This window comes from Rattus norvegicus, chromosome 6 (genome assembly GCF_036323735.1).
Source record: "Rattus norvegicus strain BN/NHsdMcwi chromosome 6, GRCr8, whole genome shotgun sequence".
NCBI classification, from domain to species: domain Eukaryota; kingdom Metazoa; phylum Chordata; class Mammalia; order Rodentia; family Muridae; genus Rattus; species Rattus norvegicus.
In genome coordinates, this window is record NC_086024.1 from 20960557 (window position 1) to 21248914 (window position 288358).

Here is a 288358-nt window from a genome sequence, read left to right on the forward strand (position 1 = left end):
TCAGAACATCTTGGCACCTTCTCCAAAACTGACCAAATAATCAGACACAAAACAAGCCTCAATAGATACAAGAAGATTGAATTAATTCTATGCATTCTATCAGATCACCATGGACTAAGGCTGGTCTTCAGTAACAACAAAAACAACACAGAGTCCACATACATGTGGAAGATGAACAACTCTTTACTCGATGATACCTTGGTCAGGGAAGACATACAGAAAGAACTTAACGACTTTCTATAATTTAATGGAAACTTGTGGGACACAATGAAAGCAGTGCTAAGAGGAGATCCCATAGCTCTGAGTGCCTTCATAAAGAAATTGGAGAGAGCACAGACCTGGTGAGATGGAGCACGCTCAAACCCTGGAAATCTCAAACTCGGGACCGGAAGGAGTGGGTTAACTCCCTCCTTGTTTCTATGCCTGCCTTGGAGCATGTACTCCAGAGACCCTCAACCAGGTTGCACAGGTCCAGTACCCAGTACCTGGAATGCCTCTCCATGCTAATGAGGCATCTTCGTGCCTTAGCCTTCAGCCAATGACCTTTCCTTCCCTGGATATTCTCATGCTCTCACCCCCAAAGCCATTTAACCCTTGGTTCACCCCAATAAAGGGTATGCATTCAAACTCATCCCCAATAAAGAAATACAAAACAGCTAAGATCTTCTCAGAGAACTGCTTCATTGGAGAAGGCCTTCACTTAAAGGAGCCATAATACTAAAATTCTCAGAGGAGGTTCCCCTCCCCACCTTCCGTCCCCCACCCTATCCTCCCACACCTAACCCCAACCCCACACTCACACTCCCAGGGCCCCCACCCCCACTCCATTCCCAACTGGCCTGGGATCCCTCTTGTCCCAGACCTCTCTCCCTCCCGGTCTGGTAGACAGTGGTGTCCGATGCTTGGAGGGGAGAGGCAGACTGCGGACCCCACCTGTTCCGGATTTCTCCCTGTCTTCTACAAGCCGGTGTACCAGGTACCTGCCCACCGTGAGAGGAGAGGCAGAACCTGGCACCATAGTTGGGAACCAATGTTTGGCCCAACAGCTGACGCATACCACAGTTGGTGCCCACAGGATCCAACAGGACCTCCAGTTTGAACACGTTCCACCTCACCAGTTCTAGGCCAGTTCCCCTAGTGGCACGGCCCCTGTGCCCCACATTAGCTCATTCTCACGGTGACGGGGAAAGACTGAGAGTGAAAGAGCATTGACCATTGACCATTGGAATCAGATGCTTGGGAAACCTCAGGTTCAGGCAGGACATGGCCAAATGAGATGAAACTGTGATGTCGCCAGAGACTAGCATCACACCAAGAGCCACACGAGCCTATTGTGCAGATGCAATGGAAGAGAAACGGCATCCTCTGCTCTTTCCGCAGCTGAACCACAGATTCTGAGCTCTCCTCTGCTGGGAGGGAACAAAGACACCTTCACAGGCCTCAGGCTCCCTTCTTGGCATCTGCACCATTAGCTAAGGAAGCCATCACACCAGGCTGGCCTGCTGGGACCGGCTGTCAAGTGTAGCCCAGTGCTCGGGTTTCTCCACTCTTTCTTCTCACAGATCTCTCCTCTGGGATGCCCACACATGCGACTTCTGGCAGGGTTCACTAATGACACCGCTGCTTGTGGTTTCTGCTTGGCCTCCGGGAAGCTTTGTTTCGTTTGAGGACACTGAGCCAGGAAACAGAAATACTGGTTCTTTTTTTTTGTTTTGTTTTTTTGTTTTTGTTTTGTTTTGTTTTTTTGTTTTGTTTTGTTTTTTTTTGTTTTTTTTTTTTGTTTTTTTTTTTTGTAAGCCAGAAGAGATCTTGTGATCAAGCCAGCAGGAATGCCATAAAATTCAGTGGGGGGAGGGGAGGAGTAATCTGTTAGGTGCCATGCCAGGTCTTGGAGACACGAAGATGAGAAAGAATGGAAACTTCTCTTTGTTATGTATTCAGGCAAAGGGCACAGCCTGGAGTTTTGGTATCAGGAAACAATGTTGGGAAATCTGGGTTTGGCATCTGGCTCTGCGAGGAAATTACAGGAGAATTATATCTCAGTCTGAATTTCCTTAGCTGCTTAATTAGCGAAGAGTACGTACGGATGAGTAACTGGAATATTTCTGTGTTCTCAGAGGACACCTGGTTTCCTGTTTTATTTAAATTATCATGTCATATTTGATACGTGCAAAAATGGGAGTCACACAGTTGAGCTACAGAGTTCAGGAGCAACCATAGCCCTTGTGAGCCCTGCCCCCACAGCATCTCACCAACCCTATCACTTCAGCTGCTGGCTCTCCTCAGTCTGCCTCCCTAGTCATCTCCCAGCCGGCAGCCTTCTAAGCTTTACTTCTTGGGAGTCCATGGTATTAAAATAATTTGGCATGAGCTTCTCCTAGCAAGATAGACTTAGATAAATCTCATGCACATACAAAAGAGTGTCTCCAGGCTAGGATTGTCAGGCAACAAACATATGAATATTCAACTCACTTCCAGCTGTATCCATTTAAACTCCTACTAACAGTGTCTGAAAATTCCAGTTGACTCACAAACATGCCAAACCCTTGATGATGTCATACTTTTTGATTTCTGCCAACCCAGTGAGTGAAAATGGCGTTCGTTGGTGTCTTAATTAGTATCTGATTGCTGAGGACCCTGTATTATTTGTGTATACACAACAATTCATGGTTCCTGCTCTGTGAACCCTTTGTGATTTTTTTCCCCCTCCATATTTCTCTTTTGGATAGTTTGTTAACTTACTAACTACTTTGTTGGACTTAGAAGAGATGTTTCGAGATGTAACCTTCAGTAGACAGGTTATAGGTTTTATATGTAGTATAAATAGCTTCTCCTGGCTAGTGTTTTTCCTGATCACTTCCCCCCATGGAGTCTACTGTTAAATGAAATTCTCAGGGGTTGAGAGATATCTCAGTTGTTAAACTACTTGCTACTCTCACCCAGCACCCATATGACTACTCATGATCAACTGTAACCCCATTTCAGGAGCTCAGCTAGCTGCCCTCTTCTGGCCACCGCATTCACGAGCCATGCAAATGATGCATGTTCATATATGCAGGCAAACACATACACATGAAGTAAAAATAAATAAACCCTTAAAAACAAACAAGATTCTTGATTTGTGCATAGCCTCCCTCCCCAGTGGTTAGCATTTGTGGCTCTTTAAGAACCTTTTACCGTCCTGAGGTTCTTCCAGATAATCTTAAGTAGTGTTACCATTTTGCCTCATGCCTAAGTGTTAAGGGGAAAGGATTTGAATTTCCTGGGCGGTGTGAAGCAGGACTTAGTTTTGTCACAGATTTTGTCCATGTGGTGACTGACAGCCCGGCAGCATTTTTTGGGGGGGGGGGTTCTTGCTTTGGAACTCACTGCAGTGGTTCTCTGCTATCTGTAGCTTTATTGTGGTCCCTTGTCTGCTCTGCCACAGGGATCCGGCTGCTTAGGGAGGTAGAATGTGAGAAGTTGACCCCACGCTGCTGCCGGGTGGGTGTCAGACTGTGGAGCAGCCACGGGACACCGCTCCGGGGTGAGGAAGGGCAGTCTAAGCGTAGGACACAGCCGGAGCTGGCTCAGGGATCCCCAGGCCGGCAGGGAAGCCAGGCCTTTGGGTTCTCAGGCTCTTGGCCATCCAGGCCCTGGTGGGATGCTGCGGAAGAGTTGAGAACAGAGTGGGAGCCTGTGTGCTGGATCTAGCCCATTGCTGAGGGGAAAGACAGGGGTGCTCTGGCTGGTCCTGTCGGGAGAGTCCTGCCGGCTGCAGGCTTGGTGGTGGCTGTGGCCGGGAGCTCAGGGAGGTTTTCTTTCAGAAGGAAGAGTAGGTGGAGACTGTGTGGGGGAAGGCCTTCTCTGTGGCTCCGCATGGTGGATCCTGATGAAATCAGACAGTGCTTTTAAGGCGTTTATTGTCACGGAGGAAAATGGATGAGTAAAACCACACCCCACTTGTCAGGGTGAGCCTGAGATTAAATAACCTTTGCAGGGAGGAGTGTCTGGAAAGAAAAATTAATTGGCTAAGCCTCCAGGCCTTTAGGTACCTCATTATAATAAAGATCTGTCTTGAGCAAATGTGACCTGTGGAGGGGCTTAGAGCGTTACATGACTGATGGCCACAGATCTATGGAGGGCTGCGTGGGCTAGCGACTGGCCTGGTTTCCTGGGAATCAGGTGAAGCTCCTACCGTCCCTTCAGGATCACCATCTTGAAACTCCTCAACTGGGAAGCAGGGTCCTTTCACTGGCCCACAGCTATCCTCACATGACCCCGTCCCTCTAGTTCTTCAGTTTATCTATGTCTCTGCCCATACAACTGTCACTTCCACTATGTCAACTTTATGTGTGCCCTGATCGTTTTTCTTTCTACGAATACCTTATTTTGAAGTCTTCGCTCGCTGTGTAAAATTGGGAATCATTGGCCAAGCTCCTCAGTTATTCTGGTTGGCTTTACGTTGGAATTGAGTACACATTTGTGGTGAGAGAAGGGGCACTCATGAACTTTTTCTGAACTATTCATTTGTTGCAGGAGTGGTCTCGGGGCAGACATAGGCGGTTACACTGCTACTCGAATGATGGATGCTTTTCTGCACTAAACCCTTGGTAGAGGTGCTAGATGGAGAGAGCATGTGCGGAGGGTCTCAGTGAACTCAGATTATGATGCTGACTTCAGAAGTCCCAACCTGTCTATCCCATTTTTTTTCCCCCAGAACGCTTGGGGTTGGAGATAATCACAGGACTCTCTTTGTTGACACCTAAGGGGTTGGGCCAGAATGATGAGGCTCTTCTGCTGCCATATCAGCCTGCCTTACCTGTACAACCAAACTGTGTGCCCACCCATTCTTTCCCATGTAACCAACCTTGTATATAAACACATGGAAACTCTTCTACAGATATGCTTACCCAAGACTCTGAGCGTTTTCATTACTTAAAACGTCTATCCGGTCTTTCTCCATAGGCCCACTTAGAATCTCTCCAGGATCTTGTGAAAACCATTTGTGACCGTGTTTCAAGCTCAGTTTTTAATGGCTTTGCCTCTGGAATTTTATTCAGTCCTGGACCACTCTCTTCTGGCCGTACTTTAACACCCAACTGTAGCACAGCAGTGGTGTTCTACACTATACATTCTATATTCTTTTTTTTTTTTTTTTGGTTCTTTTTTTCGGAGCTGGGGACCGAACCCCGGGCCTTGCGCTTCCTAGGTAAGCGCTCTACCACTGAGCTAAATCCCCAGCCCCTCTATATTCTAAGCAGTCTCAGGGTTTGCTCTGAATCCAAGGCTTGACTCTGCCTTAGTGTACAGGTGGCCTTACAGCATCCATTTAATCTTTCTAGCTATATGGTTCTTCATGTGTCACCCAGAGCGATGATTTTGAATTGCACACATTGCAGAGGAAGGGTCTTCTATGTTTGCATCTGATATAAGGTAAGAGATAAGAAGTGCTAATTTCAGAATCTAGCATGGAGTAACACACCTTGCTTCGGAGATCTTTTTATCCCATGTGAGGAGCACGTTAAAGTAGAGAAAGTTTAGATATTTATGAAGGACAGGTGCTAGGAGACAAACATGATAGAAAACCTAGAAACTTACATAGAAAAAATTTATTGACACTCTGGCCCCAAAGGGACCCAAGGTCTGATGTAAAACTAGGTCAGTTAAAGCAAATGTGGATGGACAAAGCAAAGCAGGATGAAGAGAAGGACAGCTAGGATGGGAGGGAGGAAGAGCAGCTCTCGCCATGCATTTGCTTCCTGGGGTGTAGGGAGCTGCGAGGTCCCCGGGAAGGCGCCGGTTTCTGCCTTCCGCTCATTAAGAAAAACAAGTCCTTGAGAAAAACAAGTCCTTATTTGGCTGTTCCCGCTGGTCACTTCCACATAGTACAACCTATCCGCTGTCCCCACGTGGCTTGCTAGGATTGGCTAGTGCTAGCTATTTAAGTGTGGTGCAGGGATTTCCTGGGGTCAGAGGATTGTATCAAGGTTCCTGAGTAAAACTGCTTGAAGAAGATCTTCGCTGGTCGTGATGTTTGTAACATTCCAGTTACAGGGGAAAGAGTAATGCAAAGGTGAGTAACTGCAAAGAGACCCAACTGCACGGTCAATGAATGAGGCGAGAGGGCAGCAGGTGGAATGGGTCAGTGCTTTAAAAATGGGGGCTCTGAATGAAGTTTTGAAAGGCATAAGACTAACCTTTGCCTCCCCAAACAAAATAGGAAAGCAAAGGGACAAGAGAGAGCCCTGCTGTCCAAGGATGCTTTGGGGGAGGTTTGGGGTCCTTATGGGTGGGTTTCCTAAAGAAGGGACGGATGCCCTGTGTGGGGAGAGCATGGGCAAGATTAACATCTGGAGAGGTTGCTCTGGCCTACACAGCTGCATTTTCTCCCCCACATATTAGAATTTAGGCTTGGAAAAAGCTCTACTGCACATTCTCCTGATGTGGTCCACATCAGGACCTCTGTGCCCTCGGCAAAGGCAGAATAGTTAGAGAACCAACATAGCACGAGTGTCTACTGACCTCGGCTTTAAACATAACAACGCAAAAACACAAACCTAGAATGGCCCAGATCCCTCTGGAGTTACAGAATCCATATTCCCCATGTGTCCCAAGAAAGCTCTTAGAACTGTGTCTGGCTATTTGCACAATGGCATGAATGTTGATAGCTGGGGTGGAGGTAGAAACGAATCTGAGAAATAGGATAAACTCAGAAATGTTTACTTTCAATTTCCTTGCATTGGGAGAATGAAGCTTTGAGGATTTCAAACAGCCCCAGATTTAAATAGATTCTTTGAGGAAATACAGCACACCCAGCAAGGATTTCTGTCTGAAAGAAAGTTAGATTTCTGTAGCATGTGACTATCATGATCGATCTGAGTATTTCTATTTCAAATATAGACTCATGTTTCCCGTCTGCTGTGTTTTGAGGGTCTGTGTAGCATTGTTGTTCCTTAACAGTGGCTCTCGACCTTTGAGGTCACATACCAGGTATCTTACACATCAGATATTTATTTACCTTATGACTCATAGCGGTTACAAAGTGCAGCAAAATAATTTTATAGTTGGGGTCCCTATAGCATGGGGACCTGTATTAAAGAGTCACAACATTAGGAAGGTTAAGAACCACAGCAATAGAAGAAATGATAGTTCCTTAGTAGCAGGAACAGAAGCCAGCAGGTTTTAACCCGTACCCAGAATATTACAGGAAAATATCTGAAAAAAAAAAAGGACTTTCTCAGTCCATTAAGAAACCCTCAAACTTTGTATATGAATACTTATTGCAGCATCATAACTCCAGGACAGAAACAGCTCGAATCCCCACTAACTGATAAATGGCTACAAAATATAGTAGAGGTGTAGTTGTTAGACAGGTTGTTAAGCTGCAACAAGAAGAAATGGAAATAGGAATGAGCCTTTAAAATGCTACACTTATGAAAAGACGGGAGCCAGGGAGACCCATGTACTATGTGTTTCTGTTAGTTTAAGTTGCGTAGGATATGCAGGAGGTTCTGATTGTAAGGTCCTGTTCCCCAGTTGATTCTTGATCTGTCAGTCAAGAAAGTCATGGAACAATTGTTGGGTAAAAGGTACAGGAGGGACTTCTGGGTCCCCGGAGGAAAAGGAAAGTCCTTGGAAGATGCAAGGAAGGAGAGGAGGGAGTTTGCTATGCTTTGGAGAGAGCAGGCAACCATGTGAGGTCTCTGGAGGGCCGGCAGGCTGTAGCTGTCCCTGCAGGCAGGTGGTCAGAGATGTTCGGCGGGGACTAGATTTAACTGACCGACTAAGGTTAGGGCAGGAGGAAGGAGTGAAACTAAGAGTAATGGTAAGGGCACATTTCTAGGCGGGAGATCGTATCGCCCAGCAATTGTGCCAAGAAGGCAAGCTGAAAAATGACCTACTGTGTATGTGTCTTTTATCCATGGATTCAAGGGAAGCTGGGAGGGGGCTGGTAGAGCAGCCACTTCCCAGAGCTAAAGTGGGGTGGAGCAAAACTGCATATAACATGCAAATCTGTGCAATGATAAAGTGAGCATCTGGGTGTGATGTGGGGAGGAATGGCGACTGCTAAGGAGTGTGGCCTGTGCTTTAACGGCAGGGCACTTTACTCATCATCCTGACAGTGGTTGTACAGTTGTGTGAAAATTCTCACACATTGGGTGTGAGCCCCGAAGAGTGAATTGCATAGTGTGCGATTTGGATTAATGAAGTTAGTTTGTAAAAGACAACCGTTTCGACCAGCAGCCCCCACACAGCGGTGGTGGGTTCTAATGCACTCTCAGCACGTTTCCGCTCTGTTACAGTCTCACTGCAGCTTCTGTGGTAGGTAGAGTAAGGGAGTCATATTGGCTAGATGGTGAGGCCAATGTAGGTTTTCTGCAGTGGTCCATTGGACACCCTGGTCTTTGGGCAACCAATTGTGGACACACCCGATAGGTCTGTGGTCCCTGCACTGTGCTGGACAGAGCCCCTCCAGGGTGTACCCTGGGTGGAGGCAGCAACACTGGCATGGATATGGGCAAGTGGAGTTTCTGATCGAGCCAAGTTCTGACTTCCTGTTTGGTTGAAGTCAAAGGGCTTCAAGGTTTAAATCAACACTGTGAGTCAGGCATGCATTTTGTTTGAAAGGAGGGGTCCCCTGCCCCAATTCACTATCTGCAGACACACGATTTCCTGGTTGTAAGGGCAGCACCATGACATTTTGCCTGACCTAACTGAAAAAAAATTTTTTTTTAAAGTGCACATCTCAAACAAAAAAAGGTGCTAACTTGGTCTTGCTGCTTTGGCATTGATATTTAGCTATGGGCTGCATCTGTACATATCTGTTTACAGCAGTAACGGCCAAGCTGAAGTGAGAAATATTGCTGCCTGTCCAAATAGATCCTGTTGCCAGAAAGCAACACAGATGTATTTATGAAAAGATCAAGGACCAATGCCACTCAAAGTAGGTATTATAAAAGACGCTTTGGTCTGGAGTTGGAGAGATGGCTCAGCGGTTAAGAGCACTGGCTGCTTTTCCAGAGGTCCTGAGTTCAATTCCCAGCAACAACATGGTGGCTCACAACCATCTGTAATGGGATCCGATGCTCTCTTCTGGTGTGTCTGAAGATGGCTATGGTGTACTCATACACATAAAATAAATGAATGAATCTTTAAAAAGAAAACAGATGCTCTGGTCCTCAGAAATGCCCCTTCCGCACATCCAAACCTGTCTGGGGATGGAAAGCCGTTTCTCAATGAAACCTATCTTTGTTTGCATGCTGTCTCAGCAAAGACCGTAGCCTGTGCCATGCAGGAAGTTAAAAAGACTCTCTTTCTCACTTTCTCACTCTCCGTGTTTGTCTGGTTGGACACAAAAAGCTGGGAATGTCTCCCAGTGGTCGTAGCTGACTGCTCTTAGAGGGGCTGTTTGTTAAATGCCAGGCTTTGCTGGTTTTGTCTGTGTTTTCCGAGGGCCAGGAAGCTGTTTGTTCATCCTCACTATGAGGCCCAGAGAACAAAAGCCTGAGCCCTGAGGGCCCGCATTGAAGGCTGACACGACCTTTGATCCCCATTAGTGAGGCTGGGAGGAAATGAAGTGGGGTCTAACTCCAGTCACGTTTAATGACAGATCTTGTTAGGGTTAGAAAAACAGCTTTGGATTCATCTGCGGGGGGTCTTCAGTGACGACCATCCAGGCTCCATGCACAGCTCCACGCTCGCACGGCTTTACTTGGTGATGGCTAACCAATCGTCCTGAGCCTGCTGGGGATTGAGGACCCCTCTGTACATCAGCCCAAGTCTACAAGCAGTGTTTTCTGTCTGGTCGCCAGTATGACTCCCTCCTCCTGATGCTCCAACGAAGTTCTGACAGAGGAGAGGCACTGAAATGTTTCTTTCACAAAATAGAATCACTGCAAAGTGATACAGGAGGGTCATGGAGTTGGCCCTTGCGGTAATATGCTGGCTCTTCAAGTGGCTCTGCTAGAGGTCTATCCCTAGAACTCACCTAAAAAGTCACGAATGGTAGCTGAGAAATCCAGGGGTTGCGGAGGTAGACAGGTGGATTCCTAGGGCTTGTGTGCTCTATTCTAGGTGTGGCCTCATTCGCCAAGGAGTCTTTGACCCAGGCTTGGCAAAGTTGCGAGTTTAGGTTTTACTTAGCTCTTGCCTGTGTGTACGAGAGCGGCTCATGCTTTTTCTGGGCCGTTGGCTGGAATTAAGGGCCGTTGTCTAAGTCTGAAGCTCTCAACCTTCTTAATGCTGCGATTCTTCAATATAGTTTCTCTCGTGGTGATGACTCCCACTATAAAATTATTTTCATTGCTATTTCATAAGTGTTTTTGCTACGGTTATGAATCGTAATGTAAAAATCTGATATGCAGTGTATCTGGAATTTGATTCTTATGAATAGGTTGTTAAACCTCCAAAGGGATCGCGTCCCACAGGTTGAGAACCATTGTTCTAAGTGGTGCCAAAGATTTTTATGTTCCTAGTGTTTCCTTTCCCCGATGCTTATGCCTGAAAGGAGAATTTTTTTGTTTTTGGTGTCTTAAAAACATTTTTGTTTTGGAAACACGGTCACACTATATAGCTATGGGTAGCCTGGAGTGCATGAGGACTTGCCTGACTCTGCTTCCCAAGAACTGAGAGTAAAGGCATAAACCGCCATGACTTTTTCTAGTTTATTTTTTGCCTGTACCTGTTGGCATTTCAGGGGGTGGGGGGGACGTTGGTTTCTTCAGTTCCATGCCTGCAATATATAAGCCAAAAAGGAAACTTCTTAGAGCTTCCCACAAAAGCATCCCATGGCTCTCCACATGCCTGGCTCTGCCTTTCTTTCTTTCCTCTTTCTTATGTTTTCTTGTATAAAATGTCTATGGGTTTTACTTCTCCTGAGCAGGAGAGATGGCAAAGCAAACATCTTCTGTCTGTCCAGAAGCCTTCTTGGAACACTTTTGAGAAAAGGAAAATGTATCCACTTGTAATCTTACTCCAACACAACCTTTGTTTTTGCATGTTCATTTTGATTTCTTGTCTATGTACATGTAATATTTTACAGGGCAGTCATTAATGCGTAAAACATTTAATATTCTATTTATACCACTTATTATATTTTAAAATATAAAACATTCCTCGTATATATAGATTTCAGAATTACCACTAATATAGCCACTTTTACTTAATGCTATTAACATCTCTACTTAAAGTATTTTCCTTAGGTTACAATTTCTATGTGTCCTTTGCTTTTAGAAATAGTACTGAAAACATTGGGTTTCTGAATACCTACTAGGAGTGAATTTCTAAGACTGATTTTTTTTTGACAAATGAATTTTTTAAAAATGAATTTTGTGATATCTTGCTCTGATATTCATAACAAGAAATTTAGAATTTTTGCAGTGTTCAGTATAGCAATTTATTCACAATTTTACCTTTTTAGGTTCTACATTTCTTCTCTGTGATTGAGTCACAATTTCAATTAAAATCATAAAGCCCTGTTGCCCACAAACTGCCTGGGCTTATCGGTCCACACTGGAGTGTCCATTCCCGTGCCCAGCACGGCAAGATTTAGATGATTTGTTGCAGGGTCTCACACAGCTCAGTCAGGCTGAGAACTCTGTGCTGCCGAGGATGACCTTGCATTCCTGATCCTCCTGAGAGCTGGAAGTCGAGGTTCTTGCCATCATGTCTGGCTTATGCAGTGGTGGGGGTCTAACCCAGAGCTTTATGCACTCCGGGCAAGCATTCTGCGAAGCCACATGCCCATCCCATAGCAAGATTTCTGAAGGTATGAGAGTTGCCCGGGTTTGCGGGGTCTCTTTGGAACCCAAAGGATAAGAGTGCTCAGTTCATTTTTCACACCCTTCCTTTCCTTTTCTCAAAACTAAACAAATGCTTCCTGAGATGTAAGAGTACCAACTAGTCTAATATGGTTTAACAACATATATTCATGCTGGAAAAAAGACACAGGGGAGGTAGAGGCATCAAACTTTCAAGGAATTAGTTCAGAAGATGCATCTTCAAAGGACGTGACGTAAATGGCCGAAGTACCCCTGGGACCTAGTAGGAAGATTAGGCAAGAGTGGTGGATTAGAGTTCTCAGAGAGAGGCCACACCTGTTAAAGACTCTGCAAGGGGAGGGCGACATGGTCACTGGGCAAAGGTGCTTGCTACCAAGCCTGAAGACCTGAGTTCAATCCCCAGGACCCCCAGTGTTAAAGGCGATGATGGACCCTTCAGGGTGTAGCTTGGCTTCCACATACCGCTGTGACACATACATGCCCACCAATGAATCATTTTTTAAAACATGTACTAAAAATTTTACACAAGACTCTGCAAGGCTTATTAACTGATTAGAGCTTCAAGATTGTAATGTTTTAAATCTGGAGTCAACGTTCTCTTGGCTTTCTGGAGTCCTCTTAACAGTCACTCATTGTTCACCGACAGCCTCTTGGTAAAGCCCTTTTGAATACACTAACCTAGAAGACTGTGACATTCCACAAGTTCCAAAGTTATGGATGTCCAGAGACAGCCTAGGGGCTCCACAGCAGGTTTCCCCACTTGCTGGAACTGCCTACCTGGTGTTCCCACCACTCTCTTGATCTGCAAATTCTTTCTGTTTGTAACTATAGAGTCTTTGCAAAACTGTTTCTATACTGGAACATGTTCTTTGGGACAACTGAATCAATGCTCCCAAGCTGACATAATTTCTATTTGGCATAAGCTGTGTTTTGTGTGGACTGGCAGACTTAGTTGCAACACAGTGTTTAACCTAATGACATCACTGTCAGAACCAGTGACATCATCGACAGAGCCAATGACATCACTGACAGAGAAGCATTAGGCACAGCTGTTGAGTTCCTTCTCCCTTACCCCCTTGTCTATATTTTATTAGAGAAATGATTTGACTTGAGAAGTGCAGTCTGCCTCCAGATTCTTAATATACATGCGAATGATGCTGTTATTTGTAGATGGATCGTCTAGACCCTTGCCTCACGAATCCCAGTCAACACATAGCTTCCGCTAGTCTGTATTTGGACACCAAAGCTGACCACACTCTGGGTTTAATATGAGCATCCCCCTTATGAGCGCCCTGGGTATGCTTTCATGGCCCTTTGGACACTGGCTGCCCATCACCAACATGCTGCTTCTGCCTCTACTTCTTACCTCACTGGATCCTGTCTCTTAGCCACAGAAGCCGGCAGCCATTCCTCACACTTCTCTTAGTTCCGGAGCTCTCTGCCATGTGCTAGTTATCGGCCAAGTGAACTAATGTCATGAGGTAGGTCCATTAGTAACCTCATTTTGCAGAGAAGAAGACAGAGGATTTGAACCTAGAACCTCTCTGTCCCCTACCCCCATTAATGATCATCTGGTTGTTCTTTGCTCTCCGCTTCCCAGTGTTCTAGCTTTTGTGTGTTCACGTCTTAGTCCTTTTCTACCTCTTTATTTTCTTGTCCAAAACTCACAAGTGACTTTCCTTGAAATTCCTTAGCTCTCCTTTTACTGTTACAGCCCATGGCAGTTGCAATGATCAACACACATACATTTATCTAGGAACCTCCCGATGTAGACTATTCCCATGTCTCTTCCTCAGCATCCTGCATTCCCACAAAATCGTTGTTTTCAGTTTTAATAGAAGTATTTCTTCTAATCCTAAGATTCGCTTTTATGGGGGTATACTGTTAAAGTGATCGTGTAACAGAAATGGGGTCATTGTATCAAAGGCACAACTCTATCTCCAAATTTATTGCTGTAATATTCACAACAGCTATGCACAGCCAACCAAGGTGTCCCTTCACAGATGGACACCAAGTGCACATGCGTACGATGGGACGTTACTCAGACACCACAGAACAAAATGCCTGTTATCTGTAGGATAACAGAGGGAAGTGGGGCATCACTTGAAGAGAAATAAGCCAGTCACTGAAGACGAATGCCTCACGTTCTCGTTCACTTGTAGAAACTGGAAAAGTGGATGTGGCAGAGGAAGAGAGAATGGTGGTTGCTGGAAACTAGGAAAGGAGACCGAGGAGAGGACACGGAGAGAGCTAAGGTAAATACTGTTATGAAGGAAGAATTGGCATTAGTGTTTTATAGCACAGCAGAGCAACCAAGTCTGTGACACTTTACCCAGTGGGGCAGAACAGCTAGAAATCTGAATTAACACATGCGAATGATAAATGTCTGAGCAGATGAGATTTGATCTCCAATTTTAATTCTATATGATAGTTTTTCCTGTTTTGAACGTTATGAAAATGGAATCACACGTATGTGCCTTTTGACTGTCTTTTCATCCAACACATTTTTATAATATTACAGTGCATTGCAGTGTTCATGGCTGATTTGTTCTTTTTACTCTATACTGTTCCATTGGGGAATATCCCACAACTTGTAAAATCCTTCAATGTCGACTGGTGATTTTTAGTTTGGGGCTGTGATGTGCAGCTCTACTTTGAATATTTTTGTGAATTTTCTGGAGGATCTAACCATTTATTTTAGCTTTGTGCTTGGGGATGGAACTGCTGACTCCGTATTGTTCATTTTTGTCTGTAACTCAGCACAATGATGTTAAGACTGAGACGTGCGTTCATCGTTACACCCTTTCTACCTCTTTCTTTTCTTGTACCAACACTCATAGGTGTGTCTGTGTGAATAGCATATGTAGTTTATCAGTATTCTATTATCATGATATATTAAATTATTCATCCATCCATCCATTGATAGACATTGGATTGTTTCCAAATTTGGGGGTTTACAAGTAAAATTGCTAATAGCATTCATTAAAATCATGTAAATTTTTTAGTTACTGGAGAGTGAAATGCCTGGGTTGCACAGTGGAGATGCGTCCTTTAAAGAAATTTCCCAGGTGCTTGGATGGTGGCTTTACTATTTTATATTCTCCTTCTCGGTTTATAAGACTTCTAGGTCCTCTTCAGGCAGGCAAACGCCTGGTACCGTCAGTCTTTCCAACCATAGCTGATTTAACAAGTTTAGTGACTCTCACTGTGGCTATCTTGTATAGAGACACGATAACAGAAGATAGGGAACATTCCTCATGTGGTTCGTGACCATATGTATCTCTTATTCAGGGAAGTCCACATCACACTGAATTTTAGGGCTTCTCTCATGCAAGTAAACTTTTTACCTCTGTTTTTCTTTGGTGAATGGTGGGTGGATGTGCGGATGTACACCTGACTGTGCAGGCACTGGTGGAGACCAGGGATCAATGGGAGAGTTTTTATCCCTTTCTGCCTTATTTCTTTTGAGACAGGCTCTCCTCTTGAGTCTGGAACTGTTTAGGTTAGACTGGCTGACGGGTAGCCCCTGCACACCCCCAGCCCCAGGCATGGGGTACAGACAAGCATGATCCAGGCATGGGGTACACACAAGCATGATCCAGGCATGGGGTACACACAAGCATGATCCAGGCATGGGGTATAGACAAGCACGATCAGATCTTTAGTTGAACAGTTTGCACGAGTGCTCAGGACCTGGTCTCAGATCTTCACGTGCAGCAAAGCATTTTCCAGCCCCGAATTTTTGCTTTGTTGTTGGTATCCCTTAAAAAGCAAAAGTTTGGGTTTGTTTGCCTGATTAATAAAGATATACAGAGTAAACTCTAACAGCCTAAACTAAGGAAATGACCTAACCCAGTGCCCACATAAATTTTGTTGGAGTTTGTTCCAAAGAATATATGTTTTGGTATATAGTAGATTTGGGTTAGAATTCTGACTCCTAAAAACTCTTGTTGGGCCCTGATCAATTTGTGGGTTTAATCTGTAATTTTTGTTCTGGTCTTTCTCTTGCATCCCTTATTTATACAATGATGCCCAACCTTAGCCCATCGTTGCAGCTAGTTCCGGGTTTGTGCTCACAGCTGCTTACTAGCCGTCTTCACTCACCTCCACAGAAGTGTTTACAACCTGGATGACGAACAATACACTCACACGAACCACTTTGCCTTACACAGTGTGCCCTTTTCTTAGCCTTTGTGCTACTGTTGTTCTTGCCCTGGCAAAAGGAAGCTCAAGAAGGGAGGGATTATTCTGGATCACAGTTTGAGGTGACACAGTCTGTCACTGTAGTGAAGGCACAATGGCAGGTGTCTCCATGGTTGTGGGTGCCTGAGGCAGCTTGCTCATATCCTGGTAGGTCAGGAAGCACAGGTTTAGATTAGACTTGAGTTCAGAAGTTCAACAGGCCATAACCCTCCATACCTACGCCCTCAGTGGCCTGCCTCTTCCTGCTAGGTTCTAAAGACTCTATAATCTCCTAAACTAGTAGCCCAAACTAGGGACCAGGTATTTGACCCCATGATTATGCTAGGGACAGCTCACCTGTGAATCATAGCAGACCTAGCTGTGTGAGAGAACCTTGTCATTCTAAGTGAGGTGACAAGTGGGTAGGCATTACTCTGGTTTTTACTAGAGAAGGGATTAAGATAACAGAATGAAATGCCCTTGCATGCTCATCATGTCTCCTATGAGCTCTGGTGGGCCAGCTATGACAATGATTTCTTTGCAGAGTCAAAGGTGCTAAGTGGTGGTTAAAAGAGCAGTCCATTTTCCTCGGTGAAAGTCTCCTCATAAAACTTGTGACATTACTCCATTGCTTATAGATGTATTTTGATGTGGTGGGAATCCTTCCTCTATGCCACACATATCTGCATTGCGTGATTGAGGTATAGACGCTTGCTTGGGAAACTTTACTTAATTACACATGAACTTCTATAGAATTTCCCCCACATAACAGTAAGTTTGCCCTGTCAAGTGTTCAAGACCTCAATTTGCTCTTGGCTCGCCCCCAGCGCAGTCATGCGATCAGTCACACAAATTCTCACAAACACCCTCGGCAACAGGGGAAGGGTAGCTGACGTCTCCCTCCCACCCTCTTTCCTCCAAGTGTGTCTGCAAACAAAATTCCAACCTATCCGTGGAGTGGAACTTAACTTTTATGTTTGTTTTGCCCAAGGCACGGACCCTGTCAGGGAAGATGGAGACACCTTCACGGCCTGTTAGTTATGTCTGGGCAAAGCTTCTCAATGGGCTGTCAGACAAGAAAAGAGCTTCCTGCAGCCATCGCAATCAGCATCGCCATCTGTGAGGTCATCGGGATATTTCAAACGATTTTCAGCTCTCATTAGTTGAGGAATTTCTGCAGGCCTGTCCTTATCTTTTGTAACTTTTGCTGTCACATCCCGAGTAAGCCTCTTCGGGGAGTGACATGTTCCCGGTGGGTTAGCCCGTCGTAATGAGCCACCAGTTGATGTGCCCTTTGCTCTTGCTAGCAGTATATGTTGATATTAACCTTTCATGTTGCAAGATGTCGCTTTTACCCTTGGCTTCCGCCATGTTAGTCTCATTATTTCTAATAGGCTGCGGCAATTAGAGTCTTGGAGCTGTTGGTTGCAGACATTTGGAGCGAGGAAGGGCCAGTCAGGGGGAATGGCCGCTTTTTCTTTATATGAACAATGTGGTGCAGAGCGCAGCCCAAATCCGCAGACAGCGAGGCACAGTGGACCTCCGGCGAGGATGGGAAAGCCCACACCCGGGTCTTTCACATGTCCTGGTCTCACACTCGCTGCTGTTTGCGTCCAGGCCCCTTTGTGAAAAATGCCATGTTTGGCAGATATTTTAGGACATGGATTTGGACTAAGGATGATTCATTGAACAGAATCGGGAAATAGATGGGAATTCTCAAATACACAACCCCACCTCCACCCTGGTTGGCTGGAAAGAGAAAAGTCTGACACGGGCAGCCATCTGGAGGAGGTCCTGGGTCCTTTAAGGGTGATGGTCTGGAAGGGCCCGAGATCGGTGACTACGGTCTCTTGACTTTCGGTAGAACTCCACAGTTGTTGAAACCTAGTAGAGCGAATGCAAAAGGCTGTTACTTCAAGGTCAGAGCAACTGGTGAAATTCTGAGAGCTTAGTGGGAAAAGGGAAAAATTCGCGCCAGGTTAGTGTGTAAGGAAACCCCAAATAACTGAATGCACAGCGTGGAGTCAGCAAACACTTGCTTTAACTGACCCCATGCGCTTCCCATTGGGGCACAACAACACAGAATTACCTTTCTTTTTGCTTCATACCAAATGTAACTAAAACCCGAGGGAGGGAAAGCAGCTGGAAGGAACGGCTTGGGTGTGTCTCTAGATACCACGACTAGAATGTGTGACACGGAGCAGGAGCAAGATTTCCCCCAAATAAATACAAGAAAAAGCCCCTATATTAATCTGACCATTTATGAAACTTGGAAAAGCCCTGGCAGCGAGTCTTTCAGCCATTTACCGATGTGCAGCGTCGCAGACCCTCTTACGCTACCGCTACCGGAAAGCAGCCCTCCTGGCCGTGTGGCTGTGCGGATGTCTCTGAGAGCTCTTCCCCTTTGAAACTCACTTAAAATGCATGTTGGTTTCTATAGGGTTGATCACACAGATCTGTGGTGGCTCTAACGTAGAGAGTCCAAGCTATGCAATCATCAACCTTTGGAACTTCCGGGTGAGTAGATAAGAAATCTCCAGTGGAAACACTGGATGTGCACCTCCCTTTCTCCCTCCCTCGTTTCAAACATTTAATCAGCTTGTGTTATAAGCAGGCACTGGGCTGGGAGCTAATGATGAGACACAGTTAATAATGAAACCCAAATCTAACTTGTTTCATTTATATTTGCAAACAAGGGGCCAGGCTACTCCCTTGTGCCCCTCCCCTCTTTCCATTGTTCTATGGCTGGGAAAATAGAGCGTGGCTCACAGCTGCGGTGGGGGAAGGGGGGGGGGCTCTTGAGAAAAACAGGAGGCTTTGAGTAAACTGATGGTACTGCATTTGATTTTTCCTTAATGGATCCTTCTTTTCTTGTTTGGAATACGCCCGGGCCTCGGAAGTGTACTAGTGGGCTTGGGGCTGGCTCCTTCATGAGAAGGTCCTGTTCTGGGACATCACAGCAGGAACAGGTTCAGACTCCAGAAGGAGGGCTCAGGCCAGCAGGCCCTACTGGGGAAAGAGCTTGGGTTCACCCTGTTTTCTCTGAGGGTCTCATTTCCTTTTACATTTGAGTTGCTAAGGTGTTAGGTCCCAGGGTGAGTGGGTCTCCTTAGAAGAGAGAAAGGTGGCTACCCTGCTGCTTTGAGCTTGAGAGGCACAGGTTTCCGATCACTGGACATTTTGTCTGTTTACACATGCATCAGATCACTGGGGCTAGAGCTAAGGTCCAAGGCTCAGCTGGCAGTGAGTTTATATAACTCTTGAATTTCTTCATAATTTTCTTAAGAGCACTTCAAGATGCTATGTGGCTGAGAGAGCAGGTAGCTTGAGAAAGTAAGGACTGGGATTTTCAAACAATGCATTACACAAGCTAAATCATGGCAATGTGCATGAATAATCTGCAAAGGAATTATTTTTTTCTCCATCTTTATTAAATTTGGTATTTCTTATTTACATTTCAATTGTTACTACCTTTCCCAGTTTCCAGGCAAACATCCCCCTAACCCCTCCCCTTCTTTATGGATGTTCCCCTCCCCATCCTCCCCCTATTCCTGCCCTCCCCTCAACAATCACCTTCACTGGGAGCTCAGTCTTGGCAGGACCAAGGGCTTCCCCTTCCACTGGTGCTCTTACTAGGCTATTCATTGCTACCTATGAGGTTGGAGCCCAGGGTCAGTCCATGTATAGTCTTTGGGTAGTGGCTTAGTCCCTGGAAGCTCTGGTTGCTTGGCATTGTTGTTCACATGGGGTCTCAAGCCCCTTCAAGCTCTTTCAGTCCTTTCTCTGATTCCTTCAACAGGGGTCCCGTTCTCAGTTCAGTGGTTTGCTGCTGGCATTCGCCTATGTATTTGCCATATTCTGGCTGTGTCTCCCAGGAGAGATCTACATCTGGTTCCTGTCAGCCTGAACTTCTTTGCTTCATCCATCTTATCTAGTTTGGTGACTGTATATGTATGGGCCACATGTGGGGCAGGCTCTGAATGGGTGTTCCTCCTGCCTCTGTTCTAAACTTTGCCTCATTATCCCCTCCCAAGGGTATTCTTGTTCCCCTTTTAAAGAAGGAGTGAAGCATTCACATTTTGATCATCCATCTTGAGTTTCATGTGTTATGTACATTTAAGGTAATTCGAGCATTTGAGCTAATATCCACTTATCAATAAGTGCATACCATGTGTATTTTTCTGTGATCGAGTTACCTCACTCAGGATGATATTTTCCAGTTCCATCCATTTGCCTATGAATTTCATAAAGTCATTGTTTTTGATAGCTGAATAATATTCCATTGTGTAGATGTACCATGTTTTCTGTATCGATTCCTCTGTTGAAGGGCACCTGGGTTCTTTCCAGCTTCTGGCTATTATAAATAAGCCTGCTATGAACATAGTGGAACATGTGTCTTTATTATATGTTGGGGCATCTTTTGGGTATATGCCCAAGAGAGGTATAGCTGGGTCCTCAGGTAGTTCAATGTTTAACTTTCTGAGGAGCCTCCAGACTGATTTCCAGAATGGTTGTACCAGTCTGCAATCCCACCAACAATGGAGGAGTATTCCTCTTTCTCCACATCCTCACCAGCATCTGCTGTCGCTGGAGTTTTTTGATCTTAGCCATTCTGACTGATGTGAGGTGGAATCTCAGGGTTGTTTTGATTTGCATTTCCCTTATGACTAAAGATGTTGAACATTTCTTTAGGTGCTTCTCAGCCATTCGGCATTCCTCAGCTGTGAATTCTTTGTGTAGATCTGAACCCCATTTTTAATAGGGTTATTTGTCTCCCTGCGGTCTAACTTCTTGAGTTCTTTGTATATTTTGGATCAGCTGTAGGATTGGTAAAGATCTTTTCCCAATCAGTTGGTTGTTGTTTTGTCCTAACAACAGTGTCCTTTGCCTTACAGAAGCTTTGTAGTTTTATGAGATCCCATTTGTCAATTCTAGATCTTAGAGCATAAGCCATTGGTGTTTTGTCCAGGAAATTTTCTCCAGTGTACATGTGTTCCAGGCTCTTGCCCACTTTCTCTTCTATTAGTTTGAGTGTATCTGGTTTGATGTGTAGGTCCTTGATCCACTTGGACTTAAGTTTTGTACAGGGTGATAAAAATGGATCGATCTGCATTCTTCTACATGCTGACCTCCAGTTGAACCAGCACCATTTGTTGAAAATGCTATTTTTTTTCCATTTGATGGTTTTGGCTCCTTTGTCAAAAATCAAGTGACCATAGGTGTGTGGGTTCATTTCTGGGTCTTCAATTCTATTCCACTGGTCGGTCTATCTGCCTGTCTCTGTACCAATACCATACAGTTTTTATCACTATTGCTCTGTAATACTGCTTGAGTTCAGGGATAGTGATTGCCCCGGAAGTCCTTTTATTGTTGAGGATAGTTTTAGCTATCCTGGGTTTTTTGTTATTCCAGATGAATTTGCAAATTGTTCTGTCTAACTCTATGAAGAATTGGATTGGTAGTTTGATGGAGATTGCATTGAATCTGTAGATTGCTTTTGGTAAAATGGCCATTTTTACTATATAAATCCTGCCAATCCATGAGCTTGGGAGATCTTTCCATCTTCTGAGATCTTCTTCAATTTCTTTCTTCAGAGGCTTGAAGTTCTTATCATACAGATCTTTCACTTGCTTGGTTAAAGTCATACCGATGTATTTTATATTATTTGGGACTATTATGAAGGGTGTCATTTCCCTAATTTCTTTCTCATCTTGTTTCTCTTTTGTGTAGAGGAAGGCTACTGATTATTTGAGTTAATTTTATACCCAGACACTTTGCTGAGGGTGTTTATCAGGTTTAGTAGTTCTCTGGTGGAATTTTGGGATCACTTAAATACACTATCATATCATCTGCAAATAGTGATATTTTGACTTCTTCTTTTCCGATCTGTATCCCCTTGATCTCCTTTTGTTGTCTGATTGCTCTGGCTAGGACTTTGAGAACTATATTGAATAAGTAGGGAGAGAGTGGGCAGCCTTGTCTAGTCCCTGATTTTAGTGGGATTGCTTCAAGTTTCTCTCCATTTAGTTTAATATTAGCTACTGGTTTGCTGTATATGGCTTTTACTATGTTTAGGTATGGGCCTTGAATTCCTATTCTTTCCAAGACTTTTATCATGAAGGGGTGTTGAATTTTGTCAAATGCTTTCTCAGCATCTAATGAAATGATCATGTGGTTTGTTCTTTCAGTTTGTTTATATAGTGGATTACGTTGATGGTTTTCTGTATATTAAACCATCCCTGCATGCCTGGGATGAAGCCTACTTGATCATGGTGGATGATTGTTTTGATGTGCACTTGGATTCGGTTTGCCAGAATTTTATTGAATATTTTTGCATCGATATTCATAAGGGAAATTGGTCTGAAGTTCTCTTTGTTGGGTCTTTCTGTGGTTTAGGTATAAGAATAATTGTGGCTTCATAGAAGGAATTCGGTAGCGCTCCGTCTGTTTTAATTTTGTGGAATAGTTTGGACAATATTGGTATGAGGTCTTCTATGAAGGTCTGATAGAATTCTCCAGTGAATCCATCTGGACCTGGGCTCTTTTTGGTTGGGAGAATTTTAATGACTGCTTCTATTTCTTTAGGAGTTATGGGGTTGTGTAAATGGTTTATATGTTTCTGATTTAACTTCGGTACCTGGTATCTGTCTAGGAAATTGTCCATTTCCTCCAGATTTTCAAGTTTTGTTGAATATAGTTGTAGTAGGATCTGATGGTATTTTGAATCTCCCCTGATTCTGTTGTTATGTCTTCCTTTTCATTTCTGATTTTGTTAATTTGGATACACTCTCTGTCTCCTCTCGTTAGTCTGGCTAAGGGTTTATCTATCTTGTTGATTTTCTCAAAGAACCAGCTTTTGGTTCTGTTGATTCTTTGTAGAGTCCTTTTTGTTTCTATTTGGTTGATTTCGGCTCTGAGTTTGATTATTTTCTGCCTTCTACTCCTCCTGGGTGTATTTACTTCTTTTTGTTCTAGAGCTTTTAGGTGTGCTGTCAAGCTGCTGATATGTGCTCTTTCCTATTTCTTTCTGCAGGCACTCAGAGCTATAAGTTTTCCTCTTAGCACAGCTTTCATTGTGTCCCATAAGTTTGGGTATGCTGTACCTTAATTTTCATTAAATTCTAAGAAATCTTTAATTCCTATCTTTATTTCTTCATTGACCAGGTTATCATTGAATAGAGCATTGTTCAACTTCCATGTATATGTGGGCATTCTTTCCTTATTGTTGTTGAAGACCAGCTTTATCCCCTGGTGGTCTGATAGGACACATGGGATTATTTCTATCTTTCTGTATCTATTGAGGCCTGTTTTATACTGATTATATGGTCAATTTTGGAGAAAGTACCATGAGGTGATGAGAAGAAGGTATATCCTTTTGTTTTAGGATAGAATGTTCTATAAATATCTGTTAAGTCCATTTGGTTCATAACTTCTGTTAGTCTGTCTATGTCTCTGTTTAATTTGTTTCCATGATCTGTCCTTTGATGAGAGTGGGGTGTTGAAATCTCCTACTATTATTGTGTGAGGTACAATGTGTGCTTTGAGCTTTAGTAAGGTTTCTTTTTTTTTTAAAGATTTATTTATTTTATATATACAAGTACACTGTAGCTGTCTTAAGACCAGAAGAGGGCATCGGATCCCTTTACAGATGGTTGTGAGCCACCATGTGGTTTCTGGGAATCGAACTCAGGACCTCTGGAAGAGCAGTCAGTGCTCTTAACCGCTGAGCCATCTCTCCAGCCCAGGTTTCTTTTATATATGTAAGTGCCCTTGTATTTGGAGCATAAATATTTAGGATTGAGAGTTCATCTTGGTGAATTTTTCCTTTGACGAATATGAAGTGTCCTTCCGTATCTTTTTTGATGACTTTTGGTTGAAAATCAATTTTATTCGATATTCGAATGGCTACTCCAGCTTGCTTCTTCAGACCATTTATTTGGAAAGTTGTTTTCCAGTCTTTTACTCTGAGGTCTGTCTTTGTCTCTGAGGTGTGTTTCCTGTAGGCAGCAAAATGTTGGGTCCTCATTGCCTATCCAGTTTGTTAATCTGTGTCTTTTTATTGGGGAGTTGAGCCCATTGATGTCGAGAGATATTAAGGAATAGTGATTGTTGCTCCCTGTTATATTCATATTAGGAGGTGAGATTATGTTTGTGTGCTTGTCTTCTCTTTGTTTTGTTGCAAAAGAATTAGTTTCTTGCTTTTTCTAGGGTGTAGCTTGCCTCCTTGTGTTGGGCTTTACCATTTATTATCCTTTGTAGGCCTGGATTTGTAGAAAGATAATGTGTAAATTTGTTTTTGTCATGGGATCTCTTGGTTTCTCCATCTATGTTAATTGAGAGTTTTGCTGGATACAGTAACTGGGGCTGACATTTGTGCTCTCTTAGGGTCTGTATGACATCTGTCCAGGATCTTCTGGCTTTCATAGTCTCTGTTAAGAAGTCTGGTGTAATTCTGATAGGTCTGCCTTTATATGTTACTTGACCTTTTTCCCTTATTGCTTTTAATATTCTTTCTTTGTTTTGTGCATTTGGTGTTTTGACTATTATGTAATGGGAAGAGTTTCTTTTCTGGTTCAATATATTTGGAGTTCTGTAGGCTTCTTGTATGCTTATGGGTATCTCTTTCTTTAGGGTAGGGAAGTTTTCTTCTATGATTTTGTTGAAGATATTTACTGGTCCTTTGAGCTGGGAGTCTTCACTTTCTTCTATACCTATAATCCTTAGGTTTGAGCTTCTCATTGAGTCCTGGATTTCCTGTATGTTTTGGGCCAGTAGCTTTTTCCGTCTCACATTATCTTTGACAGTTGAGTCAATGATTTCTATGGAATCTTCTGCTCCTGAGATTCTCTCTTCTATCTCTTGTATTCTGTTGGTGATGCTTGTATCTAAGGCTCCTTGTGTCTTCCTTTGGTTTTCTATATCCAGGGTTGTCTTCCTTTGTTCTTTCTTTATTGCTATTTCCATTTTTAATTCCTTAACCTGTTTGATTGTGTTTTCCTGTAATTTTTTGAGGAATTTTTTGTTTCTCAGAATAGGCTTCTGCTTTTTTATTTGTTTTCCTGCATTTCTCTAAGGGATTTCTTCATGTCTTTCTTGAAGTCCTCCATCATCATGATCAATTGTCATTTTAAATGGTGTGTTTGGATATTCAGTATTTGCTTTGGTGGGAGACTTGGGCTCCGATGATGCCATGCAGGTTGGTTTCTGTTGCTTGGGTTCTTGCGGTTGCCTCTCGCCATCAGATTGTCTCTGGTGTTACCTTGTTCTGCTATTTCTGACAGTGGCTAGACTGTCCTATAAGCCTGTGTGTCAGGAGTGCTGTAGACCTGTTTTCCTGTTTTCTTTCAGCCAGTTATGGGGACAGAGTGTTCTGCTTTCAGGCGTGTAGCCTTTCCTGTCTACTGGTCTTCAGCTGTTCCTGTAGGTGTGTGTCCTGAGTCCAACAGGCAGGTCACTTGGAGCAGAAAAGTTGGTCTTACCTCTGGTCTCGGGCCTGAAGTCGCTCCTGGTGTGGGGGCTGTGTTTCAGCTCTCCGTGAGGGCAGCAACCAGAAGGGCCTGCGCTGCCTTTTCCGGGATCCCTGTGCACAGGGGACCCAGATGGCACTAGGTGTTTTTCTCTAGAGTCAGAAATGTGGGCAGAGAGTTGTCTCCTCTGACTTCCCAGGTGTTTCGGCCCCTCTGAAGGTCTAGCTCTCCCTTCCACAGGATTTGGGTGCAGGGAGCTGTTTGACCGTGTCCCTTCAGATCTGGGCGAGGTCTGGACCGCAGCACTCCTGCAGCTTGAGTGCCCCTATCTCCATGTTCCCAGAAGCCCTATACAGTTTCCTCTTGGGTCAGGGATGTGGGCAAGAGTGGGCAGAAGTGGCGGTCTCCCCTGCCCTGCACTCTCAGGAGTCCACAAAGGAACTATTAATTGTTAGACCAGCACTACAAAAAGAAGTGCTCTTTAGATCACTGCCCTCTGAACCAGCGTCTTTGGTGTGGGAGATAATACCCAAGGTCTCATGTACCTCAGCAATTAATTTATCACTGAACTCTCTTCCCAGCCCCTGGAAAGTATTTAAAAATGTATATATGCATGTGTAGGGTGTGTGTGTGTGTGTGTGTGTGTGTGTGTGTGTGTGTGTATCTGTGCATGCCTGTGTGCAACTGTCAGAAGGCAACCTGAACTCATGTCATCCTCTGGGATGCTGACTACTTCCTTTGAGACAGGGTTTCTCATGGGCCTGGAGCTCACTAATTATGCTAGACTAATTCCAGGGAGCCCCAAAGATGTTGTCTTTGCCTTCCCGGTACTCTACTCACTATGCCTGTCTTTACGTGGATGCTGCAGATTAAATGCAAATCCTCATATCTATGAAGCAAGCACTTTTCCAATCAAGCCAACCTCTCAAGCCTGACCATAATTTTTTTTTTAATTAACTTGAGTATTTCTTATATACATTTCGAGTGTTATTCCCTTTCCCGGTTTCCGGGCAAACATCCCCCTCTCCCCTCTCCTTTTTTATGGGTGTTCCCCTCCCAACCCTCCCCCCATTGCCGCCCTCCCCCCATAGTCTAGTTCACTGGGGGTTCAGTCTTAGCAGGACCCAGGGCTTCCCCTTCCACTGGTGCTCTTACTAGGATATTCATTGCTACTTATGAGGTCAGAGTCCAGGGTCAGTCCATGTATAGTCTTTAGGTAGTGGCTTAGTCCCTGGAAGCTCTGGTTGCTTGACGTTGTTGTACATATGGGGTCTCGAGCCCCTTCAAGCTCTTCCAGTTCTTTCTCTGATTCCTTCAACAGGGGACCTATTCTCAATTCAGTGGTTTGCTGTTGGCATTCGCCTCTGTGTTTGCTGTATTCTGGCTGTGTCTCTCGGGAGAGATCTACATCCGGCTCCTGTCGGCCTGCACTTCTTTGCTTCATCCATCTTGTCTAATTGGATGGCTGTATATGCATGGGCCACATGTGGGGCAGGCTCTGAATGGGTGTTCCTTCTGCCTCTGTTTTAATCTTTGCTTCTCTATTCCCTGCCATGGGTATTCTTGTTCCCCTTTTAAAGAAGGAGTGAAGCATTCACATTTTGATCATCCTTCTTGAGTTTCATTTGTTCTAGGCATCTAGGGTAATTCAAGCATTTGGGCTAATAGCCACTTATCAATGAGTGCATACCATGTGTGTTTTTCTGTGAGTGGGTTAGCTCACTCAGGATGATATTTTCCAGTTCCAACCGTTTGCCTATGAATTTCATAAAGTCATTGTTTTTGATAGCTGAGTAATATTCCATTGTGTAGATGTACCACATTTTCTGTATCCATTCCTCTGTTGAAGGGCATCTGGGTTCTTTCCAGCTTCTGGCTATTATAAATAAGGCTGCGATGAACATAGTGGAGCATGTGTCTTTTTTATATGTTGGGGCATCTTTTGGGTATATGCCCAAGAGAGGTATGGCTGGATCCTCAGGCAGTTCAATGTCCAATTTTTTGAGGAACCTCCAGACTGATTTGCAGAATGGTTGTACCAGTCTGCAATCCCACCAACAATGGAGGAGTGTTCCTCTTTCGCCGCATCCTCGCCAGCATCTGCTGTCACCTGAGTTTTTGATCTTAGCCATTCTCACTGGTGTGAGGTGAAATCTCAGGGTTGTTTTGATTTGCATTTCCCTTATGTCTAAAGATGTTGAACATTTCTTTAGGTGTTTCTCAGCCATTTGGCATTCCTCAGCTGTGAATTCTTTGTTTAACTTTGAACCCCATTTTTTAATAGGGTTATTTGTCTCCCTGTGGTCTAACTTCTTGAGTTCTTTGTATATTTTGGATATAAGGCCTCTATCTGTTGTAGGATTGGTAAAGATCTTTTCCCAATCTGTTGTTGCCGTTTTGTCCTAACCATAGTGTCCTTTGCCTTACAGAAGCTTTGCAGTTTTATGAGATCCCATTTGTCGATTCTTGATCTTAGAGCATAAGCCATTGGTGTTTTGTTCAGGAAATTTTTTCCAGTGCCCATGTGTTCCAGATGCTTCCCTAGTTTTTGTTCTATTGCTTTGAGTGTATCTGGTTTGATGTGGAGGTCCTTGATCCACTTGGACTTAAGTTTTGTACAGGGTGATAAGCATGGATCGATCTGCATTCTTCTACATGTTGACCTCCAGTTGAACCAGCACCATTTGCTGAAAATGCTATTTTTTTCCATTGGATGGTTTTGGCTCCTTTGTCAAAAATCAAGTGACCATAGGTATGTGGGTTCATTTCTGGGTCTTCAATTCTATTCCACTGGTCGGTCTATCTGCCTGTCTCTGTACCAATACCATACAGTTTTTATCACTATTGCTCTGTAATACTGCTTGAGTTCAGGGATAGTGATTCCCCCAGAAGTCCTTTTATTGTTGAGGATAGTTTTAGCTATCCTGGGTTTTTTGTTATTCCAGATGAATTTGCAAATTGTTCTGTCTAACTCTATGAAGAATTGGATTGGTATTTTGATGGGGATTGCATTGAATCTGTAGATCGCTTTTGGTAAAATGGCCATTTTTACTATATTAATCCTGCCAATCCATGAGCATGGGAGATCTTTCCATCTTCTGAGGACTTCTTCAATTTCTTTCTTCAGAGTCTTGAAGTTCTTATTGTACAAATCTTTTACTTGCTTGGTTAAAGTCACACCGAGGTACTTTATATTATTTGGGTCTATTATGAAGGGTGTCGTTTCCCTAATTTCTTTCTCGGCTTGTTTCTCTTTTGTGTAGAGGAAGGCTACTGATTTATTTGAGTTAATTTTATAGCCAGCCACTTTGCTGAAGTTGTTCATCAGCTTTAGTAGTTCTCTGGTGGAACTTTTGGGATCACTTAAATATACTATCATATCATCTGCAAATAGTGATATTTTGACTTCTTCTTTTCCGATCTGTATCCCATTGACCTCCTTTTGTTGTCTGATTGCTCTGGCTAGAACTTCAAGAACTATATTGAATAAGTAGGGAGAGAGTGGGCAGTCTTGTCTAGTCCCTGATTTTAGTGGGATTGCTTCAGGTTTCTCTCCATTCAGTTTAATATTAGCTACTGGTTTGCTGTATATGGCTTTTACTATGTTTAGGTATGGGCCTTGAATTCCTATTCTTTCCAAGACTTTTATCATGAAGGGGTGTTGAATTTTGTCAAATGCTTTCTCAGCATCTAATGAAATGATCATGTGGTTTGTTCTTTCAGTTTGTTTATATAATGGATCACGTTGATGGTTTTCCGTATATTAAACCAGCCCTGCATGCCTGGGATGAAGCCTACTTGATCATGGTGGATGATTGTTTTGATGTGCTCTTGGATTCGGTTTGCCAGAATTTTATTGAGTATTTTTGCGTCGATATTCATAAGGGAAATTGGTCTGAAGTTCTCTTTCTTTGTTGGGTCTTTGTGTGGTTTAGTTATAAGAGTAATTGTGGCTTCATAGAAGGAATTCGGTAGGGCTCCATCTGTTTCAATTTTGTGGAATAGTTTGGATAATATTGGTATGAGGTCTTCTATGAAGGTTTGATAGAATTCTGCACTAAACCCGTCTGGACCTGGGCTCTTTTTGGTTGGGAGACCTTTAATGACTGCTTCTATTTCCTTAGGAGTTATGGGGTTGTTTAACTGGTTTATCTGTTCCTGATTTAACTTCGGTACCTGGTATCTGTCTAGGAAATTGTCTATTTCCTCCAGATTTTCAAGTTTTGTTGAATATAGGCTTTTATAGTAAGATCTGATGATTTTTTGAATTTCCTCTGAATCTGTAGTTATGTCTCCCTTTTAATTTCTGATTTTGTTAATTTGGATACACTCTCTGTCTCCTCTCGTTAGTCTGGCTAAGGGTTTATCTATCTTGTTGATTTTCTCAAAGAACCAACTTTTGGTTCTGTTGATTCTTTCTATGGTCCTTTTTGTTTCTACTTGGTTGGTTTCAGCTCTGAGTTTGATTATTTCCTGCCTTCTACTCCTCCTGGGTGTATTTGCTTCTTTTTGTTCTAGAGCTTTTAGGTGTGCTGTCAAGCTGCTGACATATGCTCTTTCCTGTTTTTTTCTGCAGGCACTCAGAGCTATGAGTTTTCCTCTTAGTACAGCTTTCATTGTGTCCCATAAGTTTGGGTATGTTGTACCTTCATTTTCATTAAATTCTAAAAAGTCTTTAATTTCTTTATTTCTCCCTTGACCAGGTTATCATTGAGTAGAGCATTGTTCAATTTCCACGTATATGTGGGCATTCTTCCCTTATTGTTATTGAAGACCAGTTTTAGGCCGTGGTGGTCCGGTAGCATGCATGGGATTATTTCTATCTTTCTGTACCTGTTGAGGCTGTTTTTTGACCAATTATATGGTCAATTCTGGAGAAAGTACCATGAGGAGCTGAGAAGAAGGTATATCCTTTTGCTTTAGGATAGAATGTTCCATAAATATCTGTTACGTCCATTTGGCTCATGACTTCTCTTAGTCTGTCTACGTCTCTGTTTAATTTCTGTTTCCATGATCTGTCCATTGATGAGAGTGGGGTGTTGAAGTCTCCTACTATTATTGTGTGAGGTGCAATGTGTGCTTTGAGCTTTAGTAAGGTTTCTTTTACGTATGTAGGTGCCCTTGTATTTGGGGCATAGTTATTTAGGATTGAGAGTTCATCTTGGTGGATTTTTCCTTTGATGAATATGAAGTGTCTTTCCTTATCTTTTTTGATGAATTTTAGTTGAAAATTGATTTTAATTGATATTAGAATGGCTACTCCAGCTTGCTTCTTCTGACCATTTGCTTGGAAAGTTGTTTTCCAGCCTTTCACTCTGAGGTAGTTTCCGTCTTTGTCTCTGAGGTGTGTTTCCTGTAGGCAGCAGAATGCAGGGTCCTCGTTGCGTATCCAGTTTGTTAATCTATGTCTTTTTATTGGGGAGTTGAGGCATTGATGTTGAGAGATATTAAGGAATAGTGATTATTGCTTCCTGTTATATTCATATTTGGATGTGAGGTTATGTTTGTGTGCTTTTCTTCTCTTTGTTTTGTTGCCAAGATGATTAGTTTCTTGCTTCTTCTAGGGTATAGCTTGCCTCCTTATGTTGGGCTTTACCATTTATTATCCTTTGTAGTGCTGGATTTGTAGAAAGATATTGTGTAAATTTGGTTTTGTCATGGAATATCTTGGTTTCTCCATCTATGTTAATTGAGAGTTTTGCAGGATACAGTATCCTGGGCTGGCATTTGTGTTCTCTTAGGGTCTGTATGACATCTGTCCAGGATCTTCTGGCCTTCATAGTTTCTGGCGAAAAGTCTGGTGTGATTCTGATAGGTCTGCCTTTACATGTTACTTGACCTTTTTCCCTTACTGCTTTTAATATTCTTTCTTTATTTTGTGCGCTTGGTGTTTTGACTAATATGTGACAGGAGGTGTTTCCTTTCTGGTCCAATCTATTTGGAGTTCTGTAGGCTTCTTGTATGCCTATGGGTATCTCTTTTTTTAGGTTAGGGAAGTTTTCTACTATGATTTTGTTGAAGATATTTACTGGTCCTTTGAGCTGGGAGTCTTCACTCTCTTCTATACCTATTATCCTTAGGTTTGATCTTCTCATTGAGTCCTGGATTTCCTGTATGTTTTGGACCAGTAGCTTTTTCTGCTTTACATTATCTTTGACAGTTGTGTCAATGATTTCTATGGAATCTTCTGCTCCTGAGATTCTCTCTTCTATCTCTTTTATTCTGTTGGTGAAGCTCGTATCTACAGCTTCTTTTGGTTTTCTATATCCAGGGTTGTTTCCATGTGTTCTTTTTTGATTGCTTCTATTTCCATTTTTAATTCCTTCAACTGTTTGATTGTGTTTTCCTGGAATTCTTTCAGGGATTTTTGTGACTCCTCTCTATGGGCTTCTACTTGTTTATTTATGATTTCCTGGAATTCTTTCAGGGATTTTTGTGACTCCTCTCTATGGGCTTCTACTTGTTTATTTATGATTTCCTGGAATTCTTTCAGGGATTTTTGTGACTCCTCTCTATGGGCTTCTACTTGTTTATTTATAATTTCCTGGAATTCTTTCAGGGAGTTTTGTGATTCCTCTCTGTAGGCTTCTACTTGTTCTCTAAGGGAGTTCTTCACGTCTTTCTTGAAGTCCTCCAGCATCATGATCAAATATGATTTTGAAACTAGATCTTGCTTTTCTCGTGTGTTTGGATATTCCGTGTTTGCTTTGGTGGGAGAATTGGGCTTCGATGATGCCATGTAGTCTTGGTTTCTGTTGCTTGGGTTCCTGCGCTTGCCTCTCGCCATCAGATTATCTCTAGTGTTACTTTGTTCTGCTATTTCTGACAGTGGCTAGACTGTCCTATAAGCCTGTGTGTCAGGAGTGCTGTAGACCTGTTTTCCTGTTTTCTTTCAGCCAGTTATGGGGACAGAGTGTTCTGCTTTCGGGCGTGTAGTTTTTCCTATCTACAGGTCTTCAGCTGTTCCTGTGGGCCTGTGTCTTGAGTTCACCTGGGAGGTCTCTTGCAGTAGAAAAGTTGGTCTTACGTGTGGTCCCGAGGCTCAAGTTTGCTCATGGGGTGCTGTCTACAAGCTCTCTGCGGCGGCAGCAACCAGGAAGATCTGCGCCGCCCTTTCCAGGAGCCTCTGTGCACCAGGGTTCCAGATGGCATTTGGTGTTTTCCTCTGGCATCAGAGATGTGTGCAGAGTGCATTCTCTTCTGTTTTCCCAGTCATGTCTGCCTCTCTGTAGGTTTAGCTCTCCCTCCCACGGGTTTTGGGTGCAGAGAAGTGTTTATCCCGTCTGTCCCTTCAGGTTCTGGCGGTGTCTCAGGCGCAGGGGTCCTGCCGCTTGTGGGCCCTTCCCCACGGGAACCCAGAGGCCGTATACAGTTTCCTCTTGGGCCAGGGATGTGGGCAGGGTTTGGCAGTGTTGGTGGACTCTTCCGCTCAGCAGCCTCAGGAGTGCCCACCTGACCAGGCGGTGAGGTCTCTCTCCCATGGGGTTTGGGAGCAGAGAGCTGCTGCGGGCCGGGATCCGCTGACCATAATTTTTATACAACAGGTATATTAAGTCCAGATTTTAGCTACCATCTAGTATGTATGTATGTATGTATTATGTATTATGTATATGTATCTATTTATCTATCATCTATCTTTGTATCAATGTGTGTATGTATCCATATATGTATTCATCCGTCTATCATCTATCTATCTATCTATCTATCTATCTATCTATCTATCTATCTGTCTATCTATAATTTTAGTTTGCTGAGTGTCTATAATACCATATCACACCCTGGGTGGCCTAAACAACAGAAATCTATTGTCTTCTAGTTTTGGAAATTAGAAGTCCAAGATAAAGTGTGGAAAGCCGTAATAGCTTCTGCTGTTACAAGATGGTGCTGGCTTCCGTTGCGGCAGCCCGGCTCCTCCCTGTAAACAAACTGTGTGCGCATGTGCAAGGGTGTGTTTGCGCCAAGTCTTTGCCCACCCCGGGGCATGCCAATGAGATCACGGCTATGCGGCCAATCAGGAAGGAACACGTTGCTTTGGGGGATATAAAGCTAACGCTCTCTGGGGCCGCGGCGTCTCTCTTCTTCAAGATGCAATAAACGGTTTGCTGCAGAAGGATCCTGGTGTCTGCGTGCGTTCTTGCTTGCGAGATGATAGCGCAGGACATTTGGTGCCGAAACCCGGGACAAATACCTCACCATCGCTGGCGCCGAGGAGACCCTCCGCTCACAGAGAGGATTCAGAACTGCAGGACGAAGGTAGGCTCTGAGAGGCATGTTTGGTCTCGATCTCTCTCATCTCTCTCCCCCATTAGAAGATGCGGTGGAAGCTTTTGTTATTGTTTTAACAGCGTTCATTCTTTTTCTTTTGGTTTCATTTTGTTTCCATCGGTGGTTGTGTTAGTTGATTTTGCGGCTGCCGCTAGGCACAGTCAGACGGACGTAGATAAGCTGCGGTGCCTCTCCTATATCTACGCTTCTCCTGTAGATAAGGGAGCAGTATGGGAGCTTCACATTCAGTGATCACAGCGCTGCAGTCTGTCTTAAAGCAGCGCGAGCTAGAAGTCTGTACAAAAACCTTGGAATGTTTTGTTAAAGAGGTCGATCGCGTAGCACCTTGGTACGCGTGTTCAGGGTCGTTGACCCTCGCCTCCTGGGAGAAATTAAGGGGAGACTTAGTTAGGGAACAACAGAATGGGAAATTGAAAGTGGGGACCATGGCATTATGGAAACTGGTGAAATCGTGCCTAGAAGATGAGAAATGACGCCCAACAGTAATAGCAGGACAGGGGGCATTAGAGGAGTTACAGGACAGCATGTCAGAAACAGAGTGAGGTGAAAGATTAGAAATTTTAAGAAGGAAAGGTGCACCTAAGAAAAGAGGCCCTTCCAAGGACCTTGGATCCAAGGAAGCAAGAGATAGGGGAAAGGATGCCCGGGGAGAGAAACAGGGAAAGGAGGAGAAAACCCCGAAAAAGAAAAGCCTTTATCCGGTAAAGGAGTTAGAGGCTTTGGGGCTTGATAGTTCAGAAACTTAGCCACTCCGAGGAAGAGGATTTAGAAGATGAGGCAGCTCGCTATGAAGAAAAAAGATACCACCCAGATGAACGAGGAGCTAACAGCTTGGGTAAAAAACAGAAGAAAGTGGGAGGTGGAAACCATGCGGTTTCCCGGCCTATAAGCCCCAGCGCCCCTCCACCTTTTATGGAAAGATTTCACTCAGATTCCTTCCTCACTAAAGATGAACAAAAAAGATATGGCAGGTATTTCTGGTGTTTGAGGTTGCCGATGGAGGCCATGTTCACGCACCAGTAGAATATATTCAAATTAAGGAACTTGCCGAGTCGGTCCGTAACTACAGAGTTAGTGCCAATTTCACTATTTCTCAAGTCGAGAGGCTTGCCACTCTGGCCATGACTCCAGGAAACTGGCAGACAACAGTGAAGGCTGCGCTCCCTAATATGGGGCAATATATGGAATGGAAGGCCTTGTGGTATGACGCCTCTCAAGCACAGGCCAAAGTCAATGCCACCACTGAAGGTGATCAAAGAAATTGGACACTCAATCTGCTAACAGGACAAGGGCAGTATGCCAATAATCAAACAAATTATAATTGGGGAGCATACGCTCAAATCTCCGCTGCTGCCATTAAGGCGTGGAAGGCACTTTCCAGGAAGGGAGAGTCTGGGGGACACCTAACAAAAATTATACAAGGCTCCCAGGAGCCATTCTCAGACTTCGTGGCTAGGATGACAGAGGCAGCAGGCAGGATCTTTGGAGACCCTGAACAAGCAATGCCTTTAATGGAACAGTTGGTCTATGAGCAAGCCACACAGGAATGCAGAGCAGCTATTACACCTAGAAAGAGCAAAGGGTTACAGGACTGGCTGAGAGTTTGCCGGGAACTTGGAGGCCCGCTTACTAATGCCGGCCTCGTGGCTGCTATCCTACAGGGCCAAAAGCGCTCAGGTACAGGTGATCACAAGGTCTGCTATAACTGGCAAACCAGGACATTTAAAAAGGGAGTGCCACGCCCTCACAAAGAGGAGAGCACCAGGACTGTGTTCTAAGTGTGGGAAAGGCTATCATTGGGCCAGTGAGTGTCACTCAGTTAGAGATATCAGAGGCAGGCTTATTCAGCCTGGACCTCCCCAGGCAGAAGGAGGTGAAAATACTCCAAAAAACGGGTATCCAGGCCCCAAGTCTCAGGGCCCCCAAACATATGGGACCCCAGCTCACAACAAGCGGACACCACGGTCCACAGAACTACAGAAGGCTCAGCAGGAGTGGACCTCCGTTCCACCACCCAATTCATGCTAATGCCACAGATGGGTGTGCAACCTGTCCCCACCGACTACAAAGGCCCCCTACCTGTGGGAAGTGTCGGCCTTATTTTGGGTCGATCCTCCTTAACCTTAAAGGGACTTATTGTTCACCCTGGAATAATAGATCAAGATTACTCGGGAGAACTTCAAGTTCTCTGCTCTTGCCCTCAAGGCATTTTTCCATCTTTTCAGGTGACAGGATTGCTCAGTTGATTATCCTTCCAAGTTTACATGATCATTTTCTTTCTTCCAGGGTCCCTAGAGACACTGCGAAGCTTGGCTCTTCCGGGACTGATTCTGCCTATTTAATAATGGACCTTAATTCCAGACCCTCCTTAGAGTTGAATATAGAAGGGAAAACTTTTACAGGAATTTTAGATACAGGGGCTGATAAGAGTATTATCTCCTCCAGCTGGTGGCCTAAGGCATGGCCTGTCATTCAATCATCCCATTCCTTACAAGGACTAGGGTATGAGGCCAGACCCACTATCAGCTCATGCTCCTTGATCTGGCATGCTCCAGAAGGCCAATCAGGAAGGTTCATTCCTTATGTCCTCCCTCTTCCTGTTAACCTTTGGGGGAGGGATATCTTACAGGGTCTAGGACTAACATTGACCAATGAGTATTCTCAACGAGCTGTTGGGATTATGAAGAGAATGGGTTACAAGGAAGGGAAGGGATTAGGGAAAAAAGAACAAGGAAGATTAGAACCGGTCCCAAAGAAGGTAATGTAGGAAGACAGGGTCTGGGTTTTTTCTAGGGGCCATTGAGGGTTCTATGCCTATACCCTGGCTCACGGAAGAAGCCATATGGGTTCCTCAATGGCCTCTATCCTCTGAAAAATTATAAGCTGCCACTAAGTTGGTTAATGAACAATTACAGCTTGGACATTTAGAACCCTCTATTTCACCATGGAATACTCCTATTTTTGTGATAAAGAAAAAATCAGGAAAGTGGAGACTTCTCCATGATTTAAGAGCCATTAATGCACAGATGCGTTTATTTGGCTCGATCCAACGAGGCCTACCCTTGCTCTCCGCCTTACCTAAACAATGGAAGATAATAATTATAGATATTAAGGATTGTTTCTTTTCCATCCCCTTGTGCCCACAAGACAGAGGTTTGCATTTACTATACCAGCTATTAATCATCTTGAACCTGATAAAAGATTTCAGTGGAAGGTTCTGCCTCAAGGCACGGCCAATAGCCCCACTATGTGCCAACTATATGTGCAACTAGCCCTTGAACCTATAAGGAAGAAATTTCCATCTTTGCTTTTGATCCATTATATGGATGACATTCTCATGTGCCATAGAGATTTAACAACCTTACAGACCTCATATCTAATCTTAATCAAAACATTGGGGCAATGGGGATTACAAGTCACTACAGAAAAGGTTCAAATTGCAGAAATTGGCTTATTTCTGGGATCGGTCATTTATCCTGAAAAAATAGTTCCTCAGAAATTAGAGATTCGTAGAGATCATTTACATACCTTAAATGATTTCCAAAAATTATTGGGAGATATAAATTGGCTGAGACCATTCTTAAAGATTCCCTCTGCTGAGTTGAAACCTTTATTTGATATTTTGGAAGGGGACTCTCATATCTCCTCTCTGAGAGCATTGACGCCAGCCGCAAACCAGCCTTACAAGTTGTAGAAAGTGCCTTACAGGATGCTCAATTACAGCGCATTGATGAAACCAAGCCCTTTGATTTATGTGTTTTCAAAACTATACAATTACCAACAGCTGTCTTGTGGCAAAATGGGCCTTTATTGTGGATCCATCCCAATGCATCTCCTGCTAAGATTATTGACTGGTATCCCGATGCAGTTGCTCAGCTTGCACTCCGCGGGTTAAAGGCAGCTATTACTCATTTTGGAAAAGAACCCAAAATTCTGGTAGTACCATACACAGCCATTCAGGTACAAACATTAGCTGCTACCTCAAATGCTTGGGCAGTGTTAGTTACTTCCTTTGCTGGACAGATTGATAATCATTATCCAAAACACCTGATCCTGCAATTTGCCTTAAGCCAAGCCGTTGTGTTCCCACACATAATGTCTCAGGAACCACTTGTTGATGGGGCTGTAGTGTATACAGACAGGTCAAAAACTGGTGTAGGTGCTTATGTGGTCAATAATAAGGTAGTATCTAAGCAATATAATGAAACCTCACTCCAAGTTTTAGAATGTTTAGTGGTGCTAGAGGTCCTTGAGGCCTTCCCGGGCCCGCTTAACATTGTATCAGATTCCTCCTATGTGGTTAATGCGGTTAAGGTTCTTGAGGTGGCTGGAGTAATTAGGCCTTCCAGCAAACTTGCTCAAATTTTTCAACAAATTCAATCTACCGTTCTTGACAGGAGATCCCCTGTATTTATAACACATATTAGAGCTCACTCGGGCCTTCCTGGTCCAATGTCCTGCAGAAATGACCTAGCAGACCAAGCTACAAGAGTGATTGCAGTCGCCTTGTCCCCCCGATTAGAGGTAGCAAGAGAATTTCACAGACAATTTCATGTGACAGCTGAAACTTTACGCCGCCGAAGTGCTTTGACTAGAAAAGAAGCTAGGGAGATAGTTACCCAATGTCAAAATTGTTGTCAATTCCTGCCTGTACCCCATGTGGGAGTTAATTCACGAGGAATCCGACCACTACAGGTCTGGCAAATGGATGTTACTCATATCCCTTCTTTTGGAAGACTTCAGTATCTGCATGTTTCTATTGATACATGCTCTGGCATCATGTTTGCTACACCTCTAACAGGGGAAAAGGCCTCGCATGTAATTCAACATTGCCTCGAGGCGTGGAGCTTGGGGTAAACCCAAACTCCTTAAGACAGACAATGGACCAGCCTATACTTCTCAAAAATTTCAACAATTCTGACACCAGATGGATGTGACTCATCTGACTGGTCTCCCGTATAATCCTTAGGGACAGGGCATTGTAGAACATGCCCATCGCACTCTCAAATCCTATTTAATTAAACAAAAAGGGGGAGTCGAGGAGGCTCTACCCTCAGTACCAAGAGTAGCTGTTTCCATGGCACTCTTCACCCTTAATTTTTTAAATCTTGATGCCCAAGGCCATACTGCGGCCGAACGTCACTGTTCAGAGCCTGATAGACCAAAAGAGATGGTAAAATGGAAAGATGTTTTGACTGGTCTATGGAAAGGCCCGGATCCTATATTAATAAGATCCAGGGGAGCTCTTTGTGTTTTCCCGCAGGAAGAAGACAATCCGTTCTGGCTACTGGAATGACTGACATGAAGAATTCTGACACCTGGAGATGACTCCCGGATGGACCCCTTGGAAACTACCCCTAGCCCTCGCAATGCCTCTTTGGATTTGGGTTCCTAGTATATTGGGAGAATACAGATGGGCAATTTTGTCTGCCTTTTTGAAGCCCATACCTGCCCGTCATGATGCAGTTGTTTTCCCTAAGTTTTTCATGACCAACAAAACCTTAGAACTGCCGTATTTACCATATGATCCTACCTGGGCTCCTCTGGGGGAAAATCGTTCCTTATCAGAACAGGGCTCTCTCTGTTTTCAGCTTGGTGAAACAGGGGGATGCATCACACTTACAGGTCAGGCCTTGGGTATGTTTGATGTTCACAATGCGGGCAGGGTGAGTTTATCCCAGGATACCAGTAAGTCAGAGGTAACAATCACAAGACAGACCTACTGGCAGGAGGCAGTATGGATTAATGGTACATTTCCATCACCTAACCTCACAGAAGGAGAACGCCCCCATCAACCCAGAATAGCCCCCTATTGTAGCCCGGGGAATGAGGGGCTGATGCCTCCCTGGACTGATTGTCAATCATCCTTTACTCGTTGGGCAAATTGGGATAGAACTTTTTCCCTCTCCCCCGGTATGGGAGGCGGCTCAGGAGAGGAGTCCGCTATACAAGGACTCTTTAAACAGAACTTCAAACGGAACCCTTTCGATAAGTGGGTGCTTCGTGGGGTCAATGGTAGTTGCACAGATCTTAATCCCTTCGTCCAGGGAGGAGCCGTTGGAAAGGCCTCCTTTACTGGTGTTAAGAATACTTCCCAGTATATGAACATCAAAATCCAAGCGCCTGATGGGACTACGACTGTCCACACCAATGCTACTATGGAAATCACTAGATTCAATAAAACTTTGGTGAACCAGACTAATTATCCACCTACCCCAGTCTGTGTTTACCCCCCTTTCTTGTTTATCCTTTCAAATGTTTCATTTGAAGCTTGTTCCAATGATTCTTGCTGGATGTCACAATGCTGGAATGCTAAGTGGGCTAATTGTGCCATGGTTGCTAGGGTCCCGCGGTGGGTTCCAATCCCCATGGAAACCCCTTCTACCTTGTCCTTGTTCGGGCAGAAGAGAGACTTCGGTATAACTGCAGCCATTGTGGTGGCGATCTCCATTAGTGCAGTTGCTGCAACTGCCGCTGGCACAGCCCTGAATCAATTGTCAGCCACAGTGGCGGATGCTGTTGATCTTCATACCTCCACTAGTGCCCAGTTGAAGGGCGGATTAATGGTTGTTAACCAACACCTCGACCTGGTAGAGGAAAGATTGGATATTCTCTTTCAATTGGCCCAATTGGGATGTGAGAGAAAATTGGGGTCGCTTTGCATTACCAGTGTACAATATGAAAATTTTACCCGAGCAGCTAATCTGTCTAGACGATTGTCATTGTACCTTGCAGGAAATTGGTCAACAGGATTTGACAAGACTCTCGAGTCTTTGAGGGCAGCAGTGTTGGCTATTAACTCAACTCGAGTGGACCTGTCGCTGATGGAGGGACTCTCTTCCTGGATTTCTTCAGCCTTTTCTTACTTCAAAGAATGGGTGGGAGTGGCTCTGTTTGGTGCAGCCCTATGCTGTGGATTAGTGTTCATGCTATGTTTGGTCTGCAAACTCAGATCTCAACAGAAACGTGACAAGGTCGTTATCACTCAAGCACTTGTGGCCATTGAACAAGGGGCCTCCCCTGAAATTTGGTTATCTATCCTCAAAAATTAGTTGACATCTGAGTTCTCTGCTCTTGCACCCCATGGATTTGTGGATCCATTGCACTGGGATGAGAAAGACTCAGTGATTCTTTGATCAGCCCTTGCACATCGCTGAGGTCTCCTCATTGCACGCGATAGGGTGATCATCACTTCCCCACTAATTCATTTTTGGCTGGCCTCTTTTGTGGAGTTCACCCTAGGCCATTTAACAGTTATTGTCACATGGTACTGCGGTATCCAGAGACGGGCAACTTTCCTCATGCACAGTCCAATCTAAGACACGGGGCCCGGTGGCGATAGGGTTACCCTATGACGGATAAGGCTGTGACATTAGAGGAATGACCTAAGACAGGAGCCGCAGCAGATGGACATAACTGCAGAAGCCTAGACCAGCCTCGTTCTAGTAAAACAGAAAGGGGGAGATGTGGAAAGCCGTAATAGCTTCCGCCGTTACAAGATGGTGCTGGCTTCCATTGCGGCAGCTTCCTCCCTGTAAACAAACTGTGTGCGCATGCGCAAGGGTGTGTTCGTGCCAAGTCTTTGCCCACCCCGGGGCATGCCAATGAGATCACGGCTATGCGGCCAATCAGGAAGGAACACGTTGCTTTGGGGGATATAAAGCTAACGCTCTCTGGGGCCGTGGCGTCTCTCCTCTTCAAGATGCAATAAACACTTTGCTGCAGAAGTATCCTGGTGTCCGTGTGCGTTCTTGCTGGCGAGACGATCGCGCAGGACAATAAAGGTGTTGTCAGGACTGATGGCTCTTAAGAACTATCTTTTTCATTTATTACTGGTTGTCTTCTCCCTCTGTATGTCTATAGTCTTAATTCTTCTTCAATAGGGTGCCAGTTCTATTGAATTAAAAGTCTCTATTTTCTCTCATTTGACCTTAGTAGCCTCTTTAAAGACACTATTCCCAAACACAGTTCCTGAGGTCTAAGAGTCTAGGGTCAGTATGTATAAATATTTGGGGGGAACAAGTTATCTCATGGTATTATATACCTGTATACTCAAAACCTGTCTGTCTTAGGTAGAGTTTCTATTGCTGTGAAGAGACATCATGACCATGACAATTCTTACAAAGGAAAACAGTTAACTGGGGCTGCCTTATAGTTCAGAGGTTTTGTTGATTATCATTGTAGTGGGAAGCATGGCAGCACGCAGGCAGACATGGTGCTAGAGAGGTAGCTGAGAGTTTTACATCTACATCTACAGGCAACAGGAAGATAGCCAACAGGCCTGGCTTGAGCATCTGAAACCTCAAAGCCCACCCCTTAATGACACGCTTCTTCCAACAACACCTCCTAATAGTGCCACTCTCTCTAAGCCTAATGGGGTCACTTTTATTCTATCTATCTATCTATCTATCTATCTATCTATCTATCTATCTATCTATGTATCTATCTATGTATCTATCTATCTATCTATCCTCTATCTGTCATCTTTCTATCATTTATCTATATTATCTGTCTGCCTATCTAGCCAGCGAGTCATTTGTCTGTTATTGAGGTACCTAAAAGGGACCTTAGAAGAAACTAAAAATGATTGCAACTTTTGACCCCACTGAATAAGTGACAAATAAGGAAACTAAAAGCCCTGAGACTTTAGCTGGGCACACAACATTTTTGATGCTGCCATTGATGCTAACTTTGTAGTCTTTAGATCCAACAGTTGCTCCTCACAGTGCTGTATGCCTAAAAGTAGTGAACAACTTGGGCATATATATATATATATATATATATATATATATATATATGTATATATATACACACATATATATGTATATATATACACACATATATATGTATATATATACACACATATATATATATGTATATATATACACACATATATATATGTATATATATACATATATATATAGTCAGAATTCCATAGTAGGAAAAGTCAAGACCAAGAATCAGGGACTATGTGACAAAGAGTGAATTATGTAGCTAGATCTGGAAGGAATTCAGTCATGTGACTGTACTGTGCACATGGTGTCGGTGATAATTCAACAAGAGCCCACACAGAGAATTCACTTAACTTACAAGACAGAACTTGAAAATTTTCTCTCCCAACTATCATGTCCATAAATGGCTAGATTGTGAGAGACTTTTCTCTTGGCATGCTAACAGTTAGCTTGTGCCAATATACAAGGTTGAAGGAGTGCTTCAGAAAAAAAATTAAGTATGTTATCATGAGCTACTGTTTAGAAGTAAATTTGGTGGGGACGGAGCTGGCTAGGAGGTGTTTGGCATTCTGCCCTAGAAGGAAGAACTCCAGAGAACTGTATACGTAACTAGTGCAGGTCACAGTTTTTTCCATAGCTGGTTCCTAAGAGACTGAAGACATTTCTCAGTTTAATTCCAAGCACTTTCTGATGAATGGAGACAATGTCCTGGTTTTAAAATCCCTTCAGAGGTTTGAGCATTGGGTTATTTGATACGAGGGGAATTTCACTGGGAGAAGTTGCAGAAAAGAAGTCCATCTTCCTGTTCCTTCCTGTTACATGCAATGTGCCTGTTACCACACAATGGTGGGATGGGTATGGGGGTGAAGTGAGAGGTGAGAGTGGGTGGGGAGAGGTTAAGGAGGGAGGGAGAGAGAAAATGAGAGAGAGAGAGAGAGAAAGGGCAGAGAGAAGAATGGGAGACACTGAGGTAGGGCTGGGTACATTTCTTCCTGAAGTCAACACTAAATGGCTCACTTCGCCTGTGTCCCCAGGTCAGTCAGTCATGTTTCTGAAGCAAAACCCGTAAGCCTTACGCTTCTGGGAATGGTTCCTCACCAGTGATCCAGGGCTGTGCATGGCTGTGTGCATGCACACAGTGGATGCATTCAGTGCTGTATGGTTCGGGCTCATTGTGACTCCAGGCAATCTACCGGAAAGAAATTCTTGAGGTGACAAGGGCAGCAGCGAAAGTGACCTCCCAAGTTAGGGTTTTCCTCACTTCTCACCTCTAAATGTGGGATCTTCGAATGCCCCCGTTTATATCTGACAATCTCATAGGCATCTCCTAAATCTTTGCAAACAAAGGAAGTCCACAGCCTCAGAAAATGTACCTGCTTTCCCTCTTCCCTGCCTAGAAGCCCATTTGGATCTGTTAGGCAGGAGGTCACACAGGGCTTGGGTAGCACTAGTTGTGGATAGGGGGTGGGGGACTGTCCTCAAGATAGAAGAAGCATGCTGTTCATCTCTTTATGCCACACAGACTATTTACTGCCCATGCTAGTATCATTTACTTCATGTGTTACTCATGGCCCTGAAAGAATAAGCTAGGAAACAAAACAAAAACCAAACAGATTTCACACATAAGAATGATCTACAAATCTGGCTTCCAGGTTCTAGTCTCCAAGCACACACAATCCAGTGGGGGACATCCCCTGCCACCAGCTCACAAGACACATCAGGACAACAGGAGGCTGTGTTCGCCTGGGGCTGAAGTCTCTCTGAAGTTGTACCCTGTAGGGCTGCATCAGGAAAACTTCTGAAATTCAGAGAGTACTTAGAAGCATCAGCAACATTTGGGCAGACTTAGTGGATAGAGGCTGAGCATCCTACGTTCCCAAGGAGAGAAATAGCACATGGCAGGGATGCACAGGGACTGATGGAATCCAAAAGCTTGGATGGTAAAAGATCTGTTTGCCAGGAGTGGATAGTGGGTACAGGCAACCCATGGGGCTAAGACTGGACAAGTGGTTATATTAGGGACATTTTTAAGGACACTCTTATTTATTTGGTTTCCTCCAACATAAGGTGATTTCATTTTTCATCCTTAATTATATTTGTAAAGACATTTCTAAAGGAGTTCACCTTTGGAGGCTCAAGCAGACATCAAGTTGAAGGGTGGAGAACACTGCTCAACTCACACGGATGAGTGGAACCTAGGGCTGAACATGAGCCACTTTGGTTAAGGCAACAAGGAAAGGCCTTGGAAGGGCATCATAGTGGAGTGGCGAGCCGGTGGAGGGCAGGGAGGAAGCTGGTTGAAGTTGCGAAGCCATCAGGTGGAAAGAGCAAGTCAAGACCTTCGGGTTTGCTTAGAAAGGGTGACAGCTTGCTTAACATCTTCGAGGTGGATTTTCTCATCAGGAGTGTGATATAAAGCCTGGGGAGATAAATTGGGGGAGAGCTGTGCAGCTGCACCCACCCAGTTGAGGCCAAGGTGGCTGCTTTTGCCAAGGTGGAGGCTGGTAAATGGATAAATCAGCTGAGAGTGTGGATGTTATTGATGGCCCATGAGATGGATGGACCGAGTCTGTCTTTGTCTTCCTCTGGTAAAAAATCACTCTGGGAGACTAGATACTCAGTGAAGTCAGTCACACTCAATATTCAGACTCTGAATGATTTCCTTGGAATCCTGGGAAGGGTGGGCGATACATTTGAAGCCGTACAATAGGAAAACAGAGGGATTTCTTCATTGGAAACTCTCAGGAACTCTGTGTTCTTAATCCCAACTGTGACAGTAGTCAGGCTCTAAGCACAGGATCGCTGCAAAACTAGTATTGACGTTAGTAGCCGTGAACGCACCTTCACTTGAATATCCATGAGTGGAGTTGTGAGAAGGCCTTTGCTTGAACTGTGGTGCTGATGCAAGGCTTTGTGTGGTTCTTGGTACTCCTGAAGAATAGGCTGGAGGAGTCCACACCAACTTCTCTATGGCCCTCTGAGATATGCAAGGAGAGCCAGAGTTTTCCGCCTGGAGACCAGGGCTCTTTTGAACGAGCAAATGGTTCCCAGCTGTGTATTTTTTGTGTCCGCTCCGCCTCTCCAGCTTCGCATGTAATTACCTTGGCTGTATGTGCCGGACAGTTATTCAGCAAGACTCTTAAATCCACATTAATCACCGCCTGACACGTCAGTCCCAAACTCATTCTGTCTTCTGGTCTTCTGCTGAGAAGGGATGGGCTGTCTCTTTCCTTCTAGGGTGGTGGCAAGGAGCCGCCCCAACTGTCTCGCTAGTCCCTTGTGAATGATGGGTTGACCGTCACATCCCAGTTGGCGCCTAAACTGTCTGGATTTGAAATTTAGAAAGAGTTGGAAAATCTCTTAGTGTGGAGCAAGCAGAAGGGGTTGGCACTCTGCAGAGGTGCATTGTGGCTGCTTAGAGGCGGAGAATAAACTCGGAGGGGTGAGGTAAATTGGTAAATGCATGATCTCCGAGAGAACCAAGTGCTGACTGCAGTTACCCAGTACTCCCTGTGTGGTGTATGCTAGCAGCCTTGGGACTTTCTGGGGATACTCACTCTACCTTCTGCAGGAGACGCTAGCTGGCTAAGATGAGACACAGCCACATAATGCCTCCCACAAGGGAAACCAGGAAACTACCCTCAGCACTCTCTCCCAAACTAAGCCCTCAGCCATGGAGCTTGCGTTCTATTTCTTGCCACTATCCTTTTCTAAAGCACTGGGGCTCTATGTCCAATGCTCAGCCTAGGGTATCCTCTACCTGTCCCAATCCCAAACAACACTACTCTGTGCCTACCACATGCCGTTTACCTTCCTGACAAACCTAGGACTTCAATAGAGGGGATCCCATGCCATGAGGTCAAGGAACATCAGAGCTCCATCTTTCCTGCTCCCTTAGCACACAGGTTTAAATCTTCCAAACCAACTCTTTTATAATATCTCTGTTTTCTCTCTAATAACTATCATTCTGGTTTCATTGGAAGTTAGTTGATTATGGTATTGGGTTAGGAATAAAATCTGGAGTGCTTTAATAATATCGCTTGGACTTATTGCTATGCACTGCACTCAAAGTGTTTTGAGTCTATCAGAGCAGCGATCTTGTCTTGTTCTAACACCAGAGTGAACAGATGTGCATTGAATAAACAAAACAGTAATGGCTAACTAGCATGCACAGTTGGCTTTGCTTGTCATTATACTCCTGAGCTAAGTGTATGAAAGTGTAGTTATAAAGCAAAAGAAAGGTGGCTATCACAAAATGTTTACCTGTGTGTATAGCTATTCACTTTCTTTCTTTTCTTTTTTCCTTTTTTGGGACATGGTCTTTACCCATTACCTCCCAAGTTCTGGGAGTATATTCAGTTTTTAGGTTATGTTTTAAAGTGTTCAATGGCATCTGCTTCTACACAATCAGGAAGGAACAAACAGAAGGACCCATGAGTCAGTCAGGTTATCCCTTTAAAGGCAGGCTTTACTCTTAAAGATCAATGATCTGTCAGCACCTGGTAATGTTCAATACTTGGGTGGGAAGGCCACAGTAGTGAGTGGAAGAAGAGACCTACTGTGTGCTCCCATCTGCTGAATTGTCCAGCATCCTGAGGTTGGAGACTGCTTTCTAAGAGATGAAAACTCTCAGTTCTATTGAGATTTAGCCACTGTTAGGAAGGCCTTCTTGTTTTAGCAAAACTAAAGCACATAGCTGCCAAGCAGTCACACCGTTAAGTGCACACATTTAAGACTACTTATCTCTGGACAGAAAAGCTATGTAAAATGACAGTGTATATAAAGGTCAGGGACAGAAGGCCACACTTTGAGAAGATGGATACAGTTGTCTACTTCTGGGTAATAAATGTTGTTGTAAAAATATAAGATGAGTATTGTTGTCTTTTACCTGCTAGGTCCGCACCGCGGTGCCCCAAGATATCTGCTAGATATCTTGGCGGAAACACATCCCAGCCGCACTTTCCTACACTCAAACCCTCACATAAAAGAACACACAACACACTAATCTTAGATCTAACTGATAGGATATAATTGCCCACTTAAACATACAAAGCCCGGTACCATCCATCCCTTAGGAACATTAATAACAACCTGTAAATACACAGAGCGGAATCTTAACGTCACCTGCCATGGCTTCTCACCCTCTCCGTCTCTCCCTCCTGTCTCCTCCTTTCTGTTCCAGTCTCCTCTTCCTTCAAACTTCTCTCCTGCCCATCCTTCCTTCTCCTCCAATGACAGGCCTCCTTCTATCCTGTACCTGCCCCTCACCTGTACTATACAAATTCAATGGGGAGAATGTTCTGGTGAAGTCACCTGAGTTCTGAGTAGTGACTAGGCAGCTGTCCTTGGGGCAGTGGAATTAGCATCAAAATACAGATAACTCCAGGGCAATCCACAACAAATAAATGACTCTAAAAATTCATGGAAAGGGGAGACAGAGAAGGAAAGGAGGAAGAAAATCAAATGTGCTGTTATGAAACAGTAACAAGTGGAGGGAGGCCTGGTCTCCACAGCTAAGGTGGGTGAGCTCCTGCTTCCCAGTTACAAGTGCTTAGCAAGCATCCCCAGGTGGCGGTGCTGTGCACCCAGGATTGGAAAGCATTCTTTTCTGCATTGGTGAGCCCAAGTGTAGAGCTGCTAACACACACTGAACTCCAATAATGGGTATTGCTTGTGTTAAGAATTTGACTTGTACTTCAGTCCTTCCACTTCCGTGAGACAGTGTGCTGGTTTGTTCTGTGCCAACTTGACAGAAACTAGAGTCATCAGAGAGGAAGGAGCCTCAGTTGAGGAAACGCCTCCCGGAGATCTATCTGTAAGGCATTTTTTTTCAATTAGTGATCAATGAGGGAGGGTCCAGCCCACTGTGAGATGGTGTTCCTGGGGTTTATAATAAAGCAAGCTGAAAAAGCCATAATAAACAAGCCAGTGAGAAGCATCTTCCCTGGCCTCTGCATCAGCTCCTGTCTCCAGGTTCGAGCCCTGCTTGAGCTCCTGTCCTGACTTTCAATGGTGAATTATGATCTGGAAGTGTAAGTCAAATAAACCCTTTCCTCCCTAACTTGATGTCTGGTCATGGTGTTTCATTGCAACAACAGAAACCCTAACTACGAGCGATGGTTTCACTGCTTCTTACCCAGTTAAAGATGAGGCTGGCTAGACCAAGTAAATTCAGACAACCTTAAGGGAAGTCTGATTCTTCATTCCATATAAACCAAGAAATCAGAGAGATGTCTCAGTATTAAAGAGAAAGCTGAGGAATTATAAGAGAGCTGTGTGCTAAGCAGACAGGAAAGATTGAACATTCTGATGTCCCTTGACCGCAGACAGACTATGGTGTGGAGTCGCCTCTACCCAACTTCTAAATTTGGTCAAGAAGATAAATGGTATGTGATGGGCACAGAGCGGTGTTGGATGGGGTTGGGGCAGAAGCTACCTTAGGCTGGGCACTGATTCTTGGAGCTTCAGTCCTTCTTTGTCCCATGGCTGCAGTACAGAGCCAGACCTTGGAGCACTCTGTTGCTGCTCCGGTGATGAGCTCACTCTGGGTGTTGAGTGACTTTGCTTGACAGGAGGAGAGAGGGTGGGTAGGAGAGGATGGGGAGGGAAGAGTCACTAAATGTAGGTTTCAGACCACTGAGCCAGGGAGGACAGAGATAATTCTGTGAGATACATCAGGTGCTCCTCTGAGGAGCCAAAAGGCCATTTTGAGATGGGGGAGAAACCGGATGTCAGGTGTTTGGGTTGCTGTTGACAGCTGGCACTGGAGAAGGTTAAAGTGAGTGTGTGAGTGTGCACAGGCTCACACATCCATGCACACACAGTTAACAGCATCCTCCCCGAGAGGGGAAGGATCCCCAAAGAGAGGTTTTTAGTGCTTCATGAATTTGAGTCGCCACACAGAGGATTCCTTCTTCCAGGGCTGGGTGTCCATCTTGGGATGTGAAGCTGTTGGCTGTGCTGGATCAGTTTAGCTTTTCCTTCCGTGAATGTGTGGCAGCACCCAGAATGCCTCACAGCAAATCGGGTGGCTGCATCACTCCTCTTGTAGCCTTATGTCCCCTGGGGCCATTTCTTCACACTGATGGTGACAACACAGCTCGTGCTACTCTGGTGACTGACTTGAGAAAGACTTCATAGTCTACTTATGCCCCCCAGAACAGTTGAAGTCATGGGACACAACTACGTGGGAATCAAGACCACCCTGGGAAGATGACCATGGTGAGAGTGAACCAGCCACACGGTCCGCTTCAAGTGTCCTGCCCTGAGTCTCAGAGGCCACGGGAGAATTCCCCTAACAAGGACTTCCTAGACCAGGATGAATATTCCAAAGATTGCTACCAGCTACAGGCCAAGTGAGCAAATGTGTGTGCTTATGGGGAACAGTTCACATTCAGATGATCTTACCATCGGTCACTGAAGCTACTCTTGCATAGGTCCCCTTTGGGAAACTGTTGGTAGGTGTCATGTTACTACTACAAAAGACCTGAAATAATCACCATGTTAAAAAAAACACAAGTTCATAGGTCACAGTTTTGGAATTTCAGCCCATGTTCAGTTGGCCTAGCTCTTGTCATGAGGCCAGATCATGTGGCTGGGCGTTTGTGGCATGGGACCCGGTTACAGCATAAACCAGGGAGCAAAAGAGAAAAAAGAAGGTCTCTAGGTACCAGTCTTCTTTAATGGCACACCCTCAATGGACCTTCTTGCTTCTCAGGGGCCTCACCAACCCCAGTAGTACCCATTGACAACCACGTCATTAACACACAGGATTGGAGGAGGGCATACAACATGCAAACTCTAGCAGCAATGAATGGTGGCTGGAAAGGACAGCTCTGTAGTCAAGCTTGCTGCTCCTAAGAGTGAGGAGGGGTGGATCGGATTACAAAGATAGGAAATGGTATTGGGTTCTGGCTGCTGGGGTGGTTCTTGGTCCCATATCTGCTGTGGGCACATATCCCTGCAATGGATGAGAAATCCATGCTGGTTGGCAAGCTTTATCACTATCGTGGAAAGCTCTGACTGGGCCGTCTGGAGAATCTCTCCCATGTGCGGTTACAGTATCCAACGGGCAGAGCATGCCATACAGCTTGTCTCTTCCTTTCCAGAAACAAACGGAAAACCAAACCAAACCAAAACAACCCCCACTCCCAAAATCAGACTAATAATATCTTAGCTTACGATGATGAACCTGACTGAAAAGTCTTTTCTAAATGCCATGAACTAAATTATTTCTGTACCTTCTATATTCATAGGCCTGGTGTGGGGGTGTTCAGGGATGGAGCCTTTGAGAAGTGGCACGCAGGATAAGGGCTTTATCATAGGGTTAGTGTCCTTTGAAGAAGGGAAGAAAAGGTCATGCGTGTGAAGCCTGTGAGAAGGAAGTGTGGTAAGGCAGCAGGAAGGCCTGCGCTGACACCAGATCTTGGAGCATTCCTCCCTCCCTCTCCCCCACCCCACCTCCGGCTAGATTCTGAGTTTTATAGCAAACCTTATTGTACAGACTTGTGGGGTTAGAGGTCCAGTCCGCCTGGGTTCCCCATTTGCCCCTTGCCGGGGTGCCTCCTCTCAACCCGCAAGCGGGGCTCCATAGTCAAGCCTTTCTCCAACCCCAGGCCCCCCAACCCCCTCCTGCCTTTGGTTCGCCCAGTCCCCACCCCCAACCCGCACACCTTCCTGTTACCTGAGGTATGTGGATAGATTCTCCTCCCCCCCAACCCCGTGTGGTACAATCCAGTGACTTCTTCCTCAGGCTCTAGAGAGCTCACCCCTACACTGGAAGAAGGAAAGGGGTGGGGAGAGGGGAAGTACTAAGAGTCTGTTACTAAGTTGCCACCGCAATTAAGAGGGACCGTTTCCAATCTTAGCACTGATTTCCGGAAGTGTCGTTGGCGGCTATTTCCATGGCAACCAGGAGCGGCAGTTCCCTGGGCAGGAGCACTCCTTTCCAGATCTGTTTCATTCCCTCAGGAATGCACACATCGAAAGCTAATCACCAAGGCGTTATTACCAAAAAGCTGAGCCTTTAGGAGATGGTCCGCCCAGGCGGGAGTGTGTGGTGAAGGTTGTTTGCACCGTCGTGGATCAGGAAGCGCCGACTATGGTGGAAACTTCAGCGAGGGCTATAACCTCCAAAGGCCTAAACTCCTAGTGGCCCATTTTCTCTAGGTGGCATCTCTCAAGGCTTTTCCACCCCCCAAATTCACACCACAAGCTGGGGACCAAGTATTCAAATCATGACTTGTGTTCGGGATGGTTCAGATTCGAACCACAAAGACAGTCTAATCCTTATGCATGGAATTTGCATCCTTGTTGGAATTTGAAGGGAGGCGGTTCGACCTCTCACTGTAGGCCCCTAGGGCCACCTTCCCAGATTCTCACAGGCCGGTAGGTCTTTATGTTTTCTCTTATTGCTTCCCTTATGCCTCGGTCCCTTGCCTGCGCAATCTAAAAGTCCCGCCCCATCTCCCTGCCCAGCGGTTGGCAATTCTTAATTATCAATCAAAACCAGCTAGGTGAGGGACCCTCAGGTCTGGAAGCCGAATTAAAACAAAGCATCGGAACCAATTCCCAATGAAAGAGCGTACCCCAAAACGGGGAGCCGCGTCTCTTGCTCCGATCGTGGGGTGGGGTGCCCCCAGGAATCACGAGTAGCTGTCTTGATGTAACAGCAGGAGGTAGCTTTATTAACGAGATCCCTATTAGCGGGATCCCGGGTCGATATGTATCCCACACAGGAGACAGAGGAATCGACCCTGAGCTTCCAAACTCGGGGGTTTATATAGGGGCATTCGCGCGGTTACACATGATTGGTCAATTCAAATGGTGCACAGTTACTTTGGGCGCGAAATTACATCAGCAAGGTGTACGTGCTCTCTAGCAGCTCGGCAGGCAGGTAGGGTGGCTCATCTCACTCAGGGGGGTGAAGGAAAGGGAGGGGGTGGCTACAGATGGTCAATGTCCTTGGGGCTGATAGCTGGTTTGGCAAGTCCTATCTCTGGCTCTCCCTCAGGCACGTCCGGCCCTGCACATCCGGACTCTGACAATGAGTAACCTTTTTAAAACTCTAGTTCTACACCAACACCATCTGAACACTTCTTTGCCTATAAAATATTTTTCCGTGTGATCCTCACTTTCTTGGTATTGTGACTATGTCTTATATTCTGGGAGTGCCCGAAATAAAAGAAACACCCTGTCTACAGGGCTTCCATTATTAGCAAACTCCAAACCACAGGTCCGTCTTCTGTTTTGTAGTTTTACCGGGACTCACTCACTTGATGACATTGTCTGTGGTTTTTTTTTTTTTCCTCCCATGTACAGTAGTAGATTTGAGTAATTGAGAGAGGTACAGAGACAGCACCGTTTACAAAATTTAAAATAATGTTTGGCACTTTACAGAAAACGTTTGCCAAGCCCTGAATCGTGCAGTGGCAGGCGACAATGGTAATTCACAAGTGCCACCGTTTTTCTTACTGCACACATCACTTCCCTTATGTCTTTGCTTTGTCTTCCTTATTTTCTTAGCTCTTATTTTACCCTCTACCTGTTTGACCATTCTGAGTCTTGGCTTCCGTTCCTCTTCTGGCTTGCCCTGGTCTTTCATCCAGACCCACATTCTTTGTGCCTCTTCTCCTAGTTTCCCTTCCTGATTCTGCTCCGGCAGCCTTGTTGGTCTTCTCCTGATTCCTGCTTCAACTTCTCTACTACCCCCTTCCTTTCTCTTTCTGCTTGGCCTAGGGATGGGTTGACCTCTTTGATGGGGGAGGGGCAGGCTGATGCCTCTCTTCACCATTCATGGTCTGCTTTTCCTAACCTTTCTCAGAATTTCACACTTCCTTCCATTCTTGGGTTTTCTTGTCCAGTCAACAGAGCAGGGATGATATTTACCTGGTAAGAAAAGGTAACCTCTAGGATCAGTGACCATTTGGCTTGTCTGTCTGGTCTGATTGGTGAGTGTGAATGTTTTGAAGGTTATGTTGTCTGTTTGCATTAGACACGTTGCCCTGACATCTTTGTCAGAGGGGCTCCATGAGGCCCTGCTGTGGTCCCAGCTTCTGGGTTTTAATTAGATTTTTCATGTTCTGACAGCATTGTGAGGCAGTGTCTAGAGTCAAAATTTAAGTTTGCTCAATATTAGGATGGGTGTGTCTGTACTGTGGTGCCTTTCTTCCCACAAGTAATGTGTTTTGAATTGAAGATGCTCTGTGGTCAAACGGCCCTTGGAAGCCTGCACTACTGGTTACTGAGGACCTCCTTATGTAATAGTGCTGAGGAAAAATTACCATGCTTGCAGTAATCTTTAAGTAGTTTTAGAAAATCTCCCAAACTCTCCACACCAGCCAGAGTCTGACCAAACTAGAATGACAAGAAACCTCATACTGCAGGGGCATGGCTACTACCCCAGCCCAGGCTGGAGCCTCAGCACAGAGCAGCCCCAGACTTTACCTAACTTTAAACAACTTAGCCTAGCGTGTCTCCAGAGCAGAGACTCCATTGTACTGACCTAAACATGAGCCTATTCACTCTTGTTTTGCTTCCCTTTTGAATATTGCTTCCTTTTCTCAAGGCAACAGGGCCAAGGCACTTCTAATTTCTGTGTTTGAAATGCTTTTACATACCATTTAATCATCGTATTTGACATAAGAATTGTACATTTGGTAGGAAAAGGAGAACAGCATGCAGCCAAATGATGTCTGTCGGGCACTTGCTGACTGACTCTAGCTCTGCTCTTTTCTTCACATAGGTCTTTCATGGCCAACCTCAAACTCAAAGTCTTTCTATCCCAGCCTCCCAAATTCTGGGATAATAGGTAAACTTCCATGTCTGGCTCGTAATAATTCTCACCAATTGCTATTTACAAAGCACAAGCCAGGACCCAGCTCTGCCAGTCTGAGATGTGGCTCTCTGCTTCCACATATGCTCCTACTGGGATGTGATGTCATACACTGCCTTCCCAAAGGCCAAAACAACGGAGCGACCTCATCTTGAATGCTGAGTGTCTTAAACTGAGATAAACAGTCTTTCTTTAGAACTAAACTACCCTGAGTATTTTGTTACAGCCACACAAAGCTAATTCACAAATAATGTCTCAGTTCTTCCTAAAAAATCTTTTTATTTTCCATTCTTTTCCATACATACTTATGCCCTTACTCATGCCCGGGGTCTGTATGCTCCCTGCATCCCTTAGACTGCTAACTCCTTCAAAGCTAAATGTCCTTATAGGCTGTGAAAACCCTACTAAGTCCTCTACTAATACTGAAGTAAACCTCCACCACTCACCAAGGCAGTCTCGAGCTTAATTACTTGCAGCCATTGCTGCTATCTAACTAGAAAGACCCAAGAGTTCAACTGAAACATTGGCTAGGGCACCACCTTTGCAAGGATGAGAACTTCTGCCCAACCCTTTTAACAACCTTTGAAAGAGCTGCCAATGGCTGAGAGTAAATGGCGAGACCTGCGTTTCAAGGGAATATTATTTTGGCAAATATCAAAGCCTTAAAGCTAACATCCTGGGCCTCAGAAACACCGCGTCATAGAAAAATATGCAACACTTTCAGATGTTATTAAAACAAAAATACATATTTCATGTGTTCAACTTGGAAACAGTCAATATTTTAAACATTTGTGACCTTGACATAGTAGCAACAATGAAACAGATCCTGGTTGATACTCAATTACTTTATTTTTTAAAATACATGAAGGTGTTCACTATGTTTTATCGAGACACTCTGTAGCAGAAGGCCAAGGAGGAAACATTATTCTCTATTTTCTTTTTAAACACCAGAAATAAAATAATTGTGTGTGTGTGTGTGTGTGTGTGTGTGTGTGTGTGTGCGCGCGTGTGTGCATGTGCGTGTGAATAGGCTGAGATAATGTGTAAGCCAGCCTTGTTTTTCTTCTGTTTCCCTTGACAAGGAACTCCTCCTATACAGGCTTCTGCCAAGTCCTGGTGCATGTTGAGTCCAAACATTGTGGCTATGAGTTCATGACATGTGTGAGGGGTTTTAAACAACAGCTTCTCGTGCAGACGTAGCACAGTCTCCTTCCAGTCAAGGTTTCAGCTGAAATTTCCTGAGGCTTGGGAGCTCGCTTGCTGTTTGTACGATATCTCAGCGTCCTCACTCTAGACGGAAGTGAAGCAGTTGGATCCCAGCAGTAGACTAAACAAATGAATGGAGCTGTGTGCAGGGCAGATAGTAGATCTGCCGCTACAGGCACCGTGTGTTTATCAGCCTGATTTACGGGTGCACTTCTATGTACCATGGCCCACTGTGCTGATTCTGTGGTCAAAAAAAAAAAAAAAAAAAAGAGCATTCATTGAAAGCACCACAAATGGCCAATGTTGATTTCACCTAGAAATTAAGTCATTTTGAATCTGAAAGAGGAGAATTAGACACAATTACGGTCTTTTATGTTCACGGAGGAAGGAGGAGATCAAACAGTGGATTGAATTTGTGTTGGGGCCAGGAAAGTCTACGTGAGGATGTGTCAGACAAGAATGGTGGGGGAAAAGAGAGGGGAATGAGTGGTGAATCGAGAAGTTGAGTTGACGGCTTAGCTTTGTCCTCAGTTTGCCTTTCTAGATGTTTAGCCCAGATCTTTAACATGTGTAGATGTGGGCTGAGAGGGTCACAGTTGGAGCTCTGAGGTTCTTGTTTCTTGTGCCTCTTTACTACAAATTGTGCCATGACACATGGGCAGTTACAGGGAAGAGGACAGTTTATTAAGGGACAGATGGAGGTGTGCCACCTTTCATCTGTGTCCTGGTTCCAAGAAGACAAGGAAGGGACAAAGCCTGGTCCACAATGACCTTTCATGGGTCTTTAACATAGCCACCAATATGTCTAGATCTTATAATACTGGGTTTCTTGAGCATGGTCCTTTGGTTGAATGAAGCCCACGTAGATTGAAGGATCCAAGTCTTTCAGTTGTTGCCACATTTTCTGTTAATTTCTGGGGTTTTCTCCACAACAGTTTTTGATTCTTCTGCCTCAGAACCTAACTGACTCTAGTCAGGAAGAAGGTCACTCTGAGGGTTTTGGTGCTTCAATAACTAAATTTGATTTTTTTTTTGTCATACCCTAACCTGAATCCCTCAGACACTGACAATAGGATTATGACATAATTATTTCAAGAAAAATGAAAGGATAAAGAACAGAGGAAGCGATTCAACAAGCAAAGAGTGTAACCTGTGGCGAGTTCCGTAGTAGACAGTGCGTCGGGGAAATGCTCAGGGTCAGGTAACTTTCAGCTTCATAGACAGCTTGTCCTCACTGTGTCTGAAATATCACTCTCTTATGTGGACTTTTCTCAGAAGACTGGCCTTGGTGAAACTCAAACAAGTTCTTGAGTTCAATTTGAGTTAAATGGCCCACCTTTCAGAGTCAGGCGGGAGCTCAGTGGAATGCAGATTTTCAGGTGAAAGCCTGTGACAACATAGAGCTGAACCACAGAACTTCTTTGTTCTCTCTGCACCTTCTTGGCTCTTCTAGTTTTCAAAGGGCAAAGGAAGAAACTTTATCTCTTGTTGACAACTCTTAAAAAATGCTCATCACGAAGGTAGAGACAAGGCATATCTCTTCTAGATAGCGTGGGACAGTCCCATAAACGTCTTGAGTACCACAGGAAGCTGCTGCCTTTCCAGATGGGTTTTTCCCAAGCTTGTGGCTCATGGTGATATGGAAGGAACTTTGGACTGTGATGGCAGGGGTTGTAATAGAGGAAACTCTGACACTAAGCTGAGCTTAACGAGAGCTCTTCTTCCAAAGCACATCTGTAATCTTTACTGCCCTCAGAGATCTTTTAAATCATCCCTAATTCATCACACTGATCAAAAACTTGCTTCTATTCTCTCTCTCCTACATATTCACATGAATAATGATATATGGGCATATATAACTATGTGCAACACATATACATATAATATGCAACATTAGACGCACATGTCCTTTTCTGCCTTTCTATAGTTTTATAAGTCATAATAAAACCTGACATTTTTGGCCTGGAAAAGCAGAGCAGTTTAGGGAATGACTTGAAATATTAAAATAATACAAAGAGTTATTGTTAGAGCTAACTTGTATGTAACTAATAGCTGGGAAGATATTTATAAAGATCTCACACTGAACTTCTTTCAATGAATGGAGAAACACCACTTATCTTGGTGGTTTTATATTGTGTTTTTTTTCTAAATGTGGATATTTACTTCTAAATGCTTGAAAACAATTTATCTTTCTGAGCAGTTTAGAATTCCTTTTATTTACTGTGACTGGACAAATGGCTCAGCAATTAAAAGCACTTAACACTCTTGTAACATCTGTATCCACATGACCACAAGTGCCTGTGACAGTAGCTTCAGAGGATCCAGTGCCCTTTCTGGTCTCCTTAGACACCTGCACTTATATGCACACATCTTCACACATACATACACACGTACATATAGTAAGATAAATCTTTATAAACAAGAACTCTTATTTACGTTATTGTTGGCACTATATAATACAAATGCCTCATAAATTCTTTGCTGATACAAGCTTAAAATCCAGTTGGATTCGGTTCCCAATGGACACACACCAAGGGCTAGATCCTCCAGACTGCAGTATACATTTGTACCGGGAAGTTGCTAGGATTCTGCTGATGACTGACTGTTTAGAAGGAACAGAGCAGAGTCAATGTATTCCAATGTTTGTTGAGTCTCTCTCTTTTGTACCTAAACAAGACTTGATGTGGTAAGCTGGGGCAGCAGCTCAAAGGAGGATCAACCAAACAAAAAGCCCACGTCTTACAAACCACACTTCAGCCACATCTTCTAGCTCAGAACCCTTAGCAAAAAGGCCAACGGTCAGGAAAATAAGGAGATTTAAATTTCACTTCCTCTTCCTTAGACTCTTCAAACACAGGCAATTGGTGGTTAGACAGCAGGGAGCAGAAAGAAGAGAAATCTAAACAGGCAGACCACCAGCTGGCTTCGGGTGAATTCTGAAGTAGACCACGGAAAGGGAAACTGTTAAAATATTATTTTTATCTATGTGCTTTGATCTTTCCTTGAATATTGCTTTCTTTTAGCATCTCATCTAGTCTCTCTTTGCATGCATTTCCTTTCCTATAACCCCACTCCTCTCTTCCTGTCTCTTTTTCTCTAGGGGGAGTCCCCTGACCACTGGGGTGTGCTTGCCACCACAGCATGACCCCCCCCACATCTCCTTGAACATTATTTTCATTTGAAGTTCAATGCTTTTCTTTCAACTCAACCAAGATTGTTACCACACAGGAAATTCTTTATGTCCTCTCCCAGAGCTCCAATGGTTTTTTAGTTTGTTTGTTCTTACCAGCTTAGAGGAGTTATTGTTTACAAGTTTTAAACTTTGCTCTTTCCTAACTCTTCAATTTCTTTTTTTTTCCATTTTTTTCTTTATTAACTTGAGCATTTCTTATTTATATTTCGAATGTTATTCCCTTTCCCGGTTTCCGGGCCAATATCCCCCCTCTCCCTCCCCCTCCCCTTCTAAGTGGGTGTTCCCCTCCCCATCCTCCCCCAATTACCACCCTCCCCACAAAAATCATGTTCACTGGGGGTTCAGTCTTGGCAGGACCAAGGGCTTCCCCTTCCACTGGTGCTCTTACTAGGCTATTCATTGCTACCTAAGAGGTTGGAGCCCAGGGTCAGTCCATGTATAGTCTTTGGGTAGTGGCTTAGTCCCTGGAAGCTCTGGTTGCTTAGCCATGTTGTTCATATGGGGTCTCGAGCCCTTTCAAGCTCTTCCAGTCCTTTCTCTGATTCCTTCAACGGGGGTCCCATTCTCAGTTCAGTGGTTTGCTGCTGGCATTCGCCTATGTATTTGCTGTATTCTGGCTGTGTCTCTCAGGAGAGATCTACATCCGGTTCCTATCGGCCTGCACTTCTTTGCTTCATCCATCTTGTCTAATTGGGTGGCTGCATATGTATGGGCCACATGTGGGGCAGGCTCTGAATGGGTGTTCCTTCTGCCTCTGTTTTAATCTTTGCCTCCCTATTCCCTGCCAAGGGTATTCTTGTTCTCCTTTTAAAGAAGGAGTGAAGCATTCGCATTTTGATCATCCTTCTTGAGTTTCATTTGTTCTAGGCATCTAGGGTAATTCAAGCATTTGGGCTAATAGCCATTTATCAATGAGTGCATACCATGTGTGTTTTTCTGTGATTGGGTTATCTTACTCAGGATGATATTTTCCAGTTCCATCCATTTGCCTATGAATTTCATAAAGTCATTGTTTTTGATAGCTGAGTAATATTCCATTGTGTAGATGTACCACATTTTCTGTATCTTCAATTTCTTTTTCACAACTCAATTTTAGTGTCTTACCCTTGATCTCATCCTTCCCTATTCTCTCCCAGTGTAGAGTTCTTTCTTATTTTATTACTTAATGAGCTTTTTTCCAACCTTGGGGATGAATAATTGATATTGAAAGTAGTCTATTGAAGCTGGAGTAGGGGTAGTTCAATGATAGAGCATTTGCTTACCACACACTGGGTTGGATCTCACCACTAGAATAAAAGGCATGTACTTTAGATATATACGGGTTAGAGGCTTCATATGCATACACAATTTCAAATATTTTCCCCAAGCTAATTAAGCATCCATCACCTAACATGCTCAACATTTCCTTATACACACAGAAAACACTTAAGTGTTACGGTCTTGGCGAGGTTTAATGGCTTATTAATGGCAGCCCCATTGTTGAACATAGGTTTCCAGAACTCACTGACTTTGCCCAGCTTAAACTTCTTACCCCAGCGTATCCCACCCCCACTTCCCCACTTCCTGGTTTCAGTGAAAATGTATTATTGACATGGGCATAGACATGTCAAGAACCCCAGTGACTCAGGTCACCGGTGTGGCAAAGCCTCCCTCAGGCAGGCTCAGAGGGATGGAAAACCTTTCTCCAGGCTGACAGTGTGTGAACGACCTATCAGTGTGAGCAAAGACTAGCAATGCAGCTTTCTCCTTCCGGATGACTGCAACCGGAGACTGCTTCCCTACACTGACTAGCTGACTCCCCCACATGTGCTGTGCACAATAAAACACACTGAGTTTCCTGGCAGCTGCATAGCAGTCATTGTCCATCGCAGTGAGCGCAGTCCACCCAATGCCAGCTTTTCTGTTCATGTGTCTGCGTGTCTGTCCTTTCTTCATTTCTCAGTTACCCCGTTAGGCTTCCAGGACAAGATGGCTAGTGCAATCATTCTGCTCCGTTTCTGTGAGTGTGGCATTTTAAGATTCTCTGTAGAAGTAAGAACATGAAGCATTCATCTTCTTCATCTGGCTTAGTTCACCTAGCATCATGTCTACAGTGCTCATCCAGGTCGTTACAAATTGCAAGGTTTACCAAGGTGTCAAGGCTGATCACCACTGCTCTGTGCACACACATGCATTCTGTTCTTTTATTCATGCACCCACCGAGAGACATGGAGGCTGTTTCTACATCTCAGCTATTACAAATAAATCAGAAATGAACATGAGAAGTCAGACACGCCCTTGAGATCTTGATTTCGAATTCCTTGGAACTGCACAAGGAAGTGAGATTGTTTGATATAAGATCATTTTTCACTCTTGAGAAGTTTTAACGTTACTGTCCTGGAATATACAGTAGAGAAATAATAAGTCTCTTCAACAAATAGTCTTGGGAAAATTGGTCATCCATGTGCAGAATAAAGCCGAACTTCTCTCATAGCAAAGTCACCCAAAAGGGGACCAAATACTTTAATGTAGAACCCAAGGGTCTCAAACTTCTAGAATAAACAGCGAGGAATCTTCTGGATGTTGAGCTGAGCACTGATTCTTTGAGTATTATATCAAAAACACGGGCAACAGAGGCACTGCATTTTCCTGTCTCTGGAAATATTCTGCCCAGAGGAGGTGCAAAGTTCAACCGAAAGTGAGAGGGAGGAAGGCAAGTCACAATCACCACAGCAATGTTTTAGTGGAAAGAAGGGGGTCCTGATTCATCCACATCAACATTACAATGAGCGTGACCTTACAGCGAACATTACATTACATGAACATTACATTACAAACTTAACATCACAGTGAACCCTAATTTGGAGATTTGGACAAAGGACTCATGAATGAGAAAGACCATGGAGGTAAAACCCCCATCACCACCCAGGCCTCCCACACAGATAGTTTTGTACCCCCAAAACCGAACCCTCATTGGGATCTCTGAGGGTTACAAGTGTCATTTCCTTTACAGAGAATTCAATACTTGGTTTTAAAACCAAAGCCACTTTCCCAGTGGGTTTCTGTTTTGCAAACATGTACGTAAAACGATCATGTAAAGCTTCATTTAACACGGAGTTGACCGAACATGTTTAATCACACCGTGAAGCACAGAAAGGAAGTAGTGAGAATTTTTCACTCTGCCACTGGACAATGGACTGCTTAAAGATGAAATGTTCTTCAGGAAGCCCTCACCATGGAGGAGTTGCACTTGGCGGTGCCTGAGTGCACTAGCATGCGGGCCATTTCCAGCGCGCAGACTGATGGCATTTACTCACTATTTCTCTTGTGTCTACAGTTTCGTGTTCTCGGTCGTTCTTTCAATAATTTTGAAACAAGAGATTTTTCTATCTGTCGAGCTAATCCTGAAAGTCAGACATGTTAAGATGCAATTGATACCACAGAGTTTACAAAGATCTTACCCATGTCTGACCTGACTTTCTTGAGGGATGTTCAGATGATAGTAAGCGCACAGAAGACCCTGAAATCATGGGACGACTGATGGCAGATGATCCTAGAGACCCTTAATGATGGGAGGAATGTCTTGAAGAGATGAACAGAGGAATGATTTCCATCTTCTTGATGATCCTTATCTGTGGCTTATTTTATGCACAATTCCATCTGTCGTCATCTTCCTCTCCTCCCCCTCCTCCTCTTCCTCCTCCTCCTGTCCCTCCTTCTCTTCCTACTCCTCCTCTTCTTCCTCTCTTCTTCAGGGATAAACTCCCATTTCCCTTTATAGACACACAAGGCCATCACTGTAGTCCAAAACAACACTGCAAGCTCCTACCCAGTTTCCTGGCCTTGTATTTTTAGAGTAATTACAGCTCATCTCTCACTTCTCCTGTCACGACGTACCCTTTGTTGATGTTCTTCAGATGCATTGGAGTGGAGACACATGCCCAAATTAAATACCGTTTTATCATTCCCCGCCTCTTATTCCAAGATCTCTTTGTTCTTTACTCTCCACAGATCTCAGAGCTCAAAATGTATTCCCATTAATATCCCACAAATCTTGGCTGCCAGTTGTTAACCGCATGTTCACTTCACTGGACGATAAGCACAAGACTCCCAATTCTATTTGCTGTTTAATATTAACATAGATTAGACCCTGGCCACAGGTGATGCCCGGAACTGACCGATAAGGGCCACGTCTGACCTTCAACTTACACACTTAATCTACCAGCCAAAACAGCTCCTCAGTCCGGTAGGCAGGACATAGTTCTCCACACCTCAGAAATAAGATAATGAAGGCCAACAAAGCTGGGAGACTTGCCCAGGCACACTCAGTAGTCTAACCATGAGCAGTGCTAAAAGCTTTCGTTTTATGCCCATGAAAGAGCAAAACTGTTCATGTTTCAAATGTATATTACATAAAAGTGGTTGACACTTTTCTGTTGTTAAACTAAACTTTGTTGGCATAAAAACAGCTCTCAGGCTCTGTTTTAAGTGAGTTATGTTCACTTTGGAGTGGCTCTGGGTCAAATGGTGACATTGATGAACTGTGTTTTCAATGTCTGTTTTAGTTTCTACTTTCATTCTTATCTGACTGTAAGACCAAGACCCTCCGTCAGTTCGATCGCTTGGATTAAGTGTGTAAGTTGAAGGTCAGATGTGGTCCTTAGTGGTCAGTAGTACTAGCTTCAAGATGTCCCCGAGTGAGACACCAAGACACAGGTTGATGCAAAAGCAAGAGGGTCAACCTTCAATTAGTCCCTTAAGGTGAGAGACTAGAAGGCTACCCTGAATGGCTATTACAAGCAGTTTTTATTCTTTTCAGGGACACAGATTACCTCAGCAAGGTTACAGTTCAAACTTATTGGCTAAGCATATTGACCTTTAAATCTATTGGCTAGCAAGCATCAATCAGTACATTCTGAAAATTTTCTACTCAAGGATGTTCCTGTGGGTGGAGAATAGAACCTGGCCTAGCCTTGACCTGAGGTGGGTGGGTGTACGGCTGTCAAAAGCCCCTAGGGTCCTTCATGACTTCCTCTGGAAGTTTTAGAGCAGCGGCTCTCAACCTTCCTAATGTGGTGACCCTTTAATACAGTCCCTCATGAAGTGGTGAGCTCCAGCCACAAAATTATTTTCGTTGTTACTTTACAACTGTATTTTTGCTACTGTCATGAACTGTAATTTAAATATCTGACTTGAAGGAAATCTGGTGTTTGACTCCTGTGAAAGGGTCATTTAACCTCCAAAGGGGTCATGACCCACAAGTTGAGAACTGCTCATTTAGAATCTTCTGCCACTGTAGCCTTCCCTACTTGTTAACCCTACCTCCTAGTTTCTGACTGAAATTCTAACCTCCTGATTCTCCTGTTTGTCATTTGACTGCAAGTGTCTTTTGTCTCTCAAGTGGAAGGTCCAGCTTTTGGTAACTTCTGTGTGGGAGTATCTGTGCATAAAGTTCCTATAGCAGAGAACAAAGCTTTCATTTCTCAATCAGATTTGAAAGTTCTAGAGAGAGGAGACACATGGATGTAACTGATAGCTGTTCTTAGGCTGTGTTTTAATGAGCACGAAGAAGGGTATCTGAGAGGGCTGGCATAGAAAGATGAGGTACAGATAGGGACCAGAGAAAGATCTGGCACACTGCCCACAGTTGTTCCAGTGCTTAGAGTCTAAACACATCATGGAGTCTGAGGCTCTGCGGGTAGCTAGTTATGCAGAAGAAGGAGGTGGCAGTGCCATCTCTATGAGGGACAGGGGTTTAAGAAGAAGAGTGGTCAACATGGGCAAATGCTTTTGAAAAGTTGTGTAAAATAGTGACACAGAAGTGGCCTTTGGATTGGGCAAAGCAGACTGTTCACAACCTTGGAGAAGCAAGCAGATAAAGAAGGTTGGTGGAGTAGTTCGGGGAAAGGGCATGTGGCAAGAAACACAGCAGTGACTGGACAGTTCTTTTGGGAAGACAGTGCATTGCAAAAGAGTTGAGGAAGGAGTCTGGAGGGAACACAGTGTCAAAGGACTCTGCTTCTTTGTTTTAAAGAAGGCATTAGGATGTGTCTGTCAGGTCACAGAAATGATCCAAGAAAGGAAAAATTTCACTGGAAGGGCCAATCACTGGAAGAAAGTTCATGGGACGAATGGGATGGTGGTGTTCAGGACACCACGAGGAGGAGACTGACCTCTAGTGAAGTAAGAATGTGCCATATGGTTACACGTAAAGTGGTTCCCAGAGGTGCGTGTCTGAACACTTGGTCTCCAGATGGTGGTACTCTTTTGGAAGGTAGTAGAACGTTTGGGAAGTGGGGTCTAGCTGGAGAAACGACTTTCCTTAGAGTTGGGGCCTTGAGGTGTTAGTCTGGCCCCTGTTTCCTGCCCTTTTCTGTTTCTTGGGTCACTTAGATGTGAGCAAGAAACTTCAATGTCTCCGTTGCCATGGCCGAGAGAAGCCTGCACTCCAAGCATGACTGTGCTCTCAAACCATGAACTAAAAGAAACCATTTTTCTCTTGAGCTAATCCTTAGTGGTTATACAAATAGAGAAGTAACCAATCCATCTCTCCTTTGTGGCTCTTTGCTGTGCATAATGAGACCCAACTTGCACATTCGTGTTCAGTAAGTACTGGGCATTATCATCATGTAGCTCTTTTGATAATGAAGAAAACAGTTGCTGGATGGTCCAAGTCATTGCTCAAAACTTGACTGACTGCACTGGCAGTGAATGTAGCTTGACCAGAGATGGAAAAATGGTCTAATGACAGTTGTCCTTGTCCCCAAAGCCACACACATGTGCCATTTGCTCCTGTGGATGCTGGTATGTCATCCTATGAATATCATATGATTGGAACATAGAGGGACCCCGGTGATGAGCGACTGTTGACATACCTGTCCCTTTGTCAGTCCCCTTCTCACTTGCTTGTTACTGATAATGTTCTTCAGAGCTCAGGAGAATGGCAGCCGGGAGGATGGCCAACATGGAAAAGACTGCAACCCCAAAACTCCATTATTGTGCAATCAAGATGAAAGTCATTCTCTTTGCTGACAAGGCTCTCCAGAGATGTTATTTCCCTGACCCCTGTGGAGAAGACTTCCTAACCAACTTGGGTGGCAGCCCAGGGAAACCCAGGGAGAACTTTTGTTCCTTAACATATTTAGTCTAGGAACTCAGAGTTCTGTCTACATGGAGTGCTGCTTTAGATCTTCGGACCTCATGGTGGACAAAGACTCAGTTCACGTGACTTGCTGAAGAGCCAATGAAGAAAAAAATTGGTATCCTTAAGAGCATTATTTAAAAAGAGATGTTTTTGTTTAGAAAAACACAAATCCACCCCCCCCATGTTTTAATCAACAAAGAGCTAAACGGCCTAATAAAATTTCAGAATCAAAACAAAAGAATGCCAGACAAGATTCTTACTTCTAAACCAGTAACAAATCAGCTCTAACATATTTGTGCAGAAAAACGATTTGTCAAAGTAATAGAAAATATGACCCCAGTGTCCATTTAAAAACAACTTGTGAATGTACTGGGCCATAGTCACAAGAACCATCCAATAATGTAACAAAATCCACCCACAGATAAAACCTTATGGTTGTACCTCACAAAGGTAAAGTCGATCGACAGAAGCCAGGCAGTGAGAACCGAGCCCTGGTACATATATAAAGCTTGGAAACAGATTAAAATCGGTGCAGCTCATGACAGGAGAGTGATAGTAGAAAGGCCAAAAGCGATGTGTGGAGGGACGCAGGGCATTGAGGGATGCAGGGCACTGAGGGCTGCAGGGCACTGAGGGCTGCAGGGCACTGAGGGCTGCAGGGCACTGAGGGCTGCAGGGCACTGAGGGCTGCAGGGCACTGAGGGATGCAGGGCACTGAGGGCTGCAGGGCACTGAGGGCTGCAGGGCACTGAGGGATGCAGGGCACTGAGGGCTGCAGGGCACTGAGGGATGCAGGGCACTGAGGGCTGCAGGGCACTGGTTACACTGACCTCACTGGGGAAAAGTTATTGAGCTGTACATTTTTTTTTAAATCGCACTGGGCATTACACTCGGGACCTTGAGCATGTCAGGCAAGTGTTCTACTATTGGTCCATATCCCTAGCTAACTGGAAAGCTTAGTTCCTCACATTTGAGCATCCCACACAATGTATTTTGATCATATTCATGGCTCACTGCTCCCGATTACTCCTCCCAGATTCAGCTTCCTCACTTCTCATTCCTCCCAACTTGATGCCCTTTTTATTTCCCTAATAATATGTTGAGTCCAGTTTATGTCCAGATACCACAGCTGTGGGGTCATCCACTAGGGTGTGGTTGACTTACCAGGGGCCACAGCCTTAAGGGAAAATGTTTCTTCCACACCCAGAACACATCATCCACCAATAACTCCTCCGTTAGGAACGGGTGGGGGATCCTGAGCCTCTCCCCACTTCGTGCTCAGCTCACCTTCTGCCATTTAAACTGTGAAACAGAGTCTCACTGAGTTCTTCAGGTTAGCCTTGGCCTCCCTCCGGTGTTCAGGTAGAACTGGAATTCATAATCCTCTTGCCTTTCAGCCTTCTAAGTAGCTGGGGTTACAAGCATGAGATGCTCGGACATGTTCTTTTCTCTGCGTGCAGGTCACAGCAGGACTCGGGATGCGGGTCTGCGGGTCCATGTACACACATCCCTGCTGCTGGGATGGAGCAAACCCCTTGATTCAGCTCATCTCTCTGGCTGCCTTGGGTGCTGTCTTTGGCTCCGTAGATCTTCCGTGGAACACGTGCACATGAGTGCACACCCAACCATGTGCACTGCTTCTCCTACCTCCGCAGATGGCTTGTGAGCAGACTGTTGGTACACAGTAGGCACTCACAAGTAGTCACTGAGAAAGTTATCTTGTTCCCAACCTAGAAGCTCTCCTTTTGTCATGCAGGGGACTAGTCTCAGAGGCTTTAAAGGATCCCTTGTACTTTTTGCATTGACTGTAAAGCTTGGTTCTTAGAAATCAATTGTACTTCCTGTAGTTCCACCCATCCATCCACCCACCCATCCATCCATCCATCCATCCATCCATCCATCTACCCATCCGCCCATCCATCCATCCATCCATCCATCCATCCATCCACCCATCCATCCATCCATCCATCCATCCATCCATCCATCCATCCATCCATCCATCCATTGTAACCCTGGGGTACACACAGTACATGCAATCTGACAGGAAACATGCCCAAGAGGAATGAACAGCTCGTTGCAGTGACAGGAAACTGTCTATCAGAGGAGAGGGATGAGGTGGCAAGCTCTAAGACATTGCGTAGACTGCCAGCCTCTGTTTCAGTTCCGCTCCTGTTGACACTATCATTTATTTGCCGTCTGCAGGGTTTTCCAGTGGAATTTTGCCCTCTCTCTGCCCTTTCCGACATTCAGGCGGGTTTAGGAAAGAACCAGCCGACTTCTCCCTGCAGGGCTGCAGAGCATGTGGCTCTGAGCCTCACCCTCAGGTTCCTTAGCCATGGTGATTTTCCAAGCAGAACTGCTTTGGTCGCGTAGCTCTTAGGGACACAGACCAAGTCTTCATTCACACTGTTTTCTGTGGGAACCACAAAGCAAAGACAGAGCAGCTCACCTCTTGCAAGTTCATTTAGAATCCCGAGTTTACAAAAGCTGCCTTTTTCCCCATCCCAGGAATAGGAGGTTAAAGAATTATTTGACCTGGCTTTTATTGAACCTTGTCTTGTGTTCGTTTCATTTCTGGCCAGGAGAGATAATTTGGAATGTCACGGCTGAAGAAGAAGTTTATCTATTCCTAACGGAGAGAATGGGAGACCTGGGTTGGTTTTCTTCTGTTTCTCCATCTTTGCCCGTTTACCCCTTTATAGCATGTACGTTACATTACGATTTCTTTTTCTAGAACCAATTGAATGAAGATGTCTTTCCAAAACTTATCAGTGCCATTTAGAGTTCAATGCAGCCAGAGGCAAATTAGTGATCTTTTCTACCACACTCTGTCTTCCTCTGATTTTTTAATATAGATTAATGACAAGATCCTTCTTTCGTTCACTAACACTCTGGATCAAGTACTGCTATGGGCAACTGTTTACTAAGTCTCGTCAGTCCTACGTCTGAAGAGTGGATTCCTTTCACCGTAGACATTACCACCTAATAAGAAGTCCACTGCCACCGCTCACCCCAGCTTCATGAAGAAGCAACTGAGTAGGGACAAATACGTAGATGAAAATACTGACTCTGCTTTCCTAGCTACACACTCAGTCTCTAGAGTGGAAGAGTAATATCTCTTGCTATGAGAATTCAGAGAAATCATGGATATATAGAGAGAGGTACTGTGGTGGTTTGAAAGAAACACAGGTTCATAGGGAGTGGGCGTGGCCTTGTTGGAGTGGGAGTGGCCTTGTGGGAGGAAATGTGCCACACTGGGGCGGGGGCTGGGGGGTGGTTTGAGGTCTCAGATGCTGAGGCCAGACCCAGTGTAGCATTGTCTTCCTGCTGTCTGTCGATCTAGAACTCTCGGCTCCTTCTCCAGCATCATCTGTCTGCATGATGCCATGCTTCCTGCCAGGGTGGCAATGGACTAAAGCTCAGAACCTGTAAGCCAGCCCCAGTCAAATGTTTTCCTTTATAAGAGTTGCTACGGTCATGGTGTCTCTTCACAGCAATGAAACCCTAAGACATGCGCACCTTCAAACACACAGTGATGTTCCTGCCTGTCCACTCATGACCCCGGCTCATTTTACTCGCTGCTGTTGGATCCACTTTCACTAGGCTGTCCTGGACTCCTTTTTTAACATCCTCAAACCTGGGATCTATATTAGGCCCTCCTTACCTCATCCCTAAACAGACAACTTAAAGGAAGAAAACATCTGTGGTGGCTCACAGTTTTGGAGGGGCCATTTATCTGACTCCATCCACTTTGAACATGGTGTTGGAGGTTATGGCTGGAGGAGCTCCTTCACTTCACCGTACACTGGAAGGAAATGCTGGGGCCAATATACTCCTTAAGTCATGTCCCTCAATGGCCTACTTTCTCCAACTAGGTCCCAGTTCCCAAAATTTCTACAGCTTCTCTAAACCATGCCATCAGCTGAGGACCTTTTACCCCATGTGTAGGGCAGGGACACACGTTTCATATTTAAACCTTTAAACCATAATACTATGCAACACACAGCACTTCGGTTTTGGTATTTCAGGGTTTCCACTGGTCTCCTGACATTACCCTCCTTTGTCTTTATTCAGCTGGGTCTCCTCCCTTCCCCCATACACTGTCTATGTGACAGTCTTGATGCACTTACGTATGTTACAGTTTAGTTCTGATTCCTTCCTCCTGTCCTTGAATATCTAACTAAATAGCTTCTCCTGGAGGCCTGATGACCTTCCCCTCCCATAATCTCTCCACATAACTGCGGTTGACGTCCTGACATGCTCTCTTCTGCTCCTCTATGTTCACCTCACCTCTGCAGTCTGGAAGCCTCCATTCCTGCTTTCCATTCTCCAGTGTAAAAGCTGAAATGTCCAAAGGGCTACCTGCCCCTACCCCTGCCCCGAACCCCAAACCTAACTGACCACTTTGTGTAAATTCTCCATGAGATCAGTTGAAGCAGTTGAAGAGATCAATGTTTGAGCACAGGGAGTGCTAAAATGAGAGCTGAAGTGGGAAAGATACTTGAGACTGTAAGGCAGGCAAAATAGCTGATTGTTTTTCCTGCAATGTTCCATCCAGTTCAGCCTTCTGCTTCTGAGCTCTCTGCCTCAGGGATTAGTAACATAGGACTGCAGATCCCACAGAGGATGGGGTTAGTGTTAGTGTTAGTGTTAGGGTTAGGGTTAGGGGTTAGGGTTAGGGTTGGGGTTGGGGTTGGGGTTGGGGTTAGGGTTAGAAGGTTAGGGTTAAGGTTAGGATTAGGGTTAGAGGGTAAGGGTTAGGGGTTAGGGGTTAGGGTTAGGTTAAGGTTAGGGTTAGGGTTAACAGTTAGGTGAAAACATCCCTTCCACTGTTTTTTATTTTTCTGCCATGTTAAAGTCTAGTCAAGTAAATAGAAATTGAATATAGTTAAAACACAGAGCTTGATATTTTGATCTATGCACAACACGTAAGTTAATTCCCTAGCATCTCACACAGTCACCGTCAGTGGGTCTGAAAGCTACGGACACTCCAGGTCTCCCCTCTTAGCAAGTAGCAAATTCACACTGCTGTGTTGGTCCCGACAATCGTCTGCACTACCTGAGATGCTCCAAGTCTTCTCAGCTGGTAGAAATGAAAACTTCTACCCCTGTTAACCCCTCCTTTCCTCCATCCCGCCTGCTTCTGTGAGTTTTGTTATTTTGCGCTCTGTATCCAAGAGGGATTTTATGGATTTGATTTCTGCTCGAAGTTTCTTGCATTTAACCTAATGCCCTCTGTGCTCATCCATACTGTTACACGTGGATTTTCTTCAGACCCCAATGCTTTCAGAGAGGTGGGGAGACCAAGAAAGTCCCCACACCAGTGGCTGCTCTTTCAGAATCCATATTAATTTTGAAAAACTTGTTTAGAGTAGCAATACCTTCCTCCAGATGCTGGCCTCACACCAGAGTGTGGGAGGAAAGCCATGAATCTTGCCAGAAAACAAAGCTTTCAAAATACGAGGTTCGTTCCATTTTGAAATTTACCCAATTTCTTTTTGCCTTAGTCCCACCTCACCTCATGTTATCATCATCATCACCATCACCACCACCATCATCCAATTCAGGGATGTGTATTGCTTTATTTTTACAGACAATTTTTTAAGATTATAAATATGACAACTTATATTTGTAGCCCTTAGAGTTTCACATTTCCCCCTTTTATTGAAAAAATATATAATATATATTATATATTACATCACATAATATATCCTGATTAAGGCTTCCAACCCTCGAATAGGAAGCCTTCCATTTTCTCCCCCCTCTCCTCCTACCTGGGTCTACTTTCTTTCTCTCATTAGAAAGCAGGTAGGCTTCTAAGGGGTAATAATAAAATGAAATATAGTAAAGCAAAAACGAACCCCTCGAAATTGGACAAAACAAACAAAGAGAAGGAAGAGAGCCCAGGAGAAGGCACAAGAACCAGAGACTCAGGTGTTTACACTCTCAGGAAACCCATAAACACCCTGACCTGGAAGCCACAATGTGTATGCAAAGGGTGTGGTCCGACCTGCTCAGGCCTGGAGCTTGCTGCCTCAGTCTCTGGAACATCCATGTTGACAGGCGTTCTCTTGGCGTCCTCCATCCCCTCTGGTCCTTACAGTCTTTCTGCTTCCTCTTCTGCAGGGTTCCCTGAACCCCAAGGGGAGGGACTTATTTTTAAGAGCAATATCAATTTACGAAATATTTTATGAATGATAGGCTACTTTTAGGCTTTAGAAAACAATAAAAACTTGAAATGTCATATGTATATTTTTTGTATTTCAATATTTTACACTGAAAAATGTTTGACTGCTCTATTTGACACATGCCTCACAGCTCTATGAAGGGTACTCAGATGTATCAGAATTTTAATGCTCTTGTTTGTCAACAATGTTTTTTTGCTTTATCATTTTTATTTTGTTGTTTATTATTATTATTATTATTATTATTATTATTATTATTATTGCTTTAATTATATTTCTCAGGTTATTTTCTGTCTTTAAAATGATGCCTCGATATTTGTATTTGTTTCTTTCTTTCTGTCAGTCTTGCTTTTGATTTTTTTTTTTTTTTTTTTTTGGGCAGGATCTATGTAGCCCACACTGTTTCTCAAGCTGTTTCAACATTCTCCTGCCTCAGTCTTCTGAGTATTGAGACCACAGGCATGCGTGCCTTAGCTTCTTTTTGTCCTTTAACACACAATTTTTCTCTGGCCTTTCCTTCTTTCTTAATTTCTTTTGGCTAAAATATATTAGAGCAAATCACAAGACCATGTCATTTTACCATGTGCGTCTAAAAATATGGGTGTTTTCCTACATAACCACGACGCCATTACCACACAGGTCGGTACAAATCATAAGTCATTTGTAACATCAAATACATAACCGCATCCAAATGTCTCCTCTCATCTGCAGAATGTTACCATGCAGTTGCTTTGCTTAAATAACAGTTGAAATAAAGTCATACACTTACTGAATTGCTCCGGGTTGCAGCAGACCAGACAACCCCAACCTCTGAAGCCGGTAAGAGAACACTGTGAGGGCATCGGCCTCCAGGAGATATCTGGGATGGTTTTAGCTCTTCTTGGCTACTACACACTAGTGCCTTTTTAAACACAACCCCACGTACAGACTCAAAGTTAAGGGACCCTAGGACTTACTACATTTATGGATGTCCCTTTGTGAAGAGCAATGCTGTGTCCTCTACTCCTTCCTGGTCCAGTAAATGTCCGAGGATATCCCCGTCTAAGTGAAGTTTAGATACACCTAGGCCCTGTTAAGGCCGTGGCTGGAAAGCCGTTAGAAGTAACCTTTTCCTCATTTTCACAGGTGAATTATCTGTTTATATCAAACCTTCTGCCCACCTCTCTGTTCTCAGCGACGTAGACCAGGAGCTTATTCTGTGTTGATTTTTGACAACCGCGCTATAGTAAATGCCGGCATCTCCGGCGTTAAGAATTTAGCCTATAAAATCACTTCTAATGCAATCTTGAAAATTGCACAACCCTACCTGTACAGAAAGATTTCACCATCTGGGATCTCGGTGAAAGATGGGCCTAATCCAAAAGGCTCACCTCAATTATATTTTCTTTGGCCTTGGAAGAAAAAGTAATTGGCAATAAAGAAAAATGGAAGGGGCCTTTTCTGTAGATATATAGTGGGCGAGCTCAACTCCCCTGACTCTCCCAGCTGACTTCAAAAACTTTTATTTTTTAACCTACCAGTGAGCGAGGTTCTCCCGGCTTTGAATCACAAGCCAGGGAGGTTCACAATTGCTGGGAATTTCATAAAACAAAATTCCCCAGGGAATTTCAACAGAGGTGCTCAGGAAGCCAAAACCCCCTCAGCTCTTTGGCCCAACTAAAAAGCCCAGCTCAGACGCGCCTACGCGCTGCGCACCTCACCTCAGCTGCAGCAGCAGCGTTCTAGGGGCAGCTGCGCTCTGCCGCTAGGAACCATGGGGAGTGTGTGGGGGTCTCCACCACATGCTGACTTCATAAACATGCTCTTCCTCAAGCTTCTATGTATTCAAGAAACGTTCACATGACCTTAGTATCTATAAAATAGATATACAAAGAAACATTTGCTGGTAAAGCATTAATTTATTATAAGTCAATTATACATACACATATATATTAATTAAAGGGATTACTTGATACAAATGAGATACTTGTTTATTTTTACATAAAGTGACATCTTGGATGGATATTTGATCCTACAGGGTACAGAGTATCTCTAAATTTTTTCAGAGTTGAGCAAGATTCTGATTTTATAAATAGATATCAATGCTGAGAATACCACTTCAAATTTCTCTCCTTACAGGACAAATGGCAGAAACATGTTTAGAGCTACTGCAGAAATTGTTAGAAATTCCGTTTAATTGAAAGTCCAAGTCCACTTAATGACTTCTTAAATGAAATTCAAGCCAACTATCCGAAAGACAATTTTGAAAATCAAGTAATCCACATAAAAACAAATCAAGGATATACTGATTTGATATTTACAAGCTCAGAAGCCACTGCAGGAAAACATTTGTTTTCTATAATTAAGCCATTATGTTTCTGTAAGAGCAGAAAACTGTGTATGCTCCAGCATTACAATTTGTCAGTGAGTCTGAGCTAAGATATCCTCACTGGTTTGTGCTGTGGGACAGCATGCCCAGTGAACTTACCGTGTGCACACAGAGATAAAGCCGCACATAAGTCACACAACTGAACACGACTGGGCACTCCACAAACAGCTTGGGTCTACTATGTGATAGATTTTTGTTTTGTAACCCCCACCTTCAGTTATGTGACCGAATATGGAGTTGCAACCTGCAGTTTAAGAGGTTGAGATCAAGACGGGAGCTCAGGGTTCATTTTTATTCTGCAGCCACACATTCCTATAGCACTCTCTGCTTGCAAAATCCACTAGGGAGCATGGTAGCCCTGCTTCTCACAGCAGTCCTGTGAGGTAGGGGACACAGCCTATGTCACCATTTTATGCACAAGCAGACCAGTGTTCTCCAAGATGGAGGTTTGTCCAGTGTCTTCCAGGAAGCAGGCCTAACGCCAAAGCACCGGTCTCTTCTAGTTTAGGACTTTTTCCTCTTTCCCAGAAGGCTTCAGTACAAACTTGATCTTATAGACAGTCCGGGTTTCCCAGCTCACTTCTGGCCAAAAGAGGTATTTCTCGATTGGGGAACTCTGTGTCTGTCTGAGGCAGCAATCTCTGCCCCAAATGGTCTGTTTCTTCCACCTCTACAAAGTTGTCATTTTCTGTGTATACAATGGCAGGGAAAAAAATGACGGGCAGAACTCTTTTAAAGGAAACTTTAAAAAACAAATTCTCTGTTTTCACAGAACTTGATATCTGAAAGCCAATGAATATGTCTGGCCTTGGGGAAGCCAAGATCATCAATTGCAAATAGAAAATAAAGTATTATTTGTTCTTCTTCCATGGTTTTAATAAATTGCATCTCCACAATGAGTTTCTTGTGGTTTGTATGTGTTGGGGTGCTGTTAGGATACAGATTTTTTTTATTCTTTTTTTCTGAGCTGGGGACCGAACCCAGGGCCTTGCGCTTGCTAGGCAAGTGCTCTACCACTGAGCTAAATCCCCACACCCTAGGATACAGATTTTAAAGGGTCCCTAGGGTCAGTAGCTGTTGATGAATCATGCTTTCCCGTAGAACAGTTAGTCTCTGCCGTCCTTACCCTAGTCCTCCTTAAGCCAGATTCTCTATCTACCCTCTATTTCATAGCATTTATCTGTGAAATAAAATGACTCAGTCCCGTTGCGTGGAGTTCCTAATTTGTTTATCCTTCAAATTGGATGAGCTCACATCATTACTCTCACTTGGGTTGTTATGAGAAAGTTTGCTTCACTCCGTGGGTTCTATTTTTACAAGGGTTTCCATCCTGCTATTCTTAACTCAAGTCCAAAAGTCAATTAATGAAAACATGACCTCAGGCAAGATTCAGCTTGTTTTCAAAACTTATCAATTGCTTTCCTTAGCCTCGCCCCTTCTCTTAGCCTCAATTCCAGCACACCTCAGGGAAATACAAGAAGCCCATATATTCTGTCTTCGCTCAGTTCTGACAGGAAGTGAAGTCACACCAATGTGTCTGGACATCACTTCACACTGGCTCTCAGTTTACTATCGCAAGCCTTTGGTCATGTGCAGACCACTGTGCCTCATAGAGAACAGTTTTACACCATTCTGTCCTAACAATATGTCCCCTTTCATGAGCAGCCTTAAATCAATCATCATCAAAAGAGGATGGTAATAGTTAGGAACTTTTCCGTTCAACCGATGGAAAACCAACTCGATTGGTTTAAACAAAAGGATGATGTGTTTTCTTATGTGGCTGCTTGACTCATTGCTGGGGCCCTAGTTTTGAATTATGTCAGAAGCACCTCATTCTCCTCAACTCTTGGCTTACTTTTCTTCCCAGCGGGCTCTCCTTTAACATAAACTTCCTGTGACCAAGTGGCTGCCAGCAGCTCAGTCTTATCCTTGTCGCTCTAAGTCCCGGAGTAAAGAGTCTTACTCAAAGTCAAGTCTAGAATGAATTCTTGTTGGTTTCACTTGGTTCTGATGTACATTTCTGAGCCAATTTCTTGGTTGTATTCTGAGTAACAGACACATGCCACATCTTATGAAGTGCAGATTTACTGCCTGTGGCTAAAAGGAAAGTAAAAATTACTGCTTAAAGAACAACCAGAAGCAGGAAATTCACAGCCAGACAATGCCATAATTGGGATCTCTTCCTTCTTCTGTGTTTGTTATTTGAGATAAACATCTCACTCCATAGCCCTGGCTGGCCTCAGTCCCATGAGGATCCTCTTGCTTCAGCCTCGCCGGTGCTAGGTTCACAGGTGTGAGGCGTCAGGTCCAGCTCATAGTTGGGTTTTAAGTGTCCCCCAGATGCCTGTGTTTTGGAGGCTTGGTCTCTGGGAAGATGTGCTTTGTAAGTTCTAAGAAGCTCTTTGAGATGGGAATGGTCTGAAATTCTGGGAAGAACTGCTTAATTGGCTTGTGGAGTTTGCAGGTGAGTATCTATTGAGAGAAGTTTTTATTTAGGGCATAGATACCTTCGATGCCGTCACCTGCAGGTACTGTTACTGGATGTCATCACCTGCAGATACTGTTGCTAGATTCCATCACCTTCTTTCCTCTCCACCTTTGTATCTGTTTGCTGACATAAACTTTCATAAAGAGAAGAGATGTTCTTGGAGGGAAAAGCATTTGCAGTTCAGATTTCGTAAACTATCTCATAATCCGAGCTGGCCTTAACTGAGGACATGGGGCAGGGAGGGTTTGTAGGGAAAGACAAAAATGGTGACTCCCTGTTTGATGTCACGGTCCACCAGCTCAGTGCAAAGGGCATCTTCTACAGAGATGTACACGTGTGTTCTGAAAGAGCCTGAGACTAGAAGGCATGACCTTCCCCACTCATCATCAACACTGGGACCTGCCTAGCACAGGAGGAAGAATGGGCTTAATTTCAAGGCAACAGTAGCAAGTTTGGGATGGGATGGAGTGGGCTGGGGTGAGGGACAGAGGGAGGACCTATTTTGATATTAGTAAAATATGACTAGAACACTCAAAGAGAAATCAGTTTTGTCTCAAAGCTTTTAGATTTTTCTTCCTTTAGAAACTGAGGCCAGGCTTAACATTTATATGTGGGCATACATTTTTCTTATAGCTATGGGGTCTAGGAAATCTAATGCCAAGGGGACTGGTGTTTGAGGTGTTATCCGTATGGCATGAGGCAGAACAAGAGCCTGAGCTTGGCTTTTTCTAACAAACCCATTTCTCATAGCAGCCTTAATCCTTCCATATGGTGGTCTAATTACCTCTTAAACATCAGGAGGGAGCACACTTGACTTTGTAGTCTACCCAAAAGCAAATTTGGAAGTTATTGCCAAATGACATTTAATAGGCACAGGACAAAAGTCTTTTATGAGCTCTTTACTATGGTGGTGACATCTTCCCAGTCCTTATCAGTTCTGCAAACAAACTCTGGGCCTGTTGACAGTGACTAACATTCCCAGTATTGTTCTGGCCCAGTTCCTGGCTCATAATTTTGGTCAGTGAGGCATCTGCTAATTAGAAGAGAGCGGTTCCCAGCTTTCCATGGCTGCTGTGACCCATGGATGCCACATACATGAGAAGTTGGAGAACAAAAGCTGGCATTGTACTGAAATGGTATTCAGACATCCCAGGAAAGAAGCGAGATAAAGCTTTGACACTATTCCAAGAATCCTCATCTTGGCGATATCTAGATCTCTAGAATTTTCTCCATTGCTATTTTACTTTCACAGTATGGAGTGATGAGTGCAAATCAGGGGAGAGAACGAGGTTGAGTCTTGCCCCAGTCTCACTCCAGCTTCCATTCTGTAAGTTCAAACCCAAACAAGGTGATTGAATGAAAGATAGGGAGCCTTAATCCTTAGGACTTAGGAGAATGTTCTGAACCTAAGTTCTGAACTTTGTTTCCATTTGCATAAGCCAGACACCTTGAGAAATGTTGATGCTTGACCTAACTTCAAACGGTTCTGATTTCAATGATATGAGCAGCAAGCATGTTCTTTTTTTAAAAAATAAATATTTTATTTTTAATTATGTATATACGTGTTTCTATGTGTGACCATGTACACATGAATGCGGTACCTAAGGAAGCCAGAGAGGTAGTTAGATTCCCCTGGAGCTGGACTTACAGGTAGTTAAACCTCCCAACATGGGTGCTGGAAACTAAACTCAAGTCCTGTAAAATAGTAGTCTGAGCTCTTAACCACTGAGCTGTCTCTTCAGTCTCGGGCATCGAATCTTAACAAGTTCACTGGAGGGACGTCTTCTGATCATTGACCCTGGAGACATAGTGGATATCATGTTATACATTAGGAGAGTTATGTGCAACTCACAGCTCCGAAGAAAGAACTGTATTGTGCTAACCATTAATCATGTATCTAGGAGAGACATTGGTTATGGGCGATCTGAGTATTAAGGCATAGGATTTAATGCTGGGTAGCCACCAAAACCAATAACCACTAAGATGTGAGGAAAAGCTCAGAGTTTAGGAAAATAAAACACATACTAAAATCATTTTCCAGTTATCTTTATTTCCTTTGTTGTCTTATCTCTCAAAGGGGGTATTTGTAACCACATCACCTAACCCCTAGTCCTGAATCAGTCTCTTTTTGGGGTCTCAGGGATGAGCCTGGCAATGCTACATATATTTTTGTGGTGTTTTGCTACGATTAACCGTCCTCTGTGAGGAAGCATACCTTTGAATTTCTACCTGATCCTCATAGGTCTGAACTGTACTGGGCCACCCAGGGAAAGCTTTGGAATGAAGTCATCACCAACTGTCACCGGCTACCACAACTACAAGCAAGGGGAAGTGAAGAGACTAATAAACGACGCTTAACGAGAACCGCAGAAGGAGAGCCCATGAATGGCAGATTGTGTGCTGGTGTGAGAGTAAGGAGGGAGGACAGCATCTACTCAGAGACTTTGAAACCAGCCCATGTTGAACATAAGCAATGGAACGGGTTCCTTTCAAGTCGCTTAAGTCAAGATCAAGTATCATATCCCACACCGGCCCTTGCACAAGGCTAGGCAACCAGTAGATACTTAAGTCTAAATAGGTGTAACCTGAAGCCAGTACGATGGCAGCCTAAAGTCTTCCTTAGCCTGCAATCGTTCACCAGATGGAAGGGAGGCTAATAACTGAAAACTGTGGGAGGTCAAGTAAAGTCAGTCAAGCTTAGTGTATGGTGGATATGTGTATGCATCAAGGCACAGAGCTGAGGCAAGTCCAAGAACCAGACATATTGCATCTTTCTACTTTTGTTCTCAACATCCTCTGAATTTTTAGGGCTTGCCATCCAGGCTAATGGAGTAAATAAACAGTGTCAGGTTGGACCACTGCAGTCTTTGATTCCCTCCAGCTGCAAACCTCCCAAGGTAGCATGCCACCTTAGAGCAAGTAAAAAGATATTTCTCTCCTCTGGAGATACTCTAAACGCGGATGCTCTAGAAATAAATTGGATGTAGTTTCAATCACACCATGCTGCTAATTGTCATGGTTATTATAAACTGATATAGGGGTCCTCAGCCTACTGTGGGCGGCGCCATCCCCTGATCAGCTGTTCCTAAGATAGCTGAAAGGGAGCCTGTGAACGAGCCATCAAGCCGCATGACTTCATGGTTTCAGCTGTAATTCTTTGGCTGTGAGTTGAGTTCTGTGATTAGAAGTAAGGTCCCCCGCCTTGACTTTCCACAACGATGGCCTGGGATATGTAAGAGAAAATAACCCTTTCCTTTTCTAAGTAGCTCTTGGTCAGTGTTTTATCACAGCGACAGAGAGGACACCAAGGCAGCTGTCCTTGTTGGCTGCTTCTAAAACAATACCCACTGCTGAGGCTGTAGCTTGCTCAGCTGCAGATTAAATTCCGGCAAAAGAAGTCGGTTGCCACAGCCCCAAGAGGCCATCCCAGATTGTTTCCAGAAAGCCACAGTCCAAAAGGCAGTGCCTCTTCCAAAATCTCAGAAGGGTCGAAAACTCCAGTCAGGAAGCACCTGCTTTATAGGTTCTTGACAAGGAAGCATGAGAAGGAGGCTGTTATAGAAGTTATAAGGTGGCATCCTGGGGGTGGGGGTGGGGATGGGGATTCTGTCTAAAAATAAGGCCTAGTTGTCATAGAGAGCACCTCATATACTTCATTAACAATAAAATAGGGCTGTATTGAAAGAAGCATGTAGCCTCCTTTGCTCCCTGTAGCTTTATTTACAAAGGTCCTTGCTTCTTTTCAGCCTTCCTGAAATCTCAATTCTTTGGAGTGAATGCAATTAGACTCCTAACCCTGATTTACTGCTTGCATTTGGCCTGACAGGCGGAGTCGTGAGCTGCCAAGGACTCGACTGCTGTCGAGCTGCAGGGAGGGAAGAGAGGGTGGCAAGAGAAGCAACCGAACCCAGACTCGCTCCTTAACTAACCCGGAAAGCAGAGATGCCACCCGTGTCTGCAAATTCCTTTCCAGGATGCGCAGACGTAAGCTATTCTGACTTTGTGCTGACTCCGTCTGCTTGGCAGAAACTCCAATGGCTTCCTTTTTAAGGACCTCTCAGAGGCCTTGCAGAATTAGAATAACCTAAGCACAGTCACTAGTTCTTGTGCTTGTAGAGGAATTCACAGTAATTAGTTCCTCATTGTCCCACTTTCCTCCTGCTATGGCTGAGCTTGGCTCCGCTGGCCAGCGTCCAGTGTCTCACCACCCGCCCCTTCCTTTCCTCCTCTCTCCATCTCTGCAGCCAGCTACTATTGCTGAATCTTTTATGGTGGAATTTTTCTCCCCACTCCTGAACTCTGCCTCCCTTGCCTTCATTTTCTTAACACATTTTTCTTCCCTTTCTTATTATTTTTTTAAAAATCTGAGATGGAGTGAGAGAGTTAAAAGGGCGAAAACTGCTCTCCCAAAGTTACGTCCATTGCGGAAAATATGAACTGGAAAATTGAGCAGCTAGCTTGGGTTTGCTTAGGTCTAAGAACAATATTTATCCTTAAATCTTGAAAAATGGGCAAGGCAAAATGTAGAACTCTATGGGGATGGAATAAGCAAGCCGTACTCTCCTGCCTGGAGCAATGACGAGCTCCTCTGGAGGTTTTTCCATCCGCACTCCTTCATGCTGACCATCTACGCTCCATGAGGGAAGCTGGGGTGGGTGGAGATCAGAAGCTGTCTCATGGAAAAACTGGTTTATACAGAAGCAAAAACAACATCATCAACAACAACAAAAACAAATTTTAGAATTGTCCTTAATTCCCTTTCATTTAGCTCTCTGCCATATCTCTGGGTTTCACTATCTTCAGTGGTCTCTGCTCCCCAAACCCAAAGAGATTTCATGAAGAAGGTGCAGGGTGTTTTCTTGGCACACAAACCAAACATTTTGCCAATCACCTGCTCAGACTCCTGCTGTTTTTCTCCAAACCAGAGGCATTCTTCCCCAGGAAAGGTCGAGGTCTGTGTGGCTGAGCCCTGTTCTCTACAAAGTGGGAGCCTTCCCTTCTTTCTTAAGTACCTGATCAGTGCATGGATCTCTGGGCACTCAGGTTTCTGGGGAACTCTGTGTCTGCTCTTGGTGGCCATGGCTTCCATACAGTGATATTTCCTGGAATGCTCAGCACGAATGTTTCTGCTGCCCTCTTGGTGACATCACCAGCAGGTGAAGAATATGGAGTGTTGCCTTCCCTTTATTCCCATTCAAACACCATGCAGACCCTGACTCCCCCAGTTTGCCTTCTTCTGTTGTGAGTGATAGAACTCTTCATTCTGCATCATTGGCATTTGCATGTTGTCCTTACTAAGTTCTAAATGGGACTCAATAAGTAACCACATTGGAGCATGGAAAAGCATCACAAAGAGATTAGATATAACCATGGGCTTTTCTTACTCTTCATTAGCTTCGCTTTAGTTCATTCTTCAAGTTCTTGCTGTTGTGAGCACCCAAGACTCTCAGTTATCTCTCCTTCCATTGTGAAATTGTCTTAGTTAGGGTTTTACTGCTGTGCACAGACACCATGACAAAGACAACTCTTATAAGGACAACAATTAACTGGGGCTGGCTTACAGGTTCAGAGGTTCAGTCCACTATCATCAAAGTGGGAACATGGCAGCATCCAGGCAGGAATGGCTCTGGAGAAGGAGCTGAGAGCTCAATATCTTGTTCCAAAGGCAAACAGGAGAAGACTGGCTCTCATGTGACTAGGAGGAGGGTCTCATTGCCCATTCCCACAGTGACACACTTCCTCCAACAAGGCCACACCTCCAAATAGTGCCACTCCCAGGACCAAGCATATTCAAACCATCACAGAAATTTTCTTCCTTTCTCTCATTTCTCAATACTCACCAGGGAACTGTCCCTAAGGAGTGATATGATCATGGTTGATGATAGAAAAGTTGGGGCTCCACCAAGAGCCACCAGGAAGTTACTATTGAACAATGGTAATCATCACCAGTGATGGTGACAGCATTTGTGGGACCTTATATCCTCACTGTGTTCACAGAGGTATAACTACAATTCAGTGTTCTCATCTATTAGGAAATGAGAGTCCTAGAAGCAGGGTCCACAGAGATCATACTTGCCCAGAGAGTGGTTCCCACCAGTGTCAATCAATAGGCATTACGTGGAGGAAACTAAAGAGATATTAGTAGCTCTGAGGCAAACCATGTGGTTGGAGAAATCAGGGGTTCAAAGCACATACCTAAACATAATGAAAGCCATCTACAGTGAGCCAATAGCCAGCACCAGATTAAACAAAGAGAAACTTGAAGCAATCCCACTGAAAACAAGGACAAAACAAGGCTGCCCGTGTTCTTCCTATCTACTCAATTTAGTACTTCAAGTTCTAGCCAGAGCAATGAGACAACAAAAGATCAAGGGGATACAAAATGGAAAGGAAGAAGTCAAGGGGTATCATTATTTACAAATGAGACTGAGCCACCAAAAAAAAAAAAAAAAAAAAAAAAAAGAAAGAAAGAAAGAACATACAAGGTTGGAAGATAGTTCCTGGTGCATATATAGCAGACATGTGGCTCCATCTCCATGGCTGCCTTGTCTGGCCTCAGTGAGAGAGGTTACACCTAATCCTGCAGATATTTGATGCACCAGAGTGGGAGTATATGAGGGGGCTACCCTCTCAGAGGTGAAGGGGGGGTATAGAGGAGGGACTCTATGGGGGGACCTGGAGGGGGCAGTGTTTGGGATGTAAATAAATGAATGAATTAATTAAAATATATAATAAGATTTAGGAAGAAAAAGATTTAGGGCAAGGACATATGGTGGGAGAACTTCATGATTCACCCTACCCCTCAATCTAAGAGAAGCAGTATACATGGGCATGGGAGAAGCACATGACTTTGACGGTAGTTATTTCTGTCTTGGGGCCTTACTTTTTGTTAGTGATTGCCTCATGAATTTGGTTAAACGCCTTACCACTCTGTGCCTCATCTAGTTAAAAAGGAAACAAAACCCAACTTCCATAGAAATATAGACGTCTTCATAGTAATAAGGAGTATTAAGATGTAATCAGAGAGTTGTAGTGTTCAAGACAGTCCTATCACAGGGGAATGTCAGCAAATAAAATATTACTTTCATTGTTTGCTTGCTTGATCTATCCATTAGCAGAGAGGAGAGAGAGAGAGAGAGAGAGAGAGAGAGAGAGACAGACAGACAGACAGACAGAGAGAGACAGAGAGACAGAGAGAGAGACAGAGAGAGAGAGAGAGACAGACAGACAGAGAGAGACAGAGAGAGACAGAGAGAGACAGAGAGAGAGACAGAGAGAGAGACAGAGAGAGACAGAGAGAGACAGAGAGAGAGAGGAGAGAGAGAGACAGAGAGAGAGAAGAGAGAGAGACAGAGAGAGACAGAGAGAGAGACAGAGAGAGAGACAGAGAGAGAGACAGAGAGAGAGACAGAGAGAGAGGAGAGAGAGAGAGACAGAGAGAGAGACAGAGAGAGAGGAGAGAGAGAGACAGAGAGAGACAGAGAGAGAGACAGAGAGAGAGACAGAGAGAGACAGAGAGAGACAGAGAGAGAGAGGAGAGAGAGAGACAGAGAGAGAGAAGAGAGAGAGACAGAGAGAGACAGAGAGAGAGACAGAGAGAGAGACAGAGAGAGACAGAGAGAGAGACAGAGAGAGAGGAGAGAGAGAGAGACAGAGAGAGAGAGACAGAGAGAGAGGAGAGAGAGAGACAGAGAGAGACAGAGAGAGACAGAGAGAGAGAGAGACAGACAGAGACAGACAGAGACAGACAGAGAGAGAGAGGAGAGAGAGAGACAGAGAGAGAGAGGAGAGAGAGAGAGAGAGAGAGAGAGAGAGAGAGAGAGAGAGAGATTAGATTTCTTGGGATGCATTAGAATGGAAATGGAAATTAGGGCTACCAGAAGCTTGGAGATGTTTCCCTAAGTTTGTCATCTCATTTTACTTCAGCAATTTTTTGGAGGGGATGCTAAGCTTTGTACTTGTTAAGATGTCCACATCACTCCTGTGTGCTTCTCCGGTAGTTCCAAAAGTGGTTTCTACGCTTTTGGAAATCTCTTATGTAGGTTACTACATGTTGATGGAATAAAAACAGATTTTTAAATTTGTCCTCTGTTACATTAAAAATTATGGCCAAATATATTCCACGTGAAGTTATGGGAAACCTGAGCAATATCATCATTGTTTCTCTGTAAGTGACCATAACATGGTTGTAAAACCCATTGGCATTGCCAAACTGGATCTTGATAGGACAGGACATGTGTATTCTACTAGAGGGACACTTGACATACTTCCTTCTTCCAAAACAAGCCATCAGCTACAACTGTTAAGGTCTCTGCATCCAGGTGTATGTGATGCCTAGAGACCAAACTGTGAAGAGAGATCCTTCCTAACAGGTCTCGTTTATACCCCCAGAGTAGCTGCTGTTAACCATACCTTCTTCTACCTGACTTTTGGCACTCATAGACATTCTTTCTATAAAAATGTCATGAACATACACAGCAGAATCATTTGAAGAACGGAATTGAATTTACAGTGACTAGGAAAGGTGGTCAGCTAGCAAAGACAAAGGTGAGATCCCCGAGGTCAAACCATGCAAACTTGCTTTATGTATGGTTGATTGTTCCCTAAAGGTTCATGCGTAGGAGGCTTAGTCCTCAGTGTGGTTGTGCTAAGGTGGCAGGATGTTTAAGAGGCAAAAATCTGTGTGAAGTCACTGAAAACCTTGACCAAGATCATTGTTTGCTGTTGTCATGAAATATGACTGACTGCTCCTTGCCGCTGTCTTCTAAATTTCAATCCAAATGGTTGTAACACTGTGACTAACCTTTAGGAAAAACAGCCTGACTATAGCATTGTGATATTACCCTTCATCCATCAACTTAAAACAAAACAAAACAAAACGAAAACAGATTTATTGTACTGGAAGACATCTGTGGAAGGGCACAATTTCTCAGGAAAATGTTTTCTGGGAAATTCCCAATGCAGCTCAATTGAGTAAAACTCCATATCAAAGCCACCTGGCATTGGTTCGAGGTCATTGTTGGGATTTTTTTTTTTTTTTGGGTCTGGGACACAGATTAAGGGAGGTGGTTTTGGTCATGCAGAAAGCTATTACAATTTGTATCTGAAATGCCCCCCCTCCCCAATCTCATGTTTTGAATGAGATAGCTGGTTAAAGTGTTTTAGACGATTCTGGAAACTTTGGGTAGTGGGGCTTAGTTGGCAGAAATCGGTCACTGGTGATAACTCTTTAAAGGTTATACCGAGTCCCTGGGTCCTGACTCATGTTTTACTTACTGGTCTGCTGTGACATGAAATGTCTTCTAAATTTTTCTTCTACTATGAGCTGAGTGGCACAGCCATGTCCTCCCTATAAGAATGCACTAGTCTTTCTGAGACCCTGAGCACAAATAAATTTTTCCTCTCTTTTAAGCAGCCCCTGCCATATATTCTATCACAGCCATGCAAAAGTAACTAATACACAAAACTGGTACCAGGGAAGTGGGGTTCCTGCTATGACTAAACCTGATTATGTGGTCCTTAGGCCTTTGGAATTGGCTTGCATGAGAAACTCGGAGATATTTGATAATACAAGCTAGAAAAGTTCTGTAAGCAGAACTTAGCAGGTGACTTTTGAGCTTCAAAAGACCAGAATGCTTAGACAGTGAAGGACAGAGTCATCAGGTTTCAGATGGGTACAGGAACTCTATTGAGAATTAGACAGAATATAGATATTATATTCTGTAAATAATTTGGCTAGGTTCCAGTCTATATTATGAGAATTTGAGTAAAGCTCGCTTTAAAAGTAATGAACTAGTGAATTTGGAGGAGGAAATTTAAGAGAGCACAGCATTCAGGTCATGACATGGTTACTACTGAGTGCTTTTTGCCAGGTTTATAATGAGAAGTAGGATCAGAAAAGCAAACCAGAAAGATGGAATGATAGCAAAAACCATATTGTTTGTCAGAAAGAAAATTTGTTTGAAGTTGATGACAAAAAGGCCTTAACTGTAAAGAGATTTGTGCCAAGTATTCGCAATGGGAAAATTGAAAAGGTGACTGTGGGAATCGGCAAGATTCCATCGTCTGCAGGCTCTGTGAGGCAAAGCTGAATGTTTGTCTATAAGACTTTCCTTTGGAAAGGGAGATCTTCCAACATCTTCCTCGACATCTCCTCAAACTGTGAGTCAAAGCAAAACGTCTTCTCCCCTAAATTGCTTCAAGCTAGAAACTGGTAACAACAACAACAACAACAACAACAACAACAACAGCAAAGAAGTAACAAATGAAGAAAATTGATCCTGAAAATGTTGTTGTTGCTTCTGTAAACATGACTGTAGTTCATAGTACTTTGAAACTTGTTTATTAGCAGGACTTAGAAGACTTTTAAGTTGCAGACTTGGGAAACCCTAGACTGATGTAAACAGAACTCAGCTGGTCGTTCTGGTGGGCATTTGGAAGACCTGAATGTTGAAAGCTGTGAAGGGCAGACTCCTGAGCTTCCAAGAGGGGAACAAGAATTCTTAGGAACTAGACTAGAGGCCCCTCCCATCAGACATGCGGCTGATTTCTGCATGAATGCTTACAATGTGCTGGATCCACTAGAAACAGACCCATTTATTTGGCAGAAGGGAATTCAAGATATCAAAATAATGATGGAATAGGGTTAGCATTTGTAAGAACAGGATCTGATTATGGATTACATGGGAGATACTGGGTCTGAGAAGAAGGTGAAACTGACACTAAGACCAAATCCCAAATGATGTCCAGTGGCCAGAGCTGAATTAATATTCAGTGGTTCTCAACCTTCCCAATGCTGTGACCCTTTAAAACAATTCCTCGTGTTGTGGTGACCCCCCCAACCATTAAAATATTTCCATTGTTACTTCATAACTGTAATTTTGCTAGTGTCGTGAATTATAATGTAAACATCTGATATGCAACCCCCGTGAAAGGGTCATGTGACCTCCAAAAGGGTTGTGACCCACAGGTTGAGAAACCACTGCTACTGGGGCAGTGACAGCTTTGAAAAGTAGGAATCCAGTAAGTAGGCTGGGGTTAAAAAGAGAGTTATAGGGGCTGGGGATTTAGCTCAGTGGTAGGGCGCTTGCCTAGCAAGCACAAGGCCCTGGGTTCGGTCCCCAGCTCCGAAAAAAAAGAAAAGAAAAAAAAAAAGAGAGAGTAATAGAAGGTACAGGACTATCTGTAAATTAGGTGCAGCAAACAAGGCAGATACCCAGGAGGTAGATATCCAGGGCAAAAAGATGTGGGGTAAGGCCACAGATGTGCTGGTTGGCAGCACAGGGCATGTATATATATATATATATATATATATATATATATATATATATATATGTATGTATGTATGTATGTATGTATATGATGTATATGTATATGTATATATGTATATGATGTATATGTATATGTATATATATGTGTATATAATGTATATGTATATGTATATATAATTAAACTGGCTTATTGATGGTGAAACTGGACAGATTAGACGGATTCATGACATTTTAATGAACATCTTCCTCTTGGGTGATATTTCCACGCTCCTCAGGTGAGTTTGGAAGTTCATACACTTTTTTTTTTCTTTTTTTCGGAGCTGGGGACCGAACCCAGGGCCTTGCGCTTGCTAGGCAAGCGCTCTACCACTGAGCTAAATCCCCAACCGGAAGTTCATACACTTTTAAGTGGAAAGACAGTAGTGATTCTTAGCTTGCCAATTAGCAAGGGGCAGAGCACTGGAAGATACCAGTCCTTTCACGGTGGCCTTTGCTTCTCAACTTAGGGCCAAATATTTGCTCCTTTAAGAAAGAAAAAAAAAAAAAAAAAAGAAAGCATGGACAGGACCTCTCTTTTGCCAACTGACGTGTCTGTCTGGAACATTCATCCCACACACAAAATCCACATATTTAAGGATGTCCCTTTGTCCTCCAGCTCTTCATTTCTCAGGGGAAAAACGTTGATAATTCATTTCAGCATTTGAGTTAGGCTGAAAAGATTTTGTGTGTGTGTGTGTGTGTGTGTGATTCAGCCCACAGATTGGAGGTGAAAGAATTCCAAAAGAGCAAGCAAGAGCTGCAAATTCTCTTCAGCCTGGAGAGCACATTCTTTTCAAGGGTCACAGAATCCCAAGGTTGCCCTAGCTTTGGGGGGGAGGGGATAACTCGGAGACACCTGGGCGGTTTGGAAGCGCTCAGCAGAGTCCCGGGTTAAGGGTGGCAGCAGCTGGGAGAAACCGCATAGGACTCTCCATTGACCTCCAGCCGGTTAGCTCCTCTCCCTGGAGACCTCTTCTGGGTGGGAAGGAAGGCCCACTGCCAGAGGTCAGGCTGTGCTTTTTTTGATTCTGCTGCAGAAACCTCCCTTTCCACCCCCGCACCCTCAGTCTGGGAACAACATTTAGAGAGGAGACCTGAAGCTGTGAGAGTCCATGGCAGCCTTGGGAAGAACAAAGAAAGGGTCCTTTGTTCAAACATTTCTCCCGCAGACCCAAGAGGACAATTCTAGTTTTGATGCTTTTCTAGTTACTGGGTAGTTGCTGACAGATATACTCACAGAGCACACCATTCACTTTCCATGGTGGGAGCTAAGGTCGAATGACCCCTGGGAGTGTACTCAGGGATGTGTGGAACATCCAGGGACACTGCCCTTCTCCTTGCTGAAGGCATCTTGATGGGCTTCCTGGGAAGGCCTGTTTTTCCACCAACCTTCAAAATCCAACATGCAAGCAAGACCGTTGAAGACAGCGTTATGGTTTGGACGTAGACTGTCTTCCTAGGAAAGAACTTGTGTGTTGGCATTTTGTCACTAGATGGTGTTCTATTTTGGAAAGTTCTAGAAACTTTAGAAACAGTCTGAGGGAAATAGATAAATGGGGGGAAATCTGAGAAAGAGGGGGGTTGAGGGAAGAGAGAAAGAGAGATCTTGCCCCTGCTCTACTCCTTACTCTCTCTCTGCTTCTCATCTTCAGCCTCTGCCACCCGCCCTACCCCAGCCGTTCTCCTGCCACATGCTCCTGTCAACACACTTCCTTACCCCCCAGGCCCAGAAACAACCAAGCTGACTGTGATGGACTGAACTCAGCAAAACAGATACTCAAATAAACTTTCCCGTCCTTTGTTGCTTCTCCCTATAAGGTCAGAGTTAAACAAAGGTTTACTGAAGTTAAACTAACAGGGCAGGAAGGCAGTTATAGACAACAGGTGTCTGGCTGTCAGGAGGGGATCCTGAGGACATTCATACATATACATACACATACACATACACATACACATACGCATATGCATACACATACATATACGCATACGCATACCCATACGTGTGTGTATGTGTGTGTGTGTGTCTGTGTGTGTAAGAATAGCACAGGTAAGTGCCATCATGGCCACAATTTTGTTTTAAAAAGTCCAGAGACTTCCTAAACAATCAGTGAGTTCTCGAACTCTGCCTGTGACTTCTGGGAGGTGAGAAAAAAACACTGCCTCCAATGAGGAGTGAGGCTTATCTTCCCAGGAACCGCCATGTGCAAAACAGAATGCAATGGTATCCCTCCTTTGTCTTCTAGCCTCCTCTGAATCCAAATGTCTGGACCTCCAAATATCAATGTTAGTTGTTCTTAAACCAAAAAGAAAGAATGCTTTCTTTCACTAAAAACAGCCAATCAATCAATCAATCAATCAAACAAACAAACAAAACAAAAAATTATATACTTTGCCACATGTTCACAGAGAACATTTTAGTGAAGTTTGAAGATGAAATTCCACCCCCCCACACACAAATGAGTTTTTGTTTGTTTGTTTGTTTGTTTTATAAAACAAGACACTTGAATGCAAGTTTTAGAGTCCCACACAGCCTGACTTGGTTAGGAAATTAAAGCGCTCTTGGGAAGCCACTGCAGGTGGCAGCTCGGTTTTCCATGAGAATCTGAACACTTGGGATGAAATCTAAGAAGTCTGACCGCAGCTACTTTGTACCCTCGCAGCTGCATCCGACTGCTTGACAGTTGCTTTCCAGTGAGAATCAATCGTGCAACTCTGCGGAGCAGGCCGTTTTTGTGTGTGGGCAAACTGAGATTCATTGACGCTAACAATGAACAGCCGGTTCCTTGAAAATGGCGGAACCAAGCTGGAGGTAGTGTGCTTGATCTCGAGGCTGGGCGTCTTTGCTCACACTTTTGAAAGCAGCACCCTTTGCTCACACTTTTGAAAGCAGCACCCTGTCTTCCCTTATCTCTTTCCCCCACAGGGTGGCGGCCATCTTGGGATTTGCATTTCAGCTACGGCATTCATGAGCATGGAATGAACTGGTGAATTTGCCTGTTCCTAACCCACAGAAGAGATTAATCAGCTCTGAAAAATAAAGATCCTGGAAGAAATAAAGCTCCTTAGTGCCTGTCAAACGAGGGCCCACTTAGGGAACCAGAAAGGAGAGCGGCTGAGCCAAGTTCTCCCCAGGGTAACTACAGGCTTCAACAGTTGGAACGCATCAAGAGTTCTCCTGGACCCTGGCAACCTCCTGACATAGGACACACTGGAGTGAACCAGATCTGGGGCAATCTGGCAGGGACTTTTTGTGACATCCAAGCTCCAATACCAGGAAGAGAGGAGGACTACATAAAGCCAGGAAGTCGCAGAGATTTGAGGAGTCACACGTAGATAAGACATATTTCATCTTCTGACACACAGGCTGCTGGGAGGGTAGACGCTAGCGGGCACCCAGGCACATGTTGGTACAACGCAGGCTACACACAGGCTACACACAGGCACACATACAGACCAACAGGGACCACAGGCAGGAAGCATACACAGGCACACGTAGGCTGGCTGGCAAACTTAAAAAGTGAAGACAGAGCCCCTGTTCCCCGCCTCAAGGTTATTATTTGCAAAGGACTTTTAAAAGTGACGTTATACAAGGAATAGTTATATGACAGATTATATCAGTGTTTACTTTGGGGCTCACCAGAAATCTGGTGACAGCCATCATGAGCTGACTCATGGTCCCCTGCAAGTTCTGCGTCAACTAAGATTTATGTGACACATACCGGGCATTCATATCAGTGCCACGTTATCTAAACCCAAGCTGACCCTTACGATCCTTTAGACCTCTGGCTGAAAGACCACCATACAATCTATGTTATATAATCCAGTCCCATTCTGTCTTCATATTTCTGGGCTATCAGATCTATAGTAGCCTTTAGGGAATATTCTAAATCCATTTCCCTCTCAGGAGTTTCTGATTTCCTTTAGTCCCTCACATTATTATGCAAAGAAAACATCACTGTTCTCTTACAGTCAATACTGTACTAAATAGGTTAGCCCAGAAACCCACCTTTGCTTGTAAACAAGATGAGAACAGAGTAGGGCTTCGGAAGATGGTTCAGTGACTAAGTTCTTGTTGAGCAAGTGTCAGGACCTGGAGTTCATATTCTCAGAACCTGTGTACATCTGGAGGTGGTAGCAAGCATCTGTAATTATAAGTGGGCTGGAAGCTTGCAGCTACCATGGTTTACAATAGAGGTGAACAACAAGGAGCTCTGCCCAAAATAAGTTAGAAGGTAATAATTGATACCCAAGGTTATCCTCTCACCTCCACAAAGGAACTGTGTCATGTCTGTTTTATGCACTTACACATAGATGTATGCTCATGTATGTGCACATGTGCATATGTATATGTATGTGTATGTGTGTGTGTGTGTGTGTGTGTGTGTGCACACACAAAGACACAGTGGGAACAGAACAATTGAAGGCATTGGAATGAAGGCCTTGAAGAAGGCCCTGGTATTTGCAGCCTGTTAGGAGCGCCCTGGTGTCTCAGGACTACTTTGTTCTTGACCCTACCCTTCTGGATGCTCAGCCCATGAGATCCTGCTGTTTCGAAGGCAGGCCAGCGTCTCTGGCCCCTCAGTGTTGATATCACCTTATGCCTTAAAGAGCCCCAGACTGGCAGCCAGAAAGGACCATTAGCACACACAGGTCTCGCAAACGCCCAGCTCTACACGTACACTGAACTTTGAGACCCTCACTTTATGATGTTTCCCTAGGATGTCTCTCATCTCCAGGCTTCTGTGCTTGCCCTGGCCTCCACCCAGCCCTGATGGAGGCCCCAGCATGTGTGCCTCAAACCAGACAGGCCCCCGGTTTGGCAAAAATATCCTACATACTCTGGCTTTTGCGTCAATGGCGCCAGCCCACGCCATCCACACCCAGCATGTGCAGTGTCTTAGAGCCTACCACTGAGCTAGCATTTCTTACATATTCATAATCATAATGGAGTCAGGCACAGAGAGCACTCATTTCCAATTCTTACTTGTCCTGGGTGCTTTAGATGGTCCATGTAGTTTATAGTTACTGTCCTCAGGAGAGCAGCCAGTCAGGGGAAGAACGGGCCAGTACACTGCTGTTATTTGCTTCTGCACAAACAGTACTTGAAAAAAATACATGAAGAGCTTAAACCTGGATTTAGAGGATAACTTACTTTCGCTCCCTTCCATTGATACAAAGTGTCGCTACATTTAAGGCACCCTGATGTGTCTTTCTGTGCTGTTGGCTTGGCGCTATGTCTTCAGCTTGTTTGTGAACGGAGACCCATGGAAGGAGAGTTTTCTGTGTGCTCCTGACAATCCCCGGCTTAGTCTCAGTGCCTCCCCTGCAGTAGAGCAGTCCCTTGTAATCTATGGGGATTGGATCCAGGCCCCTCCATGGATATGAAAATCTGCAGATGCCTGGGCCCCTTGTCATGAGTGGGGCGGTATTTGCATGGAACTGAGACACATCCTCCCATATGTTTTAAATAATCTCTACTTTGCACACATTTTCTAATACAATGTAAATGCTGGGTAAACAGATGTATCGTTTAGAGAGTAATTAAAAGGAACAAGTTTCTACATATTTTGTACAGATGCAATTTTTCCCCCCAAATGTTTCAATTTATGGTTGGCTGGGTCCGCAGATATAAAATGGGCCGACACAGAGAAATAATACTATAAAAGTATTTTAATAAAGAGATATAATGATAACAAAAAAAAATTCAACACAACCTCACTAGACAGGGTTAGAGAGATGGTTCAGTGGTTACTGCTAGTTACTCTTTCAGAGGACCCAGGTTCGATTCCCAGCACTCATTATGGTACTCACATCTACATTAATACCAGCCCCAGGGAGTCCAGCACCCTCTTCTGGCCCCCATGGGTACTGCATCCACAATGCACAGACATACAAGCAGGCAAAATACCCCTCCATAAAGTAAAACAAACAAACAAACAAACAAACAAAAAAACAAACAAACAAACGCCCACAGACTAAAGGTCTTGCTAAACCTATTTTAGCACATGAGCATTCTTGCTACTCTTCTGAACTTGCGTGAAGAAGTGTCTGGAACGAGGGATGTGCCATTATACCAGGTAGGAAGGATGGCCGGCTGAGCCCAGGTCCCAGTGGAGTGAGGCTCCCGATCTCCTGGAGACAAGTGCGCAGCACAGGGCAGGTAGGGTGAAGGACAAGGCACATGTCTGACCTCCTCCCGCGCTCGTGCTTCTGCTCCTGAAGCCTGCTGTCTGGCAGAAGGAAACGCTCTTGATTTATTTTCTGTTTTAGAGACAACAACAGCGTACATCTGGCGACACATTTAAGAACCACAGTATTTGAAATGGGGCATTTGCTAACCAATGCTGTCTCGTCCGCTCTCCTCTGCATCAGCGGCATGCTAAGCATCCAAGTGATTATTGTGCACGGATGTCGCCAGCACCTCCACCATGTTCAAGTTCTCAATCTGGCGGTGTTACTGCAGCTCCTGTGCACCAAACTAGAGGATTTAGCATACTCCGGTACTCCGGGACTGTGCCAGTCTGGAGGATGGGAGCTCTGACAAGCGTCCGGAGTCCATTCTCTGATGTTCACCTCAGTGGTCCACTTCTCCCCTGATGTGGGTGGCTTGGCGTATGCCCAAGTTCCTCCTGGGAAATGGCAGCTGGGAACCAATACTGACCCAAAGCATCTAGGAGGTACAAAATCAAGTGTGTCATTTGTCTGTCTTTCTCCTTTGAACCAGTGTTCAAACACGGACTCTAGCTCCAAAGCGAACTCCTACAGAAGTCGGTAAGTAAGACTCGGAGGCCAAAGCCACAGTGAGCCAAACCCACTGATTTATAGGCAAGTCTGAGGGCCGCTTGCACAGAGCACAGAGTAAAGTAGCTGGCTGCAAGACCAGGAAATTATTTTCCCAGAAGCAAAACTTTGTAGACTATTTGGATTCTATAATGAAGATCCAGAAAACACTTCTCTCTACTCTCACACACCCCAGTCACGTCACAAGACTAAATTGTAGCATGAGGTAAAAACAAGAACGGGCCAGAGCAGCTTTTCTACATCTTTTCCACCTTTCTTTCTAGTGGCAGGCTTTGAGCGGGGAAGTGGCCTCACTAAAGAGTCCCCGTGTCCCCATGTCCTTTTGGCCATGACTCCCGGAATAGTCTAGTTTGTTTCCAGCCCTTTTCTCTCTATGATGCCCACAAACATATATCTTTTATCAATTTTTCCCCTAAGAGACAGCACCACAACTATCCCCGCCCCCCCAATACACAAAGGTGCTATATTTGGTGCAAATCATACCAAGGAAATCCGGCTCCAGCAAACCAATGGATACACAAATCAATATACAGCAGGGCTGGGGACACGACTGATTAAAGCAGTCATTTCCTCTGTGCCACACTGGCGTTTTTGAAAATCTTATCTTGCCTGATATTCCTTAGTAGCAACTATATGACCTATTCTCTGGCCACCGATAATTGAGTCAAGACTGGACACAGGGCCTCCTTTGAACCAATCGGTCCCTTTATCTGGACCTGCATTTAGAATACTGAAAACCTAGGACCATCAATTGTCTGTGAGCATTGGACCTGTGAGATGCTAGCGGATGAAGGCCTAGAGCAGTGGTTCTCAACCCGTGGCTCATGACCCTTTACGCAATGATTCACAACTGTAGAAAAATTACAACTATGAGGTAGCAACGAACTTAGTCTTTGGTTGGGGGTCACCACAACAAGAAGAACTGTATTAAAGGGTTGAAGCCTTAGGGAGGCTGAGAACTGCTGCATTAGAGAAAGACAGATATATGCTATCAGAGCTGGACTGAGGGGCGAGATGGAGTAACTCAGAGATAAAGATAGCTGAGAGACAGGGAAGGGAGAGCCTCTGCCAGAGACTAGACCTGTACCTCAGGCAGGGTTTCATCACCGGCCTTTACAAATGCAAAAGCCATTCCCTTACTTCGGTCCTGTTGGGTTTCTGGTCTAGGAACACAATGTTTCTCCATGCTAAAATGTAACAACTGGGGCGGAAGTTGAAGAGAAGATATTTAGGGAGCCACAGGCAACTTTTCTGGAGACAGTAGATCTTAAGAGTAGAAGTTCACATACAATATCCATGCAGTCCAAACTGCAGTGACATAGTCCTGCTTCCGGTGTGGTAGACAAGCGTGGTATATTTACCACACGTATATTTATAAAATATACAGTCTTAGCATTGGGCAGACTTTCCTGAGCAGACACAAACCTGGAAACTATAAAGAAAGTATGGGCAGATGAGACCAACCAACTCTAAATTTTAAATCACCGTTAACAAAGGCACTGTGAACAAAATCAAAGGCTTTTGTCGGTAGGCGTGAGCTCCCTCCTGTTATAGATCACACACTCCTTCAAGGGAGGCCATTAGCTGGGGCCCGCCTTGGCTCGTGGTAGCCACATCTGCTGAGAGTATTGTAACTGTTGGCAGGAAGACCATGGCCTCTCCTTGACTCAAAGTGAGACAGAGAAAAGGAAGGAAGAAGAAAGGTGTGGGATATAAGGAGATAAAACTGGCTGAGAGAAGCAGGGGGAGCAAGAGATTGGGAGAAGAGGGCAGCAGTTAGCTACTGCTCTCTCCTGCTGCTGAGCTGTCTTCCGGCCACGCTCGCGGTGCACTGACTCATCCGGGCTGTTTTAGGGGCTTACTGTAAAGAGGAGCGGCAGAAGCCAACAGCAACACTGAATGAGTGGTCATAATCGTGGTTCAGAACTCAGACCCACGTCATCTTTCCCTAAGCCCGTGCTTGGACAAAGTCACTCCTAGCATGGATGAACCAGAGGCCTCTGAGGAGACTTTTCAAAGTCTCAACATTTCCTTCCTATTTCCTTTTCTCCTAAGCAAAATTCCCTCTACTTTTACCACCCGCTAGAAGGGAGAATTGAAATTAGGCCCTTTTTATTTAATAGCTTGCCAAACAATAAACAGCTCTCTCAAACTAAGCCACATCTTATCTAGAGAGAGGGCAATAAAAAGAGTGATTTATGCAGTCAAGAGGACGGTGAGACGTTTTTATAGCATCGCAGATGGTTCTGCAAATTGCAGAGCAGCGTTATTTGATTCTGTATATATCCACCTCTTAGCTTGAAAACAGCATGAAGTAGCTGCTTCCTACAGCTCAGACTGCTCGGGCAGCTCACGAAGGCCCGCGTGCAGACCAAGGTGCAGAAGAGCACCTTGAATCTGATAGAAGAAGGTGCAGATGATGATGAATTACCCTTTTCTCCCCACTGCAGGGAGGTTAATCCGAGGAAAGTTTATAGGAATGTTTATGAGAAGGTAATCTAGCCTGGAAGGTGCTAGGCTTCACAGTCTCTTAGAAGAGCATGAATATTCAGGGACCATTGATGAATACTCAGGGTGTGCCTTTGACAGTACTAGAGCAATTCCTGAAGCAGCTGAAGGTTGAGATGATAAGAGAACTGATATGCACACTCACACTTCACTCCTCTAGTCATGTTTCAAATATGTTCCAACCACAGCCTGTGGTATATATGTGCACATCGCATATGTCTGTGGCTATAGCAGACTGCCTATGAGGCTCAACTTAAGCAGGAGAGATTTATTTTGGCTCACAGCGAAAGAGCCAGGATTGGGGTCAATCTAAGGCCAGTGGGAAAGTTCCACCACAAACCTCCAAGCACGAAGACCCCTCCCTTCCAGAGATGGCAGGGCTAGTTTAGTTCCTGGAGTAACTGCAAGCCAACCTGTCAAGAAAAAGCCACCAGTGAGTCCCAACCATCCCCTCTGGAAAGTCCAGAATGGTCCACTGACCACGAGTCAGTTTGAAGGTTGCTTCGCTCCACCAATAGTTCCCTGCCTAGTTACCAATTCTTTGAATTCTGCCCCAATGGTTTGCAAGGTATATAATTCCCTGTTAGAGATTGCTCAGGGTCGCCTTTCTCCCAATGGGAGCCGACCCTAACTCGTTGGAATAAAGTTCCTCTTGCATTTGCATCGATTACCGCCTCCCGTGAGTCTCACTCAAGGGGTCCCAGACAGGGGTCAGTTCGGACCTCGCAACAGTTTCCGAGGCCTCAATCCATGGATGTTTAGTTCCATCTCTTTGGATCATGCCAAAGCAGCGGTGGGGACCATGTGGTGGGACAAAGCTGCTTATCTGATGGTGACTAGAAGTGGAGAAGTGGGGGTGAGGGAGGCAGGGTAGCAGGGGGAAGGAAAGATAGGGAGGGAGACCTGGAATAAGCACCTATAAGACAGACCTTCAAGGGAATACTAATAAGAACCTATCAATTAGTCCTACATACTAAGTTTCTGCCATCTTCCAGTAGTCAATTAAACAATGAATCCACCAATACATAATCAGTTAATGAGGCCAGAGCCCTTGAATCCAATCAGCTGAGCACACCTGTTGGGGACCACACCTTCAGTACATAAGCATTTGGGGAACACTGTAGATAAAAACCATAACAATAAATATTAGATCTACTCTCAGTAGACCTCTGGTTTCTTTTTCTTCTGGAGAAGCCAGGGGTGCTGGGTTCTCGAGATTGGCCAACCTGGGTCATAGGCAGCCTGGTACACTGCTGGGAACACAAGACATGGAGACATTCTGGCTGCACACGAGTGACAGCTCCAGTCTATGGTTTTCAGTGTCGCCTCATCTGTAAAACGGGCATGGTGTAAACACATCTGTAGAGAAGGCTCTCAGGAATTAACTCCCTGACTCCCACCATAAATGATGACTGTTTTTAAAGACTTGTGAAAAAAACAGGGTGGTGGTGGGGAGAGGGGTGGATGCAGTGGTTCTTCCAAAGGCAGAGTCCAACATTTTTTCTTTGCTTTGTCTATTTTTCTTGCACAAAAAGTTCTCTTTTAAATTGTAAACAAATAAAATGGTTAGAGTTTTACAATTCACACGGCTGAACTGATAGCTCTTTTGATAGTTTTATTCTTTTTTTTAATTTTAATATAAATCTCTCCCTTTTTCCTTTTCTGTGATTTTAGGGCATTGCTGCAGAGGAATTTGAATCCAGCAGCCATGTTGGAAAGTGGTGTCTAATTTAGGAGCAGACAAAGTGCGAATCAGAGAAAGATTCGACAGAGTGAGTCAGAGATGGGATACGCCCAATTCTCATGAGAACAGACAGGAAAGAGAGGTTACTTAAGAGCCACGCAGAGTGAGTCAGGAGGAAGGACAGGTCCAGTGAGTGCAGTTTAGCGAAGTTCAGCTGAGTTTGGGCCATTCCACGCAGTCCCATGCAGTTCCAGTCAGTTCTATTCAGTTCATGCAGTCAGAGTAGCAAGTACGGTTTAGTTCATGGAATTCAGAGCAATTCTGTAAGAAGCCAAGAGAAGCCAGTTTGAATCAGCCAGCTTGGAGGGGAGTTGTGAGGCAGAACAGCTGAGTTGAACCAGCCAGAGTTCAGAAAGAACTAGAAATGGTGAGGTTATTCAGCAGTAAGCCACCGAGATGATGAAAGAACCAGGGTTGGGGTCAATCTAAGGCCAGTGGGAAAGTTCCACCACAAACCTCCAAGCACCAAGACCCCTCCCTTCCAGGGAATAGTTAGTTCCCAGAGCAACTGCAAACCAAACTGTCAAACAAAGCTACCTGTGACTCCCAACTGTCCCCCCTGGGAAGTCCAGAACGGTCCACTGATCACGAGTCTGCTTGGAGGTCACTTTGCCCCATCAATAATACCCTGCCCAGTTACCAATTGTTTGAATTCTGCCCCAATTGTTTGCAAGGTATATAACTCCCTGTCAGAGTCTGCTCCGAGTCGTCTCCCCTCGAAATGGGAGGACCCCGACACAACAGAATTAAACTCCTCTTGCTATTGCATTGATCACCGTCTCCGTGAGTCTCATTCAAGAGGTCCTAGAAGATGTTCAATTAGGACCTCACAATGACAATTACATCTGGCAAACAAAGGTTACATTTACACATTGCACTGGAAAATAGGCATTGCACTGGTAGGAGACTGTATTTTGATGTGGGACTAAAGTTATGGCATTTCCTTCCTGTAAGATCCACCTCTATGATTTTACATTATATATAGGGCTCCTGTCTCTGAATCTAAGGCCAGCCATAAGCACCTAGCCTCGGAGTTTGCAGGGAAAGAACATAGCTGTTTCATGGGTACTGAACACACTATGGGGATGTATTAAGAGGGTGTGTGCACTAACTCCTGGCTGTGAAGTGAGTTCGGCCACCAGCCCCATTTGCGCAGATGTGAAAACTGGGACTTTGAAGTGACTGGCCTATGTCACACATCTAGGAAGTGATGGAGTCAAAAACTCCCACCACAGGCATCTGGGCCAACAACCTGTGTTTTAGCAACTTCCTGCACTCGTGTGCCTCAGAAGAAGGCAGCTGCAGACCTGCAGGGATTAGCCTTGGACTCTGATAATTAGCTCTACGGTCCTGTGTCATCTGGCGGCTTCATGCAGGGCCACGAGTGACGACTGCCAAGTCACCAGGTGTGGTGTCTGCACCGAGACTGAAGCTGAGACACAGTGAGTGACATACGGATGCTGTGACGAAAGATTCTATTGGTTGGAAAGTGCACATCCGGAATACACACAGAGGTTTCAAAGCGCACAATGCCTAGTTTTTCAATGAGCTCCAGATGCTCATAAAAGTGCCCACCCGTTTGTTTAAATGGGAACATAGGATGGTTATCTCTTTCCTTCTTCTTGATAGAATGGTTAGAATTTGCTTAGAAATGCCTGCTATTGACAACAGAAACGACCAACATTAGTCTCATGACTGTCTTCATTTCTTAAGTTTCTACTGATCCCTCTGCCTTTGCCTCACTGTAATCTTTCATTCAGGTACAATCAACTCATTCGCACGTCCAGTCACACATTTCCCTTTGAGCTGAGGTTGTTTCATTCCCCTCCCCTCTGACTGGCTAGCCCTCTTATCTTTGGCAAATAGCTGCCAGGAACTATTAAGTTAAGAGAAGTAGTGTTTCCTTTAAGAAACCTAGCCCAGATGACATGTGTCATCTCATACTGTTTTCTTTTTATAAGCATTCAACATTCCCTGTGGTGTGCACAGACTCATAGCTAGCCCTCGTACTTGAATGGCCACTCTGCCCACAGAACTCTCCTGACCTAGGTCATTAGCCTAAGGCAGATTTACTCAAGTCTGCCTGACACCAGAGCCCAGTCTCTCAACCACTAAACAAAACTGGCCTTCCAGTAGGTCAGGCCCTGTGTGCCCCTCCAGTATAACTTTCCCTCGAGGGTGTAGTCCCTGTTTACTCTAGGAGTGTGTCACTGGCTGCAGCTCTTGAGAGCAATGCCAGACTGTGGCTGGGGCTTTCTGCTCTTGGACAAAGAATGAAGGTGACTCAGCCGATTGCTTTTCTACAGCGTGGAGGACTGGGACCCCCAACATCTAAGGAAAAGAATGCAGTCAAGTTTGTCCCATACGCTCCTTGTGCCCTTAGGCTGAGCTGGACTCTAAAGATGACCTCCTCAAACCCCACTATTTGCTGCAGGGGAAGTCAAGAAACTAAGAAGCTCAGTGATTTGTCCGAGGGTGCATCCCTATTTGAGGTAGGCCAAGACTGAATTTTTTTAAATTAAAAATAAAGTACTGGTCTCAGTCCCACCTTCATTCTCCTTGGGTTTGCTTTTTTTTTTTTTTTTTTAAGAAGTCTTGAAGACAGAAAATTAAATGCCTTGTACAATTCCACGTTTTATGGAAAATAATTGTGACAATCATGTCAGCAATTCTAAACCTGTGGGGCTACACAGTGTTTCTGTCTTTTACCAAGCGAGCCTACAGAATGCCAGAGTCATAGTTATGCCACATAAGCTTTCCAGAGCTCTGGACAATTTCCTGTAAAAACTCAGCTGAATAACTGACCGCCGGGGTTGAGAAATTCAGGATTTCCCAGCAAAGTCCTCCTTTCTTGCCTCTAAGAAATGCAAACGCCTCAGCACGCAACCTTTTTGGCACCGCAAGTCAAACCCACCAGTCTATTTCTGTCCTTGCCTATCTTGTTCATTTCTCTTAAGATTCTACACTCTCCCCTCGAAGCTTCCCCACACAAGTAACTGCGAGTTGGTGCATTCCAGGATTCTTTCCACATACCAGGACTTCTGGACTTAAAAATGTAGGCAACTTCAGTCTCGATTCTGCTTTAAATCTGAATCAGTCACTTGGACTCTTTGGTCCCTGATTTCCTGTGAAAAATTCTTGCCTGCTTGTCATCCAGGGCTCTTCTGAACATTTAAAGAGTTAGAAATCTTGAAGTCAGATGCACTGGTTTTGGTCTCTGGTGTTAGACTGAGAGAACAATGACCTTGTGGCTTTCGGGCCCCTCATGCAGTTTTTGAGGTCATCAAGGTCCTGACCACTGACAGAATCAGGGCGAAGCTTCGGGTTCTTCCTGGAAGTTCTCTCAGTGTTCGGCTCTGATAAATACCACAGAGACAGCATGTCACCATTTTTATGAATTAATAGCCTGCATATTGACTCGATACCAATGAAATGTTTTTTGTGCCTTAACAGGGCTGTAGATTGTCAGGAATTTCTGAAGATAGAAATGCGCGTCAGAAGACAAATTCTCCCTTTTTTTCAAGAGCCCAGAGCACATTTGCCTCGTTTTTCCGAAGCAGGTCTCAGCCTTCATGCAAGGTGGATCTGCGAGGGGAAATGGGGAGAAAAATTCCAGGCCAAGGGTAAGTAGAGGAAGAAGTTAAAGTTGTGGCTGGTTTCAAGATGGCAGAGGATCTCCAAGTGTTATTCTTTGAGGGCCACTTCTGCTTCCATTGTAGATTTTCTGTATGCTAATATCATCCTCGAGCCCCATCTCCCCTTGCATTCACTTGATCTAAGTCTTCTGGGACCCTTGAGCATCCATTATGAGAATGAGATGTGTCCACTTACCTTATCCTGGTCTCTCTTGCCTCGCACCTACAAGATTACCTACGTGATTGGTTGCATTCCTTAATTTGCACAGCAAATTTCAAAGAGAAAAAAAAATCAGCCTTGCTTTTTCTCCCTTTCGGCTACTATCCTGGTTAGTATATAACTTGATATAAGCCAGAGTCATCTTGGAAGTCAGAATTTTAATTGAAAAAATTCCCTCATCTGATTGGCTTGTTGGCAGCTCTATGGGGCTTCCTACTGTTTAAAGATTGAGGAGGGAGGGCCCAATCCACCATAGATCATATCACCCCTGGGTGGTTGGTTCAGGATTGTATAATAGAGCAGGATGAGCAAGGCAGGAGAGGAAAGTCAGTAAGCAGCGCTCCTCTGTGGCCCCTGCTACTGTTCCTGCCTCCAGGTTCCCACCTTGGCCTCCCTCCATCATGGACTGTGATCAGACATATAAACCAAATATACCCTTTCCTTCCTAAGTTGCTTTTGGTTGGGGTGTCATTATAACAGCATCAGAAAGCAAGCTAAGATACCTGCCTATCCTCCTTCCTCTCAGCGTCATCTGGCATCAGATCTAACGAAGATTTCTTAAACAGGTAACTAACTTAACCACATGTCCATATGTCTTCATTTGTTCCTCGATATTCAAGATTGGGTCCTGAGAATGTGTCCAGCATCCACCCAGTCTCTTACCAAACACCAGCTCTGAGTAGGGGCTATGTTCTTGTGCCTTTCCCTAAATAGCTCTAGTTCTGGGCCGCATACCAACAGATAAGAGGTCTCTGCCCTAGTCTGTGGGAATCCTCAAGTGTTTAAAGTAAGTGGTCCCATCCCTTGCCTTGTCTGCCTTGGTTAGCCATCTGTGCTGCCTTCAACAATAAACCCTACATCGTATGCGCATCCTTTTAATAGCAGGGAGTTTGCAAAATAGGAACAAGAAAGAAGAGGACACAGACCCTGAAGTATCTGTGGTTCATTCTGACTGTGCTGCCCAGTGCTCTGGACTTTCTCTATTTGATTAACGTCCCTTCCCAAACATGGTTTGCAGAATTTAACATTATATTCACCAGTCTGACTAATGCCACAGACCTCCTGCTTCCAAGAACTTCTAGTCATTCTCTGTAGGGAGTGCTCAGGACTCATTGATGGCTGTGTGTGTGTGTGTGTGTGTGTGTGTGTGTGTGTGTGTGTGTGCAAGAGAGAGAACGGTTATTAAAAGACATTTTTTTCAAAACTTTTGTAAGCCCTTTGTGTGTGGTAGGATTTCTGGTGACCAAAGTTCAATGCATATACATTCCTTACCACGAACCCCTTCTCCTCAGTCCATAAAAACCTTGAAAAGGAATCAAACTGCAGGGTCTCCATCAGATTGAAAAAACACAAGGATGGACAGATTAAAAAGAAATAAAAGCAAGCCAGGACATTTCACACTGTCACTAATGGCTCTTTATGACGGTTTTGAAAATAATTGGAAGGGAGGCATGGACATCTGGCACGTGAATAAAGCTGTTTCTAATTATGGAGGGATGCTTGTCTTCAAAGCAGAAAAGACACTGGGGTGTCCCTGCATGTGCTTTTCTTTAATGATACTTGCTCAGGACCTGGCAGCTTTCAACTGCCTAGTCAAAAGCACATTGAGTGAACCACTGTCATTTTCACCTCTGACCCGAACAATTTGATCCTTAATCTTTCCTTAGACATTGAGATTTTTCTTTGGGGGAGGGGTGAGGAGATTGCTTTGAAGCTAAAAATGGGGGAGGGTTGGCTGTGCTGTTTCTTGGGTACTTTCTGTTCATTAGAGACACAGCATCACAGCATCATCTGGAGCCAGCAGGTCAGCAGAAGAGAAAGTGCTTGTCCTCAATGACACTTGGATGGATGTTGGAGAAGTCTACAGACTTGGGTGGTCGGGTGACGCAGGGACAATTCCAGAATAAGCACGCTGTGCCCTGTGGCTGACATAATTTAGAAATGGTTCTGTGTGGAGTTTTCGCTAGTTAATATGTTGTCTCTATTTTCTACCTTCATTCATTCATTCATTCATTCATTCATTCATTCATTCACCGTGTGTGTGCATGTGTACGTATGTGTATGTAGTATCCAGCTTTAGTGGCAAGTACCTTTATACACCATTGTGCTAGCTCCAATTAAATATTTTAAACTAAATTTTCTGGCGCAATATGTTTTCATTTAGCCAATATTTATTAGCTTGCAATTATGTGCCAGGAATTTAAATCTTCAGGAAAAAAACAACCAATTCTCATAAACGTTGTTTTATGAAGAACCTATAGCTTTCTGTCCTTTTTGCCATCCCCAGCGTGCACAGTGAACCTCACTCATCCCCATAGGGCATGCTGGAGGCAGACGGGAGAGGGCCTTGGAACGCCGCCTTGTTACAGGGTTCCTCTGGTGTGTGGACGATGGAATGAGGGGGTAGCCGCCATAACCCCCAGTTAATTTCAGAAATTCCTCCTGGGCCCTTGTGGTAGCTGTAACTCTCCCAGAAAGAGAGATTGTAAGAACTAGAATAATTTTAAGCAGACTTTGTCCCGATTATAATATTCTCACCAAAATACATTCTTCATTAGATATTGTAGCTGAAGAAATTAAGAAAATAGAGATAAGCAAGTAAGATGAAATTATCTCCTTTCTTCCTCCTCCCTCCATCTCTCTCTCTCTCCTTCTCACCTTCACTGTCAGTAGTTCTCTAGGCCATTAGTTTACCTCCACTTATAGTATTAGGTATAATTCATTGCGTGTGTGCACCATCATTGACTTAACTAACTGATAACTTTTTGATTTGGGTGCTGTTCCCATTTCAATGTATGTGTGTATGTATCTGTACACACATAAACGTATGTGCATATATGTGTACGTGTATATAACATTTCTGTGTCTTTCTGTCCCCCTAACTAATTATCATTTCCTTAACATACTCCTCAGTAGTAGACTCTGTGGTAAAAAAAAAATGTAATTCCAAAGCCTTCTCAAATATATGTAGGGGAGCCCAGATTGCCAGTGGCCAGGTCTATGTCTCATGTTCTAACCCAAATGTCTGACCTTGAGCTAATTAATCACCCCATAAATTAATTATTAATTGATCGCTAATTAATGGGGGGGATGGTCACATACTCCCCAGGATTTCAGAGGATACTCTGTAAAGGTGTGTGGTAAGACTTTAGCGACATGACAGTGCATTGGCAGAGACGGGCATCTGCCCAACTTCCTCCCTCTTCATCCTTCCACCGCCATGGGGTTTCCACGGTGTTCCTTTTCTCCACTGCCATCCATTGCCTGAGTCCAGGGTGGGTCTATATAACCTCATCACGTAAGCATGTGAACCAATTCAGCTTCATGAAATTCAAGGGGAAGTTCCCTGGGTCTTCTAGAACGTTCCTCACTTTTAAGTTAGAGCCATCGGAAGACAAAGTCCTTTACAAGGGCTATGCTTGTATGCAATTGCTGTGGCCCTACCTTTCCTAGACTGAGTATTAAACTACACAGAGCTGAGAAGTGGGGGGATGGGAGTGGAGCCTGCAGGCTGAGCAACCTGAAAACTTGGCTGTCTTCGAACTTGCAGTTGAGACTGTAGTCAATGACATTCATTCTTTGAATCAGTTAAGCTTCACTTATAGCATTAGTTCTGCCCAGATTCTTCATGCTCTTTTTTTCTTTTTTTTAAGAATATGAGATATTGGGGTTGGGGATTTGGCTCAGTGGTAGAGCGCTTGCCTAGCAAGCGCAAGGCCCTGGGTTTGGTCCCCAGCTCCGAAAAAAAGAAAAAAGAAAAAAAAAGAATATGAGATATCTTAAGTTTCTTCTAGACTGTTTTTCAAAAATCTCCTGTCTTGTCTTTTCCAAATTAAAAAAAAAGGAAAGAAAGTCTTAAAGGATAATAGTTATATCAACTGTCTAGAAACGACTCAGTTACATTTCCTGAACCTAAAGGGCCCAAACTAGGCCTGCCAATCTGGCCAACGAACCAGCAGAGTTTTCGAGTTGGAAGAAAATCTGGTACCCAGGAATTATGATCTCACTTTGTAGATGGGAAAACTCAGGTACGGGGAGATTTAGTACAGAGTCATGTTCCTCAGGGAGCAGCTGCAGGAGTCTTACACGACACCTCAATTTGTCTCCTCCTCTGTTTTCATGGGCGTAGGCAAGCCAAGCTACATCACAACCAGTCATTTCAACCCTGTTTTGCTATTAATCAAAGTCTGTCTTCTATAGCAGGAACTCAGAGAGCAATGTTCCTGCCCGCCACACTTGAAGTCCAGACTCTCCCAGTACTTCTTTCTGATTCTTTTTGGAAGTCCCTCGGAAGGAGAGTTGTAAATTATCCAAACTATTTTGGCAATTTTGTGTGTTTGCTCTTGGTGAAAAGCTGTTGCGTCCCTTCCACCATCTTGCTTCTTTGGGTACCTGCTGGGTACTTCTCTGGGTACCACATTGCTGCCCAACTCTCCTAACTCCATCTCTATTTGGTCCATAGGTCCTGTCCGTCTTCTCTCAGACCCCTGCTGCTTTGCCAGTGATTCCTGTACTGCGGGGCTGCATTAACCAGGGCTTTCTAGAGGATCAGAATCCATACACATTACAATAAGGGCTTTTACTCATTGATAAGTGGCTATTAGCTCAAATGCTTGAATTACCCTAGATGTCTTTCACATGAAACTCAAGAAGGATGATCAAAATGCGAATGCTTCACTCCTTCTTTAAAAGGGGAACAAGAATACCCTTGGCAGGGAATAGGGAGGCAAAGATTAAAACAGAGGCAGAAGGAACACCCATTCAGAGCCTGCCCCACATGTGGCCCATACATATACAGCCACCCAATTAGACAAGATGGATTTTAAAAAAAAAACAATAAGGGCTTTTATTAGATTTGCTTACACTGTATAATCTAGGTAACCTAACAATGGCTGGCTGCACAGTGGAGAGGCTGAGACCCCAGTGGCTGCTCAGACCAAGAGGCTGATGCTTCAGCAGACTCAGTATGGCACAGAAGGAGAGATGTAGATGTTGGAAAGCCAAAGAAGCTAGCATTTGAAGTCAAAGGATGGTGGTGGTGGTGGTGGTGGTGGCGGCGGCAGTGGCAGCAGCAGCAGCGTAGATACACTTATCAACAAGAAGCAAAAGAGGACAAGCCGCCTTTCCCTTGAACCTCTTTATACCTGGGCTGCTGTAAGAGAGGCACTCAGGGAAGAATCTATCTCATCAGTTAATCCTTTCTGGAAATTCTCTCACAGATGCACCCAGGAGAGAGTCTCTTAGTTGATTACAGACTGAGTCCAGTGGTCAATCAAGAGCAAACAGCACAAGAGCCAAAGTGTAGTTCTTTGGTAGTCTGAAAACTTTGGTCTGAAAAACACTGGGAGGTCATCAACATCAAAGCTTTTTGCTTTCCTTTTCTCTCCATCCTTCTCCCCCTCCCCCTGTTTCTTTTTCTCCAGCAGCTGTTCCCTGGGGGAGAGCATGGCTTTGTGCTAAATGATACCCCTCCCCCCAGTTTCTGTTCTCTCCTCTACAAACTGAGTTCATAATTGCTGGATATTAAGTTTCCCTCCAACTTGAAAACTCTACAGTGCTACGGTCAGATTGTCCGGCCTGGGAAGGGCTCATTTGATTCAGCAAATTCACGGAGCCATTTCTAGACTGCTGATCTAAGTAAGCACTTACCCTTTTCTCCCCCAAACCAGTCTGCAAATATTTAACACCTCTCGCTCAAGCCCAGTCATAAAGACCTAGGAATGCTTCCTAATCTTTACCTGTTTTTCTATGAAAAAAAAAATCTGGTCCTGAAAAATTCTCTGACCTTGTCTGCTAGTGGATCCTGAAGAACCGTTCCTGAGGGTAAGAGAGACCACACAGAGAGAGGCTAGGGAGAGCCATGACAGTCCAGCCTTGCTGGCTCCCCTCATGCAGACTCTCAGAAGTATGACTAGACTTCCTTTTTGATTACATTTCTGCACGGTTGTCTGTTCCTGTTGAATCCAGGCATAAAAATGGTCAGTATTTGTTTCTTGACAACTTGTATCTCATTATTGAGTGTTTGCTATGAAGGCGACCACATATTTCTAACCCATAAGACAATTCTTGATTGCTGAGTGGATCCCCTGGGATACTTGAACCTTTAGCGGACAGTTCTTTGCTCTCTTTTCCAGTTCACTCTTCTCTTGTGGGAGCTCCATACCCTACTCTCCAAATGTTTTACCCTTCCTGTAAATTCTGTGGAGGTTCAAGAAAGATAGTGTTATTCCACCATGACAATGATATTTAAGATGCAAATAGCATATTTACAGATTAAGTCTGAGACTGAGTTATTCACCAAGCATAGATGCTGACAGAAACCATGGATTGCCTAGCAACCTCTCCATTTTATGGACAGAGAAACTGCAATCAAAGAGGGCCTCAAAGTTCCTCAAAGTTCACACTGATTATTACGAAGCTATAATTGGGACATCATATGGTAGCTAGGGGTGAATCTGGTGCCGATTTGTGAAGAGGGCTGTTGGATCATAACAGGAAAGCATCACTCATGAGGTTCTTCTTCCAGTCAACGGCTGCTCCCCTGATCCTCTAGCGCTGTTTTATGAGTAGAATTAAGAATCCATGTGTGGGAGGAAGGGCGTTTGAGACAGGAAAAGGAGTTCTGGTCAGTAACTGCTTAAGTCTGATTTTGCTAAAAAGGAGTCTCTTTTTGTCTTTAAAAGAGAACATAATTTACTATGTTAGCCATTCTCTTTTTCTCCCCCAACCCCCCTCTCTCTTTGTGTGTGTGTGTGTGTGTGTGTGTGTGTGTGTGTGTGTGTGTGTGTACGTGTTAGGAAAGTGTTCTACCACTTTATTTCATCCTGGGCCCCTTGTTGAATTGCAACAAGACTTCCCAGGGAACAGCAGCTCTAGGGTAAGCTGTCTCTACCCACTTGTCCTTTGTAAGGTCAGCATCTGTGGAAGAAAATGGCTTAGAGGAAGAAAACTGCTTTCTGTCTATTGAAGGTACGAGTTTCCCCCTGTGTACTGTGCAATCGTATAAATTGAAAGACACTTCTGGATCATTCTGGATCATTTTGATAGAAATCCCAGGCTGAGGGGAAAGTTGGAAAGTGAGTGTGAAGCCACTGTCAAGAGGGGAAGCATTAGATGAAGAAAGGATTTGGGAGAAGTAGCTGGTCCTTGAGGGAGGGAAGAACCAGCCGGAGGGATGAAAGAAGGGAGTTAGGACTGACCTGAAGAAGTTAGAAGTGTGAGCAGAGAGTAGGAAAAGCTTTCTTCGGAACTGAAAGATCCAGAAGGATCTGGAGAAATCAGGTAGGTGCCTTCCTGGACGACTCACAGTGAGAACTTACTGGGAGAAACGGTAGGTGTGAGATATCAGAAAAGGTGTATGATGTCAGGAAGATCATGAACAGGGGAACTATGAGCCCCACTGAGCAAGGTTCCACCTCTGCTTGTAACCTAGGGTACGTTATTCGATGTGAATGAATTCATATGGCATGTGGGAATTGTCACTTGTACCTCACTCTTGAGAAGCCAATTTCCCTCAACTTTTCCATGGTGGTCTTCATTTCTGGCCCATGTCCAAACATTGAGCTCTAAGTTTTGATTTAAAAAACTATGCTTGCTCTAGGGAAATGAAGAGCCAAGGAGTGCCAGAACAAAACAGAAGAATCATAGGGTCTTGGGAGGTGATGACAGAGTTGACATTTGTATGAGACAAGGCCATCTCTCCATGTGAGCATGTGTATGAACTTGCATACCTAAGACCCCTTACACTCTATTTTTTGCTGTTGTTATTTATTTACTTATTTTTTTGGCTTGCTTACATCTGGTAGCGTTCAGTCCCCCTCTCTAAGCTAATCCTTTGAACTGAGACAAACTGGTGTCACTAATTGTCACCAGCTGTACCTAGATTTTAAAATCTGTTATTAATATTGGAACTAGATGTTGCTCATTAATTAAACAATTAAGCACAGCTTATTAATTATTTACAGGCACGTCACGACGATCAGAGTTGGATACCTGGAGACACTGCTTTGGGTTAAGGCTATGCAGGCTTTTTTCAAGGAAATCGGTAGAATTAGAAAGGACCTACCAGATGCAAAAGGAAAAGGGCATGGGTGAACAGAAACCACATACTTAAGTCCAACCACATCCTATTTAAACTGTCTTTTGGGAAGCTCACAAGAAAGGGAAGGTGTAAGCTTCTGAGGAAAGAATGTAGTCAATGTCGGAAGAGATCCAAACCTTTGATGGTAACTGCAGAGCTGATGCCTCAGGCAGCAGCCCTATTACTCTCTCAGTTGAGTCAGAGGGTGCTTCTCCAGCAGTCCGTCTCTTAGAATCTTTGGAGCTGGTCGACTTCCGGGTTCTTCACTTGGATCGTCCTCTCTGTGTTCTACTTAATGTGTGCATCGCTGTTAAGGATCATGTGAGCAAAGCTGCAGATGGGCAAACCACAGGCAGGATCCCCAGAGTGACTGCGTAGAAATCACAATCAGGGTCCCTGGGGATCCTATCCAAGCTGAACTTGGGAATGGCCACCTGTCGGAAACCCTCACAATAAGGCTGGAGTTGGAGCACTTGGAGGTCATCTCTCCAGAAGAGTGGTTTGAGTGGGAATAGGATTGGAGAGTTCACAAGAGGCAAGGGCGATCCTGCTAGGAACAGAAGGTGTACTCCAGCTTTGGAATATTGCAAACACGTGAGCAACACACACATGTGATCACTCCATGCATATGAGCACCGCATACATATACACACACATCTCAGGACATGTATGGACGTTTGTGGAGAAATAAACACAATCACAGAAGCACTTGTCTGATAAAAAAAGTCTCACGTTTGACTACTCAGATTACAGAAGAAACATATGGTCGTTTAGGGAAGTCGCTAAAGTACAAAGGAGAAAAGAGTGCCAACATCAGGCTTATCCTGAGCTCTTTCCTTTTCCAGCATTGGAGTCCTGCTCAGTGCATCATGGACGTGGTCCTCGCATAGTTTAAGTTAAGGATGCACAGCAAATGTTTCCCTACATTCCCACATATTCATATCCAGATGAATAATTTATTCATAGGGTAGCCTAAAGTTATTAGTAAAAACAATTCTATTTCTGGTTATATTGATAGAGCCCTGATCTAGGGGCCTGTTTCTGGGGTTTCCAAAGTCAGGTCCAGCCACTCATTGCAAGCAGAAGCATTGGGGGGAAAGGCAAGAAAGGATTTAATCAACAGAGCTATGCAGGGAGACGAATATGATGAAACGTCTCTGCCCATCTCCCTCATTTTTGACAAAATAATTCCAATGATAAAATCGTGATAGAAATTCAGTGCCCCATTTCAGGGTTGTTTCTCCTTTGCATCTGTTATACATTCAAGCCACAGTTACACTCAGGCCATACTGACACAGGCTCACACATAGCACACCATCTTTTAGTTCTTAGTGTGTGTGTTTGTGTGTGTGTGTGTGTGTGTGTGTGAACATAGATGTTTCAATGTATGTGTGAGTGTATAGATGTAAGTGCATGTGCACATGTATGTGTGTAGATCAGAGGACAATGTTGGTGTTTTCCTTGATTGCTTTCTGATTTGTGTGTGTGTGTGTGTGTGTGTCTGTCTGTCTGTCTGTCTGTCTGTCTGTCTGTCTGTTTGTCTGTGGGTCTGTGTGTATTCCATATACAGGCTTTTGTGAATAGACCTATGAGGGTTCTGAGAACTGAACTTGGGTCCTCTGCAGGAACAGAAAGTGTCCTTAACCACTGAGCCATCTCTCTAGTCACCATGATCTTTTTCAAAACCATTGATTCATAGCTACACTCACAACGTCCCTACAGAGCTTTCTGATAGTATAGACTTGGTGTTTTCTGTGGTTTCAAAAGTCACAGAAGAGGCCTCCTAAAAACTCTGGCTCTTTAACATAGCTTGTGTTTCTTCTTACTACTTGGTTCTGTGGAATTTTAAATTTCCCCGTATCCCCCCTCTTCAAAAAAAATAAAATAAAGGCTTATGCCTAGAGTAACCCAATAAAACACAAATGATAAGAAACGGGAAATGGACTACAATTCCTACAACATTTTATTTTTATTTTTAAAACCCATAAGCCTAGAATAGCACTCCCCAACCCCCACCAAGAGCCCATTCAACAGAATGAAGGGAAGGGAAGGGGACAAAGCGTAGTGTGTGTGGTTGGGAGGAAGACTGTACAGACAGCTGATGCTAAGAGCCTGTGGGTTCAACACATAGTAGGAGGTAGACGATGTCAGCCAAAGCGGGAAAGCAAGACAGATTCTCTGGACTAAAAGTAATCTGAGTAGCTGTGGGTCCATTGAGTCGTTCTGTCTCGTGTCAGCTTTCTACAAGTGGCCAGTACACAACGGCATGCTTTCTTCTACTTGACTTGACAGCGTGTTACTGGAGCTGGGAGCAAACCCAAAACTGCCAGCCCCAAAAACTAGGCTCGACCTCCAATACCTGTGTGTCAAGTCAAGAGACGGGGACTGCTGAGGGACGGAGAGAGGAGACATGTTCAATACGGAACAATCAGAATATCAATAAAGGGGTTCAGTGATCCTAAGTTTCTTTAAGAGACTAATGGGATTATTGGGGTTTTTGTTTTTGAATGGGAAAAAGGAGAGGTTTGAGGTTTATTCAGTGGTCCAAGAGGTGATCTTGGAGGGATTGGTGGTCTGGCTGATCGTTACCCCTGTCTAGTTCTGTAAGGATCTTGATCATCATTTGAGGGGAACAATTTTGCCCCCACAAAATGATTCCCCATCAAGGGCGATCGCCTTCATTTGGAGGGCTCTCTGTCTTATAGGCCGCTCTTGTTTAACAAAGGCCCATTGTCATGAGGATGCTAATTGATCAGTCCAGGGTTTCTGGGAATCCAAGGTAACTTCAGGAGTGATGGCTCCAGGGGAAAATTAAAAAAAACAAATAATAATAATAATAAAAAAAACCTAGAGAGTAACAAATTAGAGTTAGTCAGGCCAATGACCAAGCCCCTTTTCAACTGGGCAGTATGATGCCTGAAGTCCCCTGATTCCTGTACATGCTATACAAACATAAGGACAGAAAAGCAATTCTACCCATAAACTGAAAAATGTGCGTGTTTATTGTCCTCACTAGGGAAATTACTTTTGAGAAGTAGTTTCTAGAAATATTCTAAGTTTTCGGTTCTCTCGTGTGAGTCCCTCTGAGGTATGTGCAGCCTAAGTCACACCTCGTTTTCCCCTCTGGCTTTTCTCTCATAATTGCTGGCTGCCTCTATGAAATGCCCTTTCTTCTTGCTTCAGCTTTCCAAACATCTCAGACATAGCCTGTGCTGCAATGCACATCTCGGTGCCCCAAAGACACCTTGTTCTCCTGGGTGGCTGGCCATCCACTTAAAGTCATCTTAGACAGAGGAAGGCCTTTACCTAATGGGACCACCTGAGTAGTGGGGGTGGAAGAAAAGCACGGGGCCTTTCTAGTGTAGGACTCCATCTTACTTTCTCTTCTTTTCTTTTCTCTACAGAAAGCTAGGAGGAAAGTTGTGCTATTGTTCAAGTCCAGAGGAAAATGAGGGAAGGACAGGGCAACAAGAAGGTAAGGGTCCTTCCCAACCCTCATATACCTCATCTCATCTGTTCCTCTCAATAGAAGACATGGTGCCTACCCGGAAAGCAACTGCTGGTCCTCGGTGGCTGCTGTGCTGGGCCCATGGACTGGTCGCTGATCTAAGCACAGCACTGCTGGGAATTGTTCAATTCCAAGCCGTCTCTTATTTCTCCTTCTAAGAGCACTATGCTGTGTCATATATAAGCTCCCCCCCGATTCTTCCCCCTCATCCCCTTTCCTTCTCCAGAAAATGAAGATAACAATTCTATTATTGTAGAGTGATTGTAGGCATTTAACAAGATTCTCCTAAATGTAAATCACCCTGCACAGCATTGGCCCACAGCAGGAACTCAAGTGGTTCATTTCAGGCACCCAGGTGAGGAAATCACTATGCTATGATCACTGCCCGGAAAAATCAGACTTTCAGGGCCACCCCCCAGACCTACCCCTTTATGCACCAAAGAGACAGAGTCTTTCCATTCCAGGACTGCTGGTGACACTCAGCATCCCTGGTCCTGAGCAAACCTCGTGGCTGACCGTTCAGAGCCTCCAGAACACTGAGCTAACTGATTCAATGAATAAAGCAGAAAACAAACCAAACGGGAGAGGAGAGCGCAACACACAGGTGGGCATCCTGCCCCCATCCACTTATTTTCTTTAGAAAGTCTATTTCGAGGGATGTCAATGATCTTACCTGAAGCAGAGAAGAGAATGGGGGGTTTTCCCACTTTAACATTTGTGAGGACATCTTTCCTTACCTTGCTCTGTGCTAAAAATGCAGAAATATAAATAGTGATGTAAACAGGCAGGTTTTACTCTGTGTACCGCTTTGAAAACCGATTTCTACTTGCTTAATACCTCATTAAGGGCCAATCCTTCTCTTCTCTGCCATGATCCACTCTCAAGGGAGTGGACAGTCCCACAAGAATGACATTAAGTCTTTCAGAAGGCAATGTCCTGGTGATCTAGTTAATGTCCACAAGGCAGTACTTCTTAATTCTGACAGACAGAGGTCCCAGGTACCAACAGGAACCTCTGGGAGACATACTTTTAGCATATGCAGACCTGTGGAAAGCTGCAATAACATTCGCCATTACAAGATGGCGCTGGCTTCCGCTGCACCAGCCCGACTTCTTTTCAGGAAACTAGCTGTGTGCGCATGTGCAAGAGTGTGTTCGCGCCAAGTCTTTGCCCACCCCGGGGCGTGCCAGTGAGATCATGGGTAAGCAACCAATCAGGCGTGGACATGCCGTGCTAGGGTTGTATTTATTTATTTATTTATTTATTTATTTATTTATTTTCTTTCTTTCGGAGCTGGGGATCGAACCCAGGGCCTTGCGGTTGCTAGGCAAGCGCCCTACCACTGAGCCAAATCCCCAACCCCCGTGCTAGGGTTTTATAAGCAGCGCCTTTCTGGGCCCCGGTCTCTCCTCTTCAAGATGTAATAAACGCTTTGCTGCAGAAGGATCCTGGTGTCCACGAGTGTTCTTGCTGGCGAGATGATAGCGCGGGACACAGACCCACAGATATAAACTAACCAAGAAACAAGAGGAGAAGATGGCAGTGGATGTCAGGCACTAGGAGAGGACGGGACAGATGGCAATGGATGTCAGGCACTAGGAGAGGGATGGGACAGTTGGCAATGGGTGGGTGCAGGGTACTTCTTTAGAAGGGAGGGACAAGAAACAAAATATGTTACAAAGGCAGCCATGAAAGGACCACTAAAGAATGTTCTAGAAGAAACAAGAGCAAGCACAGAGGAGGTGAGAAAGCACCGTGGTGTCAGAGGCACTGCAAGGGGACAGGAGACTGCTGGAAAGCAGTTCCCACTGAAGAGTTGGCCAGGGTCTGGGTGAAGTGGCCACAGTAAGAGGGTTGAACTTTCTTACAACCGAGTGGGAGCTCATTGCAGAGATCCAAGCAACATGGGTGAAATTTCATTTTTAAAAGACTTCCTGTGGAAATGAAATCATACAGGAGTACAACTAGTTGGAGAACGGTCTAATGATTTTTATATTAAATCATACAGAACTTAATAACCCAATGATGTGCTCCTAAAAATATCCCTCCCAGAGGTGCATATATAATGGAGTGTTTAAAGATCCTACACTCAAACCAGAGGGGAATTGCCTGTCAAGAGCTCTAAATGAGAAAGGCTTCATAGTGAAGCCCCCTTCTTCAAAAAAAAAAATTTGGTTCTATTTAAATGCTTCTTCCTTTTTTTTTTCTGAAAAGAAAAATCAGATTCGTGCTTCTGAAAAAAAAGGTTTGGCACAGGTTCTAAACAAACACAGCAAAACCATATTCCTTAATCTTCTTAGATTCATAAATGAGCTGTTTTGTGTTACTTAAGGAACGGCTTATTTTCTCAATTTTCAGTGAGTCCGTGAAACGTATCACATGCCACAGAGGAAGGGTGGAAAGTAGAAACTGTTACTTCTTTCACAAGGTCAATACACCAGCCTGTCTTCCCTTCACAGCTTGCAGCTAATAATGGCTGAAATGTAAGAGATTCCCCCTACCGTGAATGAACCCGCACTTCTATCAGAGTCAAGACACTACCTGACTTAATGCCACGGCTAGTTCAGTGTTTATACCATGCACGATGTGATAGATTAGGAAATCAGCGCTTCTGAGAGGGTTCTCTCTGTACACTTGAATGTTTCTGTAACCTTGCTTTCAAATACAAGTAAGGTGGGTGGTGTGCGAGCCGTTCAGTCTGGAGTTGCTTGCAACGGACACATTCTGATTGACTACAGAGAAATAGAGTCATCCTTCCCATTCCAAGTCCTTGTTGTTGTTTCTCCAAGGGAACCACAGGTGGTAGCATTTTGCATACAAGAGGGCAGAATTCACTTGCTCCATATGTTTTCTTGATATTTGATTCGTCCGCCTGCATACTCTGTGTGGTCATTTTTGGTCATGGATTTTCAAGGCTGAATATCCCGGCAGTCAGAGCGTTAATAAAGCGTTGTCTCCTGTCTATGCTCTGACTTTCTGAGATAAATGTCTTCTCCTTCTCTTTATTTGGAGTTCACGATCTCTACTCTCTACCGGAGGTTAGTCCCCTCCCCGCAGCTATCTCTACAAGATCGCAGATTTGGAGAAATCACCTCTCCCGTGCCACCAATCTACACCTTGGCAGCCTTCCCTTACCACAGGTACTTGTGAAATTCTGCAAACAAAGCTAATTCCTTGGCACTGGTAAGACAGACATTTATCTAATGCAGGTGAAGGGACACTTATTCAGCCACTGTCAGTCTGTGTAGAAATTGCTGTGGGAGGTTCTAACATCAGATATTTAGAAACATTCCAGGCACTGGGGGAGGGGAGGCTTCCTCCCACCGAGTTCTTCTCAGCACACACTTTGCTTTCGAATCAGAAGGGGAAAAAATTATGCACTTTCCCTACTAGTCTCCTGCCTCTGGCTTCCCCCAACTAAATCTGGTGTTTACGTCTCTCTGCTCTGGTCCATCCACATCGCCAGAGTTCTGGCCGATCAAGCCAGTGCGCATGCTCCCCAAGACCTGGCGGCCTCCAGCTTCCATCTGCCCCCCATTTTCTTTCTCATTCCCTCTCTTACCGTCTGAAGGCAGCTTTGCCACATTCACTAACATTTTTGAAGTGCTTTACAAAAAACAACGTCCAGCGCTGAGCCCCGGGAAAGGGCAGTGCAGGGTGCATCTCCCTGCTGGGACCCGAGGGTCCCAAGCCCACACCCTGCATATGCATCCTCCCTGCACTGACGGTAGTGTGTTGTACTCGCTTCATTTCTTCAGAGTTTATTTAACCCAGCGATCTTTGGGGGCTGGACGTCCTTTGCATAAGGGTCACCTAACACCACTCTACATATCAGATATTTACATTAAAACTCATAACAGTAGCAAAATGATAGAGTAGCAACAAAATAATATTATCATTGTCACCACAACATGAGGAGCTGTATTCAAGGGTCTCAGCATTAGGAAAGTTGGGAACCACTCAGTTTTAAATTGTAAGCCCTTGCCTTTATTACTCTTCCTTCTCACTTCTGAAGCTGTTCTGTAATGTTGAATGTTTTTATGCCCATGTCAAAGTAAAAAGATGTCAAATAGCTCGAGTTCTCAATTTAGTCACAGGGTCCTCTCCCAGGAAGTAACCTCAAGCCCCTGGTGCCTTGTGGGTTGGGAGAAGTGAACCCTCCATTTTCTTGGCCCCTCATAGGGTCAGCCACATAGACTCCTTTTCTTTAAGAAAGAACAAAGCTCATATTTCCTTAAGAAAATGAGACAATCTTCCAAGGCCTCTGGTCTTCTTCACATATCCTGCAGTGGTCACATTTTTTACCGAGGTGATCCATCCGTTTGATCCTTTCTGGGAAAAAAAAAAACTGGTCAAGGTTAGCTATTTTGGCCTAACGACTCTTGCTGGCCAGCCTTGGAGAATGGAGATGGTGCTCTCTACCCTCGGAGGTGAACTTCTCTCCCGGCCCTGGGGAGCCATCTCTCTGCACCGTGATGAAATCCACAGGGTTCAGAAGGTTAATTCATCCACGATGGATGAGTGTACAGCAGGTGGTGGAGAAAGAGAGACAGAGGAAGCCACACAGGAAACTAAGTCCCTGGGGTTCCAGATGAGACAAAGAGGCACTGGACAAAAGACCCAAAATCACGTGGGACAGAAAAATGAACAAAGAAATGAGTGAAGACAGACCTGGTGCTGGAATGGTTCTACATGGACCGGGGGGAAGGTGAGGGGGAAGACATATTTTTTGACTGAAAGTATAGCCCCAGGCAGTCTATAGAGCCCACTGACAGTGTTGTAGCCACAGGGGACATGAGATAGCTGGATTCTGGTGAGGCAGGCATAGAACACTCTTTAAATCCTACTGCAACGAGTGTTCTATAGTCCTCCTCTCTTCATGTTATTAGAGATGATATTTTAAACCAAGAATCTTAAAGGAATGGCACGGATAAGGTCACAATAACATGATTATTTGTCTGATGCAAGTGTCAGTATTGTAGGTGAGGACCAGTCAGTTCACCCATTTTACAGACACACTCACTGAGAGCTGAGAGAAGGTCCTAGTTTCAAACCCGAAGCTTGTTAGAGGCAAGGCAGCATTGGAGTCCTGCACCTGACTGCTTGATTGAGATCACTGCCACCGGAAGTCTGTCTGCCTGCTCGCCGGAACCACCAGCCTGCCCTGTATCTCAGAAAAGGACAGACAGTGGCTGGAGGTGTGACGCTCTCTCAGAGTTCAAATTGGGGATGTTGTTGTGCAACGCTGTTCTGCAAATATTCTCACTAAAAGTAGCTGTTCTTGAGTGATATAGAATGAGATCCGGGCACCAATACAGTGTCTTTCAAATCCCTAGTCATGGCCTGGCTAAGAAGCCCGGGGTCTGGGGGGCTGTTGTGCGTCAACTGTCACCGGTCTAACCACACACCCGCTAAGCTTCAGGGAGTTTTCATCCCTCCCCCCCCCAACCCCGGGGCTTAACAGCAATATGGTTTTAATCAGACATTTCTTGCCAGAGTGGAACAAATCACTTAGGTTGTAGGCTGACAAAAAAGGAACAGTCTGTATGCTTGGAAAGCTTAGGAGGAATTAAATAATGTGCCGTCACTTCAGACCGGCCCCTCCGTCCTCCACACTACCACCTCTGAATCGCCTGTGGGAGGGAGCTGCGGAGCCTTGCGTGCAAGCTCTGTCATAACCCAAGGCTTAACATAAACTTAAGGATCTCAGGTCATTGGGAAATAACAGGTATATCCGGTTAGGTCTTTTGTGCTTGTCTGCACGCAAATTCAAAGCGCAAGCTGTACTCTTTGGAGCCTCTGGTTTAGGGGAAGGGAGGATGCCTTGGAATGGAATTCCCTCACCGGGGCTCCCTGTTTGTTTTCTCATGGAATGGGAGCGATAGAGCGCGCTTAGGGATGGTCTTGCACCTCTGAGGGCTGAGGTTAGAAGGGGTGGGACGTGAAAGTGGCCTTTGTGCTAAACAGCCGTGGGCAACAGAGCTGCAAAGGTCCCTGGGTCACAGCTTTCAAGGGGCATCGTTTTTTGTGGGGGAGGAGGCAGGGCTGTCAGACTTCAGCTGGTGAGAACAATAGCAAGTTGTAGGTCCTTATGGTTACACACCGATGGAGGTGGGTTTGGGAGGGGTACCCCCTGGACCGCGCGGGTACTATGCGCTTGGCTTAGCATCCTACTTCCCCACCTCCCCTAAGCCTTGTCCTGACTCTGGGGGAGTTGGTTCTGAGCCCTTCAGAAGGCTGTCTACACCAGGAGGGGAGTCCACTCTGTCTTCATGGTCTTTCTAATGGGAGTGGTAACAATGCCCAAGCTGTGACAACAGCCGTCTCTCTCATCAGGAGACGACTGCATTTGGCCCTCCAATGGTCATATTTCCACTGTCAGCAATTTCCCCAGGTAGTACGGCTGAACGGCAGGAGAGTTCTCGGAACCTCGTAGATCCAAAGCCAACTTCCGTCTCAGCCACAACAGAGACCAGTGATTTTGATGGATAACTTAAAATGTTTCTGCCTTACTCTGTTTTTCTGTGAAAAGGGGATTAAGATAATAGCTATCTCTAGGAGTTGATTGTGAGGGATTAATAGTAAAAGATTCATATCAAGTGCTTGGCACACTACCTGCCTCAAAGCATTCAATCAGTGGTAGTGCTTAATGTATTACTAGTAATATATTATTATTGTCACCCTTGTGTTATTGGCATAACTGCCATCCAAGGTACCACTGGAATTTTAGGTAGATACCTTCTGGCCCCCACATCTGAGAGTTCCCCCTTCTTCTCCTAAGCTAAGTTTTCCCAGTCCTCTTGACTTAGGTACCTCTGTGCTATTGGGATTTGGGGACTAGATTTATATCTTCTTCCTGGCCTTTCCTGGGTTTAGAGTCCATCATCCAGATAGGTGACTGCCGTGGGAAGGTGACATCTTTCTGACCAGACCTGGCTAGGATTCCTTTGCGTTAGACCAGCAGGGTTACATACTTGTCTTGTAAAACCAGTAGTTCGGCCATCATGCCTTTGGAGACCTGCCATTTCTCCTGTTTAGTTTCTACAGCACATGAAAATAATACTCTTTCAGATAGTGGTCCCCAAAGTGGCTTTCAAGAATCCCTGGTCTCTGAGACCCTTTGGGAGAACCCATCAGGTCGGAACTATGATCATAAAATATCTCTTGCCCTTTTCACTCTATTCATAAGGGATCTATGTGATATTTGACATCATAACAGATTGCATGCAGAAAGAGGGAAATCCAGCTGTTTTCTGTTAAATTGGAAATTAAAGAGATTTGTAAAAACACAAAACAATGTCCCTCTGACTAAATATTTGGGTTTTGGAAAATATAATTATTTCCTTAAAGTACTTGTATTATCGTGTACCATTTTTATTGGTTTTTGGTGGACTAATAGGTAAATATTTTGTAATTTCTCAGCCTTCATTTCTAAAACTGTAAATACTAATAGATATAACTCAAGATAGACAATAGTTCCTTGGGCTCTCCTGTAACTTTTTAGAGTCTGAAGAGATCCCAAAAGAAAGAAACGTTTGAGAAATACCGAGCTAAGGTTTTGGCACTGTAGCCCATGAGGTCATCCATTTGTTCATCCTCTTCCAAATAAAGCTGTCATCTCTGAGGATGGGAAGAGTGTGAATTTTATGATGATCTCAATAGAATGTGTTTGAGTGGAGCAGATCTGGTTACAAAGCCTTAATTGTAGTTTCGTGCCAACTCTCTCATCTTCTAGCCACCCGAAGCTTTGCCATGTTTGCTCAAGATTTGTCTGCAAAGTATAGACATTTAAGTTGCACCAGCAAAAAACTGAGGATAACCCACACCAGGAGATGTGTCAGGGAGAGCTTGATTCAGCTGTCATTGGAAGAAAGATGGTTGCCTGTTGAGATCATAGACACCTGCAGTGAGTCACTTCAACTGGCCCAGAAAGGGCACTTATGTGGCCCAGGTCCTTAACAGGCATAAGAGTGTGGAAGAAGCCTATAGCCAGTGCAAGACAGGAAGGGGGAGGCTTCTCAAATCCTGGTGGTGAGCAGTAAACCAACGACAGCTTGCTTACTGGTGTGGTAATGAATGGTGGCTGTTGGAGTCTGAAAACCAGAGTTCAAATCTCATCCCCTGCTATGGTGTGGCCATACCTTTGTACCTTGAAAGTTCATACTCTCAAAACTTGGTCCCCAGGGTGATGGCCTTTAAGAGGTGGGGCTTAGGGAAAAAATAATTAGGTCATAGCAGCTCCCTTTTCGTGGGCAGATTAATGTCACCCTGAAGAAGTGAACCAAGTCTTGTGAGATGGGTTTGTAGATCAAAGTTGGCCCCAGCCAGCCCTTCTGCACGTAGCTGACTCCTTTGCTGCTTCTCCACTATGTTGTGGTGAAGTTAGAGGACCTTTGCCAGGGTGTTTCACCATGCCATTGGAGGAAACTTTAAAGTTTCCCCACTTCGTTCAACACAAAATGGGCTGATAGCCACCTTCATTTGCAACCCATATGACTTTCAACAACAAAAAACCCGTTATATATGGAATAGGCTAGTATATCAATATTGTGAGGGTGGTTGGGAAAAGTAAAGGAAATAAGATTTAGAACACAGAATGCAATGCCTGTTACTTGGGTATGGAGTGGGATCCCAGCTCTGTTCCTTTCGCTGTCTCCAGCTAGTTTTGTTGTTTAGGGGATGCTAAGAAAATAGAGGAATGCAAGTCATAGACCCTGACCAATGATGAGGACACCGGAGAAGAAAGTCTGTAGTTGGATCTAGTGGCCTGCGCGTAGAACCCAAAATGTTGGTGCGCTCCTTCCTTGTGAATGGATATATGTGATTTGATTTTGACCTCTCTCATCTGCTGCAGGAAACCTCAGGTAAGCCCTCCGAGCCTGGAGTAAAAGAATACAGAAATGCTAGCTTAGAATCCCTTACACGTCCTTGTGGTAGCTCCTACCCAGAGAGTCCACTGGGGCGTGGCTGGTACCCTGAGGACTCCAGGCGCATCCTTACTGCACGCGGCATCCCTGAAACAGCGGCATGACTTCAAAAACACATGGCAGCTAGATGGACGCCCCGGCCATCCCCAAACAGGTCGCAGTGCCAGCTTGACAAACCCATCCCTCTTCCTGTATTTAAATCCTTAAAGCATATGGCCCACTGGGTGGTGACTCAGCACAGGGGAAAAGAAAATTGGGGGTTAGGCTGTGCCAGAGTACAGATTGTTGCGTGTAATTTTCGAGTTTGGCCTGGGAAAGGCTTTTGGATACTTCCCTCCCTGGCATTTAGGAGGGATCTCCATGCCCTGCCTTCTGCTTCGGGCGCCTGAGACGGGATCACAGTATGGCTATGCAAAGGCCATGCGTTCCAGGCCTGAAGCCACGTGCATTCCTTCCCAAGGCTGGACCACAAGAAAGCAGATGAACCTTCTAGAACCCAGCACAGTATCGCTCCCTTGCTGCCCACCCCCAGGAGGGCCCCACAGTACACCCTTGGGTTTTCATCCAGCCTGGTTTCCTCATCTTGGCTGCCGGGGATTGGTGAGTTCTGTCCGGGAGCCTCATTTCCTCTAGGCTGCAAAACGCACCCATAAAAAGCCAGCGGGTAACCTGATCAGGAGCCTGCAGGGAGCCCAGCTTCATCCCTCAGGGAGCCTTTGAGAACAGGAAGCCTTTGGAAGTTAGTATCTCCACAGAGGCAAGCCCGAGTGAGGTGAAATGGGGTGAGGAAGAAGTCTTGCAGAGCCACCAGCTGGAGTTGGAGAAAATCACAGGTTGGCCGCTGTCACGGAGCCTGTGTGCCAAGAGCGGGAAAACTGGGTGAGAGCCTTTTAGAGGGAGCAACACATGGCTTCCTGCAGAATAGCAATAAGTGAAGCTGTCTGAGTGGCTGTCATGGCACAAGCACCAGTCCTGAAATTTGGGGTGTGCTCACTCATTAGCTCTCACACAGCTCTGGCAGTCTGGTTGGCATTCGATGGATTGCCTAAGAAAGATGAGCAAAAGGTCAGGGTTTTGGCTTTGGGCTGGAAGGAGCTGGCAGGTGGGTGAGGGGCTGCTGTCCTAGAAGCGATCACACTGAGCTGACAGACTCGGTGCTTATTTCTGTGATGAAGGCCCAAGCACTCCTTCAAGACCATGGTTTGCAGATCAGAAGTACAGACTTAGTAAGAGAAGACACAAGGCTGATACTACCACCACTACTGGCTAATTTTTACTAATGGTTCACTTTGCCATGAACTATACTAACTGATATTCTCAGTTACTCCTCATGACCAATAATCATGGTTGGAGTACTGTGAGTTTTACAACTGAGGAAATTCAGGCTTGGAGTGTATAACAAGCCTAAAGTTACTATTTATGCCCACGAGTGCCAAGCTCCTAATCACTGGTGTGCAGGCCACATGGGTTTTACTGTAAAGGGTTAGATGACCTTGGAAGGCATCTAACAGGCCTGTGAAGAACTCTCATCATTGCAGAGGGCACATGGGTGTCGGGTGCTGCTGTTTCCCTCCCCAGACTCTGTGAAGCTTCCCTTCAGGACATTGAGATTTGGAATTCCCCACTTCTAATGTCTCCCCGGCTTTAACCTGGAGTTTCCCTCATTTGTCAGGAAGAGATGGTGCTCTGAAGACAGACACACATAGCCTTGAAAATAAAGGCTGGCTCGAAAGATAGATGATATTTTTAACTCCGTGTTTTACGTTTCCAAAGCTAGGTTTAAGTTACAGTGTTCTGGCCACATGCGAGGCTCTCGGGCATGCAGACTGACACTCCTTTTCAAACGGCAATGGGATGAAGCCATCCTATATGCCTGGGCAAGCGTCAACACTTGCAGATTCCTACAGGAGTGGAAGGAAAAACAAAGTCTCTAAGTGGAGTCAATGATAGCAGACCTGAGACCAGCACAGATGGTCAGCGAACGTGTTACTTACAGCTAAATAAATTATGTTAAAGCCATACTCCAGAATAGTCTGAAAGAAGTAAATCTACATCTCGCCTCGAAGCCAACATTCTTCACCTGGAAAAGGTCACTGAAAAGCAGTAATTTGAATAACATTTCATTCATATCAAAATACGAGAAAAGGTCCAGGGTCTGGGGTCTGGGAAGGAGTTGGAATAGCGTCCTTCCAAGTTTCCTTCGTATTAGCTATTGGTTGACTCTCGCAGCAAGAATATATTTATGTTCTCTGCTTGCACCACTCCCGGGGCCGGAGTGATGGCTCAAAATCACCTGTCCCTCCAGTTCCTGGTGACTCGATGTCTTCTTTGGACACACGAGCATGAACACATAAACAATAAATTTAATGCATGTCTGATCAAAACAAAAAATAATGAATAACATGAAAACATTGGGATTGTAGAGTACTATGAGTGTACAGTACAAACCACGGTCCAAAGACTTCTGCCTTGAAGAAATCAAGAGAGGGCCACAGCCATCTGGCCAAAGACATCCTTCTGATATGCTTTTACCATCCTGTTCTAGTCTCTGCCCTTGATGGTTGGTGAATGTATAAAGATGGTTTTTCTAAGCAGACATAGTCTCAGACCTCCTTCTAAATACTTGTCTTAATAACCATGACTCCATGCGACCTCTCAGACCTCACCCGGGAGGCTTCCTTTTGCCGTGTATAGTAGTTAATGCAGTGTCTCATAACCGATCAAAGAGCAGAGAAGAAGTGTCTTTGTTCAGTCCTAAATGTCTATATCATACCCCTCCCTCCAAGGCACAGGGAACGCCAGAGAAGAGGGGGAGGAAGGCTGTAAGGACCAGAGGTCTGGGAAGCCTTCTGTAAGACAATGTCTTCTGGACACAGTGGGAGCTCTTACACTTATGAAATTACAGCAGCTGTGACTGTCTGTACAAAACCTACACAAGATGAAGCCACTTAACAGTCCAGCATGGATGTGGGTGGAAGTCTCACGAAACCCGAGCCCTAGCTGATGGCTGCTTTAGAATGAACAATTTTCTTCAAGGGAGTGACCCCATAATAGGCTCCCATGCTTCTGTGGATGGCCCTATAACCATGCACACACAGGCAACACTGGTTAGACTCACTAGGTTATTTAAAATTCAGAGAGAGAGAGAGAGAGAGAGAGAGAGAGAGAGAGAGAGAGAGAGAGAGTTGGGAAGGGGATGTAGAAGATTCTGGGAGGAGTTAGATGACATTAGAGGTTGTAGATGATAAAAATACATTGTACCCATGTATGAAATTCCCAAAAAACAAATAAAAAGAAGTAAATGTTTAAACAAACAAAGTAAGACAGACAAACGAACAAACAAAAAATCCCAAACCCCAATAGTATCCACATAGCCTCCAGGGCTAGAAAATTACCCTCAAGCTGTAAGGTGCATTGTGAAAGAAAAAGTGTAAAGCTTTCATAAAAAAACAAGTTATCAGTTGACAACTGGACAATTCAAGACTGAGCTAGTTATTGGGTCCAGTATCACAAGGTGAGGGAGCTCCTTGATCCCACCCTCAGTCAACTGTAAACATTTTAACTGGGAGGCAGATGTCAGCAGGAAAAGAGGCACCACGTGGAGTAGAATGTGCTCGAATCTCTTCTGGCTGTGCTCGGCTCCAGGGATGCCCTTAGACAGGGATTTTGAAGACACACACTGTCCAGGGGCACAAACACTGGGTTCAGTGCTTGAAAGCAGGTTATTCAAATGATGAACTAAGGGATGGGGACATTGTTTCAGTGACTGGAAAATGGCTCAGAAGCAACATGATAGCTGTCCTCAGGCAGTGCCACTTGAAAGGTAGGTTCAACTGACGGACTTCAAAGAGTAGCTCAAGGCTTATCGTAAGATAACAAAGTTCATTCTGAAACTCCCTTGCTATTGAAAAGAGTTTCCTAGTCTCCAGAGCTTTCTAACCAAAGAAATCTAGCAGAAGAGGCTATCAATGAGAACTGGCTTCTTTAATAGCAGAAGGGCTGAAGTCTGTTGAGGTCAAGGCCAAAAATTGCTAACATATAATTATTCAGCTCTTCTGTTCCTTTTGGGATTATGGAGGAAAAACAGCCACTTATGTTACTTAACTAGCAATTATCTTTTTCAAAACTCAGGCATGAATACTCCTCCCCCCTCCTCTGACTTTGAATTTTTATCTTACTGTGGAAAAACAAAACATGGAAGAAAAAGACAGATATAATATGAAAAATGAAGAATCAAATGAAACATAAACAAAAGTCTGGACCTGAAGCCTGGTTCTGCTGTTAGCCTTCCTAAGCCTGCTTCCACTGTTAGCTTTCCCTGGTTAGATATGAAGATACAAGCTAGGAAAGCCAAGTGTACCTTCTGTCTTATTTTTGGAATGGGAAGTTCATTTGTCCCAACACACACACACACACACACACACACACACACACACACAAACACACACACACACACACACAAACACACACACACACACTTTTAGTAACCTAGAACTTTTTCAGAAAAGGAAACTGAAAAACAATATCCCTTGTCTAAAGATTTTCATGTGAGGTCAAAGGATCAGAAGAACAAAGCTTTGATCTCCTTGCTCTGGTGTTAGACGCTTTTCAGAACTGGATCAGTCTGTGGCAGATCCCAGGGACAGAAGTGCAAAGTCCAGCAGAGACTGGCGCTCTTTCCCTTCCTGAGGAGTCACTGCTGTGGCTGGTTGTTCTCCAGTGTTGGCTAAAACACTAAGTGAAATGACACAGTTTAATTTTCAGCCCCAGTGGTTGGTGTCCTGTGGCCTCTTTATTTCCTCCATCTCTGTCTCCTCTGTGTCTACTCCTTAATCTTCTGTGAGAAAGAAAGGGGTTCAAAGAAAGTGGGGTGTGTGTATATGTGTATGTGTAGTGGGGAAGGTGTATGTGTGTGTGTAGTGCAGAGGGTGTGTGTGTAGTAAGGAGGTTGTGTGTGTGTAGTGGAGAGTGTGTGGGTGGTGTGTATGGTAAAAGACAGATGAGTGGGAGTAGAGACTGAAAGGTGGGAAGGAGCTGTGGGAGCTGGAAATGAATTCAGGGAAAGGAAAATAATGGAAGAATGAGGGAAAGAACCTAAAGGAAGTAAAGCAGGAAAGAAGAAGGGAGCTAAACGGAGTTGGGGGTGCTGGCAAAGGCAGCTGCATTGTCACTGAACCATTGGCTGCTTCTGCACGTCAACCTTGAGCTGGTGATACAAGCAGGAAACCAAGGACAAGGTCAGGTAACATTCTACTTTAAAAAGCAACCAAAGGATGCCAAGCAACAAGACTCAGGCACGTTGACATTGACATTGACCTTGTCGTTGACGTTAATGTTGATGTTGTTAAGGGGTCAGGGGTAGAAACAGTCCCTCTCCTTTTGTTTGGAAATGAAATACTTACTCTGTGTCATTGTGTCTTGGGACTATGTGTTTTATTTATTTATTTTTTTATTTTTTATTTTGCAGGGGCTCAATAATGAGAGTTTGCTCAAAAGAGACCTTGGACTTGAAAATTTGAACAATATGCAACTCTCTGGGGAACTTTTGGAAAGGGACCAAATACATTTTGTTCTACAAGAAGGTCACGATATTTTGGGGGCTAGAGAAGAATGTTATTGGCTTTTTATGAAATATCCCCCACAGGCCTTTACTATATACTATATAGTAAGGGTTTGGTCCCCAGGTCGTGGCTCGATTTTGTGGAGTTGTGGGAACCTCATGAAGTAAGGCTTTACTGCAAAAACCTAGGTCACTGGGGTGCACGGGGTGTACCTTTGAAAGTCTGACCTGGTCCCCTGGCCCACGCCCTTTTTTCCTTCTCTGATGTGAAGTAAACAGTCCCCGCCCCATGTCCCCACTGCTGGTATTCTATCTCATTATAGTAGCATGGAGCCAAGTGACCACTGACTGGACCCTCTGAAACTGTGAGCGGAAGCAAGCTCTCCCCTCAGCTGTGCTGCTAGCATGGCAGTGCCAAAGTCTGACTAACAGGGACAGAGACCCCTCTTCCCCATCAGCATGAGCAGCATTTCAACAATTCTAAAATGCACTTTTTAACACCTCTGAACTCTGGATGTGTCATATAGTCAAAGGCACACGTGGCTGCTCCCAACCTGCTAGCTTACCACATGAATGAACAAACAATGGAATGTCTCTTCCGGTTTAATGGCTCTCTTTGCTGTCTTCCAGGAAGGAGAAATGGACTCAATACAGTTGGAACACGTTCTTAACAGGCCTTCTCAAGTTCTAGCATATGGTGTTCACTGTCTGATACCCCCCACACACACACACATTATGAGTCTCTGTATTTCTGTTCCCCCTGCATAACAAGTGCCTGATCACTACTCTCCGAGTGTCAGGGTTGTCTCCTTTCTGCGAGCATGCTTGTGTGTTTGGAGTGAATTGGAGGAGCACACTGCTTGCCTGTGATATCCACGTAGAACTATAAAGGGCACACCTGTCCTGGGTGTTGGCTCTAGGGACAATATATCTATTGCTGACTTGTAGTAATGACAAATGATATCATAGTAACAGTTGTATTATTTTCCAGCCCATGACAGTGATGCCCAAGAGGCGTGGAGTGGATTGTGGAAGCCCCTTGGCTTCCTGATGTTTTGCCCATTTTCCCTCCTTTTAATTATAAAACAAGCCTTAATTTCAGTGTGAAACCCAATGCCAGCATGACCCATCAGAGTTCTTGTAGGACCTGGAAAGAGATGTTTTCTCTCGGGGTCTTCAAGAAAAGGCTGCCTGTGGCCACCTTCCCCAGTCCTGAAAGACTTAGAAGAAAGAGTAGTGGGAGCAGAGATGAGACCAAGCCACCCGGCCTGCGTCATCTCCTGCCCTGAGGTGTCACCGCTGTCCTTTGTCACTAGAGCTGGTGTTTTCTTCTCTGTATAAGATTAGACTGTGTTTTGGAGTCAGCACACTGTGGGGCATTTTAAACCCACTTTAGACCTCTCCCCAGATTAGCTGGTCTTATGGAAGTTATTTGCAGGGAAGAAAAGAAAGGAAGGAAGGAAGATAGGAAGAGAGAGAGAGAGAGAGAGAGAGAGAGAGAGAGAGAGAGAGAGAGAGAGAGAGATATTGACTCAAGTTTGAGGTCTGGTAGGATGAAATGCCCCCTCTGTATTGTTGACTGAGAAGAGATTTCTAGGCTGAGACCCACAGGTTGGTACAGAAATTATGACGTTATCCCAAAGCCTCAACACGGATGCTTGGTTAAGAGAGAACAGAATCCCATTTTTAGACGGATTAGAAATACATACCGTTGCTTGGGATTTATCTGAAGTCACGTCCCCTCAATCCTCATCTCCCAGACAGGGTTTCTTTATGCAGCCCTGGATGTCCTAAAACTTGCTCTGTAGACCAGGCTGGGTCTGTAGACCAGACCCACAGAGATCTGCCTGCCTCTGCCTCCTGAGTGAGTGCTGGGATCACCTGTGTGCGCTGCCACGGTCACCACTGCCACCACTGCCACCACAACCCAGTTTACATGAAGTTTTATTGAGGACTAAGCCTCTTCAGTGGGATCTGTAGCATGAAAACCCAGGTGGCCAAGCACGTTCCTTTGCCATCTTTGATAAGAGCCTATCTCCCTGGCACCATCTGTCCAACTGGTTCCTCTGCTTCTTTGAGGCATGTCCTAGAACAGAAGCTGCCGCCAAGGACAGCATTTGCTGTGGCAGGCAGGCACGCACACGATGATCTAAAAGCTACATAGCATTTGTTGGCCATTGACTTGGTTTGAAGGCAGCTTCTACCTTCTCTAATTCTGGCAGAGACGCTGTGAGCGAGTCTCTGAACGTAGCCTGGTAGGAGACTAATACAGGTGGGAGAGTCCCAGCTCACTAGACAGGGACCTGCTAAAGCTGAATACGAAAAGGTTGCCACAAACTTTCTTTGGAAGAGCTTTCTTGGTTTGCATGTGTCTCCCCAAAGTGCATGTGTTGCCACTTTAATGTCTCTGGGTAGTGGTGGTACCTAGAGGGAGCGTCTAGACACTGGGAGGGAAGAACGTGCTCTATTAATGGTTCTCCCGAATATGTTCTGCTCTAATGGACTGTGGCTATGGCTGCCTCTTCCCCTCTCCCTCCTCTCAGGAGCTGACATTATGTTCTTGGAGGACTTTCCTGCCTCTTGAGCGATGATCCCACATAAAGCCATCATCCCCTTGGTAAATGGACCAGTCTCCAGCATTTCATCACAGCATGAGAAAAACAAAACCAAGACAGACATGTTGGACCAGTGCAGCTCTGTGGAACCAATTGTTATTAGTAAACTAACACACACTTGTCCCACGCCATCACGGGTCTGAGTACTGGACCATAGTGTATATAAAATCTCAATCAGAAAACTACAAACGTTACTGAAAAGACTTATAAAAAGGCATTTTCTTAGCAGGTCAGGCATTTTTTTCTTTTTTTTGGGGGGGGGGCTGAGGATTGAACCCAGGACCTTGCGCTTCCTAGGCAAGCGCCCTACCACGGAGCCAAATCCCCAACCCCCAGGCCAGGCATTTTATTAAAAGATGTTAGACTCTCTTTCAGACACCTTCATTAAGTTTCTTTATAATGTAATCAACTACTCTAATGTCAGCTATGGGGCACCTTCTGGTGGCCTCACTCCTGGCTCATGGCCAATTCAAGGGCAAAGTGAGCAATTGTTTCTTTGTGAGACTTATTATTTCAGTCATGAAAACAAAAAGCACGAAATCCTTCCATCTGATTCAAGACGTATTACATTTACGGTGTGCGCAAACATGCGTGCTTCTGCACAGGTGTGGAGGTCAGAGGATTACCGTGCTTATCAGTTCTCTCCTTGCATCCGCCCTGTGGTTTCCAGGCATCCAGCTTAGGTGGTCAGGATTGTTAGCTGTTGATCCTTTGACCAGCTCCTAGTCAAAAATTTTTTGTTTTGTTTTTGTTTGTTTACCTTGTTTAGAAAGAAAGACGACGTTGGGCCTCTTAAGGGTACTTTTACTCTATATAAACCTGTATGAGGGATTTGGAGTGGGGCTTTGTGAGTTCAAATACTGTCTCCACCTCTAGAGAATGGTGTGATTCGGATAGTAGTCCCATAATCACTCTGAATCTGTTTATTTGTAAATGAGACAATAATGTAGCGTTGGGAGTGGGTTATCGGGAGATCACACCAATGGCCTGGAGCTACAATTCTTCTTTGATTAGAAGTCTTCTACCTCTTTCTTGGGTTGCCTTTTCCAGCGCCTAGCTGAAACCTTTTTCTCTCGGGTGTTTTGAAAGCAGGATACTATGCATTGACTGGTACGAACAAGGGCAGTAACTTCCCAGGCCATTTGGCATCCCTGGCTTTCTCTTTGAAGAAAATGTCCCCAGGGCTAGTTTGGGAAACAGGCTGAGTGAGTTGGGGGTCGACAAGTTGGCGGCGACCAAGCATCCTCCGGGCAGGTCCCGCGGGCGCAGCTGTGCGTGCGCCGCCGAGGGTGGCGGCGACAGGCACCCCGCCCTTGGCCGCCGCCTCGGCGTGTCAGGTGCCGTGAGAAGCGCGGGAGGGGCGGCCGCGAGCAGCGCCCAGGGAGATGACTGGAGCCGACTTCCCAGAAGCGGCGCACGCAAGGCACAGCTCCGCACGCAATGGGGAGGCGACAGCAGAAACTTTTCAACCCAACCGTTTGCTGGCGTACAGAGCTGCCTCCTCCTCCTCCCACTCACCGCCCCCTCTCCGGTCTGGCGCTCCAGGACTGCCTCCAACACCCAAGCTTGGAACACTGCCTGGGGCGACCTGAACTGTCACGCATGTCCAGCAGGTGGCAGATTTCCTGTCGTTTCAACGCGGGAAGCCTTGCCTTCTGAGAACTTTGTGTGCAGAAGGATGGTGCACGCCTTTGCGAGGGGGGTGGGGCGCGGAGAACTTACAAGGTTTCCAGATCTCAGAGGTAGAAAGAGATCCATGCACACAAAGGGCCACGACTGGAGCGCCAAATGCTTTGCAAAACCTTAAGATAAATGCAAGGCAAACCAAGGTGTTCTGTTCTTAAAATGGCAAGTTTCTTTTCCTGGCTCGGTGCCTAAGGATCATGAGCAAGGCACCAAGCTCGAGTCACCTGGAGGAGGAGGGCGTGCTCTTGGTTGCGCTTTGCCCCAGCGCGCAGAGGCGTAGGAAATTCTGGGGAAAGCGTGGGGGTCTTCACTAGGGAATGACTGACGACAAGCTGTTATCGCCAAAGGAAAACTTTACAAGGCGGCTCCTAATAAAGTTGCCAGCTATTGTTTCAGAACAGTCCCGGCCGGCGGCGCAGACGTCCCACTGGACCACCCTGGGTCACCCTGAGCACAGACTTGAGACCCAAGTCCCAGATCTGTGGACTTTCGCAGTGCGTCCCGCCCCTCACGCCCCACCCCTTAAGGTCCCACTTCCTCCAGTCTTTAAAACCCCGGAGTAGAGGGATGGCGTGTCGCCTCTGGGGTGCGTTGCAGACACCTCTGCGACGCCAGCTTGAAAGCCGCCGGCGGGCTGGGATTTAGCTCCACTTTATCAACTCCCAACCCCTCACCCATCTCAACCGCAACTCCAACTCTGTGAGAAAGTCCTGACTTTGCGGAGCCCCAGGTGCACTGGAGCTCAGCAAACTTGAGACACTTCCCCCCTGTCCTCCATCCTAATCTAAGTTTAGGTTCTGACTGAGCCAAGAGTGGGTGCTAAAGCAGCGGGCCTCAGGTGTCTAGGACTCCGGGTCCTTGGGGACTCTCAGGTTGAAGTCTTGCAGAGTCTGGGCAGAGGCTCCAGAGCTTCTCCCAGACCCCACTGCTCTACACCGCTGGAACCGCGCTTCATCGCAGGTCAGTCTGTCCACGGAGCCACCTTCCCGAGCCTCTTCAGAGCAGCAGTTCTTGAAGGTCAGGGGTTGGGCATTAGGTACTTTAAAAGAGACCCGCCCGCCTGTGTCTGCCATTCACTCGCATGTGTGGGAATTCTGGGAACCGTTAGGCAGCCGGGGATTTGGAAGCTGGTACGTCTCTGCTGGAGGCTGGGTTGGGTACGAAATGTAGTTTTAAGCATCTTGCCTAGAAAGCCAGTCTTTACCCGAGCTATGCACCGCTTCTCCTCTGCTTAACCCCAGTCTGTAGCCCCCATGCTGGGACTGAGACGCGGGGCGTGGCGGGGGCGCTCTTCATTTCCTTTGCACACCTGAGTGTCACGTTTTGCCTTTGTGTCCCCAGCATGGCCACCAGCCTTAGTGCAGACAGTCCACAGCAGCTGAGCTCGCTGTCTACCCAACAGACCATTCTTCTGCTACTCGTTTCGGTCCTGGCCATCGTGCACTTAGGCCAGTGGCTGCTGCGCCAGTGGCGACGGAAACCGTGGTCCTCGCCCCCGGGTCCCTTTCCTTGGCCATTGATCGGAAACGCGGCGTCTGTTGGCCGGGCATCGCACTTGTACTTCGCTCGCCTTGCGAGGCGCTATGGCGACGTTTTTCAGATCCGTCTGGGCAGCTGTCCCGTGGTGGTGCTGAATGGCGAGAGTGCCATCCATCAGGCTCTGGTGCAGCAGGGCGGCGTCTTTGCGGACCGGCCTCCCTTCGCCTCTTTCCGTGTGGTGTCTGGTGGCCGCAGCCTGGCGTTCGGCCACTACTCAGAGCGCTGGAAGGAGCGGCGACGTGCAGCCTATGGCACGATGCGTGCCTTCTCCACCCGCCACCCGCGCAGCCGCGGTCTCCTCGAGGGCCACGCGCTGGGAGAGGCTCGAGAGTTGGTGGCAGTGTTGGTGCGGCGCTGCGCCGGTGGCGCCTGCCTCGATCCGACGCAGCCGATCATAGTGGCGGTGGCTAATGTCATGAGCGCTGTATGCTTCGGCTGTCGGTACAACCACGACGATGCCGAGTTCCTGGAGCTGCTCAGCCACAACGAGGAGTTCGGGCGCACCGTGGGCGCGGGCAGCCTGGTGGACGTGATGCCCTGGCTGCAGCTTTTTCCCAACCCGGTGCGCACCATCTTCCGCGAGTTCGAGCAGATCAACCGCAACTTCAGCAACTTCGTCCTGGACAAGTTCCTGAGGCACCGAGAAAGCCTCGTGCCCGGGGCTGCTCCTCGAGACATGATGGACGCCTTCATCCTCTCCGCCGAAAAGAAGGCGACTGGGGACCCTGGTGACAGTCCCTCCGGGCTGGATTTGGAGGATGTGCCTGCCACTATTACAGACATCTTTGGAGCCAGCCAGGACACCCTTTCCACCGCGCTGCTGTGGCTGCTCATCCTCTTTACCAGGTAAAGCCTCCGGGAGGTATGATGGGTAGGTCCTTGTTTTTCTCCTTTGAAAATAGGAGTGCGATTAAAGGATCACTAGCTGGGCGCAGGGTTTGAGGTTTTGCCCAACGCCCCCCTACTGCCCCCCACTCCCCAATTCCTTGAAACTGAGATCTCAGGTAATATCCAAGATGCGCTCGCCCTCTAAGTGTTGCCAGGACTAACCAACATCTCTGATGTTGTGCCCCACTCCCTATCCCTCTTCCGCGTGACAGGGAACACATTAATGAAGAACCTTCCCAAACAAATAAACAAACTGGAGTTTTACCGTGCGGGCAGATCAGCTTTGAGGGCAGATCAGCTTTGATCCTTCCAGGGCTCAATAGAGGCAAAACTGGACCGGTTCCAAGGTTAAGGGAAATGAAGTAGAATGTTAACTAAGCACAGCGCAGCGCACAGCGCACAGCGGTACCGCTGTCAACTCAGGCCCTACTTTTAGCTTCGGGGCAGGGCTTTGTTACTAAGGCTGAGGAAGCCAGCAGAGGTCTGTTCTCAGAGGACAACCTAAGAATAAGGTTTACCCCGAGGTGAATGCAGGTGGAGCCACTTCTGTGTGGTGTGATCAGCATCTAGAGAGGAGTCTAGGCGCTGGTGGGTGTCCTGATCTCTGGGCCAGGGAGCCAGGGAGCCAACCCCTACTGCAAGGATGCACACAAGGATTAAGCAGCGCCCCACCTCCGCCCCGTACTCCCGTGGTCTAAGCAAATGAATGCTTTATGGAAATTTGACGACTACCTATTGTTTACTTCTAACTCAGGTTTAGCCTGTATTTTATCTAGAAGCACTACTTCTTTTCTTACAGTATAAGGCAGCGGTTCTCAACCCCTGCCGCCTAAAACTGTAGGAAAACACAGACACATTACGATTCAGTAGCAAAATTGCAGTTTTGAAATAGCAATGGAAGTAATTTTATGGCTGGGGGGGTGGGGTCACCAAAACACGAGGGTGGCAGCGTTAGGAAGGGTGAGAACCACGGCCCCGAAGGGTGCTTAAGATGCACTCGTCCCTGAATTTGGCACACAGGGTCCGGTTCCTATTGGAGTCCACACAATTCGTATTTCTTTAGACCTACTTTCACACTTTAAAAATATATTTAAAATAACTTTTCAATATTAAAGTCAAATCATGGAAACGTATATTGGGACCATTGGGATGAGGGGACAGAGGAGGCAGAAATTCTCATAAAGGGCATTGAACCCAAGATCAGGATATAGGTCTTCCTAGAGTATGATGTCAGGTCTTTCACATCTCAAGATTATCAGGTATTCTTTGAAAAAAATTGTTTTTTTTTTTATTGAGCTGTATAAGTTGTTCTCCATGTGTTCCAAAAAAATAAAACAATTTCAAGGTCCTTTTCAATGAAATAAAGGTGACATTATTTTTCCTTTTTGTGAAAAGGCGATATAACCAGAGTGAGCAAATTACGATGCCTGTTTAGATATAAATTTTATTGATGCTGGCACACCCGTACATGGTGCCTGCTTTCACACTACAGGGCACACCGCAGCAGCTAGACAGACAGCCTACCTGCTAAGGACCAAATACTTATGCAGAAAACGCTGGGAAGTTCTGTTAAGCAGTTTTTAAACCCACCCATTGTTTCACCATTTAAAACACTTATTTTTTGTGGCTGTAATTATTCTTCTCCACCCACCCCGCCCCTTTTTGGAGCCTTCTACTTACTGTAGGGGATACTTCCTCATATTTTACCATTGATTTCAGTGTGTTCTTTCTTTTAAATATGTTTAATTTGTATTGATTTTTATGCATAGGGATGTTTTGCATGGGTGTCTAGGTGCATGTGTACTAGGTGCATGCCTAGTGCCTGCAGAGCCCAGTGAGCTATCACGCGGGTGCTAGAAATCAATCTCAGGACCTCTGCAAGAACAGCTGGTGCCCTTAACCACTGAGGCATCTCTCCAGCCCAGATTTTAGCAATTTTGATGGCTACATAATATCTTGTTTAGCTATATACATTTATACAATCAGGTGTGTGTTTTAGCATTAATTAATGGTTTTGGCTGCATTAAGTTTTGAGTATTGCTAGGATTATATATTATTATATATACCTGTTAAGCTATTTTCTGAAAATGGGTTTCTAGGCATAAAATATTGGGTTTAAAAATGAGAGGCCAAGGGACTGTTGCTTTTATAGAGTTGATGTGCATGAAGATTGTGAGTTCCAAAAGAATTGTCCCAGTTCCTAGCGACAGCAGTGTCGATGTATAGTATGTACCCCATCTGACAAACCGGGGCTCTGCTTTTTAAGCTTAGGAGATGTGTAGCATTATGTATCTGAATACCAATAACACTTTACAAAATAGGAACAAGGAATTGCCCAAGGATATGAGGGATAATTTGTTTTCAGGGTAACATTTTAACTTTCATGGAATCAGGATCCTTTTGACTTTGTACACTTCTTTATAAAACATTGAAAATATATTTTATAACTACTATAAATGAGCGTTAAAATGTGTATGGAGCTCTAAGTCCATTTGTAAAGGCATGCAGGTTTTAAAAGACAGACAAATGTTTTCCTGGGTGTCTAAAATATATGTACACTCCTTTGCATCTTTAGACTACTAAAAACTGGAGAGTTTTGTTTTCCCACAATGGGAAATTAATCCTAGGCCACAAGAGGCTTATTACAGAAAAATAAAATTATTATTTTACTCGTAATACTGAGTGAGAAAAATTAGTAAACTGCTTTAGATTTTCTTTCAGAAATTGTAATTCGGTCACAGACCTAGATACTTTGTGGGATTAAAAAGAAATGCAGTGTGCTGCTGGGGGAAAGATGAACTGATTTTGTTCTCTCTCTCTCTCTCTCTCTCTCTCTCTCTCTCTCCCCCCCCCGTCCTCCCCCTTTTCCCCCTCCTTCTCCCCCTCCCTCCCTCCCTCCCTCCCTCCCTCCCTCCCTCCTTCCCTTCCTCCCTCCTCCTCTGTTCCTCCTTCTTTCATACTAAAATCAAAACAGATACCCGGATGTGCAGGCCCGCGTGCAGGCCGAGTTGGACCAGGTTGTGGGGAGGGACCGCCTGCCCTGCATGAGTGACCAACCCAACTTACCATACGTCATGGCTTTTCTTTATGAATCCATGCGATTCACCAGCTTTTTGCCTGTCACCCTTCCACATGCCACCACTGCCAACACCTTTGTTTTAGGCTACTACATCCCCAAAAACACGGTAGTTTTTGTTAACCAGTGGTCTGTGAATCATGACCCAGCAAAGTGGTCTAACCCAGAGGACTTTGATCCGGCCCGCTTCCTGGACAAGGACGGCTTCATTAACAAGGCACTAGCCAGCAGCGTGATGATATTTTCAGTGGGCAAACGACGGTGCATCGGCGAGGAGTTGTCTAAGACGCTTCTGTTTCTCTTCATCTCCATCCTCGCTCATCAGTGCAATTTCAAGGCTAACCAAAACGAGCCCTCAAACATGAGTTTCAGTTACGGCCTGAGCATTAAGCCCAAGTCGTTTAAAATCCATGTGTCTCTCAGAGAGTCCATGAAGCTCCTTGATAGTGCTGTCGAGAAGCTGCAAGCTGAGGAAGCTTGCCAGTGAGAGAGGGAGAGGCCGGAGGTAACTGAAATGTTCAAAGAAAACCATCTCATTAACTGGAGAGGAAAACACAGATTTTATTTTCTCCAGCTTCATTTTGGCCTCAGTTCTCAAGAATGAGCGGAAACCAAGTGGCCTGAAGGTGAGGCGGGCTTACCAATTCATGGCTCCTCACCGGCCAGCAGCTGGAGATCCTGAAGTATTTTGAAATTGAAGAGTAATAGGGTCCAAGGAATTTGCATACTGTTCCCCCCTCACCCCCATTAAACACATGCACACAAATCAGCATGTGTGTACAGCTATCCAACAAAATATTTCAGTAACTCTGCCTTTTTGGGTCGATTTGAAAGGGAACTTCTATGTGCAGAAATTGGCCCCATAGGAAACCACAGTAAGCAGAGGCTTAGGATATATATATATATATATATATATTCAAGATTCAAAGAAGTGATTTAAGTGTAAAATATAAAGAGCAGAAATTCTACCAAGAGACAAATGAGGCCACTCCCTTGTGGCCCTGGACGAGGTTTTCTTTCTGCCTGTAGATGTGCCTCCCACTCTAGAACGGACCATAAAGCCGTTTTGCTCCCCCTCAATTTATGGCTAGTTTAATAACCACAGTAGGTTTTAGAGATTAGTGAATCCAAAGGTAAATTGTTTGAAAGGCAAAAGGATTTTGTAAGTTAAAACTGTATGTCATTCAGCTGTTCAAACGAAGCATTCCAGTTATGAGGGAGAAAAAGGTTTGCCAGTCTAACGTAAGCTTTCAACTTTGGGATCGTAACAAACTGATCTGAGTAATAAGTCGGATAAAGTAAAAAATAAAAAAGCCTCATGTCACCAAATAGCATTCAATAAATTTTGCATAATTATTCACAAGCATCATATGAATATTAACTATTTGATCAGGAAAGCACTTGAATAATACATTTCTTATGTCATCTTGCAAACCAAAAAGTATAATCAGTTGGGTGAAATTTGCCCAAATCCAGGAAACGATCCTGACAAAATCGATCTGATTAGATATCAGGGAAGCAAGTAACAGGACGATCCTTTCCTTTCTTATTTACAGCCCCTACACGAGACAAATCTCAAAACTAAACCAGCAAAACCATGCTCTGATCTGGTAATTGTAGTTACAACGCACTTTTCTTTTGGAATTGACCCCTTTCGTGCGTTAAGATTCCAAACTCTTGGCTGGCTCTGATTTTAAATTAGTTTAAAATCCACCTTGATTATTTTGTTTCGGTTGAAGCTGGAGAAAGTATGGTTATTATCTCACAGAAGGTGAGACACCTAACCTTTATCTAAGGACAAATGTCAAAGGCAACAATCAATCAAACAAACAAACAAAGCCATGAGTGCTCTGGGTGTTCTTATTAGACGCCCTCTGACAAGAAACTCAGTACCACTGGTAGTTGGTAGTTTCTTTTTATGTGCTATTACTATGGTTGTTGTAGGTGTTTTTTAAATTGAGTATTAAGGTCTGCGGTTTTGTGTTTTTTTTAAGTCAGAATCTGAAGATTGTCTTGGGAGGTTGTTTAGCGACTGCTTGGGGAGACAGCAGAGACGGCTAAAATTGGCTCTTATTTAGGATGGCAGACTGAGCAGCCGCTTCCTGGTAGCTGAGAGAGGAGAAATATATGTATTTGGATTGTGTAAACAATCCGAAACCTGTTAAGAAGGGTTGGATGAGTGGAAAAGTAGGGACAGGGCGAGTGGGGGGTTTCCCATTTCTGTTTTCACTGCAATTTAGACGGAACAAAAGAAGCCCACGGCACTCAGAGAGCTTATGGTTGGCTCTGTTTCATTAGGCTTCTTGGAATTTTCCTATCAAAATTGCAAAGGAAGGAGTGTGTGATATTCCTTGTGTGCAGAGGCCAGAAGCTGACAGACAGAGAGTGCATGAGCAGGAGAGAAATGTTTAAATGGTCCCCATTCACTCCAAATTAGTCTCTTGACCTGTAACATTTGAGGCATGATGTTTAGAAAAAAAGGAGTTTCAAGGGTCAGGTCTTACCTTCAAGTGTCTCTTAAGACTGGCTGGAGACCAAGCCCTCACCCTCTCTCTCCCCCATCCACATCTATTTTGTAGTTGGAGATTGAATTATAAAAAATATAATGTAATCCTTATTTAAATTTCTCACAACAGAACCCCTTGAATGTGAAACACAGGTTGTGTCAGTATTTTCGAGGCCTTGATTTCAACTACAAAAATTAACTCTGTAAACATTTTTAAGTTTTTCAGACATTTTAAAAGCATGCACCTCAGTAAGGTCGGGACAGTGATTTGAGCCTCCATGGCCTCTTTACTATGAGAAATTTGTAAGAGTGAAAAGTCTTCATGAACCAATCTGGACTCCTCATTAAGCCAACCAGACCCAGATGTTTTGTGAACGTAGGGGTCATGTTCGTCTGATGCTTTCAGCAAAGGGGAAAGAAGGGGGCTACTTTGTATATATTTAGAACCCAGTGAAAGGAAGGAGGATACAAGTCAGGAAAGAGTAACAATTGTCATATTCGGAAGCTAATAGATTACTGGCTTAGTTGGAAAGCCTGCCTTATTCTGCTACAGAGGGATTTCTTTTGCTGGTCACCATCTTCATCAGAGTATCCACCTCCTGTCAGGGCAGCAAAAGTATGTTTTTATTAAATGTCTCCCTTGCACAGTAAAGCTTGGACTATGTCAGAACGTTGCTTTTTTTTTTCAAAAACAAAAAATATGCCTCAGGTGTGTTTTATGAATTACTCAAAAGAGTTCATGCCCCAGAACTTAGCCTGTACCTGTGAAATATTATCATGCCCTTATGTATTCACACCAGGGCTGTGCTAGATTAAATAGAGATCATCACCATGTATGCTAATTACTGTTTTTAGCAGTGACACAGTTGTGTGACAGAAGGTGTATGTTACCAGGTGATTATAACCCAGAAATAATTCCCTATTTAACCTCTTCTTGTGCTTTTGTACTTTGTCATGTATGTTCTTAATCTGTATATAGCTGATACAGTGCACACAGATCCTCTGCACACAGAATTAACTAATGTGATATACCAACATTTAACATGCTCTGTCTTCACTGTCTATCATGAAACAGTGTCACCTAAACAATAAAGACCACTGTCATAAATCTTTGAAGTTTCTTTTTATGGTGCAGGAAATACAGTCTAATTGGTCATTTATTTCTACTATTATTTTGTGCCTTGCATTGAAACACCGTGGTATACGGTTCTAGCAGTCCCTACAGGTGTTAATTAAACTTTCACACCACTATGTGGTCTGTATATACATTCAACACTGTTATATATCAGTGCATTACTCCCTAATGGTAAAGAAAAAAGAGAAAAAAGTGCATTACAACACGTTTTCTTTGATCAACCTGTACCTTAGCCTCTTTTCTCTTTTATTTTTTCTATTTTTTTAATTCAATAATTTTTCAGCACCCAGTTTTCTAGCAAATCTATGATCTTTACATTATTAAACAAAGAGTTAAACTTGCAATTTTGAAAGATTGCACTGTGTTCTTAACATGCTGACCTAACATTTCTGCTCCATCAGAAGAATTCGGGCTACATTTATTTCCATCAGCAGCACGCTGACCCTTTTTTTGAGCATGCGGTTAATTCATTTTTAAGATTTGTGTGCCTTGATAGTAAGAGTAGCTGACACCCAGTAAAATAGAATGATGAGAAAATTCTCCCATGCGCCATGTGGAAACATCTTTCTGAGGACCTGTTTATTTCGTTAAGTGACTCGGTGTCACAGGACCCATAGCCAGGGCCTCACTGTTCTGAACACATAAGCAGAAGGGCCCTACAATGCCAGAGGCCCTCATTTCTTCCAGACACCCACTCCTGTTAGTAAGAAAACAGGAAAACAAGTAGAAAAGCCAAGACAGCGCTTCGTGCCACCGATTCTTTGGCCGGGGACATCGGTTTAACAGCCCCAAAGGGATGACTGAGTTGGATTTAAGGAATAGTCAACTCATTTTTCAGAGAAATGATAAAAAGTTCTTGGAAAATGGTCATATCCATTCAGGACAAGTGAGAGAAATAATTAATTGGGGGGGGGGCTAAAATCAACATGGGATCAAGTTTTTTGTTAGGGTGTGGGAAAGCGGGGTGTGTGTGTGGCGGGGCGGGGAATAAACCCAATAAATCTAACAGAGTCCAGGCTTGGAGTAGGTGGGAAATGAGGGCAGCTCTGGGCTTCAGCTAGATGTGCTCCCTGAAAGCTTGCAAGGCTTATTCTGAGGCACTCCGCCTTTCTGCATACATGCTCCAGAAAGTAACTGGTTCTTAGCCTTCTCTTATTCTAGCTCAGTGAACCTTTGCCCTCTGGCTTGGTTCTCTTAGTTACCCCTGGGAAAGGAGGAAAAAGAAGGAAAACCAAATATATTCAGTTACAAAACCAATTCTGTTGTAGTTCGAATTAAAATATTTGGGGGACGAGGGGATGGTTCACTATGCAAAGCACAAGCGCGAAGACTTGCGTTTGGATCCCAAAATCTACACAAAAGCCAGGTGTGGCAGAGCCCATCTGGAACCTTGGTGCTAGGGCGTAGAGATGAGGGGCTCCTCGGGCCAGAGATCAGGGGCTCCTCAGGCCAGAGCAGCCAGAACCGTGAGCTCTTGGTTTAGTGAGAGACCCTGTCTCAAAAAGCAAGGTGGGGCGGTACCTGAAGACATCCCAATGCTGTCCTCTGGCCTCCAAACACAACCACGCCAGCGGTTATGCACACACAGGCACCTGTAACAAAACACATGAAAACTCCACGCACTCTCTGAGCATGCGCTTCTAACTCCTTTACCTGACAAGGCAAACACAGACTTCGAGAAAATTGGTATTACTGCTTTTCAGCTTGTTTCAGGTAAGAGAGTAAGAAACAGATAGAAGGACCATGGGACACTTAGGTGCTTTGGATCAGGGTACTAAAATAAGCGTGAACACACCCAAGTACGGAGCTTTGAATGAGAGTACCAGCATAAGCTTAAACACACTCTAGCATGGCAGTCTTACGGACTGGTAATAGACAAATTAACTCAGAGGCATGCTCTTCTAGACCGTCCCTGAAGTTGACTGCCTTGCTTTGGTCCCATCCATCTCTTCCCAACTGGCCTATGATTGGAAATACAAGGTCATTTGTCAGCCTTTGAGACTGTGATCCTTAGTTACAGCCGTTTCCTTCCTCTTGGGGGACACGCTATTGCAAATCCCCTCCAGTGGCTACATTTATTTATTTTTTTTAAGCAAAAAGACTGGCAGAAGTAGGCACCAGGGGAAGTGTGGAGCTCCCAGGATTCTCACCCAGTGCTGAGGGGCACACAGAGTGATGTAGTATGACCCGACTCCAAGGCATTTGTCCTACAGAGAGGAAACAGGTCCCTGCAGAAGCTATTCCTAATGTTTATGGTGGCTCTATTCGGAATTCACCCAAATTTGAAACGACTGTTCTTTCAAAGGTGATTAGCTAAGGTGAGCGTGGTACAGCCACACACGAGGATGGGACTCACCAATAAAGTGGAATCGCTGCACAAACACAGCGTCTGGATGATTGCCAAGGAGTTACGTTGGTTAAAAAAAAAAGGTCAGCCTCAGATGCTTGTGGAGGAGTATGCCTTTAATCCCAGCACCGAGGAGGCAAACGCTTTGAGTTCAAGATCGGCCTGGTTTACAGGGTGAGTTCCGGGACAGCCAGGGCTACACAGAAACAGCAACAGCAGCAGCAGCAGCAGCAGCAGCAACAACAACAACAACAACAAAAACAATAGCCTGAAAGGTTATCTATATGATTCCACTCATGTAATAGTTCAGTGAGGGAGAATGGTAGACTTGATTCTTACTTATGGAAATAGTTACATGGCCATATAATTTTATTATAACAAACATGAAAGTTAAAATAATTTAAAAGGACAGTTGGTGTAAGTGAGCTTCCATGGGCTTGAGGTAGATTACCAGAGTACGTGACTGTTATTTCTGCTTGAGCAACAAGATGGACGCTCTGACAGGGAGGTCAAGCCCAGGTGTGTGAAGAAGGACCAAGGCCTGTGTTAACGTCCTTGCTGTATGGATAGTATGTGGTGTGTGTGTGTGTGTGTGTGTGTGTGTGTGTGTGTTTCTGTGTGTCTGTGTGTCTGTGTACACGGGCATGCATGCCAGATTCTCCAAATTCAAACGGGAAATGGACCACCAGCCTTTGGGGTAGAACCTCCTACAAGTCAAAGAGATTTTATTTTGATGCCATTAGGGTGTCAATTGTGTACAAACCAGGCACTGTTATGGGCAGGGGGATGTAGAGGGAACCCCATTCTCTGAGCTCCTGGAGCCAATAATCTTAGTGGGATGAATGGGTGTGTGGAGGTAAACATAACATTTCCAGTAAGTATGTGATACAATCAATAAACAGAGTGGTGTGTGTGTGTGTGTGTGTGTGTGTGTGTGTGTGTGTGTGTGTGTGTGTGTGGTGTGTGTGTGTGTGTGTGTGTGATGTATGCAGTTGTGTGTGTGTTCACATGTTGGGGGCTTGTTTACAATGAATAGTCAGGGAAGGCTCTATAGGAGGCAACAGCAAGGAGCAAGCATTAAGAATGTCAGCTTCATCCTAAGTCGTCCTCATGAAGGAAATGCAGACAGGGAGTCGGCAGACAGCATGCTAATCACCCACAGCAGTAACAAAAAGGCTGGCTACACCCATTAAGTTGATTTCATAGTCACTTAAAATCTGGGCAATTGGAAGTAAAAGAGTGTGAGCACACCCTGTGACAGATGTTGTGGGCAAGTCCTTAATCCGTCTTGGCTTCTGTTTTTGCCAAATGGTGCTAGTGTGGTCCAGACCATCCCTTGACTTCACTGGCTCAATCTAGAAAGGAAGATCCAGACAGCAGGCTTCAGAAGCTCGTGTCCTCTTCAACAGTGCCTTTAAAATGACATGTTACGGAGGATCTGGGTACACACCGTAATCCTAACCCTCAGAAGCAGAGGTAGGAGCCTATTAGGAGAGTAGCAGAGGCTACTACATACAGTGAGTTTGAGCCTGCGCTGCTCCAGATCCTCTCTCTGAAACAAAAACAAACAAAAAGTGTGTTCTAAGGATCTGTGGGATTTTTTTTTAATGCTGTATGTACCAAATGCTTCCAAATTGATTCTGTGACTCTTTTTTTTTTTTTCTGGAATACTTGACACTCTGTCTCTGTGCCCTATGAACACACTTTTATGATGTCTGGCTGAATAGACTGCCACCAACCCCCGCTGGTTTGCTGAGACTGGGTCTCACCTGGAGTGAGCCTGCACAGGAGGTCACGGGTCCTGCTGGTCAGCAGCCTGTGTGAAGGCTTCAGAGATTGACATTTTCGTTTCACCCACACGGTTCCCTTGGGACACCAGGCATCGGGTTACATCCAGCTCAGAGAGGCCTCAGGGAAGGCTATGCTGAGGAAATGCAGGATGTTCTGCTCCCTCTCAGAGGCCATCCATTCAGTTCTCTTGGCTCAGGTTTCCCTGCTGTGCTGATACAGTCAGGCTAAAGGGCCACCTTTGTTCTCTTCCCATCTCAGCATCCTCCTTTACATTAATGCTCTCTGTCCTAGGATTCTACAGAGCCACAGCAAATCCTGCTGCTCTGAGTTTGGATTTGACACTAAAAGGAAGCCTGGAGACAATGGACAAAACAGTAGAAGAAAGGGAATGATAACTCACTGTGTTTTGCAATGTGGCTTCCAGGAACCAGCTGCTATAGAAACAAAGTGAGCTTGTCTGCCTCTTTTTTTTAACTTCAAACCTCTGGAAGGGGTTCTAGGAAGATCTACCGAGAATCTGTTACCACCCCCAGTACATCTTAGAGTTCATTTTCTTTGTGACGGGTGTTGGGAGTTGGACGATCATATAGACCTGCCACTGGCTTTGCAGAGCTCAGCACTGAGCTCCTTCTACTCTGTCTGCTCTATCACTCTGACTGGGGTATAGATCTCACCTCAACGAAGACCCTCCCTAGCATCCTGTTTAACACCTATTGGTTCCCTTTTCTAGGCTCTTTCAAAACCCCAACCCTGCTCTATTCTTTCCCTGTGGGCCAATCCCAGTATGTATCTCAGGATGGCCTAAAGTTAACATGATTTTGTTTTGGGTTTGTTGTTTGTCTCCAGTTCCATCCCACTCCTCAGAGTGTCAATCTGTGTGTCTGATGCCCCCGCTAGAATAGAGCTTGGGAAAACAGATGGGGCCACCATCCTTCCAATCCTCCCCGCAACAGGCTGAGACGATGCAGTCGCAGGACTGATGTCTCTAAGATGGCTTCTTCTTGCAGGGCTAAGCACGAAAGCCTTGACCTAAAGCCTCGTGAAAGGATAATGAGCAGTTGGCTGTGGTTTCTCATCTATTGGGGATGCCCTACTCTGGAAACCTCCACCCCCTTCTCCTATGCCATATGGTTGACTCATCGTGATGTGGCCTTCACCCATAGGGAGACAAGCCAACACCCCCGGTGGAAAAATAGACTCAGGTCAAAAGAACAAGGCATGAGGTAAACATAGCTATGTTTAAGTTGAATTTGTAAGAGCTAAAGTCTCTCAAATAGTGCCATCATAAGTTGGATGCTTTCCTGAGTCGTTCCTCTGCTATGGTGGCTCCACTGGCTAGCACACATCTTAAATGACATCAGAGGTCAACAAACTCTGGTCCCTGAACCAAGTGTGGTCCAGCACCTGTGTTTATACAGCTTTCAAGCTAGGAGTCGTTTTACACTTTTAGACGGTTGAAAGAAAGCAAGAGACGAATAATATTTCACAGCACAAGAACATGTTATGAAATTCAAAATTTTATATCCGTGAATGAAACTAGCTGGAATGCAGCACATTGATTTGCTCTCTTATGGCTCATGGCTGCTTTCATGGTACAATGGCAGAGTTCAGTAGCTATGACAGATACCATTTGGCTTGCAAAGCCTACAATATTTAGTATCGGGCCTTTTACAGAAAAATCTTGTCAACCCTGACCTACGCGATCAACTTCTCAGGGCTCTGACTAATAAGGATAACAACCTCTTCATGCTTGGAAGCATGTTTTGGTTGGCTCAGCATTTCCATGTGATTGCTTCTGCCTGGGTCTTGGCTGGCCTTGGAGTTGTGCTAGCATCCTGGCGAGCTGATGCTGCCTCAGAGAGAGACACCTACCTCCCCCCAAAGCCAAGATCCCCAAAGGAGGCACCAGGGAACAAAAAATACATCAAACATGTTTTTCACAAAAGCAGTATTTCAGACTCTTTGAAAATGTCAGCACTGTATCAGAAACTGAGGAGTCTAACTGCTAGAGGGCAGAATTCAGACCCATGTACAGGCATTGTGGGTATTTATCCAATGCCCACCATTCTTCCTACTTGCTAATAGAGTTTTGGGTATAGACCGTATAGACTCTTTAAGCTCTTGAAAAGTGTCAGTGACAGAAAAAGCAATGAATTAAGCTGAAGGAGGGCTTGTGGCTTGGGCGTCTTAAAGGCCTATTTTCTTCTTGATTCTGACCTTCTGATATTTTTAGGGCTAAATTCTTACCGTATTCTACTTCTAACCAACAAATAATTTTATACATATGATGAGGTACAAGGCAATGATTTAGCACGTTGTTTATTGACTAGTGATCAACTCTGTAACTTGCACAGCCATCATCTTCAAACCTTCTTCATTTCTTTATGGGGAGAACATCCAAAGTCCTCTTTTTAAATCTACAGTAGTTGATGTTACTTGTAAAAACTAAGACTAGAGTAGTCATGAGGGGAGCTTCGGAGAGTAGCAGAGAGAGGGTGATGGGGAGAGGCCAGACAATAGACCCAACACTGAAACTAAGAGAAATAATTCACAGTATTCTATGGACTCCATGATTTTATAGCTTCTGTGGTGGGCTATAGCTTCAAATTCTTGCACGTAAATTAAGATGTTTGATGGTATCCATCAAATATGTTTCGTACTTTAATCGTGAGGAGTGAATTGTGTTTTGGAGAATTCTCATATGTTCTTACTGTTTACAAATACAGTATAATTTTACATGCAGCCAGGTTCATCCAGACCATCACTTCTTCAGAATCTAACTCATGTTTCTAGGTGTTATTCTAAAGTGTTATGAAACTAAATATTATAAAACAAGCAAATACACTGACTCAGAGGTGAGGTGCCTTTTCTGTTTGAAGACATGTATTTAAACATCCCTAACACAGTCTGATGAGTGTTTTAAGAGAGATTATGGATTGTTTGGGAACAATGACCAAAAAATACCACGAGCTTGTTGGGAGAGGGCACTTAGGAGAGGCTCCAACAAGGAGGTGCCATGATGTCATTTGAGCGGAGGTGAAGAAGACAATTTGCAGTTGATCAGAGAAATATGATGTTGAGATGAGAAGGAAGGTAGGAGGGTTGTGGACAGCCCTGGGGAAATTCAGTCTCACAATTCCAGAATCCCACTTCACACTGCAACACTGCCACCTTATGGTGTTCAGGAAAATAGCTGCAGGCCGAGTGATTTGGATGTGCTTGGGGTAGTAATGGTCTAGGTGTGGTAGGGGACCCATGCACGTGTTTCTATGGGCTGAAGGGTATTATGGGTATTTCTTCGACCCCCACCATCCTTCCTTCTTGGTAGCAAAGTCTTGGGTATAGGCTGTATAGATGTTTCAAGGTTCTGGAAAAATGTCAGAGACCTAAGGCTAACTGTCACACATGACATGACCTGCTTTTTCTGGAATGTGAAAAGAACATTTTAAAAGCTGAGGCTGCATGGGTCTATGGAATGAGATGAGCCATAGTTGAGATGTATTTTAATGGGTTATATTTAGGCACATGCCCATATCGATTCAATGGGAAGAGAAGAAAAGACGCATGAAATATTTGTTTGAGGAAAGCTCTTAGGGAGGAGGAAGACAGGATGTCTGATATATCAGGACATGAAACCAAATTTCATGGGGCTTGTGCAGCATGGACTTAAGGGCTTTCTTCAGTTCCAGTTTTCAAATCCAGTCTTTTTCTTGTTATGAAAAATGTGTGAATTTGTTGTTAAGCTTAACCTTTTTAAGTGGGTATTTCCTCTTGGGGACAATGAACTTTATAAAGCCTTGAGTTTCTAGAGCACCAAGTATTCTAGTAAGCGGTGCATGCTAAAGCCTTAGCTCAGTGGTTGCCATGGAGAAGCATGGAACAAAACACCAGCCACCACAGCTGGAGCAATAATTATTATTGGGAACTTTAGGTCTGGAGGCTGGGGAAGCAAACAAGATATGTAAGCATGGTTTGCCAATGGCGATTTCAAAATTCAACCTGTAAGAGAAATATGTGAACAGAATTGTTTAGTCTTTTTAAATAGAATTTTAATTCTGGAAAGATGGCTTAGTGGGTAAGAGTGCTTACTATATAAGCATGAGGACTTTAAACCTCTAGCACCCATGTAAAATTAGACATGGAAGTACTCGTCTATAACTCCAGCATGTCATCACATTGGTCTTTGGCCTCTTTGAGTGAAGACCTGCATACACTCTCAAATTACACACACACAGACACAAGCACATACACACAGATACACACACACACACACACACACACACATGCACACACATGCACATACACACCCAGACACACACACACACACACACATGCACACACATGCACATACACACCCAGACACACAGACACACACATGCATGCACACTTGCACACACTACACATTTAATAGAAGTATATGCTTAGAAACGAGTGCTTTTTTTTTAGTATTTTTTCCATAGTATATTTTATAAACACACTTCAGTAATTGTATTGTTTAACACCCACTTTTAATAGTGAACAGATAAAGCAATTAGAGACTCACTGTTGATACAGAAGATCACAACTGCTCTAGCAATGATCTGGGGCTAACTGATACTTGTGGACCACTCTACACAACACAGCACAGTACACTTTCTGTATAAGATCACATGGAGCATTCACCAAGACAGACCACACTTCAGGTTAAAAAATATTTTAAAAATTATAGAAGGAAGCCATACAATATAGTTTCAGCCTACAGAATAATCAAGAAAAAGATTTAAAAAAAAGAAAAAGATAGCTAAACCATAATAAAATAAAACAAAAACAACAAAACCAAACCAAATCTAAACTCTAAATGAGAGCCATCAAGTGAAGTTTAAAAAAATACTTTGCAACAAATGAAATTAAAATGCACCTTAAATAATGTGTGGGATGCAGTAGAAGATGATAGAGAAGGCCCAAGAGATGGCTCAGTTGTCAAGAGCACTTGTTCTGTTAGGGAACATGGGAATGGTGTCCAGCACCTATATTTGGGTTGCTGACAGCTGTCCATAATTCCCATTCTAGTGGAGCCTTTGTGAGCACAAATGTAGCTGGTCTTTTGTTACTTCTGTACTTCTACTTTTGTTCTTCTTTCTTCCATACTTCTCTATCCTTTCCCTACCCTTTCAACCCCCTAACACTAAATAGGAGAGCAAAAAGGATATAGGGGAAAGGAAAGAGCTCCCTGAATAAAGTCAGGGGCCAGAAAGGGGGTGACATTACTGTTAGACTACTTCCTGCTGATTAGGGACATCAAGTTCCTCTGGGCAAATTTCATCTTCCCAGTCAGGATATCTAACCTTTTTTTCTTTTTGTATCTTCTTTGCACATGACTACTTAACAAATCACGACCAACAATGATCAGCAACAACTAACACCCAACAACAACCAAACAACAACAACACCAACCAGCCAACACCAACCAAACAACAACAACCAGCCAACAACCAACCAACAACAACCACCAACCAACCAACCAACCAACAACAACCAACAACCAACCAACAACAAACAACAACAAACAACAACAAACAACCAACAACCAACAACCAACAAACAACCAAAAAACAGCAACAACCAACAACAAACAAACAAACAACAACCAACCAACAAACAAACAAACAACCAACAAACAACAACAACCAACAAACAAACAACAACAACCAACCAACAAACAACCAACCAACAAACAACAACAACCAACAAACAAACAACAACAACCAACCAACAAACAACAACAACCAACCAACAAACAACCAACCAACAAACAACAACAACCAACAAACAAACAACAACAACCAACCAACAAACAACAACCAACAACAACCAAACAACCAACAACAAACAACAACCAAACAACCAACAACCAACAACAACCAACCAACAACAACCAACAACCAACAACAAACAAACAACCAACAACCAACCAACAACCAACCAACCAACAGCAATGCACCCCCTCCTCTTGGGGCCCTAGCATTTGTATACCCTCTGAAAAGTCTCCAGAATCCCAAACATTACATAATTGCAGAAGCTATCTGCAGCTGGCAAAATCATGCCCCTGATAGTGCACGAGGCAAATCATAGTCAGCAGCCCCATATCCCCATGCCCAGGATTAAAATGAAAATATATTATAATATTTTTGTGTTTTTTAAAGAAATCAAAATTCCAGAATTCTCACCACAAACAAAGGCAAACATTTAGACCAAAAATAGATAAATCTTGAAAAAAAATAGAAGTTTACAAACTTCGACGCATTCATTAGAAAAGAATAAAGTCTCCCAAATCAATAACTAAGTTCTACTTATGGCCTTACAGAAAGGAACGACAATAAACCTAAAGACAGAGGAAGCGACAGAAATTACCACAGAAATCAATAAGGTTTCCACTTTGTAAAATAAAGACAATTTCAAATGACTAAAGTCTTACAGGACAATCTTAAAGTGAGGCTTTATCACTGTAGGGCAGTAATAAGGACTAAAATGGTATCTACAAAGTGCTCCATAGTACTTGGCTTATAAGTGTTGCTCAAAATTATTTGTCACTTGTCAAGCTCAAATTTGAGCACAAGCACACTTTGTTCGGCTATGGCCCAGTGAGACATGCTGGGCTGGAACAGTTATGAACAAGTGGAGGAAAACCTCTCAGGGTATCATTGTTTTGGGATGCTAAGAAGTGACACTGTGGCCCCCAGGTATGGAGTCTATAATCAGGTTTGACGAGACCAAGGCATCTCGCCCCTCCCCATCACCACACATCCACCAGTGCCAAGCCCATGTTTGTGATAAATGCTTTTTATAATTAGCTCCCGTTCTATGTTGATTCCCTGGTGCCTGCTCTGGGGCAGATTTTATTCTAGAGGCTGTGGATGCAAAAATTGAAGAGCTGTGTTTTCCATTTGGCTATAGACTACCTCAGAAGATGGAAGAATACAGCCTGATCCCAAACGCTGAGTTACTTGCTAAAAGGCACAGCCAACTCCAGGGGTTAGGTTGCAGACAGAGGTAAACAGCCATGAACCATACAGGAGACATTTCAGACTTTCCCAGAAAAGAACTCACTCTGCAACGGGTGTCAAGTTTCCCTTTGGCCCTCTCCCCTGAGCGCAAAGATAACTGAATCAGTAACACTCAGCTTATTAGATTGTTGGGAAAACCCAGAAACACCCTAAGGAAAGCAAAGCCAAAGTGGTGTGCACAGAAAGAATCACAATGAGCAGACTCCTCTCTGGGCTGGAGCCCTTGTGTCTCGGAGACCCTGGGCCGGCCTCCTCCAGGGGTTCTATGTCCAAGGCAGGGACAGCCAGTGGAAAATCCCTATCGAGGCTTCACATTGCTGCGGGCTAAAATGGAGGCTTCCAAAGTCTATGTGGGCAAAGAATGGGAGAAAGGGAAGGGAGAAATGAGGAGACGTAAGTGTTGTTGAGAATTGGGAAGGTGGGTGCCGATGAGGGTCTTGAGGGTCGGGCCTGTGTGAGTAAAGAGAAAGAACACCGGGTTCCACAGTTCTGCCAGGCCTCATCCCAACACCTCCCTTTCACCATCTTATGCCAAACTATCAGCTCATGACTCTTGGCTCTGGTGGTCTCTAGCTCTCGTGGTTAGCGTGACTTATCTAACCACAATTTGTTTTTAATCAGCTAGACAATGGGATCATGGCCCATGGGGATTAAAAGAGCCAGAGTGTACAAAGTACTTTGGGGAGTTCCTTTCTTGAGCTTCTTACTCGTCCCCGTAGCCGATGGGAAGCGATAGTTCACACTAAGAATTCTGAACTGTTCTGGGACTTAGTGATTAAAAAAACCAAAAACAAACAAACAAACAAACAAAAAACTGGCATCAACTTACCAGCTAGGGAGTGTGCGGCTCATTCCCTGTGCAGTGGTGAGGGAGACTTTAGTCTTTTCCAGAGCCCTGTGGTGTTACCAAGCCCTTCTGAGACACTGGGCAGTGAGCCCTTGGCTGAGTGTTTCTGAAGACATCTCTTAAACAAGCAGGATCTAGGGGAACAGTCAATGTGTTTTGCTAAGTTCTTGTATGTGAGTCACTTTAGCAGGGAATCGGGGGTGCGTGGACGTAGAAAGCAAGCGGGGGCATCTGTGGAGGGTATAGGGTAACAGAGTAATGTCTGTCCCCTGGGGGAAATGCTGGGAAGATGTCACCCATTTCAAGGTGCTAATTATTTTGTGCACACCTATTTACCCCTTTAACAAAATCTTTCACTGTGGAGATTTGGATTCCCACTTTTCAGAGAGCTTAGGAATCTCTTAGCCAAGTTCGTGCAGGTACCATGTACAAGTCCTGGATTGGAATCGGGCTCCAGGGTAATGTGCCCCTTTCTCCTTTATACCATGCTGCCTTTGCCTAAAAACCCATGTTTCTAGACCGATAGACTCTCGTGATAAAGGAGACATGTTCCTGTGTTCTATGCTCTTGATCCTAGTTACTCCCCATACCCTCACTGGATTGCTTACTTAGCAGACTTCAGCAGAGAACCCTGTGTTTGCCAGCTCAGTAGTGCTCAACCCCTGGCCCAGCCCTGTTTGTCCCCAGCAGGAACCTAAGTATTTGTCTCAGACCTGCTAAAACAGTAGCTCTCGACCTTCCCAACACTGCAACCCTTACGTACAATCACTCATGTTTGGTGACACCCCCCACCACTATAAATTATTTTTGCTGGTATGTCATAATTGTAATTTTGCTACTGGTATGAATCGTAATGTAAGTGTCTGTGTTTTCCGATGGTTTTAGGTGACCCCTGTGAAAGAGTCTTTTGAGTCCCCAAAGGGGTTGAGAATCACAGTATTCCGCATGTCAGCCCAGGAAAGCAGAGATTCTAGATCCAGGAACATCCTCACTGCTTCCTGTCCTGGTTTAACTCTACGCCTGTCATCACTGCCTGCTAGTATGATTGCAAATGGAGCAGAAGGCTTGCAGGCAAAGCGGCTTCCTCCATCGGTGCTAGCACAGGGCATCGTGACGATGATGACCAGTCTGTGGCTCCCAGACTTAACTTTCGTTGACAAAAATATGGGGACTACTACTGGGTCTGTCTGGTCCAAGTCACCCAGGGCTCCTATGGAGGTAAAAGATGAGAGTGAAGTGAGTGCCTGTCACAAACGAGACTCACTGCTTGGGCACCTTCAGGGCTTGAAAAGTATACTTCCGTTTGTCATAATCCCTGTGAGCTGCACGCACATGGCTTGCTTGAGACCACGTAGAGCCACGCCTATGGGTCCCGACGTTACGCTACTTCAAGGATGATGTATGTGTCCCTCTCTGATGGTGCATCGAGCATCTCTGTAATGAGATCTCCATCATTCGCTCGTACAAGCATTCCTGTATGTTCACAGTTCGAGCCATACCTAGAAGGTTCCCGTGCGTGTGTCAAGCTAGGCTATTCTCTTCATTACACCTTAAGCCTTGATCTTCTTCCTGGCTGGCATTTTTATGCTGCTGTGTTCAGAGTTACCATGCACACCTGTGTCCTCTATTGATCAGCTACTGTGTCGTGCTCCCTCATAACAGGTCATCGTTGCTTTGTCATGAAACGGGCGGGGTGCTTGGAATGTGGTGGCAAGGAAGACGCAGTTACTGCCCGTCAGTAGACCTAGGAGCCTTGTGCTGCTAGGAGAGACTTCACTCCTTGAATAGCTTTTTTACATGCCACTCTTACCATGTGCTTTTTAGCCTATCGTGTCAACTTATCTACCCACTCACTGCGTGTCTTTGAGGACTATAGTTTTACACACTTTATCTTTTAGTCTCTGTAGCTCACCACATTCCTCTATGCGACATTTTCAGTGCTTTTACCATTCTTCTTGTTACCTTTCCTCCTGGACAGAAAACAAAAACAGTTTGGTCAGTCTTTGTATAGAAAGCACAGGCCATGCGTAGCCTACGTGAAGAGTATTTGGTGATTTTAGAACGCTGTCTTTCTTATCAAAATATTGAATGTCGTTATGGTTGTTAAAACCTTTGGGGGTCCTTCAGTTTTTGCTGGTTCATTGTTTATTCCGAGATATTTGATTTTGCTTAGGTTATGGACAATGAGGTCCTTATTCTCCAGGCTATCTTCTAATTGGTTGGTCTGTTGGTGATGGTTACTATTTTTATACATTATTAATGAATCTTTTCATAGCTGAAACTAGTTTTGTATTTGATCCCCCAGGTTTTCCCCATACATAAGTTTACCAGTATAAGAACAGCATTTATTGTATTCTCTGTAATGTTGTCCTCTGCCTCATTAGTTGTTTTGCTCATTTCTCTAGGACATTGTCATTGTAGTGACTTCAATGTAAGTGCTTGTCAAGATTTGGTTCTTAAGCCTGGTGACTTATATTAAGCAAAAAACTATTTTCTCATGAGGAATTTTCAAAATAAAAAAATTTTATATTTATCCTATAAAATGTTCTCTCTCTCTGACCCTTTGTGTGTGCGTGTGTATGATGTACATATGTACACGTGGAGGCCAGAGGCCAATGTTGGGGGTCTTCCTCATGCTTTCCACATGTTTTAGAGCAAGCTCTATACTAAACCTGAATTCTTCCAGGCTAGTTGGGCAGAGAGCTCAGACCCAATTTTTCTCTGTCTCCCTAGTACAAGAATTATAGGTGTGCACTGCCATGCCTGGATTTTTATGTGGGGGCTGGAGATTTGAACTCAGTTCCTCATGCTTACATAGCAAGCACCTTCCCCATTGAGTTATTTTCCTGCCCCCTAATAACATGTTTTACATTTGTGCTTGTTTTCTTATGAACATTTTAGTATGTTATTAATATTTGTAACTTACAAATTAATACATCTAAATGCATTAGGGAATGTCAATGTTTTAAATTTAACATCAATAGATGGAGGGCAAGCAAGATGGCTTATGCTGTACTGTCACTGCTCCAAAGGTGGTTGGATCTGGGAGAATGGAAACAATAAACGAGGCAGGCTAAGGTCTCATGGAGCAGCCAACTTTATTCAGGGCCTCGGACAATTTATACTCTGAGGGGGTAAGAACATTCACATGGGTAAAGTTCTCTAGAGTTCAGGAGATATACAATGACAGAGACAGGCAGCACATGGCAGAAACATATTTTTCCATAGAGGCATATAAAGCATAGTTTAAATATTTAATTGACGAACACCTGCAAGCAATAATGGGTAACCTGAAGTAAACTCTGCTACTCCTGGGAGGAGCACAAAACACATTCCAAGAACCAGTCTGTGTTTTGAAGAAACTGAGCTTGCAAGACTTGTTTTCTTGGAGTGTTCTCACAAGCTCTTAGAATTCACAAGCTTCTCATGAGTCCTAGACCATATTTTGACACTATATAAGCCCAAAGACTTAATTTTATCTCTGGAATCCATGTGAGACTGGAAAGAGAGAACCAGCTCCATAAAGTTTTACACACACACACACACACACACACACACACACACGTAAACACAGGAATAATGATGATGATGATGATGATGATGATGATGATGATGATGATGATGATAAAAATGAAAATTAAAAATATTTGGAAGCTGAGTATAGTAGCATGTGTCTACAAAGCCAGTACTCAGGAGATCTAGATAAGAGAACTATGAGTTAAGAACTGTATTGTGTGACCTTGGCTCAAAACCAAAACAAAACAAGTCCCCAAAAATCCCCCCAAAACAAAAACAAACACCCAAAAATCAAAAACCAAAACCAAAAACCAAACCGAAACACCAACCAACAAACTAAAACCATTGGAATAGAATGTCAGCATATCACCGTATTAAATATTTTAATTATCCCCTATAATTTAGTCTTTCTTTGACAATACAGGATATCTTTTGGGATCTCGAGTTGTTCTTGATAATTTATGGCTATTGGTTATCTTATCGATTGGTAGAAAGTCTGTTGAGAATCGATCACTGGAGACCCAAAGTTCTCCTCTGAAAGAGTCTGGTTTTCATGCTTGAGCTTCTTGATCTGGGATAGTTTCAAGGAAGCAGCTAGAACTAAGCTTGCCAGAACTCAGTACCCTTGGCATTTAGCCACCAAGCTATGGTGCTGTTAGGGGTACAGGGTTGGGCGGTCTAGCCTGGGTCCAGTCTCTGTGCATCGTGTCTAGCACAAGTCAAGTGTCTGACTGAAATAGACTCTTTTTTTTTTCAGTGACAGGGTAGGAGGGGACACATCTCCAGGCAGAGCAGGAAAAGAGTGGGAGACATCCAGACCTCATAAAGACCCAGTGCCTAGCTTCTGCACAGTGGTGGCTTCCTGTCGGGACCCTTGCCAGAGCATCCCCAAGGAGATTCTGAAAAGTAAAGAAAAGTCAGTATTTATCGTCGTCGTCATCATCATCATCATCATCATCAAAAGAAAAAGAGAACTGGAGGCATAAACATCTCATTAAAAATCCCTTTTATCTGGATTTCTGCATGTGTTCTTTTAAAATTAATAGGGGCAGTGAAGAACTTAAACCAGTGTGCTGACTCTTTCACAGAGATAAGACCCAGGCCAGACGAGGTTTGTTTTACATTGTCAACAAGGGCGAGAGGTTGGGGGAGGAATCCCATAACGTCCTAGGGATGAAGTTTCGGGTTGCCACGAAATGACTGCTCTGACATGTAGAACACATTCTATCTTAGACTGAATCTCTCAAAAAGAAAAGGGGGAGAGCTTTAAACGTAGGTTTTGATCAGCATAAGAGCGCAGATAAACGGAGTTTTCTCTTGACTACCTAGGAAATGGGCGCGTGTCCTTACCAATGAGGTAACAATTCATCCAAAGCATGTCACTGAACGTCAAAGGAAGAGGTCAGACAGTGTTGTTTGAGGTCACAGGACAGACTGGCTGACGGGATTGAATCAGTGGAAGGTCCTATGCACTTGACTGAACAGCAAGTGTGATGTGACAGGCTCCATCTCCTCACAGAAGACTTAAAGGTCACGTTTGGTGATCTCAACCTGAGGTGAGAGGGGAGGAAGAGCTGCTGGCTGAGTTACTGACAAGAATGAAATGTTTGGGGGGAAAAACCCATATAACAGTCTTCTAGCACCCAAAAGGACACCTTTGGTGGTTGTAGAGTTAATCAGAGCTGGTGTCCTTGAACTAGTCAGTATCACGGAGTTAAGGAAGAAGATACTTAAAGGGACATCAGCAACCAGAACCGTATCTGCAAAAGCACTTTAGATACAGCTCCTAGGATGTGTGAAATTAAAGATGGAGGACGTCAAGAGCTGACGAGCATGTGCAGCAACCAGGAAGGGGTACACACGTTTGAAAAGTAGTTTGGTGACGCTTATGACGTTAATACATGCTCATTATGAAACAATACTGCTAATCCCAGTCTTCTACATTCTTCTGCCTATACACTTAGCAAAAACATGTCTGAAAAAACAACCAACCAACCAACCAACTAACCAACCCACCAACCAACCAACTAACCAACCAACCGACCAACCAACCCACCAATCAACCAACCAACCAACCAACCGACCAACCAACCCACCAATCAACCAACCAACCAACCAACCAACCAACCAACCAACCAACCAACCAACCAACCAAACAAACAACCAATCAAACAAATCTACAGAAAGATCTGTGCATGGAAATTCAAGTCAGCTTCTCATAATTCTAAGCCGCAAGTCACCCCACCCAGGTGAGACAAATTTGGTGTTTTCAAGCTAGAAATGCCACCAAAATGAAATAAAAAATTACATGTCTCTATGTCATATATGAATCTCAAAAATATGGTCAGCCAAAGAGCCATGTTTAGGAATTTACATGTGATTCCTTTTTTTTTTTTTTTTTTTTTTTTTTTGTGTGTGGAGTTCTAGAAAACAGTGAACCCAGGTGGCGGAAGGCAGATCAGTAGTTAAATGGGTCCGGGATGAAGGTGGATGGGGGCTTAAATGGGAGAGGGTGGAAGGAACTTTACAAACGATACAAGCAAGAGATCAGCGTTTTTGTGTATGTAATCTACAGCTCAATACATTTCATGTGAAAATGAGACAGCTTTTGTATTTTGAGAAAATCAGAGATAGCCTTCACTCAAAAGAACTCCTGGAGATGCTGGCCACAGTACGCAACTGGTCCCCAAAGCCACTATTAAAAACACTGAGTCACAGGCAGAGCCATTGCGGTAGACACTTTGCTGGATGATCTGTCTAGGAACCGACCCAATTAATCAATTCTCTCTCAGACCACACCTTAAACAGAGGGGTAGCTATCTATGGTCACTGCATTCCTCATAGGCCCCGTGCTTCCTGAAAAGGTTCCATTATGAAACTATGTCCATCCTGGTGACCTGGAGGAAGGTCAGGAGACGATGCGGAGGATGTGGAGTTACTGGACACAAGCAAGCTGTCCTTTGTAAAGAAGTGGGGTGCTGATAACACTTAGCCAAGCAAGTTTTGGGAAACTCAGATGAACTTCTCCCTTGCTCCTAAGATTCTCTGGCCAATTCATGGCATGTTCCAGTGGGGATTTGCAAGCATTAGACAAAACATAACCCCAAACATGTTATGAAGTATAAATCACAGTTCTGCAGCAGTGAAAATGTACATGTTTTATGCAGAATAAAAAAGGGAGACAATGTATAACTGAGAAACATCTCATGGAGGCATCTCAGAGGCAAATATACTCCCTATGAGTTAGGCACCTTCTAGGCCATTCCCATGAGTTCCTGTCATATGGTTACCAAGCTCTCTTTTCAAAATTCCTCTGAAATTAGTTTTCCTTCCCGGTGAACCACCTCCGCAGATCTTCCCTCCCCATGGGCGATAATTGTTATAGTCTTGGCTAAGTTAACCAGTCTACAGAGTTCAGGTACATTTTTCTCTTTTATTTTTTAACTGCTTTAATTATTAGGAAATAGAAACAAAGTAAAGGGAAGTCGAGTTAGTCCCTGAGGACATTAATCCTAAGCGATTTGAAGTTGAATATTCGGCTCCAATGAGGCTTATTCTAGTGCTGTCTAAAACAGTGTTGGAAACCAGGCCCCTGGGTCTAGTTTCCTGTTTGAATAAAGTAGGTTTATGTCAGCATCAAATCTAACTTTTGTTCCAGATATTTATTTCTATGCTCCCTTTTTTAACCTATCCCAGGGGCTAAACACTTTCACTTCATTATTAGATGTGGTACGTTAAAAACTGGCCTTCTCAGCACAGCAGCTTGCTGTCTCTTACTGGACCCACCTGCGGCTTGCTCCTCCTCCCTGCTCTGCCCCTTTGCTTGCTTCTCCCTCTATGCCTGCACTCTGCCCCATCCCCAGTCACAGCACAGCCAAGGAGGGTGGTGGCTCTCAACTTTCCATTTTAGGATGCTGGCTTTGTTTTATTTGGTTTTACAAAAGTCAAATGAGCACATATGGCACTGTGAAGGTTAAGTGACATACTTCTGTGTCACCTCACGTTGGCTGGGCTAAAAGAAGACACAGAAAAGTCTTCTGGCATTGTGAGGTGAGTGGGATCACATCTGATGACACAGGTCCCGAGGTTTTGATGGGACCTTTCATGGAGGAACCAGGCTTTGACTTCAATGGGCAGTCATGGGGGGATGGGCAGTCATGGGGGGTATGACAGTCATGGGGGATGGGCAGTCATGGGGGGATGGGCAGTCATGGGGGGATGGGCAGTCATGGGGGGTATGACAGTCATGGGGGATGGGCAGTCATGGGGGGATGGGCAGTCATGGGGGGATGGGCAGTCACTGGGGCATTTATTCCCATAGGGAATGAAGCCAAGCAGTTACCAGAAGTACCAGAAAGCTTTGAGCAGTGACCAATCCAGTCTGTCTGGCATGCAGACAGCAAATGCACGAGGCAATTCTGGAGCTCTGTTAGAAGGACCCAGCTGCTTCCATATTACCAGTAACAGCCCATTTCTGAGGGTGTGCATGGGGCTTCAGTTCCTGATTTTGACTTCTAAAGACAAGATCTTGCTTCCCTGCTGAGGCTCCACCATGACCCGGGTTTCAAGGATCACTGGGACCCACCATGGCTGCAGGTGAGGTGAGTGGGCTCTGGAAGGAGAGAGGTCAGGCAGAGCCGGTCCCATCCCTGTGGTCCCATCCCTGTGGTCCCATCCCTGTGGCCCCATCCCTGTGGTCCCATCCCTGTGGCCCCATCCCTGTGGCCCCATCCCTGTGGCCCCATCCCTGTGGTCCCATCCCTGTGGCCCCATCCCTGTGGTCCCATCCCTGTGGTCCCATCCCTGTGGTCCCATCCCTGTGGCCCCATCCCTGTGGCCCCATCCCTGTGGTCCCATCCCTGTGGTCCCATCCCTGTGGCCCCATCCCTGTGGCCCCATCCCTGTGGTCCCATCCCTGTGGCCCCATCCCTGTGGCCCCATCCCTGTGGCCCCATCCCTGTGGTCCCATCCCTGTGGCCCCATCCCTGTGGTCCCATCCCTGTGGTCCCATCCCTGTGGCCCCATCCCTGTGGTCCCATCCCTGTGGCCCCATCCCTGTGGCCCCATCCCTGTGGTCCCATCCCTGTGGTCCCATCCCTGTGGCCCCATCCCTGTGGCCCCATCCCTGTGGTCCCATCCCTGTGGTCCCATCCCTGTGGCCCCATCCCTGTGGTCCCATCCCTGTGGTCCCATCCCTGTGGCCCCATCCCTGTGGTCCCATCCCTGTGGTCCCATCCCTGTGGTCCCATCCCTGTGGTCCCATCCCTGTGGCAGCCTAAGGATTTCAAGGGGCTGGAGAGGTCAGAGGGATCAATTTATAGAGAAGGGATGCCAAGCAGTTTTACCATGAACTGGGGCTGTGAGGAGCCTTTCTACATCATTTTCAATAAAACACAAATGTTATTCCATTTCCTGAGAGAGGCAAGATCAATGGCATTGAAAAATGTCCCATCAAGAGAAGACATGAACAAAACATACATGGCCAAACATTGAAGTATAACAGAACTCTGCCAGCAGTTGATAATAATAAAGGTTTTCCCCCTGGATTTTTATGATAACTATTGTATTTTTAGCTTTTTAATTTTTATAATTTGTTAGAACATCTCCTGCGTTGTAAAACTTGTATTTGTGTTTGTTGTATTTTTTCTACTGAAAGTTCCACAAATTATATATACTTTAGGTCCTCATAAAATCTGGATCAATGTTTGGCCTTTTAATATTACCTCAATAAATGTTTGGTTAATTGTAATGGCAAGAAATCCCGAGCTCCCAGAACTAAAGGAAACAAATACATTTCAAACAAAGAATGAAAACAATTCATGCTTGGCTATAAAATTGCTATCTTTACAACTGAGACCTTTAAAAAAGTGTGCCAGTCAGCACTGTGGGCCAGATGCATTCTGCATCCAGCCCTGTAGGCCCAGTCTCCCTGGCTGGAAGGGACTGTCCAAGTAGGGCTCTGTGGGAGTCACAGCTGTGTGGCATTCATAAGGTCCAATGCAGTGATCCCAGCAGATTATTCTCCTAGTATTGTATTACATCTCTCAACTTTAAGCTGGTTTAAATGAAGCAACATGAAAAGCTCAAGGATGGGGAAAATAAGGCTTAACTCCTCATAAACAATTAATTTTATTGCCAAGAACAAGAGTGCTGTTTAAAAACCAAAGCCCAACTTCATAGGTGATTTAGTTGCTTTATTTTATAAAGTAGACATATTTGAAACATTGTGAGCTATGTGACAAAGGCATGTGGCACTTTTGAGTTTGCCATGAATATCATAAAGTAATTGTGGAGAGTAGAAAGTCAATGAGTGTTTATATGCAGTGGAGCATCTTCATGAAGTCTGCCGTGTGGCTTTCTGTACGGAGGGAACACAGGCGGAAATGTTTTTAAGGTAATGTACAGAAGAGAAGGAAGAAACAATTCCTGAGAGATGGCCACAGGACAAATCCCACAGCTGCTCCAGTTCACTGTCTTGAGGGTTCCGAGGCCATGGGCTGGGAACCCAATTCTGCTGACTTGAGAAAGCAGTGGAGACCAAAAGAATTAAAAAACCTGATGACACTGTCATCCAACTTAACACAATTGATGTCTAAAAAATACCCTATCTGCCAGCAATGGAGTTAATATTTATAGCCCTGGCTACTCAGGAAGCTGAGGTAGGAGGATGACAGAGTTTGAGACATTTTTCTCTCTCTCAAAAAGAACACAGACACACACAGACACACACACAGACACAGACACACACAGACACACACACAGACACACACACAGACACACACAGACACACACAGACAGACACACACACAGACACACACACACACACACAGACACACACACACACACAGACACACACACACACAGTGTATACTGACCACCAACCAAAATAGAAACTATTTGCACCATAGTCTCAACAAGTTAAAGAATTCAAGACATACAGAATGTTTTCTGATCACAATGGAATCAAAGCAAAAACCAAGAGCAGGAAGATCTCTGTAAAACTCTTCAAGAGGAGGAAACCAGATTTCTAAATGACTCACTCGTTAAAGGAGACATTAAAACGGAAATTAAAAATTATTTTCTTCGAATGAAAATGGAAAACTGTAGTCTATGAGACACTCAGAGAGGAAGGAAAAGCCCCAACTGTTAGGGTTTTTAAAGGCATTCGGAAGGACCCCTGCATGGGAGGACTTGGGTGTTCTCAGAGATGAGTTATTAAACGTGACTCTCAGTACCAGGCATGGGGCATCTCCAGGAAGTGACCGCTCAGGCCCAAAGGCCAGGTCCACCGCTCACTCATCAAGGCTAGATGATGAGCTCAGGGCTGAGGACTCTATACATTTTGGTTGTAGGACATAGAAATCAGTCTTGAACTGAACAGGGGTGGTGGTGAGGAGGACAAATAGCATGTGGTTGGGAACAGGGACAGGATTTGACAGGAGGGGGCTTCCTCTGTACTGGCTGGCTTCCATTATGCCAGAAGGCGTCGCTGTAAATTGAGTGCTGTAGAATTTTATGCAAACATGCATAGCGGAACTCTTTCTATCTGACTTCTTCAAGCATGACTATTTTGAGATTCACCCATTTGTGAATTCACCCATTTGTGTAGAACTGCTACACGCTACTCTGAGCTGTATCTTATCCCAGGACTCAGTCTACAGCGACGGCAAGTGGGTCAGTGGTTGCAGACGACTGCAGCAGAGAGCAAGAGGCAGAGGAAGAAGGGAAAGACAGACTCTCAAGGGCATGGCCTAGAGTTCGAGGTTTCAGAAATGTTCTTGATTGAGCTGGAGATTTCACGGGCGTACGCATATGTCAACATTGGTCAAATGATGTGTGTCAAAATATATTTGATTATTTGTAGGTCATTTATATCTCAATAAAGCTATTTTAAAAAGGCCCCTCATCCTTTGTGACTTGGCTGCAGGAGCCTAATGCAAGTTATGTGCCGAGAGAGCCGAGATCACCGAACCTCGGGATAATAACTAAAGTCTACCTTGTCTTTGGGAAGGAAGCCAGTCTTGTTCATCACAATTAGGCTACAAAGTCTACAACGAGGCTCTTCCTATACACAATTGGTCATGTTGCCCTTGCTAGGCCTCCCTACCCTCTTCTCTTATCTAGGGGCGGGAGCTAAGGTAAACATATGAGAAAAATTAACATAGGAGATTATGCAGTAGGTTGTCAGAAATCTACAACACTAGAAAAATCCACAGCTAATATAATAAATATCTTCCTTTACTCTTCTTATTCTCCCACCCTTTTCCTTCCCTTTCCTTCCTGTTTTAGTGCCTTCCTGCTACTTTCCATCCTTCTGCCCAGCCCCCCCTCTCCCCCATTTACGTGACAGAATGCAGCTCAGACCACAACCTGGATCCTGGAGCATTTCCTGCTACTGGTCTCCTGTTCAGGGCATCATAGTTTATATCTTGTGTTTTGGCGTCTACGACATAGACAGGACAAAATCAAGTGACCTTTCTGCATAGGGTTGGTTCTCAACCTGTGGGTCACGGCCCCTTTGGGGGGGGTCACATATCAGATATCCTGTATATCAAATATGTACATTATGATTCATAACAATAGCTAAACTACAATTATGATAACATGATAATTTTATGGTTACCCCAATGTGAGGAGTGGGGTCAGAACATTAGGAAGGTTGAGATTCACTGGCATATAAAACAGGTCGATACAGGAAAAACAACTTGGGAGTAATTATTAATCACCGTGCAGGTTACTGTTCTCAGAGCGTCCATTCTGTTAGGCATGTTGGACTCCAGTAATGACATGTAAACCACCCTAGGCTCAAAGTGGGGTTGAGAATACCTGAGATTCCAAGGTCAGGATCCCAGTCCTGGCTTGGCCAGCGCAATTCTCTGGCCCAGACTATGTTCCTCTTGTATCGGAGCTTAAGCTATTTATTTAAAATGGGAGGTTTGGTGTAGAAGATGTATTGATGGTCCCGTTCAGCTTTAACCAATGCATTTTCTAACTCAAAGTATAAACACATTGCCAAATAAAAGCTTATGCTGTAAGGTTGGGGCTCAAGTGACATGACTCCATTTTTATTACAGCGAAGGCCATTTGTCCTGAAGGAGAGAGCTAACAACACAGACTAAGGGACATCACAGCACCGAGAAGTCGGAACACTGTTCACGTCTCTCGGGGGTTATGAGAAACTGTAATACATAGTTTTGATTGGTATCTTCAAAGTATTGGAGTATCTTTGAGTCTTGGAGATACTCAGAGTTCTGGATTAGAACTCTCTTTGCCCAGTACTGTACGTGAAGTCTCCTGAGAAGTCAGACTCTCTTCATCTTTAGGTGGAAGGGGTCTCGTTAGTCTGGCCTCAACACCTGCACGCTGACCATGTTCTGGTTTTTCCAAGGTCCGGTATTCTGAGTGGTGAGTGAAGCAACCACAGGAAATTGGCACTCACGAAGAAGAACTTGTGCAGAATGCCCTGGAGAGAATGTAATATTCTAATTGTAACTCAGTAGGCTATACAGAAAAATAGCTGTTACAAGGCAAAAAAAAATGAAGGCGCTTGGGTTGGTCCTGTCACATGTGCCTTCTTGCTTACATGGTTTGGTGAGGACAGCAGCCGCACTAGATGTGAGTGAGTGTGTGTGTGTGTGTGTGTGTGTGTGTGTGTGTGTGTGTGTGTGTGTGAGAGAGAGAGAGAGAGAGAGAGAGAGAGAGGAAGAGGTAGAGAGAACTCATGCTTACGTGCATGACAAATAGATATAATAGTTTGTTTATAAAATAAAAGCTTTGAACAAATTAAATTTAGAGAGCTTAAATGAGCAAAGAACATTTTACAAATCAGTCAGCTCAAAACAGAGGCTCAGAGACATGGGCAGATGGTATTTGTACCCAGAAAACAGAAGTATAGAAATGGCAACTGTTACAGCTTTGCGCTTGCTCCCCTTGAACGTGGTTTGAACGCTGGTAATTTTAGGAGGTGTGACTACGGTGGGGTGGAGTGGAGGACTGTCCTCCATTAACACTCTGTGAGAGAAACTGCCACATGGTCCGGAAATCACCAATACTCTAAAGACTGAAGTGAGAGTATAACACTGCTACTAGACCAAGGACTTCTCACCCACAAACTGCCACGTGAACTATCTATCTGACACATGAACTATCTGACCAGTGGCTCCCAACCTGCCCATTGGAGATGCAGTGACGGCTGGGGCAGAAACTTTGTTAAAATTAGTGAACATTTAGTTTTAAGGCTAGAGTCTCGAGTCCTTTCTGTCTGTAAGGGCACTGTTTCTCTTTCCCATATTCCTTAGAGGAAGGCGGTGAACTTCAGCGTTCTGTGGAAGGAACTGTGGAGCTCTTTCCATAAAGCCTATGGTGTGCTAATGCCGGGCCGTTTACTGCTAGCCGGAGCAGCCTGCCTCAACTTGCATATTATTATTAGTAGTGTTTATTATTTTTCAGCTTTTTAGAGATTGCCAGTCACTGTCAATAGCACTGTAGACCCTGCCAGGCCAGGTGGTGCTCTGCTTGCCTTCTCCCTGATCTAGCCTGTAGACTAGCTGTAGAAAAAAATGAATGATCTGGTACCTCAACTGGCCCCTTGATGAGAGAGAAGAAACAGTTCCATTTAAGGAACTGGCATCTCTAAGTGAGGGCTTAAGAGTTTTGAGTGTGTGTGTAACTTAAATTTTTCCAATTTTTAAATGGTGGTTCTTAAATCCTGTAACCTCCCCTTTAGCCCACCACCTACCAGAGGTAGTGGGAAAGAGAGGATGCAGGGGAAGTGGACCTGCTTCGAAAGGTTCTTTGGAGCAACTCCTGAACTGCCTGGAAATCAGCAGTTCAGTTCACAGGTTAGCAGGCAGTGGAGGCTCGATACACTCAAAAACACTTCACAGATGCACCAGTAGTCCAGTTCTGTAGAGTGAGGTTAGCAACAGCAGTGACAGGACCTAGCAGAGACAGCTAGGCCTCAGCCTTGGCACGAGTCAGCAGGAGGGACACCAGGAGACGTTCTAAGCTGTGTCTCTCTCAGGGAAGCAAACATCAGTGAGGACACTAGACCCACAATCGTCGCACAGTTAGCTGTACCAGCAAGCCAAGTTGTGTCTCCATCACGCCATCGAGTCCTATTTATACCTCCAAAGGTCACGGGTCCTCCACATGCCTTGCCTCAGCATGGAGTCCATGGAGTTCTGACAAATGGAGCTCAACTATGCAGTGCAAGATGGACCAATGCATGCATGTTGTTAGCAAAGACTTGATCATCTGTCCTGTCATGTGCTTGCTTTAGCAGGGCATCCCCTCTTCTGCGTCTGCTTCAGTGAAACATGAGTCTGCCTTAGCCTTTCACCTGTGTGCACATCAGGAAAACCTGTGTCCACTTCATGTGTCTGTCCTAGCAAAAGACCATCCAACACAACCCACTCTCCAAAGAACCCTTAAGTTTCCACCTCTCGTGAGTGTGTGTGTGTGTGTGTGTCTGTGTCTCTGTGTGTGTCTGTGTGTGTCTGTCTGTGTGTGTCTGTCTGTGTGTGTCTGTCTGTGTGTGTCTGTATGTGTGTCTGTGTGTGTCTGTGTGTGTGTCTGTGTGTGTGTGTCTGTGTGTGTCTGTGTGTGTGTGTGTCTGTGTGTGTCTGTGTATGTCTGTGTGTGTGTGTGTTGGGGAGAGCAAACAGAAGATTCAAGTTTTCCTTTGATTTCTAGGATGGCCGAAGGATATACCAGAGAATCTTTATCAATCATTGATGAGTAAACTTGGTTTTTAAAAATTGTGTTAGTTTATCACTAAAAATTGGGAAATACAGCAAATAAAAGAATCACAGAAATAAAATTATTATTTTAGTTTATTTCTACTAATACTTTTCTGGCATATTTTCACACAGTTGACTTTACAGCTATATACCATTTTGTCTTGTTCACATTTTCCTATAACACACACACACACACACACTACACACACACACACTACAAACACACACACACACACACACACACACACACACACACACGGCAGAATCTTGCTTTTTAGCCCATGTAGGATTCATGATCTTCCTGCTTTTCCCCGTATCATAGCATATCATAGGGTATCATACCATAATCATACTATCGTACATGTGTGTATAATTTTTGAGACAGGCTCTTGCTTTTTAACCCAGGCTGGATTAGGACCCATGATCATACTCCTCCTGTTTCCAAGTGATAGCATTTATGAATGTGCCACCATGATGAGCATATAATTATTTTCAATATTAAAGTATTTCTATTGTAGTGAAACTCTAGTATGACTGACTGTTCTTGTTAGGCATAATGTTGAAGTGCACGCCACTCACATGTGCTCTCTCTTTAGGATTATTTGTATGATGACACATGGCAGGATTAGACTTAATATTATTTTTTAGGCTTTAGATATACTTTAACCAGAGGATTGTAACAAAAACACTCTTATACTATCAACATATAAACACATTTTATCTTACGTTATACTACTAATATTAGCCACTTCCTAAAAATAGAAAAAAACTTCCAAGTTTGATAGTAAAACAGTATTTTTATTGTAATTCTATTTACATTTCTCTGATTACTTGGTGTGCTTTCTTCTTTCGTTCTTCTTTTTCTAGCAACTGTGCCCATTGCTTACATTCTCGTCATGAATTAATTATTTTATGAAGTCTATTGAAACAATGGTAACATTCACTAGGGTGCGTTTTATTAAATAGGTTTAAGTCTTGGTTACACAAACACTCTTAAGGCTGTAGTTTATTGACATGAATAAAACGAAGTATCCAGAGATCATTATACGCTAACATTAGAGTAAGCACTGTCTTCAGAGAACATGATTTGTCTCATGGTGCAGTGGCTGTAGAAGGCAAGGCTAGACCTTCAAATCAAATGAGAATACATGATCTTTACATTAAGGAGAAAGCATTATAAAAGTACAATCTGTTAAAGTCTAGAAGACGTATTGAATTTGCTGAAGAATAAGCTCTTTATTTACCTCTTCAAAGAACCAATTATTTTCTTCACTTCCTTGTGTGCATCCTTGTCCTGTAAGAGAATCCAAATGTACAATGAGATGTCACACACTTGGACTGATAGTCTAAGTACTTTGAAATTAACCATTGTGCGATGTAGGAATTTTTCCTGAAAGGTTATTACAAATAGACTGTGCATTTCTTAGGAGCACACAGGATGCAGATGTGTGAGAATGTAGTTAATGTGAGGCACTGTTTCTCTATGAAATCTGGAGTGGGATTCTGGGGGGTGACAGTCTCCCACACAGCCTGACACATGGTTCGACCAGTGTCCTTGAAATAGTGCTGCCCCCCTTTCTAAGAGACATGAAGAAGCCATAGCCCAAGCTGCAGGATTTGATGTTACCTGAGATTACCCAGGAAGAGCCATACATACATAGACTGTGTGTATGTATGTACGTACGTATGTATATATGTATGTGTATATCTTGCATTATATTTTCCAAATGTTATATATTTCATTATTGACTTTATCAAGTAGTTTATACTGAGATTACTCTCCCATGAGTGATTTACGTCATCTGAAAATATAACAATTTAAAAGAAAGTTTAGTGTCTCTTTCACTGCAAACCAAAGTATAATTTCCCATCTGAGTCTTCTCAGTACATGCCAGGCTGCTGACCTTGGATGCTGCCCTTAGGGGAACAGTGGTAAGGCTGTTGAAGTAATTATTTCATTCAGCAATCATGGCATGGTGCCTTAGACATAGGAATTCCTTTTATTTTCTGTTTTAAGACTGTTTCTTAGGGTCTGTGATTAGCTCCTTGAAGTGAAGAGACGCTCACATAAATACTGGAAATACTGCCCTTTCAAAGTCTTGGAATGTAAACATGTTGATACACATTCACTTGGGCTTCAGGGAGCAAATGGCTGACAGTCTCAGTAGCAACTGGATGTGTGGTAAGTTTAGAATGTTCTGGTGAGAGGCAACAGGCACAGCTACGAAATAACGAGAGAAGTTACAGTGCCACAGAACTGGAGGATGCCATGAAGGTGCACAGGCAGGGCTGGAATGGAGGGAAGCCATCTTCATTGGAACTCCTGCTGCTGATAACTTAGCAGTGAATGAACTACTCAGAAAAATCACCAACTGGGTCTATTTCAGACTGAAAAAACTTTCAGAGACAGGTGGGTCTAGGAATAAATCACTTCATCCTATATTCTCGACGAAGAGGAAACTGAGTTCCTAACCACACACCCGATTTAGAAAACAATTTAATAATACAAAGGAAGACTAGAAAAAATAAAAAACATGGTGGTTATTTGTTCGTGTTCTTTCTTTCCTATAAAACTGTTTTCATAATGTCCAGATTTTGAAGCTGCAGTCACCCGTAGCACTGCTCACTGTCCCCGCTGACACTGTCCTTTTCTGTGAATGGGAGTTCTGCTTCTTCACACCAACGCTTCCTGAGTGCTAATGTGCTCAACAGTATCCTTGGCTCTAGGAATACAGTGGCAAATAAGATAGACATTTGTATGGAATAATCAGACAAATAACTGTACGGCCACAATCGTCCTACATGGTCTGAAGGGAAAATAAGAGAAGCTCTCTTGCCAAGGGACATTAGGTGGTCTGTTGGAAGACATGGGCATTTGGGGACCAGATGGAAGGGTCTCATGATCTGTAGACGAGGAAGAAGCTGCTGGTGCTCTACTCCGGCAGTGGAAGTGGAGGCAGTGCCAGCGCAGTGGCTCTAGACATGTTTTAGAAGAATTCAGAGATTTGGGTCACTAGGTGTATGTCTGTCTAGGTTTTGGGGTACTGAGGGCAAATTAGGCATTAAAGATAGTTCAAGGTTTCCCAGCTTGTGTGCTGTTCATAATGAGGAGGAGTATGAATAGAGCCAAAGGTCTGATGATGAATTGAATCTGCGATGAGACAGCTAAGCAGAGATGTCTGTTAAGTAGGAAGTTAGTCTAGAACTCAGGAAAGAGGTCTAGGGGGTCAACCTTGAGGAGCCCTGGTACACAGATAATATTGAAGCCAGAGAGAAGATGCAGGATTATGGGTGGGAAGAAGCCTGGAGAAGAGACAAGAGACCTCCAGACTAATGCTAACTCTGAGCATCTTCAGTATCTGACCTACCTGTGAAATCTCTGAAGTTTATGCTCAAACACTTGCATGTCAAACGGGCATCTCACCTTATTATCACCTTTATTTCTACTCTTACATTCCAATAGGAATGCAAGAGATTCTAATAAGAATCTAAGAGATGTTGGTTTTAAATTACTGTGTATAATCCAAATTGTGCTAGAAGGCAATAGGGTCACCATTATGAACAGAGAGCAAGAAGCCAGAGGGACAAAATCCGTTGTCAAGTGAGCCTTGTAGAGAAAGATTTCCAGGACCTGAGCGGCTCTGCATCTTCTGTTTTCTAAGCGGAATCTCTCTAAGGGCCTGTCTTGTCCAGAGCTCCCTCTGTAGACTGGGATGGCCTCAGACATCCGTGATCTTCCTGTGTCTGCCTCCAGGGTGCTGACATTATGCCCCGCTAACTGGACCTCTTCTGTCTATTTTACTAACTGATGGAATCCACTAGCAATGTGTTAGGACAACAGACCCAGTGAGAATCCCAAACACCCAGAAGATACAGTGTGACCAAGCTCTGCCCAGGTGGCCGTGGAAGGGCCCCTGCGGTTGGGCTGGCTTTAAGCCCAGAGTTCCTCGGCAGCTTACTTAGCTCCCCTTTCAGTCTTACTTCAGTGACTGCGTCCTGCACTCCTTCCTGTCCAGCTAACATCTTTGCTTTCTCATTCTGTGCTTATACTCGCGCCCTGAGGTGTCCTCTGCCCACACTACCACATTATACAGATATTTCAAACTGTCTCCGGTCTGTCCTGGTCTCTGCTAGAAGAAAATGATTTCTCCCTTTGAAGTCTTTAGTAAGTTCTCTGTACCTTTAGCACTCTGTTCTCTGAACCTTGAGGCACCAGTATCTAGATATGCACTATGTGTTCTCTTGCAGTAGAAGCTCCCCGGGTTACAAGTACAAACCAAGGCATGTAAGAAACAGGTTTTACTTTTTATTTCCCCACATCACAGCCCAGAATGGTGCTTTCCCCAGGGCATTTCCTTTCCTCTGAGAATGGAGGATGACAATGTTTGGAGCAGAAAAACATTTACTTATTTCTATTCATTCAGAATATAGATGATGACTCACAGACACTCAGACTGGAATGCTAACCCTGAAGAATGCCTGAAGCTATAGCATTTCCAGAATTGTGAATTACTAAATAAATGGCAAGACACAACACAGGAGTGTCTTTTTAACTAACGAAGTCTCAGAAGCCCAATAAAATGTAACACACATTATTATTATTAGTTTCCTTGTCATGGAGGGCCACGCTCGGTTGTGCCCTAGGGACTGAGTATGATAACGCCTTGTGCTTTTAATTGGCAGTCTGCCTAGCTTTTTTTTCCCCGACTGTTTGATCAACTTTCTCTTTTGTGAGCATGCATATGTGTTTGTTTTATGTGTATATGTATGTTATGTGTGAATATATGTGTGCATGCGTATCGATGCATGACTGTTATGGGTACATGTGTGTATATATATGTGCATATATATATACTTGTTATATGTTATATGTGTGTATGTGTATATGTTTGCTATATGTATGTGTGTATGTTTGTTATATGTGTGTATGAATATATGTTTGTTATATGTGCATATATATGTGTGTTATATGTGTGCACATATGTTTGTTATATGTGTGCATGTATATATATTTGTTATATGTGTGCATGTGTATATATTTGTTATATGTGCATATGTCTGTGTTATGTATGTGAACATATATGGTTGTTATATGTGTGTATGTGTATATATTTGTTATATGTGTGCATGTGTGTGTTATATGTGTGCATGTATATATGTTTGTTATCTGGTGCGTGCTGTGTATAAAACTGCAGGAAGAGACTAGGGAGACGTCTCAGTGGGTAAAGTGCTTAGTGTACAGCCAGGAGGACTTGAATTCAGACCCTCACACCACAGTAAACACAATGCTCAGTGCTTCATGCCTGGGACCCTAACACCAGGGTGTTTTAAGTGGTAGTTCATGATTTGTGTCTGCCTTAAAGGTTTGGGTGATTTCCTAGTGACAAGTTATTCTACAGAGATTTAGCAACTTTTAAAACTTTAGTGGACACACAAAATCTGATTGATAAAATTGTATTATAAAAGAACATTTCATCACAGGGTAAGAGAATAGCCATGATTTTCAGTATTTTCCAATTCCCTTAAAGTGGTTAAAGGGTAAAAGCTTCATTTATGAGTAAGTTCTAGAAATGTTGACTATAGTTAGCAATTCTCCATCAAACACATAAAATAGGAAAGAGAGCACTGTTTGATTGTTTCAACAATGAAACCAGTGGTGTGTGGCGAGCATATACCCATTCATTAGCTTGGTTGTAGTAATTGTCTTACAGTGCACGTGTATCTAGGAGCAGTCAAAGAGAGATAGCTCAGAGGTTAAGAGCATGGACTGCTCTTCCAGAGGTCCTGAGTTCAATTCCCAGCAACCACATGGTGGCTCACAACCATCTGTAATGAGATCTGATGCCCTCTTCTGGTGTGTCTGAAGACAGCAACAGTATACTCATAAATAATTAATAAATCTTTAAAAATATGTATGTATTTGTTAAATATACTCTGATAAAGTACAAATAATAAAATAAATAAATGTATTAATTGATAAAGAACACTGGTTGTCCATCACTGAACCTCAGTACCGGTGAGTGTCACACACCTCTTCACTACCTAGACTTACCTCTTTGGTGACGATAGGCAATAACAATGCCAAGTTACAGAATTTCCAAGCCTCCCGAGATTCCCCAAGATCAACATAACACTAGAAATGAAAAGAAACATTGATATTAAAAGCAGCCCACATTTACTGCAATGTGTTCAGAGTGGTCTCTAAGCACTTTAAGTGATCTCTGCCTTACCTTGGCCACATACATATAGTTGGACACAGAATACCCAGGTTGCAATTCTTCAGTCTGAAATAAGAGAAAGCAGACGAGGATAACAGCAATGTTACAACAAGAACACCAGTCGTAAAGAAAAGGGGCACTTCAACAAATCAGACCTAGTAACCAAACTGCCCCAACACTTGGCTGTTTCATGTTTGAATACTGTTCTTGGTTTAAGTATCTTTGTATAGGAACAGCCTTTAAAGGAAGCTATTAAAGTGGATTGACATTTCTATTTATGGTCACCAAGCATCTACAGCAACTAGGTTATATCTGTCCTCATTTGTTTTTTAAGAACAAAAACAACAGGCAACATCCTTTCCTGAGACAGGTCCTATACATACCACAGTCTGTTTAGGAAAATGGGAGTAGGGCATGGCTCTCAGCCCATGGCAAGCATCTTCTACTAGATTAAGACTTGGTTGCTTATGGGCACATCACATGACTTCAATAACCCCTGGAATCTACCACATGCAGTGCTTTTAAAGGAAATATAGGATCCACGAGACTGCTGGCCCAAGGAGAAGGCACTATTAGTGTGTCCGTCTCTATTTGTTCACCCACAGTTCCTAATCTCTCGGGGATAAGAATTCCTGTACAGTTAGGGTAGCAAACTAGTGCTCTTCTAAGGACCCAAGTCAGTCTTTGCCTCTGAGCCACCTTTTGCTGAGGTGGCTAGACATGTAAGCTCCCAACCAAACTCCAGTCCCCAGCCTGGAGGAACGCACAACTTAAGGGAGGACTTTAAACAAAGAGAAAACTAGAGATTCAGTTATTTACAACATTTCAAAAGGCAACTTTCTCCTTTCTAATTTTATTCTCGGCTTCAGTCACATTCTCCAGGAGTGCCACCATCCACGGTCATCTTATCAGATGACTCATTGAATATAGAAACAGAAGCAATTAATATTTTGTAAGTAACACCTATAATGGGGATTTTTTTCTATACTTTTCCCCTTCCTGGAACCACAGATGAACCTTTATGTTAGTACACGTAGATCAACTGCACTGGTCCTGAAAGCTGTATTTCAAAGTATGGATTTACTATCATTAAATTAAGGCTTTCCATTAGACCCTTACATTGTTCTCAACTTTTACTGTCGAAGAACACACTTGTGTATGTCTGTGGGAGAGCCTAAGACTGACAGTGAACAGTGTATAATAGCCTCGGCATGGGAGAGAGTACAGAGCAGAGGAACAGATCAGAGGAAGTTGTTTCTTCAGCCCGGCTAGGGGTCTGGATGTGCTATTGAGCCTGTAGAGTAAAAGGGCCAGGTAAGGCAACCACGGTGCTGACGGGCTCTGGTTGACCAGATGTTTCTCTTCCCTAATCACTTCTGCCTCAATATTTCTCATTTGGTAAGAATCTGTGAGTTATTCCAAGAATGACTCAGACTAGTCACTCAACTGCTCCCTTCTTGTCTTAGCTCTGAGAAAACCTCATCTGGATAACCTCCACTCATGTGTTCTTCTCCTTCATCCCCTGCTCCAAACAACAAGATAACTGGAATGTGTGTAAGGACCTTCACCGGTGGGGCATTTCTCATCTGGGAACTGGAAATCCCACATGTGTCAGGTTTGTGAGCTGACAGGAAGCATTGTTTAATTGGTTTCAGAGTAAGGCAGAGTCGAGGTGAATAGGAAGTCACACAGAAGCTGGATACACTACACGCTTAGCCATGTGCAATACTGCATTCAATTGTTCAAAGTTGTATCAGCAAAGCACTTACACATGACAGACAAACACACCTTAAGGAAGTTATGCAAAGCTTCATGAACTGTTGAAGATGGTATTTCCCCAAATAGAGTAGCAGCCATTTTTTTCTCAATCCAGCTGAGTTTTGAGACCTACACATGGAAAGGAATATTACTCTTAGAAATGGATGATGTCTCTCCAGTTAGTTACATGTGTAAGCACATATGTACTTATGTGCATATACATACAACAGATGTTGATGAACATACTTGTAAGAAAGATATCAGTATGTAGTGGCCAGCCTGCCTCTGCTACTCCCGCCTACTTCATGCTGTCCTCCCGAGTCAGCGCTTTCTTAGGTACATCGGATACGTAGCATGATTCTTAGTGTGGAGGGAGTGCAGGGTTGAGCAGACTCATTCACTAGTCGGGCACCTGAGAGGCTCTCTGTAGATGGTCCTACACCCATGCACACACACACAGCACTAAGGGAGCTCGGTGGGTTTAAAGAACAGGAGCATTTCAAGTTTGGAGGAAGAGTGGTAGGAAAGACAGAAGAGAAAGTGGAGAGGAAGGGATGGGGTGGATTTGAACAAAGCAAGCAGGTATGAGTTGCTCAGATAATAAATTATAGTAATCAAATCCAGTTTCATATTGCCATTTGCTTTATTTTTTTATTTTCCACAAATATGAATGTTGGGCGTGTATCATATTTTAGAAATGCTCAAGGCACTCAAAGGCACTGTTGAAGGTCATGTTCTCTCAGAGAGTCAAGCATTTTCTCAACCTACTTTTAAATTTCTTTCTTTTTAAAAGAGAGAAAAACAACAAAACAAAACCCCAAAAAAAACAACGAGCAAAAAGTGAAAGCAAACAAACCAATGGAACAGGACTGCTGGGCTAGAGGTGGCCCTGCGGTGGAGCACTTGTGAGTGTGCACAAGGCGACGGGCTTAGTCCTTGGTGCTGACAACGCTATGTGCCTTCCTACGCAGGTCTATTTATCAATTTGCTCAAGTTTGCTTTTTAAAAGCTTTGTAAAAAGTGTATCGCACCATTTATTTCCTTTTGTGATTTTTTTCACCTAACATTACTTTAATCTGGTTGATGACATAATTGAAGTTCTGTCACTCAAACACATTATTAAATGTGGAGTTTAATATGTTTATTATGTGCTTTACATATGAAGTTTTTGAATTCTTGATCCTTTAATTATCAAAAAAAAAAAAGGCAGGTTAGGGGCTGGGAAGATGGTTTGCTATGCAAACATAAGACCCTGTGCCTAGTGACCAGCACTCAAGTAAAAGGTAAGGGGCTCGACCCTTGACTGAGCTCAGCAATGGGCTAAGGGTTTGGATGGGGTAAGACATTCCTGAACATTGCTGCCCAGCCAGCCTAGAATCGGTGAGCTCCAGATTCAGAGGGGGGGGGGAGGAGGGAGAGGGAGAGGGAGAGGGAGAGGGAGAGGGAGAGGGAGAGGGAGAGGGAGAGGGAGAGGGAGAGGGAGAGGGAGAGGGAGAGGGAGAGGGAGATCTTGTCTCAAAAGATAAGGTGGTGAGTTACTGAGGAAGACATCTGATGTCAACCTCTGGTCCCACAAGCACATGCACACATATGCACACATACACTACCACTCACGCCCCGCTGAGAAGCATGTGAAGTCTACCAGGATCTTTTCAATTTGCAAATATATGCATATTTGCATATTTTGGTCAGTTTTTATTTTTATAGGTTTGAGGCTGCCATTAGGAGCATAGTAAGTTACAAATTCTTTTATAGTTAATTGAGCTTTTAGTTTTGTATGGCTACACTTTGTAGCTTTACAAATAATTGTACTTTAAAATAGATTTAATGGGTTTATATTTATATAATTCAAATTAAATTATATTTATATTTAAGAAACAAAACTCATAAAATGTACACGTGGCATACAGTGGGTCTCCAGTAGAGATAGCCTCTTCCTTCTCTTCAGTCCTAGCCCCTTAATGAGAAGGTGCCTGCTTTTGCTCGCTCTCATTTCCTTACAGACTGTAGCTAGCGGGGCTGCACCTTTTTCATGCACCTCTTCAGACATGTTTTTCTATTCTGCAACTCTTCTGTAAGCTAATGTATTATTCAAGACACTGGGCCTTAGGCTGATCAGCTGCCTGTATCTGAGCTATTTCAATGTTTCGTATCCCATCAAGGTGGGTTCCAGTATCATGTTTGAAGATATTCTGGGGGACTGCAGGTCAGTGGTGAAGCACTTGCCTAGAATGTGGAAGGTGGTTCTGAGTTCGATCCCTAGTAGTATAGACTGGAATTTTAAAGAAGAAAAGAAAAGGAAGGGGGCGGGTATTTTACAGCCAAAACCAAAGTCATTGTCTGGCCAATAACTTCACACATAATTTATGCTCAATAATGCTGGTTAATAAAAATAGATATTTCCAAAGAACCATGGTTGGAATGCTTGGACACAAAACATGTGTGATAGCTGACTTCAACCTGCGGGAGCCCAAAGTATATTCTATGGAAAGATAAGAACTGCACACACACACACACACACACACACACACACACACACACACACAAACACACACACCTAAATACACAAAGTGTAAGCTTATAAATGATAGCATATTATAATTTAAAATTAATATTCAATTTTAAAACATGTATCATACACTAAAAACTAACTTTACAATGCTCACTCTAGTGTGCAGTAGGCTGTTGAAAATGTATCTAGTGCCCACGTGGCATTCAAGTAAGGGTTGTAAGCCAAGACAGTAACTTACAGTATAACAATATCTTCCCTTGAGGTAATATAAAACGGGTTCTTCAGGCAAAAGCTGGATGGCTATATCTAGATGCTTCTGAAAAAAAAAATTCACAGAAAAGTCACCTAGTTTCAGACACGGCTGAACAAAGCCCAGGGAACCCAGTTGTCTCCCACGGTCTCAGCGACTTCCCCATCCCACGCCATGAACACAGTTAAGCCTCAGCGATAATCCATCAAATCTCCTGCCCGTGGAACTGAAGCTGCGACTGAGCCTTCGGGAGGCCATGCTTAAGTGTGCTCAGTGCCTCAGAGAAACTAGCATACATCACATCCAATGTCTCTCGGTCCAAGACTTCCCCAGTGAAGATAGAACCCAGAAGCAAGTTTCTTTACCAGATGGCATGAAGCGGGATTGAGCGTAAGGATACCAGCAGCTCGGAAGAGACCAGGGATCCACACCCACCTCAACCTCCCTCGGGCACCGTCACAGTGAATACCGGAAGCTGGAGTTTAGGGAAGAGCCGTTTTCTTCCACCACAATTACTGAGTCAGACTGATTTGTCAGTGGGTTACGAAAATTAACAGTAAAAGTACATGGTTGTGCAGGCAAACTGCTGTGTTTGCTCATTCCCCGCGGTAACCTTGAACTTTAGGCTAGACCCTTTGTTTTTAATTTCTGGCCCCGAAGGCAGGCAGTGGTTCTCAACCTGTGGGTCACGATCCCAAAAGGGGTTTCATAGCCAATATCCTGCCTCTCAGATATTTACCTTACAGTTAATGGCAGTATCAAAACGACAGCTCACCACTACATGATGAATGAGCGTATTAAAGGATCGCAGCATTGAGAAGGTTGGGAAACACTGTGAGTAGAGACTGCTGATTCCTCTCAGTTGTATTTTATGATGCCAGTGAGCTCATGACCAAAAGGCTAATCTTCCATCTTCGGAGGGAAAAAGGTCTCACTCCTCTACGTGGGTACCATCTTGTACCATCTTGGATAATATTTACCCTCCTCCCCAAATGATTTGATTGCTTTTGTTACAAATTAGCTATTTCGTATTCTGTTGTCTAAACATCAAAATAAAGCCCTGGTGTTCAACATGCTGAGTAATCTCATAGTTGTTAGTGAAATGAAGCTATACCTTGAATAGATGTCCACAGTTAATTTTATTTTGCAAGCCCTCAAACTCAGATACATAACCACACAAAAGTGCATACCTGGAAAGAGAAAAACAAAACAAAACAAAACAGTGGCTGTCATGTCAAATTTTCACCAAACGCCACTATCATATAACACTTAAAACATGTGTCTAAAGCACTTACTTAATGTTTAACAGAAGCATCAATAGAGATGCAAGGGCCCGACAAGTAGATATTCGACATTAATGTGAACCCGGCTTCTGGAAGCATTAACGGGGTATAGGACACTGTCTGTGCCCTACCCATGGTGAGAGAAAACAAGTTACAGAATGTGATGTGATTTGAACAATGCCTGGCAGGTAGGGCTTAGCCAATGCCAGATGCCATTATTAGGTGCTGGGCTCTCAGAAAGAGTCGAATCTTGTACTAAATTAGGCAACAAAATGTTAACAGATTTATAAAATTTAAAGCATATTAAAACCAGTAGTTAAAGACCATTGCCACTTAAAAAATTTCCTGACTTCCTTAAATGTCACTGAAAAAACTATCACGATTAAAATCAAATAAAACTGAGGATAATCTTACAACACACTTCAAGAAAAATTCTCCATTTCTCTCAATTTTATCTGGAAAGAGCACATTAGTACAAGAGTGGATTCATCCTGCGGCTAACTGATACCCCCATCCCCACTGGTTATTTGACTGTAGATTTGACACAATGTTTCTTCAGCACCTGGCTTATTTACTTTAAAAGTTGAGGATACACTGTTTTTCACACCTGTTTCTGTCTGTGCAAGTCTCCAGAGGATATCAGAATGCTGCTGCCTGAGGCAAAATACACACATTTAACTATGTTACGAGCGTGATGACAGTCTTATATTGTTATAAAAACCCAGCTCGGGATATGGTTTTTGATGCTATTTTAATCATTTCCCTGAAAGAGCATACCTTCTAAGTACAAAAATGACTGGACAATTTCTTATTACTGTTACATGGGAGACAAAAGACAAGTGACAGAAGTCAGCCACTAACCACAATCAGTGAAACTCCCCTTTCAGCGGTGACTGCTCTTTACAGCCAATGAATGGAACCCACCACAGTAGAGGCAGGAAGAACAATCAAGTCAGCCTATGAGAAATCACCCGAGAACCTAGAGCAAGGCAGATCACTACCCAAATGCTTTAAAGGAGACTGGATTTTGTTCCTCTGAACCCAGAGGTTGGATATTAAGAGAGCAGAGCAGTCCTAACCCCTTCATGGAATCTGTGCTTGTTGCCTACAGGTCCCAGGGTCACTGCTGCATCCAGGTTGGTGCAAGTGCAGAGCCTGGAAGTCCCGACGTGTTGCTTCTCAGTTTTACCCGCTCCTCTAACTCTGACTGGGTGTTTTTGTGTCTCTCTATAAAATGTGTTCATGATATCACACATAAGCTGGCAGGATTTTGGCTGGTAGTGTACTGACTCTTTGGACCATATTGGGAAAACGGACATCTTGACAGTTCTGGGCTATGCCCCTCCAGCAGGAACTAGCTCTCCATTTAGGTAGTTCTCAATATCACTATGAGTTTTGCGGCTTGTCTCATAGAGAACTTGTACATATTCTGTAGGTATTTTAAAACCTACATGTTGGCGTTGTGGGGGGGGGGTCATGTTAACGCCAATGGCAATGTATTTTAATTTCAAATTTCAATTGCGTATTTCTAGTATATGTAAACGTGTCTGAGTTCTGTACACTAAATTGGTATCCTGCAACCTTGTGTTGATGTAAATTCTAGCAGTGTAAAGGCTGTCGCATCTTCAGCAAACGAGTTCTTCCTTCTTGGTCCGTCTCTCTCACATCCTTCTGCGCATTTTCCATAAGTCTCAGAAGAACTAGAAGGGCGGTGGTGTGAGGGGCTCCCCTACCCTGCCTCACCTCCCATGCTTGCGTGGCAGGAAAGCAACTCTCTCACACCAGGAATGGTGTTAACCACAGCTGCTCTGGGCTTAGCTTCTGCTAAGCTGAGGAAGTTCCCACTCTCCTAGTTTTTGAGAGGCTTGGTTTGCTTTACTTTCCACGAGTAATAGTTGTCTGCCCACTGTGCTTCTCTGCATCTATTGATGTCAGCACAGTCTTTCTCCCTCTTTGGTTTGTTAATGTTCTAACTGATTTTTACCTGTCAAACCAGCCTCTCAAAAGCCCAGGAGAGAACCCACATGGTTACTGTTGCTTTTCCTACATTGCTGAGATTCAGTTTGCTACTACATTTTAAAATGAGTTCTATACCTACAGTCATGAAAGATACTATCCGGAAGGCTTCTAGTGACATTTTCATCTTGGTTTAGATGTACCATAGTGCTGGGATACATAGAGGAGCTCTGGGAGAGCATGCAGGAATGTGGCGTGTTTTCTTCCTTAAATATGTGATAGAATTACCTGTGGACCCTTGTATTTCCGACTATTATTTATCCCATGTCTTTAACAAACAAAGGCCTAAGTTGACTGCTTATTCAACAATTCAATATTTTTGAAATGCTAAAATTCTGCTGCATCATTCCCTCCAAAGACTTCTAGACTATGGGGTATTTTCAATCCTTCTACGTTACTGTGAGTGAAGAGAAAGGACGAAGAAATTCCATGGAGTATTAACATTAGAGGAAGTATTATTTTCCTTTCAAATAATATGTCCCTAGAGACTTAGGATATGCATGTTCTGTTCTGAAATCTGTCTTGAGTCTGAAACATTATTTGTTTTCCTGTGTCATAAACTCCAAGGCCACTTGTTCACTTTCTCCCAAAGGTTCATCACTTCTTATAATTAACTCTATGCTATTTTTATAGTGTTCATTTTAAAATGTAATTTAATATTTTATTTTCTTAATTTATTTTTATTTTTCTTAAATTTTATTTCTCAAACTCAAGTCTGATGGGAATCCTGAAGAAGTTACTTACACTATGGTGAATTACCTCCATCTAGAGGTTATTTGAAGTATTGTTGCTTTCACAAGACTTGATTTTATACACACACACACACACACACACACACACACACACCACACACGAACATGCACATACGCACACATATACACACACATACACACACATATACACTCACACACATACACACACATAGACACACACAAACACACACATACACACACATGCACACACATGTACACACACTCACACACATGCACACACACTCACACACATACACACACTCACACACATACACACATACACACACATACACACACAGTCACACACACATACACAAACACACACATACACACACATGCACACACACTCACACACATACACACACATGCACACACACACATGCATTTGCATTGATGTTGAATATACTCTTAATAAGGGTCTGTCATATGATCTCAATGACGTCTAACACTACCCCACTCCTCTCTTGCCTATCTGTGATTCAGCACTACTACTGCACACAGTAGGGATCAGAGGCAGCCTCTGAGAATAGAGGGATGGCTGAAAAGGTTGGAATGCAACATCTAAGTTCTGTTTCTGCTTTTCTACTCATTGTGTGGCTCTGCTTACTTATCAGCACACACACACATATGAACACACACTCTCACACACATATGCACACATGCACACACAAACACACATGCACACACATACACACACATACAGCTTTGTTTCTGTATTTAGACAACAGAAATAGACTGTTGTGTGACTCACATGCTATAAGGTGTGTAGTTATAACTCAAACAGTAGAGCACAACAGAGTGTGACTCCCGTGGAAGGTATTTTTATAACTACAGCCAAACCTATTCGGCCAACATATTATGAATACATTTTATTCTCTTGATCCCAGAGTATTTTAGGTTGGTATGCTGAGGGCAATCTTATAAAATGCTCTGTAGCCTTGAAATTCCAGTAGGGAGGATCATTCCCAGCTGACCTGTGACCCCAGCTACCCAATAAACATCTGCTTTGCAAAAGTGATGGGTGGATTATCCTTCATACCAAAGTCCACCATTCTTGTTGACTGAATGAGAAAAGCTTTACTAATGCCTTGATTTACCCTGAGAGACTTCAGAAGAAAAAGATTTTCCTTCAACATTGGGAGGGCTAGCTATGAAGTCAGTTTACCTAAATCCACGAGTTGTTTCACAAGTCAAAGCCTAAGATTCTCTTTCATCACCACTGCAAGTTTGAATATTTGATTTAATGAAGGCCTTTCTAATGAGTAGATAGATTAAGAGGAAATGTTAAACTGACGTTAAAATTAATTAAATTTCCATCAATTGAATTGATCTTAACATTAAAAAGTTAAAAATTGATACTGAATAAAAAAATCACACAAAACAATTGGACTATTACTTTGTGATGATAAAACTTAGTCTGGGAATTGAGTCCTGATGTCATAATCAAGGCATTACATTTACAACAAAAAGGGAGAGGGTGGAGAGGAGGTTAAGGGAAGGCAGAGTTGGCGACACACTGAGGGAGATTTCAGCCCCGGCTACCTTAGCAAGCCAGGGCTCAGGTACTTACAGAGCCCTCAGAGAAGGTTTCTCTGAAAACTAAGAACTCACACTGATAAAGGTCCTCCCTGAGGACAGTGTATAATTTCTTCTAATGTGATTGATTCCTCATGGGTCCAGAGGACTGCGGGACAGAGGGAGAGCACAGAAAGGCAACGAGGAGAAGGGAGAGGAAGAGGAAGGGAAGGAAAGGCCACGGAAGGAGGAGAGAAAGTCAGAGTGAAGGGGGACACAGTGCTTGTTTTGCACCCTGATCTGGGTAACCAGGTCCCACAGAACCCCAGTTTCAAAGGAGCTAAGAGAGGCTAGCTTTCTCAGTACAAACTCATGTCAAGTACTCCTCTAAGTGAAGGAACAGAAGTGCTTTAACACGCATGTCAAGTTTAAAGGATACAAGGTGATCTAGGCAAAGTAAGTAGAGATATAAAATCCAAGACTCCTATACATTACAGTCATCTTTTAAGTCCGCAACCCCCTTTCGTCCAGGCTTAACTGAAGCAGCAACGTGAGCACTGCCTTACCACTCACTCTGAGAGTCGCCTCTTCAAGGGGCTGCCAGAAGCATGCTGAGGAGTGAGTCACATGTTCTAGCTCCTAAAGTTCATCTCACATTTTGGCGTGTGTTTCTTAGAAATTGGAGTACACAAAAACTACTGTTTTTTTGTTCAAGAAGTTTAAGCAAGTCCTCGCGAATGGAGCGCCCCCTGCTGACGGCAGAATAAACAGACAGTTCTGCTCTCGGGGAGCATGGGAACAGTGAAAAGATAGCTGTTTCAGATAGATTTTGCCTAGGGATATTCCTAAAGAAACAAAATAACCCCAGAGAGGGTAAATTTATGGAACGCTACTGTGGTGGCTTGATTATGCTTGGCCCAGGGAGCGGCACTATTTGGAGGTGTGGTCTTGTAGGCCTAGGTAGTCTTGTTGGAGGAAGTATGTCAAGTGGGCAGGCGCTTTAAGACCCTCATCCTAGCTGCCTGGAAGCCAGGCTTCTGCTAGCAGTCTTCAGATGAAGATGTAGAACTCTCAGCTCCTCCTGCACCATGCCTGCCTGGATGCTGCCATGTTCCCACCTTGATGATGATGGACTGAACCTCTGAACCTGTAAGCCAGCCCCAGTTAAATGTTGTCTTTATAAGAGTTGCCTTGGTCATGGTGTCTGTTCACAGCAGTAAAACCCCATCTAAGACACCTACATTCAAGAAATGACCATAAGCTGATTTTCTGCTGTATCCAGGGTAACTGTATATTCACACAGCCGTGAGTGGTGGCAGCAACAACTAAGAATCTAAAAATGTAAAACCGAACACAAATAAAAAGACAGATAATTTAAAAACAATATGCTCCTTTTATTTTTCTTTTCTCTTTTTCAATGTAGAAGGGGGACATCTCCATTAAAAAAAAAAAAAAAGGAAAAGCAAACAGAACCATGAAGTGGTTTTCCGCCTTTGCTCCAAAGTTCCCCATGCTACGCCCACCCAAGCCTTCCTTATTCGAAAACTGATTTCCCTTGACCTGTGGAATTGTTTCCCGTGACTCATCAGGGTAAAGAACACACCATCCACGCTTCCAAACTTTGGAGCATTTGTTCCACATTTTGCTTAGAAACATGTCATAACTTTTAATATATGTTTTCAAAAAACTGGTATATTTAATTAAAGTATAGTTTACCTTCAAAGACACGAGACTTGTTAGGTTCCCAGAACTACTCACATTTCAGACATAACCTAATGAGAAATCCGTGAGAACAAACGTAACAGTAACAGTTGCCGCACTATACCCACTATCGTTTTCTGTGAGCGGGCATGGCTGGCCAGCTCAGTGCAGTAACTGTGTTCTTTAAAACTACTCCCCCTGGAGCAGAGAGATGATGTGCATGTGTACCGGGAAGTTAGGGCTACAGGGGACCCCCACGTGCTTACCACAGATGGCAGTGTCCATTCATAGGCGCTCTGGTAATAGCTCTCTCTCCTAAAGTTTTTCCTGAAAGACAAAGAGACTCAAGTTTAGTGTCATAGGAGTGGGTTGGAAATGGAGTCTCCAACCAAGCCAGTCGCTCCTAAGTAGGGTCCTGAGGTAGAAAGTGTCCTCCCCTCTTGTTCTTAGAGGAGGACACTTGCCCCTGGGGTCACTTAACTTACTCTGGGGGTCCGTCCTGATGATCTGTGTTTTACCAGCTTCCAAGGACTGTGACATGCTCAAATTTAAGACCCACTGGATGAACTGATTTAAGCCAGGACAAAGAAAGTTTCTTACAAATAACGTAAACACATTATTTACTTGTAATCAATTCAAACATCATTTTCTGAAAGCTTATTAGCTGTCGTAGTGTGTGAACATCTGGGGAAGTCCATGACTTCTGGGGCCCACAGACTTCAGTGTACAGCAGATCCATAAGCAGGTAACTTGACTGAAAAGGATGATATCAAAGGAGGACAGTGTGTGTGAGGGGGTGGGAGGGGCCAAGGAGCTTGGCCTGCTCATTCACAAGAACGGGTTCAGGGAATAAATGGAGCCCTTCGATTATTATCCTCAGTTTATCAGCAAGGGTATCTTTATTGTTTGACACTACTAAAACATAGGAGATTGTTAAAGATTTTAAGTAAATTCGGACTGTCACTACAGTTCAAATTTGTTGTTTCCTGAATTAAAGAGTAATTAAAGAGTGATTTGAAATTGAGGTGAATATTAACAGGGTGGTGGTGGCATATGCCTTTAGTCCCAGCACACAGGAGACAATCAGGCAGATCTCTGTAGATGTTAGGCCATCCTGGTCTACACAATGAAGTCAGGGCAGAACGTCTGCTGATGAGATAAAGCCAATCGCAAGGGCAGTCTAAATCCAAAATGACACATTGTTTTCCTTAAAGGTTCTATGTAAGTTTCTGCTTAATAATAGGTAGAAATGTCCTTAGTAATTCAAAAGATAAAGTATTTCAATCTTAATTTTATATAAAGAGAAATGGGAATATAGGTATGTTTATCCACATAAGATATATTTATAATTTCAGTTTAAAAGATAATGCTTTTTCTGTTGCCAAAAAAGCATTCACCCCCCTAGGAAAGATCTACTCTGCTAATCAATGTAGGGTCCCAGAGGTAGGGTTAGGGAAAGGCTGTTTGCTTTTATCTTCCCAGGAGAAGAAAAGCACCCAACTAAGGAATCCAAAGACCATTGGTGAGAACAAAAATAATACTGTTAAGCTTATTAACTGTATTGCATGTTAATTTTCAGCTTGGAAATACAGAACACAAGTGCCTTTTGTCTGAGGAGATAAATAAATCAAATAAATACTTGATCTATTATTATTAGAGACAATGTGATATTGTTTTAAATGTAAAAAGACAAGGGTTTAATGCCAACTAAGGTCTAAATGTGATATCACATCATTTTACACAACTAGATAGACAGACAATGATATAGTTTGAAAGTGTTTGGAATGGGGACTTGCTATCCATTGTTAAGTAGGGTGTCAGTGCTGCTCTAAACAGCCAGCCAGTCTCCTTGGAAAGTGGGGTTCCACGGGAGAACTGATGGCAACTCAGGCTAGCGTGAAATACATAACCCAGGCCAAGCCCTCCGAGCGCGTACATGGAGGTGGAAAGGAGCTTAAATAAAGTTGGACACTGGGAAGAATATTACATTAAAAGAGAAAAATGGAAGGCTAGACACATCCACATAAAGAGAAATCTCCAAAGAATGGAAGAGATAAAAATTGATATAAATGCTTTCAAGGGTACATAGATACTAAATAAATACATTCATGCCCTTGATTCCCATACTTGGGAAACAGACAGAGACAGACAGGCTCCTTGTGAGATTGAGGCCAGTCTGATCTGCAGAACAAATCAGAGTCACCCTAGGCTGCACAGAGAAACCCTTTTCATTAGGTAATAATAAATGTATGCCACTGTAAAGGAGGGTATTTGGATTCCAGACAATCATTTAGAATTATCAAAATGAAAAGGATTGTATGCTCAGTGTAATGGTGATATTACACATTTCTTTGAGAGGGGTCAAAATGGACAAAATGGAGTGGACCTGGCTAAAAACAGGGCTGCTAGATTGGATTGGAGACTTTAACATAAAAGGGGAAAGGCTTTGGAGTCCACCCAAACTGATAAAAATCAGATCGAGAGAAGGAGACCTCCAGAAGATCTTGGCATCAGAAAGAAAGAAGAAAATCAAAAGGACAAAATAAACCAGTAGTGTACAATGCTAAGCTCTCTAGTTGAAACAACTCTGAAACTGACTTCAGCTAGAGCTTCAGCTTAGCATGGCCACTAAATCTTGTTGGCTACAGTATTTTTATGACTTATTTATTACATGCCATCCTTTTGGATGGCGTGAATGGAGTCTTATATTGCAGTGTGGTCCTCTAGTTCAACTAGTTCAGAAAGAAAGACAGACGGAGAGGAGAAAGTCATCTTTGGCTAAACTGTGTGCCTTGCACATCCCATACATTGTTGGTACTGAACTATGCATTACTTGTAAGGAATTATGTTTTCAGAAAATGGCAACCAAGGAAACAGCATTAATAAGATCAACCCTGGAGAATGCTTGGACACCTGATCCTGCCTCAGATTGCATCGATGCCATTCCTCAAGAGACTTGCTTTCAAAACAGCTTCAGGGAGAGCTGCTGACCCCAGATGACCTTGGTTTGTCCAACCTTACAGACTGACCCATCTAGGACTTCACTTAAGCCTGAACTTTCTCAGCACATAGAGACTGGACAACAAATGATGCCAGCTGCTTTCTTTTGACTTAACCATTTTTCCAATTTCCTTTGAGCACACCCAAAGGAATTCTTTGCCCCAAGTCAGCAGGAAGCAACTTCGGGAAGTCATGGTCCCATTCCCTTAAGATGGGGTGGATAGTTTGGGTCATTTTATGAGTTTTAGGTATATTCTCAATTAAGGGGATGGTTATACATAGTTATGGTCTTGGACAGGGAAGAAACAAAATAAAGAGCTTAGACTCAGGGATTTTTATCTTTCCTCTTCTCTGTCCTTTCTTTCTAAGGTAAAGGGGAGGGAATTGACAAGAACAAGGGGAAACAGAATTATCATACTCAGATAATATTTATTCCTTTTCAGATCACTGATGGAGACTAGGGAGTCACAGTCTTACTATGAGCATAGGATGTTTAGGATTTGAGAAGAAGATGATTTTAGGATGGTAATACAAATTAGGATAGAAATTGATTTAGATACAAAACTTTGAACTCATCAAGATAGGATAGATGGTAGAATACTTTACCTAAATTGTCAAATATAAACAGACTGGCTTTTAAATTTAACTTTTACCTAATCATTTTCATTATTGTTTTCTAATTGTTCCACTGTATGTTGCTAATTATTATAAGAGAAAGAGCCTTTTTATTTAGTCAAAAAGGGGGAATTGTTGAGGTCTGGTGTGTTGCTGTGTATTGTAATGCTAAATTCTGTATGTGAAGGTCTAGTTACTTCAAGTCGACTGAATTCTCACATATGCTACCTTTTGTTGTGTAAACCTTGCTTGTTAATTTACAACTATTGGTTAATTAAGATGCCTACAGTCTGTAGCTGAACAGGAGAGGTAGGCAGGGCTTCAGTTCTTGGGCTTGGGTTCAGAAGAGAGACCAGAGGAGAGGAAGAAGAGGAGGAAGGAGGAAGGAGGAAGGCGCCATGGGGCAGGTGGATTGTGAGCGCATAGCCATGAGGGCTGGCCTGTTAGAGTAGGAGGGGCTAAGAAGGAGCATGGAAAGTGATATCTCGAGGTTACTGACAGGGAAGTAAACAAACCAGCATACAGGGTTGACACCTGCCTAGCTCTAATGCTTTAAGGCTTGTTATAAATAAAAAGATTTTGTATTTTTTTTTAATTTGGGAACTAAATGATCTAAGGTTGGGTAGAAGTCCCCAAGTAATATTTACTGGAGAACTGAATTGTGTTGCTAGTCATTGGTCCTTTCTCTAAGTTATTTCTCTAGTGTGGCACTGTCCTACTCACGTGTCCCTTGTTGCACTTCTCTTCACACCTTGCCACACTTTATTTTAACACTGTTCCCCGACACTAACACGTTTAGTTAATTTCTTAAATGTACAAATAAGAGTGATCCTTTTTGCTTTACTTCAGTATGTGAATAAATTTCTTCTGTGTGAATGAAAATAGTGCCCTCTTCTTGTGATATGGTAAATTTTCTTTGTAAGTGTAAATCTCATTTTGACCCCATGCACCACTCTGGCTGCTAGATCTCCTTCCTGTTCACCATCTCGTACACTAACTCCTGTTCTAGCTTCATTTTGTGGCTGGCTTGTAGCTGCATGCTTACCTAGCTTTCTTGTTCAGTCCTGAACTATCTGCCCAGGGATTGGCACTACCCATAGTGGGCTGGGCCCTCCTACACTGATTATCAACAAGGACAATCCCCACAGACAAGCTCACAAACCAACTGATCTAGTAAATCCCTCAGCTGAGATCCCTTCTCAGACAACTGTAAGCTTCGTCAAGTTGACAGTTAAAGCTAAGAAGGACAACTCACTTGAGTTCTTGTTCAATTTAAAAATCTCCAAGAAAACTTCCCTTCATGAGCCTCTAAGCTTCTGCTATGGACTCCTCTGTTTGAATCTTAAAATAACATCTCATCACTTTGTCCCTTTATATGTTATGATGTGAACAGCATCACCTTCCCAACAATGTCAGAGGCTTCCCTCCTGATTGTGCACTCTTAGTCCCATCTGCTAACAGAACACACAAGCGGAGTGCTAGAGAGAGATACATTTCTGCTGCTGAGTGTCAAACAGTTTTCACACCAATATGCTTTATTTTTTTCCAAACAGATATGAATATAAATCCTTTCAGGCTCTGGTTGAAATTTTCTTTTCTTTGAAATTAATCTCTCCTCTAGAACTCCACCATGGATAGTGTCTGATAATTGGATTGCTACAGAAAACTGCTTTCCAGAAGATGCTGGAAAGGTGGTGGGTAAATAGCACAGAACAAGGGGGGAGTCTCCCATCGTCTTCCAGTGAGGAACACAGAGGACACTCAGCAAGGAAATCTAGTGGCAAAAAGACCACCACAGGTTCTGGTCATATGTCCTTCGTGGAAATAAAAACAGCAGAACTGGAGGAGTTCTCACATGCTACTTCTTTCTTATACTACCCCAGAAAGGCCAGGAAAAGAGAAAGCTTTGCAACAAAAGGAGGATAAAACCTGAGGCTCAGAGAGATGGGTGCTCAGGAGCTTTGACGTGAAAGCGTCCTGGCATCCAAAGAAACACAAATACAACAACCAACAACCAGGTCTTCGTTGTGGTTACTGTTGTTGTGAGAAATGTTAAACGTATGCAAAGTGTACACACCACAGGGTGAGGTGTGGCCATTTTGGAAATCCCTGACAACTGAGAGGTTACTTCTATGTGTTCCTGGCCTTCTATGCCATAGGAAGTGAGTTGGGGTTTAACTGATAGGGTACAGCTGGAGACCACAATCCTCCTTGGCTTATTATTGTGCTTCAAATGCTAGAACAAGTGTTTTAGTTTCCTGTGATATCATAAGCTCAAAAGGTGAAATCAGAGTTTTCCCTGCAGTTCCCTGCCTTAGTACTGTTAGCTCAATTGCTTTAAAGGAGCATACACTACTTTAGTCCCAGAAGACCACTTTGTTCTGAGGTTGTGTACAGTTGTTATCAGAATGTATTGAAATGGATTGAGCCTTTAACTTAGATGATTTTGCTTGTATTAAACCCATTGATGTTTTACTGCAAAACCTGGCACCTGAGAACCCCCAGTCCTGACAAAGTACTTACCAACATTAGCATAGTGTTTCTTTTCCTGCGTGTTTGTAGATAGGTCATACATGTCTCCATAGGCACGGACAAGCCGCCACAGAAACTCTATTTCTTCACTAAACTGGGAAGATAGCATTGAACATTAGAGTAATACATTAATGTGTCCACACTGACCATAATGGCTTTCATGGTACCTTAAAAAATTTAGGCAGGTACAGTGGTATTTATAGATGACTGAATTTATACGTTTTTAAGTCCAAATATTTAAGGATAAGAAATATGACCAAATATAGTGTTACATTTAGACCTTAAAGCATTTAACATTGTACAGATATCATGACATATTCCCCCGGACCAGGCTTTCTCTCTTGTTATCCTTTGTAACTTATCTACTATCAGCGTAAGTAGCTTCTTGAGCATATAAGTAGTACCTGTAAATTGAAGTGTAGATACTCAAAAAGACATTACAATTTTTTTACCTAAATGATGCAATTATAACTGTAAATATTTTAAGGTTTTATTGACAGATATTCCTTGCCCATCTTCATACACTGTAGTCCTATCTTTGGTATATTTGTATATTATGTGTTGATCAGTTTGGGCTCACCGGTTTTACACAGTTAACTCACACTTAATTTTAAACAGTGACTCATTTTGTAGGGGGGGGGGGCTCCTTGTTCTCTCCCTATGAATTGTGACACAGTACTGTAGCTTCAATAGGAGCAGGGTGGTATTTTAATAAAAATTGAAAACTGTGTGAATACGACGCTGCCACGCAGTTCTTACCTTCTCTTTGTGGTCACAAAGTAGCTCGAAACTCTCCATTTTGTGAGCCTCATTTAGCCGTAAGTGGTCTACCTTCTGAAGGAGGACATCCAACTTTAGATCCTCTATGTGTGTGTTAAGAGCCTTAGGGACCGGGAAACTCTGTTCTTCTGTGTCAGTGTTAGCTGTAATATACCTAAGACGGCAGAAACAATCACCAACTCCCTTTTAGACTTGCACATAATGACCAGAGCAATCCTTTGAAAAGGCAAGCTGAATTATTCCACGCTGTGCTAGAAAATATCATGCAGAGAAAGGCCCAAGAGCTGGCTACTTTTAAGGACTCGGGCAATTTCTGACCAACCTTCTCAGTCACTGGCCCCTTCAGCCTCAAGGCATTTACCTGCTGTTCTCTCTGATGGAGTGTTCTTTTCCCTAGGCAGTAACATGGCGTCTACTTTTGACTAATATCTACAGCAATGCACCTGTCTGAGTGTGGTCCACCCAGATTCTTCTACCAATTCTCCAACCCTGAATCTTTCTTCCTCTTCTTGATATGTTTACATTTTTCCCTCCATAGCACATATTCTTTTTAATGTGCTATTAATAATGACCCCACTGCATGTGTTTATAATCTACTTTTCCAGAATCAGCTCTGCTAGAATGCATGCTTCTTAGTGGTAAGGTTCACTAATGGATATAGAATGCATGCTTCTTAGTGGTAAGGTTCACTAATGGATATAGAATGCATGCTTCTTAGTGGTAAGGTTCACTAATGGATATAGAATGCATGCTTCTTAGTGGTAAGGTTCACTAATGGATATAGAATGCATGCTTCTTAGTGGTAAGGTTCACTAATGGATATAGAATGCATGCTTCTTAGTGGTAAGGTTCACTAATGGATATAGAATGCATGCTTCTTAGTGGTAAGGTTCACTAATGGATATAGAATGCATGCTTCTTAGTGGTAAGGTTCACTAATGGATATAGAATGCATGCTTCTTAGTGGTAAGGTTCACTAATGGATATAGAATGCATGCTTCTTAGTGGTAAGGTTCACTAATGGATATAGAATGCATGCTTCTTAGTGGTAAGGTTCACTAATGGATATAGAATGCATGCTTCTTAGTGGTAAGGTTCACTAATGGATATAGAATGCATGCTTCTTAGTGGTAAGGTTCACTAATGGATATAGAATGCATGCTTCTTAGTGGTAAGGTTCACTAATGGATATAGAATGCATGCTTCTTAGTGGTAAGGTTCACTAATGGATATAGAATGCATGCTTCTTAGTGGTAAGGTTCACTAATGGATATAGAATGCATGCTTCTTAGTGGTAAGGTTCACTAATGGATATAGAATGCATGCTTCTTAGTGGTAAGGTTCACTAATGGATATAGAATGCATGCTTCTTAGTGGTAAGGTTCACTAATGGATATAGAATGCATGCTTCTTAGTGGTAAGGTTCACTAATGGATATAGAATGCATGCTTCTTAGTGGTAAGGTTCACTAATGGATATAGAATGCATGCTTCTTAGTGGTAAGGTTCACTAATGGAAGTTTCCAGAGTACATTCATTAGATGCTGTTATAGATCATACCAAGCAGGGGGATTCAGCGGCACTCAAAAGTGTGTGTGTGCATATTTGCACATGTTCAGGTATTCTTCCATGGTTGAACATGATGTTCTGACTCTGTGTGTGTGGCGTGTGTGTTCATGAATGTGTGCACATGTACAATGGGGTGCACACGAATGGTATGTGGAGGCCAGAAGTTGACACCAAGGATCTCTTAGTCACTCTCCACCTTGTTTTTTAAGACAGTGTTGATTATTTCACCTGAGGCTCACCTTGTAGCTACACTGGGTGTACAGAGAGTGCCTGAGACCCTCCTGTCTCCATCCGCTCAGTGCTGGGATTACAGATGGCTGTGCCAGCATTTACATTGTGTATGGGGATCTGAACTCGGGCCCTCACATTTGTGTGGCAAGCACTTTTCTGACTGAGCCATTTTTGTAGCTCCCACGGTTTTAGTTTTTAAAAATTAATACCACCTGTTTATGCTGGCTAGTTTTATGTTAACATGACAAGCTGGAGTCATTTGTGGAGGGAACATTAATTGAGAAAGATCCCCACCAGAATGGCCTGTGAGGTATCTTCTTGATTGATGATGAACATGGGAAGGCCAAGCTTACTGTGGGTGGTGGTGCCATCCTTAGGCTGGTGGTCCTGGATGGTATTAGAAAGCAGGCTGAGCAAGCCATGGAGAGCAAGCTAGTAAGCAGCACTTAACTGGCCTCCTCAACAGCTCCTGCCTCCAGCTTCCTTCCCCGACTTCCTTTGCTGATGGACTGTGATGTGAAAGTGTAAGCCAAACAAACTCTTTCCTTCCCAAGTTGTTAATGCTGTTTCATCACAGCAAGAAAAACCTTAACTAAGGCAGAAATTGGTACCAGAGAGTAGATTATTTCTGTGACAGACCTGAACATGTGCTTTTGGGGAGACAATGGGAGAACTCTGGAACTTTGGGCTGGGAAAGGTTGAAAGATGGTGTAAGCAGCAATGTGGCACAAGGAAGTGACAAGGGGACTGCAGACTCATGGGTGCCTAGGAATGAGGACAGTGGGCAGAGGAATGAAGCAGAATGTTTAAGCCTCTAAGAAGACTCGTAGAAAAATAAAGGTTGAGTGTATGGTTAAAAGTGGAAAACCTGTAAATACTGTAGACCTGTAAGAAACGCCTGCTCCAAAAGACTGAAAAAGCCCTGAACTTTAGCTATCACACATGGAGCCAGCCCACAAACATGAGTGTTCTTTCAAAATTTCATTTTTCAACAAAACCCGTGAGATGGTGAAAGGTAGTTAATTCAAAGAAAGAGAACACATCTCTAGACAAAGACGCAAAAGAGGTATGTGCTTTAGAGTTTAGTCAACGATTTTAAGACAATAACCTTAAATTTAATTAAAAAGCTAATGAAAGAAGGAAGGAGTAAAAAGAATAAAAGAAAAAAATCACACACAAACTGAAGTGTTAACAAAGAAACACACATTAGGGAAAAGAGCCAAACATAGGCGATGGGGCTGAGACTGTGAGGAAGGATCTGAAATCTGCTGGAAGCAAGTAACAGGAAACGTGACACGAAAGCAAACAGGCAAACCTGAAGATGTTTTCTTTGAAAATGTTGTGAGGAGTGAAAAAGAATAAAGAATGAATGGAAATAGACACAATCTGAAGGGCCTGAGACACCATTTTGTTGACCAAATGCATATGATAAGGGCACGGGAGAAAGCAAGAAGGGACAGTAGGGCTACTTGAAAAAATAATTGCCAACACCCCAGATCTGAAGGATAAGCACACAGAAAGCTCAGTTGACTCCAAGTAGAATAAACCTAAGGAGGGACACCCAAGTCACCTTACACTTAAGCTGCTGATAGACGGAAAGAGCAGTTCTCAACTTCATATGGGGAAAGCAAAACAAAACAGGATATCTAAAACAATCCTGAGCAATAAAAGAAGTTCTGGAGGGATTGCCATCCCTGACCTCAAGCTGTACTATAGAGCAATAGTGATAAAAACTGCATGGTGTTGGTATAGGAGCATACAGGTTGATCAATGGAATTGAACTGATGACCCTGAAAGAAACCCACACACCTATGGACACCTGATTTTTGACAAAGAAGCCCATATTATACAATAGAAAAAAATGCACCTTAACAAATGATGCTGATCTAACAGGATGTCATCATGTAGAAAAAAACAAACACATCTTTACCACAACACTCAAGTCCAAGGGGATCAAAGACTTCAACATAAAATCAGATACACTAAATCTAGTAGAAGAGAAAGTGGAGAACACCTTGAACCCATTGGTACAGGAGACAATTTCCTGAACAGAACACCAATGGCTCAGGCTCTAAGATCAACAATTGCAAAATGGGACTTCATGATACTGAAAAGCTTCTGTAAGGCAAAGGACACTGTCAATAGGGCGAAATGGCAGCCTAAAGATTGGGAATGGATCTCCACCAAACCTACATCTGACAGAGGACTAATATCCAAAATTTATAAAGAACTCAAGAAATTAGAAACCAACAAACCAAATAACACAATTAAAAAGTGGGATACAGAGCTGCACAGAGAATTTTCAACAGAAGAATCTCGAACGGCCAAGAAACACTTAATGTTCAAAGTCCTTAGTCATCAGGGAAATGCAAATCAAAAAGACCCTGGAATTCCATCAGAATGGCTGAGATCAGAAAGTCAAGTGACAGCACAGCTGGCGAGGATGTGGAGCAAGGGGAACACTCCTCCATTGCTGGAGAGAGAGGAAACATACAGCCACTTTGGAAATCAAAGTTTCTCAAAAAACTAGGAATTGCTCTACCTCTAGACCCATCTATACTCCTGGACAGATGCCCAAAAGATGCCCCACTATGCCACAGGGACACTTGCTCAACTATGCTCATAGCAGCTTTACTTGTAGTAGTCAGAAACTGGAAACAACCCAGATGCTTCTCAACTGAAGAATGGATGGAGAAAATGTGGTACGTCTATACAATGGAATGCTATTTAACTATTAAAAACAAAGACATCAGGCAGGCAAATGGATGACACTGGAGAATATCACCTAAGTGAGGTAACCCAGAGCCAGAAATACACATACGGGATGTACTCACTTACAAGAGGACATTAGTCATGAAGTGCAGGGTAACCAGGCTACAGTCCACAGACCCAAAGAAACTGGGTCATAAGGAGGGCCCAAGGGAGAGTGTGTGAATCTCACCCAGAAGGGGAAACTAGTCATCGGGGTGGAAGGAGAGACGGAACTGGGTAGGAGAGGGGCTGAGGAGAGGAACAGGGGTGGTGATCGGGTATGGGGTTAAGGGGGTGAGAGAGGCCCGGGAGTGAGAATGGAAACAGGGGAGGGGTAACTCTGGTGACTAGCTGGAAAGCCAGGATGGGAGAGGATACAGAGAGTCTATGGTGGTGTACTCTAGCTTAGATCCCTACCAGCGGGGGATACAGAGACTAAAATGGCCACCTCATATAGCCAGGCAGGATTTCCAGAGGATCTACTCACAAAATCTTCAACCCAAAAGTTGTCTTGCCTACAAGATGTGCAGGGCTATAGATGGAGCAGAGACTGAGGGAACAACCAACCAATGGCTGGCCCAACTTGAGACCCATTCCATGTGAGAGAGCCAACCTCTGACACTACTAATGATATTCTGCTATGCTTGCAGACAGGCACCTAGCATAACTGTCTCCTGAAGGGCTTCACGCAGTGGTAGATAGAGGCAGACCCAGAGACCCACAGTCAAACACCAGGCAGAGAGCAGGGAGTCTTGTGGAAGACTAGGGGTAGAAGTGAGCAAGTCTGGGGGGTCAAGGACACCACAAAAGACCCACAGTCAACTAGCCTGGGACCATGGAGACTCACAAAGCCTGGGCCACCAACCAGGGAGCATGCAGGAGCTGGATCTAGACCCCCTACACATCAGGAGCAGATGCGCACCTAGGTACTCATATGCTTCCCCTAACAAGTGGATCTGGGGCTGTCTAAGTCTCTGTTCCCTGCCATTGGAGCCCTTTCCCTCCTACTTGGACTGGCTGATTGGGCCTCAGTTGGAGAGGTTGTGCCTATACCTGCTGGGACTAGGAGCTCCAGAGTGATGTGGTACCCAAGGGGGCTCTCCTTCTCTGAGGAGAAGAGGAAAGGGTAATGGGGGAGGGATTTGTGAAGATGGGACTGGGAAGAGAAGAAGGAGGGGGCTGTGATTAGGATGTAAAGTGATTTTTTTAAAGGAAGGAAGGAAGGAAGGAAGGAAGGAAGGAAGAAAGTGGCAAAAGAAACTCAGCATGTGTCAAGGCTCATCACCTTTAGCAGACTTCACAGCAGAAGCCTTGTTGACCAGTCAGCACTGGGGTGATGCATTTTTAATACCATAAGAAAGAAAGAAATAACAAAATAATTCTACAACCAGCAAAAATAGTCCTTCAAAAATAACAGAAAGCTTGAATACTTATAGAAAAAAAGCCAAGTTTATTGTCTGCTCTACAAGAAACTCTAAACGGAGTCCTTCAGACTAGTTTCACATAAATAATCTGAAGCAAATAAAAATGTCAATTTCTCAGGCTGGGGATATTGTTCAGTTGGTACAGTACTTGTCTACCTCTCATGGAGTCCTGGGTTCAATTCCCTATTCTACGTAAACTGCTTGTGGCAACACATCCCTGTAATTTGGAGGAGGCAGAAACAGGAGGATCCTAGATGACATAGTGCAAGGTCACACCTGACAGTCTAGGCTACAGAGCATTCTCAAAGCAACAGCAACAACAACAGCAACAATGGCAACAACAGCAATAACAGCAATAACAGCAACAACAGTAACAACAGCAACAGCAACAATGGCAACAGCAACAACAGTAACAACAGCAACAGCAACAATGGCAACAGCAACAACAGCAACAACAGTAACAACAGCAACAGCAACAATGGCAACAACAGCAACAACAGCAACAGCAACAACAGCAATAACAGCAACAACAGCAACAGCAACAGCAACAACAGCAACAGCAACAACAGCAACAGCAACAACAGCAACAACAACAGCAACAGCAACAACAGCAACAGCAGCAGCAACAACAACAGCAACAGCAACAACAGCAGCAACAGCAACAACAACAGCAGCAACAACAGCAGCAACAACAACAGCAACAATAGCAACAACAACAACAGCAACAACAACAGCAACAGCAACAACAGCAACAACAATGGCAACAGCAACAACAACAACAGCAACAACAACAACAGCAACAACAACAGCAACAGCAACAACAGCAACAGCAACAATGGCAACAACAGCAACAACAACAACAGCAACAACAACAGCAACAGCAACAACAGCAACAGCAACAATGGCAACAACAGCAATAACAGCAACAACAGCAACAACAGCAACAGCAACAACAGCAACAATAGCAACAACAACAACAACAACAGCAACAACAACAACAGCAACAACAACAGCAACAGCAACAACAGCAACAGCAACAACAGTAACAACAGCAACAACAACAGCAGCAACAACAACAGCAGCAGCAACAACGACGACAACAACAACTACATTAAAGAATGTTAAGTTTTTTTTTTAGTAAAGGTAAATACATGAATAAATACTAAACCTAGTATTATTAAAATTCTGTTTACAAACTCTACTTTTTATTCAGGATTTAAAAAAAGTATAAAATTATGAAAATATATTAATGCTTATATAATACAGATATAAACTGTGACAACAACAGGAGAGTTAAGAAGGAATAGAATTTTTGCATGTAATTGAAATTTAGACGAGTTGAAAATCAATTGTTTTTTCATTGGAAACCACAGAGAACCATCCAAAGAATCTATTTAAAAAGAAATCTATTTAAAAAGAAATAACATATCATAATTGAAGAAATGAGTGTCAAAAATACTATAACACACAGAAAAAATAGCACCAATAAGTTCTTTCCTATTCATAATTATTGTATCAAAAGTAAGTAGATTTATTTCTCAATATATATATACATATGTATATATGTATATATATATGCAAAATAGATTTAAAAATTCAGGATCCAATTATATGATGCTTACAAAACTCTAAAGATAAAACAAGTTAAAGATCATAGATGGAAAAAGATATTCCATGCGAATGGTGTCTAAAAAAATAGGTTAACGGTAACTATACAATAGACTTAAAGTCAAAATCTGTGACAAAAACTAAATAACACTGGAACCGGGTTACTTAACTCTGCATTTTGATTAGTTATGGTTTTCTGTGATGGTCTCCATCTATTACAAGATGGCTCCTTGATGAGGGGTGAGGCTTATCCTTATCTACGAGCATGAGGACAAAGATTTAGAGTGTAGTTAAGGGTTATGCTGGCTTAGTAAAGAGATGGTGGTATGTTCTTCTCCAAGAGAAGATCCAAGACACATGACTTCACTAGCCCTGGGTGGTTGGAATGGTTTCCAATATTAGGCATGGTTTCACTTTTGTTGAATAGCACTTAATTCTAATTAGAGAGCTTCTGGTTACCATCAAGGTAGGAGTGAGTGCCACTACTGCCCAATGGATTCTTCTACAAAACAGCTCTTGTACCTTAGGAACAGGGAATGTTGCAGAAGCGCTGAAAAGATTGTGAGAGCCAGAGGACTAGAGAATTTGCTGTACCCATCAAGTCTCACCAGCATGACTATCTAAACATGAGTTAACCAAGGACAACAACAACAGGCATGCCAAAGGAGATGGGGAAAGACCACGAGGCTTCAACCCCACACAAAGACTACAGGCAACTAAGGAATGCTGAGAGTGGGACACAGTCTTGCCTAGGGATTGTCTAACACCAAAATGGTCACTCCTGAAACATACATGCAAGTAACATCATATGGGCTTAGCTGGTTATACATAGGAATAGATACATGTATATGAATATGTACATACACATATATGCATATGAGAACAATTAATGAAAAAAGAGGCCATGAATTTGAAGGAGAAATATATAGAAAGGTACGGAGGGAGGCAAAAGAAGAGGGAAATGATGTAATCACATTATAATCTCAAAAATAAATAATTTAAGAAGATAAATAGCAATATGTATAGCAAAATGATCATTTATTAGGAATAAATTACAAGACATCAGAGCTTCTGAATATATAAAGCAACATTTGACAGAATTGAAGGAGAAAGTAACAGAAGAGTAGTAGAAAGAACATCAGTGTCCTTCATCTCTTCTTGTAGCACTAGGTGCTGAAATCAGGGCCCCACACGTGTCATGCAAATGCTCTTCCATCAAGCTATATCCCCAACCTTCATGTCCTACTTTTAGTAATGAATGAAACAATAGCATATCGGGAAGAAAATTGGTTGAAAAATGATTTAGACATTACTGTAGACCAGGGGCCAAATAAGGCCTCCATAAAATAACAGACTACATGTTTCTCAGGATAAACATTCTTCAAGACATATCATATGTTATACCACAAAATAAGTCTTAATGAATTTAAAAATATTTGCGATGCATAAACTGTCTTTTCTGTCTCTTGGGATTCATACAAGCATCATATCTGCAACAGCCTCTCTCTCTGATCACAGTAGAATGGAATCAGAAACCAACAGAAAGAAGACTGAAAATCCAAGGATATTCAGAAATTTAACAATATATTTTTTGTGTATATATGAGTACGGAGGTGGGGCAGGGTATATTCATGGTATCCAGGTACATGTGTGTATGTACATACATGTGTATTCAGGTGCATGTGTGCATGTACATACATGTGTATCTGGGTGCATGTGTGCACGTACATACAAGTGTATCCAGGTATATGTGTGTATGTACATACACTTGGAGCCCAAAAGACAGATTTGGGTGTCATTCCTCAGGATGGCCCACCTTGGATTTTTTAGTTTGTTAATTACAGTTATTATGTGTGTGCATGAAGAGGAAGTCAGAGGAAGGCTCTATGGAACTGGTGCCTTCCTTTCACAGTTAGGTAGTTCTGAACTCAGAATCGGGGTTGTTAAGCTTGGTGGCATGAGCTTCTACCCACTGAGTCGTCTTGCTGACACACCTTGTTTTGCTGACAGAGGTCTCTCACTGGGACCTAGGGGGTCACTGATTAGGCTAGGCTAATGGCTAGCAAGCTCCCAGGAACTCTTTGTCTCTGCTTTGCCAGTGCTGGGATTGCAAGTGTGGGCTCACCACAACCAGCTTTTTACCTGGGTGCTGGGTGCTCATGTTTGTGTGGCAAGCACTTTACTTACTGAGCCATCTCCTTGTTCCATACTCTTAGACAACCAGTAGGCCAAATATGAGACCATAAGGACCACTACGAGGTATCAAGTTGAGTGCAAATGAAAGCATACCAAAGTCCATAAATGCAGCAGAGATAAAAGGAAATTTATCCTGGGCAATACATCACTAAGGCCAAGAAGGCTCAGCAGACAGAGCTGGAAGTCTGGTACCACCGACCTTGACTTGAACTGATCTATCTGAATAAAAAATGAAACTCAAAGACAAAAAGGAAATTCATAGCTACAAATTCTTATATTAATAAAGAAGATCCGAAAAACAATCTAAATGCACGAAAGCATGGGAAATTAGAGAGAACAAACTCAATGGACAAAAACACCAAAGTAACAAAAAACCAAAAGTAAACAATCAAAAACACAATAGGGAGTAGAATGGAAATAAACAATAGAGACTAGAAAAATGACAGAAGAAAAATATCAACAGAAAAAGTACGTGTTCTTTAGAAAGATCCACAAAATTTGTAATTCTTTGGCTGACTGAAAACAAAAGGAAGAGTCCACTAAAATGAAGTGAGATATTACTTCTGGTGTTCTAGAAATGGGATTATAAGCAGAGTTGATGGGGACACATTAAATAACCTAGATGAAGTGGGCACATTTCTCAAAACACACAAGTGCTACACTGAAGCAGGGAAACTCTTAACATTTAAAACAAACAAGCAGATTGTGAATCAGTCATCAGGAGTTTCCAGCAAGTCTAAAGTCTAGGGCCAGACGGCTTCCTTGCATGCTACCCAATGCTTTGTTTTGTTTGAGACAGGGTCTCACTGTGCATCCACAGTTGATCTGAAACTCCCTATAGACCAGGCTGGCCTTAATGAAATCACAGTGGTCCACCTGCCTCTACCTCTTGAGTTATGGGATCAAAAGCATGTGCAACCAGGCCTAGCTCTACCACACATTTAAAGCAGAATTAATAGCAGTATTCTTGAACCGGTCCACTGCCCCAACAATTGAAGTGAGAAAAACAACTCAGATGCATTCTATGAGGTCAGCATTGCCCTGACAGAAACATCAGACAAAGATTCTACCAGAAAAGAAAACTACAGACCAATATCTCTGATGAATATTTAGGCAAACATTCTCAAGTACCAGCAAACAGGATTTAACCACATATTACAAACGACCATGGCCCACAGCAGAGTAGGATCTATTATCTCGGATGCAAGGATAACTTAATACATGAAAATAAATCATCATAATATGCTATATATAATAAACAGTATAGGATATACTATATAATATATACTTTCTATACTCTATACTATATTTAGTATACAATATACTATAGCAACAAAACATAGTATCATTTCCATCAATGCAAAGAAACAAAGTACTTGGCAAAATTTAGCATTTTATGATAAAAATGGAAGAAAATTGCTTCAATGTACTAAAGATTACATCTGAGACATGCAATGGTACCATGCCCAGTGATGTAAGATTGAGAACTTTTCCTTAAGACCAGTTAGTGAGGATGAGACTGCCTGCTTTCACAAGTTCACTTCAATGTCACTCTGTTGCCCAGAGCAATTAGGCAAGATGAAGAAATAAAAGGTATTGAAATGGAAACAAAACCCAATAAAACACACACACACACACACACACACAAGCATGGACACACATACACACAAGTACATATGCACATGCACACGTATCATAATATACATATATACATATGCTCACACACATGCACATATGTGTATACAAGGCCACACACAAACACACAGGCATGGACCCTAGAATCTAATAAACAGTAAACAAGATTCAGTGGGCCTATGCATTGGTAATGATCTATATAAAAGGTAAACAGTAAAAACTGATTCTATTTCTAACAACATTTCAAAGAATAAAATAAAGATTTAGCAGTTTAATGACTTCTGTCTTAAGAGTTTGATCTGCTCTATTTCTGACTTAGGCTTGTTCCCTCCTCCTTAGGTAACCTCATTCATAAGAAGTCATCACATTTGATTTGCATGAAGCACCATGATTCCAAACTGTAGACTCCTCCTGCCTTAGCTTTCCAAGTAGCTGGAATTATAGGAATGAACTACTGTGCCTGGTGATATGTATCCTTATAACATGTTGTTCAAAGAGTATAAAAAAGGATCAAAAAGAAATTCCTCAGAAGTTTATAGGTTTAATATTAAGATATGAGTACTACTCCAAAATAGTCTATAGATTCAGTGTGATCCTTCTCAAAAGATCAATAATAATCTTGGAGAATATAGAAATCTATCCTGAAATTCACTTGAAATCTAAAGGAATACCTGGTGGCCAAAACAATCTTGAAAAAGTGAACAATATTGGAGACCTCATATTTCTCAATTCAAACTTACCACAAGACAGAAGAATTAAAGCAGTGTGCTCTCAGCATAAAAGCACGCTTATTTCACCAACAGGACAGAATATAGAACCAGGAGTAAACACACACATTGGGTATATGGTCAAATGATTTTTGACAAAGGTCCAAGTCTATGTTACTTTTAATCCTTTTAAAATAAAGCCACCGATTATAATGGACTTGAATAAAACTGTCAGAGCTAGGCTGAGACAGCCACTCTAGCAGTGTCTTGGCTCAGCTCTGTGCCTCCGTGAACTCCTGCACAGCTGTTCTGAAGCCGTGGAACTTCACGCATTGTCTTGCACTTTACTTTCAACTATATTTGTATTCAGTTATCCAGCACAAAAAGAAAAACAATACCATGACACCATGAGACAACAAAACAATCATTTTTATATCCTCTTGAGTGACCATTTGTCTTGCCTGAATTTTTTCCTTCCTTATCACCTAATGTATACAATTTTAAAGAGTGCAAAGCATCTGTAGTCATCAAAGAAATGCAAATTAAAGTTGCTTTGAGATACCATGTCACCCTAATCAATATGGCTGTAATCAAGAAACCTGAATGAAGTCTGTAGAGGACGTGGGACAGAGGAGTTCATTCACTGCTGGTGAAACACAAATTCATACAGATATTATGCAAATCAGTTTGAAGGCTCCTCAAATTAAAGTTAGAACTGCTGTGTAACACAGCTACTCTACCGCTAGGCATACACCAAGACCATAGTGATGGAGAAAGAACAGCATCATTAATAAGTAATGCTGGGAAAACTGTATTTCTACATGCAAAAGAATAGTTGTGATGATATGTCCTTTGCTGCTAGAGCGATGACCAGCAGTTAAGATGATCATCTTGCTATCTGATCATGAGGTCCAAAGTTCTGATGTCGGCATCCATCTAACAAGCTAGGTTTCATACACAAAGAAACTGGTAAATACATATTTAAAATACTGTATCCTGAGATCCTTAATCAGCATTATAGTCAAAAAATAACACCAAAACATACCAAAGACCTAATTGCAAAACTAAACTATATAACCCTTAGAAGGAAACATAAGACAATAGCATCATGCCAGTGAATTAATAATTTCCTGGTTACAATACCCAAACACAACTAGGAAAGTAAAGATTCAACTCAGATATGTGGAGGAAATATTTGTGACTCATATCTCTGATAAGGGTTTAATATCCCCAATACACAAGAAATTCCTAAAAGAGCAACAATAACAGAATGGATAATCTGATTTTTTTAAAGAACAAGGGATTTGAAAAAACTTTCTTCAAAGAAAATCACATCAAAAGGTGATCAAACTCAAATGAAATATCATTTACACCCATTAAACAAAACAAAACTAATAGATGATGACAAATCAAGGAAATAAAAAAAAATCCCATGCCTTTCTGGTATGAATGCAAAATTAGTGCAGATATTGCAGAAAACACTAAAATAGTTCCTTAAAATATTAAAAATCAGCTGTGCTCAGAGCTGGGACTGTTCCACAGCTCTTGGACCCAAAACCTGCCAGCAGAGAACTGGTCTGCCAGGAGAACTCTCACTCCAAAAATCACAGGCTCATAGGCTTACAGGCCCACAGGAGGGATAAGCTACATTTGGACAGCAAGACCAACTAACATCAGAGGTAACCAGAAGGCAAGAGGCAACCACAACAACCTTAAGCAACAGAAACCAAGGCTACTCGGCATCATCAGAGCTCGGTTCTCCCACCACAGCAAACACTGGATATCCCAACACACCAGAAAACAAGATTTGGACTTAAAATCACATCTCATGACAATGATAGAGGACTTAAGAAGGACATAAATAATTCCCTTAAAGAAATACAAGAGAATGCAGGTAAACACGTAGAAGCCCATAGAAAGGAAACACAAAAATCCCTTAAAGAATTACAGGAAAACACAACCAAACAGGTGAAGAAATTGAACAAGGCCATCCAGGATCTAAAAATAGAAAGAGAAACAATAAAGAAATCACAAAGGGAGACAACCCTGGAGATAGAAAACTTAGGAAAGAGATCAGGAGTCATAGACACAAGCATCTCCAACAGAATACAAGAGATAGAAGAGAGAAAGAACTTCAGGGGCAGAAGATACCATAGAAAAACATTGACACGATAGTCAAAGAAAAATGCAAAATGAAAAAAGCTTCTAACCCAAAATGTCCAGGAAATCCAGGACACAATGGGAAGGCCAAACCTAAGAATAATAGGTATAGAAGAGAGTGAAGACTCCCAACTTAAAGGGGCAGTAAATATCTTCAACAAAATTATAGAAGAAAACTTCCCTAACCTAAAGAAAGAGATGACTATGAACATATAAGAAGCTTACAGAACTCCAAACAGATTGGACCAGAAATGAAATTCCTCCAGTCAAATAATGGTCAAAACACTAAATACACAAAACAAAGAAAGGATATTAAAAGCAGTAAGGGAAAAAGGTCAAGTAACATATAAAGGCAGACCTATTAGAATTACACGGGATTTAGCTCAGTGGTAGAGCGCTTGCCTAGCAAGCACAAGGCCCTGGGTTCGGTCCCCAGCTCCAAAAAAAAGAAAATAAAGAAAGAAAAAAAAAGAGTTTAGAATTACACCAGACTTCTTAACAGAGACTGTGAAAGCTAGAAGATCTGGACAGATGTCATACAGACCCTAAGAGAACACAAATGCCAGCCCAGGCTATTATATCCAGCAAACCTCTCAATTACTATAGATGGAGAAATCAAGATATTCCATGACAAAACCAAACTTACACAATATTTTTCCCCAAATCCAGCCCTATAAAGGATAATAGATAGAAAACTCCAATACAAGGAGGGAAACTACACCCTAGAAAAAGCAAGAAAGTAATCTTCTTGCAAAAAACTTAAAAGGAGAGAGCCACACAAACATAATTCCGTCTCTAACAACACAACAGGAAAAAAATCACTATTCCTTAATATATGTTAACATCAATGGACTCAATTCCCCAATAAAAGGACATAGATGAACAGACTCAATGCACATTTTGCTGCATGCAGGAAACACACCACAGTGACAAAGACAGACACTACGTACAAGTAAAAGGCTGGGAAAAAAATTTCCAAGCAAATGATTCCAAGAAATAAGCTGGAGTAGCCATTCTAATATTGAATAAAATCAACTTTCAACAAAAAGTTTTCAAAAAAGATAAGGAAGGACACTTCATACTCATCAAAGGAAAAATACAGCAAGATGAACTCTTAGTCCTGAATATGTATGCAAGGGCCCCTACATTCATAAATGAAACCTTACTAAAGCTCAAAGCACACATTGCACCTCACCCAATAATAGTGGGAGACTTCAACACCCAACTCTCATCAATAAACAGATCATGGAAACAGACACTAAACAGACACAGAGAAGCTAACAGAAGTATGAACCAAATGGATTTAACAGACATCTATAGAAAATTTCATCCTAAAAGAAAAGAATATATCTTCTTCTCAGCACCTCCTGGTACCTTCTCAAAAATAGACCATATAATTGGTCACAAAACAGGCCTCAGTAGATAGATATAAGGAGATTGAAATAATCCCCTGCATTCTATCAGATCACCATAGACTAAGATTGGTCTTCAATAAGAACAAAAATAACAGAAAGCCCACATACTCTTAGATGCTGAACAATGCTCTACTCAATGACAACTTGGTCAAGGAAGAAATAAAGAAAAAAATGAAAAACTTTTTAGAATTTAATGAAAATGAAGGCACAACATACCCAAACTTATGGGATACAAGGAAAGCAGTGCTAAGAGGAAATCTCATACCTTTTGAGTGCCTCCAAAAAGAAATTGGAGAGAGCATACACTAAGAGCTTGGCAGCACAGCTGAAAGCTCTAGAACAAAAGGAAACAAATTCATCCAAGAGGAATAGATGGCAGGAAATAAACTCAGAGCTGATATCAACCAAGAAGAAACAAAAAGAACTATACAAATAATCAACAGAGCCAGGAGCTGGTTCTTTGAGAAATCAACAAGATAGATAAACCTTAGCCAGCCTAACCAGAGGGCACAGAGACAGTATCCAAATAAAAAAAAAATCAGAAACGAAAAAGGAATCATAACAACAGAAACTGAGGAAATTCAAAAAATCATCAGATTTTACTACAAAAGCCTATATTCAACAAAACTGGAAAATATAGAGGAAATTTAGAGAAATATAGAGACAATTTTCTAGACAGATACCAGGTACCAAAGTTAAATCAGGGTCAGATAAATCATCTAAACAGTCCCATAACCCCTAAAGAAACAGAAGCAGTCATTGAAACTCTCCCAAACAAGAAAAGCCCAGGACCAGATGGGTTTAGTGCAGCATTCTATCAGACCTTCAAAGAAGACCTAATACCAATACTGTTCAAACTATTCCACAAAATAGTAACAGAAGGAATACTACCCAATCTGTTCTTTGAAGCCACAAGTATGCTTATACCTAAACCACACAAAGACCCTACAAAGAAAGAGAACTCAGACCATTTTTTCTTGTGAATATAGATGCAAAAATACTCAATAAAATTCTTGCAAACTGAATCCAAGAACATATCAAAATGATCGTTCACCATGAGCAAGTAGGCTTCATCTTAGGGATACAAGGATGGTTCAACAAAGGAAATCCATCAATGTAATCCACTATATAAACAAACTCAAGGTAAAAGCCACATAATCATCTCATTAGATGCTGGGAAAGCATTTGACAAAATTCAACACCCCTTCATGATAAATGTCTTGGAAAGATCAGGAATTCAAGGCCCACACCTAAACATAGTAAGAGCCATATACAGAAAACTAGTAGCCAACATCAAACTAAATGGAGAGAAACTTGAAGCAATCCCACTAAAATCAGGGACTAGACAAGGCTGCCCACTCTCTCCCTACTTATTCAATATAGTTCTTGAAGTCCTAGCCAGAGCAATTAGACAACAAAAAGAGGTCGAAGGGATACAAATTGGAAAGGAAGAAGTCAAAATATCACTATTTGCAGATGATATGATGGTATACTTATGTGAGCGCAAAAATTCCATCAAGAACTCATACAACTGATAAACAACTTCAGCAAAGTGGCTGGATATAAAAATAATTCAAACAAATCAGTAGCCTTTCTCTACTTAAAGGATAAATGGGCTGAGAAAGAAATTAGGGAAATGATACCCTTCACAACAGTCACAAATAATATAAAATACCTCAGTGTGACTCTAACCAAGGAAATTAAAGATCTGAATGACAAGAACTTCAAGTATCTGAAGAAAGAAATCAAAAATCTCAGAAGATGGAAAGGTCTCCCATGCTCATGGATTGGCAGGATTAATATAGTAAAAATTGCCATCTTGCTGAAAGCAATCTACAGATTCACCAATCCCAATCAAAATTCCAACTCAATTCTTCATAGAATTAGAAAGAGCAATTTGCAGATTCATTTGGAAAAGCAAAAAAGTCCAAGATAGTGAAAACTATTCTCAACAATAAAAGAACTTCTGGGGGAATCACCATCCCTGACCTTAAGCTGTATTACAGAGCAATCATGATAAAAAAACTGCATAGTCTTGGTACAGAGACAGGCAGGTAGATCAGTGGAATAGAACTGAAGACCCAGAAATGAACCCACACATCTATGGTCTCTTGATCTTTGACAAAGTGGTTAAAACTATCCAATGGGGGGGGGGTCATTTTCAACAAATGCTGCTGGTTCAATTAGACGTCAGCATTTAGAAGAATGCAAATCGACCCATTCTTACCTCCTTGCACAAAGATCAAGTCCAAGTGCATCAAAGACCTCCTCATAAAACCAGATACACTCAAACTAATAGAAGAAAAAGGGGGGAAGAGCCTCGAACCCATAGGCACAGGGGAAAGTTTCCTGAACAGAACACCAATAACTTATGCTCTAAGATAAATAATAGACAAATGGGATCTCATAAAATTGCAAAGCTTCTGTAAGGCAAAGAACACTGTCATTAGGACAAAACAGCAACCAACAGATTGGGAAAATATCTTTACCAATCCTCCATCCAATAGAGGGCTAATATCTAATATATACAAAGAACTCAAGAAGTTAAACTCCAGAGAATCAAATAATCCTATTAGAAATGGGATACAGGGCTAAAGAAAGAATTCTCAACTGAGGAATCCTGAATGGCTGAGAAACACCTAATGAAGTGTTCAAGATCCTTAGTCATCAGGGAAATGCAAATCAAAACAACCCTGAAATACCACCTCACAACAACCAGAGGTTAAGATCAAAAACTCAGATGACAACAAGTGCTGGAGAGGATGTGGAGAAAGAGGAACACTCCTCCATTGTTGGTGGGAATGCAGACTGGTACAACCATTCTGGAAATCAGTCTGGAGGTTCCTCAGAAAATTGGACATTGAACTGCCTGAGGATCCAGCTATACCTCTCTTGGGCATATACCCACAAGATGCTCCAACATATAACAAGACACATGCTCTACTGTGTTCATAGAAGCCTTATTTATAATAGCAGAAGCTGGAAAGAACCCAGATGCCCTTCAACAGAGGAATGGATACAGAAAATGTGTTACATTTACACAATGCAGTACTACTCAGCTTTTAAAAACAATGACTACAAGAAATTCTTAGGCAAATGGGTGGAACTAGAAAATATCATCCTGAGTGAGGTCACCCAATCACAAAAGAACACACATGGTATGTACTCACAGATAAATGGATATTAGCCCAGAAGCTTGGAATAACCTAAGGAAAAAAATCACAGATCATATGAAGTCCAAGAAGAAGGAAGACCAAAACGTTGATGCTTCATTTCTTCTTAGAAGGGAGAACAAAATACTCATGGGAGGAAATACAGGGACAAAGTGGAGCAGGGACTGAAGAAAAGGTCATCCAGAGGCTGCCCCTCCTGGGAATCCATCCCATATGCTGCCACCAAAACCAGTCACTACGGCTGAGGTCAAGAAATGTTTGCTGAGTGTCTCCTGAGAGGCTCTGCCAGAGCCCTGCTGACATAGATAAGAATGGTTTCAGTTAACTATTGGACTGAACAAGGGGACTCCAATGGAGGAATTAGAGAAAGAACTAAAGGAGCTGAAGGGGTTTGCAACCCCATAGGAAGAACAACAATATCAACCAACCAGACTCCCCCCCCCCCCCAGAGCTCCCAGGGACTAAACCACCAACCAATGAGTACACATGGAGGGACCCATGACTCCAGCCACATATTTGGCAGAGGACAGCATTGTCCAGCATCAATAGGAGGAAAAGTCCTTGGTCCTGTGAAGGTTTGCTTCCCCAATGTAGGGTAATGCCAGGGCATTGAGGTTGGAGTAGGTGGGTAGAAGTGGGAGCATCCTCATAGAAGGAGGGGGAAGGGGGATGACATTTGAAATGTAAATACATAAAATATCCAAGAAAATTAAAATTTTTAAAAAATTAAAAATCAGATTTCACTAGGGTCTACACATTTGGTATAGACTCAAAAACAATTTAAAGTAATGTCTTGTCACATGCCCTGGACATATGACAAAGAAATCATTCTGGAACTGAGCTGGAAGCTTCCTCTGGCCTGACTATCCCTCAAATTACCAGGAAGTGCTATGCAGATGCTGGTAGACAAGTGCCATTCATAATTTTACACTGCTATGAACTCTTCAGTGCAATTGGCAAGATCTACCCACTAGTGCAATAATGACGGTAACTCTGTTAGGAAGTTAACCAACCAGCTTTCTAACTGGATTTGAAGCCTGCTCCACGGGAGGGAAGTCACATCTGGTACTATAAAGCCAGCCAAACGCCCATGGTTGGGAAGGTCACAGTCCCTAGTGAGGAGGCTACTACTGTCATTTTGCTAACTGGATATGACATGGCTGTCAAACTACCCTCTGAATAACCATGTTTATGTCAATGGTTAGTGGTACCGTCAGCTTTGATCGTTTTGCAGAGGGCAGCAGCAACTTCAGAGACTCACAGCTGTTAGAGTGTTGAGAATTAGTGACTGCTGACTGCTCATCAGTGAGCAGGGTGTCTGTATTATACCCTGCAATGTTCTGGAAATCTCACAAAAGGGGTTGAAAGAACGTAAGAGCTGAAGGTGGGCTGTACGGGGTAGAATTCTGACTATCAGTCATGGCATGCTAGTGTACTCTCAAATTTACAGAAGCTATACAAGACCTATACCAGACCTGTGTCTGTACTGTGTGCCTGCCAATATCCTGTCACAGAGTAGGGAGGAGTTCTTGAGAACCTGTCCCTCTCTGAGAATCTATATAGTGTTAATGTTTCCTTCAGTGGGGTAGCCACTGGTACTGTGTCCATACTGCCGGAAAGAAATCTTCCTCATTTTCCTATACTAACCATGACGAAACTGACTGGGTCATTAGAATAAAAGAACATGAAATAGACTTGGGGAACTAGCTGAGAAAAAGGAATCAGAGAGATGAGAGGGAAATGAGAAGGTAAGGGTATAGGATTGAAATACTCCGTGTACATATATAAAAGTGTCTCGATGAAACCCATTATTATGTATAATTGATATATGCTAATAAGATATTAAAAACTAGCATCTCAAAGAGGCATTCGCACCCATGTTCACAGTAGAGTTAAACACAGAAGCCAAAGTTATCCATCTGTAGATGAATGACTAGGTAAGATGTGACTCACACATAAAATGGGATGTTCTTCAGCCTTATGAAATAAGAAATGTTTTGGTATATGCTACACAAACCTTTGGCAACATAATTCCAAGTGAAATGAGACAGTTGGAAGAGACAAATACTAACAATTCTACTTATGCGAGCCAGTCAAAACCGCAGACGGTTAAAGGCTAGTGGACAGGGAAACGGGGAAGAAAGAACTAGAGAGTTATTCCTTATTAGCTATAAAGCTTCAGTTTTCCAATCTGAAGAGAGCTGTGGAATGAAGGTGGTGTCAGCTCTGTGACAGTGTGGATACTTAATGTTTCTGAACTGCACACCTCAAAATACTTATAATGATGCCCTTCACATTCTTTGCAAGTAATAAATTTAAAATTAAAAGGAATTTTAATATTTAAGATGAATAGAAAGCCTTGTATGTAAAAATAACATTACAGCCCAATGATGGGAATTAGGGTTTCATTTTAATATGATAAGCAACTGAAAATAACATAAGTATCCTTTTATGAACAAAGTCTAATTACACTGAAATAAGTGCTTTTTAGTTGATTACATTGTCTCTCCACTCATCTTTTTTTTGAGAGTACTTATATAACTTTTGCCTACTGGAAAAGATTAAGAAAAATATTTTTTAAATATAGTTTTGAGAGGCCAATTATATATACTTTTTATTTGATTTCATGATTCCTTAGCATACCAGATTTGTGCACATATAGGTATATAATTAAGTTATTAAGCAACATTTCTGGGTTATGGGCTATTGAGATGACTTGATAGATAAAGGCATTGGCCACCAAGCCTGACGACATGAATTTGATATCTGGAACCTACATGGTAGAGAGAACTATATCCTAGAGGTTGACGTCTGGCCTCCCCACACACACCATGGCATGCACCACATATGGATCCCCCAAATGAATAAATGTAACTTAAAAATCCAGGTTCTAAATAATCTACATTTCCCATTACATCGCTGTTTACTTCTCGTGTTAATGAAAACTCTGTCCATGTGTCTGAGTGGGAAATATGATGAGTAATCAGTGATACAAATGAAAATATATGAGCCAATCACAGTTACTATCGATTACATACATTCTATTACAATTTCTAGTGATTGGGAAGAAAGGAGGCACTGGTCTCTAAGGATGTATTACATTAAGGTAATTTACACAGAAAAAACTTGGTGTAATTTTTAGACCACAATATTTTATGATAATCACTTAGAAATTCAGGACTAGCCAACCTTTGAAACAGTTAATCATCTTTGGCATCTACATTCTAATAATGTCTACAAACTTTCAAAAGCAAACTATGACATCTAAACCCGCCATATAGAGATCTCTTCCCCATACTGTAGCAGAGCTGTGTAAAAACAGGTTTCAAGAGAATTGAATACTAGTTTCTATCGTCTTTGGAGAGTGATTGCTGGGGAATTTTCCAATTTGAGCTGCCCTTCTCAGAGAAAGGAAAATCTGAGGTGACCTTATTTCAGCCATTTCAATCGGCGAAGGTATATCTTCATCTAGAGGTAAGGTATCAAAGCTTTCTTCTCCATAGGAGCCCAAGTTAACGTCAACAGTTAAGCTATTGACAGTTTGGTACAGTGAAGAAAGTTCATCACGGAGGAGGCTGGTGGAAGTTCTATTCAGAGACAGATGCTGTTCCAAGCCAACTGCAGAGTGATTTCTACTCTGACTCTGAGACCTGTGATGGAGGGCATCTTCCAGATCCTTATTTGGTTGGCCATGTTCTTGACTCTCAGCAACAGATACATTTACTTGACTGGAAGAAGAAATGACGGTTGGAAGAGAAAAGAGAGACGTCGTTAGACTTGGTGGGTAAGACGATCTGTCAACAGTCCAGTGGCCTGAGGAAACGGGTTTTGTTTCCAGACTTGGAAAGCATCTACTGCCATGTACGGGATCAGAGAAGCTTATACGTTTTTGAGTATCCGTATTAGTTGACCTTCTAGAAAAGCCTTGAAGTTCATTTGCATGAGGCAGGTTCAGACTACCTTGTGGGTTATCACAGCTAATGCTATCCCTGTGACAGGAAACTATACTCAGCTTGCGGGATGAAAAAGGTTTTCGAGATTTAATGAGAGTAAAGTGATCTGAGGAGTTCGTGGTAGTGGAAGTTACGTCTTCCTGAGAATCAAAGTTAACTCTGCTTTGCTGTCGCTTGCTCTTTCGGAATCTCTGCAGTAGAGTGTGTCTTCCTTTACACGGAAGTAAGTCATTAGCCACACTTGAGGAAGAGACTTTTCTACCCATTTTACATGTTGAAGAAGGACGACATGTTATGAGACCCAGAGCCACTTTTGGTTGTAAAGTACGAGAGCATTCGTGATACACGCACTGTGGAGTAACTTGATGTTCGCTATTTGGTTGGAAACACCGGTTCTTTTTCCAGCAGCTAGAAAGAAGGGGGCCAAATGGAGAAGAAAAAGCAAACAAGGAGCTGAATGGAGACCTAGCAACCTTTCTAAAGAACAGTATCTACCGTACCAATGGGAAACAACGGTAATTAGAAAATGGTGTGGCTAAGCTTAATGGCCACACAGGGGTCTCCAAAAGAATGCACAGAAAGGAAGGTTATCTCCTTACAAGAGCCCGCCCACTCCGCTGAAGCTCAGGGGTTGGGAAAGTGAAAGAATTACGGAAGTAGGCAGAAAGACAAAGAAAGAGAAACATAAAGTGACATCAGGCATAACAGGTGCCCAGAGAGTTAAAACCTCTCTCTCCGTGTCTCTGTCTCTGTCTCTGTCTCTGTCTCTGTCTCTCTCTGTCTCTCCCTCCCTCCCCACCTCCCCCCTCTCTTCCCCTACACACACAGACACACCACAGTATCTCTCTGAGACTATTAAACTTCCATTTTAAGGGAATTAACTAAAACAAACCTATATTCCACTGACTAATTGCATTTTAACATATCTGCCATAGATGAAGCAAAAATCTCTCTGGGTTAGGAAGATGCTTCGACTAAACCCACAGATCTGCAGCTACTGTGGGAACTAAAGGCATCACTACCCGGGCTTTTTGGATACTTTCAACACTTTTTGGCACGCAAGACGTGACACGCGTGAAGTGCGTCTTGCTTTACTTTGCTTGTCTTTAAGGCATACCTTAAGCATTTTCCCATACTGAATTTAATCCAGAGTAAGTCTTTCCCTTCTAGGCCATCATTCATAAGACGTAAAATGCCCTGTGTAGGTGGAACAGGTCAGAAGACTGAATACTTAGGCTGCGCGTGGAGCTGCCATGGTAACAGCACAGAATGGAAGGACAGAGACTCTAGAACCTGCTGGCTTTGCTTTGGAGTAAAACCATTCTGTGGCCCCCCCTTTCTGAAGAGCTGCAGGGTCTATGGCTATGGAATGTGCATTCTGATTTCATTATGTTCAAGGAGTCAGCTGACAGATTAAGAGCCGAAAATGCAGTTAAGTGAAGGAGACAATAGGATTTCTTCCAGTTCTTTCCTGGGGACGGCCTCTCGCCAGCAGTCTTCTACATCCCTGGTCTCCCACTCCTCCCTTCTCCACTAGAATGTTCTTTGCCCGATGCCTTTACATCCAGTGAAGTGGTAAAGCGACTCTTAAAGAACTTGTACTGAAGACAGACGAACCAGGGAGGGGACATTTAAAAAGCAGCACCTGCTTTTACAAAACACGTTTTTTGAGTCACAGCCATGGACTTACTGTCGGCAGTCATTTTCACAATCAGGTAAAGCTGGGTAGATGAGGCAGACCCTGGATCTCTTCACTCCCTAAGTCTTTGTGGAAAAGAAACCTCCTGACCCCCTTCTAGTGCATTTGATACACTTGCCCCCCCCCCCCCATGGTGCTGGGGATACAATCCGCAGGCTTGCAGCCAGGCAGGTGCCTCACAAACTCCAAGCTGCACCCTCAGAGCTGCTCCCTTCTAACTGATGAAACACCGATAGTTTACAGAACTCACCACAGACTAGACAGGGTGCGGAGCATCGTCCTGTATCATCTCAATTAAGACGTAAAACAGCAGGACACATATTATTTACCACATTTTAATTAAAATAGTTTTGTTTGTTGCTACTGAATGTCTGTCTGGGGTTGGGGTGTGAATACCATGACAGACGGCATGTAGGTGGAGGTCACAGGACCGCCTCAGGGGGTTGGTTGTCTCTTAAGTTGGGCTCCAGGGGTCGGGCACAGGTGGTCAGGCTTGTGTGGCAAAGGCCTTACCCTCTGAGCCATCTCAGTGGCTCACTTTAAGGACAGAATTCAGGGTTGGGAAACTGGCATCATGTATGCAGGTAAGAAGGAGCCATGATGCATGCTTGTGTCCGCTGGACGAAAGCACAGGGCCTCACTGCTGCTCTTGAGAGCTTCCTCTCCCTTGGCTCCTCAGTCCTCTGCTGGTGTGCTCCGGGCTGGTCTCACCTGAGGACACACTTGTCCCAGCAGCTCTCAGTGTCCTGTGCTTCCACCCATCCCAGCAGCACTGGCCCCAGAGGCTGTGCGTGCAGCTCTTCTCTGCCCACACTGCACATGCGCTTTATTAACAACACCCATTCCTACAGAATCCGGGCTTGGCAAGCATTCTGCTGGGATGCTCACCATGGGAAGAGCGTCTCTGCTCTGCAGCAGTCTCCTTTCACAGCTGCAGGTGAGTCAGTGTTCGCATGGGTGACACCTTCAGTCTCTCGGCAAGTCCTTGTCTTTGCCAGGTGGGTCAAGCGAGCACCTAATTACACGGGATGCTAAGCACTGGGAATGCTCTGTGTGCGCCTTCACCTTTGGGGCCTCTCGTGGTAAAATGCCTGAGAGCATCCCTCTTCAGCATCCTGCTTCATCTTAAAGGAAAGTGGTTGAAGTTACGGGACTGATTGGTTCTCAGTTGTGTGTCCAGAGTTCAGACAGTGCCTGGCATGGAGTAGACACAGTCAGTGAATAAGAGGGACTTCAGCTGTGTTCTGCTTCTCTTTCCTAGCCCTTCCCCTCTCCTTCTCTTTCACTCCCCTCCCCATCACGAAAGGGAAGATCTATTTGCAAACAAAAAAATGTGTGGCAACCTGCTCATTGTAACTAAGGTTCAGGGGAATAGAAATTTGAAAATTCACATTTCATCTTCATAGATTTGACTGCAGTTTAAAGTACAATACTCTTAAGTGTTAATACAGAATAGTAAGCATTCTCAGAGTCACAGGTTTGTGAATGGGGTGTAAAGACTTTTTAATATACATTTAGTCAATGCACATAGTCTCTAGGGCAGCACTTTAAACCCATGCTTTACATTGTCTCAGGAATTATAAGGGTATTCACTGAAGCATTGTTTATAGGAGCAAGCAAATGACGATCCAAATATTCACCAATAACAGAGACTTTTATCCCATCGATGGGACGCAGGGCCACATTTCAAAAGAAACATGCTTACAAGCATCAAAAGGGGAAAGCCTCAAAACAGAGAAAAATTAATGCATAAACAGCTACAAAAACCAATGCATCACAAAATGCCATTTCTGTAAATTTTAGGAAGAAAATCCCAGTTATTCCTTGTGTATAGGAACCCAAGCATCCAGAGGAGACAGGGAAAGTGTCAGAGAGTGCATGCAGATTAAGACAAGGAGCATCTCCTAAAGGAAGGATCTCACGTTGTTAATAGATCTGAAAAAAAAATCATTTTCTAACTATAACAACTTTGAGGGATACAAAATCATCATTACAATCAGAGCCTGTTTGCCTGGAAGCCTAGACCTGAATTTCAACACCAAACTGACCTGACAGAAGTCAACAAACATAAGACAGAAATGTCAAAAACAACAACAATAACAACATCAACAGCAACAACAACATCAACAGCAACACACTCCCACCCCCACAAAGGCAAGGCCTGTATTTCAGCTCACAGAGATCAAAGTTGAAGGAGTCGCCAGTAAACTCTGGCAAAGCTCGCACCAGTCAGAGGCTGGGCTCCTCTCTCAGCATTGTTCATCTTGTTATTCCTGAGTCAGCACAGCCTAAAGGCTGGTATATGCCTGTACTTACCAGTCTTCTCCTGGGGACTCTGAAATATTTGTGGTGGCTAAAGAGTCCCCTGTGGGAAGCTGGTTGAGATCAGGCAAGTTCCAAAGGGAGAAAGCCTAGGGACCTCCCTAGGTGACTAACTTACAGATATTTATCTAAAGAAACAGGATACCTCTTTTCGTATCTCATTAAAAATTAATTAAATTAAAATATGATTGGGGGGGCTTAAAAACTGTTCTAAAGCAGAGCTTGATAGGAAAGACTTCTTCCCATTTATTTAGTCTAGTGCATTTACTAGTCTAGTCTGTTACTAGGACTGCGTTACACATACCCTTGTATGTTATTGCTAACAAAAACAACCATGATCAAGCAAGAGGAGGTACGGTTTCAGTGCCGGTGTCTTAAAAGTTTTGGTACATCCATACCAGCTATGTCACTCATAGTCTTCATAAATCTGCTTCTCTTTCTAGAATGTTAGCATTTCCTGAACAAGCAGGCTTAAATCCATCGAGACAGGGTTTTAGGAATACAGGCCACTCACCGCTTTAACCCGTTTGCACTCCTATACCAGCTTTCAGGTCCCCTCCCAGGCTCCAGCTCCAAAGTGTCCTGTCTGTGAGGGGACCACTCAGATCTCAGCAGCATTCCCAATGAGAGACTGCCACAGATTTCCATGTAGGCAGGGTAAGCATCTCAGACCTCTCAGCAATGCCCCATGTTGTGGTCAGTTTCTGTTCACAACTAGAGTACTAAGCAGTTCCTGCCTATCCTCATGAAAATTCCCAGGGCTCTGTTCTGATTTACCTTTTCCGATATATCTTAAATGCTCTCTAAACATCCCACTTGCCTATTTTAAAACTAGTTCTGGACGTTTTGCTACTGTGCAGGAACACCAAGTTCTTAGACATGATGACTGAATCTATTATCTGTGGCTTTTCCCTACCACAAAACTTCAGGGTCACTCCCCCAGCATACGAAAGGATGCATACCAATCCTACACTGAGCACTGTCGTCTGACACTTGACCAGCAAGTTACACCATCCCTACTCTTTGTCTTCTCCCTTCAGATGCCACCTCTCATGTCCACAGAAAGTGTGCGATCACCCGTCCAGCTAAGAAACTCTCATTGGTCCCTACTCTGAGAAGGCACAGAGGTAGATGTCGTGAAGAAAACAAGGTCCCTATCTCCTACCCCTTTCAGTACAGAGCCTCAACAACAAACAACTCTGGCTATTTTGTTCTTAAAAGCCCCTGCCCAGGGCCCGTGTTGTAAAGCCGCGGAGCATTTGTTTCCAGACTAAGAGAGTGTCTGTTCTTAGTGCTAGGATTCAGGATATTAACCCATGTAGCGCTGAAACGGAACCGAGCCTCTATCCTCTAATCCCTCTCGACAGGCAATAAAATTCAGTGGCTCCTCCTTCCAAGCGGTACCTTTAAGTACATGAAATAAAACTATAATTACAATGAGTTAAAATTAAAAGTGCCGTTCCCCAGGCGTGCTGTCCACATTTGAAGTGTGTAGGAGTTTACACACTGGCTAGTGGCTACAAACCTGGGTGCAGCCAACGTCTAACATCACAGGAAGTTCTAGTGAGCCACACTGGTCCAGGACATTTGTACATGAAAGTCACAGAGTACTCATATTATACAATAGGTTACCTGTCTTGTCAAACGATGATGTCGTCCCAACTCTGACATTGATGCTGCTAGTTATTTATAGTCACCAAATTATAAAATAAGTTATCTATTCTGGAGAACAATGACTGTCTTTCTCAGCAGGATGTCATTATGTACACATGTATGTATATGTGTAAATATGTAATATATATTACAAGGAAATATATAATTTAATTAATATACTATAATAAATATAATTATATAATATATATATGGAAATATGGACCACAAACATTCCTTTCATTTCCTTTCACTAGCAGAGCAAATGACTGTCAACATCTATTTATGGAACGGTAATAGTGTGAGTGGTCATCAGTTTGCAGGAAACATTAAGGCCACTTACCCTCCTTCACTTTCTGCCTCCTCTGAACTATTGCTTGTAGCTGGACGTTGGACTGTCGTCGTCGTTGTCTTCTTTTTTCTAGCTCTGTGCTGAGGACTGACCTGATGAACTGTTACCCTCACTCCAAGTTCATCTTGTATACATTCCTCCAGCTTTGGAATCGTCTCTTTAAGGAATTTGATCTCCTCCTTCAGTTCCTCCACATTGGTCAGTAACTCGTTTAACTTCTCCAGGATCTGGAGCTGCCCCCTTTGAAAGACCACTGATGTTCCTTGTTCACTATAGCTTTCATCTTGCAAAGTGAGTGAATCGGATTTCTTACCCAAAGAAAGAAACTTGGGGAAAATCATTGTTGTCCTGGGCTTAAGGATCTTGTGGTACCATAGGACCAGCAAGCTGATCCCAGCAGTTCCCGCCATGATGCCAAGGAGCAGTTCTTTGTGCGTGGAATGGGGCATTTCTTGGCTTTTATTTCTAAAATTAAAAAAGTAAGAATGTAAATGAATTTTGTTTCTCTGTCCAGGAAAAAAAATCAATTCTTTTTCAATCAATAAAAGATAACCCTTTGTCATTAAAAAAATACGACAAATCACAAGCCAGATCGCACTATGAATAAAAATGTCATTTTAACTCCCACCTCAAGAGAAATATTTGCTTAGAGCTATTACTGAAGTCTACTTTAATATAGACTTTAATTCTGATTTTATTATCTTTCTATAGTCAACTTGAAGCGTGCTCTTTAGTTAGTTATACTATAAAGGGCTTGAGAAATAGAAGCAAACGTATCGTCAGCTTGGAAAAATTTGTTAAGAATTCAAGATGTCCTTGTTTTCTCCACTATTTTGTGTGCAATTAACATGTGAGCTTTCATGGTCTTAGTTTATTATTAAAGGTAAGAGAAGGCTCTTCCTCACCTTGTAAGTACATAAACATACTTACAACTTCCCAAACTTGGTTTCACTTCAAGTTCACTTGGTTTCATGTATGTATTTGTGTTAACGTTTGCTAGTAACCTGGTTGAAATAGCTGTAGGCTATCCACCGTAGGAACGGATTATCAGAGCACTGCTATCTATAGCCCCGATCAGACAGAAAGAAATACTTCCTGCAGGGACTCCTGGAGCTCAGTGGGAAGTAACTTCTAGAGTCTGGAGGAAGAAAAAAGAAAAGAGGACAGACATACAGGCAGGCAGTCTCACTCGACTGAATGGATAACTTTTGGGTCCACAGGAACTGAAGTATATAGAAGTTATGTGCCAGTATATAGAAGGTAAGAGAAGGATGTTCGGGAAATACACCGCCAGGTTCTAGGGATGGGAAAGAATAACTTCACGGGATTAGCAACCACATGGAAGGTGTCAGTTAAACTGGTCCCAAGGGTCACATGGTGACACTTTCAAGATGCCAAGAAGGCTGACAGACTATGCAGGCATTCAGCAGGGAGTTCAAAAGGTAGGGAGGCTGAAGGAACCTCAGAGTTAAAGCTGTTTAGACAGTGTCCAAAGTAGATTAAAAATTTAAAAATAAGCCTCCAAACTATTAAAGTGATTCACAAGTGATTTATGTGTCAGAGGTAAAAGTGTCTAATAAAAATGCAGAATTCAACAATGTACAACAAGAATGGCCCATACCTGGCAAGAATTTATCGGACTTGCGCAGAAGCAGGAGAATGCCAGAGACAATCTAGTCAGCAAGCAAAGGCCTTAAAACAATTAGTTAAAACCACTTGCCACTTATTGTGAATAAAGTAAAATATGGCCACCATGGTAAAGATACACAGGATTAGGGGAGAAAAAGGAAGTTTTAAGCCATACTGTTTGGAATTTCTAGACATGGAAAATAAGATATCTGAAAAAGGGCTTTATGAAGTGAAACTGACAGCAATGAAAACACCGAGGAAGGACCAAGAGCAGTGGATGGGAAGACACAGCAGTAAAAGTTACCTGATGCAGCACTGTGGGGAGAACCTAACGAGCGTGACAGTGGGACAGGAGCTTAGAGTGGGAAAAGGTGAGCAAACGATCCCTAAATAAAGAGAAGTCAACTTAGTCAAGCACAGTAAGAAACCCAAGTGGACTATTATTCTGCTGACAATGAGGGGGGCAGGAAGGGGGGGGGGAAGAGAGCCAGAAGGAGGGGGGAAGAGTGGGAAGAGGGGAGAAGGAGAAGGCTCACCTGACTTAAGTCTCAGGAGCCACTTAAACAGGAACTCGATGGAGTGGCAGCGTCTTTAAAAGGCTGGGGTTGTGTGGGTGGGGCACCTATCAACTGGAATTTCTATACCCCGTGAATATCTGTCGACATTAAAGGTTAAAACAAAAGAAGTGGGCTTTTCGTTGTCTAGCAAAAGCCGAGACTATTATTACCAAGTGACAAGTGCTAAGAGAGATGCTGAGGAAGTTCCTCAAGCAGAACAGTAGCCGTGAACATGCATGGAGGGCACCACACACCAGCGGTGACATGTACGGGCAGAGATAAAATGGGCATTCTCATTTTAGAGTTTACTTGTAAAATAGCTGCAATTGAGGCAAAGTGGCAACAACACACCCTAGGTTTCTAATAGACCTAGAAAGCAAGAGGCAGAGTCCAAAGAAAGGAATGGAAAACTATAAAGGTATAGATAAACACGTGTGTGTGTGTGTGTGTGTGTGTGTGTGTGTGTGTGTGTGTGTGTGTGTGTTGGCGTGGGGTGGGTGTATAAAAATGGAATGATAAAACGGAATGATAAAGATATTCACTTACCAAAGGAAAGCATGCTGGCCTGAGGGATGGCTAAATACAAAACAAGTAGGAGAAAAGATGCCGATTATATAGAAAAATGGTTCCCAAAAGGTCAAGAAAAGCATTACTTTTCCAATATGGAAGTTTAATTAAAAAGCAAAGTTGGTAAAGTAGAAGAAACAGTAGAAAATTATACAGATCCAAGTAAGAGGACAAAGGAGATGGTCTCTAGAGCACGAGCACAAGGCTGACCTTTAGCCGGAACACAAACCACTCTTTGACAGTACCGAAAGAAAAGGCAGATTACGTTAGCAGAGACTCAGGTTAAGTGGGTGAAGAGTAGGAGCTTACAAAAGTTCCTTTTGATTGTTTCTTGTACCGAACAGCCAGGCTTGAAAGCTGGGGCTGAAATACTAGGTGGACACAAATCCTGAATTAGGTCGTACACCTGAACTCTTGCGCCCTATTATTCTTCGAGTTCTTACCCAGGCATTATTGTTTCCTGTATACTACATGGCCAGCTAAACATAGTGATCTAAATGACCCATGGAAGGGGGCTACAGAAAGAGAGCAGCAGGAATCTAGTTCCAAGAGCTGCTTAAAGGAATGTCTTTGCAGAATCCTACTGTAGTTGAGATGGTAAAGGCAATTGCTATCAAGTTCAACTACCCAAGTTCAATCCTCATTCCCCCACGGCTGGAGGAAAAAAGGCAATTTCTGCAAGTTGTGATAGTTGTGATAGTGACACACACACATACACACACAGAGAGAGAGAGAGAGAGAGAGAGAGAGAGAGAGAGAGAGAGAGAGAATAAAAGTAAAAAACAAAATTAGATTCTTAAGATTCTTATAATATTATATTATATGCATGGACATATTTGGATGTTCCACCTCATTAAAAAAAAGTCAGAAATTACCTCAGATTTTGATGACTGTTATCTCTAAGAGACTGATTTAAAATTACTCTCTTAAACCAATTCCAGAGAGGACCCTGGTGCTTAATCGGGCCTTTCTGATGGAAGAACATTTGCTAGTTTTGCCTTTCTTTTTCTTTTTCTCTTTAAACCTAAATATCCTCTGGACTAATCGATATATTTGGGAACTATACGTCTAACCAGTTGCTCCCCCCACTCATCCAGGGGACACATCAAGAGCAGAATCTAATGCATTTGTAGCAGATGAGGTTGCGATGGCTCCATCAACATTATACTCTACCATAAAACTAAGCTACCCTGACAGGTTACCACAAAAAGCAATAGAAATAAAAAGGTACCACACACTATGACACACATCTTATTACAGGCCAATCACGCAGCAAACTTGATCATCTCGAGGCTGGTTTTTGTTTCTGTTTTTTATTGATTAATACAAATACCAGGGCTGGGAACAGTTCGAAAGCACAGCTCTTGCTTGGCATATATCAGACCCAGCACTGGATCCCCACAACACTCATTCTCTACCCCTCTACTCTCTACTCCCAGCCCCATTCCGCCCTTGATGAAGAATGCCCACACGCCCATCTTGAAGACTACCATAAGGAATTTTCCTATGCTGATTAGTTTTGGTCCAGTCCTACCAGGCAACCTTGAGCTTTACATTATGAAACACACACACACACACACACACACACACACACACACACACACACACACACACACAAACACACACATCTGAAAGCTTTTTTTCACTTAACAAGTAAATAAACAAGTGAAAATCTGACCAGGAGAAAGACCTTATCCCCAAGACAGAACCAAGTTTAAACACATGAGAAACAACCAAAGTTTTACCTTTCTTTGGGTTCTACACTGGCTGCAAATGATCTCTTTGAAGTAGTTCAAAATAATAGCGCCATTATTGTATTTAAGACAAACTGCTGTCATTTACCCAGACAGTTATCGGATTAAAGAAGTGAGAAAGGTTACCCCTGGCTTCCTGTTTCCTAAATCCTAGAGACATTTAGCCAGCCGCATGCGGAATCAGAAAACATCAAGCAAGGACACACAGGGAATGCTGACAGAGCAGAGATGGTCTGAGGTGAAATGAGACATCAAAACTATGAAAATTAACAGAGAAGAACTAGACTCATTACGAATGGCATTAAAAAAAATCTCACCATTAGAAACATGTAGGTCAGAGTGTTTGAATTTATGCTACAATGTGCTTTTATGCCAGTGAATTGAAAAATAACACTGAATAAAAATAGTAAGGTACAACCAAGAAGTAAATCGGTGTGTGCTTTTGTGCCTATAATCTGAAATATGACACTGAGGAAAAGGAGGACGACAAAAGTTGGAAATAAGAATCTGCTTGGCTACAGAGTAATTTAAAAGGTTGTATAAAATTTCTTATGTTGTTTTTATACTTTTGCTTATAGGATACTCTTATACTGAGTACAGATAAGGCTATTAAAATTTACCGAGCAGACTTTAGAACTCACTTTAAGGTGCAAAAGTTTGCATTTCAGATGCAAAACATTATCACTTCCAGTTGTAAATCACTTAAGATGGAAAGCGATAGCTATGTTTGTATAAGTTACCTTAAATTAATATGGCACACAGCCAAAGGTTATTAGCAGAAAGTCACCTTATAGTAAGACAATGAAAATTTGACTTCCAAGAAAACTAGGACATGAAATGCTTTTAAAAGAAAAATTTGCGTTCATGTCGTGGTTTTCATCTCTGGATGTTAATGTTCTTAAAGTTAACAAGAATGTTTAGAATGTGCTCCTAAAAAACATTCATATGAATTATCAGCTGGTCCTTGGGATAAGGGGAAGGTATAAAGTGCTATAACTCAAAAACCAGAGAGGAAGGAAAACTACCACGCGGGTCAAGACACATTATGCTTTACAAACCAGCTCTAAATTGCGAGTTCCCAAAAGAAATGTTCTGAGTTCTGGGGGCGGGGGCGGGGGCGCGGATGGGGGTGGGGGGTGGGAGTTGGGGGGTTAGTGTATGCAGCGAGGCAGAAAACCCAGTATTTTCCCACTGAATTCTAACACTCGGATTTCATCAGATTTTCATGAGTTTCCTCGTCTATAATTTAAACTCGGAACCTCTTAGTATTCAGCTTATTGAAAACGTTAGTAGTTCTGTTAGTCTAGTTTCCGTGTTTGCATAAAACAGGCAGCTAATACAATTTTTTTAGTGTGGGTAGCACGCAAAGAGAACAAGGTTGGCGCGAGGCTGAGGCAGGAGCAGAGGCGCGGGGGACCGCTCCGGTGGTCTCCTGGGCTCAGGGGGTCACGAAGCCACCTCTCCAGGGCGCAGGCTCCTGCAGGACTGTGCCAGCACAGCCGGCGGTCCCCGGGTCACCAGGCGTCAGGCCTCGAACCGGAAGTGAAGCAGCGGCCGGAAGTGCCGCTGCCTTCTTCCCCACGCCCCCCGCCGTCGGGTCCCGGCGGTCCGGCCCAGCCCGCCCAGGTTCCCCTTCCTCGGCTAGGTACGCACCCGGGGTCGTTGCGCGGGCTTCTTTGTGGCTGGAGCCAGGTTACCGGGGCCCACGGGCGAGCGAACGAACAGGGAGAGGATAGGCGAGTGAACCCTGCAGCCCGCAGGTCCCAAGGTCCGTCGTGGCGGCCTTCTCGTCTGACCTAGATAGCGGAGGCGCCGGGGGAGGAGCCGCTAGCGGCCAGGGGCTCCCGCCTCCTCCCGCCAGCACTTCCCGGCCCCGGGCTGCGGGCCTGCTTTTCTCATCCGCGGGCCTGCTTTTCTCATCCGCCCGCCGGCTCAGAGGCAACCGTCCCACTCCACCCGGTGCATCCTCTGGCTCATCACCGCCACCGATGGCTTCCAAGTCCTCCCTTCTCCCTTAGCTAACATCCGTCTATGGCACAACTTTTAACCTTCCGTCAGTCAACCTAGACATCTTGCACTATTTTCTGGTTTTCCTGACTTCAACTCACTTTGATTTTCTATGAGCAAAATTCCCAGTCTCTTTGTCCCCTGCTCTTTCGAGCTGCGTTTAGTTCAGAACCAGTCTTCTCAGAGGACTGTCGCTGAAGGTTTGCCCATCTTCACATTCTGCAGATCATATAATGACAATTCTGTCAAACTTTTAAAAACTGTTCATAAGTCCGTCTGTATAGCTCTCACTTGGAGCATGGTTGGTAAAATTTTTGACTTGTTGAGAACAGTCTTAATTACTAAAGCCCCCACCGATCTACTGAATAGAATTAAAAATGGATGCATTCCTGTTTGTAAAAACACAAGAACCAACCCGCTATAAAAAGAATCAGGATTGATAGAGTGTACAATATACTATTATCTACTGAAGGGAATTGGAGAATTTTACAATTTTACATTATACAAATTTTATTTTATTTTTTAAATGTGAAATCAAGTTCTTTAAAACCTAGCTGCTATCATTTTATTAAAAGAACGGCTTGCTGGAGGCTTGGCTCTAGGTAAGAGAGAGTACTGCTCTTGCAGAGGTCAGCACACCCTCATAGGGCTGGTCTTACACCAGTCATTATCCTCTGTAGACAAACCACCCCATCTTCTCTCCATAAGCAGTGTTCTTTTCCTACGAAAACTATTCTTGCCACTTGCGTAAGGCAAATCCACGGACTTTGATCTCTTACCTTGAGAGGCTATTCGACACGCTCTCCTTGTCCCTAAGGATTCATTCACGCATTAAGACTCGTATGAAAGGATAAAGAGTTTAAGGGAATATAAAACTCCTTCTGTTGTCTTTCTGCATACTTCTGGTGCCTACTACATAATTACTGCCTGCCTGTGCCTGTTGTATTTCTTGCTGAGTTAGTTCTAATTCCTTAATCAGCTGTAATATCCATTGAGGGAAACAAACTGGTTAGAGGATAATTAAGTGTCCTGCCTGTTTCCTTGGCCAGATATACTTTTCTGTTTGTAAAAATTTGATAGGAAGTTTAAAGCTCAAGGATTGATAATAGTCAATTCTCTCTCTCTCTCTCTCTCTCTCTCTCTCTCTCTCTGTCTCTCTCTCTCTCTCTCTCTCTCTCTGTCTCTCTCTCTCTCTCACACACACACACACACACACACACAGAGCTTTTTAGTCTCAACTTCATCCTAAACATTACTGAAGTGTAACTATTTTAAGCACAGTTAAGAAGTCCCCAACACCTATTTCAAAACAGCAAACCCACCTTCATTTCTCAGGCAGCTTGATGAAAACATTTCCCAGAAAGGGAAAACATCTGTTGAGTCTTACTTCTGACTTACTCTTTTGAAGGTTTATTGATTTTTTATTTAATGTTTATGGATGCTCTGCCTGCACGCATGGTTGTATGCAGCCTGTGTGCGTTGGCTACACAGGCTAAAAGGGGGTTGGATCACCTGGAGCTGGATGTACAGGTGGTTGTGAGCTGCCATGTGGATGCTGGGAGTTGGGTCTGGGTCCGATCGAAGAGTAGCCAGTGCTCCTAACTGCTAAGCTGTCTCTCAAGCTCCTCTGGCTTAATTCTTTAAATGTACTCTTATTCTGTCCTCTTAAAAATCTAGAGAGACAAATAACATTACTGGTGATAAAATTGAACTCTTTAAAGGGGAAGTGTGTGTGTGGGGGGGGGGGGGGGTACATCCAAGCCACACCACCAGCTCTAGGGGTAAAATCAAGCCAGTCTTTGAAAAGCTTTTGTCTCCATCCCACACAAGCCCTGCTGGATAGACCACCTTTGACAAACACTGGACTCGTCCTACCTCAGCTGTTCTCAGCCGGTCAATCATGCATGACGCCTGTATTCATTTCCCACTTCAGCTCTTTCGGGTTCAGCCCTCACTGCTTTTGTTGGAAGAGAAACTGAACTCTGAGCCCTGAACACCTAGCTCACGAGGGGTAATCCTACGGGCTTAGCACTGTAAACCACAGGATGTAAAATTGTCCTGCTCACCACGTTTAGAGTCAGTTTGGAGTGAGGCATGGGGGAAGGGGAGAAATGTAAAGTGTCCAATTAAATAATTGTTTTAACTTTTTTTAGGGATCTCTAAAACACTAAGAAACTTCAAGAGAGAAATTCCTAAAACTGTAACTGTAGTTAATTTGGAACTTCAAGTTAATAGTTTGTTAAATATGCACAAGATTACAGTTCTTAAATTATTTTCATAAGGCTAATAGATGAATTTCAGAAAATATTATTTACTTAAATACAGCAAAATGATTGCCCACTATTCCTGTAATGAAAAGAATACAAAACAGCATTTTAAATAAGAATGAGTGACAAGTTCCCAATCCATATATTACACACACACACATACATACTTATTTACACACTTACATACATGCATTACTTAAGCAACTGAAAACTAAGTCAACTTGTTGAAAATATAACTACCTTATTAATATATTGAATTCTTTTTAGAAATTTTCTATTTTCAGATGGAAAAATGGCTTTGTTCAATGAAAACAAGTTCTTAGAAAGCCCTAAACAGTGCCTTGCCTGACCGATACTAACCTTACCCGGAGGCTGTCAGTAGTTTTTTTAGGTTATTCCACGAAGCTTCTTCAGAAATTGCAGAAGAGTCTTTTAGTCATGGATTCAGAGAGCTCTAAAGGGGAATTAAACAAATCCCAAGAAGAGTAACTCAGCCCCTCCATCCTTTCAATGAGAGAGATAATGTCGAAGGGCGTCCTTGTGAGAGATCCTGTGAAGGGTGTCCTTGACAAGTCGAGGTCAGTTCATCATCCTTTGGCCAGAATCAAACACAGTTGAAGATTCATCAGCCAAAGTAGCGTAGGCAGTATATGTGAGTGAAAATGTACTTGCAGTAAGTGAACAGAGGATTGTTTCCAATTAAGTCTTGACTAGTGAGCGGTTGTTCCACATCCTGCTGCAAAGCGGTTGGATCTCACAGTTTTCATAGCTCCCCTGTCCTCAGTTTATGCCAAGGAATGTGATTTCCCCTGTAGGAGTAGATTTTCTTCAAGAAATTGTTTAGGAGATGGGGGGAAACTTTGCTGTATAGATCAATGGTTAGAACAGATTTACTAAGGTTACAGTAGGGACTCATTAATTAACCAACCATCATTAAAGCTTGTACTGTATAACATGCCGAAAGGAGAACAAGAAAGGGGAAATAATAGGGGACACAGAAGGGCTGAACGCAGGTAATGGGCATGAATTATGAGAAAGGATTTAAAGCTAATTGTTTTTCCAGTTCTAACTCTGTCATGTATTTTTTGGTTTTGGTAGTGGATAAATAAGTACATAAAAATATGTTAGATAATGAAACTCCAATGTAAAACTCCACAGAATCAGAATGACTGTTCTGAGTATATTTAAATTTATTGAGATGTATAGACTTTGGATCTGGTTAATTTCAGTTATGTAATTTTTTTTATTTGCAAGGCTTTCTAAAAATAATAAAGTTAAGAACATTTTTAATTTATAAAATTTCATCTCCAGCATTATAATTATGTGCTTATTTGGACTCTCACCCAGAGATGTGAATCTAGAAAAAGAAGAAAAATGAAGCTTACTAGTGCAACAATTTCAGAAGGAAGTCTGTCCCATAAATCCACAGTCCATGTGTATTCCAACCCAATACAACTGAAGTTTGTTTGTTTAGAATAGGAGATATAAATTATGAAAATTATGCCATGTAATGGCCATTTCCCTAAATAAGCCCGTCAAGCCTTTACGATCTGTATGGTAACATGCAGCACAGTTTGGGGCTGTATTCCAACAGGGAGTCACTTATCTGTGTGTAGTGGCCTTGGTGGCCTTTCCCCTGCCAGCCACGGTAGCAGCTGTTAACTGTCCGGTGACCAAGATAAAGAAAGATGCATGCTGCCTTTGTGGCACCTACTTACCGGCTAGTGCAGACCTAAGCTTTCCGTGTACCAGCCACAGGCTCTGCCTGGTTTCCAGAAAAGGAACTCCTTTCGCCAGATGGTGCTTTGACTTCTTCACATGCAGCAAAGCAGGCCTTGACCCTCCTCAAAAATAAAAAGGAAGCCGGCTCGGATAGGAACGCCTTCACATTCACCCCTTCACTTGTAAGCTGCTCATTTCCCCAGCTGAGTGCCTGGGCAAACCTTTGTACACAGTGCATAGCCAGCCAGTCACTCCTAGAGCAGGAAGAGAATTTGGATATTTACATTTAGAAACCCAGTGAGTCTTTACGAAGCAAGTATTTTTTAGACGTTAAGATACTTTATTATTTTCCTTTGCTAAATGTTTACAATTATAAAATAGAACAATTTTTCTTCCCCTTGAAGATGCAGAAATGATCAACGCATACCATGTTACTATGACTTAGGTTGTCGTGTCAATGGCATCATACATGATGAAAATTGAAAGTGAAAAATGAAAACTTCACTTAATTCAAATACTTAACTACCATAATTTATCAAAATTTCCACTGGCCTTGCCTCTCCTGTTGAGCAATAACTTTGTTTAACATCCTTAATGATTAGAACTTGAAAAGTATTCTCTCTTAATCTTTACTCACTGCCCTCTCTCCACACCCCACAGAAACCACTAAAGCTGCCCTCAGCTGTGCAGGGCAAAGGCCACCTCATGCCCCAAGCAAGTGGCTTTGATCTTTTTGGAACAAAGTTTCTCAATATCAGTGCTATTAACTTTCTGGGCCAGAGAATTACCCTAGGAGAAGTCTACATTTTAGAATGTTCCTCAGTACTCCTGACTTCTGTACAGCAATAGCTCAAAGAACTTTTGATTAATGTGTAAAATCATAGAATCAGATACTTTAATTAACAGCAAAATAGCACCAACCTGGAATTAGGTGATGTTCAGGTAGGGTGGTTAAACAATGCCCTAACTTTGACAGAATATGCTAGAAGTTCTTAAATTTTTAAGTTTTAAATGATTTTATCAAACTCATTTATCTACCCTAATTTTTATATACTTAGCAATACCACAACTTTAATGAATGAACCAATAAATGGGTAAAATGGCAACCTTCAGATGGGGAAGGAATCATCACCAACCCTACTTATGACAGAGGGCTTATATACAAAATATATAAAGAGCTCAGGAAGTTAGACATCACCAATCCAAACAACTCAATTAAAAAAATGGAGTACAGGGCTAAACGGAATTCTCAACAGAGGAATCTTGGATTGCTGAGAAGCACTTAAATGTTCAACATCCTTAGTCACTGGGGAAGTGCAAAACAAAATGGCCCTGTGATTCCAACTTACACCTGTCAGAATGGCTAAGACCAAAAACTCAAGTGATAGCACATGCTGGCGAGGATATAGAGCAAGGGGTACACTCCTCCATTGCTGGTGAGAGTGCAAACTTGTACAGCCACTCTGGAAGTCAATTTGGTGGTTTCTCAGAAAACTGGGAATAGTTCTACCTCAAGACCTATCTATACCTCTTCTGGGAATATACCTAAAGATGCCGCATTATACCATAGGGACATTTGCTCAACTATGTTCATAGTGGCTTTATTTGTAATACTCAGAAACTTGAAACAACCTAGATGTCCCTTAATTGCAGAATGGATAAAAAAAATGTGGTACATCTACACAGTGGAATACTATTCAACTATTAAAAAATCAAGACATCAGGAATTTTGAGAATATCCTGAGTGAGGTAACCTAGTCCCAAAAGGGCATGCATGTTAGGTACTCACTCGTAAGTGGATATCAGTCACAAAGTACAGGATAGCCATGTTACACTTCAAGAGCCATAGAAGCTAAACAAAAAGGAAGGCCCAAGTGAGGATGCTTGAATCTCACTTAGGAAGGGGAATAAAAATAGTCATAGGACCCAGATGGAGGGAGGAAACTGGGTGAGAGGGATTAGAGAGGGGGAAGGGAAGGTTCAGGTTCAGGTGTGAGGAGAGTCAGGACAGAGGGATGGGAGGATGAGTGTAAATCTGCAGCTGGTGGGGGTGGGAGTGGGCATCTCTAGGATGTGTTGGAGATCTGGGATGGGAGAGGATCTCAGGAGTCAATGGGGGGTGACCTTAGCTGACACTCATAGCTGTGGGGATATGGAACTTGAAGTAACCTCTTGTAGCCAGGCAGGAACCTCAGTGGAGGGATAAGGACACAGATCCACTCACAAAACTCTCAACCCAAAATTTATCCTGTCTACAATAAATGCAGGGACAAAGACGGAGCAGAGACTGGGGGCATGGCTAACACGCCCAACTTGAGACCCATTCATGGGAAAGCACCAATCCCTGACAATATTAATGATACTTTATTATGATTGCAGAAGGGAGCCTAACATAACTCTCCTGAGAGACTCCACCTGTAGCTGATTGAAACAGATGCAGAGACCCACAGCCAAACATTGGATCTGTCCAATGTTTGGGGACTCTTATCTAAGAGTTGGGGGAAGGATTGAGGACCCTAAAGGGGATAGGAACTCAACATGAAGACCTACAGAGTCAACCATCTAGAGCCTTTGGGGGCTCTCAGAGACTGAACCACCAACCAAAGAGCATACATAGTTTGGACCTAGGCCTCCTGCACATAGTAGCAGATGTGCAGCTTGGTCTTCATGAGAGTCTCTCAACAGCTGGAGCAGGGGCTGTCCCTAACGCTCTTGTCTGGCTGCGGAATATGTTCCCTAACTGGGCTGCCTTGTCTGGCCTCAGAGGGAGAGGATGCCACACCTAGCCCTGCAGAGACTTGATGTGCCAGGATGGGAGGATACCTGGGGGAGGGGTGCCACCACCCTTTTGGAGGGGAAGGGAGGGGGTATAGGAGGGAGGACTATGTGATAGGGTGACCCAGAGTGGGGGCAGTGATCAGAGTGTAGAATGAATGAATGAATGAACAAATAAAGAAGTGGGGGAAAAAGAAATATCTATGTATTTAAAGTCTTTGCTTTTCAATTAAACGTCTTGGCAAGATTCTCATATCTGGGCAACACAAGCACATTTGTGCACGTGTGTGCGCACACACACACATACATACACACATCTAATGGAAGAATCTCATATCTGGCTAGTGCAGGCGCATGCGTGAGACACACACACAAATTGTCTAATGGGGGAGGGTAGAGTGGCTTTCAGAGGAGAAAGAACTGCTGATTTTGAAACATAGACTTATAGAAAAGCTGAAAAGGTAGAAATCAACTTCTAAAACAAAACAGCAATGTTGGACTTTACATTAGAGCCAAAATTGGGTCTAAAGCTAGTTCTGTTTATCAAAGTAACTTTTCACTAGGATTTGCTATCTAGTGCTTGAAAAATCTCTCTAATTTGTGTATTCTGATTTAAAAGTGCTTTGGTATCACCACTCGGCTTTGCCAGCCTACTCAATCTTTTAGGTGATATTTGTAATTAAGATGGCAAACTGAAAAATGGGGTACTTGAGAGTACTTTAGTAAAGTAGCTCTGAATTGGTTGCGGATTGCCAAAAACCCATTGACCACCATGCCTTTGGGTTCCTAGTTCTGACACAGAGCTCAAGAATTTTCAGTTTAAAGACTCCAGTTGATGTTGCCTGGACCACCCTTTCAGAAGCCTCACGTGCTTCTAGCTGGTAGTCACTAAGAAAGAGTTTAAGTGAAATAGACCAGGCGTCATCGTCGTCGTCGTCGTCATCGTCATCGTCGTCGTCGTCGTCATCATCATCATCATCATCATCATCATCATCACCATCATCATCATCATCTGTAGGAGTCACTGTGGGCCTGTATGCATTTTTAGTCTTTTGTGAGAAGTGGAGTTAAAAGGCAATATTGAGAGAAATAAATAAAATTTTACTTTGGAATTTTGCCTAGGGAATGCTCCATGGCTTGAAGGTTCCCCCCCAGTACTCACAAAGAAATGTAATCTTGTGGAAAAGTGTTAAACGCTGGTACCAGGTGAGAAATTTAAGAGGTGCTATGGATTAATCCATCCAAGATGTTCAATTAATTTCTGATATTCAAGGTGGCAAGCTCAGTCAGTGAGAGAACAGAGGGGAAAAATAATGTCAGTTAAGTTTTGATAAACAAAGTGAGAAGTTATTTTTCAGCTGCTCCACTGTGCATTATTTATTTAACTTAGAAGACAAAAACTTTAAAATATTAAGAATGAGAATGCCACCGTTCATTAATAAATGATTGCCCACAGAGGTGCCAAGTTGGTTTGGAAATGTTCTTTACTTTTGACCTTAACAACTGCTAAAGTATTTTGATTATCTTCCAGTATTGATTTAAGTTACTTCCAAATTAGGTTTTTTCCAGTTCTTTTCTGGGAGTCACAGTTTGTTTATGTCTTTGCTGTAAGATTCTGTAGTGGGTTTATAAGTTCATGCACTTTGAAAGGTTCTGGGAAGGTCACTTACTTCAAACATTATAAGATGATATTTGGAGTATTTATAGGGTTCTGCAAACACAGAAAAAGGTTTTGTAGGGGGTGGAAGGGCTTGTGAACTCTTCTAATGAAACTTCTAGGGGGAAACATGTTCTGCTTGCCCACCGTTTCAAGTGAAAGTTTGTGGTAGCTGGCAGTAAATTTACACGTTCAAATAGGGCACTTTTTGGCCTTTGCCAAACACTTGGGCAACTAGGAATTTACTAAAGGTGGTGTTTCAATTTCTAACAATTAGCCTCCCCAAGAGTAAGAACCTCTTGGAGCACACCTTGAGAATAGAAGAATTGTAGAATCTGGCAGTGTTTAAACCTATTTCCCAATGAATTAAAATGTGAAAAGTCCACATTCGTTGCATGAGTTGCTGGAAAACATTCTACTCAAAGGAAATGTGCTTCTTTGCTGTTTACTCATCCAGGATACCAGAAAATGAGTGTTTGCCAGAGGCTATCAGGCAGAGTATTGAAGTAAATCACAGGAATAAGTTTTGAGAATTATGGTGGACAGAAACAAAATGTAGGGGAAATTACAGGGGCACAGATGCTATTTACATGTACAATTACAATCTCTAGGAACACAGAATACTAAATACACCTTTTATATACTATGTCCTGGTACTGATCAACATCATGATGAACACACAGGGTCAGAGTTAGAGGCAATCCGTGGAGAGGATGGTACTGGGGAGACAAAGGGAAGGGATGGGCTCAGGAGCCCTCAGAAAGAATAGAGGTGCCGAGTGAGATGGCTCTTGTTTCTCCTGGGATTGGTGACAAACTCCTTAGCTGAAAACAAGAAGCACCTCTACTTAAATGGAAGAAACGCAGCTTCCATTAGAAGTGGAGCATGTGAAGAAGGCAGTGCTCCACTGTCCACCTTAGCTCTGGGTCCTCTTCAGGAAAAAGTAACCTCTGCAAGAGTGCGTGCTGGTAAAGTGGCTGGGTGCTTCGCCAACTTCCTATGCATGAGGGCCATGAGGATGGGTGGGACGTCACCAAGGGAATCACCTATAATGCACAACAGCCTAGGATATGGCCCTTTCATCTCCAGATGTAGGGCAACTTGAGTTAAGGATCATTGTTAAGCTCCAATTTGGCCGTTCAGTCCTCAGCGTCCTCACTCCTCGGCAACAGCAAAATCAAATAGAGAGTAACATTCCCAAGACATATTAAAGGCGTGGCCTAGGCAACGGTAGATGTGAAGGAAGCTGCTGACATTGTGAGCATCACTACAGAGAAGCAGAGAAGGCATGCACACCACAAAACTGTGGTAGTTTGTCTTCGTGGGTTGTAATTGAGATTGAAACTACCCAAGGAAGCCATTTTGGACTGTACCCCTACAGGCAGGGTCACTTGTACTCTTCGCCTACCCATGCCCAGGAATTGAATCAGCTGCAGTGACTAAGAAAGGAGACCCTTAATGATAATTTTCCCCACGAGCTGTGCCAGTGGAAGAAACATCACAACCAATCAGAAAGAGGGGACACAGCCTTGTGAGGAAGCCTTGTTTTACCCTCTTATATGTTCTGCTGTCAGATAACTGGGAGGGGAAGTACAGGTTAAGAGAATGTGATGGGAGAAAGAGAGCAAATCCTGTCTTCTGTAGGTTGAGGGAGAGATACGAATGCAGGCTGAAGCATTGATGGCTACTTTTCCACAGAGCGTTGGAAGATCAGGGACCCACAATACAGTAGAAAAGAGAATTCAGTGGAGCGTAGTTGATGGACGCTTAGGGAAATAAGTTCACTCCATTATGTAAATGCAGTGAATAGCTATCAGAAAAACCTGTTCAGTTAGCCACTGTGTAAGACAGGCAGGCACCTTTAGGGCCAAACCCCTATGTTGATACATTTTCAAACTGTTTTTCATCTTTAACTAAATGTCTGTTTTCAAGCTAAGCATGCTTGCTCCTCTCTCCAGTATTTTGAACATGTGCCTCATGATATTGAGATCAGCATGCCACAAGATGTAGCTATGCTTTTTTTTTTTTCTTAAATCACAGCTTAAAACCGAGCATGCTTGAGCATGTACTTCTTGATCAAGTCTGCTGGAATGGCCAGCCCTTGCATGAGTATAAATGGGATCCCTGAATGAAACCCCTATGCTGCTTCTGTTCAAAGAGGGTGTCATTTTGGAAGCAATTCCTGCAACTTCCTTCTATGTTGTAGGCACTAAACCCATATCTGTACTCTATGTTTGGGGCTGTGCTCTTTTGGATCTTCACCTACTAACCTGACCCCACTGTGTTCGTTTGTGCAGCTGAGCTACTTAGAAGTTACGGCATGAGCTGACTTTTCTTACTCTTGATTCAGTGCCTGATAAAAACCTTAATGTCTTTATTTTCATCCCATAGGACTACTGCTAGTCCTTCATATAGGAGGAACCAATGGACTCTCATTCAAACTGAATGTAGTCCAATATCAATCACTCACCTTAATGATCCTTACACACTCCAATGCTAATATTCTAATAACTAAAGGGGAATATGAGAGACATTATTGCTCAGTAGACATTCTCTGATAAGTAGTATTTGAGTCAACTATTTGCTGGAGGAATTGGCAAATTAAATTACTTTATCTTTTACAATGTAATCGCTTTAGTGAGCAAGCTCTGGGGTAGCTTCCATTTCTAATGAGGTCAAGCATTATTGAAAATTGCAGACAATCTTATTTGCATTCTAATTAAAGTCATTTCATTAACAATTGAACATTGAAATGCTTAGACACACAGAGGTTTATTAAGAATGGCTTGTTTTTTCTAGACCATCTCACTCTTCAGAAGTAAGATATAGTTTGCGATACACATGTTTGAATATTTCGGGCATGCACGTGTGCTATATGTACCCCATAGAACATGCATAATAATGTATTATATAAAAGTTCATTTCTGTGTTTTGTTGTGAGATGTCTAACTAGGCTCTGAACTAATATCTAGGCTTCATTATTTTCTATGAAAATATTATTCAGTGGAAGTGTATTATACAATAGTGTGATGGTTAATATTGTCAACTGCAGACGATCTGAAATCACCTGGGAGTTACCCCATGAGGGATAACCTGAGTAGGTTCATTTAGGTTGGGAGACCCACGCTAAAGAAGAGAGGCACCATGCCTGACTTGACTGTGTAAATGGAGAGTTCGAGCTGGACATGATACTTCACTGTTCTTGCTTTCTTGGCTACAGAGGTCATGTGACCAGTTGCCTCCTTAAGTGCTTACCATTGATTCCCTTGCCATAATGGGCTGGACTCTCGAACTGAGAGCTAAAATAAACCCTTTCCTTGAGGTGGCTTTTGTCAAGACTTTTTTTAAAAAAATCACAGCAACAAGAAAAATGAATGGGGAATGAAGTCATGCCCTGTCCAGGGACAGATCTGAAACCCGAGACATCGATAGTTTTACGAACTGATTCCATGGTCACAGCCAATCCATACTGTTTTCTATAAACAACCCAAAGAACATCCAGTTCACACAAGAATACTGTGCAGGCCTGAGGATCTGCTTGCCTTGCTAAACGATTTCACACCAGTTATTTAGCAGGCACAGCATTGCCACAGCTGTGCTCTATCGTACCCACGCGTAAGATTTAGTGAGAGAAGCAATTGTAGAATTTCTGCCTCTTCCTGACAGCATGCAACACAAAACATAACTCTCCAAACTGTGTGCCACAAATTAAATCCCGCATTGTGCTCATTCCAGTGTCTCCTCCAGGTAGTATATCTAAAGCTGGAATTCCTGGGCTAAAGGGATAAACGAACAAAAGGAATAGCACTGCCTTCCAAGTACTGTGCAATTGAAAACTGCTCACCAACAGTTTTCTGTTGGTGGCTAGCCTTTGGTTATGGCCATAATGTGCTTCCTCTTTGTAATGATCACTTTGACACAATGACCTGGCCGCCTCCTCTTCCTTTCCTCTTGCTTGCTTGTTTGTTTGTTTGAGATGGTCTCCCTGTGTAGCTCAGAATGACCTTGATTCCAAGACCCTTTTGTCTCAGCTTCTAGAGTTCAAGGCTTGGTGTTACACCACGCCTGGCTCAAACCAAGCACTTTAAAAAGCAATTCCATAAATAGTCTTTTAGAATCTTCACCAGCAACCCGGTTAATCCTCATAGCAATGCTGTGAAGTAAATTATGTCACTTATATTTTAATTAACTAAAATGAACCTAGGTCTTGCACATGACAAGCAAGGACTCTGCGGACTGGGCTATATCCCCTTGCCACCATTTCCATTGTAGAGATTAACAACTGAAGTGATTAGAGAGATAGTTTGTGCAGTCACATGGCCAGAAAGTACTGGGGACAGTGTTTGAACAACCTGGCTCCAGAGCCCTTGCTTTTAAACATGTCACCATGGTGTCTCATTGCCATGGTCGAGATGTTCAAGGTCTACATGCCAAAAAGAAAAAACAAAATAAGAACCCTATTCACAGGCATAGAAGACAGCTGGACTAAATGAAAAGTCACACCGTGTTCTTACACACAAAGATTTACTGTTTAAAAGCTACTGTGTTTGCATAAAGGAATTCACAAGATTTCTGCCCTAACCAGGTCTTTTTCAGACTTGATGTTAACATTCAAGTAGAAGAATAAACATACAAAAGTATGAAGACTCTGAATAATAATAATAATAATAATAATAATAATAATATCAATCACCTCTCCTGGTTACTACATTTTACTATAAAATAGTCTTACAGCACAGAACTAGTGTGGGAAACCACAGAATTAATGGCAGAGACAAAAGCCCATAGAGACACAGCTACACACGGCATTTAGTACCCAAGGAGAAATAGAGGGTTAGTCAGGAGACAATGATAGTACAATTGATTAGCTTTATTAGAAAACCCATTGGCTGCTTACAGTCCCTAAGAATCCCAAATGAGATAAAAATTAACCATAAAAAGTTATATCCTCCATCTCGGGAAAATTTTATTGTATCTGGCTTTCCTCATCTAACAAAAATTTCGAGGTTCATCTTTCTCACAGCATATATTAATATCTCAGTACTTCATTTTTATGCTTAGATACACTAGATTTTATTGATTCATTTATTAATTGATGGACATTTTGGTCGTCTCTACTTTTTTGAGTCACAAGTAAAGCTACTCCAAATTTCATTTTTATGTGAATGAACATGGTTTTTCCTTGGCAGTCTGTTTTTATTTTAAGACACAGTTTAACAGAGAAATTATTAAGGTACAAGTTTTATATCTTAAAACTCAGCCACTTAAGTTTAAAAGTCAATGATTTTTATTAAACGTATAGAGTTGGGGTTGGCAAGGCAGCTCAGTGAGTAGAGACTCTTACCACCACCTCATCTGACCTGAGTTCAATTCCTGGCTTCCACGTGTGAAAAGGAGAGAACTGATTCACACAAATAGTCTTTTGACCTCCACATGCATGTTGTAGCACATGTATGCCTCACCCCCGATAAATAAATACGTTTAGTACACATCATACAAGTATATTAATAGAGTTGTATAACAATCAAGACAACTCTTCATAGGTGAACTCTTATTGTTACTAGAAAGGTAAACCTCTCAACCATTATGTAAAGCAGTATGGAGATAGAAATATGGCTACCATATGGTCTAGCAATATCCCTACTATTTGCATATTCATGACTGCAGCACTCCCCGACGTAGTCAGGATATGGAATCAGGATTGGTGTCTGTGGATGGGTGAGTGAATCATGACAAGTGAGGCGTATGTATATAACCCAATATTATTCAGCCAGAAAGAGTCAAACCCCAATATCAGTATCGACAGATGACCCTAGACTATTTATTATGTCAGATGAGATAAATCAGGCACAGCAAGGCAAACGCAGCACGTGATTCCTTAAAACAGTTGACCTCGGAGAAATACCACCTGGAGAACTGATTACCAGAGGGTAGGAGAGGGGAAGAAATCATGGAGAGATGCTGCTTAATGTATACGGGGGTGGGCTGGCCAGGAGTGGTAACTTCCAATGTTCTATAGCATAGTAGCTTAATGGATTGGTAGACAGGATTTTGGGTGTTCCTAACACAAAAATAGCAAACATTTGTGCTTATGTCTGAACACTTGCTCCTGGGCTGATAGCTGTTTGATGCTGTGGAGTCTTTAAGAAGTGGGGCATAGCTGGTAGGGTAGGGGAGGCCTTGGATGATTTAACCCGTTCCTGGCCCTTCCTGGTTCCCTCAGCTTCCTGGCTCATGCCACGTGAGCTGGTGCCCACCATATGCTCCCCCCATCATGAACTCTGCTCGCCTTGTCTGCCGTGAAGGACTGAAATAACCTGTGAAACCATGAGCGGAAAGACTTTCCTTCCAGAACTTCCTACTATGAGATAGTCGCTATACTGGCTAGTTTTATATCAGCCTGACACAACCTAGAGTCATCAGCGAGGAGGGAGTCGCAACGGAGAAAATACCTCCATAAGATCTGGCTGTAAGGCATTTTTTAAAATTAGAGATTAGTAGTGGAGGGCCCCACCCACCGTGAATGGTGCAGTCCCAGGGCTGATGGCCCTGAGTTCTATAAGAAAGCAAGCTGAGCAAGCCGTGTAAGCGGTACCCCTCTGTGGACTCTGCATCAAGTCTTGCCTCCAGGTCGCTTCCCTGTGTGAATTTCTGCCCTTAATTCTTTTGATGGTGGACTGTTATATGGAAGTGTGAGCAAAGAAAATTCTTCCCTCCTCAAGTTGCCTTTGGTCGTGGTGTTTTCATCACTGCAATAGTAATCCTAACCAAGATTAGTCACAGTGACTCAAAAGTAAGTCACACACTGATGGGTATGCAAATTACCCTGATGAGGTCATTACACGGTGTGTTGAAATGTCACACAGTACTCGACTAAACATGCAATGGGTTTATTAAAAATGATAGGATGTTCAACATATATTCTTTTCTATGCAGTTTCTTTTTAAAGCTTAAATATTATTGCTTTCCTCGTCAAAAAATTCAACTGTTAATATTTTTCCTTCCTGAGATAGGGTATGGCTCAGACCAGAAAAGAAAAAAGATGTGGAGAGAAGTGAAGCCAGGCTCTGTAATTCACTGAACACTCTTCTGAACTTTAGGATGTGAAATATCTCGCCCTGATCCTCGGGGACAGTCTCTTTTATTTAACTTCTCACATTGTGTTTATCTCAGCTGTCTGAGGATTAATTTGTCTTGTGCTAGGTGTCAGAAGACTAATTATGAATTATTTCAAGATTAATGAACTGACAAGAGACAAAGAAAATGTAGTGGGTGGGAGAACTTAAGTTGAGCTGAAATCAAGTTTCTCAATGGTTTATGTTTAATTAGTGTCACAGTATTGTCCTGTCCTCTGTCTCACATTTTGCTTTGTCATCTAGGGATGGCAAGGAAATTCCTGCCTGCAGAGCAGAGCATCCAGACAAATCACACACTGCACTGTTAGGAACCCTGACCCCAGTGCCTGCAGCTGCTCTTTCCTGCCTAAGAGGTAGAACTTAACTTGGCATAAGCCATTCCTGTTCTAAAAACTAGTCTGAATTTTTTCTTTAACTTCGTGTAGGACTTCAGAATAGCAGGACATCTTTTGAAGTCACAAAATAGAATATTGATTTTCATTTCTTTAACAACATTAAGTTTTGAACTTTATGAAGATTACTAAAATAAATGTTATCAACTGTATGGGAAGGAAAAAGGAAGACATTTGATCCATTGGGATTCTTAAAATCCACCTTATGAAAACACTATAGAACCGTCCCCCAACTTGCCAGAAGAGATCTGGATTCTCTTTTCAGTCTTTATGCTCATGGGAGTCCTCTGACTCACTGACGTCTGACCTCTGGGACAGATATGTCCAGCTTTCTCTCACCTCCCTCTTACCCTCCTGACCCTGGACTTCCTCCTCTGATGCTCTCCACTGCATGTTTATCTCTTTATCTGGATCCCCATATAAGGGAAGCTCTTGAGAACAAGCCCCCTGTGTCCTCCGTGTGTTCTCCACACTTATACTGAATATTGTGTGTGCTATTTGTGGAGTAATTAGTTGTTGAATAAATTAACAAAGCAAATCAAAATCCCTTGGAGTAGTAGAAAATTTTTTTAAACAACTTTGACTGTGATTGAAGCTTCAATAAACCTTAGGTATGGTTCTTAACCCAGTGACAATTTTTTCCCTTACCCCTAAGGGAAATTTCAAAATTTCTAGAGGTGTATTTAGTTGTCATAATAGAAGAGGTCTACTAATATCACCAAGTAGAGGTCATGCATGCTGCCAAACAGATTCTGATGTCTAGGGAAGCCATTGTGAAGCCATGAATTATCTGGCTTCGAATGTTGATTGTGTTAATATCAAGAAAACACATCCTAGCAGTTTAAAAGGAGACAAGGTAACACAACTGCTGAAATTTATTTTAGTTTCTTATTTTAAGTCACTCTCACTTTTAGAGTTATATTGTTATGGTTTGTTATGCCCCCCAAATGTTCATGATTTGCATACTTGGCACTCAGCTGGTGGCACAATTTTTGGGGCAGTGGACATCTTAGCAGGTGGATTTAGTTGGGAAAGTGGTTCTCAGGGGCATGTAATCTTAGGACACTCCTCTCCCTGTGTCTGTCTCTAGTCCACCATCAAGTGAAGAAACTTGTGTCATACAGCCCTGAAATCATGATATTCCACCGTACCACATGCCCAGCATCAACGAAGCCAAGGATTGAACCAACCGGTGAAATGATGGGCCAAACAAATCCTCCCAGTTTTAAACTGTTTTTAGTCAGGCATTTTCTTACGCTGATGAGAGAGGGTTGAAAACCCATTTACATTCTATCAAATGGCATTCATCACAATACTTTCTGGTTTTTAAATGAAAAAAAATTATATGACGTAATGTGATTTCTGGGACCTTCAGTGAGTACATGATAAAGAATGATACACACAATTTAAACAATTTTGTTGCTAATCTAATTAACCGTGGTTGTATGCCATTTACCTAGGCTGCATTCAATTATCCACCAAACACTTTCCATGTACTTACCACAGTACTTTACAACTCTGAGGGAGACTGTGATGTCTGCTGATATATATATTTAACAAAGAATCTTTTGTCACATGTCCTTTCATATGTTGGTTTTAACAGAACATCTCTTCTCCTACCTCTGCTTCAGCTCAACGTTCCTTCATGTGTTTGCCCTAACAAAACACTGTCTGCCTGACTTTCCAAAGAACCCTTGAGTGTCTACTTCAGTGCTATTCTTTCCTTATTCTCTCTGTGCTCCCCAGTCCAGTGGGGACTAATAGCCAGTAACAACCCAGTAATAGCCTTCTGGGAAGCACAAAAATAACGTATCTTCTGGAGTCAGCAATGTGACTCAGTTTCTATAATCCTGTTGTTCCAGTCCTTTGCTCTACTGGCTTCTGACTAGAAATGGGAGAGAGTTCAACTTTAACGCCTCCACGTCCTGTACTATCTGACTAGCTGCCTACCTCCACCCCATGCTTAAGAGTTGAGACTCTAAGTTAAGTCAGGAAATGGGGATTTCAGATCTTATAGAGAATGCCTCTTACATCCATCTGAGTATCAGTAAAGACCTGTATTTAAATCTCTGACAATGTGGCACTTATATAAACTTTGTTTGCCAATCTTCACCAGGGTATGGCCCATGTCACTAAACCGGAGTCAGTAACAGAGGAGATGTTTAGATTCTTAGTGATTAGTACCAGCACAGAGAGCACTGGTCTTTAAATGTGATCAATTTTATAAAGTTCTTTGCTACACAACACCTGTTGACAAATTTAGTACAATCTGTATTGGCTTAGACGGCAGAGATCAAGTAATTTCTAACTGGTTTTCTGTAGATTAGGGGAGGACAAAGGTTTTCTGATTGAAGTCACCCATCAATCTGGTTCTTATTTACACCCTGAGGATAAGGCCCAGGTAATTTCTTGTGGTGTATAGGTTGGACAAGGAAGCTGAGATGGGAATTAATGTAACATGAACAAACCAGGAGACGAACTTGCCCATTTGGCCGTCGTATCTATTCTCTTGTTTCCTCATGCGCCCCTATTTCTTAGCACCTACAATGGACTATTGCTGTTGCAGCTGGCAAATGTATTGCATTCAGTAAGGCTAGAGCCAGAGGCTTACCTCTGACGGACATGTTAACATTAAGGCAGTGTCTCTCTCAGAGGACATGCTAAGTGTCAAAGCATGAGTAAGGCTATTAACTCAATCAACTGTTTTGAGGTTTTGGGGGTGGGAAGGGGCAGAGATTAGGCCTCTAGTATGTTCTTAAGGGAAATGGCTCATGGTCCCCAAGTTTCCACATAGGAATGGCCACCAATGAGCCAGAGAAATTGAGATTCAGGGGCTACTGGGATACAAAAATGTCATCTAGTCGTCTTAAGATCTAGTGAAAGAATAAAGATTTTAAACTATCCCCCACTGACCCTGCTGTGAGGACAAGTGCACCTCACAGCAAAGAATAACATAACATGTTTTGGGGATGTAGCCTGGCTATAGCCACCATAAACCATCTGGCCTCGATAAGGCCTGACTCAACAGTCCTGAGAAAAATGAGAATTAGGGTCAGCTTGCCCCAGAAGGAGGGTGGCCTAGAGTTGAACTGAGCCCAAGTTACAAACCAATGAAATTGCTTTGTGTGACTGTTGCCAACTACCTATGTAATTTTCCCTATAAATCCCTTCTCCTAATTGGGCTCGGGGTTGACTCCTCTGTCTCCTGTGTGAGATACGTCCAGAGCTCTGGTTCCTCAAATACACCTCTTGTTTATTACATCAAGATCAGTTTCTCGTGAGTTCTTGGTGGTTGCGTCATCTCGAGATTTGAGTGGGGGTCTTCCCCACCCCGGTGGTCTTTCATTTGGGGACTCGTCCGGGATCTACCAACCACCCACAACTCCGAAGACCTTCTTGGAGGTAAGGGGAATCCCCAATTGTGTCTGAATGTGCGGCCGCTGTCTGTGTCTGTCTCTATTTTGGTTCTGGTTAGTATTGGTAAAGAGTTTTGGTTTCAGTTTGAAATAAGGGAGTGGACGTTAGTGTGAGTCTTGAATGTGAGAGTGTGGCGCGGCTGTGTGTATATGTGTGTCTTGGTACCAGTCTGTGATAGGAGAGTGGATGTGGAATCCCACTCTGTGCAGCCGCCTCTGTGGTCCGTAAGGATCCTCTGGCTGCGGAAGGGGGGATGCCCTGAGCCCGCAAGCTGCAGCCCTGGAAGACGTTTCATGGGTGGAGAGCAGTCGGGAAAGCCCGACTGTGGGCAGTCAGGAGGACCTGACTGTGGTTTTCTGGAACAAAGGAGACGGAGTGCTCCTTTTACCTAGGCAGGAGTGGACGAGGAATCCCACTCTATCAGAGGTCGCGTTCAGCTGCCTATTTAAGTCTAGGCACGGATGAGTGTGCTTGGACGTGTTAGTGTCTGTTGTCTGTGTTCTGTTTCTGTGTTTGGTGTTCTTTTTCTTTGCCATGGGGCAGGCTGTGACAACCCCTTTGTCTTTGACGGTGGACCACTGGACGGATGTTAGGGCAAGAGGACACTCTGGAATCCTGTTGGGAGGTGGAATCAGATGGTCCATCTCATCCCAGAAGCAGCTAAGGTTAAGCTGCAGTTTGGGCCAGGTACTGAAGGTACCAGGCATCTGTGGAAACTGGTTATAGGATGCTTTGTCTTGGTCTTGTTTGTCTGGTTTGTTTTCTGTGGTATTGTCGAGTGTCTTTTTGGCTTTTGTTTCTTTTTTGAATTTGGACTGACAACTGTGTTTGAAATCTTGGACTGACTACTGTGTTTGAAATCATGAAACTGTTTGCTTTGTTTGTCAAGGAGTTTTACTTGGTCCTCTTGGTGCTTAACTTAAAAGTTAAAAATAATTTGCTTGAGAAAAATTGTTTTCTGCCGGGGAGTTTTATCTTTCTCTCTTGAGCCTCCTCCCCAAGGAGAGATGCCCCTCCCTTTAGTCCCCTTGACCAGTCTAGCTGCTATTAACAGTTGTGTATGAAGAACTCCAGGTTAGTGAGTGACCCTGTCTGAAGCAGACATTAACAAGAACCTGAAAGCTTTACCTTAGATCTTGAAGAAAATTTCTCCCTGTTGCTTAAGCATTCACAGCTTCTAAGGAAGGGACAGCACGGAGTAGGAAAATGTAGGGGCTGAGGGTGGCGAGCATGCAGGCCTGCTGGCAAGCTACAGGCTGCGCGTGGGCAGTGACACAGCCCAGGCCAAGTCAACGTAAGAGGAGTTTCAAGGTGATGAGGCCGGCCGGGGTTGACGCTTTGACAACAAAAAGATAGTGTAGAGTTAGTGGTTGTTTTAAGAGGCTTTGGCCCTGAAAAAAAAATCCAGTTGCTGCCTTTAGTGGCCAGACCTTCAACACTTGCTCACAGAAGGAGAGTGTTCATTAAGAGAAGATCTTTAAGGGAGCCTGGCTTATCTGCTGGCCCTATTCCAAGAGAGGAGTTGATCTCCAACATTAAATAACCTTCCCTGTTAGTCATCATTGACGTGGAGAGTGCCTTTGATCCTATCCCCACAGCAGCCAGTTCCTGCCCCTGTGGTCAAAATGCCCCAGGTTGGGGGGCAGAGAATCCCCAAAATAGTTTCAAAAATAATTTCCAACAAACTGTGAAGAACTTTGTTTTGCCAGTCAAAATTTAGAATTCAGGCTTTGGCTGTGGCCAAGGTCAGGATTAATGTTTTCTTTTCCATGGCCCTCTAACCCAGTGAGACAGTTTGGTAAAGGGCTGCTACTGAGGTTCTGAAAGTCCCAGGTGAACCGGTTACAATTCTTTTGTCAGCCACTTGGCATCTAGCACCCAGGTCCTAACCATCTCTCCATCCTTTTGTTATTAGTTCTTAAGTCCAGAGAGGTAGTCGGTAACAGATCAGCTCCCTCTCTGCTTGCCTTTCTGTTTCACAGGAACAAAGCTTGTGCTTATTTTTACAATGGCCTTTTTGTCCCAAAAAGTCCTCCTGGTTTAGCTGTGTGACTAAATGCTATTTGCCCTCTTCAGTGGACCTCTATTCTCAAGATTCTCTTGTTTTCTCACAGTCCCATTTGAGATGCTTGTTAGTAACTGTTACAGGTCTTCTTTACCACCGAGGAAAGACAGAATCCTACTGGAGGCCAGAAAGAATGTTCCAGACATGGATGGAGACCCTCACTCCTGACTGTTGACTTGAATACCCCTGAAGGTAGGGAGTGCTCCGGGTCTGCTGCCAGGGTCCAAGGGTGGGTCTCCGAGGGGCTGGAAAATGCCCCACCAATCTGGCTAAGATAAGGAAAAGATATAAAGAGAAAGTTACAGGAATTTGAAGGGTTAAGCTAATATGCTGAGAGTTAGTGTAAATTACAGAAAAAGTAAAGTTGAAGTGTGGTTAAGATATGAGAGAGACTGAGGAAGAGAAAGAGGAAAGAAGATAAAAAGAGCAGGAAGATAAGGAAGAAAAGAGACAAAAAGAAGAAGAAGCTAGAGAGCTAAAGAGAGATAAAAGACAGGAGAGGAACATATACTGGCCACAGTAGTTAGGGAACCTAGGAAGACAGTACCTGGCAACAGAAGAGAATTCCTGGCTAAAGATCAGTGTGCCTAATACAAAGAAAAAGGACACTGGGTCAGGGACTGCCACAGGAAGAACAAGAGGGGCCTCTCCAGTGGCCCGGAAGACAAGCCTCTAGGTCCTAGAGTGCTGGCAATGCGCAAAAGTAGAAGGGAAGCCCACCCAGTTGTTTTGTGAATACGGGGACCCAACACTCTGTGCTCCTATGCCCAAATGGGCTAGTGTCCAGTAAAAGACCTTGAGTACAGGGGACTACTGGCAAGAAACGATACTCATGGACTACCCGAAGAATGGTGGACCTTGGCATGGGCCGGGTATCCCACTTGTTCCTTGTGATTCCAGACTGCCCCTATGAGTCTAAACCCTGCAACCCTGCTCCCGGACCCCGACCTAGATCCCCCTTCATGACTGTCAGCAGGTGCTCACTAAAGCACAGGGGTGACAAAAGATCTGACTGACTAGCCACCAGAGGGGGTAGATGTCATCTGGTTCATAGATGGGAACAGCTTCTTAGAGAAGAAAAAAGATGGGCTGGGGCAGCAGTGGTTGATGGAAACAGAGTCATTTGGGCTCAGGCCCTACCAGAAGGCATCACTACTCAGAGGGTAGAGCTCGATCCCCTCACCAAAGCCCTTGAGCTGAGAAAAAGACTTAACATCTATGTGGACAGCAGGTATGCCTTTGCTACAGCCCATCAGCAGAGGGGCCTGCTGACATCTGAGGGCAAGAAAAAGAGAGATTCTGGCTCTGTTAAGGGCCCGCCATGACCCAGCCAGGCTAAAAAAGAGACTCTGGTACACCTCAACGGGAAAGAAGATCCTGCTACAAAAACAGGCAGAGGCCATGATAAAACAAATACATCAATGGACTCACTTAGGGGTAAGCAAACTCATCCAGACGTTTTCAAAAACTAAATATTGTATCACAGGTCTCAAGTATCTCTTGGAACAGATACTACACTGATGTATACCATGCCAAAAGGTAACTGTTTTCAGGAAAGTTGACTCTGGTAGGAGGCTCCGTGGGGAACGGCCTGGATCCTACTGAGAGGTGGACTTCACAGAGATAAAACCAGGAAAATATGGTTACAAATGTCTCCTAGTGTTTATAGATATCTTTTCAGGAAGAGGTAGAAGCTTTCCCCACCAAGCAAGAGACGGCCTCAATAGTCATCAAGAAGATACTAGAAGAAATCTTCTCCCTGTTTGGAGTGTCCAAGGTAATTGGGTCAGACAATGGCCCTGCCTTCATTGTCAAGGTAAGCCAGGGTGTGGCCAGGTATTTAGAGGTCAATTAAAATTATATTACATCTACAGACCTCAAAGTTCAGGACAGATAGAGAGAATAAAAAAAATTCTAAAAGAGACCCTGACCAAATTGACCATGGAGACTGGCACAGACTGAGTGGCACTCCTTCCCTCTTGCTTTCTTCAGAGCAAGAAATGCCCCTTCCAGATTCAGCCTTACCCATGCCCTTGAAGAGACTACAGAGTTCAGGGCAGATAAAAAAGATAAATAAAACTCTAAAAGAAACCTTGACAAAATTGGCCTTAGAGACTGGTGGGGGAGACTGGACTGTCCTCCTTCCTTTCGCTCTGTAACACTCCTGACCCTTTTGGCCTAACACCATATGGGAGCCCCCCCCCCCTTGAATCAGGTGGGGCCCCCTACCCTGAGGTTTTTCCTAAAACCCTGTTTGCTCATGTAAAGGCTTTAGAAACAGTCCAAAGTGGAATTTAGAGCCAAGTAAAGGACACCTACAAGATGGGAAGTCCAGGCACCTCACCAGTTCCCAGCAGGAGATGCAGTCCTGATCCGGCGACACAAGGCTGAGAATTTAGAACGCCACTGGAAAGGACACTATCTAGTACTGTTAATCACTCCCATTGTTGTTAAGATAGATGAGATTGCTACATGGGTCCACACCTCCCATTTGAATACCATTGAGTACCAGATGTTCTCAGAAATAAGTTAATAGCCTTTATTAGAGAAAGAGTTAGTGCAGTGCAGATTTTAATGGTTCACCAACAATATCATGCCTCAGAAAATCTTAGGAGAAAAATTGAAAAAGAAGGCCCTGAGTTCTAAGATTAGAACTAGTCACAAGCAGAAGTGGGGAATGAAAGAATAAAGATTTTAAACTATCCCCCACTGACCCTGCTGTGAGGACAAGTGCACCTCACAGCAAAGAATAACATAACATGTTTTGGGGATGTAGCCTGGCTATAGCCACCACAAACCATCTGGCCTCGATAAGGCCTGACTCAACAGTCCTGAGAAAAATGAGAATTAGGGTCAGCTTGCCCCAGAAGGAGGGTGGCCTAGAGTTGAACTGAGCCCAAGTTACAAACCAATGAAATTGCTTTGTGTGACTGTTGCCAACTACCTATGTAATTTTCCCTATAAATCCCTTCCCCTAATTGGGCTCGGGGTCGACTCCTCTGTCTCCTGTGTGAGATCGTGTTGTCCCCAGAGCTCTGGTTCCTCAAATACACCTCTTGTTTATTACATCAAGATCGGTTTCTCGTGAGTTCTTGGGGGTTGCGTCATCTCGAGATTTGAGTGGGGGTCTTCCCCACCCTCGTGGTCTTTCACTAGAATCATGAGTCGTTGAGTGTTAGATAGAATTGACAGAAGACCATAATAAGGTCAGGGCTTGATCACTGAATGTATGAGACCAGCTGCATTGTTCATAATGTGGAAGTCTTGTACCAACTGATGGCCTCTGTTAGACATTTTGATAGCCATCACTGGGGCATTACAAAGTGATCGGTAGAGTGCTAAAACCTGTGACAGAAGGACTTGCTGATTAGGGGTGGAAGTTCTGCCCAAGGCTCAGGATGAAGAAGATACTATTTAAAAGTAGAAAACCATGGAAATACTTTAACTTAATGGTATCTGGGGTGATTGTGACTGTCCTGTTGACATGTCAGCAATCTGTACCTGGCGATTAATAGGGAGGCCCATAAGGAACTGAGTCACTGCTTGCTCCTTCAGGAGAGGTGCCCATCATCATTACAGTGGAATTATTTAGCAGACTGGAAGTGATGTAGGCCCTGGGTTTATTAATAGGTCTCTGCCTAATAAAGGGAGTAGACATTCAGGCATCACTAGGAAAGCACAGATGAAATGTAAACTATCCCATAGTCAATATTAGGCAGAATGAAACATTTGGTCATAGGAATCTGACTGATGCTGTAACCAGTCAGAAGCCAATGCTCTGGAATACATATATGGTAAACACAGTTGGGGGCCCCACTATCAAGGGAAAGAATAGATATAGTTCTATGTTGGGAGCGATGCCCTTGAAACCCTCCATTATTAATGTTATTATTATGGTTAGAATTAAATATGACTGGGTTCATGGAAAATCCCCAGCCAGCTACAGAAGACTAATACAAATCTGGTGGTCAAAATGAATAATCATATGATAAAGCTCTGACCTTGCTGAGAAATACATCTGACGTCAAGATGCCCAATGTGACAACCTGTAACCTTTCTGAAAAACCAACATCCTGCTAATAGATATGACAAACCTGTGACCTTTCTGACATCCTGTCAACATCAGCCGATTCCCTGACCACATGAATATTGTGTCCTTGGCCTGCATAAATGTTTCACACTTCCCCCCTCCCTCTGTGACCCCGGTTATGGTATAAATTCAGCCTTGGGGAAAAATAAAATTGTCACCTTGATCAGACTCTTGTCTTGGCGTCCTTCTTTGTGTCTCTTGTCCCCCATTCTCTTCCAGGTACCCTCAGCCCCGTCGTTGACAGTTCTACCTGTAACTTTCAGATTTACCTGAGACTTTGTCCCATTGATGGTGGTGGTTGAGTTGGAGGCCAGCTGGAACCGTGGACTTCTTCATCCTTGAGACATATTTGGCATTTTGGTCTAGGAGTCCTTTGACTGTTGGAGTGAAGAGTCCTCCTCTGTACTGTTTTACCACACTCAATGAAAAGATTCTTAGGAAAATGTCTGATATTTCGGCAATCTCTCTTCTGTGACCAGTCTACCAAATCCTATGGCATTTGTCTGTCAGTTTATTTCTTCCAGAATTAGCAACCTCCAATGGGAATCTAGGGCCATATGATAAGGCTATCTTTCATCTCATTTTATTTTCTCTCTTTTTGGTAGTTTTATTCTCTATTTGTGGTCTGTTCCTTCTGTATACCCTGGCTGCAGAAACATTATTTTCTACGTCTAGTAGGTCATCAGTAGGAGGGGTCTTGGGGACCCCAGTGACAATTTCTTCATGGTATCAGGGCAGGTTGAGTGAGAAATGTGCAACAGGGCAGGATTTTCCCTCCCCCGAAGTAGGTGGGAACAATTACATATACTTTTGAATAGACTCTCTGAGGCACTGTAAAGTGGCAGTCTGATTTTTTTTTTCCTTAGGCCTCTGGTCAATGGCTGTCAGTTTTGCATGAGTCACTGCTTTTACTTTAGTGTTTTTAAAGTCCCTAAAGCATAGCCCACTCCTGTATTGGTTGTTATAATTCCCTATCAGGGATATTCTGGTACTGTTTCAGGTCCTATTGGGAATATATAATAGTATGTGTATATATATATATATATATATATATATATATATATATATGTATATATATATATATATATATATATATTCTAGACCCGAGTCACACCCTTTCTCTCAGAGTTGGTCTCTGCCCTGTAATAGCAGTGACATCCTTCCAAATAGCTAACAATTCTGTGAGGGATATAAGAAACACTAAAACTCTTCTCAGAATTGTCAGAGAAGCCGTGTGAGTCCTACTTGATTTGTTTACATTCTTGAATAATGGCTGTGGGATCAATAGTTTCATGTTCCTAATAACTTCTTGAAGGAAGCATGTGCAAGTGTTATAAAGAAATATGGAGGTGTTGGGCCTAATCCATAAGTGGCAATGGTTGAGGGTGTCACTTCTTTTGACTTATCAGGAGGGGGATTAGAGAAGGTACAGTCTCTTAAATGAAGCGTTCTCATTTATGAGAACTATTGTTACTTGATCTAATTTTGAACCTTCTCTTAAGGCAAAGAAAGTTTGGACACAGGGTGTTATTAACGATTTGCCCAGTCACTCACACAATAAATCTAGTTGTAACTGATAGTTCCTTTCTCAGGCCAATTCTTCTGTCCTGCACAGAGGTCACACGGTTTATTTCTAAAGTTAGGGATAAAATCTGTCCCCAATGTAAAGAATATGCCAAGAGATAAATCAGGAAAAACTGAAGGGGGAGTTATTCATATAGAAGAGGAAGACTATAAGGAGCCTATAGAAAATGTGTCATTTCTTGAGCCTTATGAAACCACCATTGAATGAACCCCATTCACTCTCCAGGCTAGAAATCAAGAGTGGCATGCATTGCCTTTGCTGGTGGGAGTCAAGTTCTCCATTTTCTCTACTTTTCTCTCTGACCCACAGTATAGGAACGAATGCCTTCTTTTGATATTACTCTTGATTCTTTCCTATAAGGATATGGAGAGGTTGAATTGACTCCTGGGACGGTATCCAGGAGAAGGAGCTGCACACAGATCTTACTCAAAATGTATTGAAGGTTAACTGTCATTAGGGTATCTCCAAGTTCTCCTTCTGGTGTACCATGTAAAACAAGCGACTCAAAACAAAGAAAGCCCCTATTAGTGTCTGGCATCACCTCAGTCTTGTGTAGAAAATGAACTTATCTCACTATATGACAGCAGCTAATCAAATTATAAGCCAGAGATGTATAAGAATACAGTATTGTGTAGTTAAAAGGAGGAAGCATGAACAAAATGGTTATGGTAAATAACAGTGTGCAGCCTTCTGATTAGGCCTGGTAATCAAATTGGAAGAAGCCACCAAAACATAAGCAAAGCTATCTCTTCCTCAAAACTGTATTTCAAGTAGTACAGAGGTGACAGGAGGCAGGGTATAAGTTGAGCAAGAACAAGTGACCCAAGACATGTAGTCTCAGAAACTAGGAGAGGGGGGGTGATCCCACAGCCTGGTAGTGTGCATATCTCAGGGGAGCTCCTGATTGCAGAGGAACAGAGGACACTGTGCTCCCCACACAGAAAGGAGTCTCATGCTGAAGATGAAGGAAACCCAGTAGAGCTAAATACAAACACCAACGATGTCACCAGGACCCTAGTCCAGACTCCTCTCATTGTCTTCCTCCTTGTGACCTCCGTAAAAGAATCTGTGTGATGCCAAAAATGTACAGAGCAGAAGATAAACGATGCACAGGCTATTGCAGCGCAAAGCAGCATACATTCTTAAGAGGTGAAACGAGACTTTGACCAGAGGGACCATTGCCTTAGTCTATATCCCCATAGGCTATAGGCAGTGTTCTATTACCTCTAGAGGCAATAACTTCACCTTAGGATCTTTGTCCATTTTGGGTGATTTAAATAGTTCTGATGGAAACGGCTCTTTCGAGACTACCTCAGTGATGCGTGTCATAAAATGGTTTCTCGTTGTTCCTCATCAGAAAGCCTCCCGATCTACAGCAATCTCATGCTGTTAGGGCTCCGTGGAGTCCTATTTGGATAGTTATTCATTAACAACTTCCAGGCAGCCTGGGATTCACTTCTCCTTCCAGAGGCAGAAATATGACGGAGGCCGCATTCTTCTGAGTAATTAAAAACCTCGTCGTTCCAGTTCTTTGTTCTATAGGCTGCTGACTACTATGGAGGGAATCTAGTTTCAAGGTCCCCTAAGCCCATTAGTGTCAAGCTAGCTATCTAACAATGTTGGTAGGAATGAGCTTCTTTTTTTTTATTGGATATATTTTTTTTACATTTCAAATGTTATTCCCTTTCCCAGTTTCCCTACCATAAGCCCCCTATCCTATCCCCCTCCCATTCTATAAGGATGGTCCCCCTCCCCAACCACCTCCCTTCCCACCTCCCCCCTGACATTCCCCTACTCTGGGGGGGTCCAACCTTGGCAGGACCAAGGGCTTCTCCTCCCATTGGTGCTCAACAAGGCCATCCTCTGCTACATATGCAGTTGGAGCCATGGGTCTGTCCATGTTTACTCTTTGGGTGGTGGTTTAATCCCTGGGAGCTCGGGTTGGTGTTGTTGTTCTTATGGGGTTGCAAACCCCTTCAGCTCCTTCAATCCTTTCTCTCCTTCAATCCTTTCTCTAACTCCTCCAATGGGGACCCTGTTCTCAGTTCAACGATTGGCTGTGAGCATTTGCCTCTGTATTTGTCAAGCTCTGGCTAAGCCTCTCAGGAGACAGCTATATCAGGTTCGTGGCAGCATGCAATTCTTGGCTTTATCAATATTATCTAGTTTTGGTGATATATATATATATATATATATATATATATATATATATATATATATATATATATATATATGCTATGTCCCCAGGTGGGGTAGGCTCTGAATGGCTGTTCCTTCAGTCTTTGCTCCAAACATTGTCTCTATAACCCCTTCTATGAATATTTTTGTTCTCCCTTTTTAAGAAGGACTGAGGCATCTGCACTTTGGTCATCCTTCTTGAGCTTCCTGTGGTCTGTGGATTGTATCATATACATTTCGAGTGTTATACCCTTTCCCGGTTTCCGGGAAAACATCCCCCTAATCCCTCCCCCTCCCCTTCTTTATGGGTATTCCCCTCCCAATCCTCCCCCCATTGCCGCCCTCCCCCCAACAATCTAGTTCACTGGGGGTTCAGTCTTAGCAGGACCCAGGGCTTCTCCTTCCACTGGTGCTCTTACTAGGATATTCATTGCTACCTATGAGGTCAGAGTCCAGGGTCAGTCCATGTATAGTCTTTAGGTAGTGGCTTAGTCCCCGGAAGCTCTGGTTGCTTGGCATTGTTGTACATATGGGGTCTCAAGCCCCTTCAAGCTCTTCCAGTTCTTTCTCTGATTCCTTCAACAGGGGTCCTATTCTCAGTTCAATGGTTTGCTGCTGGCATTCGCCTCTGTGTGTGCTGTATTCTGGCTGTGTCTCTCAGGAGCGATATACATCTGGCTCCTGTTGGCCTGAACTTCTTTGCTTCATCCATCTTGTCTAATTGGATGGCTGTATATGTATGGGCCACATGTGGGGCAGGCTCTGAATGGGTGTTCCTTCAGTCTCTATTTTAATCTTTGACTCTCTATTCCCTGCCAAGGGTATTTTTGTTCCCCTTTTAAAGAAGGAGTGAAGCATTCCCATTTTGATCATCCGTCTTGAGTTTCATTTGTTCTAGGCATCTAGGGTAATTCAAGCATTTGGGCTAATAGCCACTTATCAATGAGTGCATACCATGTGTGTTTTTCTGTGATTGGGTTACCTCACTTAGGATGATATTTTCCAGTTTCAACCATTTACCTACGAATTTCATAAAGTCATTGTTTTTGATAGCTGAGTAATATTCCATTGTGTAGATGTACCACATTTTCTGTATCCATTCCTCTGTTGAAGGGCATCTGGGTTCTTTCCAGCTTCTGGCTATTATAAATAAGGCTGCGATGAATATAGTGGAGCACGTGTCTTTTTTATATGTTGGGGCATCTTGTGGGTATATGCCCGAGAGGTATAGCTGGATCCTCAGGCAGTTCAATGTCCAATTTTCTGAGGAACCTCCAGACTGATTTCCAGAATGGTTGTACCAGTCTGCAATCCCACCAACAATGGAGGAATGTTCCTCTTTCTCCACATCCTTGCCAGCATCTGCTGTCACCTGAGTTTTTGATCTTAGCCATTCTTACTGGTGTGAGGTGAAATCTCAGGGTTGTTTTGATTTGCATTTCCCTTATGACTAAAGATGTTGAACATTTCTTTAGGTGTTTCTCAGCCATTTGGCATTCCTCAGCTGTGAATTCTTTGTTTAACTTTGAACCCCATTTTTTAATAGGGTTATTTGTCTCCCTGTGGTCTAACTTCTTGAGTTCTTTGTATATTTTGGATATAAGGCCTCTATCTGTTGTAGGATTGGTAAAGATCTTTTCCCAATCTGTTGTTGCCGTTTTGTCCTAACCACAGTGTCCTTTGCCTTACAGAAGCTTTGCAGTTTTATGAGATCCCATTTGTCGATTCTTGATCTTAGAGCATAAGCCATTGGTGTTTTGTTCAGGAAATTTTTTCCAGTGCCCATGTGTTCCAGATGCTTCCCTAGTTTTTGTTCTATTGCTTTGAGTGTGTCTGGTTTGATGTGGAGGTCCTTGATCCACTTGGACTTAAGCTTTGTACAGGGTGATAAGGATGGATCGATCTGCATTCTTCTACATGTTGACCTCCAGTTGAACCAGCACCATTTGCTGAAAATGCTATCTTTTTTCCATTGGATGGTTTTGGCTCCTTTGTCAAAAATCAAGTGACCATAGGTGTGTGGGTTCATTTCTGGGTCTTCAATTCTATTCCATTGGTCTAACTGTCTGTCTCTGTACCAATACCATGCAGTTTTTATCACTATTGCTCTGTAATACTGCTTGAGTTCAGGGATAGTGATTCCCCCTGAAGTCCTTTTATTGTTGAGGATAGTTTTAGCTATCCTGGGTTTTTTGTTATTCCAGATGAATTTGCAAATTGTTCTGTCTAACTCTTTGAAGAATTGGATTGGTATTTTGATGGGGATTGCATTGAATCTGTAGATTGCTTTTGGTAAAATGGCCATTTTTACTATATTAATCCTGCCAATCCATGAGCATGGGAGATCTTTCCATCTTCTGCGGTCTTCTTCAATTTCTTTCTTCAGACTCTTGAAGTTCTTATTGTACAAATCTTTTACTTGCTTGGTAAAGTCACACCGAGGTACTTTATATTATTTGGGTCTATTATGAAGGGTGTCGTTTCCCTAATTTCTTTCTCGGTTTGTTTCTCTTTTGTGTGGAGGAAGGCTACTGATTTATTTGAGTTAATTTTATACCCAGCCACTTTGCTGAAGTTGTTTATCAGCTTTAGTAGTTCTCTGGTGGAACTTTTGGGATCACTTAAATATACTATCATATCATCTGCAAATAGTGATATTTTGACTTCTTCTTTTCTGATCTGTATCCCCTTGACCTCCTTTTGTTGTCTGATTGCTCTGGCTAGAACTTCAAGAACTATATTGAATAAGTAGGGAGAGAGTGGGCAGCCTTGTCTAGTCCCTGATTTTAGTGGGATTGCTTCAAGTTTCTCTCCATTTAGTTTAATGTTAGCAACTGGTTTGCTGTATATGGCTTTTACTATGTTTAGGTATGGGCCTTGAATTCCAATTCTTTCCAGGACTTTTATCATGAAGGGGTGTTGAATTTTGTCAAATGCTTTCTCAGCATCTAATGAAATGATCATGTGGTTTTGTTCTTTCAGTTTGTTTATATAATGGATCACGTTGATGGTTTTCCGTATATAAAACCATCCCTGCATGCCTGGGATGAAGCCTACTTGATCATGGTGGATGATTGTTTTGATGTGCTCTTGGATTCAGTTTGCCAGAATTTTATTGAGTATTTTTGCGTCGATATTCATAAGGGAAATTGGTCTGAAGTTCTCTTTCTTTGTTGGGTCTTTGTGTGGTTTAGGTATAAGAGTAATTGTGGCTTCATAGAAGGAATTCGGTAGTGCTCCATCTGTTTCAATTTTGTGGAATAGTTTGGATAGTATTGGTATGAGGTCTTCTCTGAAGGTTTGATAGAATTCTGCACTAAACCCGTCTGGACCTGGGCTCTTTTTGGTTGGGAGACCTTTAATGACTGCTTCTATTTCCTTAGGAGTTATGGGGTTGTTTAACTGGTTTATCTGTTCCTGATTTAACTTCGATACCTGGTATCTGTCTAGGAAATTGTCCATTTCCTGCAGATTTTCAAGTTTTGTTGAATATAGGCTTTTATAGTAAGATCTGATGATTTTTTTTAATTTCCTCTGGATCTGTAGTTATGTCTCCCTTTTCATTTCTGATTTTATTAATTTGGACACACTCTCTGCGTCCTCTGGTTAGTCTGGCTAAAGGTTTATCTAGCTTGTTGATTTTCTCAAAGAACCAACTTTTGGTTCTGTTGATTCTTTTTATGGTCCTTTTTGTTTCTACTTGGTTGGTTTCAGCTCTGAGTTTGATTATTTCCTGCCTTCTACTCCTCCTGGGTGTATTTGCTTCTTTTTGTTCTAGAGCTTTTAGGTGTGCTGTCAAGCTGCTGACATATGCTCTTTACTGTTTCTTTCTGCAGGCACTCAGAGCTATGAGTTTTCCTCTTAGCACAGCTTTCATTGTGTCCCATAAGTTTGGGTATGTTGTACCTTCATTTTCATTAAATTCTAAAAAGTCTTTAATTTCTTTCTTTATTTCTTCCTCGGCCAGGTTATCATTGAGTAGAGCATTGTTCAATTTCCACGTATATGTGGGCATTCTTCCCTTATTATTATTGAAGACCAGTTTTAGGATGTGGTGGTCTGATAGCACGCAGGGGATTATTTCTATCTTTCTGTACCTGTTGAGGCCCGTTTTTTGACCAATTATATGGTCAATTTTGGAGAAAGTACCATGAGGAGCTGAGAAGAAGGTATATCCTTTTGCTTTAGGATAGAATGTTCTATAAATATCTGTTAAGTCCATTTGGCTCATGACTTCTCTTAGTCTGTCTACGTCTTTGTTTAATTTCTGTTTCCATGGTCTGTTCATTGATGAGAGTGGGGTGGTGAAATCTCCTACTATTATTGTGTGAGGTGCAATGTGTGTTTTGAGCTTTAGGAAGGTTTCTTTTACGTATGTAGGTGCCCTTGTATTTGGGGCATAGATATTTAGGATTGAGAGTTCATCTTGGTGGATTTTTCCTTTGATGAATATGAAGTGTCCTTCCTTATCTTTTTTGATGACTTTTAGTTGAAAATTGATTTTATTTGATATTAGAATGGCTACTCCAGCTTGCTTCTTCCGACCATTTGCTTGGAAAGTTGTTTTCCAGCCTTTCACTCTGAGGTAGTGTCTGTCTTTGTCTCTGAGGTATGTTTCCTGTAGGCAGCAGAATGCAGGGTTCTCGTTGCGTATCCAGTTTGTTAATCTATGTCTTTTTATTGGGGAGTTGAGGCCATTGATGTTGAGAGATATTAAAGAATAGTGATTATTGCTTCCTGTTATATTCAAATTTGGATGTGAGGTTATGTTTGTGTGCTTTTCTTCTCTTTGTTTTGTTCCCAAGACAATTAGTTTGTTGCTTCTTCTAGGGTATAGCTTGCCTCCTTATGTTGGGCTTTACCATTTATTATCCTTTGTAGTGCTGGATTTGTAGAAAGATATTGTGTAAATTTGGTTTTGTCATGGAATATCTTGGTTTCTCCATCTATGTTAATTGAGAGTTTTGCAGGATACAGTAACCTGGGCTGGCATTTGTGTTCTCTTAGGGTCTGTATGACATCTGTCCAGGATCTTCTGGCTTTCATAGTTTCTGGCGAAAAGTCTGGTGTAATTCTGATAGGTCTGCCTTTATATGTTACTTGACCTTTTTCCCTTACTGCTTTTAATATTCTTTCTTTATTTTGTGCATTTGGTGTTTTGACTATTATGTGACAGGAGGTGTTTCTTTTCTGGTCCAATCTATTTGGAGTTCTGTAGGCTTCTTGTATGCCTATGGGTATCTCTTTTTTTAGGTTAGGGAAGTTTTCTTCTATGATTTTGTTGAAGATATTTACTGGTCCTTTGAGCTGGGAGTCTTCACTCTCTTCTATACCTATTATCCTTAGGTTTGATCTTCTCATTGAGTCCTGGATTTCCTGTATGTTTTGGACCAGTAGCTTTTTCTGCTTTACATTATCTTTGACAGTTGAGTCAATGATTTCTATGGAATCTTCTGCTCCTGAGATTCTCTCTTCCATCCCTTGTATTCTGTTGGTGAAGCTCGTATCTACAGCTCCTTGTCTCTTCTTTTGGTTTTCTACATCCAGGGTTGTTTCCATGTGTTCTTTCCTGATTGCTTCTATTTCCATTTTTATTTCCTTCAACTGTTTGATTGTGTTTTCCTGGAATTCTTTCAGGGATTTTTGTGACTCCTCTCTATGGGCTTCTACTTGTTTATTTATGTTTTCCTGGAATTCTTTCAGGGATTTTTGCGATTCCTCTCTGTAGGCTTCTACTTGTTCTCTAAGGAAGTTCTTCACGTCTTTCTTGAAGTCCTCCAGCATCATGATCAAATATTATTTTGAAACTAGATCTTGCTTTTCTGGTGTGTTTGGATATTCCGTGTTTGCTTTGGTGGGAGAATTGGGCTCCGATGATGCCATGTAGTCTTGGTTTCTGTTGCTTGGGTTCCTGCGCTTGCCTCTCGCCATCAGATTATCTCTAGTGTTACTTTGTTCTGCTATTTCTGACAGTGGCTAGACTGTCCTATAAGCCTGTGTGTCAGGAGTGCTGTAGACCTGTTTTCCTGTTTTCTTTCAGCCAGTTATGGGAACAGAGTGTTCTGCTTTCAGGCGTGTAGTTTTTCCTATCTACAGGTCTTCAGCTGTTCCTGTGGGCCTGTGTCTTGAGTTCACCAGGCAGGTCACTTGCAGCAGAAAAGTTGGTCTTACCTGTGGTCCCTCGGCTCAAGTTTGCTCGTGGGGTGCTGCCTACGAGCTCTCCGCAGTGGCAGCAACCAGGAAGATCTGCGCCGCCCTTTCCGGGAGCTTCTGTGCACCAGGGTTCCGGATGGCGTTTGCTGTTTTCCTCTGGCATCAGAGATGTGTGCAGAGTGCAGTCTCTTCTCGGGATTTTAAAGCAATATCATGGCCAATAATATCAACCTAACTTTTAGTTCAGTCTAATGCTTATTTTTTATGTATTGGCTATCTAGATAGAAAAATTCATGCAAAGTATTTGTATTTTATACTCTTATACAGAACTCCTCATACAGTTTGTGGTTTGTGTTAAAATGTCTGGCTTAAGAAGCCCTTTAGCAGGGTTAGAGGAGTGGATTAGTGGTAAGAATGGTGGAGAAGAGAGTAAGCCAGTGAGACAGTGCTTCCAGAGCACAGAGCCTAAGGGTTAGGATGCTAAGGCCATTATACAAAGTATTCTTGATAATGCTGTAGGAAAAGACTTACAAAGTCAAAACATTGAAAGTTGCTTCAGACATATGTCCAAGTTCTTTAATTTTTTAAAAGTTTAATGTGTGTGTGTGTGTGTTTGTGTGTGTGTGTGTGTGTGTGTGTGTGTGTGTACATATGAATGGAATGATGTGTACATGTAGGTGAGAAGGCAATTTGTGGGGCTAATTTGCTCCTTCTAACATGTGGGTCCTGGGCATTGAATCAGGTTGTCAGGCTTGGTGCTAAGTGCCTTTAATGCAACAGAGCCATCTCACCAGTCCCGTTATGTTGAAGTTCTAATCCAGTGTGATGATGACATTGGGATGTTGAATCTTTGATAGATATGATGATTAATCTTGTCAAGTAGATGGGATTTAGAATCAACAAACCTTTGGCCATATTTGTGAAGGATTATCTAGACTAGGTTACCTGAATTAGGAATACCCACACTTAATATGGGAGGCGCAAGTCCATGGGCTGAGGTCCCAAACAAATAGAAGGGTGAAAGCAAATAGTACAAGCTTCTATGTCTGCTTGCTGACTGACAATGCCATGGGACTAACTGCCTCAGGCTCCTGCCACCATGACCACCCACTGTGATGGACTGTAGCCTCAAACTGTGAACCAAACAAATAGTTCCTCTCCTGTTTTTATCAGGTATTTTATACAACATTGAGACAACATTAATTTGGCAGGTGATTAGATTATGAGGTGAGTTTCCAAATGGTTATTACGGAGTCGTACATCTTCACTCATGTGGCCATCTGTCAATCTTGACAGCACTTTCTTTCCCACCCTGTACTGTTGCTTCACTTTGAATGATGTTTCCTTGCTACACTTATGAGCCTGTTAGCCTTCATTTCAATTCTTCGATTAAGAGGCCAAGAACTTGGGAACACCAGCCCTAGACCCTTGACCACCTATAGCAAAATGACTTCTATCTCTAGAAGCAGGCAATTAGGGGAAGGCAGATGAAGACAAGTTAGTAAAGCTCGCTCTTGTGGGTTCCTCTGGTGCCTGCCCAGAAGGAGGGGCTGAGAGGCTATCTTCAGTGGTTAACTTTTGTCAGGGATTACAAAAGTGGGAGGGAAGTGGAATATCTTTTGGTTGTAAATCAATGTCCTGCCCTTAACCAGAAGGAGAACAGACAGGAGTGTCTTCTTACCATCAGCTCCAATAACCCTTGTGCAAAAGAGGGATATATGGGGTAATCTATCTGCCCTCGATATCACCAAGATTTTATCAAAGCTAGATTACTGTATACTTATTTTATCCTTAGAGACATATCAAAACACCCTTCAACAAAACAAAATAGTGCATGTAGCACAAGATGAGCCTTTAGAATAGTAACAGTAACCAGCTACTGATATATCCAGCGGTCACCGTACATCTTTATTAAATTTTAAGCAAATGTCGTGGAAACCGTAAGCCTTCACAGCTAAATAATGGAGGATATTAACCAGCCATAAGAAATAGCTCAAGGATTTGCAGGTTTGTAGTTCTCTCTGTTGGTGTGATGGCTTGTATATGTTCTGTCCAAGGAGTAGCACTATTAGAAGGTGTGGCCCTGCTGGAGTGGGGGTGTCACTGTGGGTGTGGGCTCATCCTAGCTGCCTAGAAGCCAGTACTCCATCAGCAGCCTTCAGATGAAGACGTAGAACTCTCTGCTCCTCCTGGACCATGCTTGCCTGGATGTTGCCATGTTCCCACCTTGATGATAATGGACTGAACATCTGAACCTATAAGCCAGCCCCAATTAAATGTTGTCCTGTGGGATATGTCACAGGTGAAGCCAGTACAAGATAGAAGGAGGCCTGTCATTGGATGAGAAGGAGAGTGGGCGGGAGAAAAGTTTGAAGGAAGAGGAGGAGATTGGAACTGAAAGGAGGAAGAGTCAGGAGGGAGAGGGAGAGAAGCTGTGGCAGGACGATATGGCGGGTGCCATTAATATTCCTCGCTGTAACTTAACAGGTTGTTATGAATGGTTTTAAGGGATGGATGTGTATTGGGCTTTGTATGTTTAGGTGTGCAATTATATCTTATCAATTGGGCAAAAGGTTATTCTGTTGAGTGTTCATTCATGTAGTGATTTAAGTGTAGGAAAGTATGCGGCAGCTAGAAAGTCTGGGCTGCTACGGAGTTGGGAATATGTGTTTCTGGCATGGAAACCTGCCTTAGGAACTAGACAGGTAGAGAGATTGCTGCCAGGCTCAGAGAGAGGCCTTTGGCAGTGATAGGGGGTGGAGCAAAGCGGGTCAGAGGCTTTGATGACTGAGAATTAAGGTATCCAGCAGATATCTTGGGGCACTCTGGTGTAGACCTAGTGGGGATAAAACATAGCCCTTTATACTTTTGTATATTTTTACAGCAACCGATGGTGAACTAATGTGGTGGGCAAGAATCCACCAGCAATCCTAAGAGTTGAGAGAACGTTTTATTTTCTAAGTAAGAGGAGGCCAGCATCATGTTATGTCATGTGATATCTCAAGCAGGGGAATTTAAACAAAGAAAAGGGTAGCAGCCTGGGCTGGCAGGCTGTAGGTCCCCTGCTGTGTGATAAGTAATGGCAGATCAGAGAGTTATAGATTAAAAGCAGCTTTTTAATGAAGGTTACTTAGAAATATTTTCAGGATACTCATATTCCTTTTAATGTGGGCTCCACGGGAATTTTGGGTTGAAATTCTAGTTAGACAAGCTACTTGTTAATGACAGGTATTGTTAAAAGGGTGATGAAGTTCGTTTTTAGAAAGAAGAGAGTAAAGAGATTATCTGAATCACATGGGGATTTTCATCCATGGTTCAGAACTTAAGGAAAAATTAGTCACTAACTCCAAGTACAGAGTTGTGATAAATGTCTGTAACACAAGGCAGAGTGAATACAGACATATATTATAGAAGATATTTAAAAATCTGTGGCTCCAGGTAGAGAGCTGAACAGATGGATATAATTTGGGCTAAAGTCCTGATATTTAAGTTGGTATTAGAATTGACAGAAGGTGTTTAAGTTTGTTTTAAGGAGAGTACAGAGATTACCTGAATCACATGGGGATTTTCTTCCATGGTTCAGAACTTAGGGAAAATTTAGTCAGTGACTCCAAGTAGAGTATTGTGATATTTACAAGTGGTTAAGGTTAAATAAAAATCTGTGGCGCCGGGTAGAGAGCTTAACAAATGGATATATATTTAGGGTATTAAGGTTAAATGAAAATCTGTGGCTTCGGGTAGAGAGCTTAACGGATGGATTTATTTTAGGCTAAAGCCCTGGTTTGATACATTGCTTATTGGTATTAGAATTGATAGAAGGTCCTTAGTTTGTTCTATGAATTACCCCGCGCTAAAGACCATATGGCTCCTTAATGCCGGCTAGCGAGGGTTTGTGGTTACTTTTGATATTTACCACAACAGGAAGCTCAGATTCTCTTAACGTGGGCTCCACGGGAATGTTGCGTTCATTTCCTGATATCATAGAGTACAAAGTCTATCAGGCTCATTGTTGAGCTTACTTCCATTTTTAAAAAATTGTTTAAACTTCATAATGGGTGTGACTTTGAGTTTGATGGTTATATTGTTAGTCTGGGAGAGAGTGCAAGAAACAAGCTTTTCTGGTTACAGACTAAGGAACACAGTACATTGGGAGAAAGATTTTGTCTTTGTGTTTTGAAAAAGTGTGATTAGGCTCTGGGAACCTGACAGAGTCATACTGATCAGATTTGATAGAGTTAGACTGCATGAAAGTTGTCTTGCATTTTGCAGAGTGTGCCTACTTGGATTCCTGGTCTCAAGGACTTTCAGCTGGGTCCAGTCAGGACACATTCTGCTACAGCATTTGCTTCATTCTTCCTACCCCCTACTCCCAAGGATATCTCAACGCCCATGTACAGCTTGAAGAAGTTATGGAGGAGTCGTCGCCCCAATTCCCAGGACTTTTGGGGAGCTGAAAGTGGTTATTCTAAAGTTGTTTTTATGAGGAATTTAAAATTGGTTGTAATTTAACAGGGAGGAATTAGCTAGATTGAGTTGTACAGTCATAATCTCATTTGGTAACTAAGCTAAAATAATATCTTTGCTTTGGTATAGAATTTATTTGTCAAAAACGTTTAAGAGTACAAGGTTTAGAGCCAGTCCTTCTGTGACGTCATTACAAACTTCTGAGTTGATTGCACATGTGAGTTAAGGGCCAACGAGCAAATTCATGACTCTGACTTTGTGAGAGTACTTTCAAGATAATCTTAAGACATAAAGACAACAATCCAGATTGTCTTATATAGACAGATGGTTTTCAAAAACGTCAGAAATCCACAAAATTTGAGATTTAAAGTTATTTATCTTTTGTTGTGACATATGTGCTCCTAACAGTTCCCCTTTGGCAGATTTAATGAAGAATTTGAATATCTCTGCCTCCAGGCGAGGCAATACTTTGTGGCTAGGCAGCCACCCGGACTAAACTGCCTGTTTCATCTGCGGACTAATACTGTCCAGAAGAGAAGAAATTATGCAGAATAGTGGACTGATAAACACTGCCCCAAGAGAGGGTGATCAGCCCTTCAAAATCTGCATTTCAACATTCTGTCAGTTGATTTTGGGCCAGAAGGCCGAAGACTTGGGCTCACATGTTGCTAACAGGGGACTGTGCTGGTGGAGATTTGTCTTTACAACTTCTAGGTTCTGGAAGCCATGTTCGGCTTCCTATGTGTATAGGAATTTGGTCATTCTCAGATTTCTGATGGGGTTGAAGACTGATTATAATCTCATAGCCTATCAGGCTGTTTAACTCTGAAAATACATCTACAGATAGTATACAAGCTAGCCAAGATATGATATAGATTTTAAGCCTTTCTTAAGGAATGGATAACTAAATGTTCTGTTTAACTGATAGTAGTGTTGGACTGGGTGTTAGATATATTTTATGCTTTTAATTACAAAATGATAGTAGTTGTACTCAGCTTATATATGAGAGCAATGTTTTTTCTTATTTTTTAATTTAGACAAAAAGGGTGAAATGTGGGATGATGTCACGAGTGAGGCAGGTACAAGCTAGAAGGAGGCTTGTCATTGGATGGGAAGTAGAAAAGTTTGGTAAGAGGAGAAAAGTTTGGAGGAAGGGGAGGAGAGTGGATCGGAAAGGAGGAATAGACAGGAGTGAGAGGGACAGAAGCCATGGCAGGACAATATGGCAGCTGCCATTAAGATTCCGCGCTGTTCCTTTACAAGTCGTTACGAATATTTTTAAGCTTCTATCCCTTTCCATTCCAGTCTCCTCCTCTTCTTTCAACTTTTCTCACACTCATCCTTCCTTCCTTCTGGCTCAAAATCCACTGACAATGTTCAAGTGCAGATTTTGAAGGGCTGTTCACCCTCTCTTGGCAGGGTTTACCAGTCAATTATTCTGCATAATTTGTTCTTTTCTGGACAGTATTAGTCTGCAGATGAAATGGGCAGTTTTGCCTGGTGGCTGCCTAGCCACAAAGTATTGCCTAGCCTGGAGGTAGAGATGTTCAAATTCTTCATTGAATCTGCCAAAGGGGAACTGTTAGGAGCATCGTCTTTATAAGAAGTGCCTTGGTCATGTTGTCTCTGCACAGCTGTAAAACCCTAAATAAGACAAAAACCCTAAATAAGACAGTTGTGTCAACAGTGAAGTCTGGATCTTTTTTTTTTTCCTTCGGAGCTGGGGACTGAACCCAGGGCCTTGCAGTTGCTAGGCAAGCACTCTACCACTGAGCTAAATCCCCAACCCCAGTCTGGATCTTTCTTTTGGCCCTTTCACTTTCTGTCCTGTCCCGGGAGTGAGTTCAGAGCTGCTCAGGAGGCTTAAGGACCATGCTGTGTGCTCATCTTGTAGCGTGGGTTGGGGGTGGGTGGGTAGGTGTGTTTCTGCCCACCAGTCCTTACTCTTGTTCCTGTCTTTAGGCTTACTCTCTGGCTTCATCTGCGCATGCCCGTGCTCAGTTCTGTGTCCTTTAGTTTCAAGGTCTAGACATGTATTCCTATTTTGTCCCAACCACACGCACATTCTGGTTTCTAGCCCCTCCTGCTCATGTTCCTCTACTCCATCCACAGGGGCTTAGGGGAACCTTTGGATCTTCTTATACCTGGATAGGATATTCAGGACTTTTTCAGACAAACCGGCCCTGTCCATGAAAATTATGACCATGTAATTAAGCATAATAATAAGAAACTTCCTGGGCAGAGCTCTTATAAGTCATATGGGAGTCGTGATTGCTATGTTGCTTCTAACAGTGCAGGGGTTCTTTGATCTTTTCTCAGATAAGGAAACAAAGTCAAAGATAAGATAATGTTACCTTGAGAAAAGACGTTTGCTCTCAGTGCTTTTCTCTGGAGCTAGTTCTGCTAGCCTGGGAATTTGACTCAGGGCTGAGCCTATGTTGACTTGGTGGGTTGCTGGTGAGCCTTGCATGGACAATACTGATTTTTAATAAAACTCTGATATATCTCTCCAGTCTCCAAGTGGTCTGCTAGCCATGTCTTGATAAAGCTTTATTATAAAGCTTCTTTTTTTTCCTTTTTTTTTTTTAAAGCGGGGGGAGCTGATAGTTTCTCAATTTCTAAGTGTTCTTTCATGCTGGTTGAAAGCCAGTGTTGAATGATGGTCCATGTGTTTAAGTATACTTTCCTTTGAAATGTAATATTTCAGTTAACAGGAAGCTTTAGATGGAGAAAAACCTTCTGTTAAAAGCTTCAGACTAAGTAGACTTCATAGAGTGTATTTGGACATCAAAGGCATTGGGAGTTGGGAAATGATACAGAGTCCCTGAACTGGGAGACAGTAGAGAGATCACTTGACTGTCTGGAGTGAGCCTTTTGATTTATCTGGGTCGGGTCAGGCAGGAAGTCCCTAGCAGAGCTTAGTTGGCAGTTCCTGATGGGTTAAGTTTGAGTTCTGTTACACCATTTGCATGAAACTGGGTTTTGTTTGCTTAGGTAAGAACACAGGGCACAGGAGCCAGCCAGGCAAAAGGCCTCTGCTTACTGTTTTAACACTAAGCAATGTTAATGGAGCAGGGGAATGGCAGGGACTGTTTCTGTCCTCTTGTCTTGATGGAAGAAAACTGGCAGGGAGACATAAATTACTGTATAGGCCTCTGAAAATGACTCATTTTGTGTCCTTAAGCAAGCCATTTATGGAGGTTGTGTATTAAATGAGGTTTGCTGATGGATAAGGAGGGTGATATGATCTGAATGACTGGAGATATTTTTAAAGGGACAATGACACTAAATGACTGAGTCTGACCCTCTTTCATTCCGGTGAGCAGGGTATTAACCCATCGGCGCAAGAGAGGCCTCGTAGGTCATCCAGCCCAGCTCCCTCAGTTGGCAGATAGGAAACTTCCAGAATATAATTTTTGCCAAGGTCGGCGAGGGGAAGCAGACATGAGCCAGGCTGTCTGGCTATCACTGTCCGATCGTAGAGAAGATTTTTTATTCTGTCTTAAATGTACAGCACAGTGCTCTCAGCAGTGCTCCCAGCTCTGTGTCCTGGAGGACAGAGGGAAGATTTAAGGAAACATTACCAATGAGTCTAGCAAACATTGTTCAGGATATGAATTTGACTTCATTCTGTCATCCCGAGGAATGGGTCATCTCCCATCTCAGCAGCTCTGTAACTGTTGACTCTAGACAGACCAATGTGAGACAGGAGACCCTTACCACAGAAACTTAGGAGTGAGACAGGGGGATATCTAAGTCAGCAAATCAGAGTTTAGGGTAGGGGCAGAGGCTACTGACCCTGGTGTAGCACAAAGGACGTTTTGACAGAGTTTTACAGCATATGCCTGTTGGCCTGTTTCTCTGAACCCAGACTATTCTTGTAGGTAGAGGAAACTCATTCTCCATCTCTCTGGGGATCTACAGAGTAACAAAAGGTGGGAAAACAAGAGAAACACAAGAAGTTTGTTGGCACGTGTACCATAGATATATGGGGTACCCGGGCATGAGTGACTCAAAGGGCTCTTTAGAGCTTGAGTTTATGTGGCATTTTGACAGAAGAAAAGCAAGTTTTTAGTGATGTAACAAGATGAAGAATGGAGTCTCAGGACTTTCAGGGCAGCCAAATTGGGGAAGTTAAATATATGAAGAAGTAATAACACCCAAGGGTGAGGTGGTAAGACTAGAGTCTCCTAGTAGGGAGTATAGAAGCATGTATGTTGGAGTGTCACTTCCTTGTGGAAAGGTAGGAGACAAAGCTTGTTTGTTTAGTTTTAAAATACATTCCTAACTGTCTTCAGCTCAAAATAATCCTGATGGCAAAGTGATAATGTTGAAGGGTAGCTAGTATATCCTACAGTCCTTCACTCTGCTCAGTTTCTTGGAAGGATTAAATCGCAGTACTTAAAGCAGATGGCACTCTGATTCCTGATTAGAAAAGAGTTCAGTGTTTGTGCCCTTGCCTAGTGTGTATGAAACCCCAGCTTCAGTTCCCAACACTGAAAGTGTAGTGTCCCCTGGTCCAGACTGAGCAACCCTGAATGGCTGGGTTGACAGTCACGATACTGTCAAGAGGAAGTAAAGTGGGTTTGAGGAAGGACAACCTCCAGCAGAGAAAGGGTGAATATTTCTCACTGGTTAACAGATGGCTGAAGATCAATAGGGACTTAGGAGAAGCACTGAGCTTCGTAGGCTCCAGGCCAGTTCCTAGCCTCAAGGGCATAACTGTGCCAAGATTGAAGGAGAATGTACTCAGCGGTATCACATTGGAGAACAGTGTCAAATTCGAGCCCTCCCAAGAGAATTCCCAGGGAGCTGACTATCCAGAAAAGAGCTGTGGGAACATGTATACTCTAGATCTACAAAGGACTCTATCCATGGGATATAATCATCTGAGGCCTACAAGGTCCAGACTTCATAATGAGTGATAATAATATTCACTCAGTTACTCTTATGAATGTGAAATACAATAAGCACAGTTTTCATCTCTACCTTAACACAATCTTTGAGTAAAACAGCATTCCCATTTCACAGATGAGGAGACAGAGATTGACAGTTCAATCAAGAGCCTACAGCCATCTAGTCTTTCATCAGCAAGCATAGATTCCTATTCAGTTCTCATTACAAAATCTAATTGTAATCATGATACTACATTGTCTTACAATGGTTGGGATACAGCCTCCTGGGGAGGAGTTGATTTGAGAGAAGTCAATACTCAGGTATAACAGTAGTGTTTAAATTCAGGATTCAAGTGGCCTCTGGGCTGTGGACAGAGGCAGATGAATGCATAAAGACTTTACAGATGAGGACTCTGCTCATGAGATCTGGTTTGAGTATTGACTCAATGAGTATTTCCTATAACGGCTATGTGAGTTTGCTCAGTGAATCTGCCTATCTTGGGATTCTCATTAGGATTGGAAACTGACGGGATCAGGACAAACAATGAACATGAAATTATAAAATGGGTGTGTATGGGAGGAAGGGGCGGATAGTAAGTAGGGAGTGAACACGTCCAACATGGTTCTGGTTTCAGAGCAGGCTCTCTTGTAGGGCTTTGTCTCTCTGCAGCATTTGAGTTTTATCTGATTAACAGTCCTCCTGTTGGGGTGCCGAAGGACAGGATCAGAGCGATTGGGAGAGCCAGGGCCCAGGTGGCTGGTCAGGCCATAGATAGCTAGTGCAGAGACAGGAAGTGGGGACGGTGGTTCTGGGAGAAGCTAAACTGTGAGATCTGCCTGGGCATGGAGAGCCAAACAGTAGGAGGTTCGGAACAGACGGGGGTCTACTGTCTGTGATGTTACATCATCAGAAGGAAGCAAACATGCTTCCAGAAAAGAAGCCAGGCTAACAAGCTTGGAACCTTGACAAAAACAACAATTTAGTGGGGTTTTTGGTGGCACATTTTGGCATCTAGCCGAGCTAAGCAAGTCCTCAGAGACAGCCCGGAACCAGCCAGACCACTTACGCCTGCTCCCTTGCCTCTCGTCTCCCTGTGGGTAGTAACATTGGCCACAAGAGGGCAGTGAGGGCCGTGAATTTTACCAGGCTGACTCCTGCTGAGGGCTGAGCACTCCAGAGAGGTGCAGTAGAGAAAGGCACAGGTTTTTCCCCAGCTCTGCCCAGAGCATTAGAATTTTCCAGGGTGTGTAGGATCTGGAGTCTGAGCTTTTAACATACGATACGAGAATGGTTTTCCCTAGAGAATGCAAAATCTTCTTATACTGAGATGGCTAATAAATACCTCTTAACATGTTTTATGGAAAAATAGGTCAGGTATTAGTGGTTATTGAAAGCACATGGTGAGTTAAAAGAACAAAAAAAAAAAAAGAAAGAAAGAAAGAAAGGAAGAAAGGAAGAAAGAAAGGAAGAAACCTAGCTGAACAAACACCTCCTGGGTCAAATGACAGATATCAACAGCATTGAGAACCCTCACCCCATTTCCTGTCTCTTCCGAAGGTTGATTGATGAGAATCTCCCCCTCTTTCTCCTTGCAAAGTGAACACCTCTACTATTACATTTTTTTTTTTTTTGGTTCTTTTTTTCGGAGCTGGGGACCGAACCCAGGGCCTTGCGCTTCCTAGGTAAGCGCTCTACCACTGAGCTAAATCCCCGGCCCCTCTACTATTACATTTTAAAACACACGACTTAACTCAGAGTAACTGAATTTTGATAAATAAATTGCTTTTTTTTCATTTACAATATCTTTCCGAGACTCATCCACGCATGGAGACCTGTTTGTGGTCTGTTGTCTTCTAATAAGCCTGCATATTTTATCTCTTTTGTTGATAGACATTTGGGAAATCCCTCCCTCGCGCCCCCCCCCCCATTCCTATTTTCCTGGTAGGAAAAAGGCTTCTATAAACAATCTTGCACCTAAGTGTTGCTTTTGGAGACAGAGAGGGCGGGGCACGGTTGGTGATAAGCACTAATCTTTTAAAAAGAGAATGATACATTTGGTACATATCAAACATTTGGTACATATCAAACTTTGGGGAACCTTCCTGCCACCTGCACTGGAGACTGAACTCAGGGCTTTGTGTATGATAGCAAAGCTCTTTACCACTGATTGCATCTAATTACATCCCCCAGACTACAGAACTGTTCTTTTTAAAGATTCTAAGAAGGCACCCCACTCACTGGAATATTTGCAATATGTTTAATTGATGAGGGAGCAACATACAGAATGCATGAGGAGCCATAAATCAATAAGAACACGTAGGAGAAATGAGTAATCATGTTAGCGCACAGACAAGGAGAGCTAGGCAATCACTGTAACTATTAAAAGATGTTACCCTCCTTACTCCTCAGGGAAATGCAAGTTAAAGTCATAAGGAGACACCAGCACCTAGCTTACAGACTGGACACAATCAAGAATCAGCCAATACCAAGTGTTGTTGAGATTATGGAACAACAGAAACTTAGTCATTGCGAACTCGATACAACTACTTCAAGAAAGTCTAACTATTCATCTCAAGAAGAAAGGCTGGGGAAAACTTTGGTACCTCAGAATCCCATTGTCCACAGGAAGCTTAACTTCCTGGTCCACAGGCAAGCACTGCCCATGGGTTGCTGTCCCATCACCGGGACCAGTGGAAGAAAAGCTAGACACAGTGCAGAGAGTAGGGCCATCCCTGATGGGACCTCATCTTCTCAGATCTTCAGAGAACAATAGCCCTGGTTCCATCATCTTGAATCTTGTCCGTGTTCCTCTTCTGGTGCCATCTAGCCAGAAACACACAAGAAAGGGACTGTGGGGAGGGTGGTTTCTATGGTATTAGTCTCCTGTGAGTGCTGTAACAAATCACACAAACTTAATGGCTTAAAATGCAGTTTTATTACCTTTGCAGTTCAGAAGGTCAGAAGATTGAAGTGGGGGTGCTGGGCTAAAATCCAGGTGTTGGCAGAAATAGCCTCCCCCTAGAAGCATTGCGGGAGAACCCATTTCCTTGCTTGATCGGTTTCCAGGGGCTGTCTGAGTTCTTGGCTCAGGCACCTTCACCATCTAACTATATCACTTCAGCCCTCTGCTTCTGTTGTCCTCTCTCCTGTCTGAGTCTGATTTTCCTGACCCCTTGCTATAAGGTCTCTTACGATTGTACGAAGCCCACCTGGTAAATTCATCTCAGAATTCTTAGCTAATTGCATTGGCTGAATCCCTTTTACCATGTAAGGCAATGTAGTCATGGGTTTTAGAGATTAGAATGTGCACACGTTCTGGGGCCTTGTTTTTCTGTCTACTGTCATCTGCGTGTCAATGTGGACAGCCACCCAGGGAAGCCATCTTCCCCTACAAGATTGGAGACTTTCTAGCTATTTTACAATGCGCTTACCTGGGTCTTCATGAAGTGTATGATCCTCTCCTTTCAGGCATGAGTTTTGTTTGTAATGTACAACCCGTAAGATGTTTCTGGGCTTGATGTTCTCTCTCATGCTCTTCTGTTATTGTTGTTTGGTCTCCTCCACTTTAGTTTTGAGGGTTGGATATTGGTTTTTACATAGTTTGTTGATAGTGTTCTTCCCCTTTATGACCCTGCTTGTTAAACTTTCTTTTCTTTTCTTCCCATGACTTGGGAAGATGAAACGAATATATACTATACACATATGTCATTGCCAAAGAAAAAAAAGGACACATGCTGGGGATTTAGCTCAGTGGTAGAGCGCTTACCTAGGAAGCACAAGGCCCTGGGTTCAGTCCCCAGCTCCGGAAAAAAAAAAAAAAAAAAAAAAAAAAAAGAAAAAAAGGACACAGAATCAAACTGTTAGCCCCACATATTTGAAATCTGAATGCCTTACATTCTTGTCTTGTTTCGAACTAGTGTACTGAGCAGTATATGTATGAAGTTAGGAAACATGTACTCTGATAAAGATTAATGAAGCTCTTTCAAAAAGGCCTTTTCTGAGAATGGATTTTCTTGAAAGTCTCTCCCTAAATCATTCCCTAAATTCAAAGCCAAGAATGTATACTCCTAGAAATAAAAATATAGGGATGATATAGCCAGGACATTCCTCAGTTATGGTTAGTAATAAAATTGCTTGTTTAGTGTTGAGATGTTTTCTTAGTTGGAATATTAGTTACAAATACCTGTTTCAGAGACTCTCAGAGTGGTCGGATCTCTGATTGCCCTTTGAGTGTCTGGTGTCTGGCTCAATTTCATTCCAAGTAGAGACTTCAGACTGTCAGCCACATTAAAGGAATCCCTTGGACCACCCACCTCTAAGCTTCTTCTTGCACTACCCTCCCCACCCCCAATTCCCGCCACCATTTGAAGTGTTTGCCTAGTATGTGGCCATCTTTGTGGTTGTAACATTCAAGTATCTATTTCTGTTTTCTTTTTGTGGAGAGAAAATTTGAATTTCAAGTAGAAAATACTCTTTGAACAAAACTTACCCATTGCATTTGGGCAACAGACCACAGACCACCTGGAGAGCCTTCAAAGACCAAAATTTCAAAATCTGTCATTTGGAGCAGAACAGGAACCGTGATGTCTTGAATTGAGAAGGATAGAAAAGATGCCTGATAAATCTCCTTCCAAGAACTGCCCTAAAGTGATTAACTGTGGGACCTGGATGTCGGTGAGACTTGCTCGTCTTTCAGGGATACGGGAACCCCCTGATGAGATGGCAACCCACCCATCCTTGCATTCATAGATGCTGTTTGTCTCTACTTGGACTGGATAAATCAAAGCACCTTGTGGGTTTCTATGACTTCTGAATCATCTCTTGCAGTTAATGACATCATAGAGTCTAGAGAGATCTTGCGCCCCATCACATCCAATATTCTGCCAACTCCTATCTTCTTTCTTTCTCCCACCCTTCATTCCTAACCCATTCCACCAGTAAATAACCCTGAATCCTAATTCCTGTTCCTTGCATTTAGCACACTTGGTCTCAGGCCACATCACCCACCCAGAGACACCAGTGATCCTTTAAGTCTTTTCCCAACAAGTATGTGACCCTTATTAGAAATAATCTGAGAGTGTTGACAGACATAAAACGTTTACAAATAAGACTAGAGACAAGAATCCACACTCAAATGCCCAGTCAGTTGATGCTGAAGGAATTTTGCTCCCCCACACCATCCTTTAAGGAGGTCAGCGAGCATTCTGTGGTCTACACCTCTCTGTGTGCTGCTTCTCTTCTTTCCCAGTCCTAGGACTTTCCTGTTCTTCGTTGACTAAACACCTTGTCTAAATGTTCTCTCTTCCTAAAAGGCATATATTCAAAGAAAATTTTCTACTGCTGGGGTTTGAATTTGTTTTTAACTTGTTGTCAAAGAAACAAGGTTGCCAAGAACTGCATGTGTCTGTTGGGTTTCCACTCAGAGAAAGCAATAGATTTCTATGACAAAAATACAATGGATTCTCCCCATTTTCTTTAACAGTTCCAACTAGACACATGCTCTATGTTCCAATCAGCAAGCTCCCTGGGATCTCGAATTTCCTTTTAACTTCTTTTTTTTTTCTTTTTTCTTTTTTGTTTTTCTTTTTTCTTTTCTTTTTTTTTTTATTAACTTGAGTATTTCTTATATACATTTCGAGTGTTATTCCCTTTCCCGGTATCCGGGCAAACATCCCCCTCCCCCCTCCCTTCCTTTTAACTTCTATCTTCAGTCTATCAGACTGCCATCTTCTTGCTTCAGAATGTATAGGAGTCACTAAGCTTCACAAAGCTGCTTCCAATTAAGTCAAACAAATCAGAGCACTGTCTTTAGTTAAAGGACACTAAGATACAACCTAATTTAGCTGGTCACATAGACTTTAAGTCTGAGGGTCTGTCTTCTGAAGGAGTGTGGGATTGTTATGGAATTCCTCTGAGTTTTCCCAATTTCTTTGTCCAGTGCATACAGGAATCATTGCTTGGCACAGGACCATTGTGAGAATCAAATCTGATTGTGCATGATAAAGCTCCTTGGAGACTGTAAAACATCTAGCAATGTTAAGACTTCAAGACAGCATGGAGCCAAGAATGTAAGTGCTAAATGGGATGTGGAAGGAAGAACAAGTCTTGAGATGATTTGTGTGGTGTTGCGTTTGAAAGTCTTCTGTTCCTGGGTTGTGATACAATAATGGACATAGAGTGGTTCAGTTGGATAACGTAGAAATTGGTCCCCTGAAGGAAGGCCTCACTAAACACGAGGTATTTAGGAGTAATCTGCTTTGCTTTCCAAATTGTGAGCTCCAAGCTTATCCCTGTGGACTGTCTTCTCCCTCTTTCCCAGGCCTTGCTTAGGCAGAACTCCAGTCCTATGTAGACTCGCAAACTGGACCAGCATACTGGGTAATTCAGATCTCAGCAAATATTTGTGTCTTTGATCTAACCCCATTCTCTCACAAGTCTCTCTGTATATTCTTGTTGTGTATTCTGAGGCAGAAGATTGCAGGATTTAGTTAGGAGCTCAGCAAAGTGGCCATGCCAGTGTCTTAGTTGGGGTATAGGACTGGGTTGGCTCTAAAGTTCCCTGCTGGGTTGGGACTTAAATCTTTTACTTGCTAGATTATGTTGTAATCCGAGTGGAGCAGAGGGGCAGGAACAGTGGACAGAAGCAGAGAGGAAGAGATTAGAGAAGAGTCTTTAGGAGACTTGAAGCAGTGCTTATCTGCTAATTTAGTACTTCACTGTTAGTATTGGAGTGCATTTCTGGAGGCACACAGGCCTAATGGAGCCTTGTATTTCATTTTCAAACACTTTCTCTTTTAATTCACATCAGTAAAACTTTATTAGCTAGTGACTGTGAGCAGGCAGTCCTGGAGTCTACAGCAGGTAAAGGACCAGGGAGCTTCTGACCTTAATCGGGCATAAACTAACAAAGATATTACCAGAGGGAATCCAGGAAATCTGAAGAACAAAGTGGAGGCATGGTGGGTCAGGGAACACCCCAGATTGGGTGGAGATAGAAAGATCTGGATAAAGCATGTTCCTGTGAGAAAGGACACGCCCTTGTAGGCTGGCAAATAATAGTAAACCAAAGTAGCATTGAGGGATGAGGTGAATAGGAGTAAGGGAAGGCCAGTTCTAACTTTTCTCAAAAGTGGATTAAGTTAATGCTGAAAGTGTAACATTTTTCAGTAAAGGCAGAACCACAAAGTGGGATGAAGAACATCTCTCTCAGAAGGGCAGAGCGCTAGGAACACGGACTGGGAGCCATTGGTAGAAAGGTCCTTGATAACCAGCTCATGACAGCTCATTCCAGGATTCCCAAAGCAAGACACCAGATTCACGGGGGCCCTGAGAGGGTCTTTGGTTCATGCCTAATTAAATAAAATTCAGGACAGCCATTCTGTTGTTAATGAGCAAAACAGATGGAACCAATTTACACATTTTCCCAAAAGTTAACTCTGTGTCAAACTAAATTACAACCAGGGACTACTTGATTAACTTACTATGAGGAATCATGCTCCATGGTCTGAAGACATTCAAGGTTTGAATTATCAACATTCTCTGTTTGTACATACGTACATACATATATGGGAGGACATAATCAGAAAGAATTAACAGAGGGTGGGAATTAAAGTTTTTTAAAATTGGGGGTGCAGAGATGGCTCAGCAGCTAAGAGCACAGGAGTTCATGTGGGATGGATTATAGTCACCTCTAACTCAGTTCCAGAGGATCACACACACAGACACACACACACACACACATACACACACACACACATACAAACACACAGACACACACACAAGTACACACAGACACACACAGAGACACACAGAGACACACACACAGACACACACACAGACACAAACAGACACACACACAGACACACACACAGACACACACAGACACACACACAGACACACGCAGACACACACACAGACACACAGGCACACATAGACACACACATACAGATACACAGACACAGACACACAGACACACACACAGACACACGCAGACACACACACAGATACACATAGACACACACACAGACACACACACAGACACACGCAGACACACACACACATACAAACACAGACAGACACACAGGCACACATAGACACATACATACAGATACACAGACACAGACACACAGACACACACACAGACACACGCAGACACACACACAGATACACATAGACACATACACAGACACACATATACAGAGACACACACACACAGACACACACACATGTGCATGAATAAATAAAATAAAAGTAAATCTTTCAAAAAATTCAATTCTTTACAAAGCACAACAGGCTAAAATCATGCAGTATTTTTATTTTTTAAGTGAGTGGACTCCAAACTTTGTTTATCATCCATTTCAACTAACAGAGAGCCCAGGGAGCCCAGGTCCCTTAAAATCCATGTGCTCCTATATGGACCATGTATACACAGTAATCGTTCAAATATCTATAAAATTCAATTTAAAATGGAAGATCTACTAATTTCTTTCATTACAATGGAATATGTAAATTATCATCTGCAGAATCCCGTTTCTCTGCATTTCCCACGTATGAATCTCTGATGGAAACTCAAAGCATACTGTAATGTAAAATGCACAAGGGGGCAACAACTTTCCTCCACTGCGCTTATTAACAAAATACTTCACACGTGCCTGTTGTCATCTTAGACTGTAGACACATGTGAGTGCACACTCCAAGTCTTCGTGTTTATTCTTTCATGTTAATACTGCTGAAATATTGTGATTATTAAAAGCATCAAACAGATGAGAAGATAACATCTATAGGAGTTAGGACTAAGGTCGCTTCTTAGAGAAACCTTTTGGGTTCATTTTACAGTTCAAGCATCCTTGACTGATAGCACTTTTCTCAACAACAGACACGCCCCACCAACTTGTAAAATGTATATGAGAATCTATTTTGTTCTCATGTATATGTATATGAGATGAAAATGTATATGAGAATCATTTCCATTTTCAACATCTGATTAACATCTACTCATGTTCAGTGAATTTTGTCTTTTTAATACCATCATCATCATCATCATCAACAACAGCAACAACAACAAGGACACAGAACACATATTTCTATGATTAGCAACAGGATAGCACATTGGATTCTGGGAAATGTGCACTTTCTATGCTATCCTGGGCCCTGCATTTTTTGAACTAGAAATATGATTGCTTTCTTAAAACAAGCAAACAACAAAACATGGGAAGTTTACTTTGATGGTTATCAATTGAGATAAAAATAGGCAATGTGGATTTAATGTTTTAAATGTAGTTAATAACATTGATTGCAAAGTGTTTTTCAGCTTCTGTTTATTTTGTTTTATTATTTCAGGACAGAGTCCAGCTGTGCCCTAGGCTGCCTTTGAACTTGGGAGCCTCTTGTCTCAGTCTCCCCAATGTGGGTATTATACGCCACTATTGGGCTTGAAGAAAAAAAGTGAATCTAATTAAAAAGTATTGAACCAAGTGGTCCATTCACTGCTATGAGGCTATGAGGCTTGGGCAGGCACGCACTAACCGTGTGGTGGACAGATGGGAGAGAAAAGAGGTGGAATGGTTTGTGGACTATGAAGAGAGGTGGAACTGGAGACATGAGGGTGATGAGGAACAGCCTTTAGTGAACAGCCTACTACCTGAGGCCATGGTAATGTCCAGGCCAGTGCTGCCACTGAAGGCCATGATTGGGTCTGGGGCCCTGCAGCAGCAGGGGGCAGGGGTTCTGTGTCAATAGCCATTGTCCACATTAGCACCAATGGCCATGTGGATGTCCCTGGTCTGGTTTGTATTCTGGGGACCCTCCTCTCACCTGGACAGAGCAGGAAAGCTGCCTCTGCTGACGCGAGCATGGGAGAGCAGAGATGGCCCAGCACCTCTTCAGCTGTGCAGTGGTGAAGGCACTGGAGAGATGGTCCCGCCCCTCTCTGGCTGCCTCACTTGGGAGAGCAGACCCTGCTCCTTGCCTGGGCAGCTCATGAGAGTTGGCCCTGGTGCTGTGAGTACAGGAGAGCTGGCTCCAGGGCATGAGAATGACAGGGCTGGGTAATGTTGGAGAGCTGGCCCTAGTGACATGGCTGCAGGGGAGTGGTCGCCTCTTACCTGGGCAGCATGGAAGAACTGGCACTGAGGGCATGAGCATGGGCGAGCTGGCTCTGCCCCTCGCCTGAGCAACACAGGAGAGCTGAGGGGCTGACCAACTCAGCTACTACTCAGGCCCAGATCCAGACTTTGAGTTGCCCCATCTTAACATCCACCCCTTCTACGAACTGCTGAAGTAATGAAGGGGCAGGTCCTGCAGAACCAAAGCTGCAGGATCTTGAGGACACAGAGCAACAACAGGGACATTTGAGAGAAGTCTCAGTATGACTGATGGAGCAGAAGCCAGAGGCCTTGAACCAGGTCAGTGACTCTTTGCAATGGACATTTGCAAGTAAAGCTGTTTGGGCACCACAGGGTCCACGGTAAGACGGTCATCACTGTTTTATTTTTAATAATTCTTAAAAAAATTATTTTGTTTTCTTTTGGTAGGGGGAGGTTGTAAGGACAGAGGGCAGATATGGAGGGACTGGAATATGAGTGGGATTGGGGTGCATGATGTGAAATTCACAAAGAATAGATAAAAAGTTTAAAAAAAAAGCATTGAGCCAAGAGTTGAGACTGAAGGCACTATTCTAGACATGTAAGTAAACTGAATGAATTATCAGTTGTTTATTGTAAAATAATGTGATTACGAATATAGTCACTAGAATACGTAAGAGCTGGCTCCCCTTCCTCCCACAATGTCACACACTGCTAGCTCCGCGCTGAGCCCCTCTTCTGCAGTTGGAGTCCTGTGGATCAGCAAGAGTCAGACAGCACCCAAGGAAGCTCAGGAAGATGGTCGGTTCCCTGTGGCAGTTCAATAGTGTCGGCTTTCCATAAATTCATCTCAACTGTGACTCTCAACTTCTGAACTCATTAGAGAGGTACAGCAGAGAGCTTGGAGGTTGTCATGGACCTGTAGTCAGCCATTCATGCTCTTGTTCTGAGAAAAACATAGTATTGCTCCATGTTCTTAATCTGACTGGCTGTTCTGAACTATCCTGATCCTCTTGACACACAGACAGAAAGGCGCTTGTGCGCGCGCGCGCACACACACACACACACACACACACAGAGAGAGAGAAAGAGACAGAGACAGAGAGACAGGGACAGAGACAGACAGATACAGACAAGCAGGCAGGCGGGCAGACAGGCAGACAGACAAGCAGGCAGAGATGTAGAGGTACACCCGCACACACACACACACACATGCACACATACTCACATACACACACACACACACACACACACACACACGAACACATGCACACTTGGACACACAATGCATGCCTGGGTTGAGTGGAGAAGAAGGCTGTTTCCTGTCTGAGGATTTCCACCTCTTTTTCTCCTAAATAGGAAATCTTTTCTCTCACACGTCTTACTTCCCAGAGATGCATTTATTGGAAAGGTCTGAATTTTTCAGATGTCAAAGGAGATCAAAGAATTCAGGCAGCTTTCTCTATGAACAATGCTTGGTTTTCGAGCTCCGTGCTTTGCTACGTAATCATATTTTGAGTCACTAACACTGCTGTTCAGAATGTAGTTTTTCATACTTTACATTCCTGCTATCAACAATATTGATCCTAGAGACAGACATGTTTCAGGCCACCTAGGAAGAAGAGCATATACCCCCAAAAGAGATAAATACCATGGGGCTTGGGGGCTCTTTCTTCACAGAGCTCTGTCAGCTGACTTCCACGGAAGTTCCACAGTGCATTCTGCAAACTGAGCTTTGCCTGCTGTATGTTTTGATAGCAGCGGCCGCTCAGGCTGCAATGCTCTCCCAAGACTCTTTGTCTGGGTTTTCTGTCATGATCAGTGGTTCCCTCACTAATGCTCTAGCTTCATAGGGTCTGGACTTGGCTCTTTAATCCCTCCCTGCCCCTTTCCACCAGAGACACTCTTGCCCACCACAAGACGTCTTTGGTTTCTAAATGGTCTGTGCTCTGAATGTCTGTAAGTATAGCATTTCAAGCCCAGAACTCTTTTTCTCTTCAGAGAGAATATTATAAGTATGTGTTGGGTCTCCAGGTCAACCCACAAAGACTCATTCAACTCCTAATACAGGTAATGCATTTTTCCCTTTAATATATCCTATAGCAATAGAATGTCTGAGCAAAAATTGAATTTAGGACGTCATCCTATATACTGGTTTGTCAGTGTATTCTGTTACAAATGCCCACAGCCCATCTACTTTAGACATTAAGTAGGGTCCTGCGGTTCAGCCTGGAAATCCAGTTACATTTTCAAACAATATAAATCATATTGTCATAAACATAGAAATGGCCTTGCCACAGACAACTTTATCTCGATTACTTTTCTTTACATGCTTTGAGGCACACTGTAAAACCAGACTCTGTCTGTGATGTCCTTATGTCTATATGCACGGATGTGGCCATACTTACACATACCTTAAATTATAGGATCATGGAGTCACTCTAAAGGAAACAAGCAAAAATCTCCGATATGACAGTTCATGACGAAAGGGCTACCTCTTGGTGTTTGTTGAGCCTCTCAATATACCTCTGTCATAGGGAGCCTGATTCTTTTCCCCTCTCTCTGAGAAAATTCTCTCCAGGACAAGCCCCCTCACTTCATCAGCTTCTTGCTCTCTGGTCCCCGAAGACTCTTCTGAGCCTGTCCTTCCTGGTATCATTGATCTCTCACCTCAGCTTGGCTTTTTTCTGTGGCAGTTCTTACTAGCTTATTTGGTAGATTCCTCGCTAGCACTTGGGTACCCTCACCGACCCCAACTTTAATCCAGGTGTCACAATGGTGGGGTTTTTGTTCTTTTTCTTTGTCATACCATTCATACCTAGAACACTTTCTACCCGACACAAAGGAGTGTTAGGGCTTAGAAAGCAGCACCCCTGATTATGGTGCTTTGACTCACTGAGAATGATGAACTGCTACAGGACACTGGTTGACTTTAGACTTAGAGGGAAAGTCTCTATGACTCTCTCCTGCCCTACTGTCTCCCAATCCTATTTTATTAAATAGGTATTTGGCGTTTCCTTCATTAGCCCGTTTGCTGGTTAGTACAGAAGTATCAGCTATGACTCTTTATGATGAAGAAAAGAATCACACCTGTCTACCCTGTGATCATAAATCTTGATTGTCAATTTGATGGGACTTAGAATCACATGCTTCTAAATGTCTGGGTGGGCCTATGAAGGAGCTTTTAGACTGGGTTAATTGACGTGGGAAGACCGGCCCTAACTGAGGGAACCATCATCCCATGGGCCTGGCTCAGAGTGACTCTAAAGGAGAACGGAACATGAGCTGGTGGAACATTCTGCTGTCTGTACTTCCTGACTAAAGATGTAACGTGACCAGCTG

General features: G+C 43.3%; 3 protein-coding genes and 3 long non-coding RNA genes across 47 annotated transcripts; 4 read left to right on the plus strand and 2 right to left on the minus strand.

Annotated features, from left to right (window-relative positions):
• Positions 1–50090: 50090 nt before the first annotated feature.
• On the minus strand, positions 50091–51429 carry LOC108351158 (uncharacterized). Of its 2 annotated transcripts, XR_001838217.3 has the most exons (3): positions 51113–51412; positions 50670–50800; positions 50091–50285 (listed from the first exon to the last, which is right to left on the minus strand). It is a non-coding gene; the product is annotated as an uncharacterized LOC108351158 (long non-coding RNA). The 2 variants fall into 2 exon arrangements; XR_010052491.1 differs by having other exon boundaries at positions 50091–50800; positions 51113–51429.
• Positions 51113–75233, plus strand: LOC102554703 (uncharacterized). 2 transcript variants are annotated; one of them, XR_354493.5, is made up of 3 exons: positions 51127–51816; positions 72681–72788; positions 75110–75233. It is a non-coding gene; the product is annotated as an uncharacterized LOC102554703 (long non-coding RNA). The 2 variants fall into 2 exon arrangements; XR_010052490.1 differs by lacking the exons at positions 72681–72788; positions 75110–75233 and adding an exon at positions 65570–66022 and having other exon boundaries at positions 51113–51816.
• A 25978-nt stretch (positions 75234–101211) lies between these two features.
• LOC134479104 (uncharacterized) lies at positions 101212–130102 on the plus strand. Of its 12 annotated transcripts, XM_063262588.1 has the most exons (7): positions 101212–101679; positions 102641–102810; positions 103569–103608; positions 114527–114597; positions 115095–115234; positions 115751–115831; positions 115924–116724. In XM_063262588.1, the coding sequence occupies exons 2-7, from the start codon at positions 102675–102677 to the stop codon at positions 115999–116001; spliced, it is 546 nt and encodes a 181-aa protein (XP_063118658.1). In that variant the 5' UTR covers positions 101212–101679; positions 102641–102674; the 3' UTR covers positions 116002–116724. The 12 variants fall into 12 exon arrangements, 6 of the variants coding, with proteins under 6 accessions (XP_063118658.1, XP_063118654.1, XP_063118656.1 ...); XM_063262584.1 differs by lacking the exon at positions 103569–103608; XM_063262587.1 differs by lacking the exon at positions 101212–101679 and having other exon boundaries at positions 102399–102810.
• Positions 130103–133370: 3268 nt separating this feature from the next.
• On the plus strand, positions 133371–142535 carry Cyp1b1 (cytochrome P450, family 1, subfamily b, polypeptide 1). 3 transcript variants are annotated; one of them, XM_039111803.2, is made up of 3 exons: positions 133371–134435; positions 134760–135803; positions 138820–142535. In XM_039111803.2, exons 2-3 carry the CDS (start codon positions 134761–134763, stop codon positions 139406–139408), a joined length of 1632 nt encoding a protein of 543 aa, XP_038967731.1. In that variant the 5' UTR covers positions 133371–134435; position 134760; the 3' UTR covers positions 139409–142535. The 3 variants fall into 3 exon arrangements, with proteins under 3 accessions (XP_038967731.1, NP_037072.1, XP_017449535.2); NM_012940.2 differs by having other exon boundaries at positions 134009–134378; positions 138820–139726; XM_017594046.3 differs by lacking the exon at positions 133371–134435 and adding an exon at positions 134486–134548.
• On the minus strand, positions 140827–234665 carry Rmdn2 (regulator of microtubule dynamics 2). Of its 26 annotated transcripts, XM_063261816.1 has the most exons (15): positions 234554–234655; positions 234123–234380; positions 232765–233213; positions 223615–224088; positions 194759–194933; positions 193991–194093; positions 188119–188179; positions 181700–181775; positions 180574–180651; positions 177854–177952; positions 176078–176131; positions 175900–175980; positions 171092–171141; positions 159457–159657; positions 140827–159005 (listed from the first exon to the last, which is right to left on the minus strand). In XM_063261816.1, exons 4-14 carry the CDS (start codon positions 224070–224072, stop codon positions 159486–159488), a joined length of 1407 nt encoding a protein of 468 aa, XP_063117886.1. In that variant the 5' UTR covers positions 224073–224088; positions 232765–233213; positions 234123–234380; positions 234554–234655; the 3' UTR covers positions 140827–159005; positions 159457–159485. The 26 variants fall into 26 exon arrangements, with proteins under 26 accessions (XP_063117886.1, XP_063117881.1, XP_063117876.1 ...); XM_063261811.1 differs by having other exon boundaries at positions 140827–159657; positions 232013–233213; positions 234554–234656; XM_063261806.1 differs by having other exon boundaries at positions 140827–159657.
• Positions 147009–163225, plus strand: LOC134479105 (uncharacterized). 2 transcript variants are annotated; one of them, XR_010052196.1, is made up of 6 exons: positions 147009–147147; positions 147708–147923; positions 158864–159217; positions 159436–159662; positions 160071–160355; positions 162428–163225. It is a non-coding gene; the product is annotated as an uncharacterized LOC134479105 (long non-coding RNA). The 2 variants fall into 2 exon arrangements; XR_010052195.1 differs by having other exon boundaries at positions 159436–160355; positions 162428–163175.
• Positions 234666–288358: the final 53693 nt, after the last annotated feature.

Coding starts and splice junctions, on each gene's coding strand:
- Cyp1b1 (XM_039111803.2), top strand. CDS start 134,761: ATGGCCACCAGCCTTAGTGCAGACAGTCCACAGCAGCTGAGCTCGCTG. Junction 135,804..138,819: donor CTGCTCATCCTCTTTACCAG/GTAAAGCCTCCG, acceptor AAATCAAAACAG/ATACCCGGATGTGCAGGCCC.
- LOC134479104 (XM_063262584.1), top strand. CDS start 101,461: ATGAAGGTGACTCAGCCGATTGCTTTTCTACAGCGTGGAGGACTGGGA. Junction 114,598..115,094: donor AAGGACAGGGCAACAAGAAG/GTAAGGGTCCTT, acceptor TTTCCATTCCAG/GACTGCTGGTGACACTCAGC. Junction 115,235..115,750: donor GAGGAGAGCGCAACACACAG/GTGGGCATCCTG, acceptor ACTTCTTTTCAG/GAAACTAGCTGTGTGCGCAT.
- Rmdn2 (XM_039112140.2), bottom strand. CDS start 224,072: ATGCCCCATTCCACGCACAAAGAACTGCTCCTTGGCATCATGGCGGGA. Junction 218,009..223,614: donor GAGGCAGAAAGTGAAGGAGG/GTAAGTGGCCTT, acceptor CCTTCTTTCTAG/CTGCTGGAAAAAGAACCGGT. Junction 194,094..194,758: donor TTTGTGACCACAAAGAGAAG/GTAAGAACTGCG, acceptor CTATCTTCCCAG/TTTAGTGAAGAAATAGAGTT.